This window comes from Pleurodeles waltl, chromosome 11 (genome assembly GCF_031143425.1).
Source record: "Pleurodeles waltl isolate 20211129_DDA chromosome 11, aPleWal1.hap1.20221129, whole genome shotgun sequence".
Classification (NCBI taxonomy): Eukaryota; Metazoa; Chordata; class Amphibia; order Caudata; family Salamandridae; genus Pleurodeles; species Pleurodeles waltl.
In genome coordinates, this window is record NC_090450.1 from 39,669,277 (window position 1) to 39,956,369 (window position 287,093).

The following is a 287,093-nucleotide window of genomic DNA, read 5'->3' on the forward strand; positions in this document are numbered from 1 at the left end:
GGATACCAGCGAAGGTTCCTAGATCACTACAGCATCAGACATCTCATAAGAGCAGCTGGTCAACTCGAAAAGCAAGTAAGAGGGACGTGAACAAACAAGGAGACAGGGAAAGGAACATGATTCCACCAAATAAGAAAAATTTAACAATGGTGTGGGAAGCTACTGTGAGTGAAACAACTGAGGCAGGAAGCCAATGCAACAGTGAACTATTGCCAGGAAAAGGGGTCCAAAAGCAGAAGTGATGTATGCCTCTCCACGCCAATTAACACAGGAAGTCCCATCTCCTTGAGGTTAGTGTTCTAGCTTCTAGCTTTCCTGCACCAAGTCCACCTGTCTTGCTCTTAAACTCCTGAAGTAACGAACACACCACACGTAAACAGTGCGTGTGCTGAAGGAATGCCTCCACCATTGACAACAAGGCAGAACATCAACCAGAATGAGGCAGCACGCACAGCGCAACGTCAATCAATCCCTATGTGTAGCCTGACACAAGCTTCTGAGATGCACTCATGGCCACTCATCGGCCTGATAGTGTTCTCTGAGGCTTAACACACTGCAACACGTCGAGCCTTTGCTTTGAGATGGAACAGGGCTAAATGGCCCTTCGAGGCCCACACCACTCCCACCAATGGCTTCATACGACAACACAGCTCTTATACAGTCCACCAAAGACGACTGCTATAGATCCATAGCTACTTTGCAGCGCAAAGTCAAAGTAAGTGCATCCAGCTGTTTATTCAAAAGATGCTGGCGGAGAGCCTTGTGGCAACGGTCCATGTAGATGGTGTAACAGTAATGGTGATGGTTTGATTTGACCGATTGTCTCAGTGATGAAGGTGACATAGTTGCATACAGCATCTGACACTGGGAATTGGGGGTTCAGGCAGAGGAATGGTGCAGTGTTTGGCAGACTTGAAGAGGACTTTGCTTTTGTTGGTTGGCGCTCCAATGGTGGCCTTGGAGTAGAAGACTTTAACTGTGATAATGAGGGATCAGCAATTAGAGGGAAGTTGTGAAGTCACCGAGAGTTTTGATCTTCTCTTTGAACTTTCCTCTTTTCCTACAGTACGTTTATTTCCTTTAAGTTCTTGAGCCCACCAGGATTCAGAGGGCTTGGTGGCTCAGGTTTTCAGTGGAAAATATCAATAAACATGAGTTCACATAGTGCTGTTGTAGATGTTGAGAAAAATATTGACATCTTTGGTGGAAGTGTTCTGGCAGGTTGTTTAGTTCTTCTTGGGGTTTTTTCCAGATTGATATCTGTGGTGGAGTCAAAGGTTATTTTTCTCTTTTCTGTTGTCCTTGGTGCTGAGGTGTAGTATATGTGATTGTGAAGGACATGGCAATGTATTCAGTCAAGTCTAGGGCTATAGGAGTCTGGCAATTGATATTAGGTGATGCACATAGGATGAGGCTCAGTGTGTTGCTTTTCGAGTGGCCTGGTTATTGAGTTGTGTTATTTCCAATGTGTTACGGGGTGGAGAAGGCTTCATTCAGGCAATTTCCTTTGAGTTGCTGGGAAAGGTGGAGGTCTCCAAGAAATGCTATAGGAGTATGGCAATGTATATTAGATGAGGCCTAAAGGATGAGGCGAGGCCCATAGGATGAGTCTTAGTGTGTTCTTTTTCGAGAGGTTGGGATATTGAGTTGTGATATTTCCAATGTGTTACTGTGTGCACAAGGCGTCATTCATGTATTTTTCTTTGAATAGCTGGGAAAGGTTGAAGTCTCCAAGGAATGCAATAGGAGTCTGGCAATGGATGTTAGGCAAGGCCCATATGATGAGGCAAGGCGCATAGGATGAGGCTCAGTGTGTTGCTTTTCGAGTGGTTGGGTTATTGAGTTGTGTTATTTCCAATGTGTTACGGTGAGCAGAAGGCTTCATTCATGCATTTATCTTTGAGTTGCTGGGAAAGGTTGAAGTCTCCAAGGAATGCTATAGGAGTCTGGCAATGGATATTAGGCAAGGCCCATAGGATGAGGTGAGGCGCATAGGATGAGGCTTAGTGTGTTGCTTTTCTAGTGGTTGGGGTGTTGAGTTATGTTATTTCCAATGTGTTAAGGTGCGCAGAAGGCTTCGTTCATGCTTTTTTCTTTGAGTTGTTGGGAAAGGTTGAAGTAGGATGGAGGACCTGGTGAAGATGCCTGAGATCTGTAATTACTAAAAATAAAATAAAAAGTACCAAAACTTGATTCTACTAATTGAAGAACTTTTACAAAGATTAAGTGATGCGCTTTCAGTTGTTGATTGCTGGGTCTCATGGCTCTTGGTCTAAACAGGGGTTCCCAACTTGTGGTCCGGGGACCCCTGGGGATCCACAAAGCCTCCTCATGGGGTCCGCGACTGCTTAGAAAATTAAAAAATATTAACAGATGAGGTCCCCAGCTTTAAGTATTGACTCAGTAAGGGGTCCCTGGACTCCAATAATGATTCCTGGGGGTCCCCTAGTTCAGGTAATGGTAGAGTGAGGGTCCACAGGTGTCAAAAGGTTGGGAACCACTGGTCTAATGAATCAGCTCCAAGAATCTGTGTTTGGCTTCGTGGCCACAGGGTCTAATCCTGGAGTCCCCACAAGGTTTTCATCCTTTTGAGGTCAATAAAATTAGTATCGGCCGAGGGCGGTCGGGGGGAGTTTCGTAGCAATAAAAATCCATTATCAATGAATAGCGCCAAGAAACTCTTCAGGTGTGCATGGGCACTCTGCTAATGCATCTGTTAGAACACTCAGGTTTTAAAGTGATACTAATGAGGTGCACTGTTGTCCAGACACAGTTAATAGGGGCTGAAATAAAATACTTTTAAAATATTGTGTGCAAAATTTACCTTTTCTTGCCACAGAATTATGCGAACTCCCTGCGTAATGTGGCCCTCTATTGTCGCATAATTCCAGTAGCCCTGCCCATAAATAAACTTAACTCGTAGGGGCAGCTATGAAGACCACATGACGGGACCCCCCCTCAATGACTGGACTCTGAATAAACTTTGCATCTCGCGCCTGTTACGTGATGCAACCTCAGCGCTGTGATGGGACAGCGAGGCTACACGCAGCGCCTCACAAACGTCCTAGACAAATAATCCTGCACTCCTTACACATCACCAGTCAGTCCAAGCACGTGCTTGTTGTGAGGGGAGACATTACCCCAGGTGAGGGAGAATGAGCCTACGGAGGGATCCCCAGACAGAAGGAAAAGGGCCAACGAGGGCAGGGTCGCACAGCCGTCATCCCAGGCCGAGGACTTTCCTCCCTTCTACCTGGCTTCAGTCTCAGGGTCACTCACCTCGCTCGCAACCGCATCGCAGGACTTCGAACTCAACGTCACCGACTGAAGCCCCGCGTTTTTGTTTTTTTTCCTTTTCGTATTTTTAAAGAACATTTTTTGTGAATAACACAGTTGTCCGTGTGGCGTTCTGCAGCCAGGCCCGGGGCTGCCGTTTGCACGAGCCTGCGCGCGTTTGCTGAGTGACTGAGGCTCCAACGCCCACCACGTGTGAAAGTTGTGATGCTAATTACTTTATTTTTTTACATTGGAAATAAACCCTGTCTTTTTTTAATCAGTGTAGAAGCACGCAAGTTTTTTTCACATGTTACCCGCACTGTAGTTGTTTCGTATTACCGGCTGGTTTGGATTTTATGCGGGTTCAGATATTTGAAGGTGTCAGCGGGGCCACATCTGGCTATTCGCGGGAACGCAGCCAAGAATTCCTCGCTGCTTGAATGTGAGGCGCACAGAATTATGTTTTTTTATTTAATTTGCAGGTCAAGGCTCGAGAGCTGGCAGTCCCCAGATACTTCTAATAGGAAGCCGGGCCCTTTACAGGTCTGGGTACACATTTCTGTCGTTGAACGGGCAGGGCTGGGCCTTCGACTGTTTCACAAGAGACCGCAGCGCTGCCAAGAGGGATGTGATCGCAAATGTGAACGGGGCGGGGCGCAGGGGTTCGAAAGGAGGCTGCAGTTTCTTTTGCTTCTCAGGCGGAGACAGAGCGGGTGGGGGCGGTTATGACTGAGTAGAGCGGGGCAAAAAAGGCTCTGGCCCTTCCACTTAAAAGTGGCGACTGATTGATGGATTAGCGCAAACACCAGTGGAACTGACACTTTCCACTTAAAACTGGCAACTGACTGCTGGATTACCGCAAACAGCGATTACCGCAAACACGAGAAGGACTGACCCTTTCCACTTAAAAGTGGCAATTGACTGCTGGATTACCGCAAACAGGGATTACCGCAAACACGAGAGGGACTGACCCTTTCCACTTAAACGTTGCCCTTTCCACTTAAAAGTGGCGACTGATTGATGGATTAGCGCAAACACCAGTGGAACTGACACTTTCCACTTAAAACTGGCAACTGACTGCTGGATTACCGTAAACACGAGAGGGGGGTGAAGCATTGGATTCAGAGACACTGCAGAGGGATTCCACAGGAGAGACCTCAGAGATGCTGCTGGGCACGTGAGACTGAGGTGTTGCGAACAGCCAAGAGACAGACCATTGCCACAAACCGGAATATTGCTGAAGATTAGCGACTGCAACGCTGCAGGGGGCCGTCTCTTCCCAGAAATAACAGAAGGGACAGCCCACAATATTATTTTATGTACTGCAAGAGTACACAAGAGACAGAGACCGCTTCAGGACTCGATTACAAGAGATCGCAGAACTGTACACATCAGAGGAACTGTCTTTTTTTCACAACCAGCAGTGACTGCTAGAGCACCTTGGGGCACGCTCATTCACATGACGCTAGAGAGCTTCAAACACCGAAAGGACGATCCTTTACACAATAACCAGAGACTGCTAAGGCACCAACTAACCCACTCTTAAGAGACTGCACAGCTTCTAAGACCATAGGGAATGTTTTTACACCATCAGCAGAGGCTGCTAGGGCCCTGTTTTACGCATTTATTCACAAGGCACTGAAGGGCTTCAAACACCAAAGGAACTGCCCTCACCACAAGAAACATAAAATGTTAGGACACTAATGCACTCACAAGAGACTGCAACGGTTCTGAGAGCCGTCACTGCTACCACGTGCCGAATGGGTCAACAGTCTCACAGCCAGCGCAGACCCCGTTCACGAGAAATCATTGAGCTGTATTAGCTTTCACTAGTGAGTGCACGACTATAAAAGTGTTCTCAAAATTTTGAGTTCGAAACACAAGTGGAATTGAACAATGCTCACCGGAGGGAAAGACTTCTGGGGTTATTGCCGAATATCTGCACAAGGGAAGGGCACAACTGCAAAAAGAGAGTCATTTGTGATTTCACCACAGAAAGAGGTAGCCGTCGTGAGGAGCCTCGCATATGTTGCTAGAGGCATAACAGGCTCACAACTCATTGTATAAACATTTAAATATTTTGAGGCGAGGCAGTTGCAAACGCCCCACAATTCCAGGACTCGGTGATGCCCACGGGACTGGGGAGCACGAGTCCTCCAAGAACTTTTGGAAATTCCACGAAACTCCCGACACATCTCGAACACTGAATCACCTCCGCAGGTGCGTACCTTTACAATAAAATACATTTTTTTGTGATGACATTATGATTTGCAGGAAACCTACAATTTTGTGTTTAGCGCTGAATACTACATCTTTCCAGTTTCTAAGCACCCAGGTGGCCAGATTACATGCAGTTTGCCTTGGTGGAACAACCCAGCAAATGCACCATTGCCTGGTGTTTGTTGATTTTGTATCAGTACGCAGATTTGATATTCTATTCTGTCTGCACATTTTACAACCGGGGGCATAAATTGGAAATACAAATTCCGAAACAATTTCTAAAAATGCAAATGTTTTGCATCGGATTAATTGTAAGTGTAATTAGATTTTTAAGGATGGGAAAATGCACCCAATGCACGAATAAACTTCGTTCACAAAGGAAGCACCATATGTACACAATTTATGCTGCATAATTAATAAAGGGGCGACGTGAATTTGCACTTGTGCTGGAAGATTTGTACGCATTTTTAAAAGCAATACCACTGTACTTATTTATTGTGAACTATATCAAAAAAACTATAAGTGCAGCTAGGTATGCGCTCGATTTTTGCCCTGGTGCAATCATACGTTTGTAGTAAGGTGTCAGTATGGTCAGTGCTTTAAATGGGCCGGTACTGTCCGGTACTGATTACCGGAACTTTTTTATTTTGAGCGGGAGAGTGTCTGCACTTCACAAGAAAAACGTGATCCTTTTATATGGAGAGTGCCGGCACTTCTAGAATCAAGCAGGTACTCTGATACAGAGTGCGTGCACTTCTATTTTTCCATTCCAAGCACTGAGTATGATGAAATACGAACTTCCTCTAGGACAGAAGGTGTGCACTCCTGCCAGCTGTGTTTTTTGGGATTGAAGAACCCACAAGGACCAATTGAGTCATTTGTCAACAATCACACAATTAGTTCGAACATTTGCAGTTTTTTGCACCGACATGCAGTCTGCCTCTACAAGTTACCGCCGCCCTGACCCGCGGCACACGGATCAATCATAAAAACGCTGGTGGAGTGTAGTTGGACGAGACCTGCCTACGTGTTACCCTGCACCATAGACGTCAATGCACCCAAATGCCAGGGGCAGCGGAAGTGACATCACACGCCGATTGACCTCCGCTGTCACTCATACACACATACTTACACATGCACACAAATTTACATGTACATACACTCTCTTACACATAAACACACACTTACATAAACACACACTCACCGCAAGCGCGCACACAACATACATTCAAAAACATTTTTTACTTACTTCAGCTGCCATGGAAGGGCACATGCCAGCTAAATATAGTCCATTCCTATTACACTGATAGTGAATAATAGGTTATTTTTCACTATTAATGGTATTAAACATTGACCGAAAAAAAGAGTGGAGCCCCAACTGGCGCGCTACAGAGGAGATACCTCTGTGCTCCTGGCACTGAATTTGCCACCCCTGAGGCCAGGGGTTTCAAAGGCAGTGCCAGGGGTAGTGAAGGGGAAGCCGACGTCCATGCCTTGCACCAGAGCTGATGCCCGCATCCAGAGGGCACAGAAATATTGGGGCTTGGAGGTGGGCCAGCCCCCCCCCCCAAAAAAAAAAAAACAGAAGTATCTGTGCCAAAACTGAGCCAAGGGTCTGGGTCCGATCTTAGAGCAGGGCTGGCTTTAGGGGTGGGCGACTGGTGTAGCTGCACTGGGCGCTGACCTGTAAGGGAGGCCCTTACCGGGGTCGGGGGATGCGCTGTGTTGAGCAATAACTTTCGTTTTTGAAACCCCTGCTGCAGTTCCTTGTGCGTCCAGCTTTCAGGCAGCAATAAAAATGTCAAGTGCCTGCTGCAAAGAACAGATCCGTATTTTATGTGCTAGCTGCGTGGATTAGTAAAACCAGCCTTTATCTGCACTTTAAAACAAATGAAATGTATGGGAAAGAGGGGCTATGGCGAGATGAGGGGCACTTTTGATATGTGGTAGTGAGGGAATCTGAGGAGGAGGTCTTTGGGCGAACCAAAAAGACGATTGCTGCAATGGGCACCACCAGCTCCAAAGCTGGCCCAGGGTTGCATAGACATATTGGGGACATCCTGAAAGCATAGATAGGAATGCATTCCACATATTGCTTAACATAGGCTTTGAGTTTTTTAGTTCACATTTGCTTGCATTCTTTTTGCTGTCTTTATTTGTTTTAGGCCATCCAGCACGTATTAGTCTCTTCTGTGGAGTATAGCCTCATTACCACCTTGCTGACTTGGTTGTTGGATTCTTCCATGAGTGCTCGCTTTGCGGGAGCTTTGTTTTCTGTTTTTGTAAGACACTCCTCGAGAGTGCTTTTGTTTTCAGCGGTCTCCCTTTTATGATAGTTCACTCACTGTATCGCTTTCCCTACTCATGACTTAATCTACTTATCGCTTATACTATGAGTTCATGAAACGCGCATCCCTGTGACACTGGAGCTCAGAAGGTGAATGAGCAATAAAAAGCCCTCTACCTCTAAAGGTTGTATTTATCTTGGCACTAGTGTTGTACTTCAAAGACAGAGGTTAAATGTCAGGCTACGTCTTCTGCAAATTGTTGATTCCTTTTTATTCCTGGTGTTTGCAAAGACCTTTCAAATTTACTAAAATAATATGTATAACACATACTCACTTGAAGGTGCTTTTCGCAAACTCTCTTCATTCATTGGTCTGTTATTTTGTCATTCACAGTTTGCTTCCACCCACCAAAGCAAAGAGCGCGTGCGGGCTTCACCCCACTTAAGCCACTGGTTAACTTCATTTTGAGTGACTACCTTTTGCTCTTTCACAAAGAGCACATCCACACACAATGTAGTTTGCTTAGGTGCCAGTGTTTTTATTTTTACACTGTCATTTCGTTACTGTTGCGTAATGTTATAGCTGATTGCCTTTGAATCAGTACACAGTACCTTTCAGCTTTACCAAGCCCTGTCACATGCCAATGCTGTTCTATTTTTTTTACATTGTCATTTTAGTGTTGCCTGGTGTGATAGAAGAACACCTTAAAGTGAGAACACATCACATTCCAGCTTTATCAGTTCCTGTCTTCTGCCAATGCTGTTGTAAATTCCTTTTGGAGTGACATTTCTTTACGCGTCTGCTATTATTTCATTCACAGAATGCCATATTGTGGTCCTGGACTTGTTTTTTACCATTTTTTTTTTAAAATAAAATTTGCCCAGGTTGTAAACAAAATGTTATTGTGTTTAATGTGGAGTACAATTGTAACACTTAAATTCAAATTCAAATATAGGTGCACAATAATTTGGGTTTTAGTATCCAGTGCTTCATAATATGAACCTATTTTCCCTTCTTCTTTCCATCTTTTTCTTTCTTTCTTTCTTTCTTTCTTTCTTTCTTTCTTTCTTTCTTTCTTTCTTTCTTTCTTTCTTTCTTTCTTTCTTTCTCTTCGCTTTTGCCTTATTTCCTTTTTCTTTCTTTTCTTCTTTTCCTTTGTTGCCTCTTTTCTTTCCTTTTCTCTTTCTTTTTCCATTCTTCCATGTTTTTCTTTTTCCTTTTTCTTTCCTTCTTTCCATTTTCCTTTTCATTTTGGCTTCATGTCTTCTTTGTTACTCTCATTACATCTTTCTTTCCTTCAGTCCTCTTTGTTTGCCTTTTCACTTCTTTTTTTAATTTTGCTTTCTTCCTTATGTCTGTCCTGCTATCTTTTCTTCTTTCTTTTCTGCATTGTTTCCTTCTTTATTTTGTGCCTTCTTCCTTTTTTCATTTTTTCCTTCTTTACTTCTTTCTGTCCTCTTTTCCTTCCATCATTTATCTTTCATTCTTTCTTTATTGACTTCCTTATTTCTTTTTTGCCTTCCCTCATGCTTTGTTTTTGCTTTCTTTCTTTCCTTCTTTTTTCCTTCCTTCTTTCTCTCTTGTTTCCTTCCTGTCCCCCTCCCACTTAGTTGCTTTCCCCATCCCTCCAGCCAACGCCTCATTATTACTTGCCCCATCCCTCTCTCCTATCCCTGCGTTTGTTCTTGCCTCATCCCTCCCATGTTGTTTAGTCCTGTATCCCTCTTACCCCCTCTTGCATTGTTGCTTGTCTGGTCCGGTGTTGCTTGCCCAATTTCGTCATCCCCTCTCTGCCATCCCTTCTCCTTCTGTTGCCTGCCCCATCACTCCAGCCAATGTATCATTATTACATGCCCCATCCCTCTCAGAACTTCCTGTGATTTTTCTTGCCCCATCCCTCCCATGTTGTTTAGTGCCCCATCCCTCCTACCCCATCTTGCATTGTTGCTTGCCTGGTCGGGTGTTGCTTGCCCAATATCTCCAACCCCTCTCCTGTGTAATTGCTTTCCCCATCCCTCTTGCTCCCTCCTACATTGTTGCTTCCCCGTCAAACCCACCTCCCTCCAGCATTGTTGCTTGCCCGTCCCCCTGCCTGATCCCGCTTTGTTGCTGACCGCATGATAGTGCTCTTTTTCAAACTTTCAGGCATGCTGCACAGTAGCCTCGCTGCTGTACAATTTGGCTAAAAGACTTTAGCAAAGTATTGGCTTCATCAATGCTTGTTCTCAAGTACCTGCACAACTCCCCACATTTTGGCCCAACCCAGCGTGATAACACAGCCCACAGACTTTGGAGGTGCAAGTGTGGTGACTAGATTTTCAAACCCAAAGTGACCACATAGAGCTGGACATCCATAGGCCAGCAGTTCTCAGTGAGCAAAGGGGAAATATACATGTTTAATAAAGGAGATACATGCCCAACAATATTCTTAATAAATATATATGTCTGTATACTTTTAATAAAGAAGTGATGTGATCGGTAGTAAGGTCACCCTTGTCGTCGTTGAGCGTAATAGTGTTGCGTACAATGAAGTTGAGTGCAGCGGCATAGAGTAGATTGTTTCAGAATCAAAATCATTTAAACTCATTCAGAAACTGTAAATGTAAATATGAGCACAAGAGTTAAGATAGGAAGGGATTGAACAGCTAGAAAACAAGCAATTATTTTCCGAATGTATATATTATTATCAAGTTTAACCACCCTTCCTTTGGCCATGCTGGTTACCACTTTGTCTCCGGCCCGGTCTTTAGCACCAAAATTAGTACCAACTTGTTTTTATATTGCAGCAACTGCTGATTGTTTCAAGTGCTACAAATAACCAATGTCACTAATGACCCTTTTGGTGGTATCAGTTCAACTTATTTGAGAAGGATGGAAGATGGTGTTGCTGAGATGCAGAAATGTGACCTGCGAATCACTGCTGCTGTGAGTGGTGTGTGGTAACTCACTGAGTCATCCTATTGATATATATGTATGCTGTCTGCACTTACCAGGGAACATCTGTTCTAGAAGAGGGTAGAAGACCGAAAAAAAGGATGAAATGGAAGCACAACACAAATAGTATAGGAACAAGAACAGAATGTTGTGATGAAAAGAAGAAAAGATAAGGCAACAAGAACAAGGGATAGACAGGGTAGGGGGCAGTTGACTAAATTGGAAGGGAATCGTGATAAAGTTGGTGGGTCGTGTGGAAACTGAAGGAATGGAAAAAAAGAGGCAGCAACCACAAAAGTAAGGAAGCTGAGAAGGATTAAGTATGGACAGGCTTTGAGAATGAGCAGACAGGGAAGGTAGATAGGGACGAAGTAGTCCACAATATTTTTTTCTGCCTTCCTGATCACTTCTAATGTGTGAAGCACTGAATTCAGCTAAAAGAGTTTGGGCCTGATTACGAGTGAGTCTCTTAAATCTCACTCACTCTGTTTACACATCAGAATTACAAGTTTGAAGATATTTAAAGCATCCGAAAATTATTGGATTCATTAAATTGCTCAGACTTTGTTAAATTTCGGAAGATTAAACCTGCAAAAATGTAATAGGGAAAAGCTACGGTTTTTACAGTATCATGTCGATTTTGGTTCTTTAAACATCAAATCTCACAGGTTATTCCTCACCGACTTATAGGAGGTGGTATTTAGCGCACCAAATCAAGAATGTACTCCATGGCTATTTATCAGGTGCAATAGATAAGACCTAAACTCATAATGAGGGCCACTGTCTCACTTTTGGAAGTGATGGCTACTTAGGTGGTATGGGAACTATGTTGTGGATTCAACCTGTTTTCTGTTTGTCCCATGGCTTCCTCAGTGCTTCCTATAAAGGCCTTCTGTGGATGTCACTTCCTGTAGTGTCATATGTTATTAAGTTCATGTCTTTTGTTTCAACCTCCATGGAACAAATTGGAAGCCAGCTCCTCCGGCAGAGAGGTAAAGGAAAGGTAGAAGTTTAGAGGTGGGTCGGTGGTAGAAGAGATAAAGAAGTAGAAAGGGAGAGAGAGAAGGGTAAATAAAGACAGGGCTATATGGAGAGAAAGAGAGCAGGAATGGAATAGAGATCTGGAGGCAGAAGATCTGCATAGGGGAAGGAAAGGGGAAAAGATAGCATTGGGTAGGGGAAGAGTGATAGGGAATGAAGAAAAAGAGAGAGAGGGAGAAGAACTGAAAGACAGCTGGATGGATGGAGTTAAATATGGAATAGTGGGTGAGGAGACATACAGGCCGATAGTTCAGAATGTTTAGGAGGAGAAAGGTGTTTTAGTTAGACTGAGAAACAGATGGCTAGAGAAAGATGATCGAAAACCCAGTGGCTGAGGGAAGACAAAAAACTATGAAACCCAGACTGTGTATCAGAGTGTGCACACTGGTAGTGCACATTGGTGAGTTGAATCTACTTTGACACTCAATCCACTGCACTACAATGATGGACTTTTGTCTGCAAGAGAATGAATTAGCAGAGAAGAGAGCTAGAAATACATCACAGAGATCTGACATGCCCAATAGTCAAAGACTATGGGGGTTATTCCAACTTTGGAGGAGGTGGTAATCCGTCCAAAAACTGATGGTAAAGTGACAGATTTACCACCAGCCGTATTACGAGTCCATTATATCCTATGGAACTTGTAATATGGCTGGTGGTATAACCGTCACTTTACCGTCACTTTTGGGACGGATTACCACCTCCTCCAAAGTTGGAATAACCCCCTATATCACATTAAAAGTATTAAGGGACTATTTGGCCTGATTTAGGGTTTGGTGGACGGGTTACGCTGTCACAAACATAACAGACATCCCTACTCCCATATAATCAGTGCATTATATCCAATGACACTCATGAATATCATTTAGGGTTCTCCAGGGGTTGCAGCTCCGATCCCTGGTTTGCCCTTTTCTACCCTTGCCACTCCGTTTGTGACCCCTGGCTTGGCCATTGTGACACCTGGCACCGTCTTTGAGACCTCTGACCTCATTGGTGCTCCACTCTCCTAGTTTACTGCCCATTTTATAAATTACACTAATAGTGAATAATACCTTATTTTTCATTATTAGTGTAATAAAAAATGGAACACGGGGGAACTGGGACTAGTATTTTTCTGGCAGCTATCTTAAGTGGACAAATACCTTTAAATGTATGTTGTGTGCAAGTTTGGGGGTGAGAGTTATTGTGAGAGAGACAGTGTATTTGCAGGAATGTGCCTGTCTATTTGTGAGCATGTGTTGTATGTGAGTAGTGAGTGAGAATGAGTCTCAGTAAGTGAGAGGGAGTGAGAGTAAGAGGGACTGCACATTAGAGAGAGTGGATAAAAGAGAATGATTAACAATGAGTGTGTGAGAGTGTAACAGTGAGAGTGGGCAACAATGAGTGACTGTAATTGTGTGTGAGATGAATGAGAGCAACAGTGAGTGCAAATGATTGCAAGTATGAGTAAGTGAGATTGAGAGTGAATGAGAAGAAGTGTGAATGAATGAGGAAGAATTAGTGTGGGAAATTGAGTGACCCAAGGTGAGAATATGCGAGAGAGGGAAAATGAAGGAGTAAGAGGATGAGTGAGTGTGAGTGAGTAGGAAAGTATGAATGGGAGACAATCATGGTGTATCGATGGCGTTTGTAGCAAAATTCAAGCACAGCACATGTCAATCAATATTCGGCATGTTGGGACCCATGGCAAAATGCTGCCCACGGTACAATTGAGGTAATTTGTGCCATACATGGGCATCAAGAGCACATTTTGAACAAAGTGGGGTCAACATCTGAGGAGCATCAGGTTTCATTGGCTGTGTACACCATGAAATAGTTGAATATTTGATGAGAGCTGTTTCAGAGCCTGTGCTTTAATTGCACTCTATGCCCCAATTATTTTCTAAATGTCATTAGGGAAGAACCCTTCCTAGAAGTGGTGTGGTTCAAGCACTTCACTCATTTACTAGAAATCGGGGCAAGTTTCACTTTCAAAATCGGCTCCCTAGTATAGATTGCATCTAAAATAGACATTTGTCTCTTGTGATGGTATATTTATCTTGCAGTTATAATGGAACTTTAGCAACATCAATTATTGTGGTGTCATCAGGGTTAAGATCACGTGACTTTACATTCTGCAAAGAGTCAAAATCATAGGTCATATGATGTCACTTCCTGTGATGTCAGTAAGGTCAAAGGGTGTGTGATGTCCCATCCACTATCCATGGCAATTTGGTGTATCAATGTCTGTGACGGCCCTTGTAATATGGTGGACGGGGAAACCATCATGTTCGTGACAGAGTAGCCCATCTGCTGAACTCTTAGGGCCTGATTTGGAATTTAGCGGACAAGTTACTCGTCACAACAGTGATGGATATCCTGTCTGCCGAGATCTAAATCCCATTATATTCAATGGGATTCAGATTTTGGTGTATGTGATATTCGTCATCGTTGTGACAGAGTAACCCTTCTGCTGAGTTGTAAATCAGCCCCTAAATCAGCAACACCTGGTAGAGCACTTAAGCAGGGAGAGCACATCCTCAGGGAGTGTATATCACAGTTGAGAGCACAGCAACTAAGAGAACACATCACACACTCAGGGCAGACACCTTTCATCCATGTGAAGTTTCCTGAAAAGTTTTACAGTTTTTTGAAACTCAGGACAACACAGAATATTTTATTCTGGTGCAAAATGTTTGCATTTTAAATTTTCCTCGTGGTTAGGCCCTAACTGCTTAACCAACCTATATGATATAAATAAAACATTCGTATAATACTCGAACAGTTGTACTAATAATTAAACCACATCAGAAGATGAGAAGCATCTCACCCATACCCAAAAAACTTTGAGAGAGTCAAGAGATTGGGCTTTTGTAGAAAGCGTGTATCCAGAGCTGCTCAACGTGTACAAACAGATGAGCACATATAAAGAGACCCATTTTCACAAAGTCCAGCAAACATACAGGCAACGCTGCATAAAGACAACCGACCAGCGCAACCACAGGTTTCCAGGTGCACAGGGCATGTCCATCAGCTCACTTGATGGTGATGTGCAGCAAACTCCGGAAAGGGAAGAGCAGCGGGGGAGCAGAAAGTGATGTGCACTGAGGAATACAAGTGCATGTACATCATCGGATGCTTTGGGTGATGGTCCTGATGAGACACAGGGCCAAGTGCTATATGGTGCAAGTGGTGCACACTGTCACGTAAAATAGAGGGAACATGTCAATGTGCACAATGCCATGTGTGGCACCTTCTACAAGACATGGGATTTTTGATCACCACCTGTTTGCATGTTAGAGCTTTCACGCCTATATATGTAATAGTACAATCAGAACTCCTTGTCCCACACTACAAAGTAGGAAAGGTCCCACATCCTCTGGGCCACTAGCACATGGATCAATGGTGGAATTATACAAACATACCTGTCCACTTTATAGAAATTTGCGGTGGTTTTGTGCTCCTTTAAAGTTTCCTCCGCTTCTTTGATGCCCCCACCTGTGAACAGGAATATCTTCTGGTACTTTTCTTACTGTTCTCTCCCTGATTTTTTCCCTAACACACAACGAGCCCCATGCTATATGTTTTTGCATGGGGACAGGTGAAAAATGGTAGAGGCTCACTAAATGAACCGTGTCCCAGTCCTTGCGCGGGCTTCCTTGAATGGACCTACAAGCCAGACTTCCTTTCCATGAAGACCAAACTAAAAACAGCAAAGGCAATTTATAGTATGGAGTGAAGAAGAAAACCCCACTCATGTTCCTTGCAGTGCTAAATCAAGTGGAAAACCAATATTTACCTTTCTCCCACTACACTAAATCAAGTGGAATACCAATATTTACCATTCTCCCACTACACTAAATCAAGTGGAATACCAATATTTACCTTTCTCCCACTACACTAAATCAAGTGGAACACCAATATTTACCATTCTCCCACTACACTAAATCAAGTGGAACACCAATATTTACCATTCTCCCACTACACTAAATCAAGTGGAACACCAATATTTACCATTCGCCCACTACACTAAATCAAGTGGAACACCAATATTTACCATTCGCCCACTACACTAAATCAAGTGGAAAACCAATATTTACCATTCTCCCACTACACTAAATCAAGTGGAAAACCAATATTTACCATTCTCCCACTACACTACATCAAGTGGAAAACCAATATTGACCTTTCCCCACTACACTAAATCAAGTGGAATACCAATATTTACCTTTCTCCCACTACACTAAATCAAGTGGAAAACCAATATTTACAATTCTCCCACTACACTAAATCAAGTGGAATACCAATATTTACCATTCTCCCACTACACTAAATCAAGTGGAAAACCAATATTTACCAATTTCCCACTACACTAAATCAAGTGGAAAAACAATATTTACCATTCTCCCACTACACTAAATCAAGTGGAAAACCAATCCTTTCTGCCCCTACACTAAATCAATTGGAAAACCAATATGTACCTTTCTCCCACTACACTGTATATTAGATCTCACATTTAGGAAGTTTTGCCATAATAAATGTCAATTCACAGCTTTTATTAAACCCAAACGTAAAAACCCATTCAGCCCTTCAAACCTGCCACCAAGCAGCCAAAGAGGAAACCTGGCATTGAAGATAAGAGCATCAGTTGCTGGGCGAGGTGTGTGCCCCATGCAATTCACACAAAAAAACAAAGCTGCATTATCGGTGCATTAAGGGTATTGTGCATTTTATTATATAAGAGAAGTATTGATTATGTACAGCTGTATCCTAGTATAAACCTTCTACTATAGCACTGTCAGTTGATTGGTGTACATTTTTATCATAAAAGTCTTGCATTTTTCTTCCTCGATCCTGCCATATGATTATATTTACAGCCATTTTCTATAAAGTGTTTTGTTCTATACTTATCAGTATTGGGTGAGTAGCTTTGGGATTCTTTGTTTTGCCTATTAGGATTTTAAATGGGTACATATTTACCAGAATATTATTTGGATTTTTTAATAATATGTATGTTTTGTATCGATTTTATTGAGCCCCAAATAAGTTCCTCCATTGAAAAATGCTAGCTTGTTTTTAATTGTTTTGAACTTTTTGAATCTTAACTACACGGCCGAGTGCATTTCAGTTCAAAATTATTTGCATTTTCTAGTTTTATGGCTCATATAGCTGGGTCCATGTGGAATTGCAGCTGAACTATCATGTTTGAACTGTTATGGAAATTGCGTTCGTTTGAATCAGAGCTACTTTTGCAAATTGTACAGTTTTCAGAGTTTTCTGCATCTCAGTTACACTCTTGAGTATTAATTTCACCTGCAAACTTCCAACAAATATTTCGTGGCACGTGCTTTTTGGAGCTGAAAATGTATTTTATTGCGAGTTAACTTTAAAACCCTTTTCTTTGCGACTTTGAAACAAGAGGGCCATTGGTATTTTTTTTTTCTTATCAACCCAGAGAGGTGCTAAGTCTTAATTGTAATGTGAAAACACAAAAACAGAGAACTTTGCAAACTAACGGCAGTAATCATAGTATTCATTCAAATTATTACTTGTGCGAGACCTAAACTTTGCAACTGTGTACACCCCAAAGCCTCAACCCCGCTTCCTGATCCCTGCTTGTTTTGTTTCCCTTTGGAGGGCCATGGAAGGGCCAGGACACAAACGGACAGGGTGTACCCTGGCCACAAGCCCAACTGAGCGCCACCCTCTGTGTTATCATTCTGCCATTTGGCTTGTAACTGGCATTTATTGATTGTGAGACATGGGTACTTCCATTCACCTAGAAGCATTGGCAAGCCTTCCATGTAAAGGACAAACACAGTTGGGTTGACTCACCGCTGATCTCTGAAGGACCCGGATGGCATATTGTTTGTTTTCACTTTAGTGCTGATTGGGGCACACATTAATGGCATTTTTCTTCTTTGATCCACCTTCTGAGTCAACAGCAATTTAGTTTCCACCTCCCTGCAGATAGGCTCAAAACCTTCTCAAGGAAGTAAGTATTGTTAAACTTTCAAACTAGAGGGCCATTGGCAATCTTATTTTTTCTAATCAACCCACTGAGGTGCTAAGTCCTAATTCTAAAACAGGAACTTTGCAAACTAAAAGCTGTAATCATAGTATTCATTCCAAGTATTAAGTTTGCGGGAGATAAACTTTGCAACTGTGTACACCCAAAGCCGCATACCAGCTTCCTGATCCCTGCTTGTTGTGTTTCCCTTTACAAGGCCATGGAAGGGCTAGGATCAGATGAAGGGCCTGATTTAGAGTTTAGCGTACAGGCTTCTCAAGCACGACTGAGTACCCTGCCTGCCAAACCCTCAGTCTGCTTGCCTTGTTTAGAGATGGGCAGACTGCACGTATTCCCCCGCTTAACCCAACGGAATACTTCCTCTGGCTGCCTGACATAGCAGGGGCCGTTGGAGGAAGGACCACTGTCCGCCCTAGTTAGGGTGCGCGGTGCAATGCCTATTTGTTGCTATCAATCACCATCATGAAAAACCTGATGGTGAAGCACAGGTTAAAAATAAGCAATGACACCCACACTCTGAGAGAAATCTTCCAGGTGGGGGGCATCATTCACTTTTTTCACAAACAAACTCCTAATTTGTGTTCGACGGCTGACGGTAGGTCTGTCTCACTTTTCCTCTTTTGACAGAAACTGCCATAGCATCTTTTCCTGCCAATGTACAGAGATGTCCTAATGGCTATTGGACATCTCTAAATTTGGTGGAGGAGATGTCTATCTGGGCTAACGAGTATAGTCCTCCATCACCCTAATGGACATTAATTGGTTCACCAAACTCTTAATCAGGCCAAAGATTGTTTGAGTTTTTTAAGGTCAGACTGTGGTTTGTGCAAAGGAAAGCCACCAAGTTCCTGTGTAAAATGTTACTGCCTATTTGAAACTTCAGGGTTCTTTAATTCGGAGGACGCTTTAAAAGTGTGCTAATGTTGCGTCTTTTAATGTGGACATTATGGCTGTTCATTTGTATGTTACTGATGCTATTGGCACACATCGGATTAACCCAAAGAGTATATTTTTCGTGTGTCATGGAAAATTGCTGTCGAATTTGCTCATTCTGTAAATAAGGTCATTGAATTAAATTACATCTTAGTAGCCTACAGCCTGTGGATGTTTCTATTGTTTTGTTTTTGTACTTGCTCATAACTGCGGCCAAAGCAGAAAAGTATCTCTATCCCGCTCTCAGGTCAACTTTAGATTTGCAGAGACCAAGGGCCTGATTTAGATCCTGGTGGAGGGGAATACTCCTTCACAAATGTGAATGATATCCCGTCCTTCGTATTACGATCCCATTATATCCCACAACATTCTATGAAGACCATAATACGGTGGATCGGATATCCATCACATTTGAGATGCAGCATTGCATCCACAGAGATCTAAATCAGGCCCATAGTCTGTTGGTGGCCATTGCAGGTACATAGTTTTTGTGGCTACAATGATAAACAACAATGGGTGATAAGGTCTGTTACGCAGTCAGCCACAAACAATGACACTTTGTGGGGCTTTTAGATATTGTCTCTCACATGGATTATGGTATTTACATTTAGGCAAGTGCATATAAGGATGGTAAGAGGGAATAACCAGTATTACGGACTGGGTCCAAAGCCATGATTGGCATGAATGTTGAAAGCCGACCACTACTCTCTTCCCCTGTCATTCTGCATGACCACTTGCTAAAGGTCTGTTCTGGAAGTTACAGACTACATTTCAAGGAATCTGATGTTTTTTTCTGCTCCCAACAGTCCAGTAAATTATGAACTAAGCACTTTTATCCAGAGAGGAGATCACTGCCCGGTAGTTGTTAGTTGGTGTTTCTCTCAAGCTCTACTCGCTCGCTAGCCCGTACCCATCCATGAGTGCTCTCCCCTGTTCCCCTGTGGAACAATATAAATATTCTAATTCAGATTCTTGTAATTTTTAGGATATTTTGAAATCTTTCTGAATAATTTGTTTTTGTCTATGTTATGTAGCTGGAAGAACACATGAAGTGCAAATGTGCAACATTGTTTTTAATTATTAGAGCTGTAATTGTTCCCCTAGGGCAAGATAAATATTTTTGAGAGTCATAACAAAACAAGATTGCTAGTGAGATCCATGTTGGGTGCCTCAACATAAAGATGTCCTGAGATCCAGGAGCAAACCATGTAGATTCAATAGGACAGGGTTATCAAGTATTAACATACACTCCTGTCCCTAAAGGTGTCATTGAATGTCAACAATAGAAGATTTGTAGAATAATTAAGCCATGTATCTTGAAGCTCCTAAGGTTGCTTAAGTGAGGATAAGGCAACAGGTCACAATGTGAGCAGAAATGTCACTTTATACAAACATACTTAAATGCAGCAAAACACAGTCAGTAGAAAAGTGACAATTAGACAGGTGCTGAGTGTAATGTGAACACCCAGTGCTCAAACAGTTGTGCAGGTGAAGGAAGACAGCTGGTCACAATAAAATGCATCAAAACAGAATTCTCTGGCCATACCGGATCACTGGCACGTCAGCTCTTCCTCAGGAATTGTTTTCTCCCGATGACTCGCAATAATTTTTTGTTGGTGGCCTGGATTCTCCTAATTGTCAAAGACGACAGGCTGCCCCCCTTGATTTGGACAGCGAGTGGATCAAGCCAGCTCCACTAGTGGTACCTTGATGTTAACGCAACCACCATGTGGCACGTTTCTACACCCTTCTACTGCATTTTTCAGTATAAACCTGAACAATTTCAAGAATTCTATGTATTTGACAATTTGAACACACCTTGCTTCTGTCCTGATGAAGACCCTTTAACATGGCATGGGTCAAATGCCAACGACAACCACCTGGATGAGAAGAATTTCCATCAAATGACAATTGTACAGCCCTGTGGTTTCTCTTGAGCAATAGTTTTATCCTTTGTGGACTGTGGACTCTGCACTTCCTTTAGGGCATAACACCTTGAAGTTCCTTCTGTTGTGTTTAAACATTATGGGGGTCATTCCGACCCTGGCGGTAAAATCCGCCAGAGCCGGAGACCGCGGATGCACCGCTAACAGGCTGGCGGTGCATCCCTGGGCATTCTGACCGCGCCGGTTTCCCGCTGCCCTGGGGAATCCTCCATGGCGGCGCAGCTTGCTGCGCCGCCATGTGGATTCCGACCCCCTTACCGCCATCCTGTTCCTGGCGGTTTTGGCCGCCAGGAACAGGATGGCGGTAAGGGGTGTCGTGGGGCCCCTGGGTGCCCCTGCAGTGCCCATGCCAATGGCATGGGCACTGCAGGGGCCCCCGTAACAGGGCCCCACCAAGATTTTCAGTGTCTGTCATGCAGACACTGAAAATCGCGACGGGTGCAACTGCACCCGTCGCACCCTTCCCACTCCGCCGGCTCCATTCGGAGGCGGCTTCCTCGTGGGAAGGGGTTTCCCGCTGGGCGGGCGGGCGGCCTTCTGGCGGTCGCCCGCCCTCCCAGCGGGAAACTCAGAATAACCGCAGCGGTCTTTTGACCGCGCAGCGGTATTCTGGCGGTTCCCGTTTGGCTGGCGGCGCCCGCCGCCAGCCAATGTCAGAATGACCCCCTATATGTTGATCACTTTTGTCTGCACAACTGTCTGGGATCCATGTGCTCAATTACACTGGGCTCCTGGATTTTTTAGACATTTCTACTGACTGAGTATTTTGCCCCATTTAAGTATGTTTGCATGAAGTGATACTGTCGCTTGTGGTCTTATCCTCACACAAGCAATGCTAGGCATTGCTTAATTATTGTACAAGTTTTCTAAAGTTCACAGTCAATGACAACCATAGGGACAATGTGGTATGTTAATTCATCATAAAGAAGCAAGGCCACAGACTCAGTGCAGGTCCAGTCTTGCTCACTTTTCTCTCTCACTGATCTGAGTTCGCACTGACCGACTAAGGAGGGTCTTTCCTGGTCACAATATGCTGGAGAGGGCCTGGTGATGTTCTGGTGACTGCAGTTGCCTTCCACAGAGGAAAATACCTTGTCCTCCATCAAAATAGGATCCTGCATTGCATTGAGCTGCACTGTATTGTAGCTTTTGTATAGCTTTATGGGGCACTTATTCTCATGGACAGAAAGCTACATCATGGAGGGTTTGTAATTGGAAAGGTGTTATTTTGTTCGGGGACTAGTTGGGAAGCGTTTTCATGTCATGAGTGATATGCAGGTATCCTTAGGGGATGCAGTGCCTGTTGGGTAAGGATATATGCAAGATAAACATGAAATTGTAATATGGACTTATAGGCAGCAATATAGCCCCAGCCTTGGGCTGAGGACCATGGGATGCTCAGTGCACGGCCCCAAAAAATAGAGCATAATTAAAGAAGGCTTACTACCCCGTGTAATAATGTGTGCGAGGTGGAGATTGAGTCAAACGAGTAAAAGGATTCTCAAATGCACAAACTGGAATTGGTAAATTAAGCAGTAGTTATCCACCTTTTTTTAAAGGGAATAAACTGTCTACTGCTGACAAAATACACCCCATGAATGAGGTAGGAAATGGAACATTAATAAAGGCTGGCAAGATGAGTAAAAACTACACAATCTTTAAAAGTGCAGATTCCATCTACTCCTGATAGGAGAAGGAAAGACAAATTTAGAGCAGGGGTTCTTGCCCCAAGCCCTTCTCAAGCCCCCGAAGACTCCCAAATGCATTGGAGGACCAATCAAGTGAGCCTTACTCAGCCTGACTCTCAAACACTACCAGCATATGAGAGGGTTAGGGCAGAGCCTTTTCTGGACTTGATCATCCGAGAACTGTGGCCCTGGGCCCCATGGGCACATTTTAGGGGAAATGAACTACCCCTACTTTGGAGGTGGCCGCATTGTCTTGGACTAGCCTTGCTGATTCCTGGGTATTTCCTTCCTGCTGAACCTTCCAGTTGCTTAGATATGACTTGCAATCTGTCCTTATCCACGTTAGGAGATGAAAATATGCTGAACTCTGTCTGCCAGGAAAAATTAAACTACCCTCTACCACAATAAGGATGCTGTATGAGTAGTACTGCTAACTGAGGTATAGCTAAAGAACAGGGACACAATAAAAAGGCCACACTGCAGGATGACTGGAATGGTAAAGGCCATGATTAGTTCTGAGTGGCAGGTTTCATTTTCACAATATTGATAACAACTCTCAAGGGGACCTAGCACACCGGCTATAAGTCTGAGACCTGAAGGCTGAGCGATATGTTTATCTTGGGACTTGCTAAGATGCCTGAAAGTGACACCGGGGAATAAAGAGATATGAGTTTGGGTCTATCATTCCATAGGGGGTACTTCCAGGGAGTATTGTTTAGGCCTTCCTCTCTGATGCCACCAAAGTGCCAGAGGATGCATCTTGGAATAATATCTCCCTGGCATTGCAGTAGGCTTTCTGCAATTATACTCACTGAGCAGGGATCTATGGAGATGCTTTCTTTGTCATTCACCTGTTTCTTTCCAAGCACTCTGTCCTCGGCATGCAGGTCACAACCTGCAGCTGATCCTCTTAGTGACTGCAAGAACTTATCCTGACCCTTTTCCTTCGTCTGCAGATGCAGGAAGGGATTATAGGAAAATCCTCTATCAGACACGCTAGCCAATAAAGTGTTTAGACCATTATTGATGTGAAGGTTTCACTGCACCCAAAAAAAAACAGTTACAGCTACCATAGCGAGATCACTAATTCCCTTTCCCTCTTCTGTTCCGTTTCGTTTGGCTAGTGGACTGCGGCATGGGGTATTTTGTCAGAGACTCCAGATGGTAACCAACCTCGCTATTCCACCTCCTTTGGCCCATCTACCACCTCAGGTGCGGGATCACGCATGATAGGGGCTTAGGTTTTTGCACCTTAAACCATCAACTTTACAGACCAACACACCTAACTATTAAAGGGAGGTGTGCGCTACTGGTCTGGACCGATACAAACATTGACACTATACAAGATGTCTTAATATTACTCCTATTATTGTGGGTAAAGCGTTTGTGTGTGTGTGGGGGGGGGGGGTCTAGTGCTGTCCAGGTTTCAGACTTTATTCTTCATTTCTGGAGGTCTTATTTAAGATCATAATGTTTTGTGAAAAGGCTTGGGATTGGCCTACCTAAATTCAGCTGCTGAATAAGATGGGTAACCTTTTACAATATCTCTTTATGCGCATAATCCAAAATATCTACACAAAGGCTCGGAGTCTCTCTTGCACAGGTAGTAAGAGAAATTACTCATCACTCTATGATGAAGTGAGTCATCTAGTGTAAGAGAGGAGAACTGTCCTTTTTTAATTAAACCCATTAGAAGTTTAATGTAACTTTGGTATGGTGAGCTATCTGTATAGAAAAAGAAGAAAAAAAAAAGAAAGAAACATAGAAAGTCTGGAATAATTTCCCTTACTAGTGATACAAGTCAGCCTCCAGATTCATAAACTATCTATTTGAGTTGGTGCTGGTGACTGTCCTTAAATTCTCTCTCCTTGCTAAAGAGCTCAGAGCATTAGCAAAACCAATCCCATCAAAGTCAGACTCAGGTCACCAACTCCTTAATTACCTAGATCAAATAGTGAAGGTGGTGAGCATTAAGTTCCCTGATTACCAGCCACTTACCCTAAATAGCACCAATCACCTGCTACACAGAAAAGGTGAGCCCAGACTCTATACACAAGTTTATTAATTTACTGATAGTGTTACAGTGATTTCTGTAACAGTGGTCAATCTTTGGATTTCACTATGCCACATGCCGAGCTGTTCTCCCCAAACAAATCTTCCATTCTTGATTCCTACATCTACCTCAACTGATCTTCATGTCCTCTCTTGCCTGCTTCCATTCACTACCCCATCTTAACCCATCTTACTCAGCTTTTTGATTCACCATGGACCATTCTGGAGCCAACTTACCTAACTGAGCTCTCTCTGTTGCTGGTTTATGCTTGTTCAGTTGTTATATGTTTTTATATTCTGGTTTGACAGCTCACCTGTTGCCAGACAATTATCTGAACATCATTAGAGAGGGGCTTTGGCTCCACCCACATGTTGGGAGCCAAGAGTACATGAAAAAGTGCTTGCCCTCCACACAGCTGTGATCATTTTGTCAATTTAACCAGCTGGCTAAGATTGAATTTTCAGGGGCACACTTATGACATTGGAATGCAAATACATTGTTTTAGATAACTAGATAATTAATGGAGTTTATTTCTGGCAGCAGCAGAGATGGGAGGAGGTCAGTCATTACTGGCATATTCTTTTGCAGAACTTTTTGCCAAGCCTGAGCTGGTATTCTATAACTACATGGGCATTGTCTCCTTGGCAGAATCCACAAATGATGCAGTAAGAATACTATGTACAAAATCAGGTGAAGAGTCTATACCGTGCATTACATAGATGAATATCATTAATACATTCTGAAAAAGAAAAATTGGCAAACGTCCTTGTCCAGGAGTGAAAGTGACGTTTAATGCACTTTGACAGAACTGCTTTCTCAGGAACATTAGTGATTCTTGGGGTGTCTCGAATATGGTCCATGATGAAATTTCACTACTTCACGCAGAGAATATATTTGTGGTGGTTTGATGGAATTTCATATATGGTACCTTTCTCACAGTGGATGAAAGCGCTGGAAACCAAGATTTACAGTGTCTACCAATGGGTAGACCTTGGTCCCTATTTAAATCTAGTTGGGTTAGAGGCAGACTCTGTTCCCTTTTCTCGTTGTGTGCCTTCGTTTGGGAACCTTTTGCTGAGCAAGCTTCTATGGTTAGGGGCATCCTTGTACAGGACTCAGAATACAAGATGTCACTAAGCGTGCTACTCGCCGAAAAGCGCTTCAACGCCTCATCAGGGGTAGTAAGCGCTATATAAATACTATTACAATACAATACAATAAAGAGACCTGTTTTTTGTATGTCTCTGAACTCCAACATAGTGTTGCTGCCGTCCTAGGTGCAGTACAGTGTTATGTTCCGCAATATTATTGGGGCTGCACCCATTACATTTCAGAAGCCACTCAAGAGAAACTACAGCCATTTTGGAGAAAAGGATGGCTGTAGCAGTCTCTCGCCCCTCCCACTCAGCTATTTTTGTGTGGGTGTGACTCCAGGACTAGAACATACCTGTCCGAGAATCTCTTATCCTGCAGGTTGCTTTACACACCCTGACCCAAATCCCCCTTCTCCCCACACACACTGCATTTTATAAAACATTCTTGGCCAGATCATACCCTACCTATGTTGGGCAGCCCAAGGCACTGTACGTCTGCCATGTACTGAATGCATTCTATGCACTAACAATGACCCCGTTACCATGCACCAATGCCATTTTATATGCATTATTTAAACAAAATAAAAGCCACGTCACACAAGACAACGACTACTATACAGGAAATAGAGTGCATTTCCAAAAAACAAAGTGATGCCACCCTCTCCGAAACACAAAAGCTGAATATTCGAATACTCTTTTGCATGCCAAAAGCACGAATTCAACTACCTCTGTACGTGTGTCAATGACATTCTCTCCACAACCCACACAGCCAACACTTCATAGCTGACTTACAGAGATTGAATATTCTGTCCTTATCCCTGTCTGGATATACCAATGCAATAATGGCAATGTAATATCCATGATATAGCCAATGAGAGCACAGCTACCTAGAGGTGTTCACCAATCGGTAGGTGACCAACGAAGATACAGCATCCTGGGAAAATGAACAGCAATATTTTGCCTCCTTAGGGTAAGAGATCTAGCCTGTTATGGGAGCAATCTGTCCACAAAATCAAACAATATGTGGGGCCATTCGGAGGCCACTGACTTTCGATTTAAGGTAGAACAAATCATTCCAGCATTACATAGTAAACAAATGATCCAGTTTTAATCACAAGATAATGAAGGCTAATGTGTCTGCAGGGCACCCAGCATTTCCCCTGGGCTTCGCAAAGAGGAAAAGGAAATGAGTTGTATCTCAGTTAATGCACCTTTGGTTTTGTCATCACTTGTGCTTGGATCCCGTCAGCCCTAAAATGACAGAAACCACTCCTGGTGTCACTGAGATGTGTGCTGATGGCTGTGGCCCTGTGGACACCCGAGAAATGAGCTGTAATTGGGTTAGAGTCTAAATGCTCGTGCTTGAGTTTTGATGAGTTAATCTATCATGAGGAAATGAATGAATGAATGGATGAATAACTCTTGTAAACCAAAACAGTAGGAACGTGTCCCATGTAATAATTCCAAGATTTGGGCTAACATGTGGAAATGTGTATCAGAAATTTCAGGACTATCTGCATTTGATACTGTAGTCATTAGGCCAGGACACCTTTGGCTTAACAGATCTGCATAAGATAACATACCATGGCATAACATAGCATAGCCTAACATAACATACCATGACAACGTGGCGTAGCATAACGTAACATAGCACAGCATACATAACATAGCACAGCATGACATAACAGAATAACATAACAGCAAAGTATAACATAACTACATACTAGCATGATATAACACATTACATAACAGCATAACATAACAGCAAAGTATATCATAACATAACTGCATAATACAACAGCATAACACAACACAGCATTACACAACAGCATAGCATACCATAGCATCGATTACATTAGATAACAGCATAGAATAACATAACAGCATAACATAACGCAACACAACTCAGCACAACAGCACAGCAAAACATCACACAAGGCAGCACAGCCGCATAGCATATCATCGTACAACACAGCAGAACAGCCTAGCATAACATTGCACAACACAGCAGAACAGCATAGCATAACATCGCACACCATAACAGCACACTATGACATTGCACAATATAGTATAACACAACACAGCACAACAGCATAGAATAACATTGCATAACACAACTCAGACCAACAGCATAGCATAACATCGCATAACACAGCAGAACAGCAGAGCATAACATCACACAACACAACAGCACAGTATGACATTGCAAAATACAGTACAACACAGCTCAGCCCAACAGCATAGCATAACATCACACAACACAGCAGAACAGCAGAGCATAACATCCCACAACACAACAGCACAGAATGACATTGCACAATACAGTACAACACAACACATCACAACAGCATAGAATAACATTGCATAACACAACTCAGCAGAACAGCATAGCATAACATCACACAACACAACAGCACAGTATGACATTGCACAATACAGTACAACACAACACAGCACAACAGCATAGAATAACATTGCAAAACACAACACAGCACAACAGCATAGCATAACAATGCTTAACACAATCCAGCATAACACAACACAGCACAAGAGCATAGCATGACAACACATAACACAACACAGCAGACACAACACAGTACAACAACACAACACAACATAACATTGCATAACACAGTACAACACAACAGCATAGAATAACATAGTAAAACACAACACAACACAACAGTATAGCATAACACAAACAACAATTTAAAATAGGATCGGTTAGGTTTAAACATGCAAGGATTGCTTGACTGCAAGAGCGCATACCACATTCGATAAGTGCTGCCCTCAAAAGTTCCCTCCTGCCCTGGGAGGAAGCTGGGCCCAGGCAGACCATGGGCCATGCCCTATTTACAAGCCCAGCATAAATGCCAACTGATAGACTGACTGGTCCTTAGCCATGGGTGTCTATCCAGGAGGGATGGTAAGTGGCCAAAGATCACAACCTTCCATTGTAAGAACCCAGAGTATCTGACTCAAGATAGGGCTGAGTGTAGCATCGTGAGCTCTGTAGCAACATCCAGGAGTGGGGTCTTTTAGACAATGTTGTCGTGTCTGCCGCTACGGAAAACTTCTCTCTGCTACCGTTGCTCATGTTTTTAGAGCAGTATATGATATGTTTAAATCCCAAAAGAACTCCAGCCCGAAGGTTTGTAAGGCAGACTCCAGATAGAGTTTGCCAATACTGAAGGGCAGTTAACTAACGTAGACCATAGTACTGTGTTAACTGAGTAGACAACTGTTTTTGTTAACCTGTAGCTCCTTATAGCCTGTAGCTCCTTGTTTAGCTAGTGCAGGGGCAGCCCCTCCACGAAAATGGAGGAGCATTGCGTCGCTAAAAACAATGCCCCAGTGGGAAATATGAAATGATAATAAACTATCTTTATTACCATTTTATTTTTCAGCGCCCCATCCTGAACCGAGTGTTGAGACGGGCGGGGCAATTGCTGCTGAGTGGCAGTAGGGAGCTGTGCACTTGTTCAAAGTGTGCATGTCCCTTTGGCCAGCGTCTAGCGATGGCCAGCCTGACATGCGCACTTTAAATTCTATAACCTAACTTTCTTAAGAAAGCTGGGTTAGAGAAAGCACAGGCCTCCAGCACTCTTGTGAGTGCTGAGAGAGGTCATTCCCACCAATCCTGATGCTTACCAGCATGAAAGCAGCGCCAGGATTGGCTAGTGCAGTTTCCTAAGGTAAGTGTTTTTTTTTAATTTTGTTATTATTGTGGCCCCCTTCACGCTCCCCCCATTGTAAATACGAGCCAGCTGTCGCTGAATTTGCGCCGGTGAGGCATTTTTGGGCAGATTAAAGGTGCTCTGGTACACTTTCAAGATTCTACTGTGCAGTGTCGTGGCTGCACAGTGCCGCACTGCCATAGGTCAAGCTTGGAAGGAGCTTGGCATCAATAGTCTTTGAGAAGGGGTAGAGGGTTGGACCTTGCAAAATGCTACACAGGTAATAGAATACCTGTGCCCTGGCATTACCTTTCGGTGAGATTTGCATTTTTTGAGACTGCAAGGAGCTTTTTTGTCCAATAAAACCCCAAAGTATACCTATTCCGCCACTATATCCAAGAGTTGCCCTTGTAGATACAGTCTAAGATGGCCCTTGATTTGGTTCCTAATTAACAGGATTTTTAAGTTCGACCATGCATTGGTTTGTCAGCCAGGGTAACCACCATCAACAAAACCCCTTGGATATAGCAGTAAAATGTGACTTTTCATGTAACAAAATATATACGTCTCACAATAAAAAAAAATGAGGCCTACTGACTTTGCCATGACTTTTTATAACGAACAGATTAAGCCTACAGCCTTGACCATTGGCTTGCCACAATAAGCCACCCAGTTCCCCTCCACCGAGCTTAAACTTTCCCTAAAGCAAGAAGTGCAGTCTAAGCATTCTTTGGCTGTGGAGGCAGAAAACATCTGGCCAATCCACAACTGTACTGCATGCAATCAACAGAGTCAAAGCCCCTCTCTCTGTAATTATGAAAGCTTTTTTTCTGTTGCACATATCAGGAGTGGCGACAGCTGTGCTGTCCAATCAGTTCTAAATTGTATGAGGCCCCATTTGCTAATAAGTCATTTTAGGCATATATTACAAATTCGAACAACGAAAGTCGCCCGATTTGTGGGCATAACTTATTTAAAAATGACAGTGCTGTTTATGCTGAATTGCCTGGATTTCTGCACCAGGGTAAGATACAGGTAACCTAGCGCCACTAAGAAAAGTTTGGAAGAAGTATGCTTCAGGTGAGAGATATAAATAGTTTCTCCCCTCCCTTTCTGAGCTTCCCCTCCCCTCCCTCGTCAGATCGTGCTCGGAGATAAGGAGAGAAAGACATGCAAAAAATGAAAACGGGAGTTATGGCACCAAATACCTAGGTGTGAGATGCAGATCACAGATAAGCATGGATTTCACTTGAAATAACTTGTTTAGTTTAACAGTCTCTTAAATTCTTGTCCGTTTCCTCGTGCAGCATTCCAGGAAATATGTTTTTTTTTCACGATTCTCCTTTTCACTCTGCAAAGTTCAGTGTTATTAGCAAAGGCATTTTCGAACTCGCCATTCTATATCTCTGGGGGATGTTTCCATTCACTTTACACTAGTATATTTTTACACTAACGTTTGCATCAATTGATAAGTGCAAACCATGGTTTAGATGGGTGCATACAATTGTGTTTTGGCTCATTCAGTCCATGCATGTGCTAGGATTTCCCTGATCAGTAGGTGCAAATGTCATTGTAAAACTGCAGTGCAAAAGAGCAATCTTGCTTAATCTGGTCACGTGATTGGCTCTTATCTACTGTATTATCGGCCCAACTGCAAGGACAAAAGTCCTTTTTGGTATGAGATACACTGGTTGTGTACAGTTACCAAAAATTGGTTGTCCTTGTCCTTTGTTTTATAAACATGCAAACTACATCTCTGACCCAGTGGCCCTTTGTTGTAGAATGTTCCTAGCCATATAGTTGCCTAAAAAACACATCTTTTCACCAACAGCAACTATTTGGACGAAGTTAACTTCTGTAGACTATACACATTATCCCCACAATTTTGCATAAACACCACATAGTCCAGAAAGATGCCACAAACTGCCACCTTCAGATGAGCAAAGGGCAACCAAATGCATTAGCAAAATGAAACAAACAGTAAAGTCCTTCAGTACAAACTTCCATACACAAGGCTTTACACAAATCTATTAAAGGATGTAACTAGACAGTATCCATAATAATCCATTACTGAAAACATTACTCTGAAATACAATGAATCATTAAATTAGTAGAAAACACAACCAAATTCAGTGTCGAAGGACAACTTTGTGAGGGTCGTGAAAATCCCAAGAACCATAAATAACGTTGAGATTGACAAAAGCACAGTGGGACTGCACATATCCTATAAATGTACTATATTAATGCAATTAACAAAACAAAACCAGTTTGGAAAATTACCAGAGGGCATCACTACCAAGAGTTAGATATAGTGACCATGCCTCAAAGCTAGGCTATCGGGTCTACTCAAGTAGCCCAGTCCAGGCCTCTGGAGGCCAGGCATTGTGCATGGAAAACCATCAAGAACCCACCTTAATCCAAATTATTCGTGATCAACTTTCAGTTAGCGTGGGTGTTTAGTTTGAGGCCAGAAAGCACTTGGGTAAATCTTCTGCTAAATCAGGCATCGATAGTATGGTACAAAAATAATACAATAGGTACAGATGAGCCCCCTTAATCTATGTGCGGTAGCTGGCCAAAGGCAAAACTTCCTCCCTGTAAAGGGTAGGCAAGCATGATGAAGCCATACATTTAACAAAGCACGTCAATAATTTGTAGAGTCTGGACCACTCATTTAAAAAATATTTATTTTTATTAAAGGTGACCCCTAAAACATAAGAAAATCTCAACCGGAATCCTTAGAAAACATTCAGTAGTACATCCAAATCTAGCTCTTGAGCGTAAACTCAAGCAGGGCAATCGGTGATGCTAGAAAGAGAGAGGAATGTCTCAATTGTTCTTGGATCCACTGCAGCTGAGAATCAGGAAAAAAAGGAGATGTCATATTAACAGCAGATACTTATTTTGTGACAAACATAGGGCCTGATTTGCACTCTGCCCCCCATTACGAGTGTAGCGGGTGGCGGAAGCGCCGACGCCAATGTGGCGGTGCAGCGGGTGCAGCAGCACCCATTGCGCCTTCCACTGCCCTTAATTCGGGTAGTGGAAAGGGCGACGGGACTGTCCATGGGGGCCTCTGCTCTGCCCATGCCAAGTGCATTTAGTCTTCATTTGGGCCCCCCGCACCTATTTTTTGCGGGGCTGCCACCATGCAAATGCTGGTAGAAAGGGGACTCATAATCCCCAGGGTAGCGCTGCAAGCATCGCTGCCCTTTTGGATTACAACCATGAGACAGCCAGGTTGTCTTCTGGCGGTGTCAGCAGTCCGACTGTGGCGGCTCTGCCATGGTCGTAATGTCGCGGTCGGACCGCCACTTTGGCGGCAGTCCGGTCGCGACCGTGGCCATGGTGGTCTGGTGACTGCTAGGGTCATAATGGGGGCTTCTTTCCCAAATGTGAGGGATATCCTGTCCATCTTATTACAAGTGCATAATATCCTACGGTTCTTGTGATAAAGAAGACAGGATATCTGTCACGCTGTGATGGAATAACCCATCCATCAAATCTAAATCAGGCCCTTAGTATCGTCAAAGAAACAAAAGATGACTCTCCCTTTCATCTAATCACTGGGTTTGCTGCATCTTGCTGCTCTTTTTTGTGTTCTATTCTTTCACCAACTAAAATGCTGCATGTTTATTAGCTGAAGAGTTATAAAGGTTTGCCTTATCATGGATCTGAAGAAAATGGACCACGCCACTCCTACGTTGAAGGAACAACTATGGAAACACCACAGGCCGGTATCATCCTCTTTACCTGTTGCATCGTCTACAAGACTATCAGAAATTATACCCCACTATATCTCAGCAAGAAACTATCCACCTGTGGTGGACAGCACCGCCTGGAGTCAGAACATTACCAGACTAGAGTAGAAAAGGAAGAATAAAGAAACAACATAAATCCAGCCTTCTCCCATTGATGGCCTTTTCTATCTATTTACTGAGGAATTCTAACATAATCCCCATTTACATCGAAACTGCTCCTATTCACCTTCAATTGAGGAAGAAATTGGAGACACACATCTTCAAAGAGCTTCAATCCCAGCACACTAGAACATACCTGCTAGAACTTACATTACTATGCCCAACGTCTTGTAGTTGTAAGAAACATCACCAGGTGAGATAAATTGGCTGCTTCTCCTATCTGCGATCAACTTCAAGACCTGTGCATCACATACAAAGCAGTGTTGAAAGATGACCTTACAGCATATTTGATAAATTAGCATCTCTGTACATAAGCACATGAAGGTACCTCAACATGCCAGATTGGAATTGAAGAAGAATGAAATGAACAAATCAGGGTGTATGTCCGAATATCACTAGAAACAAATATCATGCCAAAAATATTGTCTTAAATATTGTTTTATGAAAATATCATCCAATTGGCTCCCCCTGCAAATCCATTTTCTATCTTTAACTTCAATCAAACAATATTTATGTATTGATATTGAACATTATGATCTTTAGGACTCAATATTTCTGTCAGGTGATATTTTTGTTACATTATTCTGGTACCATACCACAAAAGCAAGCAAGAATATCGAGGAAATTCCACCTTCTATTGACCTTTCTCTTTTGCTTCTATGTTTAAAAAATAGAGTGGAAGAAACATTTCTCGAAAGGACATCTCGCCCTTTGTTAATAAATGCTCCCTTCCTTTTCACCCATGTCGCTGCTCCACCCACATGAGATCCCTTCATCCCACATGTTTCTGGATCCTGCATTGTCTTCTCACCTGGTTTTAAAATGCTCCACAAAACCAATGCCAAGTGCTGTTATATTGGATCCCTTTAATTCAGAGGTCTTCAACCTCTGGGTGTTAACAGATATACAGTAGGTTAGGAACACCCAGGGGCAATTGCCATGAGTAGCAATTAGTATGTTCCTACAGAACATACAAACATCATACTGAGTACAATTGATTTGACTGTAGTGATGGAAAACAGTGACCGTGAGCCACTTTGTCAGTAGCATCTTTTGTCAGCCATTTTCTGACTTGGAGTAGGCGTCAAAGGGGGGGGGGTTGCTCCAAATAACCCCCAGTGGCCCACAACCTCCATTTTGATAAAGTATCAGAGTGAACACTTTCTGGATGACTGGTCTCCACATAACATGTTGCAAATCATGTGCTTGGCAGCATTTGTTAAAGGGGTAATTGAACATAACTGATGTGTTTGAGCTTATAAATTTGCTAAGAACTGCCAGGTGGTTCCCTTTCTTGTGCCTAAAACGCATTTTGTCATGCCTTGTACTTTAGCCAGAAGTGCTTTGCAATCTGGGACTTGTAATTTTACATCGTACATTGTGGGGATTGGCTTAAAAGTTCCAGCACGTAAAATGTTTTTGGCTCAAATGCCAGAACTGCCTGGAGATTCTAGCTATGATATAGAGCCACAGGCAAATGGTTTGATAATGTGAAAAAATAAAAGGCAAGAATTCACATAATGTTTTGCCAACATAACTTGGATCCCCTCTAAGTCTTACACATTTTCCTGCATTTGCTCATATAATATGTCTTCAATTTCACAGTTGGGAATTATAAGGAAAAAAGTAACAAAGCATACTATTAACATGACTCTATATTGAAAAGTACTGCTCCAAACACGTTTTGTCGATTTAGTCATGGGATTGGGCCTAAAGGGCCATACAACTATTTAAGTTGCTTGCAGTGGTTAACTTTTTGTAGAACAGTGGTGAAAAAGCAATGTTTGACGTTTTTTAGAGCCACAAAATCGATTTTACACAATGTGGAGTGTAGCACTAAAACATTTGAAGACCATTGCTCCAGTTGAAATAAAAAAAACCTGGTAAATAATATGAATCTAGGGAAGACAAACGTGTGTTTGTTTTCCGTTCTTTATGGAATACTGATATTTGCTTTTCTATATCAAATACTTAGGGGCATATTTACAAGGAACTGACGCATTGGCTGCGATGCACAGTTTCTTTTTGCTGACCTGAGCCCCCTTAACGACACCATGGTATTGCTGTGTTTACAATGCAGCGCATCATGGCGCTTGTTAGCACAACTGTGCCGACATTTTTTGCGCAGTCGTGGCACTTTTCTGGACTAGCAATACTAGCACCAAAAATTGTGGCGCTGGTCCAGCAAAGCTCAGGAAGGCCCATAGGATATAGCACTTGCGTCAGTTTAACACCTGCAATGGGCAGACATAAAAAATTACGCTAGAATGGTGCAGTGAAATATTGTAGATTTCACTGCGTCACTGCGTCACTGTGCCAATTTGTTGGGCCTCCCTGTGAGGGAAGACCCTCTTGCATGCATGTTACTTGGCGCAGGTATGATGTGGCGCAAGGGTTTACAAATTGGCACAATTCTGCATTACACCACTTTGTAAATATGACTCAGGGTGTGGGCGTGTTTAGTGCCGCCGTAGCATAAAAAAGTGACTCTGCAGCAGCGCAAAGGGCTTGTAAATATACCCCTACGTGTGCTCATAATTACGGTTGGGTGCCTGTTATCTGGTGTCAGAGGTGGGGTCATATAGCAGGCAGAGACAGTGTGGCTATGTATTTGCCTGTCTTGGGTTAGATTAGAGGGCTGATGGACCTAGATTTTTCCCTGTACTAGGCAAAAAATGTCCTACAACACCCATCTCAACTGCCCATTCCTGGCCTGAAAACACAAAGACCCACGCAATCAGTCCCGGCATGGGCACACCCACAAAAGCACACAGCACACGCAAGCATTTTAACAAGTTATGCATTTTAAACATATACTTTGACCTCTTACTAGATCTTTAACAAAAACACATTTTACAAGCTACATTACCAGGCAATAATCAAACAGAAATGAATAAAGATACTGCTCTAGAAAGCTATGTACTCCTAATGTTGCTATCACGAATATTCCAGACTCATCAACTTGATGTATAGGGCATATATAAACACTTGTGACTTGGTATGTGAGATTTGTGATCATTTTAGGTTTTTAGCCGTGCTTTGAAACATCCTCCTGGCTGCTTCGGCGCTATATGAAAGTAACATATATAATAACTAATATAACACCGAGAAAAGTTCGCAGGACACTTAAATGTCATTTTCTCCTGCTGCCATTCACATCTATGTATTCCTTACTGCCTGCTGTAATTGAGCTGAGAACTCACAGTGAAAGACTTTCCAAAGCAGTGCAGAAATGTACCCTTGGTCAGCACGATTAAAAAACTTTACTGCTGCCTAGTCAATTAAATGTTTCTTTTTAAAAGTGCACTGCGTTGTGCATGTTGGTTAAGGGGGATGCGCGGTGTGGATAACAGCTTTATATGCATCTCAGTAGCAACTTTCAGACGTGCTAATGTGTTGCCAGCGAAACAGGTTGTGTGGCCATGAAAACCAACTTGTGATGAAACAGCTTTCCTTAATAAAAATGATTTTGACTCACCTTACATCCCACCATCCCAGCCAAAGTTCTTGGTGTGTGCAAGTTCATATGCCTGACTCTGTTTATTACATGTTGTCTCATGACTGTAGCAGTTGGGTGTGCTTCTCCTCATTATGAGCCACCATTCCTACTTAGGACAGTAATTGTGAGTTGTATAATTCATAGCCCTTTGCAGAATATGATAACACCCATATTAGGGGGCAGTAACAACTATTAACACACTATTACCAGTACTATATCGTATCCTCTGTGCTTCTAATCTCTGTATGTCTGTGCTGTTGTCTGGAATGCTGAGAGTGGAACGCTGAGATTGAGTGATGTACTGGAATGTTGGTTTGTGGTCTGCAGTGGAAGGCACAGAGTTGAATGGAGAATGTAACCCTGATGGGAACCATCGGTCATTGCTATAACTTAAGGGCCTAACATGATATAAAGAAGGCACAGAAATATCTCATGTGGAATGCAAGACTATGGGCATGATTTAGAGTTTGGCAGATGGGTTACTCCAGCACAAACGCCACTGATTTCTCGGCCACCGTTTTACAAGTGCCATTGCATATAATACAATATAGTACAACTGTAACACAGTTGATAGAATTTCCATCACATTTGTGATGAGGTAGCCTGTCTAACGAACACTGAATCAGGCCCTAAATACTTACAGAATATTAGACTTGGCATCATTGGCATGGTCTCCCCTAACCTTTTGCCTCTACGTCCAGAGTTGTGGCTGTGTGCTGGACTCTGTTTTTGCAGTTTTGCTTGCTCTGGACACTTTACCACTGCTGACCAGTGCTAAAGTGTAAATGTTCCCTCTATAAATTATATGTGTACATTGGCTTATGCATGATTGGCATATTTGATTTACTAGTAAGTTCCTAGTAAAGTGCATTAGAAGTGCCCAGGGCCTGTAAATCAAATGCTACTAGTGGGCCTACATCACTGGTTGTGCCATCTACATTAGTAGCCCTGCAAACATGGCTCAGACTTGCCACTGCAGTGTCTGTGTGTGCAGTTTTAAACTTCGACTTGGCAAGTGTACCCACTTGTCACCAAAACCTTCCCTTTTATACATGTAGGGCACCCCCAAGGTAGGCCCTAGGTAGTACATATGTGTTTTCCATGTTCTGACAGTGAAATACTGCCAAAATTGGTTTTCACTGTTGCAAGGCCTATCTCTCTCATAGGTTAACATGGGGGCTGCCTTTAAATGTGATTAAAGTTCAGATTCCCTTTAGGAGCAGACGGAAATATGTAGTTTAAGGTCTCTGAACTCACAATTTAAAAATACATCTTTTAGTGAAGTTGATTTTTGGATTGTATGTTTGAAAATGCAATTTTTAGAAAGTGGGCATTTTCTTGCTTAAACCATTCTGTGGCTCAGCCTGTTTGGGGATTCCCTGTCTGGGTCAGTTTGACAGTTGGGCTGGTTGCACCTCTCCTCTAGACAGTGACTCAAAGGGAGCTGGGGAGTAGTCTGCATGTCGTCATGTCCTGAGGGGCCATCTGGGCTTAAAGGAGGGGAGGAGTGGTCACTTCTACCTGAAGGGACTTTGCCTGCCCTCACACAATGCAGCCTCCAACCCCCTGGTGTATGTCTGGGGTCTGGCCTGGGCAAGAGAGGATCTTGGAAAAACCAGAGACTTCTCTTTGAACTAGGCCTAATTCAAAGGCAGAAAGGGGAGCAAAAAGGGCACCCAAAACCCCTAAAATAACATAAATCCATGCAAAGACTGCACGGCGGAAAAAACATTCGAGGCACCACCCACCTCACTGCTGCTAAACAACACGCCGCTCATTGCTCCACCTGCATCGTGGCTGGGAGATCGACACACACGGCTGGAAAAACGACGCACCAGACCCGCAGCGGCTGCTGTTCACGACGCAAGTCCCCATGCAACGCAGTTTCGTGACACCGTGCGACCGGATATCAACGCAACATCGCTTGGTGTGGAAAATCAGTGCAAAACCTGCCCAGACCCGAGGTGCCCGTCTGGGATTGACGCATCACTCTCTTGCCGGAGAGAAGAAAACAACGCACGCCAACCCGACCTGTGGAGGAATGATGCACGGTCTCGGTTGCAAGTGACACATCGACACACTGCTGGCCTTTTTCGACACACGCTTGCCTGTGCAGCCTTATTTTGCCCAGGTACTTATGTGCAATAACAGCGTTCTCACTGTTTTCTTAGGATTTAAGACTCTTTTTCTTTTAAAATTCATAACTTGACTTGTGTATGTCAGGTTTTTATTGTTTTGGTCTTGTTTTGTTTAGATAAATGTTGCCTATTTTTCTAAACCTGGGTTGTGTCATTTTGCAGTGGGTTCACTGGGTTACTGTGTGTGTTGGTACAAATACTTTACACCTTGCTTCTGAAGTTAAACCTGCTCGCTCGTGCCAAGTTACAAAGTGGGTGAGCAAGGGTTAACTGAGGGTGATTCTACCTTACCCTGACTAGAGTGAGGGTCCTTGCTTGGACAGGGGGTAACCTGACTGCCAATAAATGACCCCATTTCTAACACAGACACACAACAATCAAACAAACCTAATGATTTTATTTTTTGTTAATACTTCAGGGTACACATATGTAGTGCACAATGAGGACAGACAGCTACCATAGCATAGAGATCACATCTGTATTCCTTTGCTGAGGAACAATTTACTCCTACATATAAATGAATGTCATCATTTTAAACCTTTTCCGGTGATCAAGGCATTCGCCGAAACGCGTCAGGATTTCAATTGTGCAGGCCGCTCATTACTATGAAGAAGTGCCTGTGGTGACTCAGAATTTGGGCTTTGACATTTTCTTTTGTCGTGGATATACAGTATATATATATATATATATTTCTACATGGTCTACATTATGGAAACTATATGTAGTATTGTCAAGTTATGCCAAAAGTGGGCCCCCTATTCCGGTTTAAGTGCTTTGAAAGAAAAACTGTCTGTTGAAATCAAGTGAAGAAATTGATTTTTAGTCATTTCTTCTATGTCCATATGTTGTGAAGAATAAACAGCTTATATCTACTTTGATAAATGCTGTCATTGGGGAAGAGCAAGCATATTCTGAAAGAGAAGCTCCAGAATGATAAAGGAGTCTGACAGAGAAATAATGCAGATTACATTAAAAATCACTGACAGTGGGTTTCAAACTCACTCAAAGAACAAACTAGGCAACTGTGGTTCCAGTGTTGGACATTCCCACATGTGAAGTATTATCCTGTTTGAGTAAATACTGGTGCTCACACAATATTGGACATCTGTTGCCACGATGTCCCAAAACGGGATACCATAACAAATGGCAGCCACCACCAAACTCATCAAACATATGAATATTGAGGCCCTCTGACATGTACTAAAATAGAAGCTCTACAAAGAATCATCCAATTGACGAAGAAAAAATGCAGATTACATTTAGCATCTTAGACAACGGGTATCAAACACTGTTAATAAAGTGTACACAATTTCAATCATTATTTCTTCTGCCCTCGATCATTTAAGAGTAGATTTTAATTGTTCGGAATAAGGACTGTCTCTGATGCGGGCAATAACACAATTACATTGGGCATTTAAAACTTTAAAGGGGCAGCAAGTGTCCTGGCAGTTTATAAACACATCTAATGTATCTAGGTTTTATATTTTGCCCTCAAAACAGATAACGATTGTGAAAACAGAAGCATCATACCCTTTTTTGTGACAGAGCAGATAGGGATTAACTCATTTTCTGTGATAGAAGACCCACCTCTTGTGTGGGTTTTAGATGGAGTAATCTCCTTGCCAAGCACTGCCTTTCACTTTTATGACTTTCAAAAACAGACATCCTTAGGTTGGTATGAAACAAAATACATGATGCCTTCCTTTACCAATTCTGGAATTCCCTTTTGAGTTATACTGTTGGACAAAACTACTCACACATTCGTAGGCACATCTGCATGCACCAATCATCCAGGACACTCACTTCTCTGTGATTCCATCCCTCTGCACAGGCATGTAACCCTTTGGAGGCCTGACCTACTTGCTGTAGGTTAACTCCTGGATAGGCTTTCATAACTGTCCAGAAAAGAGTAAAATACTGTGGTATTGCATTTGACCCCACTCAAAAGAAGTTGTTTGAAAGTGCTACACTGACAAAATCACACATGATAAATACACACTTCGATCAATTAAATACACTTATTGAAATCTTAATACAGAAAGATGTGTATTTAACCCCTGTGGCAGATGCAGTCTTCCACATATTTTGGTGATTGCACACCATCCTCCATGCATCAAGCAGGCATAGTCCACATTTTCATAACAATTGGATTTGGCCCATTGATGGGCTTTAAGACTATTTTTTAATGTATTCTTTTCTTCTCAAGTTTGTTGTTCTCAAATCTCTTTGGTAGAATGTCATCTACAATTCTGATATCTGGTCCTGTAATTAACATATTTGTTCTCTGAAAGAAATAAAGCCAGCACGAATGCTAATGCGAATGAAGGTGACATCTACTCAACAATAGTGTTGTGAAACCATGGCATACTACTTTGAAGGAGAATTATTGAACAAGATATGTGAAAACTGCAATCTGTAATTTCCCAAATTTCAAGCCACTCAAGTGAGACCTGCTTTTGGGTGCAAGAACTGCTCTGAAACTACCTATCTGGTAGTGCCACTGGAACAACCGCCAAAAGCATCACTTAACCTGAGAGAAGTGATTCGACCAATGAGAATCCATCAACCATACTTGAAGGCTATGCAGTTGGTGATTGTAAGACATCCAGTAAATGATGATCCACCAATGCTGACAGCATATTCACTGTCACCTTCCATACTAAGCCTAGTGAATATCAAGCCCCAGTGTCTGAATTTTCATATTCCATTGGGGTTGTCTTGCAAAACATGCAAGCTTCAACCTCAGTGTCAACTGAATTACACTAACATATTCAATCTGTGCTGTCTTGCAGGCTGCTACAGCTTCCCCCTTCATCGTCACCAATGACACATTTTCACTTATGGAGTCAATTTAATTTTTTGAGTGAGTTATGGCAACTACCCATCATTGACACGCGTAGAGAACTTATGAAACACACCAAAATGTGAGAACATTTGGTCTATTTTAAGTAACATGATGAATAAATCATCCTTTCTTTGAAATGTAATGATTTAAAAATAGCCACTTTGTACCTTTTTGATTCGCATTTTTTAATGTTTGTAACAATCAGCAATAGTTAAAAATGAAATTTAATAGCCTGACATTTAATTTACCATTGCTTTATCAGCCAAATATACGTTCTCATCATTCCAGCAATGTTCTGATTATCATGTTTTTATCCTTTAAGGTACCCCTGTTCTGAAATAGATATGTACGTGGTTTAAACAGAAATTAAATAAATAAAATTCACATTTATTGATGACATTTTGAATTGCAATATGATAATCAAGTCTACTTGAATATATTCATGTAATTTTGCCTGAATTGAGTTCTAATAATTGTTTTAGAATTATGAACAATGTGTCATGGAATATGATAATTTCACTTTTTATTATTATCAAACAATGAGCCCTGTTTCACTTAATATGTGAAAAGGTGTCGGGCCTTTTCTGCTAATTGTTTATTATAAAATGTTTAACAACAACCAGACAAGTTATTAAACTAAGAACAGAGTGCACTGAAATAGTGAGGAACTTCTTCCCAAAGGCTCACAAAAGGGGCCATACAGATCCATATCATCTTCCTTGGCTAAAGGTTGTGGGGAGGCACGTAGAGCCTTTGCTTGGTGGGTTTATTGGTCTGCCTGCAAACACAGATTAGATTAAGAGGAACTGTAGTTTTTCTGAACATTGACTCTATTGATCAGATAAGGTCGGCAGGTGTGAAACATCTTTGAAACTCAAAAATAGACTCTGTCGTTGGTGCTAAGATCAGTGTAGTTAGCCAAGGACAAGAGTAGGATTGTAAATATTAATATAAATACAGCTTTATTATTTAACCAATATGTTACATTTTCTTTGCTATTCTCACTCCTGGTAAACATTGTGGCTGTTCATTTTGTGATAGGTATGATTCATAGTGTATGCACTAGGAAGGGATTTTGATTTGTTAAATAAATCATTAAAATAAATCCTTTATTTCCTAGCGTTCTGGAATGTGCATATCCATAATGAAAGAGGGTTTAGGGTCCACTAATTACCCCTGAGATATCTCCTATGATTGACTGTTACCTGAAGTGCAACTCACTCAAATACTGCTCAGTGGGTTGCAGAATGTTTGCAATCCACCTGTCTTTCTTCCTCTGACTGGCACATTGACATATTCCTCACTGTTAGGTGTTCTAGAAAGCCTATTTTTAGGCCGTGTTCTGGATTACTGATCCTGAAAATGTATCATTGTATCAAGACCCTGCTCCAAATTCAATATTTCGGTAGATGAGGTCTAAAAGGACCTCCATGAAAGGGCAGCAGTACTCTGGTGGACGTTAAGAGCCATCTTGACAAAAGAGGAGGCCTTTCATGAGAAGCAACATGGCCCTGTATCAATGGGTTACTAGTTTTGCGCCTCCCCCCTTAAGTCCACTGGCAAGTGGTATCATCTCCAGCTGCTCGGCAGGAGTAGGCAAGCGAGGATGGTGGGCAAGGTCTGGCAAGAACAAGGAGACATTTGAGATGAGTTATAAACTGAGGTGATATGCCCTAGTGTATAGTAAAAAGCTTAAAGGCAATGCTGTGCATGCAGTGTTATAAAGACGGTGCTGAGGGGACGGTGCTACGTAAAAGTGTGAATATGCAGGAAATGTCCTTTACAGTAAGCATGACTCTGAAATGACCATGGAGCTCAAGACAGTATGACTTTCAATGATGACTGGGGCCTATGGAGCAGCATTTGTGAGCTTGCAGTATGATTTCTCCATTAATTTGTCTGTGGCACAAGTTGTTCCATACCTTTGAAGAGTCCTTGTGTGCATTCTGTAGAGGTTATGTTGTGCAGTGTGGAGTGACCAGTGGAACTGATGCAGCTCATGCTAACGCTGTGGTCCAGGTAAAGGCCAAAGAACTTGTGACACCGCACCGCCACTGGTAAATGGGAAATTGCTTCTGAGGTGCGAGTCAGTTTGCACTGGAAAAAGGCAGTGTGGTGCTTGGGGACACAGCAGTGAAACTTGAGCCTCACAATGTCTTGGATTTCAGACCTGGGTGCCAGAGCGTAGTCAATGGCTCCACTCCTTTGATATTATGAAGGAGGGTGGTAAGCTGATGTTGATTCAACTGGTCAGGAAACTTTGAAGAAAGGCTTCTCAATGTATCCTGGTTAGTTTAGAAAGGAAGTAGGGCTATCTAAAGGAACACTGGAGCTAGAAATCAGACAATGTTTTTGAGGGTATACTGTGTCCTGAAAGTGTTCTTAATCCATGCAAGTTGAAACATAACCTGCCTAGCATCAATCCAATTGTGATATTGGAATGTCATATTCACTTAAATATTCAGCAAGGTTCTATGGCATTCGTGGAGTTCATGTTATTTTATGTGCTTCTGTTAAGAAATTTGCCTTTTTTGACACTGACTATGAGGTTCATTATGTTGGCAAACAATTTTGTTGGTGATTTTTGCGAATTGTCATGTGTCATATATATCTTTTGGTAATGCATGTGTCAGGTTAGAAAGATTCAGCTGCCTTTTATTGTTTGGAATGGTGATTTACGTTGATGGTGTGCTGTACCAAATCCTTACTTCGCAAGACAGAGTGGGAAGTTTAAATTATTCACCTGTAGGTGGATTTGGGGGCACAGTGTTAGCATTTACTTTCAACTCCTTATGTTTTGGTATGATGGAGTCTACTTAGCCGTGTGGAAAAGATGGTAGAGGACCCATTTGCATGTAGTACATTTGTGTGTGCGTGTGCAAACTGAGAAAAGAACAGTACCCTTCTGCAAGAGATAGTATCTGAGGAGTATCACACGGTGTGTACAGTTGGTGAAGAGTAGTACCATGTCATGAGAAATTGAATGGAGATACCCCATGGTTTGCTAAGTTGGAAGAGCGGTACTCTCTTGTGAGAGGTTTCATAGGAAAGCACTCTGCAAAGCGAAAATGTGTGTAAGTGTAGTACCCTCTCTTGCAGGCGTGGCCCGTACTTTAGGGCAGAGAGGCCACGCCCCCCACCTTTTGCTCCTCATGAAGAGTGTCTGTCAGGCTGAACAAAGGTCAGCCTGACAGACACTCTTCATGTTCAGATCAGGCAGCCAGGAGCAGCCATGCGCGATTTGCGCAGACTCCTGGCTGTCTGAGCTGAACTTTGCTGGACTGAAGAGGTCACAGCTCCTGTGGGCGTGACCTCCTCGGCTCAGCAGAGGTGCCCCGAGGCCTTCCCCGGATGACAAGGAAAGCGTCACCCATTGACTTAGACCTGGGCACTTCAGGTTTAAGCCCTGAAGCGCCCAGGGCGAGTATCAATCAGTGACACCTCGTCACAGAGTGGCAGATCAGAAGGGAGTGACGAGGCTGGGACTGCTGCTTTCTGACCTAAGGTCAGTCAATGAGGGAAGGCAGCAGTCCCAGCCCTCTTGGGACCGAGACTGAAGTTAAGTGTGTGATCTTCTTAAAAGAATGTTTGGTGCGTGCGTGCATGTTTAAATGTTGATGAGTGTTAATGGATGTGCGTGCATGCATGCGTGTGTATGAAAGAATGAGTACAAGTGTGCTGCCCACCCCACTACCTCCTAAAACTGCCGGCCGCTACTGCTCTCTTGAGAAGGAGCCTGTGGGAGTACTCCCTGGTGTGCAAAGTGGAAGAAGGACGGTAGCGTCTTGTGAGTGCCTGAAAGAGGACGTACCCCTGAGGGTGAAAACTCATGGAACTGTAGCAGACTGTGATGTTGTGGGTGATAGCCACAAGGTTTGCCTAAAGGTGCTCTGGGAAAAGTCATCATTCTGAACAAATGGGAAGACTTGACAGGTGTGTGGTACAGGAGGCAGAGTACATTTTTGTTTGATGTAGCTCCCACTGTTAGACATGAGCTGTGGGGACCCTCATGTCTTGACCGTGGAAGAGTTTCTGTAACTTCTTTTTGCTGTCTTTTTTGTGTCTGTTTGGGTTCTAGAGAGTTTAACAGATTACTGGGTGAGTGTGTAAACTTGACATTTTGGAGATTGGGTAATTGTGAATTATTGTTCCTGGACTATGTGTAAAGGAATGGCTGCCCTTTGTTTCCTGTTTTTTTTCTGTGAAGGTTTGCAAAGTTCCAAATATTTGGCTACACGAGGTATCCAACATTCCCCTGTTAGTTTTTGCTAATAAGATAATGTTCACTTCAATGAAACCACATCAAGCAGGATAATGTATTCCGAATATTTTTATATGAGATTATTTTTTGTCGATCTTCCCTATGCATAAAGAAATTATACAGTTGAAAAACACCAACTGCTCCATTACAGGTGTTGCAGTTATCTTGTATGGGTAATTTTCTAACCAAAATGACATACACTGCAAGTATTAATAATTTAAGGAGGCAGAATTATCTGGCAGGCGCATTTCGGACCACAATTTATTCTCAGAGAGATGTGGAATTACTTTATCAGTTTGGATTAATGCAGATGATGTCTATTGTAATTCACTATGTGTCTCTGTTTTCTACGCACAGATGTCGCTAGCTTCCATCTGGTGAAATGTGGGGTGGAGAGATTTAACAATGGAAATGCAGTAGCTATTCATGTTTTGTATTTCACATTTTGAACTGAAACGCCATTCCTGGCGGATTGGGGGACAAAGCTTTTAAAATAGCCATCAGTCTTTTCTGCAAATTATAGTCTACTCACAACTAAATCACAGTTCGAAAATACACCCTTTATATCTTTAGTTTTTAATATCTCTTCGAAACATCTTCTCAGGAGTTAAATAATTTAGGCAGTGATGTTTTCTGATGCACAAAGTAAAGATATCTGTCTCATTGAATTATTTTAAAGTTGTCCTCAAACCAGACAAATCCCTCACTGAGCCTTTAAATGACAGTTCTTCCCTCCCAAACATCTTAAAGTTGTTTATGCAGTCAGATCTCCTAAAGCATTTTAGTACGTTTGTGATATAATATTTATAGGCATCCTTGAGGAATGATGACTTGTGACACTCTCTTCCCTTTACTTCAACATCCAGATTAATGTACCTATTAACATCTTTTAATTTATCAAAGGTACAATATTATTCTGGACACCTGCTTTAATCTTTAGAACTTTCTAACAATCCAAACTCTCACATTTTTCCCTTCAGTAATTTATGGGCTGCGAGCGAATTTTCAAAAATGTGTATCAGCTTCTAAAATTAAAACTTGTACAAGATTGACTATCCAAACTCCCTTCTGATCTTCCTGTTGTCATACCGAACTCCGAACTCCAAGTTCTCTTCACATGTTTTTCCTATCAGTCACACAATTTGGCAAACATAAGTCTACTTCATTCACACCTCTCCTGCGCACCTGACTTACAATCATATGTCCTTTTATGTCACTTCTACACTTTTATACAATGCTGCTATTCTTATTTCCTTGTGCAGCACAACACCCTCTTTCACACCATGGAACTCTCATTTCTTACCAGTGTTGTCATGCTTCAAAATAACCCAGGTACTTCAGTCTTCACAGTTTGAGTTTGTAGGAGATAGCACTAATTCCAGGGTACAGATTTTACCAGTCTGAAGTACCCATAATCAAGGCCTTAGCCTGAACAATCTTTTCCAAAGTCCACCTTTACAGAATCAAAACACCCATGGAACATTAGGGTCCCATATGGGCCACATAATTCAGGGAAGGCAAAATCTTACGGAGTAGGCCTTCACTAAATTGGGCTCTAACCATACTCAAAAGTAATTTTCGTGGAAGGTGCACTCAAACGTATACCTTCAAAACAGAAGGTTAATTCAACAAGTCATTGAAAAGAATTCCCAGATTACTACGAGTCCTATCTAGTCACTATTTCAATACATCTCCATCACTGTTTCATTGGCTTACTAAGGATCATTACTCTGGTCTTTCTTCGTGTGATCTCGAGGCCACTCACAGAGCTGCAGCTCTCTGGGCCATTATGTGGTCAGAGACTGTTGTCTTCTTAGCTTAGAGGAGTGGGAGGATGAGCTCACCACCCAATTTGACAAGTTGTGTGTCAGAATACTATATAGAGAAATTTCACCTGACACAGGTATCATGACCTAAGTGGAATTTACAGAAAAATCATCTCATTGGATGTAGATTTTCTATTTTTAAGTCCAACAAAGAGATTATCTTTGTGTTGTTTATTTAGGACATAATGTTTATGATACATGATATTATGACAATGATATTCTGGTACAATGCCATTTCAGAGAAAATACCTTTAGTATATTTAAACAAGCATTTGCAATGCAATAGGTCTCACATTTGCTTGAGTTAAAGCTATTGGCATTGTAAAATCATAACTGGACTTTTCTTGCCACATAAATTGGTCAACTCTGCCTCATAATTTCATCTTTTCCTGCCTTATAATTCCAGTGGCCCTGCATATAACTAAAGCACTTCCATGTGCCTTCTTCCTCTATCTGCAGCAAAAAATGAAAATGTTGCCATTTAGCATCCCAATTTAACTCTGCCATGCTAATTCCAATAGAATAACCACTTTCAACACCCCACCATCAGAGTTGCTGGCTGGCTAACACAATTCCCCCAAAAAAGACACAAGACGACCACAGAGGAGTAATGAGAGAAATAAACTAGAATGGTCACCTAAACATATCAAGAGTGTTCAAACAGCCATAGTGTAATAAGGATAGTAAGTTGGCCTGAATTATGGCCATAATTGTAATAAAGAGACTTTATTAAAACATATGCAAGTATCAAATAAACCTTTATCAGAAATAAACGTTTGGCATAAGACTGTAATGCTCAAAAAAGCCCCTAGATGGCACCATAACAAAAATATAATTTGTACAAAACATAGTCATGTAACCATATTGGTAGCCCCAAGAGAGGACAACCCCATGAAAAACTACAGGAGAAACTAATGCAGTGTAACCATATACTTAGCCCCTCAAGGGCTTCTGCAATGATATTACAAACAAGGCCTTTAAAACAAAACTTCTCTCAGCTGTAAAACAAAAGTTATAGCCATGAGAAAGCTTAAAAGGCAGTGAATGGTGGGAGAGGTTATTATTTTGGGGTCCCCACTAACCTATTGTGCGGACCCAGAAATGATGTACACAGAGTGTTGTCCTGGGACCACCACAGGCCGAGTTATGAGCAAACTAGTTTTGTAAAAGTAATGCCCTGCAAAGCATTATGGGACAAGTTTCCATGCCACAAATATTTTAATATGTTGATATGACTGTAATGCTTCTCGAGGACACCACAATTAAGACAGCATTCGTAAGAAATATGGTCATGTAACTGTATAGTTAGGCTCTAGAGGGCATAACCGCACACAAAAATGGCAAGCAGTAATGCTGTGCAACCATATATTTAACCCCTAGAGAACATAGTACATTACACACTTTACACATATTCAGAGCTAACAGGCCTATAGAAATGATATTACAAAGACGTTCCTTAAAAGACAACCTACTCTCAGCTGTAAAAAAAAAGGTTTCCAGCCTTGAAAAAGGTTAAACAGACCCTGAATATTGGGAGGGGTTATTATTTTGGGGTCCACACTGACCTAGTGTGGGGCCCGAAGATTATGTAGACAGAAAGACCATGTTGTTGTGATCATTTTGGTGGTGGTCCCATTGTCCTAGGACCACCACAGTCTGAGTTATGGGCAAAAATATTTTGAAAAAGAATGTTTGCAAAACATTATGGGACGGGTTTCCTGAATATTGTAGTATTGGCTCTCCTGCTGTGACGGAAGAGCCGCATTTGCTTTGAGGATTTCTGTTTTAGTAAAGCAATCACTAATTTCAAGTGTTTTAAGGGGAGAGCCACAAGAAATAAATGATTAGGTAACGTTGAACAATCTGACAGCGCTCTAATAATGCCGATTAAGGTCAAGCTGTTGTGCCTGTTCGCGAAGTTAGCGCCATGGCTGCCATGCAGCACAAAGGGGACAGACACAAGGAATAGTTCTCCCATGCTGAAGTATATTGGCAATTATGCAATAATCCATTCAAGAGAGGCAGTCTGCAAGACGTGACAAAAACAGCCTCAAATCGGGAAAAACATAAAGCAGTTATCAATGACATCAAGTGGATTTTTGAAAGGCAATCCCAGGAATGAGTTAAAGAAATATGTGTGGCTAAAAGCCCACATTACTTACAACAGGTCAAAGAGCTTGCGGGCTCGACCTAAAATACACAACAACAGATGAGGGGTGCCAAAACCATCAGACTCCAAAATCTTCCAACATAAATCAGTACCCCCAAAAACCTCCAACTTTCTATACCACTAAATATCCCTTAGCAGGTCCAGGACATCTTGTTAATTCTCTTCATGTTCTCCGTTTTGATCGCATCTGGCTATAATTCTCAAAGCAAGCTTGAGAGACATTACTCTATGATAAGAACTTTCAAATCTAATTATCAGTGTGGTCTTATTTTACTAAACATCTGCTCCGAAGTTTAAAAATAAAATGACGTGGTCAAGTAATAATTCTTAGAACAAAATATAGAGGGTTTAGTGATTGTGCTGCAATCTTCCATAGTAGAGTTCTTGTGAGCATCTTGCTCACAATTCTCCGTCACTTTTTTATGCATCTATTCCATGAGATTCTAAATACATTTATGGAATTTGTGCACATTCCTGGTGGAAATAAGAAGAGCAGCCAAAACAGCATATGTCATAGAAAAGTTAAAGTGAATAATAATATTTAGGTCATTGTATGACTTGTGATGAGGTTATGCACATCCAAAGACCTGCAGTCCCTCTAATCCCTTGGCCGTTTAGAGGCTCATAACAGGAGAACCAATGAGATGGATACAGCACCCTCTATAAAATGCTGAAATGACTTCAGCCAGTGGGAATGCTGGAAATGTTTGCAGTCCAGGTTCAGTGACAGGGACATGCATCGGTCATAAACAATTCCTATATTTTTTTAATGCCTGAATTGTGTCAGATTAGGAGGAGCAGGGGCTAATTGCTTCATGAAACACATATGTTTGGGCATTAACTGCTGATAGTTGCTGTTATTATGCGTCATCTATGGTCGGTGACTGTGAGCCGACAAATAATAATGGTGCATGTCCTCTGCAGAGGGCAATAGCATGTCATTTGTCAAGTGCTTTGAGACAATACAAGCTGGGGTTTATGGTATGTAAACCTTATCTTGATGATCATCATCATAATTTTCACAGTCATAGGTACAGTATGTAATGAGGCCCTAAGTCTGATCGTTTGGACTCTCCCGTTTGAAGACCTTTTTACAATTCCATATTTTGGAGGAAAGACTTCCGATGATGGCATACCCCGAGAGGTCCTGATTTCATTGGTATGACAATAGGTGCAACAATAACACACTTTTTCCTCTGTACAAATCTCACAAGGTACATAAAACCTGGTGGAATTTGTGAAGGTAAAATACCGCAAAAAACTCTGTTTTGCAGCTCAGAAAAAGAGGAAATACGTGCCAAGTTATTCCCACCGTAATTTTAAGAATGTTTGTGGCCCTGTCTTTTTTGGGATTTCCTGTTCGCAACTTCTTTAACATTTATGACCCATTTCCCGTTATTTTGAGTAGTCAGGATGTCAGACAATACTGAGTCATGTATTACATTTTCAGAAAATGGGTCACACAAAAACAGCTAAAATCTTTCTTGGCAGGGGCCCAAAACCCTTAAAATGACTTTGTGTCGAGAGAGAAAGAAAGATAGAGTCTTGGGTAGAGGTAAGCAGAGAAAGTATCAGAGACTGACATAGAAGAATGGGTATGAGGTGAGATAGAAAAAAGAACTTCTTTCCAAAGAGGACGCTAAGAAGAAATAGGGCCCTTGACAGTTGTCCACTTTTCGCATGCCTTAAAACGTCTTGGTTATTCCTCATTCGGAGGCTTGGAAATCTGAAGTGCAGGTAAAAAAAAAATCCTGGTAATTGTGGCATTTACCAGGTGCGGTAGTACCTCTCAATGACAGAAAACTCATAATAACCAGGGTTTTCTACCAATGTTTTATCTGACATGAATACTTCCAGCCTACTCTGACCCACCGATCAAGAATGGTACCGAGACTCGGACCCCCTCTCCCACCTTTACAATCATATAAACGCTGCTCAAGCCACTGATATGTGAAATAAACCTACTACCGTGCAGACGCAAAAGCAGGCAGAGAAACACCGCCCATTATTCTAGCTTAGTAAACTAAAAATCTGCTGACAGGTGTATACATCAAGTCGAACAGCACACAACAGCCTCGCCTGCACATGTACTAAAATAGATATGTCATGTGCGACACATGACTCGGTGACAATATGCAGCAGAAGACGAACAAAAATGTCAAGCTTTGCTGAAAAAAAAACAATGCAGCACAAAGCCCAGGAGAAACCAACCATGGGACTGTGAAACTGCAAACCAATGAAGGCATAGACTGCAGGAAGTTACGGGATAGCTTCAAAAACACATGAAATGGCAACACAGCTCATAAACGTTAACACATATCCGTATCTTTTAGGCTTGGAAGACTAGACATAGTAATATAATGTTGCACAAGGAAATAAACTTCCCAGTGCATTTTCAATATGAAAGTACCTTTCTGTGGAAAGGAACAGTGCAGCCCTCAAGGTTGATAACAAACTTCATTAGGTGCTCCATGCGTAAATGCTGCATATCACTTTAAAACTGCCCTTTTAGCTTTGCAATGCCGAGGAAAACTAGCTGACGGCCGCCATGACCATGGGTATAAAGGAGACACACAAAAGGAAAAAGAAGTTCGTTCGCAGCCAAACTTATTGGCAAAAGTGCAATTAGCCATGTAACAGGGGCGATGCTCTAGGCGGTAACCAAACCGCCCCAAGGAGGAACAAACGTGAAGCATTTGGCATGTATAACAAAGGATTTTTGAAGGGCAAGCCTATGAACGAGTGAATGTGATGGGCATGAAGTGGGTGTGGTTAAAAGTCCAAATAAATAACTACATGTTGGGAAAAGCATTGATTGCGCACTGCCATGCTCAACCTGAAAAGGTAGCCCTCTAAAGCAAACACTGTCAGAGTTGGGGGTTCATCGTTATAGAAACAAGAGCCTGGCAGGCTAGATCTAAATAGAAAAGTGCTCACCCCCAAATTCTGGGGTCCAAAAAAAGGACTTGATCCCTCTCAGTGCAGGCCCATGTTGCTGGTAAGGATCAACATAGAATTATTCAACCAAATTCAAAATAAGCATTAACAAAGGCAATAGGTCTGGTATGAGCAGGCCTGCATTATTTTGTTTACTTTTTTTGGAAACGTAATAGACATTAAAATTATAAAAGTTTTAAAAAACTACAGTTGTTAATGATAAAAGTAAAAAAACTGCAGTTTAATAGTGGGGTGCATGGTTAAAGAAGAAGCAAGACTAAGGCCCTCATTACAACCCTGGCGGTAAATCCCGCTTTCCGCCGTGAAGAAGACCGCCAACATACCGCTGCGGCCGCGGAATTCCGCTACAGGTATTACAACCCACAGCTCGAATCTGCCACAATACAGACACCCACACAAGTCCGCCACACCAAAGGTCAGTGATAAACTGGTGATACCAAAACCGACACCGTCACGCCAACAGGAATACGCCCACACTATAACGACCCACGCATCAACGCGGCGGTCTTTCAACCGTGGTATTCCATTGGAGGTACACTGCTGTGCTCAAAATGCACATACATTTACAAAACACAACCACATTGGACAATTCGAAATACACACACCTGATACACATACTCACACCACACCTACACACCCAATCCAATATAAAGCACAGACCCACATCACCCACAAACCCTTACTACCAACATTTTGAAAGAAGGCCAGAGAGAGAGACTACCTAAAACAACACTAGCATCCACAGACACACAACACCATCACTTATACAACATCCATGCACCTCAAACAACACACACCAACACATTGCCTCACACATCTCAACAGACACCACCTCACACATCACCCACACCGCATCATGGCACCTCAAAGACACCCCAGGTTCTCTGAGGTGGAGCTCAGGGTAATGGTGGAGGAAATCGTCCGGGTAGAGCCACAGCTATTCGGATCACAGGTGCAGCAGACATCCATTGCAAGGAAGATGGAGCTATGGCGCAGAATTGTCAACAGGGTTAACGCAGTGGGACAGCATCCAAGAACACAGGATGACATCAGGAAGATGTGGAACGACCTACGGGGGAAGGTACGTTCCGTGGTATCCAGACACCAGATTGCTGTACAGGAGGACTGGACTCTGGTAAGACATATCTTTACTACTTTATCCCCCACACCCCACCTGCATGCCATCGCATACTGCCACCCTTACCCTCACCCCCATCACCCCAACAACCCACAGATACCCCACTAACACAACCCACACATCCCAAAATCAAGCCCTGCATGTAACACTAATGCATGGACTCCCATCACCAAAGCATGTCCAGTACAGAGACTCACTCATGCCCCAAAATCACCAATCACACAAGGACCAAGCCAATAATGCAAGCACAGGAGTAGAGGGTCACTCACACACTGCACAAGATGGCAAGCACATATACAATAACTATGCATTTACACCCCAACAGGACCCATACCCAACTTCACCGGACAGGAGGTGCCAGACATATCCAGTCCCCCACAGAAGAGACCCACAGTGATGACAGCAGCTTTACACGCCTGGATCGAGATGACCAGCCCGGCCCATAAGGGACCTCGGGAAAGTCGGTTCCCCTGACACAGTCACAAACCACCACAGAACCTCCCCCCTCAGGAAACACCAGCACAGCACCCACCCAGCGGGCCCATCCCTCTGTCCCCAGGACACGTCAATCAGCAGTGTGTACACCACTAGAGGAAACCCAGGCAACCCCACTAACACAGGACGATCAGAGACCTGGGGGCAGTGGCAGTGGGCGCACGGTTCAGGGGCCAGAGGCACAGGATAAGAGGGAAGCTGGGAGGACTGCTGTGCGACGGGGGGAACAGGCCCAGGGAACCCACTCTCCACGAGGCACTCTCCAACATCATGGGAGCATACCACTATTTCCAGGACACCATGGGCACGGTACTGGCCAAGTTTCAGTAGGCCCAGCGGCTGCAGGAGGAACACTACCTGGGGATCAGGAAGGACTTGAAGTCCATTAACACCACCCTGGTCACCATTGCAGGGGTGCTGGCAGACCTTCTCAACACCAGGAGGTACACAGTGGCACACCAACGGGCCCATGACACTAGCCTGGACGATGAACAGCCCTCCACCTCCGCCGGCGCTAGTGGACAGGAGGCACCGCCACAGGAACAACAGGACACCAGCACCCCACCCCCTGCAGATGGAGAACCACCCCGCAAATGGTCCCTGAGATCCAGGAACAAGACAGAGAACATTGCCAAGACCCCCACCAGGAAATAAGACCCCCCTGAATGTCACCCTTCTGTCCCACTATGTCACCCTGTCCATCCTTAAACTGCCATTGCTCCACTTCCTATGCCCCTTTGGACAATGCACCTGTGAAACAAATAGACTGGACTCTGCCGTGGACATACCTCCACCATCACCCAAGCCCATTTTACAACCCCACTTATTTGCACAGGAATAAACACACTTCAATCACAAACCAATCTTGAGTCAGTCTGTGCTTTCACAAATGTGTAATTGCAATATCTATGGAATATAGCAATGTCAATGTACTTGTTCCCATACCAATGTAACACAGCTGTAGGCCAGGAGTAAACATAGCAGAGGGCACAAAGTGGGACCCAGATCTGTGAAATGGAAAGTCAAAGTGTCATGTCAGTGTCCATACACTAAGTGAAAATGACAGACTTATGCTAGCTCCAACAATAGTATGAGATGTGGGAAGCAGTGACATCTTACCTGTGTCTCTTTGGAAGTATTGCATGATGATGTTGTTTCGGTTGTCGATATCCTCTTCTTCTGCCTCCTCTTCTTCACTGTCCACAGGCTCCACAGCTGCCACAAGACCACCATCTGGCCCATCCTCCTGCAGAAAAGGCACATGGTGTCGCAAAGCCAGGTTGTGCAGCATACAGCAGGCCACAATTATCTGGCACACCATCGTCGGTGAGTAGTATAGGGAACCACCTGTCAGATGGAGGCACCGGAAGCTGGCCTTCAGGAGGCCGAAGGTGCGCTCGATTATCCTCCTAGTTTGCCCATGTGCCTCATTGTAGCGTTCCTCTGCCCTTGTCGTGGGATTCCTCACTGGGGTCAGTAGCCAGGACAGGTTGGGGTAATCAGAGTCACCTGCAAATGTCGAGGGACAACTGTTAGACACACACTAACCCTTAGGGACAGCCACATACCCAGACACCTATGTCAACTGTATTGGGACCTTGGCCTCACTTATTAGCCACATATGGTGCCTCGGGAGTTGCCCCATCACATAAAGGATGCTGCTATTTCTCAAAATGTAAGCATCATGCACAGAGCCAGGATACTTGGCATTGACATGGGAGATGTACTGGTCTGCCAAACACACCATCTGCACATTCATCGAATGGTAGCTCTTCCGGTCTCTGTACACCTGTTCTTTCCTGCGGGGGGGGGACAAACGCCACATGTGTACCATCAATGGCGCCAATGATGTTGGGGATATGTCCCAGGACATAGAAGTCACCTTTCACTGTGGGCAAATCCTACACCTGAGGGAAAACGATGTAGCTGTGCATGTGTTTCAGCAGGGCGGACAACACTCTGGACAACACGTTAGAGAACATTGGCTGGGACATCCTTGATGTCATGGCCACTGTTGTTTGAAAATACCCACTGGCCAGGAAATGGAGTACAGACAGGACCTGCACCAGAGGGGGTATCCCTGTGGGATGGCGGATAGCTGACATCAGGTCTGGCTCCAACTGGGCACAGAGTTCCAGGATTGTTGCACGATCAAGTCTGTATGTGATTATGATGTGTCTCTCTTCTATTGTCGACAGGTCCACCAGGGTTCTGTACACTGAAGGATGCCGCCATCTCATCACCTGCCCCACCAGACATGCCCTATGGAGGAGAACAGCGAGCAGAGAGTCATCCAACACTGCGGTATCACAATGTGTTATTGCAGAAACGTTATTAATCCGCAATGTGCCGGTATCTGTCTGTATTCCCAGCCTAGATAGGTGTGATGCAGTTTTTATCGATCCCATGTGGCCCCCTGAAATGGGGGCTGCCTGACCTGTAAGGTGGGACAATGGGATATGAGGTAACTGTGCTGGCGTTGTACACCGTTGCTTTGGGCGGTCGAAGACCGCTGCGCAATTCTGCATTGGTTAACATTGGGCCCTATGGGTCCCAGGAGCCAATGATGATGTACGCCGGCGGTGACGGTACGCACCGCCGCGGACGTGACCGCCATTTTCTGTCTGTTCACTCACTCCATACCTGGACCTACACTGCAAGTGCTGCTGTGACCTGTGTCTGGAAGCGATGATGGCTACAGTGTCTGGGGAAAGGGTCCCTGCCTTCACTTCGGAGGAGTTGGAGAAACTAGTGAATGGGGTCCTCCCCCAGTACACGCAACTGTACGGTCCTCCAGACAAACAGGTGAGTACATTGTAAGCATGCTTCAGGGGCAATGCCTGCTTTGAGTGGTGTGGATGGAAGATACATGGGAGGGGGGAGCTGAGGCCTGCATGTGCGGATGGTGAGTGTATGTGCGTCAGGGCATGGGTGGGAACTGGTGGGCACTGAGTATGAAGGTCCGGACGGGTGAGTAATTTCCTTTCCCCCTGTACCATTCCTCTAGGTCAGCGCCCACCAGAAGAAGGGTATTTGGCGTGCCATCGCCAAGGAAGTCCAGACCCTCGGGGTCTACCACAGACAGAGCACCCACTGCCGTAAAAGATGGGAGGACCTGCGCCACTGGAGCAAGAAGACGGCGGAGGCCCAGCTGGGGATGGCCTCCCAACGTGGAAGGGGTGCCCGTCGCACCATGACTCCCCTGATGTCCCGGATCCTGGCGGTGGCGTATCCGGAAGGCATCACAGCAGCCACAAGGGGGTGAGTACACTCTCATTCAGCTGACTTTGCGCGCATAACGAGGTGTCTGTGTGGGGGAGGTGGGCAGTGTGTTCCCCTAGGCCAGGGCGAACTTGGTAGGCAAGGTCCCATGTGAGGCAGGCTATGTGGCACCCCCAAACCCACTAGTGGTAAGAGCCATCTACACCTAGGCTCCTGTGACTTCCAGATGTGCAGCAATTGGGCTTAGGCTTTGTACCCCATGGTCAGGTGAAATTTCTAGGAACTGTTAGTGCATGGCGTAGTGCAGAGGGCTGCTCCCTGTGTATTGTGTCTGCCAACGGTAGTGGTGTTGCATGCACTGAACATGTTTTTCTTCTGTCTTCCCCCGCCCCCTTTTGTGGCCTCCCTGCTCTTGTGTGCAATACCATCATCAGGCGGAGGAGCATTGGCACCGGAGCAGGAGGAAGCTGCAACCCACTTGGCCCTGGACGGTGAAGCAACGGAGTCCGAAGCCACCAGTGGGACGGAGGGCGAGGGGAGCTCCACAGCAGGGACAGGAGCAGACACCAGTGACAGCAACTCCTCCTCTGATGGGAGCTCCCTTGCGGTGGCGGGCACCTCTGTTCCCACCGCATCAACAGGTACAGCCGCCACCCCCCCTACCAGCACCACCCTCCCAGCAGCCCCTCAGAGTGTGTCCCGTGCCCGCTCACCCAGGAGGGTGGGCATCTCCTTCTCCCCAGGCACCTCAGGCCCTGCCCCAGTCAGCCCTGCTGCCCTCAGTGAGGAGGCTATTGTCCTCCTGAGATCCCTCACTGTTGGGCAATCTACCATTTTGAATGCCATCCAGGGTGTTGAGAGGCATTTGCAACAAACAAATACATATCTGGAGGGCATTCATTCTGGGCAGGCGCCCCAACAGAGAGCATTTCAGGCTCTGGCCTCATCACTGATGGCAGCCATTGTCCCTGTGTCCAGCCTCCCCCCTCCAGCTTTCTCCACCCAGACCCAATCCCCTGTACCTCAGCCTATCCCAAGCACATCATCAGACCAGCATGCACACACATCAACACACAAGAGTGGCTCAGGCAAACATAAGCACCACACATCCCACAGGCACTCACGCAAGCACCATCCCCATGCAGACACACCAACATCCACTGTCTCCACCATGTCCCCCTCCTCCACGTCCTCCCCCTCCCTCCCTGTCTTGTCTCCACTCACACCTGCATTCACCACATCCTCAGCCACTACCACCATCACCAGCACGCCCATCACCACACACCACTCACATGCAATCACCACCCCCACTACCATTCACACATCCCCTGTGTCCTCTCCCAGTGTGTCTATGAGCCCTCCTCCCAAACTACACCAACGCAGGCACACACCCACCCAACAGCCATCCACCTCACAACAGCCTCCGGCCCATGCACCTTCACCCAAATTCAGCAGACGTACACCTCCCACAACCACTACCTCTTCCTCCACTTTCAAACCCCCTCCATATTCCCATTCCAGTGTGACTAAAAAACTTTTCCTATCAAACCCTTGACCTCTTCCCTTCACCTTCCTCCTCCCGTCCTTCCCATAGGGCCAGGTTTTCCAGGTCCCAGCCCAGCACCTCAGCCACCAAATGCCCAGGCACAGTGGTGCCAGCAACTGCGGGGTCATCGAGTGCGCCACCCATCAGGGCTGCCAGTGTGCCACGTAGTGAGGGCAAGGACATTCCGCCACCTGCCAAGGTGAAAAAGGTGCCCACATCCCGGAGGGAGAAGCCGAAACTACCAGCCACCAAGTGCTCAGCAAAAATAAAAGGGGATAGTGGCAAGACAACTGCGGCACCATCAAAGGTGGGGAAGGGACAAAAGCAGAAGAGCAGGTCAGGAGAGGGCATGGTGGCACCGACTGAGGGACCAGAATCACACCTTCTGTCCACGACCACACCAACCTGTACGGTGGCAAACACCGCTAGCTGCCCCGCAACCACAACCGCCACCTGCACCACCACCGGCACGTCTACAGCCTCAGCGACTCTCCCCAGCCTCTTCCCCAGTGGGCAGCCGTCCGAGGCTGCAGGAGATGTCCTGCTGTGTCCCTCAGCAGGTGCTAACCCATGCACTGCCGCCAGCACCGTCGCCACAGACACCGCCGCAAGCACCGCCACCGGCCCCGCGACGTACTTGGACAGTGGCACCACCGCTGACACGTCTACCATCCCCAATGGTCAGTCGTCCAAGGCTGGAGGAGAGTTCCTGGACCCTGGGCAGCTTCCATGAGGCATGACTTCCATCACTTCCATCACTGGTTGCACCTGCAGGTGGAAGGCGAAGCCGCAGCAGTGTGGGGTATGTCTCTGCCTCCATGGCGTATCATGCTACCTGTACCTCGCCAATCTCGTGGCACACACACCCAGGTGAGGGAATTGTACCGGCCACACTGCACATGGAGCACTCTGAGCACCATGCCCCCTCCAGAACCAGTGGAGAGATACATCCACTACCTCAGTCCTTGGCAGGATGAAGCACTCTGAGCACCAGGTCTCCTCCAGAACCAGTGGAGAGATACATCCACCACCTCAGTCCTTGGCAGGATGAAGCACTCTGGGCACCAGGCCCCCTCCAGAACCAGAGGAGAATGACAACCACTACCTCAGTCCTTGGCAGGATGAAGCACTCTGGGCACCTGGCCCCCTCCAGAACCAGTGGAGAGATACATCTACTACCTCAGCCCTTGGAAGGATGAAGCACTCTGGGCACCAGGCCCCCTCCAGAACCATTGGAGACTGTTATCCACTTGAGAGACTGTGGCTTTGCACTCCCCAGGATAAAGCAGTGGGCAAACCACCCACTGGAGAGACTTGAGAGACTGTGGCTTTGCACTCCCCAGGATAAAGCAATGGGCAAACCACCCACTGGAGAGACTTGAGAGACTGTGGCTTTGCCACAGGATAAAGCAGTGGGCAAACCACCCACTGGAGAGACTTGTGAGACTGTGGCTTTGCACTCCCCAGGATACAGCAATGGGCATGAGCCCCCTCCTGCAGCAGTGGCGTCGTGCGTTCATCTGGCTGAGGTACCCCCTTCCCCCTCCCCCTGAGGTGCCTGTATATTTTCGGTCCGATGACCCAGCAGTGTTCTCTCCGTTTCCAGTCAGGTATCTAGTGTGGGCTTCGCCCATGCATTTTGGGACCAGTGGTCCACGGACAATGATTGGTACACTATCCGGACTTGTGTAGTTGGTGTACATATTTGTATATTCTGAATTTTGAATTTTGACTATCTGATTTTTCATGATTACAATAATTACAATCATTTCCTTTTTTCTTTGCATTCTTCCATGGGAAGGGGGGGTGTATATGTAATGTTGCTGCATGTATTTGTGTGTATGTTGTTGTGGGTGAGGGTGGGGGTGGGGGTGTTGCGTGTTGCATGTGTGTGTCACTCTCTTTCCCCCCGTGTTGTAGGTGCAATACTCACCATGGTCATCGCCGCCACTGTTCGTACTCCTGGTAGATGAGAAGATAGACCAACATTGGTAACACCTGTAGTTCGGGCTCCATGTCGTCCTGGTTCCTCGTTGGGTGTTGAGAGGTGAGTGTTTTCCCTTCTGTGTACTGTTTCTACTGTGCTTTTGATTGAGTTGGTTCCGCCCCGGAAAAGGTGGTGGATAGGCGTCTTGAAATACAGTGGGCGGTATTTTGTCTTCCGCCTGGCTGTTGGCGGTGACCACTGCGGTGTTTGTTTCTACCACCGTGGCGGTCGGAGTTTTAAAGTGGCTGTCTATGTTGGCGGTTTCCGCCATGGTCGTGAGTCCACTTATTTTCCCGCCGGCCTGTTGGCGGTATTACTGCCGATTTAACACCGACCGCTAAGGTAGTAATGAGGGCCCAAGTAACTAAAATAAATATAAATAAAAACAGGACATTGCCTACAAGACCTGATACTAAAGTGGAGTACTTTTTAGGTCAATGTCCACATGTGCAAGAGAAAAATGTCAACACTCAGTGCAGAGAGCCAATGGCTGACGTGGGATGACCCATTGCCCGTCGCATGCTATGGTGAGTGGAAGCAAAATGAGAATGGCCCATGAATAGATCAATGGATGAAGAGAACGGTCTGTAAGATCCTCTACATGTACATGCATAAGTTTTTATTTTTATTATGATGTTTGATTGGGAAATATTAGGCTGGCAAGACAGATGAAGCTGCCTCTAGCCCAAGTCTAAAAAGTAAGATGGTAAGGAAAAGGGAAGAAAAGGAGTTTTGAATGAAAAAGGCCTGTATATGGTTAAATTAGGTTTGTATAATTACAAGACGCTGTGACTAGTTAACGCATGTTTATGACTTCCAGCTGCTAAGGGATAAGCAACCCATAACATATAAAAATCCCCTTATAAATACTCAGAGTATGCACTAAATCTAATTTCTTAGCCAATAAAAGGGCTAAATAAACAATAAAAGAAAGAGGAAGAGAGGATTGGGACTAAGAACTGCAGATGTAGGAGGATGAAGGAGAAGAAATGAGAAGGAGAGGGAAGGACCCTAAAGTAGAGTACGGAAGAGGGACAGAGGAAGGAGGGGGGAGAAAAGGGTGCAAGGAGGTGGAAAAGGGAACAAGACAAAAGGAAAAAGTTTACTTTGTAACAGGATCCCAGTGCCACAATTGTAAGGTGTCATACCTTAACTACAGAAAAAAGGCATGTTTCAATTTTATGTAGTCTTTATATTCTTAAAACCCCTTTTTTGGTCATTGAGACTAAATTTAAACCATTACAATGCAAAGTTTAAGCAACAGTGAGAAAAATACTAACACGTGAGGGGTTGTGTTCCAAAAGTGCATTGAGGCAGAGAACTCTCTTTTGGATTTTCACAATTGTATCCCACAATTGTATCCCTACTTTCAATCTACTTTCAGCTCTTTTATTGGTTGCCTTTGTTGTCCGTTCCCAATGTTCTGCTTTTGATTCATTGCTTTCCTCACTATGGTGTTTTTGTCCCACCTCTTGGAGCATAACCCTCTCACCAATGTTATTTTACATTGTATATGTATCCTTACACCAATGACATGCTTGCACTACTTTTCCTTCCTATGTTACCACTGTTGTTGCCTATACCACTGTTATTGCCTATACATCACTCAAGTGTACAATCCTCATTGCTTTCGTGGTTATGATTGTTTCAGTGACTTCCCCGCCCTTGTTTTCCAAAATGGACTTTGCGCTGTTTGAATCCTCTCCCTTGCCTGGTCCCAGGCATGCTTCCATCCTTTCAGTTGTCCACTGTTATCACATTGCCAGGATATGGCTTAGTTCAGTGGTTCCCAACTTGCAGTCCGGGGACCCCTGGGGGTCCGCGAAGCCTCCTCAGGGGGTCGTGATTGCTTAGAAAATGTAATAATATTAACAGATTATGGGGGTCATTCTGACCCTGGCGGTCATTGACCGCCAGGGCCAACGACCACGGAAGCACCGCCAACAGGCTGGCGGTGCTTCCTGGCCAATTCTGACCGCGGCGGTAAAGCCGCGGTCAGAAAAGGGAAACCGGTGGTTTCCTGACGGTTTTCCCCTGGCCAAAGGAATCCTCCATGGCGGCGCTGCAAGCAGCGCCGCCATGGGGATTCCGACCCCCTTCCCGCCAGCCTGTTCCTGGCGGTTTACACCGCCAGGAAGAGGCTGGCGGGAACGGGTGTCGTGGGGCCCCTGGGGGCCCCTGCACTGCCCATGCCACTGGCATGGGCAGTGCAGGGGCCCCCTAACAGGGCCCCAGCAAGATTTTCAGTGTCTGCTTGGCAGACACTGAAAATCGCGACGGGTGCCACTGCACCCGTCGCACCTCAGCAAATCCGCCGGCTCCATTCGGAGCCGGCTTCATCTTTGCTGGGGCTTTCCCGCTGGGCCGGCGGGCGATCTTTTGCAGATCGCCCGCCGGCCCAGCGGTAAAGTCGGAATGCCCCCCGCGGTCATTTGACCGCGGGGCGGTGTTTGGGCGGTTTCCGCTCGGCGGGCGGCGCCCGCCGTCCGCCGGGGTCGGAATGACCCCCTATGTCCCCAACTTTCAATAATGATTCAGTGGGGGGGTTCCCCTGATTCCAATAATGATTCAGTGGGGGTCCCCAGGTTCCAGTACTGATAAAGTGGGGATCCACAGAAGTCAAAACTTTGGGACCCACTGGCTTAGTTGACCACATTCCTGTCCTGGGCTTCTCTTTTTGCATGCACAGCACTTGGATTCACACTTCCAGCTAGTGGAGAGGAATGTTATGCTTACAACATTTTCTACATATTCCTACACTGTTTCTTTATGTTTTTTGCCAGATATTATTTAACCAGTGTCCATGCGCTCTGTTTATTGTTAAGTGTTCTCTTCTTTTACCTAACTCCCTGACTTTTTATCACCAAATTTTTTGGGCATAATAATGAAGCAATATTAAAACAAAGGATGTATTGTATTTGGACGTTATTAAAACAAACTTTTGTCCAACTATATTTATACATTTTATGTCTTTGTTTGACACTTTCTTGTACAATCTTGGGAGGAGATGTGGCCTCAGCATGGAGAGGCAAACTAAGGAAATGGGGATCCTGAGTGAAACTCTGGCTTCGGGTCAACAGCCTCTGATTCTAGGGAAATCAATAGTATCCTGTGCTAAACATCTAAAAATGTGTACAAGTCTGCATATATTTATATATACATATATGTATAGTGATAGCCAGCAGGTACTTATTGTCAGTTGGGACCAGCTTTTCCCATAGACAAAGAGTTTTTTTGTTTTGCTAATAACTTTGACAAATCTTCATGAAATTTGCAAACCTAGTGCACCCGTTAGTTCAGTTGTTTTCTGCAAAGCTTCAAAGTTATTCATCAGGAAAGGGCTGAGAAAAAGTGGGGTCCCAAAACACTTTTCTTCATATAATGTCTAGGGGGTCTTGCCAGTTTTTAGACCCGACTACAGTTCGAACCACTGAGCGGAATTACACCAAAAGTGCAGAAAGGTAGATCTTGGTCTGAACAGAGCCATTTATTTAATTTGGTGTGCATCTGTTCAGTAGTTTCAGAGTTATTAAGGAAAAAAATATAGATATCTAGGGAAGTGGATCCATGGGCACCAGCGGAGGAATCCACGGGTACCACGGAAACTCACAGATCTGGGCAAAAAGTAGGGCCCTGATTGACTTGCTGCAACCTGAAAGGAAAGTTGCACCCGCCAAGAAAAAAAATAATATATATATACATATATATATATATATATATATATATATATATATATATATATACAGTATATACATAAGAGGTCCGAGTAGATCTACAAATAGTGGAGAGAGATCTCATGCAAGAACTTAAAAGGGTGCAGCAGGATCTGGGAGGCCTGGGGATAGGGTTTTTACCCTTGAGGACAATGAGATAGGTCGCATCAAGAAGCTAGAGCACCTCAAATAAGAGGTGCACCTCCTCCAGGAGTGCCAAAACAGATCTCCAAGCACAAGTGCCGGACCTAAAAAACAGCTCCTGACAGAACAATAGAGGACTTCCTACAGGCTCAGAAGGGTCCCAGATAGCTAGTTATGTGTTTGATTTGTTTCGACAAATCCTAGCCCCGAAGGACATGGCAACACTCTAGCTGACAGAGTTCAATCAGCCTGGAAGGGACGGTACTGAGCCTCCAGACATACTGGCCTGAATACATGATTTTCACTTGAAGGAGGAGATTTTCAAAAATGCTAGGGAGGCTCGTCCCCTCTCTTTCCAGGTGATACTTTTCCAAGACTTCTCTTTCATCATCTCTGGACCTGGTGCAGGGCCATTGCAGGGACCACTTGCAAAACCATTGTACAGGTAAGTTTAAAGGTGAATCCTGGGGGTTCTCTTGGAGTGCTAAGGTCGCAAGGTGTGGGGGACCCTAAGGGCACAGCAGGTTCTTCTGTACAGGGCACAAGGCAGCCGGGTGTAGTGTGAATCGGTGAGCCAGGAGCTGTGCGCAGAGATGTCCTCAGAAGCAGGAGGTAGGTCGGTTTAAGGGTCGATTGCAGGACAACAAGGGCACTCTGGTGGGAGGTCCAGGTTGTTTCTGAGGTCCCTTGACTGGGGCTTCCTCCTGATATTTTTTATTTTCCGGGTGGACTCTTTTTCTTGGGTCCAAAGTCAGATTATCAGTACCCAGGCTATTGGTAAAATTCAGCCACTAAAGGGTGCAGTGCCACCAAAGCTGGCACACTGGCAGGGGTTGTTCTCACTGTCATTGGTGTGAAGTTTGGTCTGGCTGCAATGTCCGGTTCTGGAGTTAGTGTCCAGTCAGTGAAATGGACGTCCCTGGCCTGTTGGTTCCTGGTGGATTTAGAATGGTTCCTCCACTATGGAGGGAGTTCTCTGATGATTTGCCTCTGAAAACACTAAAAAAAATACCCCTGGGGTTCTTTGGAGTGTTTCCAGGTGTGCAGCAGCTTCCCAGCGGGCACTATTGGGCCCTGGGTGCAGCATGCAGGGTTTGGCACCTTTTCTTTGTGCAGCAGGTCCTCAGTTCTCGTGCCTTTGGATCTTCTTGTTGCTGGTCTTCTTCTGTCCATCAAATCTGATTACTTGGTCTAGGGATTCCCACTAAATACTGTATTTATTGGGTGTTTTAGGGGGAGCATGGTAGTGACCAATGGGTCACCTACGTTAGGGTGGCTACACCCACTAAGTGACAACTTCCTGGGGTCACTTCCCTACACCTGATTGGCTATTTTCTTTCCACCCAAGATGGAGGAAAATGAAAAGGAGGGCCACCTCTGCATGCAACACCTAGGGGGTGGTGCATGCCAGGTGAGGGCCACTCCTCCTGTCCTTTGTTTGAATTTCCCACCGTTGCTGCTGCCAAAAGTGGGGGTTTGCAATGGGGTGACCATCTGCTGCTAGCAGCAGGCCTGGAGGTCGAGTTCAAAGGCGGTAAGCCCTTTAAAGCTCTCCACCAGTGCAGTGCACGTTCCTGAGGGAGGGGGTGCTAGCACCTCTACCCAGGAAGAGCTTTGTTCTACATCCCAGAGGGCGGAGGCCCTCACCACAGGAGTGCAGATGTGTGTCTGGAGGTGGCAGGCTGGATGTGACCAGCCAGAAACCATGCCAGGGTTGTTAGCTTTTGCAGGGGACACCTCTAATGTGACCCCTGGGTAAATTTTATAGTAAATCCACCACTGGTACCCATTTGGATTTATCATTCTGAGTTGTTTGATACCAAACAACCCAGGGTTCAGAGTGGCAATCATCTAGCTGTAAAACTCGTATTGACCAGTGTCCAGCACATGTATTAAAATGGCTGTTCTGTTCACTCAATATGTCCCAGGCTTGGCAAGAACACAGTGGGATCGTATTGCTCATGCAGCTATTCCCTCAAATACAGTTTAGTGCTCCCTCCCTTGGGGCTGGAAGGCCTGCCAGAGAGGTGACTTGCCTGTATTGCATGGAGTGTGTAGAGGACAGGGTACACAGGCAGTGTGCCATGTCGAGTTTTTATTTTAGGTTTACACCAGGACACTCAGCCTGCAATGGCAGTGCTGGCTGCACCTGAATGTATGGTCCTAGAGGGTGGCACAATCAGTGCTGCTGCCCTCAGGGGCCTACCCTTAATACCTGGTGCTCTGGGTACCTAAATACCATTTGTTAGGAACTTATGGGAGCAGCTTAACGTGTCTTCAACTGTGCCAATGCATCAAATCAGTTTAGGGAATGAGCTCTGGCTCAGTGAACCTGGTTAGCAGGGGCCCTGGGCACTAACAACTTCTAGGCTACATAATATACTAGATAAAAGGTGGGGGCTAACCATGTCAAAAAGGGGCCTTTTCTTACAGAGACGCCAGCTCCCCAGAATGACTAGAAGGCAGGTGGCCGCAGGTAGGCTGAACTTTGCTCCTACTCCCAGTACAGCACTGCAGGGGAAGGGGAAGTGGCTGACAGAGTACACATAACCTTTAGATGGGTGTTACCTATACCCCAGCTCAGGTGAGCACTGCCAGTTGCTCTCACTTCTTTTGAATTACAAATGGACTTGGTTTAGGTTGTTTGGTTTTGTTAATGTTTTTGTTCTATGTAAAACACACACTCAACAAGGCTCAGTCATAATGGCAAAAGGGCACACACATTGTCCCTTTCCCCATCATTAGCACATTCATGCACTAGAGTTGTGGGCCTTACCCAACCTCTAGCTAGAGTGCCCCACATTCCTTAACCAATATGATGGACGTCAAAGTGATTAGCCTCAGTGTGAGTAGCTTAAACCACTCCACCAAAAGGGCAGCCATGCTCTCCCTCCTGGAGCAGGAGGGACAGATGTATGTCTTCTACAGGAGACATATTGCTGCCTGCTGCAGAACACAGGGTGAGGTTTCAATGCTTCCCAAAGCAATACTTCTCGTCAGGAGTCACAAAGAGTGAGGGTGTGGCCATCCTGTTTTCTCAGAAATACTGTGGGGGGGTGGGGGTCCTGGGCAAAATAGATGACATCAAGTGCAGACTGTTGGGGTACAGAGCTCACTAGGGAGCCCAACGTCTCATTATAGCCATGGTGTGTGTGCCTAAAACTTTCCAGGGGTGCTTCCTTCAGAATCCTCTTCCTGAGGTCCTGCAGTTCCCTGACCCAGTGGTCCTGATTGGAAGTTATCTTATCTGGCCATGGCCAACACCCTTGATAGATCTGGTCAGTGCTATGGCCAAAGTGGGGCTATGTCCTTCAGGAGCCTTATCTGGGTTCCAGAATGCAGCCTGCGGGATCCATGGTATGTGCACTCCCTTAGAGGAGGGTCTATACCTTTTATTCCACTTCCACAGAACTTATGCAAGAATTGATCACTTCCTGGAAATGCAAGCAAAATCAACACTGTTTCAAAGTGCTGAAATTGAGGTGATGTCCCAGTTTGATCATTCCCCTCAGTCCACGGTACTTGGGCCCATATTTATACTTTGGCGCTAGACCCGTCTAGGGCCAAAGTTATGGGGTTTGAGTCATTGTTTGTACGTGAAAACCTACCTTGCTCTAATGACATGCAAGGTAGGCGTTCCCGTGCAAAAAATGACTCTAAGGCATGTGCGCCTTATTTATCCTCCGGCGTCAAAATGACGCACAGGAGGAGGTGGGCCTTAAAACAAGGCGCCCAGCCGTATTTGCGCCGTTTTATAATGCCTGGGTCAGGGCAGGCGTTAAGGGACCTGTGGGCTAATTTCTATGGTGGGATCAAGGTTACATGGGCTTTGGAGAGCTGATGCAACAAAGGACCTCTGGGGGATGGATACTTAGAAACAGCCTAACACAGCTTAGGGATGGAGTAGAAGTGATCAATACTTCCCTAACTAATGATCTTCTGACCAATGACAAGGAGGCCACAGAAATAGATACGCTGTGGGAGACACCGATGGTGTTCATCAGAAGGGAGCTTATAGCTCTGTCAGTTGGGGAGAACAACACTAGACGGGAAAAAAGGCTGACATTGGAGGAGAAAGTGTGAGAGTTGGCGGCCATCCACATTGCACCTGAGTCCCCAGGGTGAGGCGCAAACTGGACTTGGCCCGGGTCCAACTCAAACACCTAGACCTTGACCGAGCCATGTACGCTCTGATGCATCTTAAACACAAATTTTACAGAGGCAGCAATAGATGTGGCAAATCGTTTGCCAATAGGCTAAGGTCTAGAATTAATAGGGACAGATTCCATACCAGCGATGGTGCTGGGTGCTACAACTCAGACCATTCTGTCAATGTGGGGCTCAGACAGGGAAACTGAGCACACTCAATGGCTTCATTGTCTATGGCACCTACTAAATATGCAAAAGCAGACATTGCCTATTGAGCATAAAGTGGATACGCATCAGAAGGCATGGGCGTGCCTTATAGCTCTTCTGTCTAATGAATTCCCTGAGCTAACATACACAAATACCTAGATCTTCTGCACATAGACCCCACACCACCAGGGATAGAGTCATGCACCACATGAGGATAAAAACTGATTCAGAGAAGCTAAAAAAGGTTAGTAATACTGTGGTTAAGGGCAGAGGTTCCACAGAGTGCTAATCTGATTCCACATCGGCTACTGAGTGTCTTGGTGTAGGAGGGGGAGGGTGGGAGAAGTTGGGAGCGGTAACGTTTAGCCGCGCAAATATCTTGCTGCCGGCTACAAGGTTTGTAAGAGACAAAGCTGTGTATTTAAGTTGTGCTTGTTTCTTTCATGTAACCTTGATCCTACATTTGAGCCTACATTTCTTATAAACTACTGAACGGATTAACACCAAACCACAAAAAGCCGGCTTTCTGGCTCAAGATCTAGCTTTGTTCCAAGTCTGGTGTAATTCTGTTCCACCATTTAGCATGCTTTACATTTCCAATGGGAAATTCATTTTTGAGACTTTTTCCTCAAACCCCGGTATTTCACAGAGCACCCCAAAGCATTCAAGAAAGAAACTAGTAAGACTTTTTTTTTGTAAACATTTGTCAAACTGCGCCAAAGTTTTTAGCAAACCAAAAAAAATCAATTTCCTATGGAAACATGGCTATAATTATCCAGTTGCAATATGTACACATTTATTTATATATAAGTGCAAACGTTACAGTGCTTGGCTTATGTGTATTAAAGTACAGAGCATCTTCACACCCTTGCTTGGTATTCGGTGTGCTTACATACTTTTCCGTAGATTTCTCTATTGTTACTGCATTTCTTACCTACGGTCCTGTGGCTATTGAACGTATGTACTTTTCTTAGCCAGTGCGCATCTTAACACCTCCAATCGGTCCCTTTCTTTCACATACTTTTGTTTGTATTTTTTGGTAGTTGTTGCTGTAAATTCTTGACATGGATTCTCTTACTGTTGTTTATTATGGAGTATCTCATCTGCCAAACTCTAAAAAAGGCCTTAAATGCATTATTGAAAGCTCCCATCTACCTGCTTCGCAACAATAAAAATCAACTTTTCATGCTCTCACATCACATTTTTTCAAAGTGTAGGGAACACAATGTTTTAAGAGTGAAACTAGACAAAATACAGCCAGACAACAATGAAATTGAGGAAGAAAAGTTTTATTGGAAATGTGTTTTTTATACTGCTTCATGCAAAACTTCTGCATTTCAGGCATCCAAATACAAGCGTTACTCTTACCAAACTTAATGATACACAATTTTCCAACCTCAGCAGAATCAGTGGCGCTGGAACAATTTCCATTAATGTTATATCATAGAAGTCATATATATTGTGAAAAATCCAAGCGGAAATCCAAAATCAAGTGCAGCAAATATGCCACACTCTTTGAGCAGGAAAATGGTAAGGGTGTGTGGTATGGAGCCTTTTTAAGTATTTTTGTGATAGTGGACTGTTGTTTACAGACAGCACATTTTCTATTGAAATAGCCACTGAATTTGCATAGATATGCAGTTTTACTGGTAAAACTATACAGCGCGCAAATGTAATATGTGGTAATCTTGTGTTTCAATGAAAATGTATCAATTGAGCATCACCAAGTAGTGTCTGGATTTGTTGAGCCTATTGAAATCTTTGCTTCTATTACACTTCAAAACTACAAAACATGTGCTTCATTAATTCTTCCCTAATAGATGATATATTCTGAAATATGTTTATAGTTAATTTACAAGTTTTTAAATTTTGTTGTGTGTTAGGAAAAAATACTGACATCCTACAGTCTTTCCATTCAGTTCCTGTACCCCAGTAAGAAGGTCACCTAACTCACTTTCACAAAATCCCCTCACTTTGCAGTCAGAGAAATAAAAGTAAACAGAGGTTTTAAAATAAGCACCAATATGTCAGAAGGTGTAGACTGATATTTGATTCTTTTTATTTTTGTTGTCCTCATAACACCTATGACCTACACCAGACGTACATAAGTCAGAGACCCACTAATTTGGTGTTGGGCTCATACTCCGACAGCTCCTATGGGAAATGACTGTAGGTTTCAGCCCATCCCAGCCGTGACTGATTTGACAGGGTGCAATCATAGGACCTGCAGATATTTTCAAAGTTTCGAGCCCCAAATATGTTGTCATCATTTCCGGTATTCCTCTGCTTCTCCATCCCCCTGGAAAACACCACTGACCTTTTCGAGGTGTGCCAACTAGGGGCTAGCGGTTGAGATCACAACTAAAATATTTCCCTTCTTGCAAGTACAATTAAGTAAAAAACAGTTTAGGTTCCTTTGAGCATAAGTGGGAGCCGCCCTCCCCAGTTGAGGACCCCCCCCAAAAAAATCCGAACCTGGCTTACCTCTAGAGTAATACCTATCGAGCCAGAAATAGTCTTACCCACTTAAAACCAAACTTTCGTCAGGTTTGGGCAGGTAACCAGCATATGCACGTCATCAACTTCCTCATGGCCACATATCTTACACTTTGATTCCTCACTCCCCCTTATTTTCTCAAATTTGTTTGGAGACCAGTATATTCTGCGGAGAGTGAAGAAGTGTCTTCTCCTTAATGCAGCAGATTTAAACACTGAATAAAGTGTAGACAGAGATACTTGCCATAATGTTTCCAACTTCGCACCAGGCAAGTCTCCGTCCCATACTTGATGTGGAGGTTTCATCTTTTCCTCTGCAGCTGCCAACAGGTGTTGATACCAATACACCACTTCCTTCTTGATTATACGAGGATAATAAAGTTCTATTTCCATTTGTCCAGGCTTGGTGCCAGACCAACCCTGGCTCCTAAGCCGAGCATTCACTTGGAACATTTTAAATCTGGAGAGAGATCCATTTGTTCTACTGTTCCAGTGGTCCAGTGACAGCCTCGACCCATCATTCACTAGCTGTCCCCAGTTCTCTATGCCACTTTGTCTCAAAGGTTTCACTAAGCTGTCAAGCAGGCATTCCAGTGTCCCCGGAGAATTCCATTTACAGGACAGTTTGCTATAATAGCTAATACCTAGGAATGATCTAACCTCCTACCAGGTTTTGGTTGCTGCCTGAAGGCATTTCAGCCTAACCGTTTTGAAACATTTCAGGGCCCAATCTTGTATGAAAGGCCTTCTTCTGCTAGCTCTGACTACACTGCATTAAACATCACCCCCGCCGCCGAATCATCTGGGCAAAGAAAAAGCATTCTGTTGTTTTTTAGTTGAAAAGCCCAGCAGTAGAGTTGTAAATCTGGGAGCTCCAATCCGCCAACCCCAAGTCTCCTCTCAGTTTTTCCCAGGAAAGTAAAATCCCCCTGCTAGCCCAGATAAAAGATGTTTTTTTCCCTTGTATTTTGAGGAGAGCCTTCTTTTCAAATTCTAATGGGATGTTGTCAAACAAGAAGGTAACTTTGGGCAGGACTGACATCTTCACTAAATTGACCCGGCCATGTATAGTGAGGGGGAGGTTCTGTCATTTTTTAAAAGCCCATCTATTTAATTCTCTACACTTTCAAGGTTTGCTACTGCTATTTTCACAACCTCCGGGGTAATCTTTAACTCTAAATACCACAATTCCGTTACCCTCATTGCCTCATTAGAATTCTGGTTCTACAACATTATCTCAGTTTTTTCCCTGTTGACCTCATAGCCAGAGAGTCTACCAAAGTTTTCCACCTCACTCATAAAATGTAGAAGAGCTGAAAGAATATCTGAGGTGTAAATCATTAAATCATCAGCATACAAGGTGATCTTCCCAGAGTAGGTGCTGACTACAAGCGTTTTTATTCCCTCACACAACCTTAGACTTTGCACGAGTGGCTCTATATATATAGATTAAAAAGAACAGGCGAAAGGGGGCAACCTTGCCTAGTCCCTCTTTCAATTTTCATAGGAGGCGAGATTATGGGTAACAAAATCTGTGCAGTTGGGGCCCTACAGATTATAACTAGAGTGTCTATTATAGCTTTACCCAACCAGAAATGGCCCAAAATGATCATGAGATAATCCCCATTAAGGCAGTCAAAAGCCTTAGCTGAATCCAAGGTGACTATGGACAGAGGGGAGCCTGAAGACACGGCCAGATCAATTGAGCCAATCAGAGTGTGTTTTAGTTCCCTCACATTCCTCCCAGACAGGAAACCCTTTTGATCATTGTGCATCAAGCACCCCACTACTCCATTCGGTCGAGCTGCCAAGATGCTAGCCAAGATCTTATAATCACAGTTAAGCAGCGAGATTGGCTGGAAAGGTTGACACAGTGTTGGGTTCTTGCTGGGTTTCAGTATTAGTAATATTACTGCTTCATTCCAGTACTCGGGGATTGGCTGACCTTCTATCAAGAAGGAGTTAAACAGTTTGACCCAGATAGGAATACTCCCATCCACAACAGCTCAATAGAGCTCACTGGGTATCCCGTGCCTTTTTTCATCTTTCTAATTTCTACCCAGATTTCACTGCTTGGAATTCTTGACTTAGGGATTGTTGTTGATCCTTGGTGAGTTTGGGTAGATACTGTTCCAGGAGCCAGTTCTCTATAAGGTCCCTTCCTGTACCTAATGTTTCTGAATAAAGTCCCTGTAAAAATTTATTAAAGGCCTCCTTTATTTTATTACTCTCTTCAGTAATCCTCAGCGTGTCATCCTCCCTTATTTTCCAGATATAATTCTGATTTCTTTCTAACCTTGCTTTCCATGCTAGCAACTATCCACAAATTCCACCTGCATAATGTCCTTGACTCTTCTAATCTCCCATTACTGTTGAAGTTTCTCCTCTACTTTGACCATGAACGTCAGTTGCTGGTCTTCAAGGACTTTTAATTTCCTCTTTCTTTCTTACTCGCTCAGTAAATTTGTCTTTAGTATTTCTTCTAATTTCACAATATTCTGCAATCTCCAATTGCCCAAGCTGCGCTTTCTCCTCCCTCACCCAGTTCACAGATAACATTTTAAGAAACCCCCTCAATCACACCTTATAAGTGTATGAGACTATGGGGGTTAGTACAACTTTGGAGGATGTGTTAATCCGTCCCAAAAGTGACGGTAAAGTGACGGATATAGCACCAGCCGTATTACGAGTCCATTATATCCTATGGAACTCGTAATACGGCTGATGGTATATCCGTCACTTTACCGTCACTTTTGGGATGGATTAACACCTCCTCCAAAGTTGTAATAACCCCCTATATGTTTGGGTGTTGATGACGCATTCCAGGGGAGAAACCCCTCTGTTCCATGCAGCATTTCAGCAACTAGCCCGGGCTGTAGCAGAGTGCTGCACTGGATCTGATTTGAGGACCTGTCCAGGTTATTATCCTGCAAGATGTTAAAGTCCTCGCCTAGAATGATAGGGGCCCCAAAATCCACTAGACTAGCAAACAATTGAGCCAAGGGATTAATATTGTCAATGTTTTGGCCATGGTAACTCACTAAAGTGTATACATTTTGCTGTATCTTGACTTCTGCGATTATCTATCTTTCTCCCTCGTCCACTCTATATTGACTTAGTGCCACTCCAGTTTTTACCATAAATATTATAGCTATACCTTTAGTACAATGGTCTGTGGCAATCACTCTTTCAACCCTTCTTTGCTTTGAGAAAAGATCCCTATACTCTTGTCTCAAAAGATATTTTTCCTGGAGCATAACGATTTGAGCCTCTTTCGCTTTCAGGTATTGAAGAACTAAGCGCTAATTCTTAGTCACCCTTAGGCCATTTACATCCCAGCTAAGAATAGGGAAAACCTGCACCCTAGTCTGACCTGCCTTTACTCTATCTGCAGCCATTTTAATAAGTGAACCAATATGTGAACTGAGGTTAAGTATGTATGTCTGGCTCTTTACATGTACTTCCTTTAACTACTGAGGACTTTAATATTTTTTTATTTTTACTCTATGCTCCCAACCATGTGCACCCCCTCCCATTGGAACCCTGCCTTTTCTCCTAATAGACATATCCTATGCCCACTTTAGGCTCGTTCCCCTTTAGTGGTGTTGGCTGATATTATAATACTTTTCCTCTTGCCTCCCCCCTCACTTCCCATGCTCCTCCTCTATCTAGGTTCACACTTTTTTCTTGGCTTCTAAAATTAAGTTATCCACCTCTTCTGGGTCAGAGAAATTGTGCTTTTTATTTTGCCACGTAACCTTCAGGATGGCGGGGGAATCTCAATTGTGCAGTGGTACCCAGCTTCCTCAATTCCTCCATTCTGCTCCCTAGTCCCCACTCCTGTCTGCTGTCTCCCTAGATATACCTGATATGATCCTGAAGGTAACCCCATTGCTTGGACAGACTTCTCTGTCAAGGCTAGGCTCAGAATCCTCTCCTTTACAGTATAGGTCGGAAAGTTCACCAAGATTTTCTGCATTTTTTTCCTCACTGGATTAAATTTAAAGGGATCTCGGTGAACCTGCTGGATCTCTGTATTAAGGTCCACAGTATTAGTGCCCTGTGGAAAGGCATTTTCAAGAGACTAATCACAAAGGAGTTGATGCCCCCCCCTCCGAGTCCTGTGCATTTCCCAGGATTCTAATGTCATTCCTCCTGGCATTATTTTCTAGTCTCTCAAGTCTCTTTGCCAGAGCTTTTTCTTTTTTTCTTGAAACAGGTCACCTCTTGGGAGTTTTCCTGCACCGACAGATAGAGGTCTTGCATTTTACTCTCCAACTCCTGGGTTCACTGGGCTACGCTTTCAATCTTCCCTTTTAGGCTGGAGCAGATCCCCTGTATCTTTCTTTGGTTAGCCTCAGATACAGAGAAGCGCTCTTTGATTTCTTGTGTAAACCAAACAAGCATTTCTTAGCTGCTTCCCATCCTTTCAGCTACTGCCCCCTGTACTGGGATCTCGTAACTGATAACCTGATCATCAACCTTCTCACTAACATCTCCCCCGACAGCCCCTACAAATGCTTGGTCCTCCACTTCCAAGTAAGACAATTTTTACAGTGGGACTGACGGGTGAACGAACAAAGTCTTTTGGTACCGACCGGGGCCCAAGTCCTTTCGAGAAGTTACTTTGTCCTCTCCTCTCTCATGTACCTCTAGCTCGGAGTTTACTTCTCCACTCCCTTCTCCTTCCTTAAGGCTATCTTACTGTAAAGAAAGATCTCAGGGATGGAGTGAATTTGGCAGTAATAGCTCTGGAGGTCTGTCTCTCTGCCTTTGGGGACCAAATGGCAGCTTCTCCTGATGACAGCTTTCTGTTCGAATGAGCCTTAGATGTCCCAGTGCCACCTCATAATTTGCCCTTTCGTACTGGTGCTTTAGTAGGTGAATGGGGGATTAATTTTCTTATCTACAGGGTTACTCTCACACAAAACTCCAGGTAATTTCTTTGATCTCAATGTATAATGGTTGTCTGTGTCCAACAACAATCGCTCTACCTTCTTTTTTACATCAGGGTAGGACACTCTTTGGGGTCTCTGACCTTTTTGTACAAGAAAAGAGCAGGACTAATTACCTGTTATTGATGCACTTTTGCCATGGCTTAAACCACCATCCATGATCATTAATTCATAGCACTGTGCAAAATCTAGAAGCTCCCCCATGCTAGCCACCTCACTTTAATGGCTTCCTAAACAGTAGGAGCCTGCACACACCTCCCAGCCCTTCATCCCCAGACATGTGCTGCATCTGTTGCTGATGCACATGCCGCGAAGAGCTTCTGCTGCCACCCTCCACAGCATACTCGGCCTCACCATCCAAACCACCAAACCACCAGACTCATACTGGGGAGGACCATAGACAGCGAGGTCGCACCAAGCCCTGTGGTCCTAGAATAAGCAGGGGGTTGGGAGGGGTCAAACGCATGCAGCCAATACCATGTCAAGGGACGAGCCTGGGGCGGCTACTAAGCCATCTGCTATGCTCCCCGCCCGCTCTCCATCCTGATATTTGACTCTTGTCTTAGAACGCACAGAAAATGTGACACCTTAAACATTACATTTACAGGCGTCTATATTGCTCGGCACTCTTCTGAGCTCCTGAATTGTTATTTTTGGGGGTGTTGAAGCATCCCCCCTAAGCGCCCCTAATTTCAGTGCCTACGGGTATAATAGGAGGCTGAGTCGGCCTTAGGAGATCGAACTTTGGTAAGTACATGTGAGCCCCCTGTAGCTTCTATGGGAGACACATCTGTCTGCTAATGCTGGTTGGTAATTTGACTAAACAGTAGCACATAGGCCAGTCTTCGGCTGCTTCTGCTGCACAACTGACCTTATTTATTCTCAAACAGGAAACAGAAATGTACTTAAAATGAGGAACACAGTACTTCTCAGAGAAAGAGGTGATTCCAGGTAATCACTTCTAAGTGTAATAGATCTGATCCTGCTCTCGGAGAGCTGTGCCTTTTCGACAATTAACACTAAAGTAATGCTCGTCAAATGTGTGCAAATATCCAAGTAAATTGTTTGTCTAACTTTATTGTGGCATAACCTGTACATGAACCATCTCTGGTATGGTTACATCAGTTTATTGGCGTGTAGATAAGTCTTCCTGGAAGTGTATACCTCATTCTAGGACAGTTTACTCTTTATAGGAACCCTTTACCCTTATAAGGATATCATGCATCTTGATAAAACAAGGATTCTGGCTGCAATGCATTTAAAGATGATCACGCTGCTGAAAGCAGCTGTGGGGCTCTTTGCACATCAGAGGAAGAGGTGAGATTCATATTATACGACCTTTAAGATAGATAATTTTAAAAGAGCACATATATATAGGGAGTAAAGAATCATTATTTTTTTGAAATTATTGTCATAAAACTTTATGTTGCTGTGTGGAAATTAAAATGTAGGAGCTGCCAGACATTGGCTATTATTGAAATAATAACTTGTTTATGTAGTGTTTTATACCTCAGTATTTACATAACATGCTAAGAAGAAGACTGCTTAATCCCGCGCAAGCAAACAGGAATGAATACAGGGTACTCCATACTCATGGACTCTGAGTGGGGGTACAGGGGACTCTGCTGTTTGAGTGCTAAGAAGATACCTCAATTAGGGACTCCTTTGCGAGTTGGTTATTCCAAACTGGGAAAACATGTAAATAGCATGCCAGCCCTCCACATGACTGCCATTTCTGTTCCCACTTGGCTACTTTGTGGGCTGATCAAAAACGAGACTGACACTCCAAGCAGAGCCAATGGTTGAAGGGGGCTGACACACTGCCTACTTCATGTATGCTGTTCTGTGGGCTGAACCAAAGTTTAAATGACACTCGGACAGACCAATGGCTGAAGGAAGCTTACTCAAAGCCCCTTTCAGTATGTACAATTACAAAGAATAATATGTATAATTTTTTGTAAATACAAAAGATTGGCAAGGCAGCTAAAACAGACCTAAAAAGCCAAAGAGATCGGGAAACTAGCTCAAATCAAGAAAGGCAAGTTCTTTTACTTAAATTACAGCCTTGTACAGGCACTACCAATACCAGGAAACAGAGCGAGCAATAAAATCCTACATAGCAATAATTGAGATTGAGTTCAGGGTAAGGGGTGGCATAAACTTCCTTTGACTTTTTAGAAACTGTAAACCAAGCTATTCTCTTTATATTTTCATTTGTCTTTGTTTTGTTTTTTTAGTTGGTAAAACTCTGCTAATGAAGGACTGCCGACCTAAAACGTATAGAGAGACAAGATGTAAGCTGATGATTTCATAAGGACCAATTGAAATCATTGGAAGTTATTTGAAACACATTTATACAAATGCTTAAATAACCAGAAATTGAAAACACCTTATATTTCCTCACATATGCACCTATAATAGACAACTTTTATAATCTGAAAACATGAAAGTCCTTTTAAAGCGCATGCTCAAAGTTCAGTGTCTTGGAGATAAAATAGGAGACATTTTATTGCCTTTTCTACTTCTACAATTATTATTATTTTAATAATAATGTTAATAATGACATTTACTTTTGTGTATCTACTACAGTTCTGCCATTCCAAATCACTGATAATATTATAGCCCAAGTTATGATACCCAATTTACTAACTTCGGTACGATGGGAAGACTAACACTTGCTGGGATTTGCACCAATGACCTCCAACACACCACAATTATCAGAGGCAACAGTTTAGTTCACTGAGCCAGCCAGCCAGCTTCCTGCTCCACTGTTTGGAGGGAAATGGCTACCTACAAAGACTGAGATGTTTTATTGTTTGGTCTTCTTATTGTAAACTTCAATACACTTAGCAAGGTCCTTGTTACTCTGGAGACAAGAACCTCACTTTCCTCTTACAAAACAAAACTTTTTCCCCCTAAATCCCTGATTTATATCTTTCCTTTCTTTTTTCAAATAAATTACTTCTTGTTTACCGTAAGAAATACCAGGGCTCACTCCTAAAATTTACAGTTAAACCAAATATGCGATGTTCTAAGTCGGCGTCTTGGAGAGCGGAAGGGGAAATCTTAGGTCTGTGACAAATGAGATCTGGAATCAGAGTAATGAAATTTACTTCTAGCAAATTGAGACATCACCCCATCATCTTTCTTCCTCATAGCAATCCATATTCTTTGAGGAAGTCGAAAACAATATCTAGGGCCATATTCATGCCTTGGCAGACAGAGCTGGGTCTGTCGTGCTGGCAGAGGAACATTACCTCGCTATCCCATCTCTATGCCATTGTTGTTAATTGAAAGGAACTGCTTTCACAGTCTTTAAAACAAAGTTTGGTGGCCAGCCGCCATCAGTTTTAATGGCCATTCACAAAAAAATTGTTTTTCAGAAACAAACTTCCAAAGTAGGAGTTTGTTTCTGAAAAACAAAAAATCTAATTGTTGAGGGTGATTTGTTTTTTTCTGTTCCTCTTTGCCAGAAAAGGGACATTGCTGTGTCCACCCTAAATGGGTGGGTGAAGTAATGGTTTCCATTGACAGAGGGAAGTGGGGGTTCTATTGATGGAAGCTTTACAGTGCGGCCTTCACTAAATGAGCCTGGAAGGCTGAGAGTTTGGTGAACGGGATACACTGTTGTGTATGCAATGGAGAACCCTGCCTGCCAAACTCTAAATTAGGCCCTTAGTGTCCTTTTCTCACCACTGATGAAGACAAAAACAAGAAAGTCACTTGCGACGGCTGTGCCACCTACAACAAGACCTAATAACTCACTGATCATTGTCGTAATACACTGATGCTACAGTAAAGATAAATCAAGTAAGATAAATGGTCTTCCTACACCCAGGTTGATGGCTGTCCATCTCAAGCCAACTGACTCTGTCCTAAAGAGAGGGTTAAATTATGCAAAGTGTTATGTACTACAAAATGTGACAAGGCCTAACAGGGGGTCACACAAAACTGATACTGAACAAATGTTTTTTTTTTACTCACCTTGTATACTGCTTGCTTATTAGGCATTGCAAAAGTATACAAAAAAGTGATGGATGGAACACTTGAATTAATCTTAGCCACTGGTGATTACTCAGAGCCGCATCCCAGTCCACTGTTGTTTTGTACACAGTTTAGATCCAGCTATATACAAATTAGTCTTGACTTGCTCCAATTGGAGCTTTCCAGCCAGAACTGCCAAGCCAAGGCCTTCCTGAACCAGAACAGGACCAGTTTCTTCCTAGTTATGGGCTCACCAGGAGGGAACGGTATGGGTAAAGTGACGCAGTTGCACATGACCTACTTCCTGTATACTAATTACAGATAGCCATTTTGTGGTGCTGATGGATGCGAGGTGGCCCTTGACTCAACCAATCTACTTATGTGATAATATAATGTTTGATTACTTCTAGATAGTTTGAGAAAGGTTACTTGAAGAGGTATGTGCTCAGTTTATTCTTCTAAGAGGCCATATTGGGTTGATTTAGATCTTAGCCTGGTAATTTCCAGTTCTGTGTGCCCTAATCGACTTATCTCTGAGGTTAAATCTGGTGTATTTGATCAAGTCTGCTTTGCTAGACCTCAGGTTCTGTCTGGGTGTGTAGTTTGAAAATAATTGTTTGCAATACCCTGGTTGGGGGTCCACAGGGCAGACAGAACCTACTGGGCTCCAAATGTGCTGGTGATAATGTTTGTCACCGGTCTCTTGTATTGTGGCTCTGCAACAGGATCAGAAACAACTTTGGCACTTCACTCACAGAATAGGCAGAGTGAACAGTCACAGGCTTCTCTGACTGGAAGTGTGGAGTGGAAGAGCTCAGAAATCTAAAGGCAACTAATAGACACAATAACATAATGTGCAGCCCAGTGCTTGTGTTTTATGTGAAAAGAAAGTACTTTAATTACACAGTAGAACTAAAGTACCACACAACTTAATTGAAATAACAAACAGTGTTGAAAACTTAGTTGCCATAAAAAGTGAGGCACTAGACCCACTTCTTCCCTGGATCCTCCCAGTATCCTCCTTCCTCCTGTTATCGTATAGATCAATTATGGAAAGTCCCCAACACATTATGGGTTTAGGCACAATTTGGCCCTGGTGCATATGAAATCTGCAAATCAGTTCAAAGTCTTGATACACCTTCAACAAAAAGCCTTAGTGTGTGTAGCAGGCTTGTCTGCAAATTGTGTCTCTTGTCCCCTGTGTAGACTGAGCACCACATGTTACCTGTTGGTTGTAGTAGCAGTTTGGGTTGTGCAGCTGATGTTGCCCGGGCTTTCCCCTTCTTGGCAGCATCTATTCTGTTGAAGGGGCTGCACCAGCAGCATTTTTTGAAAGGAACATGTAGAGGTGATCTGTGAGGCAGATCTGCATGGCTGCATTCTTCCTGGTGGCAACAGCCCTGTAGGGTTGCTGCAGATGGGTGTTCTGGTACGGCAGTTGCTGCTTCCTGGCTGAATCCTTCGTGGGAGTGTCTTTTTGGCAGGTGTGTTCTCAAGGGTGATCAGGACTTCCTGCTTTACTGGATCATGGCATGCACTGACAGCGTCAGCAGGTTCAGTCCCAGTCTCATAAGCCAGCGGCAAACTGCCATGCAACCCAACATACTTGTTCTGGTGCAGTCTCATGCAGGTTACATGGAAACTGCACCCAGCGACCGGGTGGACCCTTCCAGGACTTTTGTCACTTCTGGCTTTGCTCTCTGGGCAAGTCTGCTTTCCCTAGCTGCTACTTGCACTGGGAATATACTGGGCTTCTCCACCTGGACAGGGCTCTGCTCCCGCAGAAGGGCCATACATTCTCTTTCTCTCTCTCCTGGCAAACTGGCTTACAGGCACTTCAGACATACCCTCAGCTCCACTAGGAGAAAGTACAGACTTCAAGTGATGTCCTCTCAGCTCTGGAAGATTGGATTTAAGGCAATCATCTGCTGTAAATGCACAACAGTTCTTCTCATGTTCTGCTTAGCACTCCTCTCTTTGGTCAAGAAGAACTTGGGCCTGCAACAAAAGTGGGGTAAATTGGCTCCTAATTCCATTCACATTTTCCAGACAGTGGATGTGGATCTCCTAAGATGACAAACAAGTTTGGGTTGGTTCTTTTTCAAATGTCATTCCGAGACGATCTTTTTTCAAAGTTATGTCTCCTACATCAGGTAGAAATGGGGCTGGCTCTAAGCAAAACCATCCAATTCATGGGCACAATGGAGTTAGAGGTCAAGTGTGAACACTTGTGCCCATATTTATACTTCTTTTGCGCTGCATTTGCGTCATTTTTTTACGCAAAAGAGGCACAAACTTACAAAATACAATTATATTTTGTAGGTTTGCGCCGCGTTTCTGTAAAAAAATGACGCAAATGCTGCGCAAGAAAAGTATAAATATGGGCCTTGGTATTGCGGGAACAGACAGAGTAACAACTGGCAATGATGCTCTTAGAAGTAGCAGGTCGAAGGAAAGTGAATTGAATAATTGGAAGCGGACAAGAAGCATAAGAAGTGCAACATACAAGGAAATAGGGTGTTGCTCCAATGGGTTTCCACTCAGGGTGCCAGCCCATGAGCACTGATGACTGGCACGGATATTCTCTCCTCAATACTAAACTATTTAATGTTTTCATTGGGATGAGGTACAAAAACTATTTGATTGTTGCACTCTTTATGTAGCTGAGGGGATTATATCTACTGATTAAGGGATGGCCCCGATTTATTTCTTGGTGGTAAGCACATTGCGTCGCAACAGAGTGTGCTTACCATCAATATAATGTTCTGCTCATCCAATTTAGTTGCAGGTGGATCATAGATTTAATAAAGACTACTCCATCTCAGCTGTGCTTAAAACCCGCCGTGGACCGTGTGGAGTAAGGACCGTCAGAGACAGAACTGTAAATCTGCCCACCTGATTTAGAATGGCAGAATTGGAGGCCACTTTTCACTGCCCGTTACTGCCAGGAAAACCCTGGTGGGTAGGGGCAGTAAGACTGCTAGATGCTCTCCTTGCCATGGGAGTCCTCTTTTTTATTTTAAAAAATAAATTCCATTTTTTTGTCTATTTTAAAAAAGAAAAAGAAAACTGTTTGGTGCATGGCTCCCTAGTGTTGACAGAGCCTTGATTCAAACTGTGAAATGCATTGGCAGAAACTGCTGTGACGTTCCTGGAAATGCTTTACAAATGACCGCCAGCTTGGTGGTCATTTATAAATCTGGCAAGCGGTTCCTCCACCAGGGTGACAAAGTAAATAATTCCATCGCCCCGGCGGAACAACATGCCATCTGCTAGGGAACACAGGCCATCTGCTAGGGAACAAATCAGGCCCATAATTTTCAAATGCCACCAATATATTAATTAAAACAACTAATCTAATCTAACTTTTCTGGAAGGTGAGACAATATGCCTGACTTTAATCTTCCAATGAGTACTAAAGTACTTTCAATGAGTACAGGTGCTCAAAACAATTTGCTTCACATTGATGTCTAAAGTGTTGTGTGGAACCCCATGCCTAGGGAATAAAAAGCAGGGCACCAATAAGAGGGGCACATAAAGAGGCTGATTCATATTTGTCAGAGAGCAACTGTTCTTGTAAATTCCCTGTCCTTAGCCTGAACTGTGGCACCTTACCTTCTCCAGCTGGGGTAGTCAATAGACAACTTCTTCCTTCAGTGTGAACATTTTAATTACAGACATCCCTCTTCTGCCCTCAAAGTCTTTTCTTATTCATGGGTGCACACAGATGCATATCTCCCACCACCTATGTCAGAGCAGTCAGAAGGAATGTGTTGTAAGAGTGGAGAGGTTTTACCACCCTTAAGAAAAGGAAAAGGACACTCCCACACTTTTGTGAATTACACTGAATTCTCTGCATCTGATGTAGGTCTTCATTATGGACATGCCATTAAGAGTATCAGAAATTGTTGAAATACTGCAAAGAGTTTGCTAGTGGCACAGCACAAACATCGATTAATGCCTACTATTAAGATGTGTTTATAGAATGCAATTTGTTAGCATAATTTTAGATGCTAAAAGTGGTTTTGGTAGATAGAGGATATGGTGGCAGCAGAAGAAGACTGAAACTGTGCTTTAGTCTAGAACCCTTATTGATTAGCTGCGTTTCCTGTTTAGCTGCAAGTCTAATGGACCAACAAGACAGTTTCTGTGGCTAAAATGTATCTGTAGTAGACTCACTAAGGAAGTGGACATTGATCGTTTATTAGTTTACAGGTCTGTAGGTTTGTCTTGCTTCCCTCAATATACAGCGCAACGCCCCTCGTTCCTTCCTCTTCAGTCTGTAGTGTCTTGCAGGGAGTCCATTTAGCTTATCGATAAACATTGCTGAGGGTTTATTACTCCCACTGGTGACTTTTCTACCTGAGCATTTGCTACTGTGTTCATATCTGCATTGGTGCTATTGGATGTATCGGTGTTTGTATCTGGTGTATACATGTATACTTACTGTATTTTCTTGATACAGTATGGTCATTTGATTTTCTTGTATCGTTCTTTGAAATTATAAGTAAAGATTACAAAAAATGTATCTAGAGAGCCAGATGCTTGGGTTTGCCATTGTTTACTTGATTGATCAAGTAAACATTTGCAAACATTAATGTTCTGCATATACCAGTGAGCTAAGGTCTTGATTTTTATGTTTTTTGCATATAAAAGTTGCAAATACATTTACGGCCTCTATGAACATAGGATAAAAGTCCTATCTCAGCATTTGAGATCAAATATTATTAAATATTTAGCCAGTGAGGATTAAGATGTTCGAGAGTATGCTTTATGACTTGAGATGCTTTGTCTTCAAGTTCTGTGAAGCTTATGAGGCAACAGGACATTGCCTGTCTTTTGTCCTTATGGCATTAAGCTAAAGTCCACAAAGCCTATGTTGTAGAATTTGGAAATCCTATCAAGGAGGGTTAATCTGGTTTGAATAGTGACACTAATGGTATCAGTTCATTAAAAAAATCATACTTTATTAAGCAAATTTTTATCAAAAAGGTTAAATAATCTAGTAAAAAAGTCAAGGCTCCTAGTTAAATAAATTTCTACCTAGATCAGTGAGACTCTGACTTTTCTGTTGCATAATATGTGTGATATAGCAAGCATATGCGTGTTCTCAAAAATGTCTATTGCCCAAGAACTGTGTGTCTGACTGGCATGAGCAGCTCTCAGTTTTCATGAAACTTATCTTTTCAATTTGTACTAGTCTTTTTATGGGTGCACGAGGGCATCAACAGTTTGCATTCAACAAAGATTCTCTACAGTTGTAGAGCAGGGGCTTGAGATCTGAATGCTACATGGGTGTAAAATATGGGAGTTGGTTGGAAGAACCCTAAACAGGGTTTTCATCGGGCTTCATCTGGGCCGTGGACTCGGGAGACTTCCCTGGAACCACATCTTGGAGTTTCGGGTCCTTCCAGTCGGATCTGCACAAAGCTGTGTTTGGACAGCTTTTGAGTAGCACGTGAGGTAAAGTGTGACCACCGTGGTATGGCCACAGGCACCAAAGCACATGGGACAATGATGAAGGTGGTCGTAGGAAGGAAAAGCACTTTGAAGAACCCACTGAAAGGTAGTGCTCACACTGACCCTTCCTATTCAGCAGAACCCCTTCTTTGCAAGTAGAGGTGGGGTGTTGTGTTGAAGAGGCAATCTCAACTTGCAGCTGTGTAGGGATTACTTACCTGAGGAGGTCAGCATGGTGGATAAACAAAGTTTCTATATGCAGGATTTGAAATAAAGGAATACCAGCTAAAAGTGAAGAAAGACTAGCAGTGAAGATAGAGAACAGACAACTGAAAAGGAAAAATAGGAGGTGGGACCAGGTACAGGAAGAGAGAGCGAGAGAGGGAAGCAGGAAGACAACACAATTAACAAATAGTGTTGTTACAGCGACAGAAGGAGGACTGCGCAAAGCCATGAAAGCAACCGAGGAGCCTTTCCAGAAGATGGACAGATTGAGGGACAATAAGGGAGACGCGCTGCACTGCAACACTGACCCAAAGGAAGCAGAAACCCTTATGACGCACTTGGAGAGGAAAACCAGTAGGAAGGAGTAAAGCATGACCGTGGAGGCAGAGAAGTGCTCGATGGAGGCAGTCACAGATGGAGATTGAAGGCAACCATGCCCACCCTACTCCATGTCCTAAGGAGGGGTCATGGGCAGGCAAGTGATCTGAATGGGGAGAAACTTCTTACTTCACAAGGGAAGGCAGAGAAGTAGCGGATAGTGACATTGCAGTAGTGGGAAGAGACGGTGATGAGGAATCGGATACTTAAATGTGAGTTAAGGAAACAAAGTGTAATATAGGAAGTAAGACTGAAAGGAAGTTGTAGCGCCCAATTTAGAGTTTGGCAGATGGGTACTCATGATAAACTTGATGGATATTCCATCTGCCTTATTACAATTGTCTTAGGATGTAATACTCTTGTAGTAAGTTTGTGACTGAGTAATGCATCCAACAAAGACTAAATTAGACCCCTAATTTAGAGTCAGAACCGATATGAGGATAGTGACAAAAAGCGATTATAATAAGAATAATGTATAAGAAGCCTGAAGAAGTCTGAAGCCTGAAGAAGACTGAAGACTGATGAAGACTGAGGCATTGTATAAAGGAAAAGCCTAAAAAATAGAAAGATAAAGCTAATTACTAGTTACCGTGTTCTGTCCACTGTCGACGTCACTCCTGGGTAAGGTAGGAGAACTTCTACGGAGTAAAAGAGAACAAAGACGAATTATAAATAGCAGAGACTTGAGGGATCAGTGGATTCATTGTCAAAATCATGTAAAAGAAATCTTTAAAAAGAGCATTTGGTGCTTCTTGCACAAGCTGACTGCAGCTAAACTCCGCAAGGACCAGGTGAAACCTACTGATTTTTTTCAAGGGGGGAATGATGGGAGAGATGAGTCTGATGCATGTGGAATTTGGTGTATCAAACAATGATTTCACAAGTAGTTTCCAATTTTCTCCTCATCACCTTGGAATACGAGGTATTTACCACATCCTGGTATCAGTATTTATCAAGTGCAGTACATGGGCGTCAATTCACCAAAGTACCGGGGGTAGGGGAAGTGACATCACATGCCACTTGACTTTTACTGTGACTCAAACACACATGCTTACACATACACACGCATTCACACATTCTCACTCACATGAATACACTCTTACCTGTGACCCCTGGCGACCCCTAAATGACATCCATGATGCTGGAAATGCAACCCCCTTATTCCGAGCCATTACTTCGTAATAGAGGCCTTAGACACCGGGGGCCAGATGTAGCAAAGGGTTTTACCCATTCTGTGTCTATGGGGAAATGTGTTCGTGCACATGGCCCCTGATTCCTTTTTGCTTCTTTCACTGCCTTGACTCCAGAGAAGAGGAGTAGTAAGCCAACAATGCTAGGGGTACAGAAGTATTTTACTGTGGTAGCATCTGGTACACAAGCACATTCCAAAGTGGCGTCCAAAGGTTGCACATGAACAGGTTTGAGATACACTGTCTTTTTAGGGTTGAGGGCGCAAAGCGCTCTGTTCCTGGTGTAATCTCTCTATGGGCTTTTTAAAAAGTCCATGTCACGCCCATCAGTTTTGTTGGTTCGTCGACTTGCCTTTTAAAATTCGCTTGATTTCATTAGTGAAAGGCATGCACACTCATGCCTTTTCCGGTGTTTAACCCTCCTCGAGTGCACCGGCCAACTACCGAAAACATATGAGGTTCGATGTTTTCCGTATGGATTCTGGACTACTTTTTCTTTTTTATTTCGTAGGCAGAGCGATCTGGCTGGGCAGTAATCGAGCGCTGTGCATGACATCGACTCTGTTACATGGATAAGTGCACTTTTGTCGGTTACTTGAATAATTGCACTTTTTCAGATACATTTCACTGTGAGCGAACTTCTGTTGCCTTTTGTGTGTCTGTTTTGCATTCATGGCAGCCGTCGGCTCACTTATGTGAAACTGTTTTACTTTTCAGTTTATATGGCAAGAAAAATCAGGTTAGGAGTTTAAAACGCTCTAACTTGAGCAAACACAAGACTCTTTGCACTGCAAATGCTTGTTCTACTATGTTTACAACCAGGAACAATCAGATAATTTGAGGATATTAAGTAAATGATGAAATGTCCAATTGCTGAATTAAAGAGGTTGATATCTTCTTTCTGCCATTTTTATCAATGCCAGTGAAGTTCAGTCAGTTTCTGATTTGATCTCATTAGATACACCAGGTGTGTACACAGTCTGGAAAGTGGGATGGGATAATTTTAATGCTTGATCGGGGTTGGACTGGCCTATAAGGCAATCAGGCAGTGCCCGATGGGCTGGTTTGACAAATCAGTGGATCAGGTCAGTTTTTTAGTAGCTTGTAGGCCTGTCTTGTGACCTGGGGGAGGATTTTAGTGTTAGTTTCCCTGCTATTACAATAAACATTGCCTGCAGCAAACACAAATGCATGGAGTCCCCCATACCTTATAAAATACCCATACAGCACGTCTTTACAAGCTTAAAAGTAGCCGGATTTTCAAATATAGTCGACTTTTTTAGATGTCTGGTTCGCTAATGGGGGCCACCTTAATGTTTTGTCCCAGCCCGACTCAGTGCGTGCTTAAGAATAGTTCAAGACTGTTGACAGGAAATCGAGTGGAACAAACAAAGTAATATAAAAGTCAGATTGTGATTCATTTGGCAATGATGAAATTGACTATAGAAAGAGAAACATTTGCCTTCAGTTACTGTGGCAACCTTGTGTAAAAATAATCTGTAAATAGAAGTTTGTTGTCTTTAAGCATGACCGTCAGTACTCACATGAAAAGTTAGTTGATGGCTGTTATTTTGCTCTTTCATTTGCACTCCTAAGAAGGAGAAAGAGAAAAACGAAAATGGTTCACAAAGGGAGAAAGCAGAAAGGTGCAGTATTGAGCAGAAGGGGCAGGGGTGGCTGTTAAAGGATTAAAGAGGCCAGAGATCGCTTCAAGATTGCGCTGCCTCGATATTCTGTGCTCGGACATTTAATTGCAGTAGCCGCATGTTTCAGAGGAGAGCTTTGGCACCGGCACATTTTTATTAACACATTAAGCAATGCCACGCATGCAATACTGCTGTTTCCATCATGGTCAGTATGGTGTCACATTCTAGTGCTCCATGACGGCTGTTGTAATGTATGCCAACTTCATCCGATTGGTTGCTTGTTCTTTCTGCAGGTATCTGAGTCATTTCCACCCCTTCATTAGGCTTCAAAATTAAGAAGACTTTTCTCTCTCTTTACAGGTCTTACTTAATAGAACCAATCTCTCTCCTGGTTCCTCCAACATCTTTGGTACTGGATTCCCCTTCCATCACCATTGCTTCCTCTTTCAGTTTTTGTGTCCACTGCCAGGAAGTCAGTCAATATAAGAGAACAAGAGACTTCCCTGGAAGCCACTGTGTCTACTGCGGGGAGTGGAGAGGTGAGTTAATGTGAACAGTAGACATCTTCCATGATTGCCATGATCAGTGGGCTCAATCAGCCATTCAGCATTGGTTTCTATTAATCTTTAAAGTTTAATCAGACTTTGATGAATTAAAGGGCACATTTATTAATATTTCATGCGGCACAGTGCAGCAAGCCACCTTGGCACATTCCTGTTCTTTGCTTGTGCTGGCACACAGTGTGCTGCCATGCGCCAATGAAGGCACCATTGCGCTGTGGTGCAAGGGTGCTTGTGTTGCAGACAGGATTGTTCTAGTGCAGGAATCCTCAGAAGTGTTTTATTTTTTCTGTGAGTACTGCAGAATGCACCTCACGTAGAATGAAGACAAAACTAGAAGAAATAATGATATTTCTCCTCGTTATGCCTTCTCTAGGGCGGTGTAGAATTTTGAGTCATTACTAGGTCTATCAAAAATGGTAAATCTGGGAATGCACTAAAATCAATAGGGGATGCACTGGAACACCCAGGGTCCACCCATGGAATGGCTCCCTGGGGCAGAGTAATGCAACATGGCGATTTGCACTGCATTGCGTGACTCTAGAGTTACTAAGCCACCTAGGGCCACACAAGGTGGCCTTGCGTGGCTTGATAAATCTGACTTAGTAGTTGTGTCCCCCTTGTGAGTCGTGAGAGTGACGTAACTCATTGATAAATATGCCTCTAAATTCTTACGGTGCAAGTTTTTGGGAACAAACTGTTATTTTGATTCTGAGATATTAGAGCACCAACTGAATACCCCTATCTTGCTATAAAGTTTGCAAGAGTGACCCCAATAGTTTCCTTAGCATTTGGTATCAGTCTTTTGCCTACCCTGGGTGTGGTTTAGTTGCTGACAGTACCATCAAAAAGGACCTGAGGGCCCAGAGCAAATCTTGTGACAATGAGATGTTTAAATGCCATTCTTACATTTATAGTGTCCTGTGTACTGTGTGATGTGACTAAAGACAGGATTACCCATCATTAACCAATGCTACCTGCAAATGGAATAACGCCACCGCTAAACAATGAGATGGATTGTTATTTAGGAAAATAAATCATTTAAATCTTTAAGCATTGTGTCATTCTCCACAGTTACAGAGTTGCCTACGTTTAAGGTTCTTGCTGACAAGCTAAAACAATGATCAACCTAATGGTCAGCAAAATAAAGTCAAAGCAGGGAGCATCACTAGCGTTTGACATTAAATTCATTCACTGTAATTGCAAGGGTCAAATACATTAATGAGTGGTGTGAGAACGATGCTGGCTAAGGGGATGTTGTTGATAAGACAATGTGTTCTGAAGCCTAGTCTTGTGATTCACAAAAGCCTGCTGTACTTTAACACAATTGGAAAACACTTTCTCTCCATTAGCGAATAGGAGTGTCAACATATATCATAATGTGTCATATTTCAGTTGTTTGGGAGTAAGAGAGTGAGACGCACATAGTGCTGCCATGATCAAGACTGGGAGGTCAAACTCTGAAAAGTATTAGAAGTATTAGAATAGCTGCTTTCAGCTTGACTGGAATAGAGTTGAGTGATGGAATAAAGACTTCAATAAAAAACAGTGGGATCCAGAACGAAGAATAGACTAGAAATGGACTTGAGCAACAAAGGTCTGAGATTAGGAATCCTAACATAGTACAGCAGGTAGTTGCAAAAAACAGTTTAGATTCATAATTCTTCAAACTCTTACATTGTTTCCTGCTTAGGAACTAGATAGTAAAACACCACTGCAGCCCTGTAATTGGGTTTCACATTTTAGAATTGGGGAAAGAGGAACTATGTTATCAAAAATTGATATCATAGTACAAATAAGAGACATATTCAATTTTTGACTGAGCTTGGTAAACGTCTGATGACTCATAGCAGTTTAGGAGCAATGCTACTTTTCTGATTCATCAAGTAACATTCAAGCAAACAAATTGAAATTGCCCTAATTTCACAGCTTAGTGGTCAGTCCTCAGAAACGTCATATCTCTTATCCAACTCTCCACAGAAAACAAAAGAACATTAAGAACTCTGTGGTGAAACAAATCATGTGTTCTTCAATTACTATTCCATGTGTTTGGGTAGCGTCCAAAACCCCAATAGTTTTATTTCTTGTGACTCTTTCTGGCACTTCGAGTTGTAAAGAATAAGTAAATATTTGCACTGTGGGCAAGTTGTGGATGTCGTAGCTTATAAAAAAATGATTTAGTGTTCCTGTGGCACTTCTAATAAGAAAGACGGGACATCCCTTACATTTGTTGCACAGTGACCCAATTGCCAAACACTAAACTAGGCCCCAAGTGTTTTTTGAAGACTTCCTCATGTCCTGCATGTATTTCTGGAGCAATAATATATAATTTACTACTAGAATCAAAGAACTTCTAAAAGAGATGGCTATTGATCCCAGACTGTAAATCTTGATCAGCCATTTATTCAGCAGTGTAGGCAAACACAAGTCTCCAATGTAAGGGCATACAGCCCACTCCTCTCATGACTATGAGTGGATATCTATGTGGACAAAATATCCTGCCCAAAAGTGTACACTGCCCTTGTCAGCCTGGGAACAAAAACATAATTTATGACTGAAAATGTGCCTTTTTGTAGTCCAGTTTTTAGCTGGTGATTTTTAAAATAGTTGCCATTGTTGTCAATGGCCCCAATCCAAAGTCTTGCGGAAATGCTACAACAAATGAACAACAACTAATGAACAGTGTATGTCTTGGCTGTAACAGACCCTTTTCTGTTTCTGGCTTCCCACTCCATTTTAGTTTCATTTCACAGTTCACGTTACATTAGGGTTGTGTGTTTCAATGTCCTTTAATGGTCATTAAAGATATTATTGTATTAACATTCCCTTACAAACCGATTCAGTATACTTCCTAATACTCAATTCACTCTGTTTGAAAGTACATCACAGGAGTGTGACCGTGTCTGGCTGCAGGCAATAACATGCTCATACAACATATTGCTTCAGTTTTTGTTCAGATAACAGTCTGTTCTACAGGTGATTCTTTCCCACGTAGCCTCACTATTGACAGCCTTAGGGTGGTCTTCCCCCCAAATTTTAGCTGACTGCCTCCATTGTTCTGACTTGTTTTTGCTGACTTTAGGGCTCTATACACTTTACCACTGCTAACCAGTGCTAAAGTGTTTGTGCTCGCCCCCCTAAACATAGTAAATTTGTTTATTTTCCAACAGGCATATTTAATTTACTTATAAGTCCCTTGTAAAGTGGTGTTACATGTACCCAGGGCCTGTAAATTTAATATAAAAGGCAGGACTTGTAGTGTTAGTTTTTCTTGTTCTGGTAGTGAAAAACTTACAAAGTTGTTTTTTTAGGGTCGAGCACAAAGCACTCCGATCCTGCTGTAGTCTCTCTTTGGACTTCTAACCACGCCCATGTTACATGTTACATCAGCCACTTTCATTGGTTCCTGGGCTTGCCTTTTAAAATCCGCTTGCTTTCATTAGTGAAAGGCATGCATCCGTCATGCCTTTTCCGGTGTTTAGCTCTCCTCAAGCGCACCGACCAACCACTGAAAACATAAGAGGCTCCGTGTTTTCGGTATGGTTTCTAGATTACTTTTTTCTTTATTTCGCAGCGCAATCCCTCTGGGTTTTTTTTCCAATTAATGTGGCAAGAAAAGTCCTGTTAGGAGTTTACAAAGCTAACAGCTCTAACTCGACGATATGCGAGACTCGTTGCATTGTAAATGCTTGTTTTTAGTACTAGGCCTATTTCTCCCATAGAAAAATGTTGGGATTACCTTATTACACGTTAAAAGTGTAATTCACAATCTGGAAGAGATAAGTATTTTAAGTTTGGTGTCTCTGGAATCACAATTTAAAATCACAACTTAAGATGAAGTCGGATTTTAAATTGTAATTGTGAAAATACCACTGTTAGAAAGTTGGTGTTTTCTTACTTTATCCATTTGGTGCCTCCTGCCTGCCCCTGATCACTTGTTTGGGGTGGGTGGCAGCTGGGCTTTGTGTATTCCTCCTTAACAGCCACACACAATGGGAGCTTAGGTGGAACTTGATGGGCCATCCTGGGCAGATGGGAGGGAGGAGCGGGACACAGCCTCTCTTACACATGAATAGGCTGCGTCCAGTTCACATAAAAAGGGCTGCAAAACCTCCTGTAGTGAGTCTGGAGCCAGGGCAGGACGTCAGTGCACTCCAAAGGCCTGTCTTTAAAAACACCCTTACTTTAAAGGACAAACTTGGTATAAGTGCAGGACGTCTGACACCACCAACGCAGTACACTTCTGGATCTGTGAATACTCTGCCAAGAAGGACTAATGTGCTGCTACAAGGACTACCACCCTGCTGGACTGCTACTCTGCTCGATTTTTGCTTTGCTGTGCTGACCTGCTTCCTGCGACCCTCTTGCCTGGGAGTGAGAATGACTGACTGATCTCCTGATCTGAAGTCTCAGGGACATAAAAGACTTCCAACTCACCTACATCTGCACCTGGCCTCTGGCATCTGTGAGTCTGCCTTGTCAAGTTGTGCCACCCCAGCTGTGGAGCCTTGGAAGTGGGCCTAAGGTTATTGCAGCAGCCGAAACCACACATCGCAGCTGCTGCGTGGCTCGGAACTGGTGCATTGCGCCCATTGCATGGTTCGAAACCGGTGCATCGCCCCCATTGTGTGGATCGGAGTTGATGCATCCGCTACACTGAGCAGATCGGCCTCAGTTCATTGCCTTCTGAACTTCTCAGACCCGATGCATCGCCACTGTTGCATAGAGAAAATCTGTGCATTTTCGCTTACTACGTGGGAGATCGACTGCGTTGCATCACTTCAGCCTGCTCCTCACATCTTCAACGTTGACACAACTGGAATTAAAGTACTTTTGGTCAGTGTATCTGACTGGGTCCCTGTATGCGGGCCTCGCCGTCAGGCAGAACTTTTGATTTTGTCCTGGTTCAGCACGACCAAATATCCCCAGTTGGTGCTTCTTGGCGCTATTTTTCAGTTTATTCTATAAAATAGCATATCTCAAGTTCTACTTAGTGGATGTTTGTAATTTTGGTCTTGTTTTATTCACTTACTTGTGCTATATTTTCCAATCTGGTGTGGCATGTTTTGCGTGGTGTTTTCACAGTTTTACTGTTTGAAATGTTGCATGAATCCTTAACATACTGCCTTTAAGTTAAGCTTAACTGCTCTGTGCCAAGGTACCAGAGGGTGAGCAAAGTTTAATTTAGGGTTTGCCTGACACCCTGACTAGGATTGGTGTTGCTGGTTGACTAAGGTTAACACTCCAGTCAACCAAGAACCCACTTTCTAACACTCATCATGTTGCCACCTAACGCACAACAAATATTCCTGTACCTCTAAATTGTGCAGCATTACTCTTACTCCAATCCATGTTGGATGGGTTTCTATTTAAATGTCAGTGCTTTTGTGGTCCACTGGGCAGCTATTGAGGCTTTCAGGGGTACACAGAAGGGGACGTTTGATTAACAGCTGCATTCAGCAAAAATGGAGAATCATAAGCCATTGATGCCATTTTCCTCTTCCACTTTGAATTTGTAATTGGTTCTCTGAGCCTTGCAGAAGCCCTGAATGCTTGGAGAGAGTTCCTCCACTTCGGTGTCACCTAGCGTCCTATTGCTGATGCACTGCTAGTTCACAAGCCATACCTCAGCTTTCTGACAGAGAAAGGCAGAGATAATAGTCTGTGCTGCATTGGAAAAGAAGCACAGCTTGTCTCAGCATGTGCTAAATACCTCAAAAGCCCTTTAGTCATGCGATAAACACTTGCAGAAGACAGCCATCGCTACATTTCCCCATGTCATGCTACACTGTCCTCTGCCACGAAGTATGACAAGCAGAATGTCCAACTTTAGCACCAAAGAAACTTTAGTGCCCAACTGCAAACAAAAAGTATCTCATGACCGACGCGTATACCTGCTACCTTCCACTATCCCATACTTATACTTAAGTAATCATAGTATTGGATTAATACTGTCCAGAGCAACTGTACATCTATTCTGCACTGTGTGGTAAAGTTAGAGATGCTATGAGAGACCAATAGGCGAAGCACAGGAATACAGTTACCCCATCATCTTGTTACACCCCGATTTTTTTAACAGTTACACCTCCATCTTTTTATTCACCCTGGTGGAAAAATATTCTGTGGAGCACCGTAGGGGCTGGATCATCCGCATCAAAATATGCTGCTCCAAAACTGCACTACAGACGAAGACCCATTGCTGCCCACTGCCTTCCTCCTGCAGAATAGTCACAACAATGTTGATTCCCAAAGGTTTGCTATAAAGAATCACAATTTTATTAAATACAAGGAGGCTAGCTTTATGCAAAAACCTTTTATTCACTTTTCTGCGCAGGTACACGGCAACGTTTCCAGAATCAGATGTTTAGAACTACAGCAATGACTTATATCAACAAAATAGGGGGTAGCAGATCCCAAAAATTGGCAGACTTAGGAAGGAAATGTAGGAAGTTTGTTTAGAACACAATGTGTTTGAAAGTAGATTATTTGCCAGGAATGCACAATATTGTGGCAGATGTGGATTCCAGGAATATAACAGATTACAGAGATTGGCAATTACAGGAGACGTATGTCAGGAGGATTCAGAAATGTTTGGGCCCATTACAGGTAGATCTGTTGGCTACACAGATGACATTCGAATTGATTCATTACAAATGTTGGAGATGAGGTCCAGGGGCAATTGCAGTGGACGGGTTCATGCAGGATAGACCATGGATGAGGGGACTTTTCAGTGATTCGGAGTGTGTTGTTGTAATGCAGGATACAGAGATGGAAGATAGTGCTAGTATCTCCATTTTGGAAAGCTCAGCCCTGGTTCCCAACAGTGTTGGAGATGGCTATGGAGATATCATATTTGAGCAGGTCCTGCAAGGGAATCTTAAGGAGAACAGAAGATTAGCAGCATCCTCTAGTAGAGGCAGGTTTGCTCAGGCATCTAGTTTGGAACATTTCTAGGATTCAGGTAGATTCACAGACCTTTCGGCTACAGTTGAAGGGTTGCTTAATGAATCCTGGGCTCCAGGAATCAAGAGAAGGTATAGAAGTGCATAGAGAGTTTGGTTACGTTGGTGCTTGGAAAGGAATTTGAATCCCATGGAGGCTTTTGAAACAGAGGTGGTGAACGTTACAGCAGAGTTGTTTGTTGAAGGATTATTATACACAACGGTCAGTTGTTATAGATCGGCTGTGGCATCCATAGGTAGGAGTCCATTAATTTGTAATTAAAAGAATAAGGGTAAAAAGACCTCAGAAACAAAGGTATCAAAGACGCTGGGATGTGGATTTAGTTTTGAGATTGTTTCAACCAACGACCTAGTAACAAATACTTAGGTATAAGAGTATTAGCATGGAACTTACCAACTTTATTGTGTTTGATTTATTTTAAAAGAGTGTAAGATGTACAGGCATTAGAGATTTATAATATATTCTTTCAAGCAACAGGTGTGTTATTTAAAATATGGAAGGGAACAAAAACTATGATAGCTTCTGTCTTGTATCCTAGTCTGGGTAGACACCAAAGTTATGTCTGGTAAGATGTGTAAAGGAATACGAATCAAAGATGCTAGAAAAGTCCTGTGCAAGAGAGGATCAGTCACTGATTTATTGTGTTAAGCCATTCCAAGGAATCTCAAGTGCACCAATTGCTAGGTGGGTTAAGTCTGTAATGAACGAGGCAGGTATTAATTTGGAGGCACACTTGATCAGAGGTGCTAGGACAAGTGAGGCATTTAAATCAGGAGGGGGATTTGAAGACATGGTAAAAGCAGCTACTTGGTCAAATGTAGATACTTGCAAAAAATGTTATTTTAGAGCTATAGTGCGTGGCTCACGCTATGCTTTTAGAAACTTTGAAAATGCAGAATGCCAGCCTCTTGTCCTGTCATAAATTGTTGATTCTTAAAGGTTTACTGTATGAAGAATCGCAATTTTATAAAGGCTGAGGAGGGTAGCATTATCCCACCATACCCTTCGCGATTTGGGAGAAGATGCTTTTTGGATTTTTTTGCAGGTACAAAACATTGTTAAAAAACGTTTAATATAAATAAAGTTTATTAATACAGAATTTAATAATAATATAAGTTTTAGAGAAATACATTGTTTGCAATGATGTATGTTTTTTGTGTTTATAGTTTCAGACCAGTGAGATTTACAGAATGGGTTTAGGAAGAAGGAAGAAGATTTAAAATGAAGCAAAATAAAAGAGGACGGAAATGGTGGACAGGGAGATTTAAGGGGACTTGCGCGTTCTTTTAATTGTGATGTAGTTCTAATGAGCTGATTCTGGAAACTCTGAAGTGCAGCTGCTCAGAAAAGTTAATAAAAGGTTTATGCACAATGCTAGCCTCCTGTCTTGCCATAAAATCCAGGAGGTTGAAAATGCACCCAGGAATATAATTATGTCCAAAGGTCTTATATAGAGTCAAGCAACACCCTTTCCGGGTTATTTTCCAGAGCATCAAGAGGACACTCTAAAACTTTCTCCTGATGAGGGTTGAGAACTTCAGATGATTCTCTCTGCCTGGATTCGTCCTGTCACCATGGTTCTCAACAGAATCTATGGATCCAAAGATTCTGCTGGGCACTATGGCAACAGGACCCAAAATTGTGCTGGGCACCAGGACCACAGGGCCACAGGAGGAAACCAGGCAGAAAGAATTATTACAAGGAGAAATACAGCATGTATTTGGAGTAAAAGGTCAACTGATTATTTCTGACCTTTGACAAGGTCCACTGTGGCAGGAAGAAGACCCTGGCCACTTCAGGAAATTAACAGACGATGCGAGTGATAACTCCCACAACACAGTAATGACTGCTGTAGGGGCATGAATTCAGGGTTGCTTATCTTGCGACAATATTCACTCTTAGACAGAAGATTTCCCTTAAGGGATACTTATAACTTGTAATGCACTATATGGGCATCTCCTATTGCCAACTTCCACCAATGTGATTGGCTGCTGGAGAGTTACATTCTGTTGTTTCCGGCTTCATTGCTCTGAGTGGCTTTTATCCTCGATTACAGCTGGTTGGTGTTAGTTCATCTGCACATAAACCCTGATACATGGCGGTGGGTGTGATCACCATTATGGACGCTCTGTTTATGTGCGCATAATAGATACTGTTACGGTTTTACTACTGAGCTCAAATCAATAGCCTCAGAATATCGAAGTTTACCAATACATAATGGATCCTTTACCATACATACCTAGGGCTGCTTTGACTCACACGTAATGCTGAGAACAAAGGTTAGGAGTGGGCGTAACTGCCGTGATTTGGTGTAGCATAACCGCAAAATTAAAGCAAAATTACTAAAACTTCATCAGACATTTAAAAAAAAGCCTTGAAAATGTAATTTCAAGTTGATTTCTCACTGCTCGAGTTCAAAACACTGCCACTCGCTTGGATTTGTAATTCTGAGTTTAAAAAAAATTACCCATAATCTACCAGAAATATTTGTCCATCACCCACATTAAATGAACTTTCTGTCACTTTCAACCACTGCCATTTGTATTCAAATGTGGGGTTCGTGCTCAAAAAGGACCTGAAAGGCCTGGATGGGTCAATATTTCCCCCATAAATGCCGCTCATGTTAAACAATCACAGGAAAGGTATATCTTGCATTAAAATTTCTCCCTGAAATTACGTGTTATGACGTAATTTTGGTCATTTCACGCAAATTTTGCCACACAGAACTATCAAGATTTTACCATTTGCTACGGCACAATTAAGATCTCGCTCAGGCCTAGCGAAGATATCTCAGCTGAAATGTGCTAAAAGGATTAGTTATAACTCCCAACACCACACAAGAAGCCTCAGGGGAGTTGAGTAGTTTGGATCTCATGTGCACTTGAAAGAGGGAAGATTTTCAGCTCAAATAATTAACTTCAGTAAATCAAAATGTCAGTTTGTTTGATAACAAAAAGAGTTAAGAATGTTTGCAACAGCTATATTTCACGTCATAGATTTTGGAGCCAAGGTATCACATTTAGAATCAAGTTCCAGCATGTAAAACCATGCTGTTGTTGACACATTCCAAAGCCATCACATTTAAAGTCTGGGTGATCACTACCATAAATAATGGCAACAGAATACTGAACTTTACGAACAAAAAAATGTGCAAACCTTTTAAGAATGCTTTGCACAATCATTTACAGGAGGTGCTTAATTTGAGGCGGTGTTTCCGGTGCGGGGCAGCGACACTTAATTTTGGGAGCCGGCACTTATTTTTCTGCCTCAAGCATTTACACGGTGGAAAGACGGAGGGAGAAAAACGAAAAAGCGTCACTGCGGGAGAAAGCAGAAAGCTGCAAGAGTGAGCTGAAGGGGCAGGGAGTGGATGTAAACGGATTCAAAAGGCCCGAGATGGCTTTGGGATTAGCTGCCTCAGTATTCCGTCCTCGAACTTTTAAATGCAGCAGCCGCGTGTTTCAGAGAGAGCTTTGGGCACCGGCACGTTTTTATTTACAAATTAAGCACTGCACGAACTAACTCCATGCACAGTCTCAACACCCCTGTAAGCCACATACAAATACAGGGTAGCAGGCGCGGAGCATCCGGCCCGGAAGAGGAAGTGGGACTTGAAAGATGTAGGAGGGTTTAGAGGCGCAAGCCCCAAATGGTCATACATTTGCTGTATTGGAATAACTCTTGTGTCTGCAGCAAATTACTTGCTTTCTTCAAGTTCACAACATATTTCAGGGGTACTTCTGGGAAGGGGAGACTGCCACAGGGGTACATTTACAAAGGGGAATATGCAGTGCCACTTAGCACTCAAAAAAATCAGCGATTCTAAAAAATAACACAGATATAAGCATCCATAAATAATGAGAACCTAAACCTCCAACAGAGCATCTGTTTATCTACTTTATTCAATGGGAAGTTTTAAAAGTGGGTTTAACTTAAACACTTGAAGGGAGTTGCACCGGTAACAGTGGCATGATGCAAAATGATGGGGCTCCCCAGCAAAATGCGATGAAGAACCCCTGAGTCTCCCATGTCTCATAGGTATCCATTGCCCTTGGGATGATTGCCCATCTGCAAGGATTGGGAGGTCCCCTAACGGGTTAGGAACTCCCCCTCCCTCCCTGCACGGCAGGGGCCCGCATTACGCCCCTGACTGGTAATTGATTCCAGAGCCTAGCTCTGCCAAATCCAACCACTATTTCATCAAATAAGGATTGGCGCCACTTCGAGATAGTCAACTTGGAGTCTAAGGCTGAACGTAAACTTTGTTTATTTTATGAAATAGGAAACTATTGTCCAGCTAACTAGGTGCTTTGCCAGATATACAGATCAGGCATGGCACTCTCTTTTTGACAGATTCCGCTAATGGCTACTTATGCTGTCCCTTCTACAGGGAAAAGTGACCACATTTATCAAGGCTATGTACTATTCAGATGTCATGATTTAAGATGGCCTCCAGTCTATCCATCAGGCACTGAGAAATATTCAGCTAGACCTCTGCACAGTAGTAAACTTTGTGAAGACCACTAACTGAACCTCAGCTGGCAGGTGGGCAGTTCCTAGGAGGGAATAGAATTTTGGACAGATGTTGATGTGATGTTTGTTCAATTCAATAAGACAAGTTGTTGGTTTAACATCAGTAGTCTTGTCCTATAAATCGTTTCTTGATTCACTTTCTATATTACTTTTAAAAGGCCCTTGAATGGTTTTTACACCTTCAATTGTTCCTACCACGCACTGTGCCCTGAGAAGACTGTTTTTGCCTCATTTCTCCATTTGACTTTTATCACCACTGACTATTATGCCCTGTGCACCACTGATCTATAGCTGATGTATTCAATGGCGTGGCCATCTTTGCCATTAGATATTTATTTTCAGAAACCTTTGTAGAAGATGTCCAACACACCCCAGGCTGACGGCAATCCCAAATTCAGCTTCATAAGACAAGAAATATTCTCTCTTTGCCTTTATAAACTACTCCTTCCAGGATGTCCATGGTTGTCATTAAATCTAGTTATCACTTTACATCAAAATAGTTGCTCTACTGAATATCGACCTAGGTAGATACATGTGGAGTAAGGTATAGAAAATCTATATAAACTTACCTGTTGATATTCAGTTTCAATATTTCGTCCTCGATATTCTGTGGCAATGAAATTCTGGTTTCAATATTCTGGGTGTACATCCATCTAGATGTGTGTACCGTAATGGGGAAAAATGCCATTCTCCAGTTGTTCACCTCTCAGCAATAATGCAGTTAATTTTGTTTGGCCTCCACATATTTCCCAAAAAATGTGAATTTAGACTTGCTAATGACTGGTTTGTTCTGACAGCAGCATGTCAGTGCTGACTTGTGAGGGAAGTCCCTCCGCAGCTCTGCTGCATGAGGCAAATATGGATAAAACAATCTCTATCTCCAGTGAGGCAGGTTTTGTGGCTTGCCTGGCTGGCATGGATGGTGTGAATCTACTGGAGGTTGATTTGAGGTTTATCTTTTGTACATGTCATTCAGCACTCCTCCGGAACATGCCCCTCTTCTATTCTGTGAGGAAGAAAGCAAGCAGTTTTTATAATGCCAGTTCATCCTTTGGGCCTCTAATACACTCTGGGACTTTGGAATGAAAGTTTCATTGATGAAGTGAAATAAGAGAGGTCCCTAACGCCATCAACATTTGTTACCTCCAGGGATGTAATTTCAACCACAGCACTCCATGGTGTGTTTTAAAGTAGGACCTCAATTTCTGGTTTGTTACTTTTGGAGGTGTTCCTCAAAACCATGTTTAGATTATTGATAAGAACTTCTAATGGATTTCAAACTCCTCTCAAAGTCTCTCTAGTCCGATCAGAAAAATGTTAAAAATAATTCTAGATAGAGAATTTAGGCCTTCATTACAACCTTCACACGAATCCTAATTCAAGGTATACTCAACAATGCATAAAATAAATTCAGGTTGACAGAACTCATGCTATATAGATATGTTTAATGCACAGAAATAAACGACAAAACACAAAACCATAGAAAGGCATGACTCTGCTAAAGGTTAACTGCTGCTCTATACATGTTTTCAACTAAGAACTGTCATACCAAAATTCGACCATGGGCCAAATTCAATCTGTAATGATCAAAAAGGTAGATTGTGAGGCCCACATTGCTGTAGCATAAATGTCTGTAGTAGAGACACCACCCCATTCTATCCCTGAAGCAGCCGTCCCTCAATTTGACCGAGTACGGACAGAATCTAGAGGACCAAAATCAGCCTTAGAATAGCAGACAGAAATTACCTCCTTTAACCAGCGAGATAGGGTGGAAAGCAAAGATTTTTTCATTTTATTTGATTGAACAAAATTAACATATATCTATAAGGGATTTAGAACCAAGGGGAGAAGGAAGGATGGAAAGCATAATCTCATGGATCTTATGAAATACCAAATTTACCTTAGGAACAAACCGAAGGCCGCGCTTCAAAAACAAAAAGATCCTCAAACAACCAAAGGTAAGGAGGATTATAAAATCATTGCTGAAAGTTCACCTAATCTTCTGTCAGTTACAATGGTCACCAAAAATACTTTTGTCATATTGGTGTCAAATAAGTTAGTAAAATGTACTCTATATTTCTACATAGGTTTGGGGTTTTTCTTGTGTTGTGTTTGCACTTTATTACTGTTTGTGTGCTGCATACATGCTTTACACATTGCCTCTAAGTTAAGCCTGACTGCTTTAGTGCCAAGCTACCCAGAGTTAAGCACAGGTTAATTTAGTGACTTTTTGTGGTTCACCCTCAAAAGTATTGTGGCTGTTGCTTGAACAGGGCTTACACCCCAGTCAACCAACAACCCAGTTCCGCACACTCTACTCCTGAATGCCATGCTCTTATGCATTTTAATTGAGGACTACAGTTAAACTTGTAAATCAGTTTAGTCTGTTTGTCCTGCTTATAAAGCTTTCATGTTTGTTTTCAGTGGTCTTGGATGTCGTATTTATATAGACATATACTATATTACTAATTTAGGCTGTGTTATGTGTTCCAGTTTTCTGTTCTATCTATCTATCTATCTATCTATCTATCTATCTATCTATCTATCTATCTATCTATCTATCTATCTATCTATCTATCTATCTATCTATCTATCTATCTATCTTTGCAACCTTCTCTATGTATGGAAACCTCTCCTGCTAGCTATCTATGCAACAATGTCTGTCAATCAGATTGTCTATCTATCCATCTGTTCAACACTGTCTATCTATGCAACACTATCTCCTTAACAGCTCGCCCCATCTGATTTCATCTGAATAATCCAACACCAAATATGACAAATAAAGCACATTTTAATAAATGAAACAAGACCATGCAGATATGCAAGTTAAAAAGATTTCAGTGAAAACAATGCCAAAAAGCCCAAAGCTCCAACTGTGGATATCTGGTCACACCAGACCGGTCAGGAGGACCGCGATGGATTGTGGGCAGGCTACAGGGACCCAGTCAGGTCCTCTGAATAAGAGAACCTTAAATTCTTGTTGAGGAGCGTTGCAAGGTCCTGGGTAGAGGGTGCGAAGGGAGGGTGAAGTGATGTGAGGTCTGAGTCGGAGTTGCATCACGCAGTGTCAGTTCTGGGGAGCTGTGCGACGTGATGCAAGGCCCTGTGTCATTGTCAAGGAGTCTGTCGACAAGGGAAGCTTGGGATGTGAAGTCCTGCTTCAAGGATGGATCTCACACTGGCTTGTTCCAAAGAAGCTATAGGGCTTGCAATGCAGAGTTCCCCATATTCGTGGAGGCTGCTTTTGACAAGGGGCTTGGAATGCGAGGGCCTGCATCTGGAATGCATCATGCAGCGGCCCTTCCGAGTCTTTGTGTTGGAAAAAAGCTTGCAGCAGAGGCGATGCATCTGTACTGTGCAGGTTTGTGCTGTGCAGCATAGTAGATGCATTGGTTCTGTTGGATCCACAGATGGGCTGGCAGAGCAACTTCAGGCCCACTTCCAAAGGGACAAGACTGGTGTTGCACCACTTGGCAGGGTAGAACTCACAGTTTCTGAGTCCAGGTGCTGGTTACAAAACATTCGCCCTTCTGGTGGTCCTGGGTATGGGTTGCAGGGCAAGTCCTTCTCACCCAGGCAAGAGGGCAGCATGTAAGTACAGCAGGCCTGAAGCCCTGAAGTCCTTCAGGGCAGCAGTCCAGCAGAGTGACAGCCTTTTCAGCAGCACAGCAGTCCTTCTTCCTGGCAGAGTCTTCCATGGGTCCAGAAGTGTACTGAAGAGTTGGAGTCTCAGGTTCAATATTTATACCTGGTACCTTCTTTGAAGTGGGAGATGCTTCTAAAGGTTTATCTTTGAAGTGCACAGATTTTCTGCCTCCCTTGCTCTGGCTCCAGACTAACTACAGGGGTATGTAATCCCTTGTGTGAAGGCAGGACACAGCATATTCAGGTGTAGGTGAGGCTGTGCCCATCTCTGCCCTCCCACCCTGCCAGTGATGACCTATCCTTAGCCCTCCATTCTGTGTGGCTGTCTAGGAGGAATACACAATGCCTAACCGCCACCTACACCCAGTCAAGTGACCCAGTGACAGACTGCAGGCATTAAATGACTAATGCAGGAAAAAGGCCAATTTTCTAAAAGTGGCATTTTCAAAATAGTAATCTAAATCCGACTTTACCATAAAAAAGGATTGTTCATTTATAATCCCAAAGACACCAAACATGAACTGTTGACCTATTCCCATTTGAATAATAAACTTATTAAGTGTGATAAGGTAACTCCAGTGTTATCCTATGGGAGTGGTATGTCTTGCAAAAAAAAAACTTTTCAATATTAGGACATGTAAAACTTAAACGTACATGTCCTCATTTTTTAATATATTGCCCCCTGCCGGGTGGGTTGGGTTGTTTCAGACAATCCCTGGGGTGACACTTATCTATTAAAAAGGAAGGTTTGGGTCTGGCAAAAGGTTTATTAGTTTAAAGCTGCACACATACGATGCAACGGCAGGCCTGAGACATTTTTGCCTGGCTACTTAAGTGGATGTCACAGCAAGTTCTGCTGGTCAACTATTTATAGTTTCTGGGTACCTGTAGTAACACTTTTCCAGGTAATTATAAGTAAATTAAATATGCCATTTGGGGACAAGATAATGTTGCAACATTTTAAGGAGTGAGCACATGCACTTTAGCACTGGTTAGCAGTCCTCAGGCCAACAAAAATGAGATCATAAAAATGTGGAGGAGTAACCTAAGAAGTTTGTGAGAAGACAACCCTAAGGCTGACAGGTCTATGCCGCTGGCACTGAAGGGAACTATCCTGTGTGCACTTGTGCTCCTCGTGAAAGCCAAAATGCAGTCACTCAACGTGCAGTTAGCCACTGGCTGAAGTAGTCTGACAAATTGCCCCATTCTGTATCTTGTAGTACAAAGAAGCAAATGTAGATAACACAACAACAGAATAATAGATGAAAAGAGGTGGCTGAAGGTCCTTTTAAGTAAGTATGTTATACATATACGTTTAGCAAAATTGAAAGGTCTTCGGTGACATCAGACCTAAAAATGGGCCTTGAAACAGGTCCATACACACCCTAATTTTTGTCCTTCACTCACCATCAAAAAACAAAAAATGACGCCACTGAGAAAAAACACTGCAAGGTAGAAAATTAGGTAAGTTACGTGGGTCACTTTAGCCAGTACTGCCTGAATATGAACTTGAAGGGGGAGTAGAGAAGGAACAGAGAGCTCAGGATGTTTTTTAAGTCATCCTCCATACCTGTTAATCTTCTCTGGTGTTCTCCAATTGTGAAAGTCCAGTTTACGACTCAAGGTGGACCTGCTAAATGGAATTTACTGCAAATCCATGGCTTCCCATAGAGCACGGGTTGTTAAAGCATTAGTATACTTCTCTCATTAAAAATTATTTCTGCTTGGCAAGGATGCTTTGCAGCACCAAGTGTACTTACAGAACAGTTAAATGTTTTAAAAACTGTTGCATAAAAATGATCACACTGCATAGATGTGATGCGACCTCAACAGATGTCAGATAGGGGTTTGACAAGTCTGATCATTATTCATTTCTATGTAAAAAATTTCCCACAAGTACTTTATTGGGTTTTAGCCACGATGATCTCATGAATTACAAAATTAAGCCTATCCCACATACTTGGCATGACGCCCAGAAAATGAGCCCAGCTGGACTGAGGAATTCCTCCACATAGAGCTTAATCAAGCAATCTTCTCTCGCTTGTTTTCAATGCCCATTGTTCCTAGTCTTCCTCTTGAACCATTTGCTATCCCCAGAGATGGAAGTGACTGTGGGCATGCAGTGTGGCTGAACCCATCAGTAAGCAGTCTAGTAGTGGCTTCAATGGTTTCTCAGACTGCCCCTTTAAATCACATAAGTTCCAGATACGTTTCTCCATCACCAACAATATCCACAAGTTTTGACTGTTTCTGGATTTTTATCCTTCCACTTCAAAGCTATTAGGTATTTGGCAGTTGTTGTTATGAGTCTCCAGTAGATAGACCCATCGCTGCAATTAGGGTGATCCATTAAGCAAGGGTCGAGAAAAAGGGTGGTGCCGAAACATTTTTTCCCAATTTAATTTCCATAGGAAAAATTAGACAAAGGTACAGAAAAAACAAATGAACAGAATTGCACCAAATATCGAAGCGAGCTAAATATGTAACCAGAAAAAAAATGTTTTTGTGATTTGGTTAGTCTGTTCAGCCTTTTAGCAAAATTAAGGTTAAAAATGTATAGATATCTGTTGCTGTGCACTCACACCGGACTCTCGTGGGAAAAATACAACAAAAAATTAATTCTAATTGGTCGGGCCAGCTGGACCGAGCAATGTGATTCGTGGCTGCAACATGAAGAAAAATGATGCCGCTACCAATATAGGATTTAGGGGCTTGGTCCCTGACTCCTGGAAATAATTTTTAAAACATATAGAAGGGAACAGGGTAAGGAGATTGTGAACACCTTTCCTTGGGAGAAATCCCAAGAGACCCCCCCACAGAGGCCTAAATGAAAATACATTTTGTTTCTCAGGGTCCGTGGGACTCCTGCATAAACCTGGTACAGACCCACTCGAGTTTCCCCATGGAAATCCCGTGGGACCCTTTCGGAGTTGCAGGATTAAATAAAACATAGAAAAAAGAAAAAGTGAGATGGGGGCCTGTGGCTGGTTGGCCTCTTGTGGAGTTGTGGGTCACCAGTTGGGGACCATGCAGGCCTGGGGTTTGGCTAAAAACATATCAAAATAAGGTCTTACTTAACCGATTAAAACAACATAGAAATACACTGAAAATATCAAAGTTAAAATGGAGGGATACATGAGGAAGGTAGTAAGATTTTACCATACAGTAAAAAAAAATCGAAATTCACTGAAAAAGCATTGCCATTTAAAAAACAAAAACCACTGTCATTTGTGATATAACTTGCACCTCTGTAATGCACTGCTTATCATTTTACATATCTCATGACTGAGGACATTTGAAATCTATGGCGGCGCAAGTTATACTCATGTCAGTTACATATAACTTGCAAATTTCAGTGTTTTTTGGTTTTTAATAAGTAGTGCTTTTTCAGTGAATTTCGAAGTTTTTTTAATGTGAGTTCAAACTTACTACTTTCTTTACGTATAACTCCTCTTTAACCTTTGATTTTTCTGTGAATATTTATATACATATATATGTTCAGTAAAAAACAAAATATTAAAGTGATGTGATACTTGTTGAAATACAAGAAAAAAATAAAGTTTAAAAAAACAAAAAAGCAGTGAAATTCACCAGGTATATTTTACTGAGCTAACTATAATTTGTGCCGCCTCCATGTACTGCTTGCGCTTAATAATGTAATTTGAGATGTCATATGTTAGGGATTTCATTTGCCAGCCAGGTGCTATGTTGCTTTGGATCTGCTTAGCAAACATTTCAGTTTTTCCATAGCAAATCCCCTCAAATACTAATGCAACAGGTGCTTTGAGATAATTCTCAGATCACATGGGGATCATTTTTGGTCTCTGCCCTTCAGAACTGGTACTATTTTTTCTTCCAATGCCACACAATAAAAATGTACACTGGGAGGTCCATTCCAAATTGGACAGCTCCCTGATGTACATTGACAGATGGTCCAGTGGGAGATAGGCAATTTGCAAGTCGCAAAATCGGATGCAGAATGGTGTCTCAGACACCTTCTGCGACTCGCTATGGGGTCGCAAAGACCCACCTCATCAATATTCATGAGGTTGGTCGCATTTTGCGACCCCATAGCGAGTCCCTGCACTCACAGGGATGGTGGCCTGCTGTAGTCAGCAGACCTCCATGTCTGTGACTGCTTTTTAAATAAAGCATTTTATTTTTCATTTTGCAGCCGGTTTTCCTTAAAGGAAAATGAGTTGCAAAATGAAAAAAATACCGAAACCATTTGGTTTCGTTTTTTTCAGAGTAGGCAGTGGTCCATGTCTGCTCTGAAAAAATATTTTTGTCAACATTCACAAAGGGGAACCCTTCCCTTTTGCGAATGAGTTACCACCAGTGTGACACTGGTGGTAACTGCGAGTTGGTTTGCGACCACATTCGCGGTCACAAAGAAACTCTGAATTGCGATGCGAGTAGCAAATAGGAAGGGAACACCCCTTCCTATTTGCGAGTCGCATTCCCAAATTGCGAGTCAGTCCCGACTCGCAATTTGGGAATGAGCATCGCGGGAGGCCGTTTGCATGGTACAAACTGCGTTTTTCGCAGTTTGCGACATACAAACGGCTTGCTACATCTGGCCCTGAGTCACTAACTTATGTCTTGATTCCCAAATTTGGAAAGACAGACAAAAATATCACAGATTATTGATTTCACAAATACCTCTAGAAATTTTGTGTTGACCATAGTCACTATTGTTACACAAAGCAATGATAACGCCCTTCAGCTAAAGCCATGACTTGGATTACTGTTTTAACAGCGAATGAGATGGAAAAGTTTGGCCAGTGCTGCTTGTGCTTTAAATGTTCTTTATATACATATCTATTTTGATACACCATACTTTTAAGTTATGTCTCTAACTCTGTAATTGCTACTGGTGTACCTAGATAGTATTTAAAGTGTTTCATTGCATTTTTCGGTTTGTGCCACGTATTGTCTATCCTACTTGATCAAGTTTGAATTGACTAACTTGGTAGAGGCATGAGATAATGTGCTAAAAAATATTCATAATTACAAACCTCTTTTGTTCTCCATGAATCTAGATGGTGTTAGACAACATAAAATGCTCGAATTTCTAGAAACTTTGTTCTGAAGATTAATTTTCTTGACTTGGCCTAAAATCCTTTTGGAGTGCTTTGGGACTTGTTTTGGCATTTATGGATTTGACTAGCCAATTTTCTAAATTAATTTATTAATTGTGACGCTGTCAACCCAAACATCATTGGGCTTTTGATGCTTTTTAACAAGTGGCTGTGTCTTAGTTATTGATGCACAGCTAGCCCTATTTTGAGATGTTTTTGCTATTCTGAGATCTAAATATCTTTATTTAGGCTTTCATTTAGAAGGTAGATGATACTGCTAAAAGTAATCCACCAACATATTGATTCAAAAATATCGATTGACACAAATATTGTGTCCAAAATATGATGTCAAAAAAATTGCGGGACAGAATGCAAGCAAATGTCTCTTAGGACAATAAATCAGCGGAGCCTTTTCATCCAGCCGTCTCTCGCCCACATTTTGGGCCTGATTACAACTTTGGAGGAGGTGTTAATCCATCCCAAAAGTGACGGTAAAGTGACGGATATACCACCAGCCGTATTACGAGTTCCATAGGATATAATGGACTCGTAATACGGCTGGTGGTATATCCGTCACTTTACCGTCACTTTTGGGACGGATTAACACCTCCTCCAAAGTTGTAATCAGGCCCTTTATGTCTCTCCATGCCTGAAAGTGATAGCCTAGTGACTGTCGCAAAAACATGTAGTCATGTCCTGAAAAAACAACAGGCATTTAGGAGTTTAAAGGGCTGCGGCAGTTCTGGCAATAACAATTCAATCCTTTCACAAATGCCACCAATATTGCCAAACACTTTTGGGATGGGTGCTTCCTTCGTACAAGTGGCATGCACTAGATTAAGAGACATTTGCTTGCTTTAATAAGAACAGGAAAGATGAAAGATTACAGCTAAATTACGCCAGTTATAATGTGAACAGCAATGTGCCCAGAACCATTTGGGTATTTAACTCTACTAAAGAAAAGTTATAACTGGGACTAAGCAACATCTAAAAGTACATGGGATCATGGCGGTGCTGCTAGTTTTGTGATTTATGGAGACTTTTTAGTCCTTTTTCACTTACGAGTATCATGAAATAACAATGAAGGAAAACTATTTAAAGCACCTGTGAGTAAATGTCTATTTCTTTACCGGCATTTGAGAAAGGGAATCTGCTGAAACGCGTCATGCTGGGTGTAATGAATGTGGCTGAGAATCCGGAGAGAGCTCCTTTCTGGCTCTGAGCCTGTTTGGTTGCTATATATATGTGTAGGAACACAAAAACAAGACTTTTACAAGATGCAAATAATTATGTTCTGCTCCAAAATGACACAACAAATAAATTGGTCAGTGAGAATCATGAAGCTTTTCCAATGCTGACAATAAATGGATAAGTAATAAAGAAACTGAATTTTTATTAAATTGAAAACCATAGATTCCTGCATTGTATGCATAACCTAAGCTACATGAAAAAATACTGAATCCCCCTTATTGGCCTATTGTCTCAGGAATTAAATCCTTGATGCAACTATCGAAGAAATATGTAGATGCTTTATTTAAAAAAAAAAAAATCTTATGAATGAGATAGTATGATGATGTTGAATAAACTAGAGGGATTAAGATTTGAAAGCGGTAGAGATTGTTTGGTTACTTGTGACGTAGAGGCTCTATATATTGGTATTTCACAGGAAAGAGTCTTGCAAGTTTTGAGGGAAACATTAAATCAGTCAGAAATGAAGGGAAAGTACTTACAGATTTTGTTTTGGAAATTGTGAGACTGGCTATTCAGAGAACTTTATGATTTTCAAGAACCAAATTTAAAAACAGAACAATGCAGTAAGTATGAGAGCAACGTTTGCTCCACGTGTAGCAAATATATATGTGTCTGATTATGAAAATCACTACATTTAACTCAATAATAATGCATAAACTTAATATATATGGATGAACAAATTAGATTTATTGATAATGTTTTCCTTCTCTGGCCTGATTTAGTAAAACACCAATGGAATTCAAGGAGTAGCTTCATAGTAGAGATGCCAATATGACAATTATAATGGAGTATAGTGGTGACTGCATTGAATTCTCAGTGTGAACATATGCCATAACATGAGCAGTCTTAAGATGAGAACTTGCACATAGGAAAGTGATCAGAACACCTAATTACATTTTGAAAGGGATCACAAACATAGCTTAAAAATAAATGTTCGTAATTGCCAGTTCTTGTGTATTTGAAGGAACTTTTCAAGTAAAACGATATGAGAAATAAGCAGAATTAGTGAAATTAAATTTGTGGGTTGAAGGATATTGTATTAAGCAATAACATATGAAAATGTGACATACTGTTATAGAAACCAACTTTTGCAAATACAAGATAGAAATCTGATCACAGAAAATAGAATTTTAGCTGCATTAAACTACAATTATGATAACAATGATGCAAGAAATTTCATCAGTAGGAGCTGGGGGATAATTCATGCAGGGAGTACGACAAGATTGTTGAAACCTTTATAGAAAGAGCTGCTCACTGAGAAATAATGCTGAGCACTATATAAATATCTGTAAGTCAAACTCTGGTAGTTAGATAAATAATATTAAATAATTTTGTATGAACATTTTTTTTTTAAATGGAAACAATTTAAAGGGCAGCCTTATTAACATGTCTATGGTTCTGGATGGAACTTAATATGTTATATAAAGAATGCAGTGAAAACGTGTTGAATTTGTTCTGAAAAATGTAAATATTTCAAAGGAATCTACCTTTGCAAGACCATGGTAACTTCTGATTGTTGACAGTACAAAGCAAAAAGGTAGAGCTAAATTCACATATGTAATAGTGTACCACAATTGATAAAGAGCTGGTCTCCTATATTTTGGATACACAGGCAGTCATCATCGTAATACCGAGATATGTGAAAGTAAGTACTGGTCTGAGATTCATATCACTGTTTTGGATGATAATAAATATTCAATATGTTTGTGTATTTTTTGTTTTTGGAGATTTAGAATATTGTGAGATTAAATGATGATCCATACAAATTGAGAGTTTTGACTTTTTTGAGAATAAAATGTTGAATTGTGGTGTTACACCACGAAAAGTGGAGGTAAGTCCTAGTAATAGCAAAATTGTAAGGTTATATATATATCTTCAACATACCTAGACATGCAGTTAAAAATAGTAAATCTATACTCACCTAAAAATACTTACCTTCACAATAGTTTGGTCCTCAATATTTTCACCTTGACATTTTGGCCCCACAATATTTTGCAGTTCACATTCTGGTGGAATATCAGACACTGTTGAGGTGTGTCATTGAGCTTCGTGTGTATTGTTCATCATCAATAAAGTGGGTTTCCTTAATGCCAGAGTAGAGGAAGATGCAACATGCTAAATGACAATGCAACAAGATACCAGTGCCATTGTAAAACCATAAAGCCTAGGAGGGAAGCAAAGAACCTTAATTAGACACCATAGCATCTGCCCTGTAATTCATCAATGGATGTTCGCATGCTGTTGAAATAAATTGATTAAGGTAAGGAGGATTTATGTGCTTCTATAGTGATATATTGTGGTGATCTACTTAGTTTCACACTTTTATACCTATTTTTGAATAAGTAGAAACTGTAGCCACAGTAACATTTTTCATCATCAGTGATTTTCACAAATTCTTTTGGTCTAAGTGTGATAGCTCTCTTTGTGAATGTACAAGAAACATATGTGCAGGTTGGGGTGTATGTGTTCCTGCTAAGGATGTGCACTGAAGTGTATCTGGCAGGTTACTGTGCCACACATTTGGGGGTTGGAGGCCATTGGGCAGGTGTCATTTTTTCATGCTCAGGTGTGAGTGGTGGTCCATGTGGCTAATGAGAAGGGCAAACCCCCAAATGGGAAAAATCAATAATCTTTAAGTTATCATTGTGTGCTTGCCCAAAGCAAAACATAACTCCTCCGTCAGCAAAATGCCTAACATTTATTTAAGGACCCAACAGATCATGCATTGTGCATGCCCCTTGGTTACCTCCTTTCTATCTGCAAGGATCTCTATCTATTGGCTGAAACCAGGGTGCATTATTAAAAGGAGTGGGCTTGTGTTGAAGTGAGAATTGGCTCAAATCTTCTGAGGACTCAAGACTCACGTTTATGTCATATGTTGTCCAAATTGGACATCTAAGGGAAGAGTGGTTGTCCTAGCTTGATGCACAAGCCTTCTTCTGTGTGGCAGCTTCCTCTTCAGCCCTTGTTGTCAAACAAATACATCCCATGGTATTGTTGCTTACAGTATGTTCATGCCCACAACTGTGCAGAGAAATGTTGAGGGAAAGTAGCCACTACCATGCATTGATTTTGATAGCGACAGTGTGATGCCTTTTTCAGGTATATTTTATTTGTGTGCTGGCTGGATTAAGTGTGTCATACTTAACAAGTGGCAAAGACACATACTTTATCAAGTCCCTCTGGATGTAGTCAGAATTTTGGTTTTAGTACTCGTACCAATATGGGCACTAGCAATAGGCCATCTGCCATATTTTTGACAGCCTTTATACTCATTTAGTGCTACTGTGTTTTGAATCTTAGTCTAATACAGAGAAATAATAAGGCTTTTAACTTCATGGATATATAAATGTGCAAGTATATCTACTTCCCTTTGGTAGTGTGTTGATTTCTTGCCTTTCTAAGGGTTAGAAAGGGACGCACGATGTGGTGGAGCTCAGTCACATCAATATTTAGTCATGGTTGATTGTAAATGCATTAATTGTTCCTAAGGCGTCAAAAGTGCAAATGGGGGAATGCAAAGTTGTTTTCAATATTCTTTGTGTGAAAGTTATTGTTTTATTATGCAGCATTGATGACGCTGCTAATTGGCAGACTTATCATTTTTGTTGTAGACTTTTGCTTAGTGTTTTAGTGTTTAATACTATCAGTGCCTGGTTGACTGACCATGACCATGTACATTGAACCGGGGCAGCCATATGTTCCTGTAGACCTGGTTGAGGATTTGCCAAAAATTTTTGTTACTTAGTATTTGACACATAGGGGGTCATTCTGACCCTGGCGGTCGGTGACCGCCAGGGTCACCGACCACGGGAGCACCGCCAACAGGCTGGCGGTGCTCCGTCGAGCATTCTGACCGCGGCGGTTCAGCCGCGGTCAGAAACGGAAAGTCGGCGGTCTTCCGCCGACTTTCCGCTGCTCGGGAGAATCCTCCATGGCGGCGGAGCGTGCTCCGCCGCCATGGGGATTCGGACACCCCCTACCGCCATCCTGTTCCTGGCGGGTCTCCCGCCAGGAACAGGATGGCGGTAGGGGGTGCCGCGGGGCCCCTGGGGGCCCCTGCACTGTCCATGCCACAGGCATGGGCAGTGCAGGGGCCCCCTAACAGGGCCCCACCATGATTTTCACTGTCTGCTAAGCAGACAGTGAAAATCGCGACGGGTGCCACTGCACCCGTCGCACCCCTGCAACTCCGCCGGCTCCATTCGGAGCAGGCATCCTCGTTGCAGGGGCATTTCCGCTGGGCCGGCGGGCGCTCTTTTGGAGAGCGCCCGCTGGCCCAGCGGAAATGTAAGAATGGCGGTCATTTGTCGGCGGGACTTTGGCGGGCGGCCTCCGCCGCCCGCCAAAGTCAGAATCAGGGCCATAATGATTTGTATCCGGAGTCCCTAACCTTTTCTGTAAGAAGAGCTACATATGATCCAGAGCTACTATTAGTGGTCGGATAGTGACCACATCACACTAGATTACATTAGTGGCCATCATAAGCAGAATTACCAGCTATGATCACGTCAGTGCATCAGGCACGGTTGCCAGCAGTATTACAAAAAAGGCTTTGTTAATGTGCACTGCCTCTACATTGATAATCCAGTACAACCATAGTTGCAATGTCCCTGGCATAAAGGTAATAATATTAGTAATAAGCCTTCCCAACACCGCTTGATTTATCACTGAAATATCAGCTTTAGATATAATTTAGAAATTCAGTCTTTTATTTCCAAGCTTCAGCTTATGAGTTCTGAAAATGCACTCATTTTTATTCCATACACACGCCTTTTAATTTTGGCATACATATATTAATTCATCCAATCAAAAGCTTCTTATTTAGAAGGCATGACTGCACACAGCGGATCTACTTATAGGTAGCTTGAAAGCTACCAGTAGCTTCTAGGCTACTCATTAGAGAAGCTTGGCTTATATCAATCATAGTGTTTCCCGGAGCAAGTACATGTAGTGGCATAACAAAACTTGAGGCGGACCCCTCTGCAAAGTACATGGAGGGGCCCCCTCCCCCACCCATACAGGAGCTGTCAGGCCAGTGGGTCGCAGCCCGTGCACAGTGTACTGGGCGGAGGCGGCCCCCTGGTGCTCGGGGGCCCCTCTGCACCATGGGGGCTGCGGGGTCTATTGTTATGCCAGTGAGTACATTGGTTTAAATAGGAAATTTATTAGATGTTTCTTTGTGTGCACTGAACTAGTTCCCACAAGTATACTGGTTTGCATACACTATACCAGGTAGTAACCAGTAACATTGGTATGTTGGTTAATGCAAAGGTAAACAACTGGAAATTCAAAAAAGCACCTTTATGTACCTGACAAAGCATATGGTTTAGTTGTGCAGTTTTTACACACAACATATCTGTTTATGGTCTTAATATACAGTGTATATCAACACAACAGTGCTTTGTCTGTTTATTGCATTGGTGTATGCATAGTAAAAGTTGGTGTATGTATTAACCAATTGTTTTCTTGCACATTGTATTACTTTGTAGGCATACTCTGTTGGTTTGTCCACATAATGAATTGGTTTGTATGCATAACGTTGTACTAAACATGCAAACATTATTGCTGTACATGCATAACACACTGGTCCAGACGTGTAAAATATTAGTTAAGATGCATAATATATTGGTTTGCCCTCAAAATGTGCTTGTTGTAGGCAAACTATGCCAATTCACTGCTTTTCAAGAGTAACTCACTGATGCATATATTTAATGCACTAGTTCACGCACGTTCTATATTGTCTTACTCCTGTAATGTACTAGTTTGTGCTTATAACAATTTGGTTGAAATCTTCAATTTATCAGTTTGGAAGCATTACAAGTATTACATGTTAGTTTTCATGCATTTTGTTCTGGTTCCTATGTATACCCTGGTTTGCATGAATACCCCACTGATTTGCATGTAAAATACACTGGTGTAAAGTTTACATTCATGATATATTTCTTTATTCTTACAATGTATTGGTTTGTATGTGCAATATATTGGTTTAAACTACAACCCATTGGTTTTCTAGCATTACATGCTGATTTGCATGCTTGATGCATTGTTCTCGTGCATAATCTGCTGCTTTGCATGTTTCCCATATATGCATAAAGTATGGGTACAAATGCAAAATTCCATGGCTCCCATGAATAACACTTTGGTTTGCAAGTTTACTATACATGCTTGTTTAAATAAAAAATAAACTGTTTACTAAACATCAATTACCAATTTGTGTCCGCCACATACAAGAACATATTTCTGATATGTCTGCTGCATACTATCTGTTTATTCAGCAATCACATGGTTTAATGAGCATCTAACATCTTGGTTTGAATGGGATTTCATTGAAATCTGTGCTTTATGCATTTGTTTGAATGGATTTTTTGTTAAGGCATGGGTGTTATGCATTGGTTTGCTCACAATACACTATGGTGTGATTTATCAGATCTGGATTGGTGGAGACAATAATAGAATGACAGGACAACCAGGTTTCTGCAAGCTGTAGGCGCGGAGAAGACACTTCCTGTGAACTACTTGTTGGTAGACCCCAGAGTGAAATGCTCTGGGTCTTTCACTCTTGTTGTCTGTTCACAACTGTACAGTTGTGTTTTCAAAAAAGAATGTTTTGGTTTGAACATTTGATGCGTGATTTAGCAAACTATAAATAAAACTTGAAACATTGTTTTAAGGACTGTGCTGTAGGTTACCACTGGTTGCAACAGTGGTTAATCCAGATATATTGGAACAGCTTTAGATAGTTTACACATTCAAAATGTTTAGATATAAAGTACATAGCATGGCTTACAACGGCTCCTTATCGGGTTTGCAGGGCGTTAGCATATTCTTGAAATCATGAGTTTTTGATACTGGGGAGTGGGGGGGGCAGGGCCTGCTGCATTATTGAGTAGATAAACTTGAATTCTGCAAGTCCAGTGAACTGTCTGAAAAAGGCTGGTGCAACACACATAATATTAAACAAATTGTTCATAGTTTTAGTTTAGAAAAAGGGAACTGCTATCAGTTTACCTGGAGCTGTATTATAGAATGTGCACGTGGTGCAACAGGTATGTTTGCCTATTTCTTGCACCACTGGGATCATTTGGTGTTATAGAAGATGCTTCAGAAGCTTGTGCTGCCCCTTCTGTAATACTGATCATGCTGGTGTTAAATGCTTTCAAACATGATTTCACAGTGGTGTTCCTTTATTTACACTGGATACGGCCCTATGGCAAATGAGAACATTATTTGCCTTTGAGTCTGCGCCTTATTATAGAAGTGGAGACAGAGGCACAGAGGACGTCAGATGGGGCACATTGCACCCCTTAAGAAAGAGGCACAGGGACTAAGTGTTCCTCAGGCATGTTCTTGCAGGTGTGGGCAGTTACTGATTGCACCCACCTCCAGGGAAATCTAAGCATCCTTTTGAAATGCAGGCTTCATTTCCTCCTGGATGAGAAGCACAGCAGTGAATTCGTACCTCTAGTCCACCTTTCATTAATGTACTGTTCCCAGTGCAGGTGTAAGTTCCCTATTTCCTAGGAACAGTGCATTTGCTGTGATAGTAGGACAATGCACAATATCTGTACAACTACCCCTTTTTTCCTCTGATTGCATTTGCGTTAGCAATGGCACCCAGTGGCCATTTGAAAAGATAGATGAAGAAAACTTCCCCAACAATTTTTCAGTATGCATATCAATTGGCAATTAAAACGGTGCCTTCTTTTGCCCACCAAAATATAGCTTTTTCAACATTTTAATACTCAGAAGTTAGAATTTTAAGAAAAATTAGGCCATTGGTTTAGGTAGATGGAAGCTCCACTCGGGCAACAACTACAATCCCTGTCAAGGTGAATTACAAAAGTCACTAAATTAACTTCTGGTTAATCCTCTGCTAGCTTGGCATGAATCAGTCAGGCTTAATTTAGAGGTAGTGTGTAAAGTGTATATGCAGCACGCAAACAGTGATAAAGTGAAAACACAACACAAGAAACATCACAAATCAAATTAGAAAAATGATGTCGATTTTGATAGGTAAAATGATTTCAGAGCAACAAAATTCCAATCAGTAGAACAAGAGATATACAATTTTACAATTTCAGGTAAAAATAGCACTCAAAATATACGAGGCACCACTCACAGCCATCTAGTCATACTAGACCAGGGGGAAGTCGGACCGAGTATGATGGAGCATGAGTCGGATATAGGATCCAGATTAGTCCAGCTGAAAGTCTGGTGTGAAGAGTTTCTTTCATGATGGAGGAGGCCACAAGGAGCAGGGAGAGAGTTTCTGTTAGTCGCTGTTAGAGCTTTGCATTTGCAGACACTGCGAGCTGTTGATGCTGTAGCTGAATTGCAGACCTTGCATTGCAGGTCAACACTGGTGGTCGCTGTAGCGTGAAGAGCAGGTTTCACCGCGGGCAGCAGAGTCTCAGTGCAAGGGACCTGTTCAAGTTCATGAAGTGCCCAAACATCAAGATTTCTCCTTTCTTCTCTGGAGGAGCTCAGCTGATACCATCCAAGGGTCCAGGACCTGGGAAGGCACCACTTGAGTATCGTGACCTAACTCTAGAAGGGTAAGCAGTGCTCAAGTAGGTTCAGTTTCAGGTCCAGGAAGGTCCAGTTGCAGCAGGTCAGCTCTGGGCATGCCTCTGAGGTTGTCCCTGTAGCTCCGACAGGAAATCAGCCAGCTGACCCATAGAATCACTCAGGTTAGCCTGGGATGAAGGTAGCAGGTCCAGTCTTCCTTTTCAGAGAGCAAGGCAGTCGTCAAGCAGCAGGGCAGTCCTCTGATAGCAGCAACACTGTCCTTTCTCTATAACGTTCACTGCTCAAGAACGGTACACACGAGTGGCAAATGAGGTTCAATATTTATACCTGGTGCCACCTATTGTGAGTGGGAGGTACACCCTGTCCTATACCCACAGCTGGTTCTGGAAGGATCCTCCTTTCCCCTCTCAAGGCGTCAAGACGTCTTGGGTGATTGAAGGCTGGTGCCAGGGACCTGTGTTGTGCTGGAGGCACGCACTCTGAAGAACAAGTAGGTTAGGGTACAGCTGTGCTCCGGCCATTCTGTTAGGATAGCCCATCTTGCTCACACTTAGTCTCCTTGTGTCACTGTCTAAGAGGAATACACAAACCCCAGCAGCACAGCCATTTAGTATCATATGACCCATGACACTGATAAATGGCACAAATGTTGTAGACAAGAAAATGCCAACTTTCTAAAAGTGCCATTTTCAGAGTTGTGACCTAATATCCGACTTTCACATAAAAGAAGATTTTAAATTGCAATTCATTTGAGCGTAAACACAATAGCTCTATCTGCTCCTAATCCAAAGTTATCACTTATAAAGTGTAATAGGGTAATACAGCATTAGTCAATGGAAGAGGTAGGCCTTACGGTAGTAAAAAAGATGTTGGGAGTTTTTGACTACCAGAACATGTTACATTTAGACCCACATGTCCTGCTTTTTAATACCATGCACCCTGCCATATGTGCTTTTAGAGCGTACCTTAGTGGTGACTTATAAGTATTAAAAAGGAAGCCTTAGGCATGCAAAAGGTTTATTTTGCCATGTCCCTACAGGTCCAGTTGCAGCAGGTCAGCTGTAGGAAAGCTTCTGGGGCATGTCTTTGTAGCTCAGACAGGAGGTCAGCCAACTGACCCTGGAAGTCACTCAGGTTAGCTAAGCGATGAAAGGAGCAGGTCCAGTCTTCCTGCCCAGAGAGCAAGAAAGCCTTCAAGCAGCAGGGCAGTCCTATGGTAGAAGCAGAGCAGTCCTTCTTCTGTAATGTCCACAGGTCTGCCTGGACTGCAGGCTGCAGTGGCAGCCGAGACATGTTCTAAAGTCTACTTTAGTAGGTGACAAAAATAAGTGCTGCAGACCAACTGGTAGCTGTTAATTTACAGGCTCTGGGTACAGGTAGTATCACTTTACTAGGGACTTACGGGTGAATTAAATGTGCCAATCAGGTGCAGGCCAATTTGACCATGTTTTAGACAGCGAGCACAAGCTCTTTACCACTGGTTAGCAGTCGTAAATCGCACAGAGAAGCAATACCAACAAAAACAAATCCAGCAAAATAGGAGGTTGACTTTTGGTGAATGTGGCTCTGCACAATTTTTAATGTTAGTACAATGCCGCACTGCAAAAGTTGGTGCATTGCTGTCAAGTCCATACATTTGAGCTACATACTCCTGAACATTAACAGACACCTCTGTGACTCAATCCAACCTGGGAAATGGTTGAAGATTAACACCAATCAAGGGCTGATGTAAATAGCTTCCCAGAATAGAGGTGTAAACAAAATGGTTTCTGCATAGGGAAATATATTGCCTTTGAAGAAAACAAGTAGCATACACTTGTACAGCAGCAGTGTCTTTTCCCAATGTTGTATTGTTGTTTGCATACAGTTCTATATTGTCAAAATGGTAACACAAGGAAATAGTCAAATAACTTTACCAGGAGTGTGTTACAAATGTATAAGTGGCACAGATTTTCATGTGTACTCATGAAAATCTCCGTGAATTCCAATAAATCTAAAAATCTTCCAGCAGAAGTGTAAATTGCTGCATGTAATTCCAAATTTGTTTAGATTCAGGCCCAGAGAGACGTATTTACCAAGTTGCAGTGACCAGGTTTAGTTTAAAAATATGTGATAACTTGATCACCACACAGTTTTACAATTTGGGGAATTTTTTCTATCACCAGTGTGACTGCTAGTAGTCCTTACTATTACCTCTAGTACTTTGCTGGTGGTAATTGAGTGGTGACCATTTTCATAAAACACATGGTAACAGAATTACTAAGCATTTGTTATTATGGTTTCTCACACATCTCTAATTCTGGAGCTAGCACTGTGTTGGTAACAGAGGAACCAACACATTGTACGTCCTACAAAATTAGCACAGCACTCATCCGTGTGCCTAACACAAAATCATGAAGTAACACAAAACATGTCTGAGTCATGACTACGAGAAAGAGGACATTAGTAAGGATGAGGTCATGGATGTCACAAGTAGTTTACACTGGAGATCTAGCATTAACCACAGTGACCGGGAAGGTATTGGAGGAGGAATGTGATGCTGATTTGTTGGGGAAGTAATAGAAAGAAAGGACTGGGGGTGGAGAAGTGGAAGCAGGACAGAAGGGTTGGATGTCACATGGTTGTGGGCAGGTAGGGTACGGCACCCAGGTGTTTGTGTGCGGAGGGAGGGTCGCTTGAAAGTTGTTTGAGTTTTTAAAGTGCTTATCTAACATCTACGAGTTTTGATTGTCCCAGAGTGGGGTGGGATCAACTCGGCAAGCCTCACTGATCTCCTCACACTCGTCCTCTATGTGTAGGGGAGGAGAGGAGTACCAGATGAGGCTGAGTGTATCATATTGTGATAAGGTCAGACTGCATCAGCCTGAGATTCCCCATAATGCAAAATCTCATCTCTCAGAATTGAAGCAGTCACCAGCAGTGCCACTGCATGTTTTTACTCCTTTTTAGGGTTGAGCGTGCAAGCGCACTATCCTGTTGTAAACTTTCTGTCGGCTTTTAACCACGCCCACCGCATTCCCATCAGTTTCGTTGGTTCGTGGGCTTGCCTTTTAAAAATTGCTTGATTTTATTTGTGAAAGGCATCCATACATAATGCCTATTCCAGTGTTTAGCCCTCCTCAAGCGCCCGGGGAAACTACTGAAACATACGAGGCTCCACTTTTTTCAGCATGCTTTCTGGACTACTTTTTATTTCCAATGCAGCGCGATCTCGCTGCACATTTACCAAAACGTTTGACTGCCAGCAAGCTTATGTTTCATTTTGTGTGCTCATTTATTCTCATGGCATGGCCCTTTAAATAGGGTCGCTTATGTAAAAATGTATTACTTTTCATTTTCATTTCATGTGGCAATAAAAGTCCGGTTAGGACTTTTCAACGCTAATAGCTCTAAGTCGAGCAAATGCAAGACCCACTGCATTGCAAATGCTGGTTTGAAAAGTAGACAAAGCTGGCTATTTGACCCACCTCTCGAGGACTGTTGCTGTGTGGCTGGATCGATAGGGCCTTTATGACTGCAATGTCTTTCTCTCGCTACATCAATGTACCCTGCTGCCACTGTAGCCCAACATCCGGTTCCACACTTACTGTGCTACCCTGCTTCTCTTTCTTAAGCATTGTGTCCTCTCTGGTGCCTCTTCCATGTCTCTATTCCCTATCCCTTTCTTATCCTAGAGTTACACTACTTCCTTTCTAGTAGCACAGAAAGTGCAGAGTCTGTTTATGACGCTCCTGACATCCACTCTCACAGCCATTACCATCAATGGCTCAATTGTTCTGCAGATTCCATTGTGATATGAGCAGTGAATGTCTGTTGTTTACAGATTTACTGTTTCCTTTACTGGAGGAGCCAATTTCTTTATTGCTCTCGAAGGAGTCACGCCAGCCTCAGCACAGACCACCATTAGTCACCATAAAGGTAACTAACAATTAACTATGTTAAGTGGGCAACAAGGAGATCCATTTGTGAGTGCTGTTTTTGGGAGCAAAAAGTGGTGCACTGGGGAGGATTTGTTTTGTGTGTGTGTGTGTGTGCACATGCACCTAAGCAGACTGAAAGTAGCCAGGGCATGTGCATGTTTCACAATCAATCAATCAGGAATTTGTAAAGCGCACTACTCACCCGTGAGTGTCTCACAACAAATAGTTCCCCCCTAAAGTAATTTAACTAGACCTAAAGTATCTCTGTTCTGCACAGCTGTTACTGATGAATGCTTGAGGGGTTCCCTTGGCCATTTGGGGTATGTATCATGTGATGGTTATGTGTGTTTGCAAGGATGTCGGTGAGGTGTAAGAGGGTAATAGGTCTGAGCAGAGGGAACATCAGACTTCCTAGTGGAGTACGTATGAACACATTTAGGGCCTGATTACGATCTTGGTGGATTGAGTACTCCATGACAAGCATGACGAATATTCCATCTGCTGTTGGCGATCTACTTAGGACATAATGGAATCTTAATATGGTGGACATGACATCCATCACTATGGTCAAACTCAAAATCAGGCCCTTCATTACGTGTATCAGCATAACGAAGAAGCAACATTTTTTTTACTAAATTTAAAGGCTTATGTTATTACCAGTACCTTTGCAAGTATGCAGTCATAAAATATAGCTGGCATAGTTAGGTAAGGGAAATGCGTGACACCCCTCTTTTAAGAGTGGTATGCAGAGATAAAGGTGCTGGCACAGCAAACCCTTTTATGCATACAAACCTTTCTTTGTATTTATTTATATTTTCTTTCAGTTTATAAGAAGCACGTACACCTGTAAAATTGCATGTTTTCCCAAAAAATAATAACAAAAATGAATAATGAAATAAAGTACACATTTGTCATTGTGATTTAATGAAAATAAATCATAGAATTCAGAAACAGCTTCGTGGACTTACTCTGATTTTGAGTAAAAGACAGCTCACAATAAGAATACAAAAATCAAGCATCTGGTTCTCACCGGTGTCTTTGCTGTGCACCAGATACCTGAAAACAAGAGCATCTCCAAAGTGACAAAGGGTGTTCCCTGTAGATAGCATGATATGCTATGTTGCAGTCTTCAGCCAATGCTGCGTTTCTTACACCACAGTCCGTAAAACAGGGGTACTCAAAATCGGGCCCCAGGGACGCTTGGGCCCTGGTGCTCCATTTATGCACCCCCTGGTGACTAGACTCAGCTGTTCACCTGGCTGCCCGTTGACCATAAGGAGGTTGTGTTACAAGGAGGCAGGCAGCAAGGCCTCCAGGGGGCTGCCATGATGCACCTCAGAGTGTGAACCAGAGCTGCAAAGAGGTGCCTGGGTGGGGGGTCACCTTTATTTACAAGTTACATGTGATTTAGAAGCGTGCAGTGCCTAAAGTCTCCTGACCAACGCAGTGCCCTGCCTAATACCATGGAGGAACACCCTTAACTTTGGAATGCTAATTGAAAATAAAGAAGCCTTAGGGTTGGACTCCTGACCTGGTTGGAGGGGGAGGGAAACTGACATAAAAACGAATTGGTAGTTCAAATAAGTTAATCACCAGTCCTGTTAATGTTTATTAACAGAAAATACAACTTTGTGACTTCAGGAATCTAGTCTCCATGGCTAAGGAAGGAGATGGAAGTTGGAGAATATTGCACAGTTCTGTAGTGATCATCATCTAAGAGCATTAATAGAGTTAGTTACTAAATAGGAACAAATAATAATGTTTTTATATTGAACTTGATATTGTTTGTAAGCGCTGGAGGTAACAGACGTTACTTTTCGCCATTTTTGGTACTCTGGTTACTGACTTCAGAAGAATGAAAAGCTGAGTTTTTCTTCAAGGGATTCATACTAGTAAGCGCTTGATCACTGCATTAGTGAGCAGTGAGCGTTCAAGTTGCTAAGCTATCTTTCCAGTTAAATGGTCTGTGGCGTGGTTTCATTTAATCAGGAATACTGATGGCCCATCGGTCATTGCCTTGCAACTCTTTCCCATGTATCCATGATTACATGAATACATTGTTAGTTAGTGAATTCCTTCATAAGAGCTTGTTTCAAATGTCTTGCATAGCTGCAGGTAAGGGTGCAAAGGTCAAACAAATTGGCCTAAAAGGTGAAGCAACTATGGAGTGCAGGGCTGCTTGGTACAAGGTCTGTAAATTGCTGAGTATGTCACATGTTAGTGAGTAGTTTATGAGACTGGGTCCTATCTCCTTGAGGGTGATACAATTTTCATTAGGTTCTAGTTGTCTTATCACCCACATACTACAAGGGATTAGCCTGATTAACTAGCTCTAATAGATCAAAAATAAGAGTGGGGTAATATGTTCAAAACGTGATTACTGTAGAGTATACAACTTGGCCACATGAAACTGGGATTAACCCATGTCTTGTGGTTGCATAGCTTGATTACTAAGACCAAACACTGGGCCCCATCTAGAGGTCCGAATGGGGTGAAAGTATCCGCCCTCATCTGATATTTCTTAGTTTCTTATTTCTTATTTTTGTTAAGCACTCACTAATTTAATTTTGGATGCTTGGGGGAGGCTTTAGGGGATTGGAAGGCTTTTTCCCTAGGCCGTGGGACTGTAGATGCGTTCCTGGTAGCATCCGTGGCAGATACTATTATTTTATGTCCAAATCATTTTAAATTCTATTTGGATAACCAGGGGATTCCCTTTGTACTCAGCAAGGGTAAAGATTGTGAGCTCTCAAGGCTGCTCTATGGAGGTGATAGAGGGATTGAAAGTAAGTTATTTATGGTACAGTTGTTTGACAGAATATCAATGCCAAAAATATTGTATGGACAGAAAATTGTGTCAAAAATACTGAGGAGCAAAATATCGAGAAGGTAAGTGCAAATAGGTAAGTATAGATTTACAATTTTTAACTGTGTAATCTAGTCCCAGAGGTGAGTGTGAAGAGGTGTGTTATGTACTGGAAGGTGATCTGCTCAAGAAAAGTCAGTGTAACTTAAAGGAGGATGTGAGTCCAAGGAAGGATGAGCAGTGAAAGCATCCACAGTCAAATTGGGAATATGTTCATTTTATGCACTTTGGGTGATTTGTGTCTCCACTCTGATGATGGTTGGCGCCAATCTCTATTTCTGATTCTGTCCACTGGTTTCCTGGGTTATTGCATGGAGTGTAACTTTCTCCAGAAGTTTAATCAAGCCTTTTAAGCTGCAGTCCATGCCGGGGTCATACTACCATCGGAGATAGACTAGTTCATCGAGGGATGCATAGTTGGGGACTAGCTTTGCAGATACAAAAATATGGGGATATCTCTGAATTTGTATGACTATGGACAAACCACGTTAAAACCTGACATTCCAATTCAGATTAACCATGGGTCTTCCCATGAGTGGCACTGGTAGTATATATGTCACAGATCACATAAAACCATACATCTAATGCTTTAAGAAGTGAAAGAGCCTTGACTTGGCAAAAGGTGGACTAGGAGATCAAAACAACTTTGGAAAAAGTTTTATTTTCAGCCTAGGAAGCCTTTCAAGCAAACAAACTTGGAGAGTGGATCAAATCTAATTCACTAGGGGAGTATTATTTTATCCACAAGGATTCTATTTACAAAGATTTTGCAGCCATACTTGATACATCATTTTAAATGCAGCTCAAGAATACAGCTTTTAAAGGCATATATGAAGGGTAAACTCATGAACGATTCCAATATTTCAAGATCTGGAATCAAGAATGCATTCACGTTCTGCAGCAGCACATCATTTTTGTGATTACAAAACAATGTTTACCACTCTCTTAGTGCTGCTGTCAGGCCTGGGCCAGCTGAGCATCCTTCTGCCGTCCACTCCTGAAAGTTGCCCTTTGTGTCCCGTCTGATGGAGGTTTTCTCAATGTCTGTGTAAGCCCTGCCCTGCCTGGCTACAAATGTACCCCAGTCTATGGAATGCAATTGCAAAGGCAGTCATGCAGAGGGCCTCAGTGTCAATGAATTAAGCAGTGTGCAATAATAGAGGATATATATCAATTTCCCACTGTCCTGGATCTTTGTTTCCCACGACCCTCACGTTTTACAACACAGGCTGCAGCAAATGAGGGTCATCTGGGCTGCAGTTCCAACTCCCCTTTTTACATGATGTCACAATAGAAAAAGTGACAGGGCTCCTGGCACGTCTGCTAAACCAAAGCAAACAGTAATGAGAACGGGGTGAAGGTCAACTATATTTGCACACAAATACACCGAAACATGCTGGGTTTTGTTTGCATGTCCTGTGCCTCCACCTGCCCTTGCGCAAAGTTCTATTACTGCGATTCGCGGAGTCGCCTAATGGACAGAACTAGAAAACAAGATGGTGGGGGGAGAGTGGGGCCTGTGATTCTTATGAATGCTCCTCACTTCACAATGGAGGGCATTGCACTCCCCTATCCATGGGACTTTAATTATAAGCAACGCCCCCGTCCACGGTTTGAAGGGACAGTAACATACTTGCAACTCGACCGATTTAGGAGCGAGATTGCTGCATTTCATCAAAACTAAAGCCTACAGATTTCTCAAGCATCACCCTCCTGCTTTTGTGGGTGTTGTGAATTGAACCTGCTAAAGGATGAAACCCATCTCCATGCAAGAAGAGAACTGCCAGCAAGACTCTGTAAACCATGTAAAAGTCTGAAATGCATGGTTCACAGTTGCTGATGGGGATAGTAAATTGATCTCAATGCCTCCCAAATAGTGTATCCATTCCAATCCAATTTATCAAAGCCTCGGTTTCCAGTCCTGGGCTTCCTTGCTACAATCTAATGCATTTTGGGTGCTGTAGTTTTAGTTTTCTTCTATGTACTCAATTAGGAGAATACAACTGATATCAATTGTTTAGGAGGTAAAAATACAGGAATGGGAACAGTGTCCATGATGACATGGAGTAGGTGGCCACTCTAACTACAGAGATATGGTTAATGACGAAGAGATGTGCCATCGAGCTTGGAATCGTTCGCTGGGCAAAAGGTCCCTAATTTATGTCTTGGAATTTAGTTAAGGTGACGTCACCTGGGCCAGAGGCCACACATTCCTGCCTCTGATTATGCATGCAAGATAATCTCCAGTGAGGCCTTCATTATGGGAATTAATATGAAACTTGAAAACCCCTAACATTTTTTGGCTCTAGAATGTTGGCAAATATGTGTTGTCAGACTGCGGGGTACCTTTATTTCTTCATAGGCAGTTCCTGGACACCTCTCAGTCAGACTGAGGCATATTTTTGTGGCATGGTATTATCACATCATAGCTGTTAGACAGAGTACGTCCAAGGCTGGACAGGCCATACTAGGCTTCGGGCATTTCACAAGAAGGCTGTAAGGTTGGGGGGCCACTTTCGTTACTGGGGACCGGTTTTATAGCAATGCAGCAGCTTTAAAAGCACTGCACAGTTCCTTGAATAGTCAGCAGTTTTCATCCAACAATAAAAGTGCTAAGATAACTAGTGAATAATGTACCTGCTAGGGAGAGATCGGAGTTTTCTTCAGCAGCAGTTTTCACTCATCTAAGGTAGTGCAGAGGGTTAATATCCCAGCTGCAAAGAATGTGTACTATGCAGATCACAGAACAGTACTGTATGTGCAATGCTCAGTGGGATACTGCTTGTGTCACACAAATCCTTTTGTTACTATGCAGTTCATAAGTTACAATCATAATCTGGCACAGTGAGCTATGAACTGCCATCAAAGCGCTGTATGCAAACTGCATGCTACAAGTTAGAAAGTTATGTTTTTTCCAGTCTTTGATTATCCTAATTTTGCCAAAGGGGTTTGTATGGGTAGAAATATATTCTTATTAGTGATGTCAACCCTAACCAACGTGTTATGTTCTGAATCCTGACTTTATGCTTTCCCAGGCCAATTACTCTTAATGTGAAACCTACACATTGTAGTCTCCTTTGTCTTATGTAACATTTTCTATACACTGATTGTATGACTCATTGTCTCCCTATGTGTGTGTGATGTAAGGCGCTCCAACACCCTACCCTGATAAGAGAGGTGCTATAAAACAAATGTGATGCATGTGGGAGAGGGGCTATGGAGAGATGAGAGGCTGTTTGAGGGTGATGATTGGGGAATCATTGAGGAGTCCAAATAAAGATTGCCATATCCTGGTGCACTGTAAGGTCATCATTTACTATACTTTAAACACTAAAACAGTTGAACATAATGAACATTTTCTTGGGGGTGGGGGGGTTGCTAATGCCCCAAGCACCATTGTAGTTATCAGGCTAGCTCACATATGCGGGCTAGTCTAACAAAATGTGCCCGGGCTGCTCGGGGTTCCCAGTCCTCCCCGGAGTACGTGCACTTTTGGCTGGCTTTCGTTTCAAGCACTGGCCTGGGAGTGTGTCCCTCACAGCGAAGCCTGGCCTTGGCCTCTGGTCGCTCCCACCAGCGTCCGAGGCAGACAGGACTTATCTGGAAGATGGACTGTCCCGGATACCACGAGAGCAACCAATTACACGTGCCCCGACGTCTCTGCCGTGGGTCAGGAATCAGAAGCAGGACAGGAAGCCGAGCCGCACTTAAGTTTATTTTGTGGGGGGAATGCTTTGGCAGGCTGCGCTCACGGTCGTTTATCTCTCTTTTTTCTCTCTCTCTCGCAGTCCGTCCCTCCGTCCAGCTCTGATGTGGTGCCCCCGCAGCAGGCCGGCAGGACCGTCCTCTCCTCTCTCGGACGCCCCACGGCACGCAGCATCAATGGAAGACCAGCGGCGACAGCAGGACACGCGATGGCAACATGACGGAGCATGCGTCCTGGCGACCGTGTTATGGAGTTAAACCGTAAGTTATTGCTCGCCATTCCCACTCCAGATGCGCGTGCGGGTCCCAGGCACGTGGTCACCTCCCGCGGCCGTCCTGTGAGCCGCAGAGCTTTTGTTATGCATGAGATAGCGTACTGTTTGTGCCACCTAAAGGGAACATGCATGCGTAATAGTCTAGGAACCTCGTAGTACAGAATAAAAAGAAAACAGGATGGTAAAAAAACGAGGCTCGAGGGTGGTAATGCACTTCAAGTAGTTGCTAACAAAGAGAACTGAGTTCCAGTTCAATAGACCAACTGTGTGATCTTGGACAGGTCATCAGATCGCTTTGGTCATGTCTCCCAGATGCTTCTAGATTAAAGTTGTGTGCAGTCCAGCCTATGAAGATGTCTCTGCATGGTTAGCTTCGAGGGCGCAGTACCTGTTTGGACCCTATCTGCCCTGTTTCGTCCAGAGCGCTTTCTCCTCTGGTACATGGAGAACCCACAGACCATCAAACGGTCATGGGAGGGACTCACATTAAGCACACTCACTCACTGCCTCACTACACAGAGTTGAATCACTGCTTACACACAGTAATCCAAAACACTAAGGGTGTTGTATAGAGTTTGGCGGATGTGGGGCACACTGTACAGTGCTTAATTTGTAAATAAAACGTGCCGGTGCTCAGAGTCCGGCTCTTAAACACGCGGCTGCTGCAATTAAATGTGCGTGCACAGAATACTGAGGCAGCGTAATCCTGATGCCATCACGTGCCTCTTCAATCCGTATAAAGCCATTCCCTGCCCTTTCAGCTCACTCTAGCAGCTTTCTGCTTTCTACCTCTGTGCGCTTTTTTCTTTTTCCCTTCATCCGTCTTTCCCAAATGTGTCTTTTGTTCGCAGCAAAAGCTTGAGGCAGAAGAATAAGCCCGGGCCCTCAAAATAAGTGCCGGTGTCAGCACCGGAAACAACAGGTACAAATTAAGCAGTGGGCACACACCACAAATGGGGGGATGGCCCCTTTGCACTGTTTAGAGCACGTGCTTCTGTATACAGCCAAAATGGGCCTGTTGGGACAATTGCCAATTTTTGGCAGATGTCGCAAATGCACCAGGCTCTGAATAACCCCGTGAATGATTATAACTCTGACTCAGGGACAAATAAAAGTCACACTGCGGGGCAAGAAATGTGAATATAGTGATGAAAAAAAATCCACCGTAGATACCCAATCCGGATTTAGCCCCTCCTTCAGAAATGGAAGGATTTTCCTATAATATCCAACTCAGAATAAAGCCATATGGCTTTGACTTGAGTGGTATTTGGACACCACCAGCCCATATAGTGAAAATAGAAAGTCCAAGGTAGGTCTAGAAAGGGTCTGTCTAAGGATACTGATTTTTTCAGCGGTCTGTACATCTTCCTTGTGTATGTGTCGTCACAAAGGTGGCTCCAGGTCTTGCCTTAACTGTCTTAAATATAAGTTTCTACGGTCCATCTCAATCCAGTGCTTGAGGTTTGGGGTGTATGGTGTGGTTGCCAATAGTAGATAGACTCTGGTCCCCTATTTTCAGGGAACAGCAGGTTTTGCAAGGTATCCGTTTGTGGTTCGCTATCCAGCGGCTCAGTATGAAAAATTTGATGTGGGTTGCCCTATATTCTCCACATAAGTTTTGGTGGGATGTGGATACTCAGTTTTTCATGAGAACAGTGACGAAAATGCACCAGAGAGGGTTGCAACCTCTTGTTGGTGCTGGAGGAGGGGGATGCAGCCAAGGATACTGAAAAGGGTTCACCAAATGTGTTTCTGTTCTTGGTTGTGGACCGGTTGCGGAGGGAGAGGGTGGATGCTTGTTGCTGAAGCACGTTTTTTCTTTCTCTCTTTGGTCCATTTTCACCCAGCTGCTTATAGTGGTCGCGGGTTACATTTGAATGGAATAGTGAGTGTGGAAGTGGTGCGGCCAAGTAGATTTTGGGTGATGAGGATCTCAGTACCAGAATCCGTGGGCATGTGCTCTTCCCATGAGAGGACCAAGACAGAATGGGTCAGAAGGTGGAGTCTTCGACTTATGATTTAGCCTGATGGCAATCCTGTGTTAAATGTTGGCCAAAGGGAGCAGAAAGTTCCTGGGTTCATGGTGGGGAATAGTGACTTTTGGAAGGATCGAAGACAGAGAGAGGGGAGATCCTGGCTGCAATGTGAGCACATGGTAGACAGTTGGTACTAGAGGGGGACAAGATGAGGAAGAGCTGAAAAGGTGGAGCTGATGATAGGACAAGATGGATGTATGGTTCATGGCATTCTGAGATAGGTGCAGAGTGAGGGTATCCACAAGCGTCACTGGAACATCTGAGGGTGGACAGAGGCAGGTGGAGGATGGCATGTTGTACTGCAGGTGCCAGATGCCTCATCTCACAGCAGGTTGATTGCTGGCCCGACAGGAAGAAGGATAGTGGTTTTGTGTTGGAGAACAGAAACTGACTAGTAATAGGGGCGGTGCTGGAAGACAGAAGTGAGGTCAGTTGTTTTAAGAAGTAGGTCGGGTCCAAAATGGCCTTGGAGTTTGCTCTGCATCTCAGATAGGATGTAGGATCCTTTAGCAGAGAATGATAAAAGATGATGGGTGACATCTGGCAGTACAGTGCCCGGCAAGTCTGGCAATGGCGAATTTTAGGGTGGTCCACAGAGAACGGACAGAGGTGTTGAGTTAAGCTTGTTTCTCTTCACCTGAAAGCAAATAAGAGTGATGCACTCACATGACATCACGTACCATTGGTTGGACAAGCAAAACCTCAACATAGCTCCAGCACCCAAACTACTTAGGCTTGAGTAAGAGTAGCAAGCATGACAAGTTAAACTCATGCCAAGTGAAAGTCATGGTAGACTGTGATAATGGCAGTGACGTAAGGGTGCAGAGGGAGTTAGATGGATCCGCTCGGGAGGATTTCGGAAGACTCCACCTTCCTGCCACCTCCACCACTTTGAATAGGAAGAAAGGGGATGAGAATGGCCGGTTTTCTTTCTGACTAGTTTCAGAGTATTTTCTACTGTTTGCATTATTGACACAAGCATTCACCTCTGATTTGGTTGCTTGTAATCTCAAATGATGTTTGGTTGATTAGTCATGAATTTTGTCTACTTTTCAAGTTAGTCAATTGCCAGTCAGTCATTTTTTAATTCAGGCTATTCCAATTACAGAAGCTGAAACACCAGGGACTTGGCTCTGGGGGGGTATTGGTGCTTGTGGTGTGACACCTCCTAATATATAAAGACTGTCATTGGTCCTTGGGTCCAGAGGCCTCTCATCGGGCCCACAGTGACTGTGTGGTTTAGCAGCCCAGCCACACACCTCCATGCTGCTATTCAGTACTTGCATACACCCGCCCGCAATCTTTCCCCTCACACAGAGCATGGGCAGGAATAAACATAAGACTAGGTGGCTCTTAGGTGGTGAGGAGTAGGCTTTCATATTTAACACTATTTTCATCCATCCAGCTCTAAAAAAAATTACAATTAATTTGTCTTGATGTTTTCTCAGGGCTCACAGAAAAGGACAAAAGTATTTGATGTGATTGGAATTAGAAGTGTAGGGTATTAAGAGTAGTCAACTGGCAGCACTTGTTTTTTCAGAGGTAGATGGCGTGTCAGACAAAAGTGTGCATCCCTCCTATGTATGTTTTATACTGGATTAGTCAGTAGTAAAATCTGAACACACACACACAAACACACACACATATATGCTTTGCCCAAATGTAAGCCTTTTCTTCATAGAAGTTCAGCCAAATGTTGAAATCACCATTTTCCATTTTTGGAGGTCAAAACAGTGGACCAGATGCTTGATAATTGCACACATACACCTGTTTCCTACTTCCCAATGAGATCTTTAGATCATTCACCTTCTCTTCATGTTCTGTCTTTTTTTTCCTCACAAAAAAGAACCCTTGGGCCTAAACAGCTAGCCCCGCTGTCGGTGTCCGTATAAGGTCCTCATGGGTCTAGTTGGGTTCGTGCTGTATTTTGACTTTAATCCTGGCCCAGGAACGCATAATTAAAGGAAATCTCGTATCCAGGAGTAGTTTTAACTCTCATTTTAACTTACACTTTCACATTGATGCTCTGCTTCCCCACCTGCTTTGGTTCATCATTGTGGTACCTAGAATACCAACATTACTAAAATATCCCTGAGCTCCCCCCACATATGGTGGGTGAGGGATATCCTCCTTTTAAAATGGGTTTTCACCTTAGCTAGGTCTACATTTGTAATGGTAACTTATTTAGACCCAAGGGTTCTTTTTTGTGAGTATTTGAGAAGAAGGGAGTCAACCCTTGCTGGTCTATAAACGTCTTCAAACCTCATTTGTGTGATAGCTGTCTTTTTATGGCATGGTTTCCAACACACACCACATGCTGAATTCTTCTGCCCTACATCCTGAACCAGAAGTTTCAGATGTCCCTACCCACATAGAAATATGCTTTCTGTAGTGCTCTGCAGCTTTCCTGAGGTGGGTTCACAGTATTTTAAATACCTCATATAAAATAGTTAGAACTTTGAGGCGATCCACCCACTTACAAACACATAGACGCCTGTGCATTAGCCTACAAAGTTATCTCACTGCCACTGGAATGACATTGATGGTTGGGAAATCTCAGTTTCACCTCCTCCCCAATTTAAATGACTAAGACACACCCCTGTGAAACACATTATTAGTATTATTGCAACACAGTTTTAAAGGTTAATTCCAAAAAATAGTCTAATAATTGCTGATTTTGAACTTATCATTTCTTACAAAAATGTTAAATTTACAATTGTCTGTTTCTTCAAGGAGTCTTTTATACATTGTGCAACAGCGCAGCATAGCACTCATGTTTCAGAGATGTGATTTGCCTATTCATGCACTGTAGTTCTTAACTAAACTAACTTGGGAGAAAAAGTTATTCGGGTCACAGAATGTACACTGCAAACAGAAGTCTCACTTACGTGTGTTTCAATGGATTATAATGCTGCCTCATATATAATGTTCGTAATATTTATTTTGATGTTGAACAGCGCATGGTGAATTATCTATTGGCTCACTCACAGCATCTTAAATTGTGCGTTTATTGTTTTAGATCAATAGTTTCCAACCCGTGGTCCAGGGATACGGCGTTGGGTCCATGTAGCCTCTTCAGGGGGTCCGTGACTGCTGAGAAAATTAACTAATATTAACAGATTAGGTCCCCGGCTTTCAGTAATGACTCAGTGGGGGGTATCCAGATTCTAATAATGATTTAGTGGGGTCCCCGAGTTCCATTATTGATAAAGTGGGGGTCCACAGAAGTAAAAGAGGTTGGGAACCACTGTTTTAGATCATATTTCAATCCTATTTCCTGGATTTCCCCTGACGACATATGAAAAGTGCACCCAGTTTATTTCTTCTAACTCTGTTTCTACCTTTCATATTAGCTATCATTCTAGGAGAGCAGCAGACGCATTATGTACATTGATAAAAGATCGGAAGTCCAAAACATGTAGTACGTCGCTCAGTAGCGGCTCGTGGGGCCGTACGTGGGGGGTGGTGGGGGTTAGGGAATAAACATTTTTTTTTTTTTTTTTTTTTTTTTAAAACACTTACCTTCCTTCACCACCGCGACCGCTCCTCTCCTCCGTCGCCAGATGCTGCAGGGACAGGCTCCCAGTCTGCCATGCAGCCAATCCTGACACTGCTCAAAGCTTCGTCAGGATTGGCTGGGAGTGCCCCGTCAGGGTACTCCCAGGCAGACTGGGAGCCTGTGCAGGCTGTATCTAGCCCAGCAACCGTTTTGCTGGGCTGGAGAGAGCCCTGTGCACATGTGTGTTTGGCCAGTCCAAGACGTCCGGCCACACACACATGCTCTCTGAGGGGGAGTGATGAGCACTCCCCCTCACTCCTCATCACTGCCGTGGCCCCGCCCTCTCATAAACAAAGTTTATGATCGTTTTCTGGTAAAGGTTTTGCAGCTGCCGCTGATGGCGAGGAGCAACATTCCTCCGCCCAAACGTAGGAGCCGCCCCTGATGCCTCAGCACCAGCACATTACGTCAAGCCACAACTTTAATGTTCAACTTAGAGGGGCAGGAGTAGCAATTTCCACATATTAATTCCACATCCCAAATTACAGCATCAGTAACAATGACATTTTGCTTTCATACAGTGAATGTATGAAAGCGCAATTGCGCTGCGAAATAAAGAGAAAAAGTAGTCCAGAAACCATACAGAAAACAGGGAGCCTTGTATGTTTCCAGTAGTTTATAGGTGCTCTCGAGGAGGGCTAAACACCGGGAAAGGCATGACATATGCATGCCTTTCACAAATGAAAACAAGCAGATTTGAAAAGGCAAGCCCACGAACCAATGAAAGTGACTGATGTAACATGGGTGTGCTTAAAATCCCCCTAAAGAGAGATTAGAAGAGGGACAGAGCGCCTTGCGCTCGCCCCTGAAAAACCATCAACGTGCGATGGCTCACAGTGGAGGGATCTTCCCTAAGGTTGACAGCTCATCATCCTATAGCTTATTAATGTATTTAAGGTTTAGAGCGGTAGTAATAAAACCTTTGCTAAGGCAGTGTTAAAATAAATGACAAACTAATTTAGTAATACTATGCACAAAATGTGCAGAATTACACCGCATAATTCACCGTTCCTTGACGCATATTTCAATCAACCCTGAAGCATAATTTGGTCGTCTCCTGCAGCACAATTCCAGTGGCCCTGATTATAAGTGGTTTCCCACAATAGTAGCCTGTGTCACTGTGTACCGCTGTAAAAGGCAGAAGTAAATGTCACTTACTCCGTTCTGGGTGGAAAGGGTTAGGAAACCCTCGTGGGCATATATCAGAGTCCATCTACAAAGACAACATTATTTCTGAGTGGATGAAAAAAAAGTTTCACGTAGAGATGTACATTTGTGCATGTAATCTTCTACTTAATTTATCATGCTAACATTTTGTGTAATGACGCCCCCTCCCCCGGCTACTTTTTGTATTTCATAAAACGTAAGTAAGTGATCCAACACTTAGAAGTATTCCTACAGAATTCGATTTCTGGCTTTTCTTTTATGACTTTGTGAGTCGGCCGTGCGAGGCGCACAATAGGTTTTAGCACGGGACGTCAGTCACTTCCTGTCTCATTTTGCTTGGCTAGGTTTTGTGCTACTGCTGGGAATGGGGCGTACCATGTCCCCCCTCATCTCTAGACTGACTTATCTACATGTGCGGGCCTCTTCCTTTTCCCCTCAGTTAGTGGCCGCGGGAATAGGCTGATTGCATTAATATGTCCGAACATTTCCAGTAACCGGCTGCTAAAAACCGTCTGGGGGCGCCCCAACTTTAATTTGCTTACAGCGACAATGCCAGGGCAGGAAAACCTTGCCAAGAGGAACATTCTGCAGGACGCCGTCCTGCACTTCAGAGGATTTCTGATTCTCAAGGTCAAAACATAGGCCTTGGATCGTATAAGTATGGGTGTTGTAAAGTTTTTCTCTTGCAGCCTTCATGAATACCTGTGGAAACCGTGCAACCTCAAATTCTGTGAAGCTTTACACGTTTGAGGATGTGCCAGAAAATCACGTATTTTGCAACAGTTTATGTGGCAGAAGGTAAACTTGCTGAAAAAAAAATTTGCACATATTTTTCATCCTGGCTGGATTTGATTAGAGTGAAAATTGTGTTTGAAGGCGATGAAACTATTTTTCAATGTGCAGAAAAACATCACATGGGGAAAGTCAAACTGTGAAAACTGCTAGCTTCACAATATTGCCAGTGTAAAACACATTTTGCACCCCCGACTTATGAGGCCCAGGCTCCCAAACTTTTGCTGTAGATGCAACTACTTGGAAAATGCCTGTGCCCCCACCATGTTCAGGTGACTGTGCCCTAGTATTTATTCATAAGTTAACCAAGTTAATTTGACATTACTTGACATTAGTATTTTCAGTACACACACACACACACACACACACATATATATATATATATGTATATATATTATTGAGTCTGGTGTCTCCGAAAATGCTGTAGCAATTAAAGTGTCTGTATTCATTTTATTTCAGCTTTAATCATAGCAGTTGTACCATTTAGGGTGTGCAGTATCTGGAGTTGTCAGAATTTCCAAATTGTCCACACCATGGTTTATTTTGTTTGTTTTGATGCTGCTTGAGGATTGGCTAATGTATAGTTTGGATACACAAGGGTGCCAGTTGCTACACAGGGTGGCAATGACCTGAGGCCTGAATCAGCAGCAGGTGATGAGTGTTCTGTGAGGTGCCTTCACACAAAAAATGCTGCCACACCCTTGTGCGATCTTTGTTTAAACTGGCAGTGGACTTGAAAGGTGCTACATGAAGTACTGTGCCACCGAGATTGTTGAGGTCACATGACAAGAACCATTTTCATAAAGGCAAAGAAATCAACTTTTAATGAGTAGAAAACACAGAAATACTTCAAATGCATAATTCCAGCGAGTCCTTTAATAAAGAGCTCCAGTGTAGTTTTGCAAAAACTCAGCGCTAATGCCAACCAGAAAGATCTCTCTGCAAGAACATTGACACATAGGGGGTGATTCTCACCCTGGCGGGCGGCGGAGGCCGCCCACCAGAGTTCCCCCCTCCAGAATACCGCACCGCGGTCATTAGACCGCTGCGGGTATTCTGGGTTTTACACTGGGCTGGAGGGCGACCGCCTAAAGGCCGCCCGCCAGCCCAGTGTAAAACAACCTTCCCACGAGGACGCCGGCTCCGAATGGAGCCTGCGGAGTGGGAAGGTGCGACGGGTGCAGTGGCACCCATCGCGAATTTCACTGTCTGCAATGCAGACAGTGAAATTCATTGTGGGGCCTTCTTACGGGGCCCCCAGGGGCCCCACGACACCCCATACCGCCATCCTGTTCCTGGCGGGCGAACTGCCAGGAACAGGATGGCGGTATGGGGTGTCTGAATCCCCATGGCGGCGCAGCGAGCTGCGCCACCATGGAGGATTCAGAAGGGCAGCGGAAAACCGGCGGGAGACCGCCGGTTTTCCACTTCTGACCGCGGCCGAACCGCCGCGGTCAGAATGCCCTGCGGGGCACCGCCAGCCTGTTGGCGGTGCCCCCGTCATTTTAGCCCTGGCGGTCGACGACCGCCAGGGTTAGAATGACCCCCATAGTTTTTCTGCATGAACATAGGGGCCAGATGTGCAAAGTGGTTCGTGCTGACAAGCTGGATAATTCACAAAATCGGCCATTTGCGAATGCAAAAAGGCTTTTTTAAATGTAAAAAGCTGTATTTGCGATTCGGTAACCTATTACTGAATACAAAAATTGGGTTTGCGATTCGGTTTTAGGAAGGGGCGTGTTTAAGGCATCCCTTCCTAATACCAAATTGCAGTGGTATTTGTGAATGTTTTGCGCCTGAAATGCGATTGCGAAACATTGGCATTTTATGGCCTACTTCAAGTACGTGGTAATACATTTGCAAATGGTAAGGGATACTCAGGGGACCCCTTCCCCTTCCTGGATGTTTGTAAAACATTTTTTAAAAGAAGGCAGTGGTCTTATGGACCGGGCCATTTGTGGCCTGAAAAATGCTTTGTACATCTGGCCGTGTATGTGGTAGTGTCTAGCATGTCTTTTTTTTTTTTTAGAAATGTTAGACATGGGGTCTGTGGTTGGCCGTGGCTTGCACCCTGTCCAAGTTGGGACCCTCACTCTATCAGTGTAAGGGAAGTCACATAGCTAAGATAACCCCTACTCATCCCTTTGGTAGCTTGGCTCAAGCAGTTAGGCTTATCTCAGAGGCAACGTGTAAAGTATTTGTACACACACACAGTAGCACAGTGAAAACACCACAAAAGTACTCCACACAGATTTAGAAAAATAGCCAATATTTATGTGTGTAAAGACCAAAACGACCAGAAATCAACATACACAAGATAACAATTTTTCAAAGATTAAATGTAGCATAGCGCTTAGAAACGCGATAGCTCCAACTGGGGCTATCACAACAGCTTGACTGAGTCACTTCCAACAGTCTGGCACTACCTGCAAGGGAGCACGGGCTGGCAACAGAGTCGTGTAGACCCCAGTTATAGTACCTCGGAAAACAATGAGGAAGCAAAGACGTTGCACCGAGTCGGGGAGCTGTTGCGGCGTTTGTTCTTTACTGCCACCGGGAGGGTGAGGCGTCCGTTCCTTACAGCAGGGCAGGCTAGTTTCATAGCACCTGCATGAGCTTACGATCTGCCTGGCACAATAATTGCCCCCACAGTCACCAGAGCAACAATCGCAGGTGGATGCCCTGTTGCATGCCTTGTGCACACAAGGCATCCGCAATTCTGTTGAACATAGCAGCGCCACTCAAACTTCACAAATGCCAGTGATGCTAACAGAACCTTGCAACTTCCCTCCAGATCTGCTTCACCCCACAGACTGCAGTCATTGTGGCTAGCAGTTACCCATGATATGTCAAGCAGACCATGTGTTTTAGTGATGCAGTGGTAAATGTAGCTTTCTTCTTAAACCATGAAAAAGTGTGATCTTCTATTGGACACCTGCTCTTTGCAATAATATGCTTGTTACCCATGTGCACATTTCTAGTTCACTTACATTAATAGTCATAGAATTTGCATAGTTAGACAGTGCTTACAATTCCTACATGTATGGGGGAAAAGGCAAGGCACTAAGTTGAAGCATTGTACCCGCTGAAGAATTAGTCCTTAAAGTGCAAGACTTTTACAAGAGTCGCAGTACTGTTGGTTCTCAATGCTTGCTAAACATAGTGTGGTGAATGAAAGTGAAGACGCTCAATAGTAGAAGTAACTGAATTTATTAACAGCCTGCTAGGTACATGGCTTCTCTCCTGCCAGCAACAGACCATCTGGCAGTAATGGAATTCCCATATTGTAACACTCCCAATGACATAACAGTGGAACATACCATCAAGGGGTCCCTCCAGTCCAGACTTGCCAAGTGGTGTCAAATACAGTTCCTGTGCCCTTGGGTCTGGGTTCTGGTGAAACAAGGAAAAACAAGTGCATCGACTTCCAGAAAGACTTTGGAATTGGCGGCGCTCTCTGACTCCCCGCTGCCTACACCACAGCTGTGGTCCCCACTGAGTGCAATCACCACGACCTACAATCCCAGTGCCACTGCAGCACCTCTGAAGTCCAGCCACAACATGAGTCCAGAGTGCTGTGTCCCCGATGTCCGTGGCACCTGAGTCCACCATAGCACCTGTGGCCCCGTGTTGTGATCGCAACACCGCAAAGTCGACACCTCATGTCTTGGCCTGCTTGATTCATTGACCCTGCCTTATTGTAAGGAACTGCCGCTTTGCCTCCAACACGCCTCACCTCCTCTGCAACCATAAGGAACCGACCAGTGGGCTAGGCTTACACTGTATCCATTTTCAAGTGGGGGCTTGCACAGTAGAAATCAGAGTGGATGAAGGCTCTGAGGGAATACATGCAAAGGAATCAAAGGGAAGTTTTGTCCTGTTACCTATAGTGATCAAGGGTGACAAGGGCATCTTGGAGCAGACTGAGCCAGAGAAGACACACACATTTAAGATGACACACTTGTAAAACCTTCCTGAATTCCCATAAATCAAGCTGAGTGCATTTCTAGAGGCACAGTGTTACATGAGCAGGAATCTTGTACTGAAAAAGATCTTCCTCCCACTGGAACCTTCCTAGAGAATGAGATAATCAGATGCTGGCTGAGTCTAAAATGAGGACCAGGGTTCTGATAAAGAGCTTTATACATCCAGCCTAGTCTTTAGCTTCCATTTTTACCGGAAACCAATGCCACTGGCATTTTGCAGGCTCGATGTGATATTATTTTTGACCTTGAGTGGTCAGGGGCTTAAAACAGGTAGCAGCATTTATTTGAGGCATTAGTTATTTGTCCCACTTGCAATAGCAATAATGCTATAATTGAAGGTGCACTCCTTTTCTCCCTCTTCCAGGGTTCCACCAGTATGTCGCGGTCCTGGTGGGAAGGCACCAGTATAGTTTATGTTGGAGCATCAGTATGAGATATGTTTGGGAATGAAGTAAAGAAGGCTACGTTATTACATTGGTAGGAACACTTTATACTGTTTAGGCTCCTTCTGTACAATGACGATCAAGAGCATTTTGGAGAAAAGGGTAACGTAAAACTCAGTAGGGTTGAAGTTTTGTTTTTTGAAGTAAGAAAAAAGCCCAATCACTTTTAATGTGTGTTTTAAAATCTCCAAAAGCATTGTTTTAGTTAACCAGTGTCAATGATGATAATTTAGTAGACGCAGAGAGTGATGTGCAAGTGTGTCAGGGAGGTGGTAGAGTGTGTAGTAAAGGCATAATATACCTTATGGCAAAGAAATTCTAGAAAATGAACAAATTTGAAGACTTGTTGTGGTATGTAATAGAAAGTGGTAGAAAAGAAAGTTCAACGGTTTGGAGGAAATAAACCAGAGAGAAGTGAGCAGGACACGCAAAGAAAATAATAGCACTACTGATGTGACAATTTCAGTCTCTTAAGTAACTAGGTAGGGTTTCCTGCACGATGTGCTGTAAGCATGGTCATTACACCAGAGTATGGAAAGTGAGGTATGGAAAGAGTGATAAGAGAATGGTTAGAAGGGTTATGCCATCTAGCACAGCTGTCAAACAGGAACCATGAGCTATGTTGCAAGCAATGTGTCCAAACTGCATTGCCTTTCAGTGTGGATCAAAATCTGAAAAAGCACAGAAGGCCAAACCTAGAGAGGTGCCATTAGGGATAACCTGGATTTATCAAATAAACACCTGTAAAAACTCTTGGCTAAACTCTGTCAAAGAACTCACACTTTACAAAAAGTTTCACCAATTATGATACAGGGAGTTCCTTACTCAGACCATCAAAGCCATGCTGAAAAAGAGCTATTGGAAGGAGGTAGTTGATAAGAAGATAAGATATGGCCGTCAGATGCTCATTGGTCATAACATTCTTGGAAGCAAATGTGAATACGGGCCATGAGTGATATCTAGCATGTCACTTACACAATGTACAGGAAAGTATTCCTAAAATTCACACTGAGAATTCTCTCATTAACCCCACACAACCATAGGTCACTCAAAATTTGTAATGTAGAAGAGGCATCCATGTGGCAAGTTTGCAAACAACAATCTGAAACACTGGATAATTTCCTACATTATTTGTCAGCTTATTAGAAAGTAAGAGTGCTCTGGCCACGCCACCGTTTCAGGGACAAGGGAGTCAGGTACCTAATACACCCTTGTGAAATAAGCATTTGGTTGATCACCTCAAATCATATAGTGCAGCGGTGCTTAACCTTCTCACCCTCATTGAATCACTACTTGAAACTGTGACCCTGGTTCTATAATTTGGTACCTGGCTTCTTTCCCCCTCATACATTCAGATGGGGCCTTTTTTTTGCTCCATTTTCGATGAGCCCACACTAATACCTCAACCATTGTTTCCACCTCTTTGTCAACTTGGAGTCCCATCAAAATCGTACCTTTGACTAGCCGGTTAGCCATCTCCACATGTTCATTCCCTTGTGGGTTGTAAAGTGAGGTGCCTTTGTGTTTGATGCCACATTTGGTTAAAAATTCCTATATTTCAAGTGAAGTAAGCTGACTGCCACTGTATGTAATGAGTATTTGAGGAAATCTTTCCTCCTGAAACACTCTCTCTAACACCTCAATGGTATTTCTCGTTATCACCTCTCTCATGAATTTCACTTCTAGCCATTTGGAATGGACATCTATCATGACAAGAATGTATCGTAACTCAGATCTTAGTTCGTTCAAAGGTTCAATAAAATCCATGCACACACTGTTTACATGGATTATCGATGTGTTCTCGTTCAGCTTGTATCACTCTTTTAAGGCTTTTTTCACTGTCTTTACACTCTTGGCATCTAAACACCCAATTCATGAAATGATCATACCCAGCCACCAAATATTCTTGAAACCTTTTCTTGGTGAGATTTTGTACCAAATGCCCCTCATGTGCCAAAAATACTATTTGATTCCTCAATCCTTGCAGCAGTACAAACTTATCACTCCTCATGATAACTTCTTTGACCACTCAAAGATAACTCTTCCAGAATCTTTAATATGACCTTATTCCACAAGCAACCATACTGTCTCTCCTACTCCCTTTGACAATCAATTTTCTAACATCTTTTAACACGTCATCCATTTAAATTTCTCTTCTCCAGTCCTCTTTGGTAAACACTCCATTGCTAAAGTTCTCAAAACCAGTCCCTGTCACCAGTAGGTGGCTCCCCCATCCCCAACATACACCAGACGCCCCCCAACCGCCCTCCATCCAAAGCACCTCCACCCCCCATAAACACACTAACCCCTCAACCCCAACATTCAAATACACCCCGCCCCAATCCAAAAACACACCCCCAACACCTCTGATCCTAACACCCCCTCATACCCTCCGATTCTCTCACTCACCCCGCCAAACATGCAGACACCTAGAGACATGCACCATGCATACACCTAATTACTTACACTGGCATTCATAAACACATACTTCCAGACATGCTCACATACATTCTTTCTCACAATCACACTGGCATGCAGACACGCACTCACTTCACCATTCTTAAACACATTCACTCACACGCATACAACGATGCAAACAACACACACAGATGCATTCACACACTCACTCACACATTCATGCACACACTCAGACAAACACACACAAGAACCCCCACCCTCCCACCGCCATCCCGTGTCGGAAGCCCGACTTACCGTGCGCAAGGAGGTCTTCCGGCAGGGAACAGAAAGGGGTACTGCACCCGCCAGCAGGGCCCCACCAGCAGAGTACTGACAGGCCGTATTACTTGTCATAATACGGCTGGTGGCGTTTTGCTGGCGTGGCGGTGCTGATGGTAGCAGCGCCACCTTACCACCATCCGCTATCATGAACACTTCCGGCTTTCCGCCCTTCTTGTGGCGGAAGTCTGGCAGTGCTCATAATATGTAAGACGGATGGTAGCAGCGGTGGCGGTATTTGGCGGCCGTCACCGCGGCAGTAGGTGGTTTTTACCACGAAAGACAAAATGACCACCTCTGTCTTCTAAGCAAATTTGTTGACACATTTTGCATAATATTCCACAAGGCCCATGAAGGAACGTAATTGATGTTTGTCTTTGGGAATATGGGCCAACTGCATCGCTTTAAGAAGATTATCTTTTGGCCGGATGCCTTCTCCTGAAATGGTGCATCGAAGATATTCAATTTCCTTAACAAGAAACTTGCAATTATCCTTCCTCAAAGTGAGACCAGTCTCAGATAACCTCCTTAAACAATTTTTAAGAACATAATTATGTTATTCTGCTGTCCTCCCATATACCACAATATCATCCTGGAGATAAATAACATTCTTAACACTTTGAAAACCTCTGACATCATATGCTGAAAAACACTGGCCACGGAGGAAAAGCCAAATGGCATTCTGGTGAAATGAAATGGCTCTTCCATCATTATAAAAGCTGTAAGATTTTTTTATTTTTTATGTAAACAAATCTGATTGCATACATTTTTTAGATCTAATTTAAGGGAAAATGTCCCTATATTCAACAATAAAAACATTTCATTTACATATGGCAATGGGAAATTGTCTGTTACTATCTCATGATTTACACTTCTGAGGTCCACACAGAAGCATAACCAACCATCTGCTTTTTCTGTGATGACCACTGGAGACACTCGTAACTTACAATGGCTCAATTACACCTTCTTGAAGCATGCCATCCAACATTTTTTTTCACCTCGCCCCTAATCACAACAGGCAATCTTCTCACTTATGTTTCACTGGCATAGCTCCTTCCTGAGCTTGATCTCATGGATATAACATAGCATAATGCCCACGATGGCCGTACTTCAGACACTGTTTATCAGTAGCAAAACAGGATTAAAAATCTCCTAAGTAGAAATTGCTTTCACATCTAAAACAGGTTTTTTGAACTTGTGTTTGGGCAAACATTTTCTTCTTAAATTTGTTGACATTTTTCCCATACTTATTTAACACATCAACACATTCTTGTTCCCCATCTTCTTTATATATTGTAGATACTTCCCTTCCTTTAGCAGTGTCTCTTTTATCCATTTCGCGCATGTAGAAATCTGACCCTTCCACTATTTTAGAAACCTGTATAACATCCATCAACGAGAGATTTTTCACTGCCAACAATCTTTCCTAAATTATTTTACTACTACATTGTACTATAAGTTGATCTCTTAGTAGTTCTTGAGTCATTTGACTAAACTGGCACTTCATAGATAATCTTGAAACAAAGTCATCTATGGATTCTTCCGGTTTCTGAGGGTGCGTATAGAATTTATATCTGTACATTGCTCTGTTAGTCTCTTTTGCACACCTATGCGCCAGACATAAACTTTGCTTCCCTATACACACCTTCAATGGGTGATTCTTAACATCTAAAATTACTGGTAGGTATTTAAATATGTGCTGATCCTCAAGTCTTTTCAACACTTAACACTAAAGCTTTTTTCTTCCTGCTCTAAAATCATGGCCCTCTAGGGCTAATAGATAGTTTAAAAAGAAATCTATTCACTCGTCCCATGGTATAGGAGATGACCCTTCATAAGCCAAGAAGATGGTGGGTATTAAAATGGAATTTATTCCCATGAGGATAAATGTTGGGAAAATAAAAATTTTTCAAAGTGAATGGATACCAAACAGCTGTTAGTGAGGTGCTTTCCTTTGAAAGGTTCCCGAAGCATCGAAGAATGGTGTTTCAAAGGTGCAGTCCTTTAACCTGGAACAGAGATTTGAACAATTGGTCCTTTTTTAGTGTCTATGTCACACATTATCAAACCATAGTCCTACCACAGTTTCAACGCCCGTGTGGAGCCCATAAGAGGAAGTACATAGAGAGAGTTGGTGACCTCTCAAAAGATGAAAAGCAGGTGAGAACAACTATAAGCTGACTAACCAAATTAAATCTGATAGTGAGGCTGACACGGGGCGTGATGTTCCTCACAATGATGTGCTGAGATCGTGGTTATCTCAAGCGCTGATGTAAAAGTTCAGCTGTTCGAGTTACGCGCATAGACATGTTCACAAGTGCTTGGTGAGGCCTTCTCTCACGCTGAAGTTTAACTGAAACCTCATGTGCCTTAATACGCTTGTGCCATCAGAAAGGTCAAACTCCAAATGAAAATATCACTGAAGCTTCACTATAACTCTACACCACAATCAAATGGCTAGTTATTAGTTTTAATTTCAGTTTCCTGGTTCTGCGCACATGTTAACATAAATGCTTGTGCTGCAGCGTACGATACCAGTTGATATGCAACATCTGTTTACCTCTGTTCACTAAGGCTGCATTGTTCCTTAGCCACTCGACCAGCAGGCTGTATGGTGGCAGATAGCCATCAAATTGTGGTGAATGAATGCGAAGATGCTCAATAGTATAAGTATCTGAATGTATTTACAGCCTGCCAGGTACGTGGCTTCCCTCCTGCCAGCAAGAGACCAACAGACCTAAAGGAATCCACGTATCCCAACACTCTTAATGACTTAACAGTGGAACATACAATCAAGGGATACGTTAAAGTCATAGCACATAGATACATTAGTCATGCTTCCCATCTCTGCCACTACAGTGAGCTACAGCTCACCAATGCTTCTTAGTTTCTTTGCCACTGGATCTATGTATGTATGTATGTAGGTGGTATTTGTTTAACTGAACCAAGCAAAAAGGCAGCGGAAACTGTACAGGTTCGAAGGTAAAGTTACTGGCAACACAAGCGATTGGAGCAGTGTTGGGGCAGTCCCGATTGATTCATGGATGTTTTTGCTGGTCCACAATTCATATAGTGAAGACATTTTGCCTTGTTTTGATTTCCTTTTTTTTTTTTGCAATTCTTTATCTCTAGATGAGGATGTTCTGGCTGTGGGTGTGCTGAGAGCCAGAGCCAGACCTAGAGCCAGACAGGGGGGATTCAAATTGGGATGACCTTGTAGATGAATCAGCTAATAATGAAGATGGTGTAGGCCAGCGAGGGGAGCCTGTCAAATTCCATCGGAGTGGGGTCGTTTGGTTATACTTCTTCATACCCTTAAAGAGGCATGCTGCATCTTTTAGGATGCCTTTAATGGGAGCGAGTGTGGAGTCCGGGAGGCCATGAAGAGGGGTATTGCCGCCATCAGATGTAGGAATACAAAGGCTTGAACAGCTGCTGTGATGTTGATTTGTATGAGGATCTGTTTCGCTTTGTTTAGAAGACATAGCTGTTACCAGGCCTTCCTGATTTACTTGCAAATATGTTCTTTGAGGTTGAGATCGGTGTCCGGGATGTACCAGGATGGCGTCGTTTTGTGTGTAAGTAGGAGTTTGAATCCATCTGAGTTAATTTCATTGTCAGGTTTGGTCTAGTTGTTGCTTTTTGTTCTTGGAGAGTAGCAGCTATTGTCTTTTAGTGGGGTTGGGCTTCAGTGATGTGCTGGATCTTCGGGTCTAGATGAGGTGTAGGAAGAGCTTGAGGTATTGGATGTCTGGAACGGATGAGCCATTCAAGTATATATGCGTATTGCCAGCTTATTGGTGAAATCTAACGCGGTTGCTGTGAATATAGTACGGGAGCTCTGTGCAGAGGTTGAAAATGAGAAGAGACAATGCGGAGCCCTTGTGGACTCCTCAGACTAATATTAGTTGAAGTATCTGATATCAGAAACCACACAGACCAGCAGTCATGACCAAATCTCCAATGGAGAACCCTCTTTCTATAAATCTCATGATATCTTGCCATACTTCATAAAGGACAATAAAGCCTTAAAAGCAGAGCCACTTCAGTTATTAGGACTCAGAGGACTTCTGTGCACAATCTCACAGAACACCTAAATCCACCAATCCATCCCCATCGAACACACAACTGAATATCACAGTACGTGTCCCTGTATAGATCTGCATCAGAATTTACTCTTATTTGTAAAATGCAATATGTCTTTAATTAATTTACAAATGGCTGATAGCACGAAAATGCAAATCAGTCCCAATACGCACTATGTTCTATACTGCCCGTAGGACATATCCAGTTGGAACAGTTCCACACAGGTTTCTGGTTTCTAAGGCTGATCGTTTAATAGCCTGTCTCCCAGATTAAGACATCTGAGGGTTTGCTAAGATAGACTTGGAACAGAAGTGGAGATGGATCCAAAGGGAAGAGCCAAGATTGAGAGCAAGCTACCTGCGCAAGGCACAGAAACCACTGATGTCTGGGCCAGTCTGGGCCCACCACCAGCAACTTTCCCCATCTCTCCTGAAACTTTAAAAGTATTCTCAGGATTAACAGAAAAGGGGAAAATTGAACAGAAGCTTTTGGGGCCAATGGACTAACAGAGGAAATATCTCCTGAGCTTTGTTTCGATGAAACCAGAGAACAAAACGTCAGAAGGATGGCACTGTCTTCTGATGCAATAAAATCTATTCAAGGAGGACCAAACCAAGAAATTAATTTCTGAAAAGAGAGAGGGGATCATAGTCTCATGGATCCCAGTGGAGGAAAGCTTCTGTTCAGGAGGTCAGCAAGCCCATTACCTGCCCCTGGAAGATAAACTGCCATCAGATGGAGAATCTGCTCCTCCACCCACAAACATATTTTCAGAGAAAGGGCTGCACGCAGGGATTACGTAGCCTGCCTGGCGGTTCAATTAAGAATGAGTAGCCTGGTTATCCGTTCTCACACACCTCTAGACCCTGATGACGAGAGACAAAACAAAGAAGTACTTGATACATTGCTGCCAATTCTCTCCAATTGGAGGATCTTGGGACCAGATACCATGAACATTGAGTCCCCCAAGAATCACTGTCCAACGCCTGAAGCATTTCTTTTAAAATACTATTTTGTTCTAATTGAGACAGTGTTAACGGGACAGAGGACACACCAAGACAGCATGTAGAGGTTACAATTAGCTCAAAATGTATTACATGAGTGCAAAGATGAGAGTAGAAATCCATTTAAATTCACTTACAACATTTGCTCTAAATGCTTCCAGGCATGTTGTGAAGGACCTATCCTTATGGTTTGTCTTGCAATAATTTTTTAATTATTGTTTGCATTTTTGGCACACAAAAGGCACAGCTGCTAATGACTACAAAAGAAGTCTTTCTCCTAAATGTTCACAGTGATGATGACTGAAACCCTGCTTTATCTTGGCATGCCATCTTGTGAGTGAAAGGTAGACTCCGTGCTCATTTTGCATTTGGTGAGATGTTTATTTGTGGTTTGTAAGTTTGTGATTGTACACATCAAGTGAAAGTGGGATGCCCTTGTGTGGTCAGTAGTGAATACGGGAGGGCACTTTAACCCGCATATGTTTGAACAAACATATCCAGGCAGTTTTCATACAATTTTAAACGCCTTGGACGCGCGAAACATTTGGAAGAGGCTCCAGCTGATCGAGGGGCGGGACCAAGCCCCCCTTTAAACTTGCACGGTGCGCCCGCTTCGTGGGACGCGCAAAACATTTGGAAGAGGCTCCAGCTGATCGAGGGGCGGGACCAAGCCCCCCCTTTAAATTTGCACGGCGTGCAAAGCTTCGCGGGACACGTCTGGGCTAAGCCCGTGCCAAGGGCGGGCCCGTCCTTCGCCCGTCAGCGCCCTTAAGAGGCTGGGCTGGGCTATATCTCTTAATTTTATATTTTTGCCTCGTCCCCCAGTGGCGCTGAGTGAGCCCCTTACTACTTAGAATGGGAAATCGCAAGGGGCGTTCCAGCCCAGACCAAGGTCCAGCCAAAACCAAAATTCCTAAATCTAGTAGAGTAACGCAAACTCACTCAAATTGCCTCTCCAGAGAAATTGAGGAAGTGGAGACTATCCTCAAGGAGAAAGAGGGCAACGCTCGAAAGAGGCTGAAACCTGGTACTTTATTGCCATTTTTAACAACGGGAATCAACTCCTCTGCCGATGCTCAGCACCTGAAAGTCTCAGTTCAAGCTCCTGTCTCTCCTAGTTTGCCCTGTATGGTTAACCCTCTACCTTTGCTCGATTCTGCTTCTAACCTGGAAGCCATTGCCTCCGACTCTACCCTCCATGGGATTCCCTGCTCAAATCGGTTCTCCATTTTGGATCACTTAGACCTGGCCGGGGTCAAGCAGTCTTTGTCTTCTGTGCTCTCTAACTCCAACTGTGATCCCCCCAGAGAAGATGTTTTAGCACTGGTCTCTAGTCTAAAACGTGAAGTAGGGGAGTTGAAGTGTCTATTGCTTGAAGTTCTTAAGCTTCTTAAAAAATCTGATCCAATCTCTCAGTGTGCACCGAATCCTGTGCCATTGCAATGTACTCGTCCCACGGTCTCTGTTGCATTGCCAGCAGCTTCCCCATTGTCTCGGGAGGTTACCCAGGACCCCAGTTATAGGCCATATCATGGCAACTATTCTGCTCCATTCTTAGCGAAATCTACATCCTCTTCTTCCACCTCCGACCAGTCTGTGGCCCATCCTATTCATATGTCTAATCAAAATTGCATCTACGTGTGCAATGTTCCCCCTCTTACATCTCATTTGAGGGAAGACACATCTTCTCTAATTAATAAGGTGTCTCATTGGATCCGCCATGTCAGGGGCTGTGGTTCTATCATCCACGCTGACATTGTTTTTGCCTCACGATTGCGTGGTTGCCCTGGTGGGTGGGATATTATCAAACTCAACCTTGGTAGCCCTTCTTTAGTTATGGGGCTCCTGCAGATGGAAGCTCGTAATCTGTCAAGATTGGATTCTGACATATTTTTCAGAGAGAGTACGCCCGCTTTGGGAAATAAGAACTTGTTCTCTCGTCCAACTATGGTCAAGTTGATTCCATCTAATGTACCTGTTCCTGCTGCCCCTTCCGGCTTGTCATCTTTCCCTGTTGCTGGGTTCGATACGGCCCCTACTTCCAAATATGTTAACACCTGAGACCTTGTGCCTTCAGGGGGTACATCTGATGTGGACTGACTATGTTCTCCCAACCCTTGCAAATTTAGTGCTCCACATGATTCCCAGGCCTTGCTACTCCAAAGATCCTTACCAAGTCTGTGGGCTAATTCTCTACGGGCTCCATCTTGCACTGCCACTGTGACCTCCAATCTAGTATTGGATGCTGATTTTTGTACAACTACTTGCAGCACCATGCATGCCACATGGAAATTCTTGTCTTGGAATGTGGCAGGCATTAAGAGTAAATTATCTGATCCTGAGTGGGGGCTTATGTTGAATCCTTCTGTATTTGTATGTTCCAGGAAACTTGGGCCACGGATTGTGTGTACAGGCAAGGTTATTGTTCCTTCTCTAAAAATGCGATGCAGTCTCCTAGGGGCAGGGCAATGGGGGGGTTATGCACCTGGGTTAAGCTGACTGAGGTGGGTAGAGTAAAGGAAATTGCTGTTGATTCCTGTGACATTCTAGCAATAGTAATACAGACAAATTTAGGTACTCCTGTCCTATGTATTAACATCTATACCAGACCAGGCCCCTCCAATTACCAGTCTGCCACTATAGATCTCCTGCATAATCTCTTATCTGACTTTCACTCTAAATATCGCATTATCATTGCAGGCGATCTAAACGTGCAAATTGAACTTGAATCAGCTTTTGCTGAGTCTACTCAGGTTGAAGATGAAGTGTGGAACGTCCCCCTTCTTCTACCCATACAGTGTCATCTATTTCTTCCTGCAGGGCGATGCAGATAATAGATCTTGCAGTAACTTATGGCCTTTGTTTTGGAAACGGACGATTTCCAACTGATATTCCTGCTAGACCTACTTTCTTCAGGGGCCTTTATAGCAGTATCTTGGATTATGTAATCTTCGACCTACGGGTTTGGCATTTTACAATTAATGTAGAGGTGGGTCCACGGCTCGCTAGTGACCATGCCCCTCTACAAATTGCATTCAACGCAACTCTTTTCACAGGGCCCTCGTCGCTTTATGCTTCTAATGCTCACGATCTGCTGAAATTGTCCAGCAATAGGCGCGCTGTGAAATGGGCTTCATTCCAGAAGTCCAATTTGCTAAATGATAAACTCTGCGCCTTAGTTTCCAGCCACCAGCTTTTTGGTGACTCTATTGTATTATCTCCTTTGGAAGTTATGTCTTCCCATGTGGCTTTTTTTGCGGCTCTTAAGGAGCTTTTTATTAAATCTGCCACGATCCAAAGGAACCCTACCACCGTACCTAACTGTAAATAGTTTGATAAGGGGTGCCGGGAGGCCAAGAGCCTCCTGACTAAAGCACTAAAGTCAAAGAATTGGGACGTCATCGTATATGCGAGAAGAACGTATGTCTCTACCTGCAAATCATCCAAACTCAAGTATGAGGAAAGTCGATGGGGCAATTTGGCGGAGGCGGCCAGGGCTCGCGATGCCAAACTCTTCTGGCTCCTGGTTTCACGCAGAGACCCAGATCTTTAACTTACTCCAGAATGCCATATTGATGCTGACACTTGGCTCACTCACTTTGAGGAACTGTACAGCTCTTGGTCGGAATTTGCCGACACTATCCTTGCAGACTCTCCAACTTGTTACCCTGTGGTGCCTCCCTTTACTCTTAAAGTAACAGAGCTGGCAATTTGTGCCCAAAGAACAGGGAAGGCTCCTGGACCAGATGGTATCCCATCGGACCTGTACAGATCAGACCCCAGTATTTCCAACAGCCCGTGGTGTGAGGCAGGGCTGTGTTCTTGCGCCCACCCTGTTTCTCCTGTTTATCAATGCATGTATCCCATATCTTCTAGATTGTCCTGCCGATGCCCCTAGTATGGGTGGGCAGAAGTTCCCATGTCTTTTGTTTGCTGACAACACCTTGCTACTTTCCCGAACAGCTATGGGTCTGTCTAGTCTGCTTTCAAAGTTTATGGAGTTCTGCAATGATCATGGTTTGGAAATCAACTCAGCAAAAACAAAATACATGGTCTTTGGGGACAAGAAGCAGAAAATGAAGAGGCCTGTATATCTAGAAGGCGTCTCCCTGGAAAGAGTGGGCACTTTTGATTACTTACGCATAAAATTAGAAGATTCACACCTCTGGCATGCCCACCGCCAGAAATCATTACTGTGTTTGAAGCAAAGGGCGGGCGGCATCGTGAGATTTGCTACTAGATCACCCAGTTTTGCAATGACTTCTGCTCTCGAAATTTACAAATCTCAAGCTGGGGGGGGGGGGGGGGGTCTGTATGGTGCAGAGCTTTGGGGCCACTGCAACTTGGCGAATCTGGCAGGGGTGGAAAACCAGTTCCTGAAGATGCTGCTAAAAGTTCCTTCCAGCACTCCATCCCTGCCCATCCGAATGGACCTAAATCTCTTTTCAATTACGCAGATTGCTGCCTTAAGGCCCCTCTTGTTTTGGATTCAGCCATGGTCATCAGATGCCCTCATTCCATTTAGATGTGGGCTCCTCAAACTGGTGGGCCGCAACCCCAACACTAAAACTAATTGGTGTGCTTATGTCGAACGGTCCTTAACCCACCTTGGCTTAGGGACCTATTGGCAGGATCCTTCTTCCATCCCTAAAAATGCTGTGCAGCTGTTGAAGGACGCTTTCTGGCACAATGTCCAGACTGCTCAATTTGCTAAGGTTGTCCCGTTGTCCATGTCTGATAGTTACTTGTCAGTCAAATGTCACTATGAATTTGAGCCCTTCATGGATGCAGCACTTTCCCCATTCGCACGTGCCCTTTTTATCAGATTTAGAATAGGGTCCCTCCCTTTGTGTTCCCTAACCTACAAATGGCCCAATTCCACCAACAGGTCTAAGCTCTGTCCGATGGGTTGTAAAAACGAAGAGTCTGTTTCACATGTTCTTCCCCACTGTCGTGCATACAATAAACAAAGAGCCCTTTGGATTAGTCCCTTATGTAAACGATTAGGTGTTAGGACCTGTATACATGCTGAGAGAGTTCTTAAATCTGATCCATCCATTTACATAGTCTATCCAGTGGCAAAATTCTTTGAATCAATCTGGCGTCTTAGATTAGCAATTTTAAAGAACAAGATTGGGTAGCTGATTTTTAGATCTATTTATGCATATTTATTGAACTTTGACGCATGATATTAGTTGACATATTGTGGCATTATAGGTACTGTTTTTCCATATTATTGATTATTAATGGATTTTGGGAATTGGTCACCTGTTGAGAGGAACTATTTATTACTGGAGAAAAATATTCTATGTTTATTTTGCCATGATTTTAACTTTTTCCAATCTTTTATCCATTTTATTGCGCTTCTATTTCTAGTGTTTTTCCACAATTTGTTGTGTATTGTACTTTTATGGTATGTTTTTACTTACCGAAATAAAGTAAATGAATGAAAAAAAAAAAGAAACGCCTTGCAAGCCAACTAGGAAACTAACAATTAGCAACACAGGACTTGTCGTGACAATATTTGCTAAAATTAGACTCCGGCTGAAATAAGATCTTAAAAATTATCTTTATCAAGCTGACTGGAATGTGCATTCTTCATAAACTTGCAATTTGAGCAGACTGTTTCTTAAGGAGGTTAATCAGTGCTGATTAGCTTATGGTTGGTCTGTGGCTGCAGTGGAACTGGAATGAAGCCTATGAGGCCCAATTAGCAGTAGCCAAGATGATCTAAAATACTCCACTCATCATACTTTTGTTTTTCTCATTGGTTACACTTGTGGTCACCAGTGCCGTAACATTAACCCCAGCAGCCCTTGTGTTGCGGGGGACCCGAGCTCCAGAACACCCTCTCAGCACAACCAGCGCTAGTCTAAGAGCCCCCAACAGGGTCCTTGGTGGAGAAGGGCTACACCAGCCAGCCCGGGTTGGGAACCTGGTGCCACCTCTCATGTGCCCAACCTGTTGGCACTGAAAGCACCCAGTGGTGAACTTCCCGGAGGTTTATTGACCAGGAACTTAACCTTCTTATGTTCAGGTGGGGATTCAGAATCCATTCCCGTGGAACTATTTTGGGGGCATGCAGAGAACTCTGTTTTTATTTTTATCTCCCCCTCCTTCTTCTAGTGGGTGCTCTGCCCACCCTTGTGGCGATCCCTCCAGGTACCTTCTGTGGTGTTTATGCAGGTGTGTAAAACAAAGAATGACATTTGTTCTCTTGCCATCAAATTGTACAGCCCCTGATATCTTTTACTTAACTGCCATTCACCCAACCAGCCAGTGCCTTCCTAAAGAAACCTACAGAGTCCCTCCAGGACTGATGGGGCAGCCTCAGGCTGTCCATAAACGTCTGCCTTTACTTTTCTAGGGTGAGGCCATACTTCTTGACAAGGTTGGCCTTCATGGGGGATACATCATCCTACCAGTAGGGTATTTCGCCTCTCAATAGGTGTGTGCCTCCAGAGTCAGGTCCTGCAGTCCTCCTCAGGGAATCTATTCATCTCCAGATCAACCTCATAGGCTCAAAAACACTTGTTGATTTAATCTCCCACAACAATATTAGGTACTAGATACATTGGGATTTGGACCCTTTTGTCTTGAGATGGCACTGTGCCTATGCTGTCACTAGTACTTTCCTGTTTAGCTCTGAGGGCCAGCTCTCTCAGACTTCGTTCATGAGCCACTTGGCTCTCTTCCATGGCTAGTCTCCCCTTGCTAAGCTCAAACTCAGCCTTCTCCTTCTCTGCTGCCATAGTCAGTTTATTTTCCTTGATCGTAAGCTTGGCCTTCTGCTGCCTAACATCCCTATCAGCCTTCCTGTCCACCAGCTCCTCTGGGGACAGACCTTGGGAAAATGCACTGTTCTCCACTCTGGCAGGGAACTCTAGCTCAGGAGACAAGTCATCCCCCTGCGCTGAATGTTGCATCTCAGGACTGGTATCCAGGGCATCTCCTTATCTTTCCACAACATCATTCTCTATTGATGCTGTAGCCATTGACTGGTAGACTGCCGCCCACGCCCTCAGCACCTTCTGGAGCAAATGTAGCAGTGCAGACAATGCAGTGCTCTGTGCAAATAAAGTAGGCAAATGTGTGTAGAGAGTACTGATGGTATGCCTTAGTTGCATGCCTAATCCAGGCAGAGTAAGAGACATCATCTGAGTGGAGCGGACTGGTGTAGAGTGGAGTGTTGCAGACTGCAGTGGCATAGAGTTCAGTAGCACAGAGTAGAGTGGCATAGCCTTCAGTGGTGGAGAGTGCAGTGTTGCAGAGTAGAGTGTTGTAGAGTGGCGTAGAGTGCAGCGGCATAGGGTAGAGTAGCATAGGCAGCAGTGGCATAGACTTCCGTGGTGCAGAGTAGAGCACAGTGGCATATGGTGGATTGTTTCAGAGTAGGGTGAAGTGGCATTGAGTGGAGTGGTGCAGGGTAGAATGAATCAAAGATAATGCAGTGTAGAGTGCAGTGGTGTAGAGTGGTGTGAGTAATAGTGTAATGTGGTGTAGATTGCAGTGGCATAGAGTGTAGTGGTGCTGAGCAGATTAGAGAGGGGTACTGTGGATCGGCATACAGTGCAGAAGCGCAGAGAGAAGTGGTACAGGGTAGAGAGTAGCAGTGGTGTACAGTGCAGTTTTGAAGATTGGCTTAGAGTGGATCTGTGCTGGGTAGAGTGAAGTGGTCTAGACTAGAGTGGTTTAGAGTGCAGTTGCATAGAGTACAGTGGTGCAGAGTAGAGTAGATTAGAGAGGCTTAGAGTGAAGTTGCGTGATGATGAGTGCAGTGGCATAGTGTAAAGTGGAGTGGTGCAGAGTAGAGTGCAGCGGCATGGGGTGGTACAGAGTAGGGTGGAGTAGCGTAGAGTGGTGTATTCATGGTGTGGTATGCAATTACAGGCACACATTTCCAAATGAAATTACCATTACATTTACATAGAAATATAGTTTTACTCATCGAGCTATAAGGCACACAAATGATAATGTGCAGAAATGGCATTACCTACTGTATTGATTTGTTTTGATCATAGAAAAGTATTTGTTTCCAACACACTTCAGAATTAACAAAAATATACTTCATTTGTGCTTTGCTAATTTTGATATATTCTGAAATAGTTGCACAGTTCATTTAAATATTGTTGTGTGCTAGATACAAACCCTGTCCTCTACCCTCGGTATCGGCAGAATTCCTCTCACGCTGAAGTCAGCCAAAGGAAAGTAAACATCATGCTTCCTGGGAAGACAGAACGTGACATTTGACCTCTGTCTTTGAATGCACAGCAAATGTGACAAAATAAGGACAAGATTTACAGGCTTGTTTACAGACAGGAGCACTTTGTGAACAATACAAATAGAGCAGTATGAAAAGGGATGAACTCACCCTAGACAGCCTAAAACAAAAGAAGTCAGCAAATAGAAAGCCAGAAAATGTGAGTTTTCAACAAAGCCAACGGTAAGCAATGGGGGAATGCATTCCCACACAAGCTTTATGAATGTCCCCAAGATGTCTTTAGCAAACCAGGCAGTTCTGCTGTCTGATAGGCTTTAACCTAAAAAGTAGGATGTATAAGCGATGAGCTCGAATTAACAATCGCATTGTTTGTTAAGAACTTAATCACACTGTTGTGTATGCAAATGCCTAGATGTGTGACATATTTGCGGTTTGTTTTGTTCACCTTTGTAAAGATGTTGTGCAAAAAAAGATTCTTATCTGTAAACCAGGGTCCTTTGGTACATATTATCACTACTATTTTCGAGAAAAAAACACACATTTTATTGTTCTTACATATTTATAAAATGGTTGCTTTGTATAGGTAATGAACTTGACTTCTAATAAATAATTCATTCTATTTCTATTTCCACAGAAATTACTCTTCTCAGAGATGGGGGTATTAATAATCAGTCATAATTTGTGCAATTGATTTTCATTTTAGCTACCTTTGAAAGAATGATGTAAATGTGTTTTTGCCCACCCATTGCCCACATAACCATTGCATGTCTCTTTATACATTAATGAAATGACTGGGTGGCATTCTTGTCCTCTGCACAATTATGCAGTCGTGGTCATTGGTCCCCATCCCACTGTTCCCACCCAAAGAGGCAAATAGGTCAGTTGTCCTGATCTATTTTATGTCTACCAGCATTCTAAACATTCTGACTGCCAGGCTAAGCATTCCATAATGGGCGATAAGAGATGCTGTATTTCAGCTGAGCATATCTTGAGGCGCACAACATGTGTATATCACAACAAATGGCAGTGTTACTGGCGTTTTGCTCTTCAGGTGGAGGCCCAGGGTGGGATGATATATCTCTTAATAATAACATCTTTAAAGGTGTACCGAAACACTTAATATATCAAATCCTGAAGCACATGTTTGCCAACGGAAGACATGCACTCTTCATCCTGACACTACCACGTTTATAGTAGATGGGTGAAATAAATTGGAGCACAAAATCATAAAATGTTTCAATGACAGCTGTTGTAATTACATTGCAATGTATAAATGTCACAAACGACAAGCATTTAAAATATTCATTCCTGTACCTATATTTTTGATATTTTAGTTTTTTTGCAAAAGTGTGTCAGCAGCACAGTATTCACTGGAGTTATATACAAATAGTTGCTTAATTTTTGTGATATATCACATTGCAGAATAGCACATGCAAAGGCTATCCTTTTACATACCATAATGAAATAAAAATGTATTGCAAAATAAAACTGATGGGGTAAAGAATAAATATTTTGATAACCTGTCTTTGCAGGTTCACTCTTCGCTCCATGTAAACCATGTCTGGGACTTCGAACATAGCACAAATCTGTGATTCCACTTGCATACATTAATTGATTAGGTAGAGTGCTATCCTGCCAGCTCTTTGCAAATGGCATGCACCAACCTCCCATTTTATGGACTCCTGTTGACATATTGAATGTCACATGGGCTTCAGATGATGGAGACCTCCTTGGTGTGGTGCATAGACTCCTCTCGTCCATTAAATCTTATACTTTAGATCATCTTCTGCACCCCCTAATCTTTAATTAGGTTACCTGTATTGTATAGAAGCCGGTGCCAGTAGGACCAGCAGGTAGCCCTGGAGCTGTGGATCTCTAGCACTACATGAGCCCGTGCACATAGCCTATACACAAAGTACAGATGATAAAGAGGACATTGCAAGGTATTGTAGCTCTGAAAAAGATACCCGCTTATTAAAATCTTTGCAATAGCAGAGAGCACTGAAGCAAATGTGGATGAGCTGAAGAGCTATGCATGTGTATTTTGGGGGGGCCAAGTGGAACAGCATGTGCGCCAGACGTGGCACGCACTGTGCGGAGGAAGTGCATACAAAAACCGTCTTGCCTCGCGTGTTGGCTGAAACCAGTGATAAGCACTAAAGCCGACGGTGCACCCAATGCCACAGTAAGGCAAGAACAACATGATTTAAGTGTACAGGAGGAAAGAAGCCTAGAGCAGGGTACACATATAGGCTAAACATAGTGGTGCGCAGAATTACCTATGGATATCTCTGTACCATTACCAAACGTTTGCTTTGCAGAAGGAGAAAAGTAAATGAAAACAATAAGCTACTAAGACTGACAGCTTTTCAGTACGTCACAGGAAACGTAAAGGAAATACTACAAGCATCAGCCAAAGCAAAAGATTTGAAATCCTTGGGATGGGTCCTTTATCAATTGTATGGAGGCGGGTGAGAAGAAGATTGATGCTGAAAGAAAGAATGCACTATTATTGCACAGAAGACCTTTTATTATCTAGCAGTAGTTTAAAATCTAGCATCATAAACAGGAGGACAGAAATGAATCTGAGAAGGTAAACAATTGTGCAAACATTTCCTGAAGGATCCAAGTGTTGGTTGATGAAAGACACATATTTTCATGACACATCAACAAGTACATGAAACAATGGTTGGCTGTGCTGCAGCTTTCCAAACTCTGAGAGCATCTGGCACATCTAGGGAAGCAACCTGTAACAGATCCTCCATAATGGCGGAGGAGCGTCACCCCCCCCACTAAAACCCAGAAGATGAAAAATAAGATGATCATAAAACAATTTTATTATTTTATTTTGCACTGACAGCTGACACAGGTCTAGAGCAGGGCCAGGCTGGGCCATCCTCTTGGACAGCAGCAGATAGGTGGAGTGGTGGGCACCTGAAAGTGCGCATATCAGTTTCACTGACTGTCTTAGACCACCCAAACAGACATGCACACTTATATTTCTCCAACCCAGCTTTGTTGCACAGCTGGGTAGAGACAGTAATACTTGTGAGGGGATAGAAAGCCTGATGCATTTCAAACAGTTGAATAATAGGGAAATACGTGTGAACCGAGAGCTGTGCAAATGACGTAGAGCAGAGATGGAAATTGTAAAGCAGAGTTGATTTGTGGACACCATCACACGGGTTATTGTTAGAGGTTGATGTCTAGTTACCACACGGGCATTGACACTGACCTGTCCTGCCTTGTACAAAGCTGGCAATGCATGCAGAAAATGGGACACCACACAAAACTATGTAAACTTTAAGCAAAGAATGATCTTAGTACAACCGTAAAGGAAAGAAAAGAAGTTAGAGAAGGACGTTTTGCAAGTGTAATTTTCATTGTATGTGATGAAACTAGGGGCTAGAGGGTAGAGATGAGAAACGCAGAGTGCAAAATGCACAATATCAGTTTTGATTTTTGCAAATTTAAGGTTATGGCAGATTTAGGATCGGGCTATGCCTCAATCTCAGAAAAATATCTGAATGGCACACTTGTCAGATATATCCATTCTATTTTTCACTGTAGTTATGAATGAAAAAAAACGATTCACCTAATGGGTGCCATGGGTCTGTAGAAATATATACGGTACACATAAAGGCTCTGAGCTAGGAAAACAAGGTATTGTTTAAAATCATCAAAGGACCAGTTTGCTGGTGTTGGCAGAGGGGAATCTAAGGACCATTTGGATGCATTTTACATACATAGCGTTGTTTTTGAAAAAGGGCTGAGCTGTATAAAGGACGTGGACACGTGTTACTGGAAAATGGTCAACTAAGTGCATTTAGATAGCACTGGGGAGCACTGGTCCCTTCAGAGATCTGAGGGTAAATGGACACACGAATGTGAACTGGGACTAAACCATGAGGGCTTTAGAACTGATGGCAATGGGAGACATTGATGCTAATGAGCACCGGGCCAATCAAGATGCAGGCATTGAGAGTGACTGTGGCATTGCAGACGTAGCCAGTTTTGATAGTGAAGAACAACGCTTTTGACAATAATGATTACATTTTTTGTTTCACTAATGCTTTTACTAAAGCACAAAATGATGGTTGTCCTATTTGGTTGTTTTACATCAAGTAAAGGGTTGTCGAGGCTACAAATATAGGGTGGACAGAATATCATATCAAAAATATCGAGGACCTAAATATCGAGAAGGTAAGGGCAAAGAGGCAAGTATATATTTACTGTTCTTAACTCCACATGTACATACCTTGAAGATATATATATTGTCTCACTACATATCTGTGGAGTTAAGTATAGTCACATTTTGCTCATCCCTAGCAACTTCACAATATTTGTGTCCTCATTATTCTTGACACAATGGGGGTTATTCTAACTTTGGAGGAGGTGTTAATCCGTCCCAAAAGTGACGGAAAAGTGACGGATTTACCACCAGCCGTATTACGAGTCCATTATATCCTATGGAACTCATAATACGGCTGGTGGTATATCCGTCACTTTACCGGCACTTTTGGGACGGATTAACACTCCTCCAAAGTTAGAATAACCCCCAATATTTTGTTCACACAATATTTTTAGCTCAATATTTTGTCCAAACACAAAGCAGACAGACTTTAACATTATCTAAAATTTACCATCAATGTGATTTACAACATGGTGATCACCACGGTGTGACACCGGAGTGCTAGCATTCATATTCAATTTAATGTTCAATATATATATGCATGACCATTTCAACATTCAACATGAAAATGTTTCAAGTAGACTTGAAAAATCTAAATATGCCCTAAATATCTGCATATCTAATTTTCTTTAAAAATCTGCTTTTATTCATCCTTTCCCCTAAACGTCTAAAATTAGAACAATTTAGTTCATATGCTGATTATAATGCAGGATGCACCTGTTTCCTTTTTTTCAAGATATTAATGCCATCTTCAAAGGTGACGTTCTTTGTTTATACTATGCTCTTTGTTTACCCTACTTACTTTATATCAATCCCTTATTTCCAAAAGAAATTGTTTCTCCTTATTTGACCTGCTCTGTGTTTCATTCAGGGTTACCTTTTGTGTTCAACACTGTCTATTATTTTCAAGATTGCTTCTCCTGGTTATCCAACCCCCTGTATCATCTGAGGCCAACTCCCAGTACATAGCCAATAGCGTTGAGTAGTGGGGACGGGAATCATTTTTAAAAAATTGACATATATTTCAAACAAAATTTTTAATAAATTCACTGAATAAACTGTAGTCAAAGTGAAGATATGGTTAAGATTGATTATAACACCGTAACCTATGGTAAAAACAAAACTTCTCAGAATCACTTAAAAAACCTTTAATAAAATACAGCAAATGCAGCAGTTTTGACCTAATCCATGGTGTGTCTGATGCAATTACAAATCTTGTAAATCTAACAAATCTAACAAATGTGATTACCTTTGAGTCTATAAAACGGACCACTATGAATTTAGTATTATTTATTGGTTTGAGTATGTGTTGTTATTTAATGTTGTTGTGCTTTTAGGTGTTGTTACTTATAGATATAAGATATTTAAAGATCAAAACCGTTGCATTAGGTGTGTGAGTAATGATTTGCATGGCTGTTGTGCAAGTTATTCATTGTGGAGCTTACCATAACTTGTAGTCAAAGCTGTAGCGAGGACCTACACCCAGGCTGTGGGTTCGCGGACCATGTGCAGAATAATGGTCCAGATATTTCTAATTTTTAACCCTTTCAAGCCCACTCAAAACATTTGTAAATTTCCTTGAGATTGATCTACGTTTCTAAGTTACGATAAACTTCTGAATTTTGCAAGTTGTAATTTCTGGATGCTTTCTGTTGTGCACTAGTAAGGCATCCCATATTGCTCATGGTATCTTTCACTCATCATTTGAGGCTCATGGTAATCTGTTGGCGACTACCAGCTTACTTTGCCTCATCATGTTTACAAGCATCACAACATACTTTTCATACAACACTGGGGACATAGTGGCTAGTACCAATACTAAAGCAGAGCTCTGATACTGTAGGGCACCATACATATGTTTGTCATCCAAACAAATAATTAGAATTCAGTCTGTTTCAAACATAGTGTAGATAACTAGACAGAGACTGTTCAAACACAGTGTAGAGAACTAGACAGAGACCACATTCCTTTCCATGTTTAATATCCACATTAACTTCCAGAATAACATGCACAGGGCTATCAACATGCTTAATACGTATACATGATATGAAAAACAAAAATAGAATCTGTACACCAAATAGATCACTCCATTCTGGAAACACTCTTTCACTTGGTGGCCAGAAGGTTTGCTCATAGGAAGTAATACTAAAAACTATTTAGCATCCCTTGAACAGCTCAAGACCCTACTCTTCAAGGGACAACTTGTCACTTATCGGTAGGTTACTGGACCTCTCTGAAAGGTATAACCGCCAAGAAAACGCTAGTCTACCACGACTGTTCACTTTACCTACTCCTCCCAATGTGCTATCAGTACTTCATTGCCCATTGTCCCCCTTCCTTTATCCACTTTACCCCACCTCGTGCGATTTTAGGCCCTTATTGCAACTCGTTGGTAGTTTGGAACGGTAATGCCGCAACCATTTAAATAACGATGAATAGCACATTGTGCAGTATTTATCAGATATGCTATCACCTGTCAGTTCTTAGTCTCACCTCTTAAATTGAGGGATAGTGTTGTAATACTTCATGTTTTCTCAGTACAATAATGAGAATCTCAGTATGTTTTCAGTTGTTAAAAGCACAAATACAACCAGGCTTTACTTGGTGACAATCATTTGGGCAAAACCTTGCAGGTACAGTAATGTCGCACCAGTTGCACTACAAATGTAAACTACATTTCTTATTGAGCTTTATGCGAGGCCTCCAAGAGAAAGGTCTTCAGTGTCTTTCCATCTCAACTCCATCAACTCCTTTTGCCCTATGTTTATCCCCACATATTTCAGAAGGATCTGATTCTATATTTCACATCCCCATATAACCATTGATCAATTTGTTTTTTCCGTCTTCAGGTTAACTCCCAGCTACTGTGCACCAGTCCATTTGCTTCTGGCACTTAAATGTCCTAAGATCAAATTAATAAATAACCCCTGTGTTCACTTCAACATTCTTGTTTGTGTTCATTTGACCTTTTTTTTTTTTTTTTCTTCTAGGATTCCTCTTCATAGCAGTATTTCTCCTGATCCCAAAACTGTCAATGTTGAGTTCTCTGAAGCTGCCCTGTGATAGGAAGATGATTGTCAAATATGTCCGCGATTCCAGCGACATGGCGGAGAAGGAGGTAAGGGTTCTTGGGGCTGTCAGGCTCAGTAATAGGAAGAAAGAGAATGAGTCAGATGAAATAAAGGAAATAAAGGAAAGTAATTAGATGGAGTGATAGGAGATGTAGTTATCAAGTGATATCACTGTGATATCACTGCACTGGGCTAGTATGTTTACTGGTTACGCTATGTGAGGTTAAGGCTGGCCACAGTCATTACAAATTATACATCTGCCATGATTTAATTGTTATCTAGGCTGAAAAGTACATGGACAACCCTCTGATGGGGAGCACATGGTGGCCTTATGGTGTCATTCAATCTGATCTCACCATCAGGCCAAAAGTTGGATGAAGTCATTTAATATGATGTCATCTTTTGATAAAATGTGGGTTTTATATCAAAATCCTACCACTATTTATTTTTTTAATAATGGCAAGTATGGGCCACTTCTTGACAACCGTTCTATTCATCCATGTTAACATAATGTATGGAAAAAAATTGTAATAAGATTTTGCCAACATATACACTGAATCAGTGAAAACTTTCTGAAAAATATTCCACAAATCGTGTTGCATTTACACATTGTAGTACAGTACAAACAGTAAACAATTCATGTTTCTGAACGTATGTCAAGCTCACTTTTCATCACAATTGATTTCCTGTGTTCTTGCTTGTTGTATAGGCATGGGGCGAGTCCCCAAATCACCTTCTTGCTGAACAATACTGATTTACCTTAATAACACTGCTTTCCCATTTTCAAACTGGTAATGTTAACATCAACCACAGTGTTTATTTCACATTGTGTTTTGACTTTGCTTTTGTTGGTTGGCAGTTACACATTTTTAGGTTGAGCATGGCAGCGTGGAAGCGCTGCTTTTCCGACGTGTTGATATGTATCTGGGCTTTTAACCACACCCATCAGCACCACTCGTTCGTGGGCTTGCCCTTCAAAAATCCTTTGATGACATTGGTAAATTGTTTACATTTGTCCCTCCTTGGGTAGGTTTTGTTACCGCCTTGGCTATTGCCCCTGTTACATGGCTGTATGCCCTTTCACCAATAAGCTTGACTGCAAGTGTACTTCTTTTTCCTTTTGTGTGTCTCTTCACGCTGGTGCTAATGGCGGCCGTAGCACTGTAAATCGGTTTGCATATGTGAAACTGTTTTACTTTTCATTTTCAATTTAGGTGGCAAGAAAAGTCCGGTTAGGAGTTTACAGCGCTAATAGTTCTAACTCCAGCAAATGCGAGACCCATTGCATTGCAAATGCTTGTTTAACTGTGTATCCTCCCAAGGAGTACCGTGGTTGTCTCTTTCCTACAGCCAAAAAATAGGATGTTGTCAGGCAAACAGCAACAGGGCTTAAGCGCTGCAACGAGATGGAAGTGTTTTTACCCATGGTGGTTCCTCCAAGATAGACCAGCTTAAACTCTATCACTTGGGACATACATCTTGGTTTGGCTGATAACAAAAAATGTAAACTCATCTCCAGATATTTTGGCTAAAAGTCTATGCTCACCTTTCTGTTTGTGGACAGCCAACCGTAACTTGACAGTACCACACTAAAAGCATGGTCAGTTTAAGACAAACATTTCAGAAGTTGTGGTTGGAGGCTACTCAGAAAGAACATTCCAAACATCCATACCAAGACTCAATCTCACTTTTCCAGTCTTCACCCTAAGGTGTATGTGGGCTGTAGTCACAGCAGATTTCCAGGGCTCAACGAATAATCCAAAGAAAGATTAGAAGATAAAATATCAAGGAAATGAATGATTATTAAAGTGTGCACTCAGTAAAAAACAATGAAAAAACTAAATTAAACTTGATTAGAAAAATAGTTAAAGATAAAGCAGTCACTCGCTAATAGCTGTAGTTTCTCTGTTAAAATGCATGCAGTATCATTGTTTCATGCTTGCCTCTGTCTCTGATGGATTATGTATGCAGAATTCCCACACTTCACTCCGGGTGGCTGCAGAATTACCAATCATCGCATTCCCTTCGGTGGATAGCTCTCAGGTCTCTTCTGCTACAGTTAAGGCTGAAGTCTTGCTATGTGCTTCCTTCACTTCTCTTCTTCAGTGAGTTTCCTTCTTCCACTTGATTTTGTGGGTACATTATGCGTCTTCTAATATTTCTTACTTTCTCATTATTTGCATGTAATCCGATTTTGCACGTTTGCAGCTGTCTAATCGTATCTAGCACCCCTTCTAACCGCTAGGCATAGTATATGGCACTCTCATATAAACACGAGTGGGGCTCTCACTTTCCTATCATGATGGGGATCAGCAACCTGAATCTGTGTCCCTCAATACACAGTCCCCACACTTATTGTAACTAAATACTAGGTTTGTACCTTCATAAATCTCATTGGTGACCCATTTTGTTGACCTGTCATAATTTGCAGTTACTAGTGTCTCTTTCCACCTATAGCATTAGAAATTGGATAACTCATTTCTCATTATTTCCTATTTAACCTGGATTCAGCCTGTTAAAACATCATACGGTTGGGTGTGCATTAATCAGGTTTCTATTTTATTTTTTATTTTGGGCCCAGTTCCCAAAAGCAATTTGGCTGTAACCATACATCAAAAGAAGTTCATTTTCACCTTGCAAGAAATCACAAAAGGTTTCCTGGCATGCATACATGGTTTTAATATGGTGGATCTCTCTGGCAGTAGTGTGGAGAATTCTGAATCTGTAAATACCCTGCAGGGGGTGGGAAGTGGGCATTACAAGATGTGGTTTACCTTTTACAATTAATTCTGGGCACTCACAAACTGAAATCTGATCCTATACCACCATAGAAATGGTCTTAAGGACTTTCAGGTTAGGAATTGATTATCCTCAGAATTGTTTGGGGTATTGTCCTCTGGAAAAAAATGATTATCCCTTTTGACCGCCCTTCCGACTGCTGAAATATGCTTCATGTATAATTCCATACAGGATGAATAGTTTCCCTTAAAAGCGTAATGTGACACGTGCAATAGCACCTGGAAATTTGCATCCCGACTGGCTTTTCAGACGTACTAGTGCACCTGTTTCAGCTGTAGGTTTCTGCCCATACTGTCACACTTTACCACGTGAATTGGCTCAAATTGTTTACATGATTTGTAGATTAATAAATATTTCCTTTTCAGTTAGGCCTATTGTTTTATATGGATCCACAAAAGTATTTATTGGCGTAGCACGCTCATATTATCTTAAATAAATTACATTTGGTTAGCTAGGTGCAGTTTAACACTATCCACTTTTCCCTTTCAAAACGGCATCTCTTGGCTATTTTTCCCACTCTCTCTCTCTCTTTCCCTCTCTCTTTCTTTAACTTGCACCCATTTAACAGTTGTGTCCATTCAGAGGAATTTCTAGTGAAGAGTGCCTGCATTGCACAAGACTTCATATGTTGATTTATGGCTCAAAAGGGGGGTTCTTCTGCCTCAGGTTCACTTCACATACAGACCTAAAATCTATCATGTGGGTCTTGTTCTTCTCCTCATTAGCCTGATTTAGTGGGGGTGTCTGCCTTACCCATTTGTTGGAGCGGTGAGCTTCTCTATAATTTCTTGTTTTGCCCTCATACTTCCCCTACTTAGGTAGAAGGGGATCAGACTTTTTTACTCTGGTGATTGCTTATCTAAGATGCACAACATAAACTGTTAGAACAAATTTGAGTCTCTTCTCCAATCCTGCATCAGACCTTATGGTCCCCACACCTAAAAAGACACATTCAGCTCTCATTCACACTTGCAACCACCTGTCCTAGCTGTGGCTGTCAGCAGGGGCCAAAGGAACGTATTGGGACAGTGGCATACCTATGCCTCTCTAGTTTACCTATCATCATTGGCAATGCACGGTAACATGAATCGGCTCACCCGGTTAGGGCCTGAAGAAGGAATCAGGGACCGGCTACCATGCTAACCATGAGAGGAGTCTGGGTAACTAGCAGTCTGGGCAGAAACTAACCAAGGACTTTGGACTGGCCAGAAACTAACCATGGGCATTGTTCCTGAGAGAATGCGCCTTAGAAATATTATACTGACAAGGCAGCTTGTCCAGTCTCCAGTCCCTGTCTTCTTCAGACTCACGCCAGGTCCACCCATTTTCTCTCTCTTCAGAGAAAGGAACTAGCTTTTACCAGTCTCAGCAATGTACTGTTCCATCCCAGGCACTGGCCTCTAAGTGGGCCACATGGTGAGTTTATTCACACTGAATCACTACAAGCATATACACACACTGTCATATGCACCCAACAATGCCAAGTTATATGCATATATTTCTTTTTCAAGTTTTCTTTGGTTTGGTTTCTCTCCACCCTACCTCTCTCTCTCTTTCTCTCTCTCTCTCTCTCTCTCACTCACTCTCTAACTTTTTGTTTCTTTTTGTTTACCTTTACTCTCTGTCGCCGTCTTCTCCCCATGGCTATCCCTTCCTCTTTCTTTTTCATAGTCTCTTTTCCTTTTCCTTGATTTCTGCCTTTCACATTATTCCTTCCATTATTCACTATGACCAATGAGGGTGGTGGTTCTTCACAGTAATCCTCTTGCCCCCACAGATAAAGGCTGGTCCCATGAAGCCATGACTTTGCCAGAAGAAAGGCCAGTCCTCGGTACTACAGTAATGAAATCTAGAACTTTAATGGTGTATAGTTTAGAGGTTACCAGTGATCAAACAAACAGACATTGGATAACAATGACTCATAGAATAACATTTTCTGCCTTTAATAATAACAGTTTCCCATGGTTTCCTTTGGCACGTAGTCCTGGGCTTTAGACAACTTTTTTGGGATGATAATTTAAGAACTGTTAAAGAGTTGCCAGATTAGTTCTGTCTTCTTCATTTTTAATGTTCACTGTTGTATTTTGTATTTCAAAAGATAAATATTTAGAAATTTGAGAATCTCAGGCTGGACATTTATATATATTGATTCTGTTTTAATCTATCTGTTAAAAGCCTTCAAACCTCCTCCAAGGGAGTCTGTAATTAAAGGTTCTCAGAAACAGAACATCTGCCAAAAATTGCTGATTAATGCCTCATTCAATCAACAGTTGGTTCTACTGCCTCATTTAGATGTGAGAGAACTGCTGTGTTTTGCAAAAGTAGCCACGTTTGGCTCTGCTGTCAGAAGCTTGACCAGGGTGGATCAGCTACCTGTGTTAGGCAGCCAGCATAGCACCAGGTGCCCAAGCCTATTTACAGCAGTCTTTAATGTTCAATTTCTGCTGTTTTCTTTCCTAACTGGGTCCAGTACACTTAGAGGATTTAAGAGTTAGTGTCAGGGTATTTTAATGAACTGCTGGAGGCTTTGAAAGCCACAATTTGCAATGCACACTACCGGAATCATCATTGCACCCCTTAATGTTTCTTCAATGCTGCATTTAACATGTCATCGGGGATATCTTTTAATAGCCCATACTCACTTGCCCGCATGTCTTACTCTTCCTTTTTCTTTATTTTCTCTAGTTACCAAAAATGTGCCCACAAGTCCCATTACTGAACGACTCTGTTATGATTCCCGTGGTTGACGTTCACTATGTAGAGTGGAACAAGAGGAACGTAAGTAATTTCTACGGTTCAACATCTGAAATCTCCACATTGTGCAACATTTAAGCATTAATGAAGGACACAGCTTATCCATCAATTAATTTGCAGAAGTGTCTGATTTTAAGAAATGTCATTGTCCAGATGTTTATCAGCAATGTAGTAGTCCAAATCAGTGGTCTCCTAGATCTTCTCTAGAATACTATTACTGGCTATCTGGCTATTGTCCCCAAAACGGAGAATGCAGCATTGACTTGAGGGGTCTTATTTTCCTGAAATACTTTCTGTGATCTGATCTTCAACATCAGTGTAACCCTTTATGTTGTTTTCACCACTGACAGTCAATAAATCATGCAGTCTCTTCTGGTATGTGCTATCAGGTGTTCAAAGTAGTGTTTGTTGGCTTTGTGTTCATTTTGGAAGATGCTCATTACGAAAGGAGCATCTTTGTGAATCACTAGCACAATGTGAATGCTATCTCTGATCTTCTCACACTAACATTAATTGAAAAAGCAAAGTCGTCCTTTCATCAAGTGAAGAGATCAAATCAGGCTGCATATTAACATACTATCAAAGAAACAAACAACATTCCTCCTATCCATCCACTCAAGATTCCAGAGTGAACACCGTAAAATTAGTCCCAAATTCACCAGCATCCTCGCCTTGGTGAAAGTCAGGATGTAAGAATACAAACTCCACTCCTCTACTGCTGTGAAAAAGTTTGCATTAGACATTTTGATGGCATCCAAACACATGCCTCCATGGCACATAGGCCCTCATCATGACAATGGCGGTGACTGTTAATGTGCCGGTAATACCGCCAACAGGCTGGTGGTAATTACCGCCCAATTATGACCATGGCGGTGATAACTCCCATAGGCAGCCAATGTACCACACCATCCGCTAGGGCGTTAACAACATTCACCATGGCAGTAGCTATGAACAGCATGGCGGAAGACAAAGTACCGCCCACCATATGATGACACAGTAAAACTGCCAAGACGTCCGGGGCGGTACCAATGCCATCAAAAGCCTGGCGTAAACACTGCACAGAAGACCAATGACTCACCATCGGAGACACAGAGAAGGACAAAGCCACCATGGAACCGGAACTGCAAGTCTTCCCCATGCTCTTCTACGCCATGCTCCACCTGCAACACCAATGCCGATGAAAAGGACGACGGTGAGTACCGTCAACCTAGCACACAAGGGAGGGAGGGAGCAAAAGAAGAGTGACACACACACGCACAACACACAACATTCACACACACACACACCACACACAACCACCTGCAGACAAAAAATAATGTTACACAACACACGGCATAATAATGCAACGGCAACAAGAATGCAGTAATGAGAATGTATTGAATGGGAACAGCCACCAGATGAACCAATTGGATAAAAAACAGATATGTACACATGTACTCAAAGGGCCAATGCCAAGTCCAAAGTACTAAGGGCCCACATTGCCACAGGGCACAGTCCAAGGCCCAACTTCTTCCCTGATATCATCCAGATAGAACTCTGCAAGGGCATCACTTTGCAAGTGGGCAGGCACCTCAGGGGGATGGGGGCACCTCAGCCGAATACGGAAACATGCCCATTTGGTCCTGGAGGGGGCTCCATGCTGCTGGGGAGAGCAAGGTCACAGTCTCTCAGGTGGGTGACTTGCCCATTGGTTCTGGAGGGGGCCCCTTGTACAGCAGTCCCTGGAGAGTGGCCGACATGCCCTCTGCTGGCGGTGAGGGCTGCATTGTCTCTTCTGGAGGTGAGGGCTGCACTGTGTCAGCAGGTGAAGGTGCCTCCTGAGCAACCTCCGCAGGAGGAGTGGACTGCACTGCCAAAGCTGGAGGTGAGGGCTCCGTGACCACTGGTGGTAGTGGTGGTGTCACCCTACCAGCCTCTGCTGGAGGTGAAGGCTGCACTGTCTCAGAAGGTGAAGGGGGCTCTTGGGCAGCCTCTGCTGGAGGTGAGGGCTGCACTGTCTCAGCATGTGAAGGTGCCTGCTGGGCAGCCTCTGCAGGAGGAGTGGGCTGCACTGCCTCAGCTGGAGATGAGGGCTCTGTGACCACTGGTGGTGGTGTCATCCTGCCAGCCTCTGCTGAGTCGAGGGCTTCTTCACCTTCCTAGCAGGAATCAAGGGCTTCTTTCCCTTCATGGCAGGAGGTGCGGGCTCCTTCCCCTTCCTGGCAGGAGCTGAGGGCTTCTTCCCCTTCATGGCAGGAATTGTGGGATCCTTATCCTTCCTGGCTGCTGGAGTGGTATCCTTCACTGTCTTGCCTCCTCGGCCTTGGCCTGTAGGTGCCTCAATTGTCCGCGTGGACTGTTTGGATGAGGTGCTGGGCTGGGTTGTTGGGACCCTGCACTTACGGGTAGGACAGGGGATAGGGGGAGGGAAGAGGTCAAGTTGGGCAAAAAAAAGCTTCTTAGGGATGGTGGGGTGGGAAGAGGGAGCAGGGATTGGAGTGGAGGTTGAGGGAGTGGTTGTTGGAGGTGTATGTCTGCTGGACTTGGGTGCAGGTGCATGGGCAGTGTGTGTGTGTGTGAGGTGGATTGCTGTTGGGTGTCTGAGTGCTTGCGTTTGTGTCCTTTGGGGGTGACAGACAGGGTGGGAGAGGAGACAGGACGCATGGATGGATGCTGTGGAGGTGTCAACTAGTGAGGTGTGTGCTGCTTGTTGTGCTGATACTACTAGTGGTTGTTGATGCACTGCATGCAGGTGTGAGTGTGGACATGACTGTAAGGGAGGTGGAGGAGGAGGAGGGGGAGACAGTGGAGGCAGTGGATGTGGTTGTGTCTGCAACTGTCCGGTGTTTGCACGAGTGCTTGTGGGATGAAGTGTGTTGCCTTTGTTTGACTGTGCCACTCATGTGTGTTATCTTGGGTGAATGCTTTTCTGTATGTGTTCATGGGATGGTTTGGGGTTGAGGAGACTTGGACTGAGAAGTGGTAGTTGGAGGGGGGACGGTAGGAACAGGGACAATGGCTGCCATCAGAGAGGAGGCCAGAGCCTGAAACGATCTCTGTTGGGCCACCAATCCACCGTGGATGCCCTCCAGGAATGCATTGCATTGCTGGATCTGGGATGCCAGCCGCCTGGATGGCATTCACAATGGTTGACTGCCCTACAGAGATGGATCTCAGAAGGTCAATAGCCTCCTCACTCAGGGCAGCAGGGCTCACTGGGGCAGGGCAGGACCTGAGGTGCCTGGGGCGAAGGAGATGCCCACCCTCCTGGGTAAGCGGGGACAGGCAACTCGCAAGGGGCTACTGAGAGGACGGTGCTGGTACGGGGGATGGCGGCTGTACCTGCAGCTGGGGTGGTCATAGAGGTGTCTGCCACCACCAGGTAGCTTCCATCGTAGGAGGTATCTGAGTCTGCATTGTCACCTCCTGTCTCTGCTGTGGTGCCCCCCTCGCCCTCTGTCCCACTGGTTCTCTCGGCGTCAGTGGACTCTGCCTCCTGGGTCCTGTTGGATGCAGCTCCCTCTGTGGCCATTGCTCCTGCTCCTCTGCCAGATGATGCTAATGCACAGATGGACATGATGACAGAAGAAAAAAGGGGGGAGAGAGAGAAAGGAAACACTGGGTCAATTACTGCACCAACACCACAGTTGGCATACACAGCACCATCACAAACAGGAATCAGGATTGAGCACTAGGCATTGCACTGCCCTTGAGTTGGCTAGATGCCCTGGCAAGATGAGGGCCAAACACCGCCAACTGCACACCTCCTGGGACACGCAAAGCCCTCACTGACATGGAATGCTAACAAGCTAGATTTCCTGCATTTGCCACACACCCATTACCCTTGAGCTGGATCACGCTGCAATGTCTGACCTGGCATTAAGGGGCACCCACTAACTTACACCCACCACCCGGATCCCATGTCACCTACCAATTATTGTTGTAACGTTCACTGTACTCACCCCTTTGTGGCTGCTGTGATGCCCTCAAGCGCTCATTCAGCTCTGGGTGGGCCACCGCCAGTATGCAGGCCAGCAGGGAGGTTAGGTTCTGACGGGCACCCCTTCCTCGTTGGGAGGCCATCCCCAGCTGGGCCTCCGCAGTCTTCCATGCCCAACGTCTCAGGTCCTCCCACCGTTTCCAACAGTGGGTGCACCGCCTGCCATAGACCCCCCAGGGTCCGCACGTCCTTGTCGATGGCACGGCATAATCCCTTCTTTTGATGAGCGCTGACCTGCAGAGGTAATACAGACAGGAGGACACCACTACACATACAATCCAGCCTGTCACACATATAGCCCAAAAATCCAGTTTCCATCACCATTGGCACACATATCGCCCGGCGCGTTTTGTCTGCCCTGGTGAAACACATGTGCAGCTACATAGCTTTCCCCCAGGTGGAAGATTTGGGCACTGTGAAGGCCTGATTCTATGCAATGGGACATATCCCCAATATTATTGGGGTGATTGACGGGACACATATAGCGTTTGTCCCCCCTCTGCCAGAACAAACAGGTGTTCAGGATTCATGAGAGTTTCCAATCAATCAATGTGCAAATAGTGTGCCTGGCGGACAAGTACATCTCCCACATCACTGCCAAGTATCCTGGATCGGTGCATAACGCCTTTGTCCTGAGGAATAGCAGCATCCCAAATGTGATGGCCCAACTACAGAGGCACAGGGTGCGGCTAATAGGTGAGCCAGGGTCTCCACCCACTCTATGTTAGTGTACGCCTTCAGGTGTCATCCCCATAGCATTGTGTAAGGCCAAATGTTGTCCCTCAATACTTGCAGGTGACTCTGGCTACCCAAACCTATCATGGCTCCTGACCCCTGTGAGGAATGCCAGGACAGGGGCTGAGAATAGTTACAATGAGGCACATGGGCGAACCAGAAGAATTATCGAGAGGACGTTCGGCCTCCTGAAGGCCAGGTTCAGGTGCCTCCATCTGACAGGTGGATCCCTGTACTACTCACCTGTGAAGGTCTGACAAATAGTAGTGGCATGCTGCATGTTACACAACCTGGCCCTCAGACACATGTACCTTTTCTGCAGGAGGAGGAGGCTGGAGATGCCTCTGTGGCAGCAGTGGACCCTGAGGACAGTGAGGATGAGGAGGCAGAGGATGAGGACAACAGAACATCAGTTATACATCAATACTTCCAATGACGCACAGATGAGACAGAGCAACTGACCATTCCTCTGACTATTGATGTTTTCTGTGTAGCTGTAGCATGATGGCATTAACTTCCTTCGCATCTCAACTTACTGTCACCTATGGCTTGTCATTTTACAGATGTTGGGAATATGACAACAGTGTCCTGATGTGATTACTACAGACAGTTACAGGTCATTATTCGTATGCTCTCACAGTGTTCAGATAATTTGCACTAGATGTGACTGTTTCCATAAATGCACATTTTCAACACATACAATACTAGTAGTCAAGTTGTGTTCAAGGGTGTTTATTGTAGTGCTATAAAATTGTGGGAAAAGTGCAATGGAATGGGGTGATGGTAGGGGAAAGTCCAGGGTATTGTTTCAATCTGTTTGTAGCACAGGTCCAGTGTCCAAGGAGCCATAGGAAGGGGAGCAAAGGCAGTTCAAAGTGGACAAGGTGACAGGGAGGGATACAAGGGGGGCAATCAGGAGAGGCTCATTTCCTGGTGGTGGTCTTGGTCTTGGCAAGTGTCTCTGGCTTCTGTCTGGGTCGCAGGGAACGTTTGCGGGGTGGTTCACCTTCTGCAGGGGAGGGGTGCTGGTGTCCCGTGGGTCCTTTGGCAGGGCGTCCTGCCCACTAGCTGCAGCGGAAGTGGAGGGCTGGTCAATGGACTGGCTAGTGGTAGGGGCCCGCTGCTGTGCTGTTGCTTCCCTCATGATGTTGGACATGTCTTCCAGCACCCCAGCTATGGAGATCAAGGTGGTGTTGATGGCTTGCAAGTCCTCCCTGATCCCCTGATACCGTTCCTCCTGCAGCTGCCTGTCTCCTGCATGTTGTCAAAGATCTGGCCCATTGCGTCCTGGGAATGTTGGTAGGCTCCCAGGATCTCAGTGAGTGCCTCCTGGAGAGTCGGTTCCCTGGGCCTGTCCTCCCCCTGGTGCACATCGGTCCTCCCAGTGTCCCTGTTGCCCTGTGCCTCTGTCCCCTGAATGGTGTGCCCACTGCCACTGACCCCAGGTCCCTGATTGTCTCGGGGGCGAGGTGTGGAGTGGGGTCCCTGTACAGGTGGGCACACTGCTGATTGACGTGTCCTGGGGACAGAGGTGTGGGGATGCTGGGTAGGTGCTGTGGTGTTGGATACTGAGGGGGAAGGTGCTGTGGTGGACTGGGAGTGTGTGGGGTGACCGACTGTCCAGTGGTCCCTGATGGGCCAGGTTGTTGATCCAGATCCAGAAGTCTAGAGTTACTGTCATCACTGGGGGCATCTTCTGTTGGGGGACTGGATAGGTGTGGCACCTCCTTTCCACTGACATTGGCTGGGGCACCTGTGGGGATGTGAGTGATGTATTATGCTGCATGTCTGTGACATATTGTATATCCCTAGCTTCCTCTCTATTGTTGCTGTTGCCCTGCCACCTTTGTTTGTGTATGGTGATGTATTGTGGGATTGGTAGTTCCCCTATGCTGTGCATGCTTTAGTGATGGGTGTACGTGCAGGGCTAGGAGGGCTGTCCATGCATTGGTATGGCATGCAGGATTTGGCACACTCAGATGTGTAGGTGCAGTGTGTGGGATGGAGTGGATTGATGGGGGTGAGGGTGTGTGGGTGAGATGGCATGCAGGTATGGGTGGGTGATAAGTATTCAAATTTGACTCACCAGTGTCCAGTCCTCCGGCAACTCCAGTGAGTCCCTCAGGATGCAGGTTTGCCAAGACTTGCTCCTCCCATGCTGTGAGCTGTGGGGCAGGAGGTGGGGATCCACGCCAGTCCTCTGTATGGCGAGCTGGTGCCTTGCTGCCATGGAACGCACTTTCCCCCGTAGGTCGTTCCAGCTCTTCCTGATGTTGTCCCTTGTTCTTGGGTGCTGTCCTACAGTGTGTGCTTTTGGTATTGGACAATGTTGTGTGGTTTAGTATTTGGGTATCCATTCTGAGCGCTGCAGTATGTACCGCCAATGGTTTAGCACTATTGAATGTCCGCTGTGGTGATTCGTGTGTCATGATGTCGTGGGCGTTATTTTGTTGGCGTAACAGTATGGGTGTTGGTACTGACAGTTTAACACTGACCTTTGGGCTGGCAGATTTGTGTATGTGGCAGTTGTAGTGCTTTCCTCTTAGCTAGTTTTTAAGCACTAACATAACACAACAGAAATGCACTTCTGAGGTCAAAGAAGACTTTTATTGTTGTTAATTCTTCCCCAACCACAATATTTATGAATGACGAATTAGTAGCTTTCAAGCCCGCGTTAATCAAACAAAATATATCTGTTTGCAATATACACAGCAGGTTATATTTATAAGATATTGAATGCAAAGCAAAACAAATACTTCACCGTGTGGGAACTATTTACAGCTTCCTCTTTCTAAGGTCTGCAAGCTGATGACCCCTGTCAGCCGCGAGAAAGAGATTCATCTACCCACACGGGATTGCTGGCAGCTGGCGCCAAGCTCCAGCACGAGGTCCGGCAGATTGGAATCTAACCCTCTGCAGCCTGTTACATTCGTTACAAAGGTGTGCCCCCTCCTCTCAGACCTGGGAAACTGAGCAAGCCTTTTGGAGACTGGCCAGGTCTCCAAGACTACTCCTGTTCCCAAGCTCAAGCGAAGAAAAACAACACCCATATACTCTCTCTTATCATGTCTAGTCTACTGTGAGAAAAACATCTTGGTTCTCTGGTGCAAAAACACAGCTTGGAAAAATACAGCTTGGATTCTCAACTGCAATGTCTAACTCCACGTTAAAGGCAATGGGCAGCTAACCTAAATATCAAATGCAATGTCTAGTGTCATGTCAAAGCCAATAAGCATCTAAGCTGAATACAAAATGCAATGTCTTATATCATGTCAAAGCCCATAGGCAGCTGAGCTGAATACAAAATGCAATGTATAATATCATGTCAAAGCCAATAGGCAGCTGAGCTGAATATAAAATGCAATGTATAATATCATGTCAAAGCCAATAGGCAGCGGAGCTGAATACAAAATGTAATGTATAATATCATGTCAAAGCCAATAGGCAGTTAAGCTGAATACAAAATGCAATATATAATATCATGTCAAAGCCCATAGGCAGAATATCTAATAGCATGTCAAAGTCAATAGGCAGCTAAATTGAATACATCATGTCAAAGCCAATAGGAATGCAATGTCAAAGCCAATAGGCGGCTAGACTGGATACAGCATGTCAAAGCCAATAGGCAGAATACAGAATGTAATGGCTAATGCAATGTCAAAGCCCATAGGCGGCTCAACTGAATACAGAAAGTAATGGCTAATGCCATGTCAAAGCCAATAGGCAGAATACAGAATGTAATGACTAATGCAATGTCAAAGCCCATAGGCGGCTAAACTGAACAAAACATACCATGTGCTACTGGTGAACATTGAGCAACTAATATGCGCAGTGGTGAAACACAAAGTCATTGGTCAAAACAAAATTTAACAAATGGCAGTACAGCAGTATTCTATCGGATTAGTGTGTGTGTGTCATAATATGGAAAATGGATATCCGCCACTGCGGGCGCCACTGTGGCGGTAAGCAGGATTTACTGCCAATGTCACGATGAAGGCCATTGTATCCTTCCAATGTATTCAATACCAAACAAAAAACATTTAATTAAAAAAGTCAATCTCAACCATGACAAAGTAACCACCCGCAAGCTTAGGATGCCTTAATTAGATTGAGAATGGAGTCAACCAACAATAAAAAAAAAACAGATGGCGGCTACTTCCTTACAGACTACCAGTCATGCTTCAGAGTATGTGAACGAACTGAAGTAGCTTCCAACCAAGATATTGTTAATGTGCCTTGAAATAGACAGTGTCCCCTGCCTTGTGGTCCTTTTTGAACTCCTGCCAGTTGTTGACAGCATCAACCACCAGAAATCCTGTTGTCTTGCGTGGTATTAGACTCTTCCATATTTAAGTGAGTGTCCTCATTCCTCTCCTATCTGTAGCAGTGCATTGAGGTGGACACCCTAGGTAATTTGTGATACATACACTGCTTTTGACCTACATTTAGTCTTCCCAACCAAAAATACAACTGAGAAATTAGCATACAAAGGACCTCTTGTTCTTTTGGGACAAAAAAGCCATGGCTCCAAAATACATGGTGTAACCAATGGATGGACAGGTGTTATTGCTCCTGAATACAAGGAAATAGGATATGGACACCTATTTAAATATTTCCTTCATATTAAGGTGTAGGTGAGTAAAAAAAAAAAAAATACAAATATGTTCTCCTTCAGATAATTGCACTGCAGTATAGTGAACTAGAATACTTATTATGTGAGTAACCTGTAATTGAGTGAACTGCCAGACCTTTTACTCCATGGTAAAATGGCTCTTCAGTTTGTACAAGAATATTTATACTATAACAAAATTACACAGGAGTGAGTTTTGTGAGATTATTTGCTCTTTGACTAAATTGCATTTGAGTAAGTTATTCAAGAATAATTACTCCCTGAAGAACTGCATTTGAACAAACTGTAAACTGGAGATCTTGGTCAGACTGCAAACAAAAAATATTTCCAGAAAACCAACTGTTGGAGAAAGGAGCAACCTTTACCTCTGTAGGGAACAATTTTATGTGCATAAAAATGGCCATTGTGAAAGCTGAAGCTGCAAGCAAAGAATCCCCAAGGTTCTCTAACCTTTTCCAGTCTGGTGGATTCACCCACCTCCCCTAAATGTGTAGAGCAAAGTAGGCTCTATCATATCGTACCCAGGAGAATTATGTATCCCTGACAACTATTGAAGTAATATTGAAATCCCACAAACGAAAATTGAGAAGGGAACTACTCCATCTTGCAGAAGCTGCCTCGCAACATCTGTAGTGACTTACTGTGTGTACTTGTGGGTGCAGCAACAATTCTGCAAATTCAAACTGCGGTCTCATGCCAAAACGCTTACAAAACAGTTAAAAATGTAACAGATGACTCCTGGATGCGTTACTTAACATCCTAGGTACAAGATGCATAAAGAATTCAGAAAAAAAGAAATGCTAATTGAACATCCCTATAAACCTTTTCTCGTCTATAAAAGAATAAGTTGATGGATGTGAATTTGCTCATTAATAAATTTGAACAAGAAAGCATATGCCAATTCGTCCTAGGGTGGAGGATTAAAATTGAACAAAAGGCAAACAGAAAAATGTTCACTCGTGGCACACAATATGAAAACATTTCATTCTTACATGTACAAATTTGGTGTGAAGGTAAAAACCGATAACAAATGTGCCAAGAAAACCATACACCACAATAATATATAGTATGAAAGGTTTTACAATTTTCTTTACAATGCAAATCATTCACTTTTACAGTTAGTCAGAAAAAAGGGATTGATTCTAAATCCAAGGATTATGAAAGACAAAAAAGCATTGCTTGTGAAAAATGCAGTGACAAAGGGGTAGGTAAAGAGATGATATTATAACTAGGGTTTCAAGTAAATTGGATGATGTATGACAAGAAACATTATTAAGAACAGAGCAACAAGATAAACATCCCATCATAAGGAATTGGCTAATACTTAAACAGACCCAGATTTCAATCTTTGAAAGGGTCCATGCATGCTTGCATACCAGAAGAGAAACAATATCCAAAAATACTATCTGGAAACTAAATGCAATAAAGATTTTAAGAGATTTGGGAGTGTTGAAACTGAAACTTGAAAGTGCTCTAACTGTGGCAATTCTATAGTCAAAGAGGACTTAGTAAATTATCCATATAATGCTACAAAATTCAAGATCAAACATTTTGCAACATTGAACACAGCAAACATTTTCTATTGTTTGAGAAATCTCTGTGGAAAAGCAATAATAGAAAAAAACAGAAAGTACAAGGAAAACACAACATGATGGACAAAGAGTACAATCTGCCTTAAAAACGTGAGGTCACAATTTGTAAGACAATTTGAGGAAACAAGATATAATACTAATTACTCACATTTGATATAATAGAATAATGAGAATTTCACTGGGTGACAAAATGAAACAACTCCTGAAAAGAAATGTATTTTAGTTTTTTTTAAATGGAGATACAATTGGGAGACTCAATGAAAAAACTGAATAAGTCACTTCATGTGATGAAATGCAAATCTGCCAGTTGAGACAGATTGTTGTTTTATTTATATATATTTTGGATTTTGCAAGTTCCTATACCGAAAGAGATCATAGTTCTAGACTGCAAAGATGTTGCTTTCCTACTCTTCGATAGTATCAAAGTTGCTTAATATTAGGGACTGACACACTTTTCTGGTCTTCGTACATGCCACCAGCATCAAAGTCTGAATTCGGAAAACATATCTGTGAATGTTTAACAGCTTTAAATGATGACTGTCTTTGGCTAAAAGAACTATGTTTGGGGCATTACTGAATCATATTATAACAAAGTTCTTAGATTTTGTTGATGCTCCTCTGGAAATATAGCAGGCTTTTGTCTGAAAACTATAGGAGGACTTTTTCTGAAACATTGCTTTAGATGCTGTTTCTACTTTTGTTTTGATTTTATGTCTCTACAAAGGGGTGATAACAACATAGAATATTTCTATTTTCTAATTTCATTTATTTGTTTTATTTTAGCATTAAAATACAATTTAGTGCATGACAGGGAAAAATTCTGGGTTGAATTTTTTTTTTAATGTAATTTATTTGTTTATTTTATAGGTATTTTATAAAGAGACCAGGGGGGATCAGAGTGCTGTCAAATACACTTCAAACAAAAAAATAAGTGTATTAAAACAATACTAGGTAAAATGCTGAAACGAAACAATTAAACAAAACAAACGATTACAGAAAAGCCATCTGCCGACAATAGAAGGTGACCATTTGAGAGAGCAATATCTAGCGTTATATAGCATAGTACTCATGGAAAAATCTCTCTCTCTCTCTATCTCTCTCTCTCTCTCTCTATATATATATATATATATATATATATATATATATATATATATACACACACATATATATAACTTACTTACGTAATGGCGACGGCCAGTAGGGAGTTATAGTTAGGACCTAGTTTCCATAGAAGAAGTGTTTTTTGACTTTGGCACCATTTGACGAATCTTTACGGAATTTTCCCCCAAAAAGTGTGCTCAAGAACCTTGTTGTGCATGGAAAGTTTTGGGGTTATTAGTCAAGCATGGGCCAAGATAAAGGGGGTGTTTGAAAAAGTCAGTTTTCTATGTTAATTCCCATAGAGATTTTAGACATGACTACAGCCTGAAACTACACCAAATTTGACAGAAAGGTAGCTCTTGGTCCATAAAGTTCCCTTTTTCTTATTTGGTGTAATTACGTTCAGTAGTTTTTGAGATATTAAAGGAAACCCAAAGTTGAATATCTAGTGGTGCAAAGGCTTCACAAATCCTCCCGATCTCATGCAGATATCTGATTGGCTGCCAGCACTTCAACCAGGAAGTGCTGGCTGCCATTTAGATACTCAGCTTCAGCCAACTCTTTAAAAAAATGAAAAAAACTATACTAACTCCATAGCCTTGGTCCAGGGGAATCCAGAGGCCCCCTCAGGGGCTAAAAAAGCATATTTTCCAGAAATTTGCAACGAAAGTCGCGAACATTTGTGTATTTCGCTGTGGATTCATGCTTGCTTTTGATTTTGCGCCCCTGTGGGCCAGATCCCAGGGGCATTCACAAAATATATGAAGGGGTGCAGGGGCTCCCTCCTAGGGCTTATCAAAGCCCTGGAAACCACCTCCTCAGGGCAATCAATTTTAATGTATGCAGTGGCATGCACGGCAGCCCTGTGCCCTGGCGCCAGCCACCTCCCTGGGGCAATCACTTGTTATGCATGCAGGGGGCCCATGTGGCCACCCTGAACCCTGAGGACCGCCACCCCCCGGGGCAATCAATTGCTATGTATGCGTGGGGCCCGCATGACCCCACGCATCCTGTGGACTGCCACCTCCCTGGAGCATATGCAATATAAGGAGAGGGGCCATGCACCCCCCTCTTGGAGCCATTTATGGCCCTAGGGACTGCCGCCCCTCCTTGGGCTGGCTCCTGCTACCTCTCACGGTGCCCACCCATGGGAGGTGGCTGTTTGCTTTTGCTTAGCAGGAACTGATAGCTCCCACCAAGAAAAAACAAACATAACTCTGCTTTCATCAAGCAAGAGCTAGCTGTCAGACAGCTCCCACTTGCTGAAAGTGGAGTTTTCATCTCTTTCCCTGCATACTAACATGCGTGCAGGGAAACAGATGAAAACATTGCTCTCACATGCAGGAAGCTGCTATTTAAAGTAGCTCCCTGTGTTTGGGAGCAGTGCCGAGTCCCGCAGGAGACGGAAGCCAGTGGGGCTGCAGGGAGCCTGAGGCCCCCCGCGGTCTTCATAACTATTTACAGGGTGCCCTGGGTGGGGCCAGTGCACCCATAGATACGTGGCTGGGCCCTGGTGGATGGGTTCCCTGGAGCCGGAACAACCCACGGAGTGGGCCCCATGCCCCTCTCCCTTTATAAATGAAGTTTTGAGCTCCAGGACCAGGGGGATCCATGCAGCCCCCTTAAATAAAAAATATATAAAACTATCCCCGAGAAAGTGGTTGTCCCTGGGGCCTTGGGAGGTCCATTCAGGCACCCCAACTGTTTGACAATGTAGCCCCGGGGAGGTGGGGGTCCGTGCACCCCCTATAAATAATTTACAAAATTGCCCCAGGGGGTGGTGGTCCCTGAGGGGGGCCCATGTGGCCCCTCCTAAAAATAATTTTAAAACAGCCCCGGTGAGATAGTGGTCCCTTAGAGGGTCCTTGCAGCTCCCCTATAAATAATTGAAAAAGAGCCCTGGGGAGATAGTGGCCCCTGGGGGTTCACATGGCCACTGAAATAAAAAATGTTAAAATATCCCCTTGGAGGTGGTGGTTCCAATGCACTGATATTTACCCCAGATATTACAGCACTCATTACATATTTTATAAATCATTAATAATATCACTGTAACATTTGTGGTAAATGTATTCATAAAAAAACTATGCATGCTGGGGACACGAGTTATAGTTACCTTAGGGCCCTAGTTATAGTTACTTGTGCAGGTGAATATCTATGGTTTTGTATGCTTAAAATGTGAGCCTAACTATAACGTCCCAGTAACATTTGTTTTTTTAAGTGTATATATATATATATATATATATATATATATATATATATATATAATATAATATATGTAGGCAGCACCATTCATAAAATTAAAATCTGATTTTTACAACATTTTAGAGCAATCAAGAATCATGATAGATCCTACCCATTGGCCAAACATTTTGGGATGTACATGGAGAAGACAACAGTATGTTGAGTTTCTATGGAATTAAATATATCAAATTGGGCCCTAGATCAGCTGACAGATTATCTGAACTAAGACAAATGGAATCCAAGTTGATTTTATTACTTGGCTCAGAAAATCCGTGGGGACACAATCTTGATGCAGAATTATATGTTCATTTATGATGTGGAGAAAGAACAGTATCCTCACAACAGTTATGAACATTGTTATATGCCTCCTTTCTTCTCTTTTCCTATTGTTTATGTTGATCGGAGAAACTGTAGGGACTATGAATAGTGATTTGGAATTGATATAACTGGTAAAGTGACAATTCTACAGATTTATTTGCTATGCATATGTTGGTGCTGAAATGTATTTATTTTTGATTTTTGATTTCTCTTTTCCAATATTTTCTCTAATATGTGGTTATTAACACTAAGATTCACTAATGTTGGAGCACTTTTGCACAAGGCACTTTATGCAGTACGGCCAAATTTCTAAATCTAAAATTGGTGGTAGGAGTTTTTTTCACTGTCAACTAGCATGTGATGATATATCTCATGTTTTACAGCTGGATATTTATGGTTGTAATTATTTATAAGAATGTGTGAGTCAGTATATTGCTATTTGTGCCAATTTGTGAATGACATATCAGGCACTAGTCACTTTGATTTAAGGGTAGAACTATATCAGCTAACATAATGATTCAGATAATGGCAATCGACTTTTCTACTTCTATTTAGCCTTGAACAATAAAAAAAAATTGAACAACTTTTAATAATCTTCAGTATTCGCAGGGCTTCGATTGATATGAGTGATTACATGATGTTTACTGAGCTACAATGTCATAGGTATTTCCAATTATTATTGTGGTTTATATTATATATGTTGACAGAGAATCCTCTACCATTGGGTGTAATAGATGAGGGCCGAATAACGTGTCCGTTCAAAGATGGCCGCTGTTTGTACTGTGTACCAGTGGATAATGGTAATAGCTGAAGGCTCAAGGGAGGTATTTGTAGAGTGTGTGTTGGGGGGCGAACATGTCCAGTACAAGGCGTTAGCCGAAACGCGTAGACATTTTTGCTTGGAGACAGCGTTTCATTCACAACGGATTCACAATAAAACAGATTAATTTCTTTCCTCTCCGCTATTTTGATCGATGGTTTATTTTGATACGGTGCAGCTGTTTTGTGAGCGGGTTTCACCATTGAGGATTTTTATATATATATAAATATATATATATATATATATATATATATATAATATATATATTTTTTTTCAAGTCTTTGATGACCTGATCATAGCAAATAAGAGGAGTACTTTTTTGGGAACTAGGAGATTCATCATCAATGAAGGGAAGAGCTGAGTATACGGAGTCATTGAAGGTGGAAAGAATTAGCTTATCAGGAATTTGTTAACCAGAAGGGATTTGACGATATTCTTGAAAGCCGTTGAGGAGGGGTTGGAGCATATTTCCGACAGACGTGAGTTCCATATTCTGGGTGTGCTATCAAACAAGAAGTGGTAGTCGTGTTTTTGTTCCTTTAACCCATGAGGCCCCCTGGAGTAACGAGTCATTGCTGCGAAAGTTGCTGCATGTTCCCATATAGGGTGATTTCTTTAACAATATTTTGGGGTTCCACAGTGCAGAGCTTTATGGATAACGCAGACTACCTTGAAGAATCACCTTGTTTTGATCTGGACCCACTGGGGGAAATCTGTGCATGGGTGAGATGAGGAGGAATTTGGTTTAGCAGGTTCAGATTTAGATGCTGGTAAGACCGCCAAGCTTGGATATCTTTTAGATTCTTATTTAGGTGAAGTACATCATCCAAAGAGGAGATTGTAATGCAAAGCTGATTGTCACTGGCATATAGTTGGTATGCAGGATTAGAGTGGTGTAACATTTAGGTCAGTGGCTCCATGTATTGGTTGAAGAGAAAAGGGGATTGTATGGAACTCTGAGGGCACCCTTGCATAGCAGGAGTCGGGTTAGACAGGAACCAAATCAGTTTAGTTTGTAGGGACCAGTTTTTAAAGTAAGAGGACTACCAATTCAGGACTGTGACTTCTATTCCCATTTGCTTCTTTTGAGTGTTTAGAAGGATGTCATGGTTGGCTCTGTTGAATGCCATGGTTAGGTTAAGGAGGATAAGTGGGGACTTAAAAGAATTTTGTCTTTCAAACTGAAGTCATCGACAAACTGAGGTGAGTCCGAACACATTTTTCTAAACTTGAGCCAGGGATGGAAGGTTAGTCCCTGGATAGAAATTGCTTAGGTCTTCTGGATCAGCTACATCTTTCTTCAAGAGTCGGGTGACTTGACCAATCTTTAGACTGTCTTGGACTACCCCTTCAGTCAGTGAGAAATTGATCACCTTTGTTCAGAGTGAAAAGATGAACAAGCTGAACCCCTTGATTAGGTAATAGTGGATTGGATCTGCAATGTGTGTGGAAAGTTGGCTATTGAATTGATGAGTTTGACTTTGTTCATGAACCTGAATCCGTTCTATGAGGCGCAGGCATTGTTAGAGAAGTTAGAGAATTCCCCATGTCTTTCTTTTGAAGAGACAATGGTTGGTTTGTGGTAGGGCACATTTGTTGTCTGATGATATTAAAGAGTTTACCTAGCTAGTTTCATATGTTGCATAACTAGGCTCTAAAGAAGGTGACTTTTGCCTTTAAGATAGGGCTCTGATACTGTTTCTTTCCATTTTTGTTTTTTTTGCCACTTGAGTTTCATTGTATTAGCTATGCTTATATGGTCGTGCGAAGTCAGATTGAACATGCTTTGTGGATCATTTACGGGTTGTGAGTTCAACATGATTTTTGTGGCTACAACATTATTGTTGATTTGTTTTGTGTCTCAGATCCATTGTTTAGGCCTGTATACTTTGTCTTTGGTTAATACACTCTGGGATTTGAGTTGGAAGAGAATGATATGGTGGTAAGATGAGTCCACTGGTAGAATGGAATCCATGAAGAGGAACCCTTCTTTTGCTATCAAGAGGCTAAGCATAGAGTCTTTCAAGTCAGCTTAACCTGCACAGATTTACTTTAGGTGGTACTTATTGAGGAAAACTTGAGTTGAGCCACTTAAGAATCAGCTTATTCCAGTGAAGATTGAAGCCTCATAGGTAGATGTTGTTATTTGACAGGAAAGACTTTTCAGTGATAACATCCATCCCTTGTTCGATCCATATTTGGTTGGTATCCGGTGGGTGGTAAATAATCTGGCTTTGACCCTAAAGTTGAGAGTTCAACTCCCAAACATTCGAAGGTGGAGCGATCCTCAGTGTTGAAGAAATTGAAAGTACAGAATGCCTATGAAAAACACTAATACCCCCACCGGAGAAACCCTCTCTGTCTAACCACTTAATGGAGAATTTAGAGTGTACTAGAATGTCGATCAAAAGGAGGAGAGGTCATTCAGCCTGGTTCCTTTGCGAACTAGGATGTCGCTATTGTGCAAGTTGATCGACTTGTTATCCCTGTTCAATGTTCAGCTGCAGATCTGCAGTTATGCGACATACATTTGAAGCTGGAATTAGTAGCTAGCATAGTTTATTTTAAATTTATGGGAAAAGTGATGAGGTTGTTAATGTTTAGCTCCTTCCTTCCTTCCTTTCTTCCTTTTTCTGAAAGGCAGGGGGCTAGCAACAAATGCCAGACCAATTGGCTTTTTTAGGTCTGTGTTAGCCAATATATTTTGTCTTTACTAAAATTATGTATATAAAATACTTACTTATAGGGGTTTATAGCCAGACTTCATCCATTTGTCTTAGGTAATGCCCTTCACATTTGTCAATGGGCAATGTGCCAGCCTACCCAGTCATTGGTAAACTTCACTATGAGTTACAGCATGCTGCCCTTTCAAAGGGAGCAGATCCTCATACAAAGAAGTTCCCGTCAATGCCAGACCTATGGTAATGTAATATTTTGTGACACCAAAAATGTTTTATTTTACATGAATGAGGATTCAGCATCCAAAAACAATAGAACAATAGCCTTTTGCAAAAACCATGACCAAACCAAACAAAAATTTATGAAAGGCTAGTAGCCAAAGCCAGACCTATTGGTTTTGCCAGTGGTGATTCTATTTTGGTTACACTGTATCCAAAGGGAGGACAGCCTATCCCTCGGATGTTGTTGGAGAAAGGGTCCCACCAGGATGGTGACCTAGGACAGAGCAAGATGACTGATGATTGGACAGCTATGTATTGCAAAGAACAGCTCACAGCACCGTTTGATAGTACAACGCCAGATCACAGGGCAGAGAGAAGACGAGCAGAACTCAGAGGCAGCGCCTGTTAAGACAAGAGAGTGGCCCTCACCTTGTTGGTGCTGCTAGCCTAGGTCAGCACAAGCCTCTATCCATAGGCCCAATCAGCACCCTGCAGGTCAAAGGGTTTCAGGAGGCAACAAGGATCACCAGATAACCCCTCCTTCAGTGCAGAAGATGGGGGAAGTCCACAGGGAGTTGACACTGACAATCTCTGGAAGGAAGCAGCCGGTAGTAAGGTGGTCTGACCTCAAAGCACAGATGTGGCAGCTATTACATGACACAGAACAGAGTGGTGTGTGATCCATCTAGTCGTGGGATGCCAAAGTATGCAGAGATTGTCATGGATTTGCATTCATCCATTGGAGGAATCCAGAGGATGCTGAAGTGGAGTTGTTGCACAATTGTTTGTCCTCTCTCGGCTGTGCTCTGGGGATGGAGGTAGGGTGGCCAGTCAGCCCGGGGCCCAGAATTATTTATCCATCAGACCAGTTTCTAAGAGTGGATGGGGGGCCTAAGAAAGATTTTTAGAGATTGTGAACCGTGGCCTGAAGAGCTCATCAGAGAGCTCCTGGATCATCTATCATCTTGAACCTCCTTGTGGCTACTGTTAGACTTTTCAATGTCTGATTAAGATGTATGCCCAGTTGCTCTGCCCCTGAACCTGCACCTATTGATAAGCTACCATTTCTGGATCATTGAAATGTCCTCTATGCAGAGGGTCCTCATTTGCTGCAACAGAGGCACCACTGTGCAAAAGAGCATGACTTGAAAATGTTCTAGACTTCAAGTATTCCCCACCTATTATCAATAACATGCACTTTTACAGTGAAGTTGTGTCCATTATCAGAAACCTTGATCTTTTATTTATGTTTTATTTATCCCTAGGTGGCCACATGCTTGTCTCTTTACAGAATTGCTTGCCATCACAGACATTCAGATGAGTGGTAATTTTTCCGGACAGTAAAGAGCACTCCTTGGAAATAGGTTGAAGCTGTTGATTAAGTCACCAACAAGGACCCCTGACAAGGTCTCCTCCTCATGGAATTCCCTTCAGGCCACATTCTGTATTCCATACCTTGTTAGGAGCAGTACAATGATAATACAAGAACATAGACTTGTTTGTCATTTGACATGTCACAAGATCTAACAGTAATCTGAGGCAGTTCAAGGGATCGAGATCATTCGGATTGTTATTGTCCTCAAACCACAGCTTTTGTTCTGCTTTTGGAGATGGTCACAGCAGACTCACTTGTATAGCCTTTCCTTATTTAAGGGTACCCTACATTAGTCTAAATGGGTGTCGGATTTAGAAATCCAGGACAACCATTAAATATGTATATTTATAAATATATATATATATATATATATATATATATATATATATATATATATATTTATATATATATATATATATATGTGTGTGTATTATGTAGAATACATTTCCTTTAGATGAATAGCATGTCAGTTGATATTGAATGGATATTCAGAAAATCTGGAATGGATCTCAACCTCCTGGACCTAGATTGGTCACTCTGGCTTATTTTATGTACCTGCCTAAATCAGTAGTCATTTGTTCAATTTGCTGTACAGTGCTTTGTTTTTCTTCTCAAGGCAAATCGAAAATGTTTTTCAATGTGTGGTAAAGTGATAAAACAGATGGGGCACAGTTTACATTTCTGATCAGTCTGCGTGTTTCTGTCTCTTGCAGATGACAATGCAAGGAACAGAGATTGTCTGCCATCTCACGATGATCTTAGATGCAGTAACTGTGGCGAAGGGACTGGCCATGCCAAACTGCTCCATGGACCTATTGCAAAAGCTCTCAAGGTTCCTTCGTGAACTTAACAGTGTTGTAAAACATTTCATTATACAGGTGAGAAGGTCTCCACCTTACCTGGGGCATGTAGGTTTCCAGCATTTAATATTTGTTTAACATATTTATTTGACTAAGGATAGGTTATTATACTATCCTATGAATGTAACACATCGAATGATACTTCTTTTTGAAAGGAAAGGACAGATAACATGAATGTTTGATGAAAGTAAATGGAAAATATATCTGAGGCATGGCCCATGTACTGCTCTGTCAGTGATTTGGTAGAAATGAAAGGGGTTGATATGACTTCTAGATCAATTATTCAGTGTGATGTCTACAGCCACCTACTGCTCTCAAACAACCCATATGTTGTGTCTGAACAATAAGGTAAGCGTTTTGTAAGAGAACAGTAAGAGTTATCATGGAGATAATAATGTTTTTATGGAGGCAAGCAACAGAAACTGTAACTCAAGACTCCCTTTGAAAAAATGATAGCTGTTCTCAAAACAAGTGGTATTCCTTTAGGGAATTGATGTTGCTGGATATACTTGAAGGGAAAGTGAGATTTTTCCTTTTGCCATTAGCAAATTTTTGAAGACGGTAAGATAAGTCAGTTGTTAATGCAGCTACTGCTGAGATCTACAATGTAGAAAGGTCACAGGCTCACATCCGTGTTACTCTATTCAGAATTTTGTCCTTCTTTGATTGAGAAGAAATGCTCCAATGAGCATGGAAAATGGGCCCCTTTTATCACCACTATGTAGTAAAAGACACCCATGAGTTGGGTACACTTGACCCCTGGATCCCACTTTAATTGAATACGTTCCCCCTCATAGACCATAGTGTCAGAGGCTCAGCATCCTGTGCTACAGGACTATGGCCCATTTGTGAATTTCTTTCAAAAGCATCAAACTAGTGTCTACATTTTGAGGCCCTTAGGTGATAAAAACATCCATTGATAGGTAAGGGTTCCCCCTAAAATCAAAACAACTGCATAGCAGTTCACTATTGATGAATTTAGCTTACAATAAAAACAGTTTACATCTGTATCTCCTCAGGCCGGGTTGCTTTATTAGTCTTCCATGAGTTCATTTTGCCCAGTGGTTCTGGGAGAGAGTCTAAATATGAAATGAAGCCTAAACAATGTTCTCACAGGCCCTAACTCTGGTTCCTGAGACAAATAGAAATGGAAAGGATTTCTCAGGTCTGCTTTTAACAAGGTCAATGGGTCTTTTAATCCAGCATAAAGGGTAGAAAAATATGAGGTTTAAAACTCAATCAACACAATTCAAAATGACAGTATGACCCATTTGTCCATAGGAAGAAAACTCCAGTCAGGAATGAAGTTAAGGATATTATTACAGACTCATGTTCAGATTTATGTAAATTATTCTCAAAACAAAAGCATGAAGATACAGAACCACCATTGATTGTCAAAGGCAGATATCATTATAATGCACATAATCTAACATGAAATCAAAATGCTCTCAGTTTCACATTTGCTTTTAGGATGGACATAATCTTTAAATTATCTTCCGACTTCTACAATAGTGCCCTTAACGTCATGCTTTTAAATTTGGCCTTCCTTGGCGAAGCGTCTACCAGATAGGTTATGGAGAAAACCTTAAGATCCAGAAGACGTAAATGCTTTTGTGGTGCCTTTTTTGTCAAACATTTGAACTTTGGCTTGTCATATGAGTTACTATTTTAAGGACTTTATTCAGAAGCTCTACCACTGTTGAGAAAATGTCATGTTCTTTCCTCGAGGCAATGGCTTTCCATCATGCATGTGAAAGAACATGGTAGGCATTGCGTGAGGTCCTAAGAATGTTGGAGAGTGCTTTGATTTAAAAATACAGATAGTGAAATATATTCACCACATAATTTCTACGAAAGGGATCACACCAAAATAGGATTTAGTTCAGGGATTAAGGAAGCGACCAGAATCAGAGAACCAAGTTCAGTTGAAGACATATCTACAACTTGCAGAGTCCTACTCTAGGTTTGTGGAGAGTTATGCAAAGAACAAATAGTGATTGGTAGGAAAGATACACAATGGATCTTGAATTGGAAGGGGAGTGCAGGGACAGCTTTAGGGTGGTGAGACCGGTGTGCAACACTAGGTGCTGACCTGGAGGAGGGTACTTTCCTCAGGAGGGGGCCCTGTGTTTAGCAGTAGCGTACAATTTATTTAAAAAACAAAACACCTGCTGTAGAGTTCCTTGTGCGTCCAGCTTTTAGGCAGCAATACAAATGTCAAGATAAATAATTTTATGATTAGTGTTCCAGCTATAGAGAGAGAGAGACAGAGAGAGTTTTGTCTAGTGGAAGTTTTGACTTGCCATAAAGTAGTGCAGAAGGTTAATATGCCTGCTGAGAACAGATCTACACACACACATCACTGTTGTGTGATATACATGTAAGCCCACTGAACACACACACACACACACACAAACGTTTTCAAATGTCCAAGATGCACACAGTCATACAAAGATATCTTTCCCTCTTTTGGGTGCAGCAACACTTTTTTTTGTTTTCTTTTTACTGAGGAATACATTGCCTCTCTCTCTTTAGCTCTTACAATGCATTGTTGCTCTTTGCTGTTTGGGTGACATGTATAGGATTAAAAGCAATTGACCCAAGAAAAAAATGTCATTGGTCTGTATGAAAAGATGCCTTTAAAAGCCTTGCCTTGGTGTTCTTGTCTCAGTGTGTTCAGGATTCAATAAATCATACAGCAGCACCTAAGGCAAAATTGTATGGTCAAAGAATTGTTTTCAGCAAACAAATGCTTTCTTCTCACTGTGGTTCTCTTTTCTCCTTTGGTGTAGGAAGCAGACACATGGTCCCCTTCCCTTTCTGTGGGCTGTAGAGGCACGAACACAACCAAGATTTTGGACATCTTCAAGCGATATAACCAACTCATGAAAGGGAAAATAGTTCTGTTCTTGAAAGCTGTTGGCTGCAAAACGAAATCAAGGTGACAGCAGAAAGTGACTGTTGTACAACGGCCAACAGCATCTCTTACATGCAGAGAACTCAAGTAAATTATCCTTCATCAGTTTTTAGAAAGCGACATGGTGTTTTCCACTGGCAACAGTGTAGCCTGCACTTGCCTTGTCCCCTTGATCCTTCGTCATCATGAGCAAGGTTCTGAGAAAGATGAATGGATGCAAGGACCTGTAACAGTCAGGTCATCTTCTCTGTGTAAAAGCTGTTGTGGTGGCCAAGGAGGAACATTGGTGACACAGTTTACTTATTATGGACTGGATGACAGATAAGGGGACTGAGAACCTCATGGGATGGTCATGGTGGACAGGAGGTCTCAATTCTCCATGGGATGGTCATGATACCTGTGATTTATCAGGCACTTCTCATTTCAACCAAAGCACTTCTAGGATGTTTTATACCAGTTCTGGGCTGCCCTACTCCACCAAACTCTCTACTCTAGACTCTCTTTTCATGTTCCCCGAGAAAAAAGGATATTTCAAGCTGCATTGCACTCTGTACCAAAGCTAAATGTCATGCATGGGCTTTTCTGTTTCTTCACCTAGATGTGGAGGCATGTTTGGTCTTCCTTATATTTTAGCCAAAGCTAAAGGCATTGCTGTGCTTCATTTCCAACATGTGTCGATGCTCATGTACATCCCTCCCAACACTACAACATGTACATGACATTTCAGGTCTGAAGGAGGAACATGTCCAAACTCTACACTGAAAGACATTGGCTAGGATGGAAGCCTAAGATGAACGAAGAAGAAGTATCCAAATTAATTACCTTTTCTAGGTTTAAAATCAAGATTTTCCCTCCTAAGGAGGGCCCATACAAAGATATATGCACTGTATCACTGAGCTAATGTACATCCATCCTTTGCAAAGGCATAGAGCAGTTGGTCACTTTAAATCCCTTTTAGTCTTGGTTGATCTTTCCTGGGATCTCCTTCTCCCTCCACAAGCCCACAAGTTTTTTGGTCTCACTTTACAAAGCATAGCATGTAATTTTATGCAGATTGGTAGCATATTGTTTATCGCCCCCTATAGGCTCATCAAAGCTGTGCGGGAATACAACAGAAATGGAAGAGACAAAGAGGAATAGGAGAGAGAGGGAGACGAAAGAAATAGGAGATAGGAGAAAGAACACGCAATATATTATGTACTTTGTATTTAATGCTCTTAATACTTTTTAAAGCATTGCATAAGAGGAAGGATGGATAGAGAAGGGGACAGAAGAGATGAAAAACAGCACAAGGGAGAAGAAGGAAGGGAACGTGATTTTAATTTATATTGGTTGCTTCTACAGCAAATATGCTCACTACAAACTGCTTATGTTGCACCACTGTCACCTTATGCTGTCCCTTTCTGTGGCATTCATCACACATTCTTGACATGTGAATAAAAGGTATAATTAATTTATGACTATTTGGGACTCATTTTTCAAACCAGAAAGAATAAAATACCTTGCTGTGATGCAGAGCTGTGATTTTGAGGATTTACAAGGCTCTCTGAGCAACGCTGGTGCACAAAAAATGTAGTCATACCATTTGTGCTGTGATTGCCGGTGCTTGGTACCACACTTATTTCTAAGGTTTTTTTATGACTGTGCACCACATAGTGGTGTTGCCCGTGTATTTTTAATAAAGTATATATGTAAAGTGTGTTACAGCTTAACATAGTTTTAAAAAATAATGGAACCAGTAAGTTAATTCCATTAATACACCATAAGGTGACCCAGAATAGACCAAAATGTCCCACTTGTATGAGTGGGATGTTAGAATGTAACACTGACACAGGCATTCAGGCAGTGCTTGTCTGGACAGTTTGTGGTGTCAGCCACTCACTCACTCTGTACATGAAGATTACCTTGGAGGAATTTTTGCCAAAATGCATCTGCCTGATATATTAAATGGATATGCGTAACCCGCTGAGTCCTCCTGGATGTTCTTTTTTCAGCCACATTGTTGGTGTTTGAAAAATGTGCAGTCACACAAGAATGAGGCACAGATCTGAAAAGTGTTCAGCAGTTCGTACAGTGGCAATTGGTGTGGGAGACAGAGTTCATAACTGGTCATCTGGTAGTCTTTTACTAGGAAATGTGCATATATGGGAGCTGCCATAGTAACACCTTAGTAAATCTGAAATGCCAATTAAGCTCACCGCAGATGGTGAGGCATCATGGTTCAAGTGGGGTCTGGCCAGCACGAAACCAAATACTCTGCTCGTGCCACTGCAGACAAGGATATTGAAGAAGGTCTGGCCAGAAATAACCGCCCAGTTGAAGGCAAATGAACAACAGAACCATGCCAATGAATACACTACCTTTTATTGACTGGTAGGTGTGGTATTCCAATGACGTAACATGCATACTATAAAATGGGTTCTGTCCTTTTTATATGTATTCTATCACCTTAACGGTTGAGTGCATCTTCCAAGCGTTCTCCGAGTTCTGGGTTCCATTAGGCAGTTGTCTAAACGTGGATCTGGGAGAACGGTGGCAGACGGGCTCGTTACTCTGGATGTTAATACTTCAATAAACCTTCTTGTATTCTACCAACCTTTTGTGACTCTTCAATTGGATGGAATTGACTTCCACATAATGGCAACGACTTAGAGAAACAAGGAATTTCTTCAAGGTGCTGGAGACCATTATGTCAAAGCGGTACCTCATTCCTCAACATAAGATCAGCGTCAGAAAGTTTTTGGATCATTACGTGCTAATGTATTCTTTGTCAGTGCTGTGTATTTCAAGCTCCCAGAAAAAAAGTACTGTTTGTTTTGTTGTTGGGTACTGGAATTAACATGTTATGGGCCGGATGTAGCAAGCAGTTTTGTCCATTCTGTGCCTATGGGAAAATGTGTTCGTACATATGGCCTTATGTGCGTTATCTGCCTGATCTTATTTACAGCATTGCTTTTACAGGACTCTAATCCTTTATGATCTTTCCTCTTTGTGGAAGCGTTTACACTTAGCGTTATGAGCAGCATATTTTGAACCGAGCTATCCTGCTCGTAAGCGCTTGGCACTGCACTCTCCGGCTCATGAGTACTTGGAACGCACTAGCTAAAACACGCAAGCTTACGTCTTCTCTACTTGGCTGACGATGCACGTTTCATGTACTCTCCTCCACGTAACCTCATCACCTCCCACAACGACGATAACCTAGCAACAAGCCGAAGCTGGTTACGAGTCGTGACGGTGATGAGGGCACGTCGCACCTTGGTATGTTCCTCCATTTCCACAAAAACTTAAAGTATCGGTGACAGGCAAATCATATCATTTTTTGTATAACATACAAGTAACAGCTTGCCTATCAACCTTCAATTTCGTATGCTACCGGTGACAGGCACACCTTCACTTCATGACAAACGGAACTAGAGTCACGCGTGTTTGGCTGAGCATTACGTAAGCTCTTGAACACATTTTTACACTATCTTGCTTCAGCGTTTGACTGCTGTATTTATTTTTTATCCTTCAGTGTCCAGCAAAGCCAGCAATATGTCAGCAAAGCAAAGTACCATATATTTTTTTCTTTTCTTTCCTTGGGACATTTTGGGGACACTTTTGGTATAACTGTTTGTGAATATTATTCAGACATTATGTCAAGTGAGGGAAATATACAACACCCTCCTCATTTTTTAGTAGAAACTCGCAAGCCGAAATTGGAATGGAAACACTGGATGCGTGTTTTTATGAACTATTTAGTAGCCATTGATGGTGTTAATTGTAATCCGGCCAGGAAATATGCAATTCTATACAACTCCATTGGCACAGAAGGTGAGAAAGTTTTTGATAACTTACCTGAAGTTTCGTCTCCTACAGAAGAATCAGGTGATGCAGCCAGCTGAAATGTTTTTATTAAAGCCAAAAACAGATTAGCCTTACATTTCTCTGGTGAACCCAATATTGTATTATAAAGATACAATTTCTACTCACATAAAAAAGCAGCTTCTGAAGGTATTGATCAATATGTGGCTGCTTAGCTAGTAGTTGCAAATTAGAGAACATTATAGATCAATATCTAAGAGATCACACTGTACTGAATTGCTATTCAAAGAAAGTTCAGGAGCATCTCTTATGTTCTACGAACAGTACTCTCAATGAAACTGTAAAGATAACTAAAGGCATAGAACACTCTTTAAAATCGGTAAAAGTATTGTCTGGTGCATCTAATTGCTCTGAGAATGTTAACATGAATATCGTTGAAAAAAGTACAAGATATGCAAAAATCAAACATTTTACAATCTACTGCATGTTATAGATGTGGTTCTCAAAGTCTTATGGCCAATGATCCTAAGTGGCCTGCATTAGGGAACAAAATGTACCAAATGCAAGAAGGGTGCAATGGTCAAAATAAATGGTGTTCCTGATGTGGAACAACATGACATGCAGTTGGAAGAGGTAATCAATACAGTTAAATGTTAACTGTAAGCATGAGTCAGTAGGAGTTACAAGATCAGGGCAAAATGGAAAATGATGATGTTATCTCAGTAGCCAGAAGAAATGGTCCATTTTGTACTGCTAAATTTGGTAATATTGAGATAGCAATCATGGTGGATTCTGGTTCACCTGTTACCATGTAGTCTGAATGGTCCTTTGAACTATACTGGTGTAAAACTTTACTAAAGGATCCAGATTTAAAACTATTGCTTATAGGGAGTCCGTAATTGAAACTATTGGATATTTTGAGGAAATATTGCAATTTTCAGGCAGGGAAATGTTCATTAAAATATATGTCGCTGTTAATGGCAGAGATATTAAGGTTGGATTGATCAAGCAAGATTGGGTATTGTTTTAAGACCAGACTAAAGCTCCAGTTTTGTCAACTGAATCCAATGTTGAGTGTATTGATCACATTATTTCTAAGTACCCCAATGTGTTTTCTGATGATGTTGGCACTATGGTAGGGTTTGAACATGAAAGAATTAAAACAAATAATGCAGTACCCATTAAAAATATAGTAAGGGATGTTCCTTTGCCGGTAAGGGATGATTTGAGAAAATACCTAGACCAGTTATGGAAAGACAAGATTATTGAACCTGTCAATTCAGCTGAGTAGATCAGTGCTGTGGTTATAGCTAAAAAAGAAAATGGGCAGATCCGCTTGTGTGTAGACTTACATTTGCTCAATAAGATTATCGTCATAAATTTCCAACCCTTACAAAAAAAATGAGTTATTGTCCACTTTAGAAGGTGCCAAAGTTTTCAGTAACATTGATATCAAAGCTGCTTATCATTAGGTAAACCTTCAAGCAGAGTCAGAAGCCCTTACTTCCTTCATCACTCCTTTTGGGGCTTACAAGTATTTACTCTTGCCATTTGTCTTAGCATCAGTGGCAAGCGTGTTCCAGAAGCTAATGTATTCTCTGTATAAGGATATACCTGGTGTGTTTGCCTTCTAAGACGATATTCTTATTTTTGCAAAAACAGTTGATGAACATAATCACGTGTTAGATAGAGTATTGCATATGTTAAACAAACATATGACATTGGCAAAGGATAAATGCAAGTTTCTGACAAACAGAGTGGAGTATCTAGGTCACTGCATAACCGCAGAAGGAGTTAAGCCCAAAGAAAATCTTGTGAAGGCATTGAGAGAGGTATCCCTTCCTAATTGCAAGGAAGAGTTAAAGTCCTTTTTAGTATTAAGGTGGTCATTATAAACATGGCGGTAAATACCGCCTGCCGCTGTGGCGACGGTGAACAGAAGACTGCCATTGACGGTGAACAGAAACCCACCATATAAAGATGCCAAAAACAGAAACCGCCAACATTTCTGCAATCACCAGCTACCGCCAGGGCCTTGTCGGCGGAAAGGCTGCACATCCCACCCCACACACAAATCTGCCGCCCACCAAATAATGATGCACAAATCACCACAGCGGTTAGTGGAAGCCGAACGACCATTGGTGTTACAGACCGCCACGCCCAGCAATGGGACCCAACAGCAAGAAATGCACACATTGACAATTTTGAAACCCACACACCTGACACACATCCACAACACCATAAAACACGCCCAACACACTCCACAATCCTTTGCATCGCCAATAGGATAAGCCAGACTGACAACACTAGATGCAGACACTGAACGCCACATCGCACAACTCACACACCCAACCACACAACAGCACCCTCACCAATATCCACACAACACAGTATCCACAACACACACCATGGCACCCCCTAAGCACCCACGCTTCACAGAAAGGGAGCTAAGAACAGAGGTGGATGAGCTACTCAAGGTCGAGCCACAAATCTTTGGGGCACAGGTCCAGCACACACCCATCGCCAGGAAGATGGAGTTATGGCAGACTATAGTGAACAAGGTCAACAGTGGTAAACCATCCACGCACAAGGGACGACATCCACAAGAGATGGAACGACCTGCGCGGGAAGGTGAGGTCCATGGCATTGAGGCACCACATTGTGGTCCAGAAGACTGGGGGAGCACCCCCACCTACACCCCCTGAATACACCGGCTGGGAGGAAAAGGTACTGGCCATCCTGCACCCTAAGGGCCTCACTGGACTCACTGGAGGAATGGACTCGGGTAATTCATCTACAATTACCCCATATCCACCACACTTCTAATGCATGCACCACCTCACGTCGCCAACTGCCACCAGGATCACACCCCACCCTGGCTTCAATCACTACATCCAGTCACCTTGCATGCCCACAAACCCACCAACAGGCCCACATCCCTCCCCCTGTGCACAGCCACCCACCCCTGCAAGGTATCACAATGGCACTACACCACCCACAATGCACCGCTAACCACATCCCATGCGAAATGCAATGGCAACCCCACAAAAGGTCCCTGCATGGCCCAACAGGGGATAAACTGCACAAAATAGGCCTGACCTGTGCACCCTCATCCGAATAACTAGATGTAACATACATGTCCATTCCCCCCCACGGGCACCACCACCCATGCCACCCCGACGGAAAGGACAAGGAGTGGCAGCGCCCCACATGGAGGCAGAGGCACCACTCAGGACATTGGAGAGGGAACAGTGGACACTGAGGAATACCCTGGTCCGTCACACAGTCCTGGACTGTCACCCTCCAGCAGCCCCACCCAGGACCCCACTGACACCCCTACCACCCAGCTAACAACATCTGCACATGCCAATCGACCCCACACCAGTGTATCCAGACCACAGAGTGGTGGAACACAAGTACAGAGGCCACGGTCTCCACCTACCAAAAGGCAGGAAGAAGATGGCCACAGTACAAGTGGTACTGCCAGACCTGTGCAGGGGACACAGGCACAGGGGGCTACGGGCAGTGGGAGGGAATCAGTGGCCCAGGGGGAGGCCAAAGGAGAGATGCTGCAGCCCAGGAGGTGATCTCAGAGGTCCCGGGAGCATACCACCATACCCAAGACAGGATGGGCCAGATCCTGGCCACCCTGGAGCAGAGTCAAAGGCTGCAGCCCATCATCAAGAGACCATGTAGCAGTGGAAACAACTCAATACCACCATGGCCACTATTGCAGGGGTGCTGCAGCACCACTACCCAACCCAGCCTGAGTCCCCCACAAACCAGGAAGCCCCTACCACTGCCAAGGACACATGCCAGCCATCAACATCAGCAGCAGCAACTGCACTGGTGTCACTGTCTAAGGACACACAGGAGACCAGCACCCCTACCCGTACAGCCCAGCACCAGACACTCAAATGGTCCCCCAGACATGGCACTGGAACACCTGCCAAGACCAAGGCACCCTCAAAGAGGTGACTTTGACATGAACTGTCTCCCAAGTGAGCCACTGTGCTACCATCCTCACCAGCCAATTGCAACCCAACAACTTGCAAGGTACAGATGGACATATACCCACTGCCACCAATCGCTGAGACCATGTAGACAGCATGGACATCCACCATCAGCCCACTCCCTATCACTGTAAAGAGCACCAATGCATCCCTGACAACTATTAAAACACACGTACACCGATTTCTATGTCCCTTTTCATTATGTTGAATCAATTGTAAGTGTTAATGGATTTGCCAGTTAAATTAAAAATCAGACCTTTATTGCAGGAATGGCACCCCATGCACAACATTGTGTGGAGTAAACAGAAATGTACACCATGTTGGTTATCATGTCACATGGCACCTGAAATTCATGTAACAGTGTCAATGACTACAGACCCCACATCCCCATAGAGAATAAGTCAGACTGACATTATGCAGTGCAGACAACATCATCAGTGAACAGTACCTCAAAGTCACTGGAAGTATAGTTGGATCAGTTGGTTCCTGGAGTGAACATCTTCCCCCTCTCAGAGGAAGCTTGTCTGGATATACAGCACCCTTCTCCTCCAGTAGGGGGATAGATTTCCTCACAGCCACATTGTGCAGCATGCAGCAGGCCACCACTATTCTACACACCTTCTCAGGGCCATAGCACAGGGATCCCCCAGACAGATGGAGGCAAAGGAATCTAGTCTTCTGGAGACCTATCGTGCGCTCTATCACCCTATTCGTACGTCCATGGGCCTCATTGAAATTCCTCTCAGCATCTGTCCTAGGATTCCTCACTGGTGTCAGGAGCCAATGCATGTTCGGGTAGCCAGAACCACCCGCAAAAGTGGGCGAAACAGGACTGTAACAAACCACCCTCAGTTGCAGACAGCCTGGCTGTCACCTATGTACAGAAAGAGTGTAACACACACTCACCTATGATCCATTGTCTGTCTCCTTGTAGATGTTCCATCATGTGTGGCACACTGCTTTTCCTCAAGACAAATGAATCATGGACTGATCCAGTGAACATGGCATTCACATGTGAAATGTACTGGTCTGCAGTACACACCAATTGTATGTTCATGTAGTGGAAGTTCTTCCTGTTTCTGTATACCTGTTCATTTACCCTTGGAGGGATGAGAGCTATGTGGGTGCCATCGATGGCACCTATCACATGGGGAATGTTGGCAAAGGCATAAAAATCTGACTTGATGGCAAGGAGTTCAGCACTTTGGGGAAACTTCACATATGTCTGCAGGTGTTGTACAAATGCATCCAGGAATTTGGACAGGATGAGGCAAAACATTGGCTGTGAGAACCCTGCACCCACGCCCACTGTCACCTGAAATGAGCCCGTAGCCAAGAAATGGAGTACAGAGAGAACTTGCACTTCAGTCGGAATGGCATGCTGATTCCGATTTGCTGGTTTCAGTACAGGATCCAGTAATGCACAAAGTTCATGGATAGTAGCACGAGTGAGTCTGTAATTGATAATGATGTGATGTTCCACCATGGTCTCCAAATCAACAAGAGGTCTGTACACTGATGGGCCCTTCCCTCGCCACATGGGTCTGTACCTCGGAGGAGTGGAGAACACATGTGAGGGACAGACATTCATTTGCACAACCTGTTGTGTATAAACACTGCTGTTCAACATGTAGGTTAAACATAAGCATTGTAGGATGTACAACTGGAGTGACATGTTTTAACTGATGCGTCTGGACTGTTGTGGTGAGTAAATAGTAATTTGGGCATGCAAATGAGGGCTGGGGTTTATAGAGCCTGCATGGGGCCCATGACCAGGAAATACCTGCGTAGTACTTGCAAAATGGCAGCCCCCTGTCATCTAGATATGTAGCAGTGGAAGTGACCTCATACCACTAGCGGTTGTTGTAATGGCGTAAGGCTGTGTTCACCGCTGTGCACCCATTCATTGGCTAACATGGATGTCAATGGGGAATATGGACCTATGACGGTGCACACCGCTGCGGAGCATACGCCATTTCGTCACCCCATGTTCACTGGACTCCTGAATTCCGTGCATGCAAGTAGTCCACTGAGTGTGCTGCTATGTCCTGACTCTGGTTACTCATATGGCACGAGTCACAGGGGAAAGGGTCCCGGCCTTCACCGTGGAGGAGCTGGAGAAGCTGGTGGATGGGGTCCTACCCCTGTATGCCAAGTTGTAGGAAAGTACCATCTTGCCTGGCATGTTACCCCCATATTTCACTGTATATATGTTGTTTTAGTTGTATGTGTCACTGCTCATAAGTGTGCCCTGTATGTGTTACCTGTGTTATGACTAACTGTCTCACTGAGGCTCTGCTAATCAGAACCCCAGTGGTTATGCTTTCTCATTACTTTCCAAATTGTCACTAACAGGCTAGTGACCAATTTTACCAATTTACATTGGCATACTAGAACACCCTTATAATTCCCTAGTATATGGTACTGAGGTACCCAGGGTATTGGGGTCCCAGGAGATCCCTATGGGCTGCAGCATTTCTTTTGCCACCCATATCTTACACAGGCCTGCCACTGCAGCCTGAGTGAAATAACGTCCACGTTATTTCACAGCCATTTACCACTGCACTTAAGTAACTTATAAGTCACCTATATGTCTAACCTTTACCTGGTAAAGGTTGGGGGCTAAGTCACTCAGTGTGTGGGCACCCTGGCACTAGCCAAGGTGCCCCCACATTGTTCAGGGCCAATTCCCCAGACTTTGTGAGTGCCGGGGCACAATCCCATGACCCCACAGGTCTCTAGCACAGACCCGGGTACTGCCAAACTGCCTTTTCAGGGGTTTCACTGCAGCTGCTGCTGCTGCCAACCCCTCAGACAGGTTTCTGCCCTCCTGGGGTCCAGCCAGGCTTGGCCCAGGAAGGCAGAACAAAGGACTTCCTCAGGGTGTTACATCCTCTCCCTTTGGAAAAAGGTGTTTAGGCAGGGGAGGAGTAGCCTCCCCCAGCCTCTGGAAATGCTTTCATGGGCACAGATGGTGCCCATTTCTGCATAAGCCAGTCTACACAGATTCAGGGACCCCTCAGCCCTGCTCTGGCGCGAAACTGGACAAAGGAAAGGGGAGTGACCACTCCCCTGACCTGCAACTTCCCTGGGAGGTGCCCAGAGCTCCTCCAGTGTGCTCCAGACCTCTGCCATCTTGGAAACAGAGGTGCTGCTGGCACACTGGACTGCTCTGAGTGGCCAGTGCCAGCAGGTGACGTCAGAGACTCCTTCTGATAGGCTCCTTCAGGTGTTGCTAGCCTATCCTCTCTCCTAAGTAGCCAAACCCTCTTTTCTGGCTATTTAGGGTCTCTGCTTTGGGGAATTCCTTAGATAACGAATGCAAGAGCTCATCAGAGTTCCTCTGCATCTCTCTCTTCACCTTCTGCCAAGGAATCGACTGCTGACCGCGCTGGAAGCCTGCAAAACTGCAACAAAGTAGCAAAGACGACTACTGCGACATTGTAACGCTGATCCTGCCGCCTTCTCTACTGTTTTCCTGGTGGTGCATGCTGTGGGGGTAGTCTGCCTCCTCTCTGCACTAGAAGCTCCGAAGAAATCTCCTGTGGGTCGACGGAATCTTCCCCCTGCAACCGCAGGCACCAAAAAGCTGCATCACCGGTCCACTCGGTCTCCTCTCAGCACAACGAGCGAGGTCCCTTGAACTCAGCAACTCTGTCCAAGTGACTCCCACAGTCCAGTGACTCTTCAGTCCAAGTTTGGTGGAAGTAAGTCCTTGCCTCCCCACGCCAGACTGCATTGCTGGGAACCGCGTGTTTTGCAGCTACTCCGGCCTCTGTGCACTTCCGGCAGAAATCCTTTGTGCACAGCCAAGCCTGGGTCCACGGCACTCTATCCTGCATTGCACGACCTCCTGAGTTGTCCTCCGGCGGCGTGGGACTCCTTTGTGCAACTTCGGGTGAGCACTGTTTCACTCCACTTCGTAGTGCCTGTTCCGGCACTTCTCCGGGTGCTGCTTGCTTCTGAGAGGGCTCCTTGTCTTGCTGGATGCCCCCTCTGTTCCCTCACGCAATTGGCGACATCCTTGTCCCTCCTGGGCCACAGCAGCATCCAAAAACCCTAAACTGCGAGCTTGCAGCTAGCAAGGCTTGTTTGCGATATAAAACACTTCTGCACGACTCTTCACGACGTGGGACATTCATCCTCCAAAGGGAAAGTTTCTAGCCCTTGTCGTTCCTGCAGAATCCTCAGCTTCTACGGTCCAGTAGCAGCTTCTTTGCACCCACAGCTGGCATTTACTGGGCATCTGCCCACTCTCGACTTGATCGTGACTTTTGGACTTGGTCCCCTTGTTCCACAGGTACTCTCGTCTGGAAGTCCATCGTTGTTGCATTGCTGGTGTTGGTCTTTCCTGCAGAATTCCCCTATCACGACTTCTGTGCTCTTTGGGGAACTTTAGTGCACTTTGCACTCACTTTTCAGGGTCTTGGGGTGGGCTATTTTGCTAACCCTCACTGTTTTCTTACAGTCCCAGTGACCCTCTACGAGGTCACATAGGTTTGGGGTCCATTCGTGGTTCGCATTCCACTTTCAGAGTATATGGTTTGTGTTGCTCCTATCCCTATGTGCTCCTATTGCATTCTACTGTGACTATACATTGTTTGCACTGTTTTCTATTGCTATTACTATTACTGCATATTTTGGTATCGTGTACATATATCTTGTGTACATTTGCTATCCTCATACTGAGGGTACTCAATGAGATACTTTGGCATATTGTCATAAAAATAAAGTACCTTTATTTTTAGTATATCTGTGTATTGTGTTTTCTTATGATATTGTGCATATGACTCGTCTCCTAGTTCAGCCTAAGCTGCTCTGCTAAGCTACCATTTTCTATCAGCCTAAGCTGCTAGACACCCCTATACACTAATAAGGGATACCTGGGCCTGGTGCAAGGTGTAAGTACCCCTTGGTACTCACTACAAGCCAGTCCAGCCTCCTACACAAGTTATATGGGCGACCAGAGGTGCAAGTGAGTAGGCGGATGAGGTGCATGGATGTTTGTGATGGTGGTGGATGCCTGTATGCATGTGTGCACAATTTGTAACTGCACAGGCGTTGAATGTTTGACAATCAGTGTGAGTGAGGTGGTGGAATGATTTTGTTAAGTGTCCGTCCCATAGGGGAGGAATAGCCAGCGGTATCAAATGGGCAGTGTCTGACCTCTATGTTACTTTTCTGCGTGTGCCCTAGAGGTCAGCGCCCATCAGTAGAGGGGACTCTGTCAGGCCATCGCCAGGGAGGTGCAGACCCTGGGGGTCTACAACCGGTGGAGCACCCACTGCAGGAAGCGGTGGGAGGACCTGTGGCGCTGGGCCAGAAAGACCTGCGAGGCCCAGCTAGGGAAGTCCTCCCAACGAGGAAGGGGTGCCTGTCGGGCCCTGACCCCCTAATGCACCACATTCTGACAGTGGCAAATCCAGACTTGGATAGGCGCTTGAAGGCTGCACAGCAGACAAAAGGGGGTGAGTACCGAGACCAGTTTCTGCCTCCTTAATGGATGCAGAGGGTGCTGTAGTATGTATGCTGTCTAGTGGTAGGGACTCTGATTGGTGTCTAATAGCAATATAGCCCCCATGGGCAATTAGATGATAAAGGGCAGGTCTGCAGTTCCTCAGGTCCTTCTGTAATGTGGGATATGGTTGTATGCTTGGGTTGTGGCCACTAGTCAGGGGCATAGTCATGACTATAGCTGTAGGTGATGCATGTTGGTGTATTAGCTGGGTGAGAGTATGAGTGAACCAAATATGTACATCCATTCAGATGTTAACATATTTCTCTCCTGTTTTGTCTCCCCACCCCTGTAGTCTTGTGTTGTCTGTGTATATCAGCATCATCTGGCGAGGGAGCAGTGGCACCGGCGAGTGGGGATGCAGCGGCCCACGGCTCCAAGGAGGCAGAGTCTACCGACGCCAAGGGGACCAGTGGGTTGGAGGGCGAGGGGAGTACCATGGGGGAGGCTACTACCACTGGAGGTAGTGACTCTGATACCTCCTCTGATGGGAGCACCCTGGTGGTGGCGGACCCTAGTGGGCCCAACCAATCTTTGACATCTTCCGCCACCCCCCATATCATCAACACCCTCCCAGTTGCGCCCCACCCAGTTGCCCGTGCCCGCTCACCCCGAAGGGTGGGCATCTCCTTCGCCCCAGGCACCTCTTCCCCTGCCCCAGTTAGCCCTGCTGCCCTCACAGTGGAGGCTATTGACCTCCTGAGGACCTTCTCTGTAGGGCAGACAACCATTGTGAATGCCATCCAGGGGCTAGCATCCCAGATGCAGCAGTGCAATGCATACCTGGAAGGCATTCACGGTGCCATGTCTTTTTTCTTCTGAGGGAGACTCAGTGCCAACACGGAGATACCCACTGTCATCATCCAGCACATAAGCGGGGAAAGTGGGAGTCCTGAAGACTACCACATGCCACAACAACAGGGAGGAGGTAGTCCTTCTGCCCAGAAAGACCATATGATGTCTGGTAGAAGGCTACCCCAACATCACAGTCTGAGTCCACCACTCTCATCATTCCTCCTCCCACATCCAGCACCTGTCAAATAACAGCTGAGAGTCTCCTCCCACATCCACCACCTGTTGAAAAGCAGCTGACAGTTCAGCCAGTCCTAAGTGTGTCTGTGTTTTCCTTGCCTATCCTAATCCATTGTCTCCCCAGAGTCAGTCCAGGTGCACTTGAGGCAGATGTTGGTTGGGAAGTATGCAGTCCTGCAGGTCCCAAGAAGGGCTTCATAATAGAGGTGGGGGTGGGACCCAGAAAAAGATGCACACCGCCAAACACAAGTGTCTCCTCACCTCCTTGGCTAGCTCTGTGCTTTCTCCTTGACACCCAATCATTTCCTACCTGTGATCTGTCAAGTCCACCGTGATGCAAAATTTCTTCCTCCTCAGGCATTGTCTGGTCCTGTATCATCTGTCTGGTCCTGTATCATCTATGACAATGCCTATGCCACACAAGGTGGTCACTTTCACTGGCAATTCGGAGACAAAACAGGATAGCTATGAACTTTTGCACCAAAGCCATGATTACCACGAAACCACTATGTCAAGCTCGAGGGAGTGCCATTTGTTTTAGGATATTTAATTTAGGACTTTAAATTGTAAAGTTTTTTTGTCTTCTGTTCGGAAACTTTTTGAACCTCATCCCCACCTGTCTCCTCTGCACCCAAGGTTCACGAGCTTTCAAGAATTCAGGCGCTAGTTTTGTTTTTTATTGCTGTATATCTTTGTATATGCACTTACACACCATGACCCCTCTGCTCCTATCTCCTTTAATCCATTACTACATCGTAAATATAAATGTTGCTTTTAAAAAAAAACTTGTTTAGGTGTTTCTTGCATGTACTCATAGTTATAATTCCTACTGATATTGGTAAGAGTGTTGTCTTCATTCCGTTTTGCTTATACCCATATACTTAGTACAAATTACCATACACCCTACGCTTAGTCCTATGTATTCATACCAGTGCACGAGATGGACTGCCTACAGGTGAATGTAATGACATTTTTAGTGTGACAAAGAGTGCTGGCACGTAACATTGCATGTGAAAATGTTAATGAAATGTGCACATAGATGAAGTGTTGTGTGTGAGAGACAGTCAGGACTGCCAATGTTTAGTGTCAATATTTAGTGGCAAATGTATAATGTGGTGGGAGCTATCATCCAGAACAAAGTCTATGTAGTGTTGGCAACATGTGAAGGTTTGCAAAGTTTAACCATACGTCAATTCAGAATTGAACAGACCCATGACATATTGAGATATGTTTTCCAATAGTAAATCAGAATTACATTTAAGGGTTTAGAGTTTGACAGACAGGATATTCCATCATAAAAGTGGCCGCTTTTCCCTCTGTCTATTACAAGTGCAATAGAGCTTATGGAGTTGACATCTGTCATGTTTCGACTAAGTATTCTGTACTCCAAATTCTACCGTGGCCTTTAGGTCCTAATTTAGAGTTTAGCAGACAGCCCACTGTCCACCAGGGTTGCCAAGGACATTGCATCTGCTATCTGGACATGCTACTGCCTCCCATTATTAGAAATCACCACCTAGCCTATAGTGATCCCTGAAAGTTTGGTCAGTAGCCTCTTTGTTTCAGGCAGCTGCTCTCCAGACAGAAGTTTGTTTTTGAAAAACAAAATGCTAATGACCCTGATACATTGGGAGTCATTAATAATTGTTTTCTGTTCGGGACCTCCAAGTTTTCCTTGGTGGTCTCAAACAGAAAAAAGGAACAGCAGACAATCCACTCTAAATAGCCACGTTTGTGGTGGAATTCCCTGTCCCCAAACTCTAAATCCGACCCTTAATTTTTCTCCTTTGATGACAGTTCTTACTATGAGGGGTTTCTAGAAAACGTCGTAACAAAAGAATTCAAAAGCAAAGTCTGTACCATCAATATCATTATTCAGAAAATGTATAGTTTCTGAATTTGGAAAATGGAACATATTCAGAATAATACAAAAATGAACATGCAACCACATTACCCCTCAGTGGACATATTCATTTTAAACCTTTCTGTATCTATGAGTTCCATCCTATACATCTGTGATTAAGTTTTATTTTTGCTTGAACGAAATCCAGGAACTTAAGACATTATCCCAGAAAACAATATTGTGGGAATTTAGAAATGAAAAAAAAATTATATGTATTCTTAAGGGTACATGCATACAAGACGCCACTCAGTAGTAAAACATTTTTCTAGTGCCACCACTTTGTCTTTGGATAATATAAAGAAAAAAGGCAAGAGCATTTCTCTCCAGACCAATACATATATAAACATATACCTCTGCGACTAAATTGTTTTTTTTCATTAAATTCAGATGTGTATACAGTCTTAGGAGCTAGTTTCCTTGGGTCCTTGGGTAATGAGTAGTTACTTGGCAGTATTCTAGGATTACAAGTACCACTGCATTCCAGTTGGAAAACGATGTTATTCTTTTTGGAAAATGGACTTTCTCTAGGTAGCAAGCACAATCTCATTACGAGTGTGGCGGTTGTCGGACCGCCACACTTGGGTTCATGGTCAGACTGCCGCACTCTGGGCGGTCTGACAGCCAGATTATGACCCTGGCGTTCCCGACAGCCTGACAGCAGTCTTGGAGGTAGTCAACCATGGCGGCGCTGAACTCCGTGCCGCCTGGATGATTACAACCTTATTCTCTACCAGCCTTTTCATGGCAGTTTCCCCTGAATGAAAAGACTGGCGGAGAACAAGTGCACGGAGTCCCCCTGCCCAGCAACAACAGAATGCGCACTGACTGCCTTGCAGAGAGCGCACATTCCAACTGTGATGATCGCCCCCCTTTAATGAAGAATGCACTTGGCTCCTTAAATGGAGCTGAGTGCCATCTCGTAGCGCTGTTCCCGCCGATCTTACCAACAGGAACACTGTATTGCAATGATTCCGCCGGTCAGACAGGCAGGAACATTGTAAAAGGGAGGGGGCGGTGGCGTCCTCCCCACGAGTTTGGCGATCCCGCATTGAGACTGCCAAACTCGTAACGAGGCCATTAGTGTGGAGATGGTCTGAGAAAGCTTTCTGTAGTATGTCACAACAAATTACATCTATGGCACATTAGTACCATAACCTAAATGAATAGACATTTTCTTTACAGATAGATAAACAGAATTATTTAAAAAGAATGCACACAGAAAAATAGAAAATGTGAGAAACATCTTCAACCTTGATAGGGTTTCTGACACAATTATAGCCTATTGCCTGGCATTAAATCTTTCATAACATTTAACCCATGGATGAAGTTTTGCTATGCGACTACACCTCCTTCAACTCAGAGAACTTTGGGACTTGTGGGGTCTCTATATTATCTAATGCAAGGACTTTCATGCACAAGAGATTTTGTTTTGTGCTAGGGATACAATCTAGTCCTATTACTGGTACAGCTTCAGTTGGCATTGTGGAAATTAAAGTAATTTCATGCATCAGTTGCTGTCATTTCAGCATCTAGAAATAAAACTTTAATATCCATAGAAAAAAAAATATTCTGCCAACCAAACAACCAACTTTTGACCCATTGATGTCATTGGTGTAGTGTGTGTTCCACGTTCATGTGTTCAAGTCAATGGTGACTAGGAATCCGGTCACCAGTGTCTGATCAGGAAACACTTCAATGATGTCTTTAAACCAGTTAAGAGCCAACTGCTTTTTTATGCTTCCAATATGGACAGGTGTATTAATACACTAGCACCCTTTATGAAATCTCCGTTAATATTTGAATTTTAGAGCAGAGATGTCGATATCTACCAGTTAAGGTTAAAAAAAATTCTGGCAAGGGCAAACAGTGACAACTTTCAATTTTCTAGGACGCCACCTTTTTTAGATTTATCACAAAAATGGTAGGAAAACATATGATTAGAAATGCTGCTCCTGATGCACATATGTAAGAGTGCCTGACGCATTACCAAAGGGTCACCGTGCACACATGGATCCACTTCCTTCCCTATAACATTACACCAGCAATGCATAATATTACCCAGGAATAAATCTCACTAAGATGGGAAGGAATGGGCGGATAAGGGTGTGGTTTGCCTTGTATATATCTGAACGACAACAAAGATGTGGATTTGTGAGTACTCACAGACTCCTCTCTGACTCAGTGCTTAACTTGTGCCTGTTGTTTCCAGTGCTGAGCACCAGCACTTATTTTTTAGGGACAGCGTTTATTCTTCTGTCCCAAGCATTTGCTGCGAGCAAAAGACACATATGGGAAAGATTAAGGAAGAGAAAAATGAAAAAGCGTCACAAAGGGGAGAAGCAGAAAGCTGCAAGAGTGAGCTGAAGGGGCAGGGAGTGGCTGTAAATTAATTAAAGAGGCCGGAGATGGCTTCAGGATTACACTGCCTCAGTATTCTGTGTTCCCACATTTAATTGCAGCAGCCGCATGTTTAAGAGGAGAGCTTTGGGCACCGGCACGTTTTTATTTACAAATTAAGCACTACTCTGACCCATCCTCACCCTGAAATAGCTGTAGATTTCACCACTTACAGGCTTCACAAAATCCCTTTCCAGAATGAGATGTGGACAGGATCACCCTCAGACTTCATGGGTGCATTACGTAAGAGATTTCTCCACAGGGAATAATGTTTTCTTCATGGAGAAAAATAAAGAATTTGAAAACAATTGCAATGGCACACAGATGCTGTCTATGCGCACAATTCTGCATTATGTGATTAGCAAACTGTACAAAAAGTAACTTTCCCAGTGGTATGCCTGAAATGTTATTTCTGCCTTTATTCCTTAAAGTCGTAAATCAAACATTTTGAGTGGGACTATATGTACAACTGTACATATATGTTTTATTTTGTGTATTTGGCCCACTGACCCCTTTTAGAAAAAGCATGTCTACGTATGTGCATATTTTATCTTGTATTCATTGAAGTGACCAAAGTTTATGTACCTGAATAATAACCACAAGTGTTGTGTTGAATACTATAGAAGTGGTGTTCACAAGAGTAGTTTTTCAGATCTACTGTTATCAGAAAATGGACTTCAGAAGAGAAATAGATATTGAAGGATATTGTATTGAACACAGAAAATCAGCCTTGCATGAGCCATAGATTTAAGCGAATATTCATCCAGAGTGTAAATATAGATGGCTAATTTTGGGTGAAGGGATTAAGAAGATGACATTTCAGGCAAGGTATATGTCTTTCATTTAAAGCTACAATCCACAACGAGAAGTTACCTTTTGAAACGTTATCTGGTCAAACAATTCAATACTTTAGTTTGTTGTGGATGGTTAGGTAGCTTAGAGAGTGAGTGCAATGAGGCACAAAAGACACTAGAGAGTAGTTTAAAATAAAGTAGGTGTATTATGAGAACGACGGAGAACCCAGAATTCGCTAGTGATTAAAAAAGGGCAGGTTTCAAGTTTGGGTGAGGAAATGTCTGCAGAGATGTCTGCTAATGTTATCCATAGTATAGACATTAAGGCTTGAATAGTGCCTGGTCTGTAGGTGATCCAGCTATTTGGTCTTCTTCTGGTGACTACGTAGTCCACATGGTTCTGTATATATCCTGGTGAAGTCCTTTTATCATGCCTCCTGTAGTTTGCCTTTCTGCTAGTGCTCCCTCTTCTTGCTTACATCATCCCTATACAGATCAGTTGCCACCTTTGATTAAATCCACACACTAATACTTCTGCCCTTGCCTTAAGCCATTACCACGAAGGGACCAGTGGCATCCGTGGACTCGGAACCTCTCTCCTGACAGTCACAGGATCTATTGCAGGTTGGGTTAGCCTGGAGACCACAGGTTCTATCTTCTTCATTCTCTCCTTTGCCTTGCTGCTCCTCTACTCAGTATCTTCACTAGTATGTTTCCTCTTCACCTCTGCTGCCCCACCTCATCTTCTCTACTTCCCTTCTTCGCTTACAGAGTCTGCTCCTGCTTCCATTCTTCTGCCTCTCTGCATTCCTGAACTAATCCAGCTTCTCCCATACCACCAGAATGTGGCCCTTCGTTTGGACCAGATGTCCACGCTAATGCGAGAGCATATCCATGTTCTGGTTTGTTAATGGTGAACTTGAGGTTATTCCAACCTTCTGCATTTGGAGTATTGTCTCATACTCACCCGTTGCAGAAAAAAACAAGCACTCCTGTTAGGCGCTTCTTTCAGTCATTCCTGAGACAGGCTCACTGCCACAACATATACGATTAAAGACTGAATCATATGAAGGGTGGAAAAGATACAATTGGATTTGAGACTAATAAAGTTGTGAGGATACTCAAGTTAATTTGCACTAAAGATGTCAGAGTGTGGACAGTAGGAAAAGAAAGAAAGGAAAGTGATGTGAAAATGGTGTCCTTAAAGATACTGATGAAAACAAAGAAGAATTTGAACAGAGGCCCAGTAAAACAGAAAAGATAAAGCCTTAATTTCTTAAAGACTTTATTTGACCTTATCTTACTAAGAACCAATATCTTTATTGCTGCGCTGTGTTAGTTGTTTGCTAGGATTTAGGATGTCATTGAGGATAACCTGTGCATGTGGATTGGCAGTATGTGTTGTGAATATGAGTGCTCTGACTGACAATACAGTTTGTGATGTATGAGTGACAGCTTTACCCTGCTACTATTTTGCTCTGACCAGCTATTAGGTAATCATGTATATATCATCCATTTTCAGGCATTTTAATTCCTCATGCCTCACTCGTCACTCCTCTTCACTGATGCCTCATCCCTTACTCCTCATCTCTCATTCATCATCCCTCATACATTATTTGCCATCCATCATCCCCCATTTCTTGTCCATCATGTTTCATCACTCATACCACATCCATCATTCCTCATCCATAATTCTTAATTGTATATCTCTCATTTCTCAACCATCTTTATTCATCCCTTTTCCATCATTCTTGCTTTTAGGGCATTCATCATTTCTCATTTGTCACTCCTTATCCATCATCCTTCATCCATCATCCTTCAGCCGTCATTCATCATTACTCATTTCTCATCATTGATCAATCATCCTTCATTCCTCCTCCATTCTCTTTCATCCCAAACCCATCATCATCATAATACAACATCCATCATCCTAACCTATGATTTCCCATCTTGTGTCTATCATCAATCATTTAAGGACATCCTCACTCTTTATTCTTCACATCTAATTCACTTCATTCCTACCATTCCTCATCCCTCATCTTTCATACATCTTCTGTCATCCAACATACCTCATACTACATGCCGCAGGCTCACCCTTCAGTCTTTATACATCATTCTTCACTGATCATCCCTCCTCCTCTCTTTAGGAAAAAATGGCAAACTGGACAATGATTATGCAGGATGACGACTTGAGCGATGAGATATCTTGAAATGGACAATGATGTGTCCTTTTAAGTCTTCCAATTCTTCATTCATCATCCCTCTGTCATGATCCCTCATTACTCCTACGTCTTCTATATTCCTCCCTCCACGAGTGATAAATATAAGTGCTAAGGTATTGTGGATATCATAGACAAGCTTTCTGCTATGGAAATGGTTTATATATAATGAAGTGAAATATTAAATTTAAGGTACTTAGTTGGTGTCAACTATTTTTTTTAAAAAGAACGCAGAAAGCAGACACCATTTGCTTCAAATAATGCCCAATAAACAAACGAGAGAGAAATTGTATAACATATTGATCCCTTGCCTAAGTTCTCAAAAACAGCTCCTAGATACTCACCGCATTCAATCAGGGCTGACAGTGGGGCTTGTTTGAGAACATCATATTTGTCATAGGAAGCTGCAAAGGGTATATGATAAATTGACAATGTATAGAGTTGACTTATAATGTTAGGCAGTTAGCTGAATGGTATGGTGAAATTGTGTACTCTGTTTATGAACTCGTTCTGTCTGCATTTAAAATTAGAAAATATTCTTTAGAGTAGTCTAAGGTGGAGAAAGAACACTATAGACAAGTTTTGCTTTGCAATGTGCTTATAAAGCACGTAAAACCCATGCTGTCCTCCTCACTTGTTAATGCTACAGCTCAATTACAGCCATAAGGATTTGTCAGTAGGCAAGGGACAATTAAAAAGCATGCACTATATTTATTACTTTCAATAGAACTTGTCTCCACTCCCTCCATAGGAATAATCTAGGCTTTCATGGCTAATACATGGTGTAATGTAATGTTAGACTCACATGGAAATCTGAAAGTATTACAATGTGGGTAATTTTTTGGTGTCTATCAATTAGAAAATGCAATATGAACTACTTTCCTTCATCAAAAAGTCACCTACATTACGGAATAGTAAGAAATGTAGAAGCCCATTCAGAAATTCATTCAGATGTAAAAGAGTAATCTTGCATGTAGAATGTAATTTCACTATTCCAAGAAGCAAATGTTCACTCATAGGTACACTGGAACCTATCATCTCTGAACTTCTTACAATTTTAATGAGTGGGTCTTACCAAGTCTATCTCTCAAAAACACACTACTCTTTGTGAACTGGTTATATCTATGTTGTGACTGTAAATAAACATGTTAAATAGGATTATGAAGGTTCCCATCACCACAAAAACAACATTTACCTACACTTAACAGGTTTTGAATGCAAACTTTGATAATTATAATCACACTGTTAGAGCAGTTCATTACATGTTCAGCTCCAGTAACTAAGGATCTTATTACAACCTTGAAGGAGCGGTTTCCTCCATCACAAATGTGACGGATATCCCGTCCACCGTATTACGATCTCCATTGAATATAATGGGATCCTAATACGGCGGACAGGATATCCGTCACATTTGTGATTGAGGAAACCTCTCCGTTAAGGCCGTAATAAGGCCCTAAGTAATACAAACACATTACTTATTGATGAACTAGGCACTATTTTACATATTGCTATTAAACCAGGAAGAACCACACATCTTAAGGAAAGTAAGTACTGGAATAGTAAGTGTTTTTCACTACACTTTAGCATCAGTTACTATAGACTTGGGGTTTTTTACACCCTCCATTTTTACTTTTAACTCTGGCATTGGATCACTCTTGGCTATTAACTTGGGATTTCAGTCATTTGCTCTGGCAATACCTGCTTTATTTTTTTTTGCAATTTTGATGTACCTAATGTAGACTTATCACACCTATCACACTTAGCACCCACTGGCACTACATATTAATAACAAATTATCAACTCCGTTCCTTGTACACAAGATGGTGATTACGGTAATTATAAAGTGACAATTTAGCACACAGGACTAGTATCACAAGTAGTACTCTTCTATCTGCTCTGTTGCTTATTTGTGTTATGACCATGCTAATATATATTACAGGCCTTGACATATGTTAACAAATTTCCATGCTTGGTTTGGTGTTTGCGTGTTGCAGATGTTCACTTAGTACTAGAACTTAAAACTAGGTCTTGCTTCATTCCCACAAACAGGAGGACATGTCTTAATTTGCATGTCGGGTTTTACACTATTCCTTCTGCTTTGTGCTGCTCCAGCTGAAGGGGAATTGTTTATCCTTCCTTTCAGCAGTGATGGTGATAACGTAAACTCTTTCTGCAGAATGTCCTTGCTAGAGATTCCTAAGTCATGAAGTACCATATACCAGTGCTTTCAAAGTAAAGCACTGTTCTTGGCTGGATGTTACTAAAAGGGATTGCAAGTGAGTGGGCCCACACAGCTGTTTGCTGGGACATTTAATTGAAGAAGTAAGCAGGAAGTATTATGTTATGCTGTTATGTTATTCTATAGTATTATACAAACCCGCAATAAATACCATAATAGAGCGATGCTGCACAGCAGACTATAAGTAAAGTGCTTGGAATTTCCTGTCTACCATGGCTCCAGCCTAAATACAGGCACAATGGGTAGTGTAAAGTCCTTTGTGTGAAGGCAGGGCACAGCCTATTTATATGCAAGGTAGGCTGTGCCCAGCTCCCCCCCACATCCTGCCACTGATGGCCCATCAAGCCACGCCTAATCCCTCTATTGTGTGGCTGCCTGGTAGGAATAAACAAAGTCCAACTGCCAACTGCACACAGTCAGGTCTGGATGTCTGCACGTCCAAAAGAATGTAGCACAGGTAATACCACACACAAAAATGCCATAAAATTAATGTGTGCACGTTATGCTCCAATATGTACTGCAAAGTTATATTTGGACACATATACAGAACCAGTATGTGCACAAACAGCATTTCCACTTGGGTGTATCTCAACTATGATTGTTCACTTGGCCCATTCCCCTTTATGTGAAGGGTATGATAGTACTGTGACATCCAGGGCTTTAAGTGGGCAGGGTCCTTCTGGGTCTCAGACCCGGAAGTAATCAAAAACTGAGTTTGAAATAAATCCATTGATTTTGCAGGCAACAACACTAATCGATTTCGGAACATTGACTGCAAAAATGTTCCTATGAGGAAAAGATGCATATGGGGAAAAGGGAGGAAGAGGGAAAATAATGTCACAAAGAGAGAACACAGAAAGCTTCAGGAGTAAGCTGAATTGTCAATAACTGGCTATAAAAGGGTTACAGAGACCCGAGATCAGTTCATCATTACACAGCTCCATTATTCCCTGCTCGCATATTAAGTTGGTGCAGCTGTGAGTGTTGGAAGACAGCTTTGGACACCAGTAGTTTTTATTTACAAATTAAGCAGTTCAAAAAACGCAAGCACAATTTTATCCCTGCCTAAAGTGAATTTGAATTATAAACTGAGGTTTTCTTACAGTCTGGAAACATAAATCCCAGTGACTGTGTTTCCTGCTGCTTTGATTATAGTAAAAATAAACCATCCGCCTACTGTTCTGTGTGCGTTTCTGTGAAGATGGCTTGGTACTTTATGTACTGTAGGAGAGCCTGTACTGGAATGTGATGAGGTGTGATGAGGGAGATGGGTTCTGAAATGGAATGTGTGAGGGGTTGAGGTGAAGGGAAGGAAAAAGGAGACGGAAGGAGCTGTGCTGGAGATGCTGTATATTACTTATGAAATAAAGAAGTGAAATGAAACTAATTGAGAGATTCATCTTTACATTGGCGACGAGGAGCCGTGCAGGAGACGGATTGAATTGAACATCTCCACTCTTGGAAGCAACTACAGCTCGAAAAATCATATATTCGACAGAGAGGAAAAGATACAAAAAGAGAAAAGAAAAACCTACAAAGTTTTTTTGGTGAGCACAATTATAATTATTGTCCAAGCTCTATCGCGTGTTAACATTCCTCAAGAAAACAACAATAATCTTGAGTTTATCTTGGCGCAAAACAGACTGCCTGTAGTAACGAACTGTGTTTAATTTTAAAAGAAAACGAGTAGACGCGCGAGGTGTATGCGCGTTATACTCTGCCCTTGGAAGAGACTCTGCCTCGAGCAGAACGCGCGAGGTGTATGCGCGTGATTCACTTAGTTCTTTGAACAGACGCTGCTGCGAGCTGAACGCGCGAGGTGTATGCGCGAGCAGAATCTATTTATAAACACTGCATTACGGCAGATCATGCCGTGGGGGGAACATAAACCAGCTTACTGCCGTTAGCTGGGAATTAACGCGGCATCTAAAATATAAATAATAATAATAAAAGGAAAACAAGAACCTGCATTGGCAATTCACGACGTACTCTGCTCCTGTCCAGCAAAAGCGAAGAAGGACTGGGTAAAGGTTAAGTAGTGAAAGGAAAGAAAGACTTTAAAAAGGAGCAGGAAAAAGCAATGTGAATGGAAAAAGAGTGAAGAAGTACAAGTATTAAAATACATACTATATAACACATTTTAAAGTGGAAAATTGAGGAGAAGGACACAGCTAAAAAAAAAAAAAAAAAAAAATAAGCTATGGGTGATCAAAGTATGTCCTCGCCACCACCCTTTTTAGCAACTCCTGGGGAACCACCTATTCCGTGGAAACAGTGGAAAAAGATGTTCTCTACCTATTTACTGGCAATTGGAGGAGATCGCTACAGTCCTATCAGAAGACAGGCAATTCTTCTTCATCATTTGGGTATAGAAGGAAGAAGAATATATGAGGACCTACCTGAGGTTTCATTAGGTATGGGGGATGGACAACCCTCCAATCTATTTGAGATGTCTTTGCAAATGCTAGATTTACAATTTACACCTAAGACTAATTTGGTTCTAGAGCGTCATAAATTTTTCTCGAGGATACAGAATGCTGATGAAGATATAGCATCGTATGTAGCAACCTTACGTGGACTTGCCCTATCTTGCCGTTTCGAACAGTTATCGGATTCCCTAATAAGAGATCAGATAGTAAGGTGTGCTTATAATAAAAAAATAAGGGAGAAGTTATTAATGAAAGATCCGAATCTGGAGGAAGCGATTCAAGTTGCTAAAAGAATGGAGCACACAGCTGTATGGCTACTGGAAATGGATGATTCAAATAAGGAAGGAAAACAAAATGTTATCAGTGAGATAAAGAATAGGAGCAAATTCACAATTAGTGAAGAGAAGAAAAAATCAACAAGGAATTGGGAAGACCCAAGTCGGGGAAAGTTTGATTCAAGGGAAGTAAAATGCTATCGGTGCGGAGCGCCCGGACACATTGCATCGAGCAAAATGTGTGCTGCAAGAAATGCAATATGTCGCAATTGCGGGAAAAGAGGGCATTTTGCCAAAGTCTGTAAATTCAAAAACAATGAAGGTAGTGGTCACACGATTCAAGATGTTCAGGATGTGTGTGGAAACTTGGAAGAAATAATTCTAACTGTGGAAGGAAACCCCCTTGATCTAGCTTCTAATGAGGAAACCATGGGAGTAGAAGATTCAACACTCAGGATTGATCTTGAAAGTACAAGTGTCTTGAAGAAACCTCATGCTCAGGTGTTATTGAACAACCTGCCAGTTAATCTGTTGGTAGATTCTGGGAGTCTATTTACCCTTGTTTCAAAAAACACTTATGAGAAATTGTGTGTTAACACTGGAAATGAGAATTTGTTGGAACCAGATATAAAGGCTGTGGGATATGCAGGGAAGAGAATAGAAATGATAGGCATGATTTGGATGACAATTGTTTTCAAAGGGAGAGCAGTTAAAGGAAGGATATATATTACGGACTTTGGAACTAATTTATTGGGCTGGCGTCATCAGAAAGATTTGGGAATAATTCTGAACCCTAATGCTAAAGAACCTGTAATGATTTTGGAAAAAGAAAGAATTGGTGAAGTAAAAGACTCTCCTCATCCCTTGATCCAAAAGCATCCACAGGTCTTTTCTCCAAGATTAGGTATCTTGAAAGACTTTTCTCACAAGATTGTGCTAAAAAGAGATGCTAAACCTGTAGTCCACAAGGTTCGAGGGATACCTAATTTGATGAAGGAACCTTTGAGAAATGAGTTGGATAGGTTGTTGCAAGACGGTATCATTGAGCCAATAGAGTCTTCAGAATGGCTGGCTCCGATCGTTGTAGCGCCCAAGGAGGGAGGGAGGATTCGTCTATGCATCGATCTTAGAGATTTAAATAAGAGTATCTGGGTGGATAGGCAACCTTTGCCTAATATTTCACAGATGTTATCCATAAAAGGCAAAGGGTGTATTTTTAGTGTTTTGGATATGTCCTCAGCATATCATCAGATTAATCTACATGAAGAGTCTAGGCATTTGACGTCCTTTGTGACGCCTTTGGGGGCATTTCGCTACAAGAGGATGCCTTTTGGATTAGCTTCTGCCTCAGCTGTTTTTCAGAGGCTAATGGAAGTGATTTTTGGAGACATGAACAAAGTGTTATGCTTTCAAGATGACATTTTAATTGTAGGTGATAATGAAAGAGAGCATAACCTCTTATTTGAAGAAGTAATGTCCAGACTGGAGAAGAGAGGTCTGACCATTAAAGAGGAAAAATGTCAGATTGGAAAATCTGAAGTGACTTATTTGGGACATACTGTTGATAGGAATGGTATTAGGCCTAAGAAGAGCATAGTGACTGCAATCGAGAAAGCGCCTGAGCCAACTAACAAAGATGAATTAAGATCTTTCTTGGGTCTTGCGGAATACTGCGCCAAGTTCATAAGAAATTTTACAGAGATTGTAGAACCTTTAAGGGGATTGATGAAAAAGGGAGTAACATATGAGTGGAATGAGGATTGCAAATGTGCCTTTGAATATGTGAAGAGGAGTATATTGAGTGCTCCCACTTTAGGTGTTTTTGATATAACAGCAAAAACGTATGTAACTTCGGATGCGAGCAATGTGGGAGTGGGAGCAGCTTTAACTCAAGTAAAGGATGGTAATGAGTACGTTGTAGGTTTTGCTTCAAGACGATTGCAGGGTGCGGAATTATCATATTCAGTAATTGAAAGAGAGGCCTTAGCTTGTTGCTGGGGAATCAATCATTTTAGGTTTTACTTATGGGGAGTGCCTTTTAAACTAAAAACTGACCATAAGCCTTTGATCTATATTTTCAAGGGCGGGCGTGGTTTGGAAGGGAATGTAACACCTCGAATTTCGAGGTGGCTATTATCTGTGATGGAGTATAATTTTGAGGTGGAGTTTGTAAGAGGTGATAGGAATGTGGTGGCAGATTATTTGTCAAGAATGCCTGTGATTGTGGATGAAATTGTAGGAGAAGGAGTTGAGAATTTTGTGGGAACTATTTTAGGTGAACTGGCCTTAAGCGAGAGCGAGTGGGATGAGGCTAAAGTGAACGATTCTGTCATGTGTAAGGTGGAAAGTAAAATAATTAATGGATGGGCGCATGAGGACGAACGTGGTAGCGATGTGTCATGTTACTTTAGGATTAAGGATCAACTGAGTGTACTGGAGGGAAGGTTGTATAGGAAAAATCAAATTGTTCCCCCTGAGGGTGTAAGGAAGCACATTATTGATATAACTCACCAGGGCCATTTAGGACGAGGTGTAATGAAAAGGAAAATAAGACAATTGTTCTGGTGGCCTGGAGTAGATAAACAGGTGGAAGAGACAGTGAAGAATTGTGTGCCTTGTGGGAATAGTGATAAGACAAAAGTCCTAAGGCAAACTCCTTTAGCCCCTGTAAGATTTCCAGAAAGACCTTGGGAAAAGCTAGCTGTGGATTTCATTGGTCCTGTATCCAGGTTGGGTACTAGGAACAGGTTCATTATTGTGCTAGTAGACTACCACTCAAAATGGTTTGTGGTCAAAATTGTTGACCAAGTGAATACTGCTAGGGTCATAGAATTCTTTGAAGAAGTTTTCTTAGAGGAAGGGATACCAAAAACTATTGTATCTGACAATGGTGTACAATTGGTGTCACATGAAATGGTGGAATATTTGAAGAAGATGAGTATAAATCATGAAAGAGTTGCCCTCTTTCGACCACAGGCCAACGGCTTGGTTGAGAGGGTGAATCGCGTGATAATGGACAATATTCAGTTGTCTTTAGCCAATCATCTCTCTTGGAGAAAAGAATTATGTAAGATGATGTGGACGTATCGCACAACTCCACATTCAGTTACTGGGGTGGCACCATTTGTAGCTCTTAAGGGGAGAGTGCCTGGAGTGAAAGAATGCCCAGTGTGGTTAAAGACTGAAAGGAATGTAAGAGTAGACAGGGAGGCAATGAAAGAAAGAGTAGAGGAGATGCAGAGGAAAAATACCCAACAGTACAACAAAAGAATGGGTGTGAAGTATTTTCACATAAATAAAGGGGATTGGGTAGTGAGAAGGAGAGGTGGAACAATTGTGAAGGGAGACAGCAAGTACTCTGCTCCTCAATTGGTGAGGGAAGTCAAAAGAAATGTAATAATTTTAGAGGATGGTTCATCCTGGAGTATGGGAAGTGTGTGCAAAATTCAGCGTTAAAATATTGAATTTATGAATTAATTTGTTGAACTCGTATGTGATCTAGGACTAATAGTTTTGTCTGATCTTTCATGTTTTATCGTACCTACTCTTGTTCTTTGTTTTGTTATTTTGTTATATAATATATAAGGGGGAGAAGTGTGAAGATGGCTTGGTACTTTATGTACTGTAGGAGAGCCTGTACTGGAATGTGATGAGGTGTGATGAGGGAGATGGGTTCTGAAATGGAATGTGTGAGGGGTTGAGGTGAAGGGAAGGAAAAAGGAGACGGAAGGAGCTGTGCTGGAGATGCTGTATATTACTTATGAAATAAAGAAGTGAAATGAAACTAATTGAGAGATTCATCTTTACAGTTTCCTTTATACAGTAAAGTAGAAAGCTGCAGGAGTAAAATGATTTGCTAATTAGTGGCTATTTATGGATTAAAGAGGCACGAAATTGATGTAGTAACACATACCTTCAGTATTTTGTTCTTGCATATTTAGTTGCAGCGGTAGTGAGTTTCAGAAGAGTTTTCTGGGCACCGGAATGTTTTTAATTACAAATTAAGCCTTGCAAAAAATGCATGTGTAATATTATCCCTGCACAATGTAATACTTATTTTTAAACATGGGCACCTATTTATTTGCATTAATTATTTCCTGCGAGCAGACCAAATGGTGCATATGGGCAAAACAAAGGAAGATATTAAAAAATGTCACAAAGAGAGAACACAGAAAGTTGCACAAATAAGATGAATTGGCAATAACTGAGAAAGGCGTAATGCTGAAACGTGTTGGAGTTGTTTTGTTTTGCAGTCAATAAATCCACGTTTTGTGTACGGAGGCATCCTGGTGCTCTTGAGTTTCAGAGAGTGTGTATATATATATATATATATATATATATATATATATATATATATATGATCATTTTTACATTTATGTAAAAAAGCACTGCAATCGGCTTTGTGGTTTTTACAGTACACCTGTCACTCCATCCAGTTGGTTCTGCCCTTATAAATGTTGGTGCTTGTACATTTTAGAAAGTGAGAATGCTAGCCTACCGCCTTCATTTATATTACTATAAGACCTCCCTGCCTCTAAATAGCAAAGGACTTTGGTCACATGGTTTTTCACATATTTATCTTTTTGTTTTTTAAATGACTTATGTACATTTCAGCATGGTATGTAGTTTTTAAACAAAATAGCTTTTATTACTAGCTTACACATCAACGCACTCAGATAATATTAATTATATCCGGTCATATTAGGATGCTTAGGAGAGGTGTTTCTTTATTTCCACATTAAATGCTTTGCTTTTTTCTTAAACTTGCTGAAGTGGTACAGTACTGTTCTTTTATATTGCTGCCTGCCACTCCTATTTTTCAAAGGTGCATTTATTTGGAATAACATTTTTCTACACATTTGGCATGTATTTAAAAGCTAATAATTTCTTATGTAGGTGTAAACGCATTGTATTAGGAAAATACTCTTACAGTTTACCAAACAATAGAGAGAGGCTTTAAATTTGTAAAAAATGTGTTCATTTATGAAGGTAGCGTCTGTTTTTTCGGTTTGCTGAACTGCCCCAGTATCAACATTCCTCATTGCTGTTTGCCTCTTTTTAAATCTTTACAACTGCATTTTTGCAATGATATTACCGAGATACTTGCTTAACCTTAATTCTGTGAAGCATGTATAAATTGAAAGATAACATTTTGTTTTAATCGGTAGCTACTTCACTACAATCTTTTTATTACTATATTTTTGGTGACTGGTAAAAAATGATGCTTTAATTTATGACAACTACATTAGTTTTATAGAGAACCCTTTCATACATCACTAAATAACATAGTTGAAAAAGAATAACACAATATTTAGAACAACAAATCTTTATACACTATACCTATATACAGAATGTTTGAAAGTTCAGACTAACATTACAGGTAAAAAAGAAAAGCCTTTTAACTGCCCCTAATGCACTTTAAAAAAAATAGAAGTGACCCAAAAACATTGCTGTTACATTTGAATTAGCTGTAATACATCTAGTGGGAAAGTTTGAACTACAACACTTATGTTTCACTGTTATTGTGTCTTATCTTTGGATTTTGTGCTAAAGTCTTACTGTCTCAAGGCGAATCGTAAATTACTTACATTCCTTAACCTACCATTAAAGTAATCGGCATCCTCTCTCTACATCAGGTTTCATCCTGACCCATTCTTATTGCTTTCACAATCAGTCCTGTGTACTTCATTCACAAACTGCCAACAACAGACTAAAGGCTATAATTCACACAACAGTGTTACAAAATCTAGACTTTTACAAATGTCAGCCACAATTAAACTTTGGTTTAATTAACATTTAGTTCTTCTTAAGTCATATAGCAGTGACCCACAGTCCTTCCACATTTCCCAGGTCCATTTGTGATGTACTGCTCCAGTCCAGGGCTTTTCTTTGAATTCTGGGACTTGTAGTCTTATTGATTTCATTATAAAAGAAGACTACTACTCTCAGAATTCAAAGAAAAAAACTTGGACTGGAGCAACACATTACGCATGAAGATGGGAAACTTGGCAGATCCAGACTAACCAACAGCACTCGAATAAACTGTTTACAGTTTTAGCCAATTAAAAGACACTGTTTCGAAATGAAACACAGCTTATTTGCTACCTTTTCTATTGTTCCCCTTATTCTTTTTACTTGTATTTAAACACAAAGCTAACTAAAAGACAACAAACACTGCTTTTTCTGACCATTTCAAACCAGAATCTGTCGCGTCTTGCATTGCAACGCACACAATTCAATGCAATTCAATACAATTCAATACAAACACACAATTCCACACTACACAAATAAACAATAATTCCGATACAACAAACATAGTTCCACTACACACCACATACTTGCACTATACTACAAAACACATAGGTAAAAACATTATATTTACAATACCAATAGATCTTACTCTCACAAATGCAAGACTGTAGTGTGGGTAAAAGGATCAACCAAGCGAAATGCAGCGTTGTTAAAGAAGAGAAACTGGTTTACTGAATAATGAAGATATCAAAGACCGACTGTGGGGAGAGAGCTCTTGATGACAGGAAGAAGAGACATCAACTGTCGCCAAGAGAACTCTCAGTAGCAGGTTCAGAGTATAAAAAAACAACATTCTAAATTCTAAATAAAGCAGCACAAAACAAATTAGTTAAGATTATAATCCAGAAGCTTGAGTGGTAGTCTAACAATCCTTTTGCTAGAAACTAAATTCTGTGAAGAGAAAGGAGTATTATCATTCGATACAACATCACAATTTGTAAGATCTTTACCAGCACAATACATTTTGAATTATCATAAAATATGTTTCATTGACACATTGTGTGTTAGATCTGCTTGACCTTGTCTCAGAAGACTCATCAGACCGACTGGTAGAGAAATCTACAGTCCGAAAAGCATTCGAAGATGTAGAAATATTATTTACAAAAATGCATCATATGCGCCAAACGTAGAATCAGATTTATTCAGAGTGTGAGCATGTATTTTAGTTGTAAGTTAATGATGGGAACTAACCTGTTCCTACTCCACCAAACTTTACTTTGCAAAAGAATGGTATTCTTAGAAATGTTCTCTATAATGGCAGGAGTGGAAACTTTAATTCTCCTTTTGCAATCTTACCAGGTTTCTTTATAAGTACAGACCCAACTACAACAAACTCTCTCTCTTTAGTGTAGTGCTATCCTCTAGAAATTTCAGTACCACCTGTGTGGAAGTGATTTCTTCAAAATATAAATAAATCCATTAAACAAAAATAGTCTATTAAGACTATTAAGAACTTGTTAGAAGCAGGTAAACTTTGAAATGCACCTGAAAAATCCAGGGTCACTTTTTGCCATGGCTTTTGTGGTAATGGAACAGGTTGAAGAGGTTTCTCACAAGTTTTCCTGTGCTTGTTAGATACTAAGCACTGAGGACAATGATTAGTATAATTAGTAGCTTCAAAATTCATGGAAGGCCAACCGAAATGTTGTCTAAGTTTATTGAAAGTGGCAGTGATGCCCAAATGTCCTTCATGAGCAAAAATTATCAAGCGTCCGCTTAAGGAAATCGGAGGTACAAAATGTCTATTCCTGAGACATATATTATTTTCACACGAAAGCCCAGAAGAAATTTGGGAAAAAGATTTCAAGTGTTGTGGTAGATTTCTAAGAGGTGGCTAACCTGTTCTGATGGATACAACTACCTGTGGATTCCTCACTTCAAGAATTTTACCCCCAGCGCCAGCTTCAACTGAAATTTTTCTTCTAGCTCTGCGCATCGACGATGACGTCACAATTGCCCAACTCCACGTGACGCCGTATGACGTCATCCAGACAATAAGAAGCCTTCGTCGACGTGCAGACATCAGTTCCTTTTTTCCGTGCCTTCAAGTAACGTTTTTTCTTCGAGGCTACCAGGAAGCTACAGTTTCACTCCGGTGTAACTATGTCTCAACCGAGGAAGTCGGGTTTTAAACCCTGTAACCAGTGTGGGGTCGAATGTCGGTCACGGACCCCCATGAAAATTGCTTAAATTGAACCCTTAGAAATTGAGACAATATTTACAGCAGCTACAACACATTCCGAATCACTTTCCAGTTCATCACAGACATTAGGTATTGGTATTCGAGATATACAGTCTGCTCTGAAATTCCTCCTGCCTTGAAGGTACTTCATGGAAAAGTTGTATTCTTCGGGTTTTGAGAGCAGACGTACAAGCTGAGAAAAGGCCTTACCTAATCCAGCACCACTTAATAGATCTACCAAGGGTTTGTGATCAGTATGAGGATCAAAACAGGTACCCCAGAGGTAGGTTTTGATTTCTTGAATGCCCCAGACACAAGCTAAGGCTTCTCTCTCAATAGTGCTATATTTAGATTCGGCATTTGGCAAAGTTCTAAAAGCAAAAGCTATGCCAATTTCTTTACCTCTAACAACCTGACCAAAAACTTCTCCAATGCCAATTAAATGGGCACGTACAGTTAGGAAGCATGTCTCACCAGATATATACGGACTGAGAGCAGGTGCATTAATAACAACGTTGTTTTAACTTTTTTCAAACTCACTGTTCCAGTCAAATTTGCCCCTTTCTTGAGAAGAGATCTTATTGTTTGGGTTAACAAAGCGTACCCAGGAACAAAACGGGCATAGTATTCGCAAAGTCCCAAAATGACCTGAGACCATCTTTATATTTGAGTGCAGGAGCTTATTAGAGGCCCAAACACCGTCTTGAACTCCTCTTTCTTTGCACAGAAAAACAAACTTGGATCAAAACTGCTTCCAATAAAACTTGCAGGATTTCAACATGACGAATGTCCTTGAACATCTCGATCCATCACGACATCGAACTCGGACACCTCCACCTCTTGATAGGCCAAACCATTCCTTACTCTGCTTTTTGTTCTGGTCCTAAGAGAATCAGACAGAACATTAGAGTGACTCCTTCAATATCACCTTGACATTATCAGGGGGAAAAAAACATAGACATTACCTATACATAGGTATTATATGCTGACGTAATCATGCATTATAACCATACATTATCAGATCAGCAACTGGGCGGGATAATCCTCACCACCGTGTTCTTAATAGAATTGAAAATTCTTGGCGCGAATGCTAGAACATTTTTTATTCTATGTCAGGACCGGAGGGTCAGATTATGCTAGTTCAAAGCTGATTGAAAAACTCTTGTCGCAATTTAACTGACCGGTTTGTAATAAAACTGCTTGAAAGTAGAATCGGAAGACAAATCAGCTGATTTCATGATATCCTGAACTGTCACTCCCAATTCAAGAGACCTGGAAGCCATTGCTCCTCTGACTGAATGAGCACCAAACTGAGTAACTTCAATCCCTGCCTCGACCATCACTCCTCTTAACCATCTGGCAATGGTCACAGCAGGAACTTGTTTGAAAGGTTTTTGCAATAAAATCTGTAATTGACCATCCCTATCTGATCGGAAAACTCTAGTACATTCTTCATACTGTTTCAAACAATTCACTACGCACAGTTTTGAATTGAAAGGAAATGCAACTGAGTCTATACTTGCAGACATCATTTTGGTCCTTATAGTAATAGTGAAAGAAACACCTTCTGGTGTAAACACTCTACCTGCGAGGTCCAGAGCTTTCACACCCAACGATCATCGACCATGCTGCAAGGCAAAACAACATGGCCAGTCTCGCCGATAATTGCCTCCTTGATAACAATTTGTTATCAGGCCATCTCTCAAACAACTTAAGCACAAGGCTAACGTCCCACAGAAACATATATTTAGGCTTTGGAGGATTAGAAACTCTAATGCCCTTAAGAAGCTTTGAAATGACCGGATGCATTCCCACTGGATTATTGCCGACTTTGGCGTGACACGACAAAATGGCGGATTGAAAATTGTTTATTGTCATATAGGACATGCCTTCAGCCGCCTTTCGCAAGAAAAAATGTACTATTTCCACTATTCCTGCCTCCACCGGATCCACGTGCCTTCCCATGCACCAACTCCACCAAGCTCTCCATGATGAGAAGTATCTCTTTCTGGTAGACGGTGCCCACGTTCTACTGATAAAACTTGTAGCTGTGTCTAAACCTGGCAAGCACAACTGTTGCCTGAAAGCCTCCATGCCATCAGATGCAATTGTCTGTCACCACAAGAGGGTTCAGTTCCCCTTGGGTACCCAGCAGCATGTCCTGAGACCATGGAAGGAGCAGGAGAGAATTGCAGGCTAACTCCAGCAGAAGAGGAAACTGTGGTTGCACCTTCCAGACCAGGGTGACCAAAATCACCTCCGCCAACTGCTTCCTGATGTGAGTTGTTACCCTCGGAAACATCACGAAGGGAGGAAAAGCATAATTGAGGCCTTCTGACCAGTCCTGGGAGAAGCCAACTGTGGCCCTCACGAGAGGGTCCGACCTCCAACTGAAGAAATCCTCCAGCTGCCTATTCAGACGGGAGGCAAAAAGATCTATCTTGCAATGAGCCCATATCTCCTGGGTCAGGAGGAACAGTTGGGGAAGCTGTTTCCAGTCGCTGTGATCTTTGAGGTACCTGGAATTCCAATCGGCTATTACACTGGATTGCCCAGGGATATACTCCGCAACCACAATCAGCCTGTGAGACAGGCAATAGTGCCAGAAGTCTTTGGCTATCTCCGCTAGCAGAGAGGATCTCGTACCCCCCAACTTGTAGATATAACGGACTGCCGAGATGTGGTCCATCCGTAAGAGAAAGGAACACAAGATTTTTTGGGGGGACAAGGTCTTGATTGCAAAGGATCCTGCTAGTAGCTCCAGACAATTGATATGAAGCTGGAGTTCTTTTTGGGACCAACAGCCTCCCATGGAGATATCCCCGCATCGGGCTTCCCAGCCCCACTGACTGGCATCTGATTCTATGGTCGCCTGCGGTCGGGAACTGAAAATGGCATTGCCCTTCCAAGCGTCCACTTGTGTCAACCACCACCTGAGTTCTGTCCTGACTTCCTCTGTCAGGGGAACTAGTTACGAATACGCCAACCTCTTTGCAAGTGTTGAATCTTAAGCCTCTGTAAGGCTCGTTAGTGTAAGGGTCCCAGGAATATCACCTGAATCGAGGAGGCTAATAGGCCCACCAGATGAGCTATCTTTCTCAGGGACAGAGACGCTTGCGTCAGGGCCGCCCTCAACTCCTTCTTGATGTCTCGAAGTTTGGACCAGGGAAGGATCAGCTGAGAAATCCCTGAATTGATCACAAAACCCAGGAACTCCACTGACCGGGTGGGCACAAGGACCGACTTGGATTCGTTTATAACAAACCTGAGATCCTGCAAGAGAGAAATTGTCATGAAACATTGTTGCTTCACCAACTCTTGGGATTGAGCCATGATCAAAATATTGTTTAGGTATATTATCAGCCGAATCCTTTTCTCCCGCAAGTGAGCTACCACCGGCCTGAGCAGTTTGGTGAAGCACCAGGGTGCTGAAGAAAGCCCGAAAGGCAGGACCAGATATTCTAACCATTTGTCCTTCCATCTGAATTGGAGGAACCACCAGTGAGTAGGGATAGTCAGATAAGCGTCCTTCAGGTCCAGATGCATCAGCCAGTCCCCCGTTTGGAGTAAATCTGTAAGAAGCTTAAGGCCTTCCATCTTGAAGTACCGATAAACAATGAAATAATTGAATTCTTTGAGGTTTAGCACCAAGCTGTGCCCTGCTCCCCGCTTTTGCACAAGAAAAACATTGCTGCAGAAACAGGTCGGGTGGGGATGGCAAAAAGCCACTACCCGTTTCTTTACCAAAGTTTCTATCAATAGATCTATAAAGTTGGTCTCTGGTAGGGAAAAACAGAGAGGAGGAGGAGGAGGCGGAGACAGTTGACATGGAGTTTGGTAAAACTCCAAATGAAATCCCTGCACAGTCTGCAACACAGAAGTTACTCTGAGCTAATTGTGAAGATAGAACTGCACTCGAACCCCCCCAACTGAATTAGTGAAGAATCCAGAAGTCTTACCTGCTGAGTAACCAGTAGGGGCGCTAGCCCGTGAGCCTCCCCGCTGTCCTCTGCGTCGTTGGAAATGAGAGCGGGAGGGAAAGAAGGTACCGCCTCTGTTGTAATCTTGGCCTCGCGTAAAGGTTCCTCTCTAGAGGGCCTTGATAGTATGCGCGGCCTGATGAGCGGCCCCTGCCTCGCCCGACCCGTCCAAAAAGGCCCGAATTAAACACCTTCTTTAAGTTAGCTTGCACCTTGTCTAAGGTAGTAAATGTTGTTACGTATTTGGTAATGTCTTTTACGAATTTGTCGCTGAAAAGACAACCCTCTGCCAGGGGACCCGCATCCGAAGTGGCAAGCTCTGTCAAATTGGAGTTGATTCTCATGAGGAGGGACTTGGGCCTTTCAGACGAGATGGCGCAGTTGGCATTGACTAACAGACATATCCCCTTCTGAGTCCACTCAGTCAGGATGTGGGGATCAATAGAGGCACCAGTTTCTTTGGCTCTCAACGCCATCTCAAGGATTTTCGCCAGAGGACCCGTCAGATCCAGAAGTTTTCCTGGCAGGAGCACCAGGCCTGTTCATTTCCTTTCTTTGGATCTTTGGTGATTTTTTTCAGAAATGTTAACATGCTGGCATCGATCTCTGGCGTTTCTGCCACTGTATCCTGGATTTCAGGCCTAGGACATTCAGCTTGCAACCTATTGCGGACCTCTTTGTCAAAGCCCTTGCGCATCTTATCATGCAAGTCTTCCACTACCGCCTGCGCAGGGGCCCAATCCGCAGAACGGGGGTGCACTATATCCTCTGGATTGAACTGAAATGGGTTGGAAGGGAGAACAGGATTCACCTGCGTCTTAGGGGGAAAGTTACTTCTTTGATCTTTTGCGCTTGCGCAAGGAGGTGCTGGAATGAGAGGATTCAGAATCACTGGGGTCAGAGTCTGATGAAGCATGAACCCTTCAAGGGATGATTCTGGAAGTGGACGGGGCAGGACAATATTGGTGGTCACTAGCAGAGGGTTGGTGCAGTGCAGCCGTGACTTCATCATGAGGCCAAGAGGAGGGGGCGTCTTTTGATGTACCAGGGAGGGAAGAACTCCCTTCTGCGGAATTACTCTCTGATAAGGGACTAAGACTTTGGGTTTTAGCAAATGTCTCCAATTGCTGCGTGAAAGGCTTTAGAGCCACCACCAACGCTTGACTGATCTGCCGAGGGATAGAAGCTTCTAGGGCCCTGCTGTCGAGGGCTGAACCAAAGCGTTGATTGCCTCAGACAGACCGTCACCCAGGAACTGACAGTCTTCATCATATTGCCCATGCTCCCCCTCCTCGAAGGGCACCCAATCGGTCATAGTAGCGAACTGTCAAAGAGCAGTAGTCACTCAGACTTCGGGGGGAGCCACCCCTAGTGCAAAGAGAAAATAGATTGGCTCCTCAGCAAAAGCTGCCTACCAATTATTACAGCCCCCAAGAAGGAGGACGTCCGAAGAGCCACAAGCTGTGAAGGAAAAATCAATATATATATATATATATATATGAGTATGCACTCCGCTCAATTGCAGGGCCAACTCTATTGTTGCAGCCTGAGTATGACGTCTACGGTGCTGACAGGAAGCCAGGAATGCGATAAACGTGTGCAATTCCCAGTGTCCTGTCAGTGTCAGAGGAGGAGAAACAAATGTAGGACAGCGCATAGCCCAATCCTACCAAAATAGCCCGATTGGGCTATGTGCTCGTCTCTGGCTTTCTGCCTGGGCCCGACAAGGGAAAGGCTCCGGGCCGTCACAGATCCACTGCGGTTAGGCGAAAGAAAACTTCAGAAGAAATGTAGCAGAAACACCCAGAGTGCTGCTGAGGCTACTGACCTGTCACAACGTCTTCGGAAGGGCAGCTGCTACCACAACTCGCCACGGATAGCAGCCGGTCGGAAGACTAGATACCAAGAAATGCAGACACAGCGCAATCAAGGCCAATAGCACAGATTGAGTGTCACGCGGACAGGGAAGATTCTGAGCGCAACGTGAGTAACAAAGCACAAAGGTAACACCATGTGACAGGCAAACGTGATAAAAAGTGAGAGGCACTTATGCTCAAGCAGCAAAGAAAGAGGAGTTTAAGATGGTGTTCGGGTCTCTAATAGGGCCTGGAGAGATGTGATTGGTGCACATATTATGATATGCACAATGGGAAATGTAGTTGATGTTTTTCTGTTTTGTGTTTGCCTGCTGTTTTATGAGTAGTAAAGAAAGAGAAGCATAATCCTCGCCTCTGTGTTCTTAATAGAATTGTAATATCTTGACGCGAATGCTAGCAAATTTTGTATTCCCAGCAGCAGGTTCAGAATATGGCAAAACAACTGTCGTACGTGAGTTAACGTACGAGACCGCAGGGACAGAACTGGTCTGTCTTCTATGTTTAGGCGCCTCATGAAGCCACGACCAATCCGTAGCGAGGACGGTCGTGACGTCAGGGGGCGGCGCGGCGGAAAGGCAGAGGCGCGAACAAAGCGCGGTGTTGCGGCCGGCCGGCTCCTCGTGGGCCTTATTTCTTGTGGCAAGAATAAAAGATATTAACATGAAATCCGGCTCCCTTGCATCCTTCATACCTGCCACTACAAATGGCGACGAGGGTCACAGCTTCTAACAAGGCCCACGAGTGTAGCCCACCTTACCTGGTGTTTCGGGAGGCCAGTGGAAAGCGCTGATATCTCTTCACGTGAGACTACATGCAACCCCTAAGGCGCTGATGCTGCGATCTCCACACGATTGATTTTGACGACTCCTACCGTTCTGCGCAGCCCAGTAGCCTCCCATAGTGGATGCTGCACCTGTATCACGCGGTCCTTCCAAGTGTGGCGCCCGCTTTCCGGCCATGTCGCAGACAGGTCATATCTGCGTACCTCCTCTCTTCCTGGACTCTCCTGGTAAGCCATGCATGAAGTGGAAAGGATGGCTGCGCGCATTTGAGAACTATATTATCTCAATTGATGGTCAGGGGTATAGCCCCGAACGGAAAAAGTCTTTGTTATTCGGACTGTTGGGGAAGGCTGGACAAGAGGTTTTCGATAGCCTGCCGGTTTATGTGAATCCCCATGGAGCCACAGCTCCGCTGAATGAGTACCAGGAGGCTGTACGGCGGCTTGAGTTGCAGTATGCGGAGGAGTGCAACATCATGGTGGGGCGCCATAAATTCGCACTGCGGAAACAAGAGGAAGGAGAGACTATCGAAGAGTATATTGCATGTCTACGTGTTCTAGCTCAAGATTGTGAATTTGCAGCGATGACTGATACGTACATTAGAGATCAGGTGGTGTTCTACTGCCATTCAAAGAAAGTGCAGGAACGTTTGCTTTCATGCAGGAATCCTTCACTGAAGGACGTAATAGCCATTGCAAAGGCAGTGGAACGCTCCATGGTATCTTCCAAGGAACTGGCGAACACTAGTCAGGCTTCAAATGTGTTCTATGTACAGGACAGCCGTAAACATGTGCCCAAGGCTTCAGACAGGGCGGCGAGTGATAGAGGGGGAGGCAGGAGGCAGCTCGTCTGTTTTAGATGTGGGTCAAATGATCACTTAGCGGATAGCAGGGCCTGCCCTGCCGTGCACAAAAGCTGTTCTAAATGCAGGAAGTTGGGCCACTTTGCGGCAGTATGTAAAGCAAAAAAATATAATACGGGCATGAAAGTGAGCTCGGTAAGCGAGAGTGACACTGATGCGGATGCGGACATTGTGTTGTCCATTGATGGTGAGGACGGTAGAGTGAAGGGTCCCAATGGCTCCGTCATGATTGGTGTGATAAAATTGCCATTTACGGCTGATTCTGGTTCCCCCCTTACCCTGATCTCTGATAGGACATTTGATTCGAAATGGCAAGATGTACGACTGCATGAGACGGATGTGAGTCCAAAGGCCTTCGGGGAACACGACATAGTGATGAAAGGTTACTTCTGGGACTCCCTCACCTTTCGAGGGTGCACTGTGAGAACAAAGATATATGTGGCTGAAAATGGGAGGAGCCTTGTGAGATGGAAGGACCTGGCGAAGCTAGGTGTGATGCTAGTCCCTGGGGCAGAAGATCCCATAGTTCTGAGAGATGACTGGGTCAATTATGTGCAGCCTGATGATTTACATGATGGATTAGCTGAGGTCCTCGAAATGTTTGACTCCGTTTTTGAAAACAAGGTAGGGTGTGTAAGAGGATTTGTGCATGCTATACGGTTAAAAAAGGGTGCCCTACCAATTAAGCACAAAGTCAGAACGATTCCTCTTTCTGTAAGGGGGGAGCTTAAGGCTGTTCTTGATAAGCTGAAAAGGGAAGGAGTAATAGAGGAAGCAGGTGCATCAGAATGGGTGTCCGCAATCGTGGTGTCCAAGAAGAAGAGGACAGGGGACATTCGGTTGTGTGTAGACCTGCGATCACTGAACAGAAATATCCTGGTGAACTGCCATCCTCTGCCCAACATTCAGGAGATATTGTCGGCCACAGCAGGATCGAAGTTTTTCACCCTGATAGACCTGAAGTCTGCATACCACCAGGTATGTCTCACGGAGGAATCCAAGGAACTTACCACCTTTATTACCCCGTTTGGAGCATACAGGTACATCCGTCTTCCATTCGGCCTTGCATCTGCCTCGGGCGTCTTTCAAAAGCTAATGGACCTCCTCTTCTGCGATATGAAGGGGGTTGAAGCATTTCAGGACGACATTCTGATACACACGGAAGACGAGAAGGGGCACTTGGAACTGCTGCGCAGAGTGTAGGAGGTGCTACAAAAAAGGGGGATGACAGTCTCCAAAGACAAGTGCAAATTCATGGAAGGCAAGATAGAATACTTAGGGCATGTGCTTACCCCAAATGGCATTGCGCCGAAAGATGATTTAGTGAGGGCCATACGAGATGCCCCTTGCCCAGGAGACAAAGACGCCTTGCGATCGTTCCTGGGACTCAGCGAATACTATTCCAAGTTCATGCAAGGATACGCAACCACTGTGGAGCCTCTAAGGAAACTGCTACGGAAGAACGAAAAATATACGTGGACACAGGAACAAAGCACTGCCTTCGAATCCGTCAAACAGGCAATCGCCGCGGCCCCAGTATTACGACCGTACAACAAGGACCTCCGGAATGTAATCACGGTTGACGCTAGTGCCAAGGGAATCGGTGCAGTGTTTTGCCAATTCCAAGGGAAGAAGGAGAACACTGTTGCATTTATATCGCGGTCATTGAGCGAAGCAGAGAAGCACTACAGCACCATCGAGCGGGAGACGCTCGCGTGCGTCTGGGCCGTGGAGAAACTGAGAAATTATTTGTGGGGCAGGGAGTTCGAATTAGTCACCGACCACAAATCCTTGATATACATGATGAACGGTGAAGGACGTGGCAATGGCAAAGCCAGCTCGAGGCTCATACGTCTACTGTCTAAGTTGCAAGAATATCACTTCACCGTCAGACACATCAAAGGGGGTCTCAACTGCAGGGCGGATTGCCTATCTCGCATACCGATCCCGGATGAGGAGAATGATTCCCTGGACGACACGGAGTGCGTTGTGGCAATGGTTGACGCAACAGCCATGTGCGAGGGATCCATATCAGAGGAAGAATGGTTGACGGCTCAGGAGAAGGACGTGACTATGCGGAGGGTGATGGACCACATGAAGGCTCATTGGCCCCCTATCCGGAACTTGCACGGGGCACTCAGAAGTTTCCAACAGATTAGTTCCGAACTCACCATCGAAGGCAGCTTTGTGAAGAGACACGAGCTGTTTGTACCTCCGGAAAGTTTAAGAGACAAGCTAATCAGGATTGCCCATAAGGGCCACCCGGGCAATACCGCTACAAAGGATCTCCTCAAGCAGTACTACTGGTGGCCAGGGATGTGCAGCGACGTCAGCAGATTCATTGATCGGTGTGGACCGTGCTTAAGGGCCGATAAGCACTGGAAGACGACAAAAGGAGAGTTGCAGCTGGTGGACATTCCTGCTGGCCCGTGGAACAAGATTGCCATTGATTTTGCAGGCCCATTTACAATGCTACCTGACGAGTGTAGACATCTCATCGTCCTTACGGATTACTTCTCCAAATGGATTCACTACAAGTTCGTCAGGGAAGTTACCACTGAACGAGTGATCAAGGCATTGACGAAAATTTTCGCGATTGAGGGACAGCCGAAGATCATGGTGTCGGACAACGGCACCCAGCTAGTGTCCAGGCAGATGACGGATTTTCTGTCCAGGTTGGGGATTAAGCAGGAGAAGACCCCGCTGTACAGCCCGAAGAGCAATGGGCAGGTTGAGCGTATGAATAGATTCCTCAAAGAGGGCGTGCAACAGGCGATCGCTTCCAACATGAATGTGAAAGCGTTTCTGGCGGACAAGGTGCACACTTTCCACAACACGCCCAGTGAGGTTACTGGACACACTGTGTTTTATTTGATGAGAGGGAGAAGATGCATGAGTGAGCTTACCCCCAAATTCAATAAGTGGTATGACATGAACCGGGAAATTGAGGCAGAATCTGATGAGAGGTTGAGAGTCAAAGCAAGAATAGTGGCCAAACAGGAAAACAATAAGCGGTACGCTGACATGGCGAATAGAGCCAAAACTAAAAATATAGCGCAAGGGGATTGGGTATTGGTGAAGAAACCCAACAGGGTGATGAAGGGGGAGTCTGTGTTTCAAACCCCGGTGCGTGTGCAAGGAGTGACAAGAGGGGCAGTCTGTCTGGAAGGAGCGGGGTGGCGGAGCAAGGACGACATAGTTAGGCTCAAGGCTGGTCAAGAGAAAATCATCATGAAAGATGTCCGTGTGGATGGGGCCGAATGCACGGATGATGTTGACGAGTGGCAAACTCACGAAGCCAGGGATGTAGTCATTGATGAGGAGGAATGTGCGAATACGCCTTCCAGGCGAGGAATAAGTGGACAGGGGAGTGCAGAGCGATGCGAGAAGGCATGGCGTGGCTTGACGGATGCCTCAGGACAGAATGGTTGCAGGCCCGAATCTGTGGAGAGCGACAGTCACAATGTAATGGTGTCAAGCCGAGAGTGTGCGTGCGCCGTCAAGGCGAATTCACTTCAGTATGTTACTCCGAGCAGGCCAATTAGGCGTATCCGAGCCCCCAAGAGGTTCGAAGATTTTGTTATGAGGTGAAGTTCCTTAAGTTTGCTTGTTCTGTTGAAAAGGGAGATGTCGTACGTGAGTTAACGTACGAGGCCGCAGGGACAGAACTGGTCTGTCTTCTATGTTTAGGCGCCTCATGAAGCCACGACCAATCCGTAGCGAGGACGGTCGTGACGTCAGGGGGCGGCGCGGCGGAAAGGCAGAGGCGCGAACAAAGCGCGGTGTTGCGGCCGGCCGGCTCCTCGTGGGCCTTATTTCTTGTGGCAAGAATAAAAGATATTAACATGAAATCCGGCTCCCTTGCATCCTTCATACCTGCCACTACAACAACATTCTAAATTCTAAATAAAGCAGTACAATAGAATAACATATTACAGAGACCTATTTCATTGCAAATGCTTGTTGTCATTGGATTCACCTTCCATTTTTCACTCAGAAAAAGTACAGTCGTGTTTATGTCTACATTAAATATTAGCGGAATTAATATAATACAGAAACTTCAAAGAAAACAGAAGAGTTTCTTCTACTACCGTTCCCTGTATGATACATCACATAAGGGACAGGCACAAGGAATATTCACTTTTAGTGAATTAGTCAGGGTGACACCTATTTAACGGCTCGAAAGGCTCGATTAGGTACACGGAAGGCGCGCGGGAAAAAAAAAAAAAACATTTAAAAATAAATCTGTAATTATTTTACTCCGGAAAACCCAGCGATGAAATGGGTCCGCTATTTTGACAGCCGCCATGTTAATGACAGGCAACGTGTTTAGCGGACCGCAGGTTCTTTTTCGTCTTCTATTCATCCTATGTACTTCCTCCAAACCTCCGCTCAGGGGGTACACGGCGGGAAAATCTCTGCTCCCCCACTTCTCAGTATTAGGAGACACTCGGGTTTTGCAAAAAATGCTCAACAATACACACTTGTCCACACTACAAGGATCATAGGCGAACGCCATCTTAGAGTCAGGCACCTCAGACAGGGGTGCCCGAAGGCTGTGACCCGGAAACAGAATGGTCTGCACGTTGTACGAGTGAAAGACGCACGGTACTGGGACTGGAAGCCGCATTGGCTGCGGTGCCCCCAACTGCCAGGAGCCATGGCGGGGATCTTGTTTGAAGATATCTTTGATGTAAAGGATATAGACCCGGAAGGGAGAAAGTTCGACCGAGGTGGGACAGTTTAACCTGCAAGTTGTCATTCCACTAACTAATATGTTCCTACGAGAGCCTGCTTTATCGTTCCCCAAATCGTGATCAGGCCCCTGAGAGTCAGCACGAACCAAGCCCTTCTTCCTCCATTAAGATTATATCTGTTCGCCTCATCCTCCCCAGATGTAGGCTGCTTTGTAACATTGACACCGATTTTTTTTTGTTGTCTATTCCTGGAGCTGCTTCCCTATATTACCTCTCCTGTTACAGTTCCAAGCGAACTGTTCTTATTATTTTATTGTAGGTTTTATATAGTCTGATGCTGATGTGTGTCTCAGACGTTTGTGTTCGTGGTCAGCTGGTTTGTGGTTTTGCAGTGGAATGATCCATATGTAGGAGTTATGTGGACAGTGGATCACGTGCTTAATTGTGGTATGTTTTTGTGGACGGATGAGTATCGTGATCTTTTCTTTGTATATGTGTTTTTAGATGTGGGCATCCCTGTAGTAGAGTCTGTCTAGACAGTGTCTAACCCTTTCCTAAAAGTGTGCTTCTCTTTCACCTTTTGCCATTGTAATGCATGTACATGTTATTTCTGTTGTGTCAACCCAGCCAAGGGACACCCAAGTTAGCGAGTAATAGGAGAGGAAGCTGAGGTGTGGGCGTTTAATTCATTGTGATGTAGTATTCTTCAAAGAGGTGAATCTTTAACTTTTTCCAAAATTGGAGCAGCATTCGGACAGTCCTGATGGATAACGGGATGTTGGTCCATATCCAGGCTGCACAGGTGGAAAAAGCCTGTTGTCTTGTGTGTGTTTTTTTTTTTTTTTTTTTGTACACTTCTCAGTCTGGTGGTATCCTGGCTGCAGGTGTGCCTTGAACCACCAGAGATAGTGATCTTGTCCGCAAGGTAACTAGTTGTGATGGTTGCAAATCCTTTAGAATAAAATAGATCTTTGTTCATGTTTCCGTCACATTATCAGTATGTAGGTGTCTTTGCAGTGGTCTTGCTTGACCACTGCACGTATGGGTTATGACCAGTTCGGCACCAAATCCCTCTCCTTAATTTATACTTGTACATCCATTCAATTAAAAAGCTTTGGTTACTGGGCTATTATGGTAACAATTAAAAACCTCAACGAAAAAAAAAACAATAATTCGCCAGTCATGCTTCCCATGACTTTCCATCTGGCATCACACGTCACATCACCATTGACGTCATCACTAATATTACAAAGGATGCTCAGTGCCACTAATCCCCAGAATTCACTAGGCTGGCCTTTTGTGGCATGTGTTGTTGTTTGGGCTGGTCCTTCATAGGGATGAAGACTTGTTGAGCCCATTTCGGTGGCTTGCCACTGGGTTCTTAATTTAATTTTGCTACATTGGCCTATAGCATTTTATATCACTAAAATGCAGGACTGAATTGGCATGGCTCTCAGCAATGCCCAGTAATGTCTAGATGCCTTTCGACATACTCTGCAACCTTTCATGCAGGCCATTTGCACATGCCCAGTGTTCTTCAGTTATCACCCCTACCAGTACACAAACACAGGCTGTCTTTCCATTTTGCATGGCAGGCTCTATTTTCAGCAGCATCGGTGCCATGCCCATGCCACGAGAACCCAAGCGAACAGCCTTTTGGGATGCATAGCAGGATCTGGTAAACTTCCAGCTTCCACAAATATTGGAGCATTGTTCAGTCATAACCAGTCAGTTCACAGATTCTGTGAAAAAAGAATATGCTCCCACACCCAATCAGATTCAGTTTTTGTTTTTGTAAAATGTATGTCCATGTCCGCTGGTCTCAAAGATGTGTTCAGTTGTGCAAAGGATTTGTACATTTATTGATCAAAACATACAAATAATTATCTGTATGAATCCTGCCAAACACTTTTTTAAAATACATATCTGAAACTACACACATTATATTTTCAATGAAGGATTGGTGTAATTCTGCTCAATTTTATCTATTGCAGATAGCAAAATTCTTAAGGCATAGCAGTTGGTACTTTAGAATCCCTTACATGGCTTTCTATCGTTTTGACTACCTACCTACAGTGTGAAGTGAAGAACAGAAGCCAAGTAAATCAAGTCTCTTCTGAATTACGTGCACATTTGTAAAATGGCACAAAAGTGTTAGCAGACCCGTGAAGGTGGTTTGCAGAGTCTCAACTCAACAAAACAATCTCCATTGTCTCTCTCTCTCTCTCTCTCTCTGTCTCTCTCTCTCTCTCTGTGTATATATATATATATATATATATATATATATATATAATTTTATATTGTTAAGCCAATGCCAAGGAGAAACTGAGAACTTGACTAGGAAATATAACCCGAGTAGCTTGACATCAAATAAGAGTGAATTTCAGTAGATCAAGTTGTTTTGATGAGGAGTGGTTAATGTCAAATTCAGTAGGTTCATGTGTTGTGTGTTCAATAATGCTTAAGTCTTTCAATATAACTGAGAGATTAACCTTTGTGAAAACACCAGTGTAACAAAGTGTCTCATTTCTCCCTCAGTTTCCCGTCTGCATTGTGAGAGCGAGTCATTTAAGATGGACCTTATTTTGGATGTGAACATACAAATATATCCAGTGGACCTTGGTGAGGTCATTAACTTATATATCCCCTTTTATTTGTTAATTACAATGCATGTTTTAAGTTGTTTTTCTATGTCTATGCTCCTTTTTGTATTCTGGTGAGTTGCCATATTATTATTAAAATATAATTGTGCCTGGATGTAAATGCAGAACGGTTAGCTTTGAACGGTAATTTACACAACCACTGTCATTTCAATTTGAGGTTAACATGCCTAACCAGGATGTTCTTAAAGAATTCGTAAGATGATTATTGTTGTGTGAGAATGTGGAGCTGGGTGCTCGGATATACAGTTTTAGGCACTGTATGGTCCCACTTCAATTCTGGGTTTTACATACTCAACTAGATATTCTCTCAGGATATGTTTGCGGTTCCTTGCGAGTCAGCCATGGTTTAGGGCCATATGTACGAACACTTTTTCCCATTGACACAGAATGGGTAAAAACCTTTGCTACATCTGGCCCTTAGTAATGTGTTTTCAGCCACGTCCCAATGGGATATAAACTCCTGTCTCTCCCTCAGAAACATTTGTTTTTTTGTAGCCTAGTTGTCTGTTTTGACTTTACTCATTTTGGGTACTATTAATATCAAGGTTTGTATAGAGATGATGTAAGTAAATAGTTTTTGCAGCAAAGTTTAAGTAGTTGGTGTTAGTCGAAGCCTAAGAATTGATGAGCACCTGCATAACTAGAGAGTACACACATATGAAAGTACTAGAAGCCACTTTGCTTTACCAGCAGACTAGATTCCAGCAAACTATGTCCTGGATTGCAAACTACATGCTGGATTGGGTTTGGGCAGCCGCTGTAGAGGACTGTGGAGTTTGAGTGAAAGTGTCATATTACAACTAAAGTTCAGTTCCCCACATTGCTTTTACGCTTGGTATTTCAAATTGCAATATAAATAGCGCAGTGACTAGATTTCATCCCGTCTTTCAGCCTATGTAAAATTAGTGAGGTGCAATATCTTATTTGTAAAGGGAAACACTTTTCAGAATCTGGTATGGTTAAGTGCAGCAGAGACATTGATGTATAACGAAAACGAAATAGGGTGGATGGTTTGGTTCCACCGCCAGCAGATGTGATATTTATTGAAAATAAATTCTTGTTTTCAACTTCTTTCAGAAGAGATGGAGCAGTTTGTTAATGCTGCACGAGACAGCTTTTAAAAGTGCATTCCTTCAGTTTTATGTTCTTCCTGTGAAGATGCAATTTCTCTTGTTGAGCTTAATGTTTTAAGGTGGTTAGATATTCTAAGAGTTTTCTCTTTTCTATAACTACACCGAACCATTCATATTTTTATAGCACTGCCATCTGTTTTGGCAGGTAATGAAGATTTTCTAATACTGAAAGAAAAGTGATAATAATGGTATCTCCTGGCGTCTTGTGTGAGTTTGAAGCAGTTGATGGTGTTTGATTCAGCTGCTCTAGTTGGCTGTATTGGCTGTCCCTCCCCCCCCGCCCCCCGCCTCTACGGGACTGTGTTGGGTGGGAATGGGGTTACAGAGCATTCATACGTTTATGAAGGAAAGACCTATTTTGCCTCGAGGAAGTCTGTCATTGCCAGAGGCTGCTGCTGCAGTTGGTCTGCGCTCTTCTTGCAACCAAACAAGCCACGGAATAAAGTGGACCTATAACTTACTAATTGGACCTTTACCAAAAGTAACTTGTACTAGCTGTATAAAAGCTGGGCTCGTTTTGGCTAAGCAGATGGGTATGAACTGTGCATATAATCTATGTTCATGATTTAGTGGAACCATCAGTCTGTAACTTGATTCCATTTCTGTGAGTTGGCCGTCGCAGTTAAGACCGCAACTCTAGCTTCACACATGGACATTTTAGAGAACCTTTAGTTATAATTGTAATGTATATTAACTTTAATCGCCAATTTACTGCAATGGAGATTTGAACAACGAATGCCATGGGATCTGTGGGCACTCGGGGATTCCTGCACTTGAACTGTGACATCTGGGGCCTTTTGGTTCTGGTCTCTAGGCACTTGCCCTACTATTGGCCCAAACATGAGTGCCAGGCACGTCCTTTCAGAGACTTATTCTTTGAGTAGTGAAGCAGAGGGTACTAGCCTTCTCATGAAGGTGATGTGGGGTAGAGACTCGCAAATCAAAGCATGTTACAACAATGAATAAATCCTTGACCAGGCAGTCCTTTTACATAAAGATGGAACACGCTTTTGTTCATAACTAAATACTACACAAGAAATACAGAGGGTAAATTAATATAAACAATTATGAATGGGAAATTATTGTAGTAGTACTAGTTTCAGGCTTCGCTTAGACCTTCAGAAGCAAAAGCACTTTGCTGCAAGATCAGTGCAAAATACAGCAAGTTGTCCCAGGGGTTCTTCTTGGGACACATTGTAATTTAACTTCAGCGGGCTGGATGAATTGTATCCATACTAGCAAGGTAATGCTGTTCGAGAACATACTCGAGCAGCTCTGCTGCCTTTTTAGTGTCACTGTTGTCCCCCACGAGATCTTAATTGCTGTTGTGCCCTTGTAAACACTCTTAAAATTAAAAAGTTGATTGCAGGTATATCTCCAGTGGTTTGGAGCTGGGGCTCTGCATGTGCCGATCACACTTGTGTGCAAGCAGGCTCATGGACCACAGATGGTGGCATTGCTGACTGTGACTTCTCCAAGCCAACTCCAGCGTCCTCTGGCCCCTCCGGAGGTTCCTGCACCCTGTCTCTGGAAATGGGATGTACATGAGCAAAGGGTGGGTGATATCACCTTCTGTTAACTCCTACAGTGGTGTGAGAAATCCTCAACTCGATTCCACAACCTTAAACTGAACACAGAAAAGACGGAGGTCCTCATCCTCGGCCCTACACCCACCGCCTGGGACGACTCCTGGTGGCCTCCCGCCCTGGGCAGCACTCCTCAACCCACCAACCACGCACGCAACCTCAGCTTCATCCTGGACTCATCCCTCTCCATGACCAGACAGGTCAACTCGGTGACCTCGGCATGCTTCAACACCCTCCGCATGCTCCGCAAGATCTTCCGCTGGATCCCCACCGACACCAGGAAGACCGTCACCCACGCCCTCGTCACCAGTCGCTTGGACTATGGGAACACTCTGTACTCCGGCATCACCATCAAGCTGCAGAGGAAACTGCAACGAATCCAGAACGCTGCCGCACGACTCATCCTGAACATACCCCGCCACCACCACATCTCCGGATACCTGAAGAAACTTCACTGGCTCCCAGTCAACAAGAGGATCACCTTCAGACTCCTCACCCACGCACACAAAGCCCTGCACAACCTCGGACCAAAACTCATCAACCACCGCGTCTCATTCTACACTCCTCCGCGCACCCTACGCTCGACCGGACAAGCCCTGGCAGCCGTACCCCGCATCCGCAAAGCCACCGCCGGAGGAAGATCCTTCTCTTTTCTGGCAGCGAAGACCTGGAACTCCCTTCCCAGCCACCTTCGCGCCATACAGGACCACCTCCCATTCAGAAGGCAGCTCAAGACCTGGCTCTACGAGCACTGCCCCCAAAGCACCTTGAGACCCTTACGGGTGAGTAGCGCGCTTTATAAATGTATCTGATTGATTGATTGACAACCCAAACAAACAACAAGCCCACGGTGTCACAATGGTGCTCTTGTAGAAGGTCGATATGAAAACTGCCGGAAGCACTTGTGATTTTCGTAGCACCAAGTTGTTATAGTCTCCTCTGCTCATATACTGCTTGCAGTTACTTTCTCCTTCTTCAGCTGACTGCCTCAGGCAGCTCTCTGTGTACTAGCCAGGGGTGTTCGAAGGGGGGGGAGAATCAAGAGCCCATGTACGAGCACAGACTTTAGGAGGGAATAACCTCTCTCTTGGGACTCACTTCAGAGTGACCACGGACTCGCGAGTCTCATCACATGGCCTTCCAAGGACTAAAGCGTACCATTGTCCAGTTACTGCTGCAAAGCTGTTCAAAGCCATCTTCTAGGCAGCCTTTACTTCAAGCAGACACAACTCCAGCCACCCTCTTCGGAAGTGAGTGGTCTCCTGTGTTTGAGCGCGTTTCGGGCAGTTCCATTCAACAGGATGCAGCACCTCCAAGTTCCAGTTTCCAAACCTGAGAAGGGTAAATAGAAGAAAGAGACTTGCACCCCTCGAGATCAGAACTCTTTCTTGGCCTTCGCTGGTGTGTGCCCCATGGCATTGAGACTTTGGAGCCTGGACCAGTTTTGGTTCAGGTTGTGTTTCAGGGGAGTATGGCACTTTCACATAGGATTCACAATCACATTTCTTTGATCTGCCAGTTTGATACAAAATGGTGGGGCTGGTGTTCCTTGCCAATGGCGCAGAAGGAGAAGGCTCTTCCATGCAGGTTACAGCCTTTACCATGAAGTTTTTACCACAAAATGCAATTACAAGTCATTTTTTTACAGTGCATTTACTTTACCACGCAACTCTTTACAGCTCATATATGTTTGCATTAGTGAGTATGTGGTAAGTAGTTTATATATTTTTAAGGGTAATTACAAAACGAGGGTTAGGAGTGTCTCCCCTCAGAAAAATACAAATTTCAAATACTAGCAAGCCTGTAACCAATATTAATGTATTAAAAAAATATATATATTGTGTTAACAATAACAAATTAATGTATAATTTTTCAACAGTAGGTGGCAGTGTTAGACCTTGACTCGATTTTTCTGTAACATTAAGCGTGGTAAAAGTAGGGGTGGTAGTGGATTGCATGGTAAATTTATTTCACTTGTGAGTAAATATAAACGTGTGGTAGGTAGTGTTATGCACTGTAAAATCTGCATTGCGAAAACGTGCGTGGTGAAGGAACACATGGTAATATCATACAACCTTCCCTTCATGGCTACAACACAAAACTGTCTGCAGCACCCCACTGCCTAAGAATGAAGCACCACCACATCCGAGCCCAGCACAGACAGAAGGAAAGACAATCTGAACACTTCGTGATGGTATATGAGCCTCTGTCCCTGGGTGAAAACAACCTTTCAATAAAGGCCGAGGCTGCTCCTTGAACTTGGCCAAAATTTGGGGTGTATGGAGCAGTTATTATGGTCTAGGTTATGTAATTGTCGATCAGCACTTCCTTGGTGGCTGTACCCCCTCTTTTCTAATTCATAGTTTTCTTCCTGAGTATTGAGCATGTGGTACCTGGATTTAGATGCCTATTGGGAATTTCAGCCATATTCTACCAATCACAACAGCTGCAGGATGCATACTACTAAAGTTTAGGAATATCCAGCTGTATCAATGACTTGCTTATGTTGTCCTATGTTTGATAATTAAACTAATAAGCATTGTTCTTGAGCGCGGTTTGAGAAGTTATTAACCTCCAGGTGAGGTTCATCGGGTCTAAAATGCTTCCTTTCCAGATTCTTGTCGTTATTCTTAAAGCCAAAGTTAGTTGAACCCTTATTGTTTAGCACGCTGTAGTCTGTTTTCGTTATGATTTAGCATGCTTTCAACACGACGTTTTGCGGTTTTGGAGGCAGGTTGTTACCATTAATCATTGTGTGCTGTTGCATAGTCGCTGAGCTTCTGCTTTTTTTGAAATAATGTGCGCCATAAAACGTGAACCTAAGGGCGTATGTTAAGAATTTGGGTATTGTGAGTTCGTAACCGCGATTCGTTGTGAATCACAATTAAGAAATCGCAATTCCTATTACATATAAATGCACAATTTATTAATAGTGATTCCTAATGGGGTCACAGTTGATCTACATCATGAATATCAATGACTTGGGTAGCAATTTGCAACCGATTGGGAATTGCTGCCACCTCAGGGATGGTGGGCTGCTGGGGTTAGCAGACCACCATGTCTGTGGTTTCTTTTTAATAAATCAACCGTTTTTTTTTTTTAAACTGCAGGCTGTATTCCTTTTAGGAAAACAGGATGCCTTTAAAAAAATAAAATGAAGCGCTTACGTTATTCTTCGTCATCCTTTTTTTTCTTTTTCTTTCAGTAGTCAATGGTCCCTTGGACCTCTAACTGCTCTTAAAAATATTTGTTTCAGCATTCACAAAGGTCAAGGGCCCCCATAGGGTCCCCTTTCCTTTGGCGAATGATTACCACCACCCTTGAGGTGTTGGTAAAAAATGAATGTTTTGTGACTGTAATTTGGTTGCAGAAAATTGAAACATAGTACTGCAATTCGGTATTTATAAAGGATGCCGTAAACAAGCCTCTACCAAGGTCTTAATCATTTAACACAAATTGCAGTTGGGTATCCTGTTACTGAATAGGATTTGTGCTCTGTGCGTATGGAAAAGCATTTTAGTGATCAGTAAATTAGTAGATTTCCGATCCTGAAAATGCTTTTGTACATATGCTCCAAAGTCTGTTATTAAAACATAACTTTTTTGGCTGGTGTGTACCCTCAAAAGGACCATAAGCGCTAGACGTACTTTCAGGGTTTTCATTGATTTTTCTGTTTAAGATGGGTGGAATTTGGCCATTGTAAGAAACTGTAGAGCTGCCAAGATTTCCGTTTGCCTATGTATGACATTTTCATGTTTTCAGGGTGACCTATGTGAGACACTTCAGTTCCCTATGTGGGGCACCTTGTGTAACACATGTTGCGAGTGATTAAAACAATGAAATTAGGTACATTTCATACATTGTCATAGCTAGTGCAATGCCATGGCCTAGAAATGACATTAAAAGATCGCCAACAAACATGAAGAACTCATAGAAGGACACACTACTCGCCTATATCCCCTTTGTAATATGTTCCTCCCTTGTGCATTCTTCTTTCTGCTAACATTTAGCTGCTGGCTGGGGGTGGAGCAGAGATAGCTACCCTGGTGAACGTTGGGGAGCTGTGGGATGTCAGTCGCGCGTTCCTTTAGTACAAACTACTTTACAAGTGCCTTTGAATGAACATGCACAAATGTTTACATTGGCCACTGAAAAGAAAGGGTGCTGGTGATAAGCTATAATACATATTGAAACTTCAGAAAGATGTTTATGTTTAGCGATGCCTTTAGTGCAGCAAGCTGAAGTTTAATGGCTAGTCCATTCTTTGTGAACTTCTAAGTATAAAAATGCAAATTGCGTTTGGCTAAAAATATAGGACAGGGCAAAGGTCTAAGCCCCATGAGGCACAGCTAATTGGCAGCCATTTCATTTGCTTACTACATCACATCATCATACACATCATAAACAAGGAGTCACGCCTCACAATGTCTCCAATGTTCAGATTTCAAATGTACATAGTTTCCATTTTCTTAGACGTTTTAACAATTTGTCCTGTAAACAAAAGTATATCTCTTGTTAAATTAGTTTTCTGTAATTAGTGTGATCCTACTACTGGTATGACTTGTAGAGCTCACTTTCATTGTGAAAAGTTGAATTTTGCCTGGTAGCTGTAAGTTGCCATAACATGAGCTGCTGTCCTGCAAAGCTACCAAAAGTAGCCCCGTCATCTGTGACATGTTCAGCTAGTCACAACCTTTGTTATGTAATACGTTGCATTGTGGAACTTGTAGTTTTTATGCAGTGTTGTTGAAAAATCCAGAACTTATTGAAGATGTCACACATGACCGCTTAGGCTATGCTAAACAAATGCCATTTTCCTTTAGATGAAGGAAAAGTAGCAGATGCCATTTTTGAGGAAGTTAGGGAGTGCACTGCATTATGTTCATTTTAACATGAATATGCCCTTAAAAATAAGCATAAACCCTATTGGCAGCAGCCTTTCTGGCTACAAATACAAGTAATCGTGAATGAATTCCTTCCTCTTGGTGGTTGTTGGTCCACACGCTGCTTGGTTCAGTCATACTTCTCAATGAAACCATCTCTGTAGGGACACAATAATCTGCAAGGTGTGCATACCATTTCAGGAATACCCGAGTGGCTTATTTGCACTTCACTCAGAGCTGGAGCACCCTTAGAAAGAAACCTGCGCAAACTACCCCTTCCACGATGCTAGGGGTTCTATAGAGATCAGCATGCCATACAGTGTCAACAGACAAGACCACATTGACATGAATAGCCACAGTAACTTTCAGTCTGGTAACGGAGCATGTTTTATGTAGTATTCCCAATAAAATAAAGAAGCCGAGAACAAATTAGAGAAAGTGTTCTGATGTCTGTATATCAAGACACAAAACACCAAAAGTTCTTCTCCTGTGTGAGGAACCTGTACCTGGCCCCTTCTCTTTCCTGTCACCTTCAGGTTTGAAAGCTCCTCTTTCTCTGCTTCACAGCCCCCTGGCCTTAACCAGGGTAACTATTCCTGCTCCCCCTCCAGCCAGCAGCTAAATGCTAGCAGAGTCAGCACAGAACAAGTTTAACCATGAAGGGCCTGCAACAGAATGTAGACTCCAAGTATCTTGAAAAATCACCCAGAGCTTGGAATGAGCAACTTACTTTGTGTGACAAATGGATTAAATGTGGAAATGCATGAACATTAACAAATTGGTATTAACTTAACCTCTGGTGCACAGCATTTGGGAAGGCAGGAACTGGGTTTAAAATGTAGAAAGGGGAGTTTGACCACCCACATCAAGGAATAATCACAACCCTTTTCAGGATGACCCAACAAAGACATTAAACTAAACTGAGCGCAACCCATTGGTAGATATGGCACAGTGCAGACCGACTTTACACAGTGCCCCAAAGTTAAGTGTGTATGAAGTACTAAAACAGTAATACAGTCAAAATGCAAAGCAGTAAAATCCTAAACTAAATCGGATAAATAGAGTAAAATGTATTAAACAGTGTGTCAAAAATCCTATAAGGACAACTGCAGATATGAAGTTTTTAAGTTTTAATTTGGAACAGTGCCAAGAAGCACAAAGTGCTAACATTGGGATATTCACCAACACCCTATATACAAATTCCAACTACTGCAGAATGCGTCAAGAGAATATCCAAATTTCAATCAGTCTTACATTCTAACTAGACCTTTAAGTCTTGATTTGTGACAGGAGTGTACTTCCAAGCCCTACAGGACCTCAGGAGATGCAATTAGAGACTCGCAGAGTGTGAGGCAGAGGCCAAGACCTGGGTCCACTCACCACTGGTCAGTTGGGTAGTTGCAAGAAAGGCCTCTTGTAGCTTGTATCCCTGTAGCTTGAACAGGAGGTCACCCTTATGACCCTTGGCATCCACGTCTATGTCCTGGGGACAAGAGAGAGCAGGTCCAGTCCTTCAGGGCTCTTCCCAACTTTCTCAGGTCCAGGAGTGTTCTGAAGTGGGTGCCTCGAGACGCCACATTTATGGCTTGGATGATCTAATGGGTGGGAGCCAACCCTAACCACTTCAGGCAATTTCAAGATGACAAAAGTCTTTGGCCCCATTACAGACTCTAAGGGCTGGGGCTGTGTGGGAGGAGTGTACTCTGCTAATCAAAGTATCCTGCCACATTTAACTCTAAAAATCAGTTTTGGGTTGATACTGTATCCACAATAAACCCAGATACAATGTCTGGTAGAACAAAAGTAGGGTTTTTTTTTCCTTTCAAGAGCACTCCGGTGTTATATGAAAGACCTAGGAGACCTGTCAGCAGGATTTGACACTAAATCGGAATTTGACATTGTAATGCAAAAAGTATGCTCATATCACCCACTGTGGATATTCGGTAAGAGTCATGGAAGTCATCTCTGTCCATTCAGGTCAGCCTAGTATTTGCGTTTGTGAGGCATTTCACACCGCTTTGACGCACGTTCAAATGCTAATTCCTGGTTGGCAAAAAATGGAAGGCAAATGCAAATATAGACTCTAGGAACTTCAGACAAGATAAAAGTATCTTTCTGAAAGTTACTTTTCTTAATAGTTATTAATAATCCTACTTCACCATTGAATTGGATGTTTAATAACTATTTTTACTTATTTTTCTATCTATTCCCATTCTGAAATACAGTACTGGATACACTATTAGTATTTTAATCTCTACCCTGGTTTTCAGCATAAGACAGCTTGGCCTGCTACAGTAGAAAAACGCGTTTGGGTGCTATATACTTTAAAGGCAATTTCTACATGCCCTGCTTTTAAATACAAATACACTGCCTTGTGGACTACAGGGAGTGACTTACTAATATTTAAAAGGGAGGTTTTTGCCAGTCAAGAGGGTTTATTTCAACCGGTCAAATTGCAGGTTTTACTCTGCTATAGTCAAGTTTCAAAGAGTAAGACCAAAGCCATGTTTTACACTGTCACTGTAGTGGAAACCGTAATCGATGTTGCAGTCCACTGGTGGCATTTAACTTGCAGGCACTGGGTATATTTGGTACCTTATACTAGGGGCCTATATGCTAGTTAAATACTCCAATTAGGAGTATACCAATTTCATCATGTTGGAAGACTGGTTAGTGGGGGGTAAAGTGCACAAAGTTCTAAAGCACAAAAAAAATATAGGGTACAGTAGAAGGCAAATAATACAGAGTGACCATGCAGGAAAGGCTGATTTCCTTCAGCTATGTTCGGTCTGCGTTACAGTGTTTTGTTTATAGTGCTTCTTATGTTTTTTGCTTATCGGGAAAGTAATGACTTTCTCTTTTTTTTTTTTTTAGGTGACAAGTTTCGGCTAGTTATTGCCAGTACTCTTTATGAAGATGGCACTCTTGATGATGGGGAATACAACCCGATTGATGACCGACCATCCAGGTAATGCTCTAATATTATTCTTTGTTCAGTACCACATAACATCCAAGCCCTACCACAGGATATCACAAAACACCACACCATATAACAGTATGCTGCTAGATGCAATGTACCACACTGTACTGCTCAAAACATCATCTCTCGTACCAATATCACAACACCAGGGACACCTCAATCTATACCCTCCTCAATAGCCTCGCAAATCCACATATCTCTTTTCTGCAAGATATAATACCTACCTAGTAGCAATCTGAAGTTAGGCAACACCCAGAGCAGTCATGCGGAGTTCCACTTAAACTGGAAATATTCCTTTGCATCTATGCACAAGGCTCCCAACTGATACCACCACATGGCTTAATTCAATTTTCCCACATTAATGTGACTGTGTCTGCTAGTAGCCCTGGCATGCTCATTGGCAAAATCTACTCAAATCTTTCATTTCACGCAGAGAAAGACGCTTAACGATGGACTTACTGTAAGCACAATTGACTTCTGTAGCAAGCTTTTGTACCTAGTGCCACTCTACTTGTCCCCATGTCCATAGTTGGATAACGGTATCAGCTTTGCCCCACTATCCTAACTTTCCTGGGAATCCAGCCACTTTTGAAACCAACCTGATGAGCACAAAACATAGTAATATAGGTGATTGTAGGCACAGCACTAACCTACATTTCACACAAGTTCACAAGATGAACTCCAAACCCCAATCTGACATTCTAAACCCTTGAATATAAGATGTAATGTTATTTTCATTTCTTTAGCACACATTCTTCTGTTAATATAGCCTTGCACTTTTAGAAATCTGGGTCCGGGTATCCCATTTCATTGATGTGTTATTCCATTTGACATGAAGTATTGTCCCATTCTTGGTTACATGCCTGTGTTGCATTTATTGATGAGGTCGGAGTTCAAAAAGGGTATATTTCCACTTTAAAGTGAAGACAAGTCTCCCTGAATGTTGGCTGCTTTGATGGCATACAAAGAAGGTTAAAAATATTCCTCTTGTTTCCAAGAATCCATTGCAGTTTCTATAGATACACAGAAATATGTGCATGGAGGCACAGATGCGGGACATGGTTGGCTTCCATAATCGCAATGACTTGGCTGTTGTGAAACTACTGGAGTCAGGGGCAGTCCCCTGTAAATTGTGTCCTCGTGCTTAAGGGGCCAATCCTCAAGGTTTGGACACTTTACAGCAGGACATTTTGCTGCTGTACAAAATCAGAATATTCACCTTTTTTAAAGACACATTTGAAGCTGCCCCACGGTGGCTGTTTTTTTTAGGAAGACCTGGTCAATTCAACTGAAAAGAGCTATTGTGGCCCAGCCCAATCCTTTTTTGATATAACCTTTGACCTCAACATCAGAGTCCCTTGATTTTTATTAAATTTAGTATCACATTCTTATTTACATATATTTTGTATTGTTTTGTAGCTTATAAGCAGCATACTATGCACTATAATCACATTGTAATAGAATTAAATCAGTGGCTCTTTTTAGGCTAACCATTACCGACATTTGTACAACATACCTAACAGAAGATAAAAACAAGCATTTACAATGCAGCGGGTCTCGCGTTTTGCTCATGTTAGAGCTGATCGCGTTGTAAACTCCTAACCCGACTTTCCACCTATCGGGCAAAAGTGCATTTATGTACATAACCCAAAAAAGTGAAATTAACTATGTAAAGCGCTCGACTTCTGCCAAGCGAGATCGCGCTCGTAAATTAGAGAAAAAGAAGTCCACGAGCCCGATGGAAAACGGCGAGCCTTGCATGTTTTCTGTACTTGGTTGCTGCGCTCGAGGAGGGCTAGCCACTGGAAAAGGCATGACCTATGCGTGCCTCCGACTAATGAAAGCAAGCCGATTTTATTAGGCAAGCCCACAAACCAATAAAAAACACTGACGTGAAGTTGACAGGGCTCCGAGCCCTTTTCTAAATACTAAAGCGTCTCGCTGCGATACGCATGGGCGAGCGCATGCAAAGCAGGCTCGACCCTAATGAGAAAAAAGTCAAAGGAAACCATAAGCCATTGTACACTTTAACTTATTACAATTATGTGTGTCGTTCATTGGACCCACTAGGATTTTCCCTCCTGGACCTCCCACATCCCGAACCCTGGCACTTCCTTTGTCGTTTTTTGGAGTTTCACTTCTTGTTTTGCCACTTACAGTATTACGTACCAGTCAGTGATTTCTGTTATTGGCCAAGACCTAATTTGACCATGCATAGCTCCCGCAGTGTATAAGGATATGTCCTCATCTTCGTTATCAGTATTTACTTTGCAAGCAATCAACATCATATTGCATAATCCTCTGAGCCAGCACCTTTTTTTTCTCTCATATTATCACTTTAGTTCAGATTGCGCAGTCACACTAGCCGTAGTTCACAGTAGCCTACCATCTAAATGATCAGTTAACAACCTGATCATCTCCACCCATAACACAAGTTGTCCATCCATTTGTCATCTTATTTAGTTAGCATCATTAGGGATTCCTCTGCTTTAGCCCATTCCCCCATGTCTTTAGTCCACCCATCAGTGGCTGAAGGTTAGGCCCTCAGCCAGTGAACTGCTATTCTGCACTTAGCAATCACGAAACCCAACAATTGGAATTCACTTTTTAAATCCTCATCACTTTAAATACATTTATTTTAACATTTTGTGTATTATTTTTTCTATTAACCATAGTGTTGCTTTCATCATTTGTCAATCACTTGGTACTACCATCTCTCTGGGGGAAACCTTTTTGTTTGAGCCATGCTTTACTTCCAGAAATCATTTTGTCTAATTGGAGCCAGAATATTCTTCATTTGTGGAAACTCATATCACAGCTCACATGAACTCTGTGACATCTCTGTACCCTAGATTAACTATTCAATACATGATAATTAGCAACAACACATGGTAAAAAGGAAAATACAGTAGAATATAGAGTTGTTGTAAATGAATTTTGATTTTAATTATTAATTACAGCCTTTGAGTTGTTAATTGATTTTACTTTTAGAAATTCCTTTAATATGTTTTCTACTGTCTGCCTTTTTAAAGTCCCTTTTATCTAGGAAAACAATGTGGTATTCCTTTACTTATCTCCCTTTGCTACTTTATATTCGTTATTCTAAGGTTTAGGTAGTGAAAATATTTTTCTTTAAAGAGTCCTTGTTCAAGCCAGATCTCTTGATATGTAGGAAAACTCAGATTTGCTAGCATGGTTGGTAATTTTGTCACATTAATTATGGCTTCTCATCTGCTGTGTAAAACTGTTTTTGTTTGTTCCCAGGGCTGATCAGTTTGAATATGTGATGTATGGAAAAGTGTACAGGATAGAAGGTGACGAAACATCAACTGAAGCTGCCACCCGCCTGTAAGCTGACTATTCCAAGAAAGTACAAGACTCTGACCCTTTTAAAGACTTGTATACCTGATTTGCAGTCTGTCATTCTTGTTTTCTTGCATTGCTTCTCCTTCCAGCTGTGTCATCCCAGTCACTCAGCCTATTCTTTGCAGCATTGCTTTGCTAATTTTCGTATTTCCTGACCCACGTATCCCACATCCCCTTAAATTTCTGTTGTCCTCCATGGCCCTGATTTTTCTTTATCTAACCTTGTCTCGTCACACTGTACTTCTCCTGTCTCTAAGCTTCTCCTTTTTATTGGGCTAATTGTAATCACATTCAAAGCAGCACAAAAATAGGAAATCCACTAAATGAATATTGTTGGCTAGCTTTATTAGAGCTCCTATTTAGAGAAATTGAGAGATTGAAGGTTTGTAAGGAGAGAAAGTTGAGAGGGTAGAACAGACAGTGATTGGTGATGTACATTTATTGTTACTGCAAAGGTGCAAGAGACTAAGGCCCTCATTTCGAATCTGGTGGCCCTTGGACCACCAGACTCGCGGTGACGGTCTTACTGTTGCCGGACCGGCGGTAAAGACCGTCATATTACAACTTCAGCGGTTTGGCCGAAGTCAAACTGCCAAAATGCCGCCCGCACCGCCAAGGCAGTGGTACTGCCGGGCCGGAGGTCAGCACCTCCGGCCCGGTGTTGGCGACTCAGTAGACAGCCAGCATTTACGTGATAATCGCACTGCCACACAAATGCTGGCGGTCATGCACCCGGCGACAACAATCTCCATACCTGTCGCCGGCAGACACCCCTCACACACGATCACACACCTACTTTGACACACCCTCCACTCACCCACGCATTCACTTACAAACACCCCCACACACTTGCACCCAAACACTCACTCAGATACACCCATTCACTTGCACACACGCACTCGAACACTCATGCGCATGCACACACTCAGACATACACCCTCTTACTTCTCTCGCCCTCACTCTCAAAAACATGCACGCTCTCTCTCTCTCTCTCTCTCACACACATACACACCCCACTTGGCATACACAGACACCCCTCCCCCTGCATTCACGCAAACATACAGGCACTCACACCCCCCCTCGGCATACACGCACTTACACCCACAGACACCACCTTCCCCCCTGCCGCATTGATACACACATGCAGACACTGCTCACATTCACACAGCACCAGCCACCCTCCCACCCACCCCATTTCGGGAGATCAACTTACGTGTTTCGGCGATTTCCACCGCCGGCACCGCATCACTGTGCGGTATTACGGATTGTAATACGGTGGGTGGAGTCCTGTTGGCGTGGCGGTGCCCGCGGTGGAAACTGCCTCTATTACGACATCGGCCAGGCCAGCGGTGTCGGATTTCCTCCCGAAATCGGTTGGAAATCAGCACAGTGTCGTAATGTGGCAGCCTTCAGACCGCCAGCACTGACGGTCTTTTGTCGCCCGAGGCTTTGGCGGTCTTACAAAAAGACCCCCAAAGTCGAAATGAGCACCTAAGCCTCTGTACAAGAGCATCTTTGCAGTGTGTTATAAATAATTTGTTCAGTGGCAGGTATCTAATTTAACGTGCACATGCACTACAGGTCAACAGGCACTCATAGAATGGTGTAGAGAATTTGCTTGTAGTGCACATTAGTGTTGTGGTAGCATCATTTTTTACCAATTGCGATATTCAGGCACAAGAGAAGAAGCTGATCTGTGACAAGAAAGAAGTGAATTTTGATAGTCTCCCCTTTTGGCTAGAATGTAATGTGAGGCCTGTGTCAACCTCTTATTGAATGTACTAAAAGAAGATCTGTATTAACAAGGAATGATAACAAAATACTGAATGTGACCCTACTTGAGGAATGACAAATTAAGCAAATATGTGCTTCTCTTTTTGATTCCCTCCTTCAACTTGAAATTCGGACAATTTGGGGGTCATTAAGAGTTTGGCGTCGGAGGCCGCTTGCCAAATTCTTCCTGCCCTCAGACACCCAGTGCGGCCTGAACCCTGCCACCCTAATAGGACTTCACCGCAGAGCCGGTGGACGGAAACCGCGTTTCCGCCCTCCGGCCCTGCTGTGAACAGGGCCTTAACATTGACGCCGGCTCCTAATGGAGCTGGCGCCAATGTGGCGGTGCAGCAGCATCCGTAGCGCATTCCACTGCCCGTAATTCGGGCAGTGGAATGCGTGATGAGGTTGTGCATGGGGGCCCCTGCATCGCCCACGCCAAGTGCATGGGCAGTGCAGCGGCCCCACAAGTTCCCCATTCCGCCAGCCTTTCCATGGCGGTGTGATCTGCCATGGAAAGGCTGGCGGATGGGGAATCCTAATTCCCAGGGCGGCGCTGCAAGCAGCGTTGCCCTTGAGGATGAGAAACCACCCGGACCGCCAGGCTGCCTGCTTGCGGCAGCATGGCTGTGTCAGTGGTCTGACCGTTGCAGCTCCACCACGGTCATAATGTGGGTTCCCTCAAGGCATGCGATGGAGAGGATTGCAGCTTTTCTCCAAGCCTGTCACAGATAAGACGATTACAAATTGTAAGTGTGGAAGCTGGGTTCCTGCAGAGTTATGTTCTTTGGTAAGACGCGTTGTGGTAGAGAGCAGGGCACCCTGCCTCTTGTTTTTGAGAGAGCACTGCTTCTATTCTCTTTCCCTAGTGTTGGGGGGAGGTGTATTTTTAAACGCAAGGGACAGAAATAGAATTCAGAAAAAACCTAATTAGATATTCTCTCCCCACACCAGTAGGGTGAAACTTGGAGAGGGTGGATCCTCAGAAAGAACACAAGGAAGAGAGGCTCGAGGAAAAGACCCTTGAAATAATTCACTGTACATCCATGAGTAAAGTGATGCTCCGGGAGGAAGGAATGCCATATAGTTCTCCAGGGAGAATAAGACTTCGGGAAGAACACGCCGAGATATTGCAAAGCAGATAGACTTTAGAAGGAGAGCCCTAACAGATACCCTCTATTCTTGCATGTGACAGGAAACCTGGACCAAGAAATGGGGGAAAGAAAGTCCACTTGCTTTAAGATGTTCAGTAGGATTGCAGTCTGGAGAAGATTTGATGATCCTTGGGGTGCAGGGTAAGATTGGGATAGGGCTACCTCCTGCCTTTAGATCAAATTCTATACCTGTATAAGGAGCTTCAGAAAAGGTTGTACTGTTGCAGCACAGTCTGACAGCAGTCTGTACTTAGACAATAATACCCATTATTAATAAAAGGAGGACAATTTTCACTTCTTTTGCACGTTGTTTCCAATTTTATTTATTCATTTTAGCACTTAAACCCAAAGCAGTTTATAATTGTAAGGGCCACCCAGACAAATACAGGGAGTGCAGAATTATTAGGCAAATGAGTATTTTGACCACATCATCCTCTTTATGCATGTTGTCTTACTCCAAGCTGTATAGGCTCGAAAGGCTACTACCAATTAAGCATATTAGGTGATGTGCATCTCTGTAATGAGAAGGGGTGTGGTCTAATGACATCAACACCCTATATCAGGTGTGCATAATTATTAGGCAACTTCCTTTCCTTTGGCAAAATGGGTCAAAAGAAGGACTTGACAGACTCCGAAAAGTCAAAAATAGTGAGATATCTTGCAGAGGGATGCAGCACTCTTAAAATTGCAAAGCTTCTGAAGCGTGATCATCGAACAATCAAGCGTTTCATTCAAAATAGTCAACAGGGTCGCAAGAAGCGTGTGGAAAAACCAAGGCGCAAAATAACTGCCCATGAACTGAGAAAAGTCAAGCGTGCAGCTGCCACGATGCCACTTGCCACCAGTTTGGCCATATTTCAGAGCTGCAACATCACTGGAGTGCCCAAAAGCACAAGGTGTGCAATACTCAGAGACATGGCCAAGGTAAGAAAGGCTGAAAGACGACCACCACTGAACAAGACACACAAGCTGAAACGTCAAGACTGGGCCAAGAAATATCTCAAGACTGATTTTTCTAAGGTTTTATGGACTGATGAAATGAGAGTGAGTCTTGATGGGCCAGATGGATGGGCCCGTGGCTGGATTGGTAAAGGGCAGAGAGCTCCAGTCCGACTCAGACGCCAGCAAGGTGGAGGTGGAGTACTGGTTTGGGCTGGTATCATCAAAGATGAGTTTGTGGGGCCTTTTCGGGTTGAGGATGGAGTCAAGCTCAACTCCCAGTCCTACTGCCAGTTCCTGGAAGACACCTTCTTCAAGCAGTGGTACAGGAAGAAGTCTGCATCCTTCAAGAAAAACATGATTTTCATGCAGGACAATGCTCCATCACACGTGTCCAAGTACTCCACAGCGTGGCTGGCAAGAAAGGGTATAAAAGAAGGAAATCTAATGACATGGCCTCCTTGTTCACCTGATCTGAACCCCATTGAGAACCTGTGGTCCATCATCAAATGTGAGATTTACAAGGAGGGAAAACAGTACACCTCTCTGAACAGTGTCTGGGAGGCTGTGGTTGCTGCTGCACGCAATGTTGATGGTGAACAGATCAAAACACTGACAGAATCCATGGATGGCAGGCTTTTGAGTGTCCTTGCAAAGAAAGGTGGCTATATTGGTCACTGATTTGTTTGTTTTGTTTTTGAATGTCAGAAATGTATATTTGTGAATGTTGAGATGTTATATTGGTTTCACTGGTAATAATAAATAATTGAAATGGGTATATATTTTTTTTTTGTTAAGTTGCCTAATAATTATGCACAGTAATAGTCACCTGCACACACAGATATCCCCCTAACATAGCTAAAACTAAAAACAAACTAAAAACTACTTCCAAAAATATTCAGCTTTGATATTAATGAGTTTTTTGGGTTCATTGAGAACATGGTTGTTGTTCAATAATAAAATTAATCCTCAAAAATACAACTTGCCTAATAATTCTGCACTCCCTGTAGAACCTAATTCCCACAGCCAAGGGTTACACCAATGACAGGTAGACAATATATGCTTCATTATTCTTTTTTTTTTTTTTTTTTTTCTCAAAGATCAGCTTGTTAGGAACAATTTTAACTTAGTTCAAGGGGTTGATTCTGCAGGAGGGGAGCCAGAGATACGAAGGAGAACGCCTTTAGGAGGCATGTGGAGAACGAAGAACAGGCAAACGGCACATAGAACCCAATGCAAAGTTCGAGAAGGAACATCAGGAGAAACCAAGGAGCATAGATGAGGAAAGTCCGATTTATAGCAATAACATTTAAACACAACACACAAAAACATGGATAACTTTCCTGCTGCATTTAAGTTATATGAAAAAACCCTAAAGAAGCTTACAATGATGCTTTGCACTTGTCTGCTGCAGTTAACCTTCCAACCACTGGCATTTTCTAGTTGGGTGAGGATCTCCCACATCAACCAAAAAACGAATTACAGCAGCTCTTATAGAGTTTCAATCAATTGCTTCGTAGTTTTGGGTTGCATAGATTTTGTTATAATCTCCTGTGTATGGTATAGACATTAATATTATTTTTCTGTGTTATAGCCAGACAACCCACTGTTAAGGAAAGGGCAACGCATTTAACTGTTCTCTGCCAAGGAATCCAGGCAACTGTACAGTATATTCAATTTTTCACCCAACCTATGTTTTTGCCTCGTATGGCATATTATTAATTCAATGCCTGATGGCTTTCCTTCATTTTGTAGCCCTCCCCCCCTTTCATCACCCTCAGAGCACTTCCACCCACACCACACTTTCCTTAATATACCAGTTAAACATATTGTTGGTATAATATTATATCTCCTGCTGTCTGAAACCTCAGCCTGTAAGATTGTTGTACACTGTCAGTGTCCATTGATGCACTTACTCCAGTATTGGAACTTTCATAGATTCACATGCTTGAATCCTTCCCCGTCGTCGAGATGGGAGCCCTCTCGACAACAGGGAAGGATTCAAGCATGTGAATATATGAAAGATTCCAATACTGGAGAACTACAGTTACAGGTAAGTAACTAGTTTTCTTACTCCAGTGTTGGAATCTTTCGTGGATTTACATGCTTGAATCCTTCCCCGTTGTCGAGAGGGCTCCCATCTCGATGACGGGGAAGGATTCAAGCATGTGAATCTATGAAAGATTCCAATACTGGAGAAATACAGTTACAGGTAAGTAACTCATTTTCTTACTCATCATTTCATCCATCTTTGCACTCATTATTCATGCATGCAATTATCGAGCCTGCAATGGCATTCGCTTACTCATCCACCAGTGCACTCACTCATCCTTTTAAATGTTGCCTCATTCTCACATTCACCTACTTACCCAGCCACTTAACAGCACACACACAATCTCACCAATCAGTGGACAAGAACTTCAGCGTATAAAATAGCCAGACCCATTGGTTGTGCCAGTGCTTGTTTTTACTAGCTGCCACCCATGCTCTTATTTACTGAGATGGTGTGTGACATCAGCATTGTGATATTTGGTAAGGGTGGGCTTCTACCCGCGTGGCAGGCCAGTGGGTCTGCCTGCCCCTGTAGGATCAAAACCGGATACTATTATAATCTCAAGGAGCATCACTCCCTTACAACCTATGGTTTGGAGCCATGAACTCATGAACACTTTCACGTCGGCATAGTCATTGATCACATACAGTGTACGCATTTTAAGCTTGCTCTCCGTATCTGGTGACTCAAAATAATCATTCCTCTACCCCTAAATGTGTATTCATGAATGGTAGATGTTCGAGGAAGCCATTTGCTCGTGATCACATCTCACCGGGTTATGTAATATCTCTCACCAATAGGGAATCTGGGAGAATCCTAGTGGTTACAATAAACACACATAATTGTAATAAGTTAAAGTTTACGATGACTTATATTTTCCTTTCTCTTTTTCTCATTTTTATATTTTCTCTCTTAGGCATGTAGTACAAATGAAGTTTTATAATTCATAGAACAAATATTAGACCGAAAATGGTTCCATGTGATAAGTTTTGATAGTGAATCATTTATACATGTAAGACTTTTTCTGTGAATATACCAAGGAATACACTTATATTGCTTACAGGGCAAGTTACCTAGTTTTGCCTCATTTAAATTATGCAGATAGGATGCACCTCATTCTGCAGCATTTTCTATATCCAAGGCTAAAGAGACTTCAGAATTTTGCAGCTTACCAAATTGTGGGCATGAGTCACAGAGCCAACTTCCCCCTGGCCCTCTGCTGCTTACACTTCCAATGGTTAAATGAATGAATTTATTTTTTTATTATTTTTTACCAGAAGCAATTTTATTGTAAGGTTCCGCCATTTCAGAAATCCAAAACGAACTCCTCTACTCTGTCAGGATTTACCAGCTCTCCTCAGAAGCCTACCTGCATTATGAAAAACCCACACTCGGGCCCTGACATTTGCTGCTCAGCTTGAAAATTAGAGAATATGATTTATTTTTTAATCAGGTGGAAAAAGCTAAAATACCACTAAAGATCACCACAAAAACATTGCTTCTCCATAACCAATGGTTGCTCAATCTGATACATGCTTCTGCCTTTTAGGGCCTCTCTGTGCCATGTAGAATCAGAGCAGGAGAGCGCAAGATCCTTGAGCATCATGGGCCTTGCGTGTGGAAGTCTAGTGTGCCAGGACTGCATTCGCGAGCCCAACACATGCGCGTATTACCCTGCATCGAAATATATAGACCTGATACTAGGATTAGGTCCTGAATTGTAATACAGAATATAAATATTGGCATCAACCCCCATAACATTCCAGTGCACGAGAGTGGCTGCCCGCGAGACGGACAGCCTCTGAGATCAGCCAACCACATGGCACTGCAGCATCAGTAATGCTTAATATTGTATGTTATAAATGGTGGTGCTCTCCCTCCAGTTTCACCAATCCACTGCTTTATCTGTGCCGTCAAGCATCATTTATTAAAAATAAAACTTGCTGCTTTGTCCTAGTGAGTTCACTAACGCCCCCTTTTTTCTCACTGTCTCTCTTATCACATTATATTTCTGTAGTCAAATACAGTTTTAGTCCCATCACTTTTTTATCCTATTTCAAGCAAGGTATCTCCTGGTAACATCTGAGCAAGCTTTTTAAGAATTATTTTGTATTTTACCTTGTCGAGTTGTGCCACTGATCCTAATTCTTATGTAGTGTTTGCTAATGTTACCCTATTTAACCAAGTCTGGTTTGCATTGTTTGAAGAATTTGAGTTTTCACTGGTAGATTCCCACATATATTTAATTAACTGAGAAGTGTGCACCCAAACCTGGATGTTGGTTGGGTTTCGGCACATCGTGCAGCTACATATAATGCAACATTGGTGGGAGAACATTGGCATCATATGAGAAACACTTGCACGTTTGCCGCTGTTTAGGAAAATCTCGGCCCTTTTTTTTTTTTTTTTTTTTTTTTTTTTTTTTACAGTATTCTGCTGTCTTGTCTAGATACTGGGTTGGTAACTACGATGGTCAGCATGGGAACCCTCAAAACAAATCCTGATTTATGTATCTTTCCTTTGGAAAATAAATAAACGCAGAAAACTCATTGCTTTCAGTTTGTATGTCTTACTTGTATTTCATACTTGGCTCAGATACATCATAGCATTGTGGGTATCTTCTTTAGGCAAGAGTTGGGCTTCATGGAGTTATCGTTATAATTTGTTGAATCCATTTTCTCATCACAAAGAAGGTAACACTTGGAAGGTGTAGGTTGCATATAATGCATCAAAGTGAAAGGTGGTCTTTGGAAGGAAGAGGCTTTGTGGATTCAATACCTACAGATAAAATAAATTACAAAGGTGAACATCTCGACTTCTAGATAGCTTAATCTGCTTAGGGGACAAAAAATATTGTGACCACGAGGGTACAGTGCAAAACAGTCAGCCTAAAATGCAACAAAAATGTATTGTATGAAAGTTCATCTGTTGCTCTAGAGAAGAAAAGAATTCAGCAAAGCTTCCCAAGCAGTTCAATCGTAAACTCAATAGTTAACTTTGAATGGGGTCTGTGGCTGTAAATGTTTAACTTCAAGTTTTGGGATCCACCCACTCACGGCAAGGCATTGTTGGAACACTTGAATCGATGAAATGTACACAGTGAGACAAAGTAGTCCTCCAATAAACCATTAAAATATATCTTTAATATTGAACCAAAACAGCCTTGCAAAGAAAAACCAGGTAGACCTGCATGACTAATTGGAATGCGGAATTTAAAATGGCCTATATAAGGCAACCTTATTCTGTCTTTAATACTTCCTGCTTATTTTGAGGATTTGTGAGCTTTCTTGCACTGCTGGGATGGAAAAGCTAATTTGATGAATATATATTGAAGAATGGGTCCCTTTCACCGTCTTATCTTGTATTTTTCCTTTTTCAGATCAGCATATGTTTCCTATGGTGGGCTGCTGATGAGGCTGCAGGGAGATGCCAACAATCTTCATGGTTTTGAGGTGGATTCCCGTGTTTATCTACTGATGAAGAAGCTTGCTTTCTAATTCCAGACGACTAGGGCGTTCAAGGATGGAGGTTTTGAATTTAGACATTTCTAAGAGACTCTTAAGGGACAGACCCTCTCTAAGAGACTCTTAAGACAACAGGATTGCTTTGACTTTAGCTCCCACATGCGGAAACCCATGCATTTTCCATGAACATGCCAAAGGAGACTTTCCACAAAATGTTGGCGACATTTCCTCACTATGTGGAACTATCTAACTGAGATTTTACAATTAAAACACAGCCTTCTGTTCTGTGTTTGCTTTGTTTTTCAGACAATACATAGTTCTTTTTCGATTCCCCACTTCCCTTTCTTTTCCCTGCAGAAGCCCAGATGTTTTTTTTTTATATGCTGATATGGTTTAGTTGAAAAAGTTTTCCGAATGGGAAGAAATTCGATTTTTGTATTTCAAATTGTACAAAATGGTTTTAGAAGTGGGTGTAATATTTCACTTTGTGAATAAATACGACTTTTACAGAAGTGTGAAGTTTAATCACAGTAGATTTGAATGGTGCTAAATGTTAAACTGTCCATAATTAGTGAGCTATACTTCCTTATGTTAACTGATTTGAAAACATAGCTTTTTTATATTACAAATATATTCACCTATATGTGCGCCATCTTAGCATGAAAAAGGTGGGCTGACCATTAAAAGCAACATGTAATTATTGAAATAAGGTGAATTTTATGTGCCCTTGAATCGAGGAAGCAATGTGTTTTATCAAAAAGGTGATTGGAGGATTGCTTGCAATACACCAAACCTCTGGCAATCGCTCAGGGTAACATTCCAGCCCAACTTTTTTTTTTTTTTTTGCACATCATGGCACCTCAGTTTGGACCGATATCTATGCAGTGAGTCTTGACCTTGATCCAGTAGGAACAGTCCTGCCCAAACTGCCAGTCTAGGTTCTCCCTGAATCGGAGCACAAGCAACCCATGACAGGTTTTGGCCTGAATGGGGCTCATCAGTCAGTTGCAGCTTGATTCTAATGGGACAGTGCACGGAACCAGAGCGGTACATCAAACACAAACGTTGATGGGAGAAATGCTTGCAAAAAATTCCAACCACTGGCAATTGCTGTGGCTACCTTTCCAACCCATCTTTGGACTGGCCTAACAGTTTGGGCTGCACTGTTCTTATTACAGCTGGGTCACAACTGATATGCATGTGATTGGGTCCAAACTGAGGTGACATGGTGGGCAAAAGAACAATGGGTTGAATGCTACCCAGCGTGATAAACATTTACCCTGGGAGTAGACTAATCTCACCAGTGAGTTATTTAATCAATAAGCAGTCCTGTCAGATAGCAGGCCTCGAAAAAAGCATTAAAATGTTACTAGACCTGCAGTTCGAGTAACCAGAAAAATCTACTCGACCTAACTGTAATGTACTTGACCAGTAAATGGGTCGCAAATATTTTATTTCACAGTCACCTTTTTCTTCATTTTCACATATGAGTGCACCGTCAAATATGTGAGTTCAGCATTTCTGCTGTACAAAGAAAGCTCTTTTGGTTAATTAAATACACTAACCATTTGCCCCATGTGTAATAAGACCTGTACCACATATAGGGTACACATGATCCATGACCTTTCTCTTAGTTTACTAATAACATTGCCATCAAGGCAGGAGTGTTTCTCACTTTGGTTAACCAATCACTTATAATAAATATATTACTAAAGCATGATGTGGTAGCGCACTGTCATTTACAGACCGTAAATTCCAAGAAATGTCCAAAAACCTTCCCACTAACTTGCATATTTGCTCCTGAAACTATATTGTGTATTAACATTAAACTGTGAAAATTTATATTTGCAGATCAGCAAGTGTTCTGATTTGTTTTCATCCTATCAAAATATTTCTTTACATCACGCAGAAGCACAAAAAATGGGTTTTCTCAACTACTAATATATTTTGAAATGTTTGTACAGTTGACTTAGTTATTTAAGTGTGTGTTAGGGAAGCCCTGACAGCCTACAGCCTTTCATTTCACACTTTTTACAGGTGGTCAGACAGTTCACCTCACAAAATCCTGGAACTCTGCAGCCGGAAGGAAAAAAGACAAACTGACTTTTGACCTCTGTCTCTGAACACAGAGCAGATGTGAGAGTACAAGATGTCTTTATTGCTCCTTCATTTTTGGACTGAACAGAACACCTATTCATTGTCAACTAGTAGGTCCTAAAAATAGCTCAAGCTGATAAAAAATGACTCGCTATAGCAAGTGGGCAACAGATTTTTCGACTCCTGGATAGCACATGTTCTTCATGATGTTTTCATCCTAGACAGGTTGATGCTGCAAGTAAAAACCTAACTGAGAAGTGTTAAACTATGGCTTCAGGGAGCAGCATTTGAGAGCCAATTGTACCTTCAGAAAGAATCCTGTTTTCCTGTGATGTGATTAAAACTAAAAAAGAAATTTATGCACTCCTTATGTACACCTGTCTATCAGGATGCTCCACCTGTTTATATTAGGGATAAAGTACCCCCGCCACCCGCCATACTTTATAAGGATATTGCAAGCTACTGAGCATTTCCAGAGACCTATAGAGGAAAGAAACCTAAGGCCGAGTTCCCTTATGAGGTTATGGAACAGTTAGATATTTGTTGATATTTGTTGAAAAGAAGATGAGAGACAGTTTAATATACGTCCGTTTTTTTGAAAAAAGAAAAAGGCTGCAGTTAATTGAAGTGTGTAGAAACATGAGGAAAGATTCTAGCTTTTCCCTATCTCAGGATTGCAAAAAATATACATATTCTCTGCTTGTCATTGTAAGCTATTAAAATAGAGCAGAAGAAAGAAAAGCAATGTTCTGTCTGTTGCTTTACACAGCTGCTTCAGTTAAGTCCTGTGACCTGACCATGCACCTGGGCTGTTGGCAGCTGTAGCAGGCATTTTGATGTCAGAACTCAGCTGTAATAGCTTATAATAGTTGAGTTCTGACATATTTTTTTTATTTTTGTAATTTTTGTTTTTTTCTTGGTGCATCACAAATCGCCGATTTATTTATTTTTTTAAAAATCATAGATGACGTTTTTGCAGGTATTACAGAATCCCATGTATCATATTAAAATATTATTCAGTGGTTACATTTTTAGGTCGCACCTGAGAGGCAGATGCACTGTTGCTTGAGAGACATATTGTGAGCTTCAAGGGAGGTCAGAGCTCGCCCTTTGCTTACAACTGATTGTCTTCATTGCCATTCTTAATTGCTACCTCCTATTTGGTCAGCAGGTGCTGGCTTCCTTCTCCTCAGGAGCATGGCCCAAGTACTGCTTCCTTTCTATGTGTGTGTGCTTTTAATGCTGGCAGGTTCTGGCTTAGGCTACTCCTTTTTTTTTTTTTTTTTTTTTTTTTTTTTTTTTTTCTACTTGTATCACTTTTATCACTGAGAGTGCATGTGTTTGCAGGCTGTCTCACCTCCTCCCATGTCCCACGTTGTTACTTACCCTGACACCGCACCCATTTGTTGCTTGCCCCTTGATTCCACCATAAGAAATACATAACATGGGTGTTAAAACACTTTGACAAAGCCAACAGCGCTCATAGGCAAGACCTTTTGGAAATGCCACTGCTTTTTATTTTTTTTCACTTCACATTTTTGTTGCTGCCATATTTATGGTGTCATATAGGTTTTTTTCCTGTTTTTGTAATTGTGGAATATATTTTCAATAAAAAAAAAAAAATAACAGTTGCACAAACTTGCCGTAGTCAGATTTATTAGCTTAGGTATTGCTTCTCTTTTCAGGCAAGTCTGTACCTAGCAGCTTATTAGAGCTAAAGGTTCCCATAAAAGAGCAGGCCCCAACCTGGACGAATTTCTGGTGAAAAGACTAAGGCACTCTTTCGGAGTGTCGAGAGAGCGAAAAATAATTACCACACTTTTTTAAAGTACTGTTTATTTTTTTTAGCTTAAATTTGATCCTCCATATTTCCTCCAAATATTGGAATAGTGAATCCTCTTACCACACAGTATTTAGACAGTACTTGAAATTCAGTACTTACTAGTTATAACCTAAATAAAAAAATATAGGTTGAAACATCCCTTTCAACCCCCCCCTCCCCCTTCTATGCAGTCCATCTCCCCCCAGAGTGCTTGTGTAGGATTATCATGTTTCTTATTCAAGATAATTCATTGTTATTTCCTCCAGGTACCGTAACATGCAGTCTTGCGCCATTTATTCCGTGCGATTGTGTCATTATTCAGAAAGTTTTAAGCTTGTAATCTTAGTTATCACCCTGCTGTCTAGCTACATATAATCCAACACTGGCTGCTAGACTGCCTGGAAGTTGTCTCTGTTAGTTAGGTGATTTGGGAGGCGCGATCACCATGATTTCCCTAAGCTTGGTGTACTATGTATGCACTGGTGGTACTGATGTTGTTTTTTTCTTCCAAAAGCTAGTCATCACCTTCTGGCACATTACAAATGTAAGTTTATTCTCTACCTGTTAATGTCTCCCAGGTGTCTGGTATCATTCTCGATATCGTTATTGATAGATTCTTTGGTATGGGGAGTTACACAATCTTCCCCTTTATGGCTGTCAGCACTTATTTCCCACATATTGTCCATTTAGGACATGCCCACAAAGTATGTATTGGGTTCTCCTGATCCCCATCCCATCGTACATTTTACATATCTGATCATTGTGGGTCATATACCATTGTGATTTTCTGTGTACCACAGATTTATTTTCTGCTGTTGAGTTTTTCAAAACTTACTCCATTGACTTGCCCAGCATGGCATTCCATTTTTCATGTAACTTGCTAATGTTGGATATTTGAGATCAATATCTGTCTAGTTGCTGCTGTTTCAATCTCCGTTCTGGATCACTGGGAGAGCCACTCCAAGGCTCCTTGGCCCTTCAGCCATCTTCCAAGCTAAATCAGGTGGAACACAGAGTCTGTAACTGAAGTTGAAGTTCCAGTGGGCCTAGCATCAAGAAAATCTGACAGATGTCATGCAGATCTTGGAGGAGATGGCTCAAAATGTGCTGTGGTTGCTGTTTCACTGTAATTGATCCATCAACAGGCCCTAACCCTTCCTCATCCAGAGCTGATGGTAGTGGCCGATGTTTCCCTGCTGGCCTGGGAAGATTATCTGGTGGAGGAGGAAATCGGAGGATTCTGGTCTCTCTCAGATGCTTGGCTCCATATCCATCTGGTGGAGTTGCAGGCCATTTTTTTCTGCTCTAAAGCACTTCCAACCTTCCACCAGAGAGATGCTGGTGTAGGTTATCACTGACAACTCCACCGCCCATGAGATATTGCAACAAGCTGGGCAAAGTGGGGTCCTTGGCTCTATGCGAAGAGGCTCTAGCTTCAGAGGTTTGTGAACAACCGGATATTTCCCTGATCGGGAACCACCTGACAGTGTCCCTGAATGGTGGAAGGGAGGAGCTTAGTGGAAAGTGTCTGGCAGATCACAAGTGGTGTCTACATCTTAAAGTATCATAGGGTACCTTCCAACAGTTGGGAGAACCTTGGCATGATCCGTTTGCCAGAGTGAAGAACATGCAATGTTTAAATGTACATACCTGCTGGAATGGGACTCCTGTACACCTTCCAGGCCTCACATCTGCTTCAAATTCTGAAAAAGATCCAGAATGACAGTTCATCCTAGTTGCTCCAGATTGGGCCAGGAGAGTGTGGTGCCTAGAACTTTTGGGCATGAGCATCTGTACTCAGATCAGACTACCACTTCAGGAGGCTCTTCTGTCGCAGCCACATGGCAGTGCAGTCTATACCTGCATGCATGGAGAGTAAGCAGCAGTAACTGACTGCATTTGGTTTGCATCCTGAAGTGGTGGTGGTCCTCCTTGCCGCTAGGCACCCTTTCACAAATTCCATTTATGATGTGAGCATGGATAAATTTGTGTGCTGGTGTGATGCTTGTGAGGCTGACCTCCTTACAAGTGAAGCTGTTATACATCCTTTTGTTTATTTTATCTTTGACTTTCCAAGGCAGTGCGTGGGCAATGTTAAAGGTTATTTGTTGGCCCTTTCAGCCTCTCTGCATTTACCGGGCCAAAAGTCCTCGTTAACATTACCTGTTGTAATGATATTTATTAAGGTTTTGACACACACATTCCTTCCCAAGCTTATGTGATGCCATAGTAGGGCCTTAACTTAATCTCAAGATTTGTCACGTGCATAACCTTCTAGCCAATGCGTAGTTGCTCACTGTCTCTTGACTGAAGACTGTTTTTCTCCTCATGATTAAGTCATCTGGTTGCATGAGTGAACACATTTTTGCTGAGGGCTTGGTGGCGTTCTTCCCAAAAAATTGTGACTCCCTTTCACCTTGGATCCCAATAGTGCTGTAAGCGTTTATATTGATTGTACCAAGGACAATTGAATGGATGATCACGTTTTTGAAGGGTTCTCCAGAGTTCAGAAAGGGAAGAGTGTACAGAAGAGTAACTGGTCGAGGCGGATAGTCCGCTGCATTAAGATCAGCTATGCACTAGCAAGAAGCAGCCTTCGGAACGCATTAGACACCTTAGGCTAAGGATGCTACCACTTTGTTGGCATGCTGAGTGCCTGCGCTTAACATCTGCCAAGCTACTACATGAGAGCCAGTGCAAACATTCACTAAGCACTATTTTTTCCCCAGTGGTGGTGATCTCGCTATGGTAAAGCATAGGGAAAGGGACATTTTATTAAATGTGAAAAAAATAGTTCAAATATTTTTGTCAAATATTAATATAAATTATTTTTATATATTCTTTCAGATGTACTTCAAATAAAATGCTACAGCACCATAACCTTAATTTTGAATTATTTAATTTTTTTAATGTACTAAATTAAAATACATTTTTAATCATTTATATCTAAAAAAAAAAAAAAAACACCTAAAGTAAAAATATTTATGTATTAAAAATTACAAAATGTCATGTATAGACTTAATTGAAGTTAATTTTTTTTTTTTTAGGTTACATTTATTATTCAAATGCTAGTAAAATATTTTAGCATTAAATAATATTTATTTTTAAAATATCACTTTTTTTTAGCACTCTGTGTAATTTGTCAAAATAAATTGTTTTAATTTCATTTTATTGCCTAAGGGGGTTATTTTAAGACCCTTGCTCCATTATTTTCTGTGGAATGATTTTGCAGTATCAGTGGTTTGCCATGTGTAATGCTGTACTTTTTTCTGCTCTTTTTTGGTTGTAGTAACTGGCACTTGTAAATGTGGCTCTGCTGCCTGTTTCAGGTGGTGAAGACTTTGTAAGTTGTAGGAAATTGTGTAGCTGGTTGAGGGGTGTGAAACCCTACTCTATCAGCAAAACAATTCTTGTCAGGATGAAGTCTCAAGCAAACCCCAAATTAACCTGTGCTTAACCCTCTGGTAGCTCGGCACTATCAATTAGGCGAAGCAATCTCTAAAGTATTTGTGCACCACTTCAAAGGGAAAACAAGAAAAATCACATCCCAATTTAGAAAAATAGAGTAAAATGTACTAAATTATTGGACACCAATGCAACAACAATCCAATCAGTAGAACTGAATATTTGCAATTTTAAGATTTAATTGAAAATAGTGGCTGAAGTGCCACGTGTGTTTATGTGCTCCCACTGGACCGGGACCAAGTCACAAATTCAGGCCAACCACAGTGAAGCATGGTTTGGATAAAGGTACTAAGTTATGCCCACTGAACAAAGTATCCTAAATCCTGGTTGTAGAAATGCCAGGAGGAGGATGTGTCGCTTCCACTGGCCTTTGGATTGCAATGTGAGGTCTGCTTCGGGGATGCATCATGCAGCAGCAGGTCCGGGGGATGCTGCAATGTGAGTTCCTGCGTCGAGCCTGCATTGTCCAGCAGCGGCTCACAGAATCTGTGGGGCTGTGATGTGAGGTCCTGCATCAAGAATGTGTTGGTTCCAAAGAGCTGCGGGATCCTGCATTGGGCATGCGTGGCTGCGAGGTGATGTCTCCATCTGTTGGGCTTACAGGACTGCAGCTGGGCTAGCAGATACCTTCACGTCCACTTCTAGGTGTCTAGGACTGGGGAGGCACCACTTGGGGGGAGGAAAACTCGCAGCCAACAGAGTCCAGGTGCTGGGTTCAAGATGGTTGGATCATTTTCTGTCCCTGAGGCTCTGATCTAAGAACCAACCAATTATCTCTTTGAGTCACTCTGGTGGTCCAGGGATCAAGATAAAGGTCAAGGACTTTTTACCCTGGCAGCGGGGCTGCTGACTCCTTGCAGCTGAGCAGCGCAGCAGTCCTTCTGAGTCTTCCATGGGTCCAGAGGTGTACTGAAGAGTTGGGTCTGAGCTGGTGACAGCTTTGATGTAGGAGAATGCTCTCGAGGTTTCCACTCCCCAGAGGTGTTTGGAATTTCCTGTCTTCTTGTCCTGGTCCCAGGTTGTATGAGGCCATGAAAGATGAGTTTCAAACTTTTGGGAGTGGACTTAGGCAGAGCCTTAATGATGTGCAAGTGTGATAGTTGACAGCACCTCCCAGTCATCAAGTCATAGATGGCCTATTTCTCCAAAACCTATTCCCCTTTGGTCTCACTGTCTGGGAGCAATACACAAAGACTAACAGCCAGCTACACTTAGAAATGTGACTGAGGGCACAGACTTCAGGCATCAAATGGTTGGAGCGAGAAAAGGGCGACTTTCTAAAAGCGGCATTTTCAGAATCGCGACTTACAATTCAACTTTATCATTAAAGATGTTTTAAATTAAAAAACATAGACATGAAATTTCACATTCCTATTTGCTCCCAATTGAAAGTTATAACTTATTGAATGTAATAAGGGACCCAAATGTTATCATATTGGAGAGGTAGGCTTTGTAGTAGCAACAAATGAATTCAAGAGTTTTTGGCTACCGGGACATCTAAAAGTTAAAAGTACATGTCCATAACACTTATGTGTAACGCTGAGAAGCCATGGGGAGGAGGCAAGTGGAGCGTGGTGAGTGGTTCCGAGCACTGCCTTGTGGGTCACGGAATGAAAGAGGAGGTAAGTGGCAAGTGGCTCTGTGGCTGTGAGAAGGGAGGCTTGCACTTCCATTTTTGCCTAAGCTGGGCAGCAGCTGCAGCCACGGATGTGAGGTCAGCTTAGGTTGGTCGAGTGCAGGATTGCGCATGGTGAGCACCGAGCTCTGCAACTTCACTGATGGTGAGGGCCTCTGTATAAGTGTACAGGAACAACAGGAGGCCCGTTATAGCGTACTGACGGCATTTGGAGAAGGCCTGTGGAAGTGGCCTATTCTTGGCTCTCTGACTTTCTTTGACCTTTGTGTGTTGCCTTTTTGCTGTGTGGAGCTTGCATGGTTCTTCTTAAGATCTCTTCCCTTCACCACAGTTCCCCCCTCACATCTCGGAGGTGAGGTGAGTGGGAATAGGTGGGTGCGCTGTGGTGGGGTGTCAGGTCAGCATATTGCAGGCAAGGCTGCAACTAGTTCACTGGTAGGTCAGGGTTCTTGGGCAGCATTGAGGTGTAGCTGTGGGTGCTATGATGGTTGGCTGGCGGCCAAGGTGTGGCTTTCAGGTGTTAGCCAGAAGAGGCATGCACGGATGGTGCTTAGGGTGCTGAGGGCACCTACAGCTCTTGGCTATGTTTGTATTAGCTTATGTTGCCTGAGGCCTGTTGCTAGTAGTTGGAAGTCAGTGGCTTGGTTAGATGAACTACGTTGATTCTTGCTGAATCTTACTGAAAGCCTGTTGATCTGTATAACGGCAAAGGCTTGTTTGTAGTCATCAGCCTGGTTGCACTTAACATAAATTAAATAGTGGAATATCTGCTGAGCTGCTGCTGTGTACTAAGGTCGGTTCAAGCATATATGTCTGTCAGATTAGCCCTCAGCAACTTTATAGCTTTTCAGCCTTTCAACTTTTTAAGCTTCTTTTAGCAACATAGATTATTCCTAGCCTGGGTCAGCTTTATTACAGTTGTTAAGGTTTCCTCAATAGGAGCATCAAAAGGCATAGGATCTGGAATTGTGGGATTCATTCCCTATTTTATGTGTATGGAGATAAAATGACATTGAGGAAACTTCGATCTGGTCTTTTGACCAGTACTACTAATTCATCTAATTCGACTAATAATTTATTAAGATTGAAAAAAAGCATTTGTCGAAGGAAGCCTCAGCAGACCTATTCGAAGTGTTATCCTTCTATCTCGAGCTTACTATCAACAAGTGACAAAGATAACGGGGAGGAAAGAAAGATGATGGCCACGTGATGGGTCAAGCTGTTGGTCCTTCTTGTGACCCACTTCCCTCTCAAAGTACCCATATGTGTGAGGGGGCTCAATCGGGTCAAATTTCTCCTTCAACACATAAGTGCTCTCCTCATGTGGTCGTTTAGGTGCAGTAGAAGGGTAAGTTAACCTAAGGGTGTCTATTCTAAGTGGTGTTCAAGAGTCACGCCCTGTGGATCTGATTCGCGATTCTATTTCAAACAGTTCTTCTGTTCTTCTTCCTGTAAATAGCTTGTCTAGATACCAGGAGCTGGGCCTAATGTTGGCCCAGGGTGGTCCCTCGAATTGTCCCCGTGACTTAGGGGGTTATTACAACTTTGGAGGAGGTGTTAATCCATCCCAAATGTGACGGATATACCACCAGCCGTATTACGAGTTCCATAGGCTATAATGGACTCGTAATACAGCTGGTGGTATATCCGTCACTTTACCGTAACTTTTGGGACGGATTAACACCTCCTCCAAAGTTGTAATAACCCCCTTAGTGCCTTCCAAATTGTCTGGCTGGGAAAATCCTATTGGCTGTGGTGGTGAGGAGTCTAACATGCTAGAGGTTTATACCCTGATACTGGGGCCATCAAGGACAAGATTCATCACAGGGAGTCATTTGAAATTGTTTACTGCTGCAGGGGAAGGAGGGAGGGGGTGAGTTGGATCATGTCTTTCAATGTTTGCCAGCAGCCCTTCTCCGCCTGCATTGTACTGTAGTAATCCCTCACTAAGGCATTCTTCGGCTTTGCTGGGCTCAATGAATTTATTTAACTCAATGAATTTAATAATTTGTGTTACTGTAGTGTCACCAGGTTTACTAGAAATTGTGCATCATCCTAACATGGAAGGGCATGGAGGGGGAAAGGTCTCTTTGGAAATAATGTTTTAAATTGCGAAAGTGTTATCTTCCATTTTATCTTTGCTGGAAACATCAGTTTCTAATTCTGAACATGTGCTGAATATGCGGTCTTCTATCCTTTTGGGGGTACAACAACTTACAACTTTGGGTCTGTGTCCCTAGCAGAGCTGAAGTGTAAACGAGTCGAAACCACAGGCTACCCAATTCTATAATGTGGTTAATGTGGTGCTTAAAGAAACTGGCAATCAGGCAGGTACGCCCTGTAGGGCTTGTGCTCCCAAAACAATGAATGTAAAACCATGCATTAAATTGGAGAAGGATAAATTGTACTCGCTAAAATATATATTCCAGGGGTCTGAGCAGGAGAAACCAAAGGCTTAGTTGTCGGAGAAACCCCTACCTGCTTTACCGAACTTTACTAAGAGAACAACTTCTGCTGGTGGTGCCCGCTCTCCTCTAGCTTGTTCTGGTTTTGCCTCTTCTTCCTGCGCCTTTTATTGGGGCTTCTTGGGGAGCCAAGACTGACCTCAGGGGTTCTAGAGTAAAATCTCTTAAGGGAAAAAGGAAAAAGAAACATACATTACGAAACGTAAGCCTAGAAAGTTAAAGTTTGCAAGTATTCCCGCCGAGCCTGTTCTGGTGGATGCCCCTGTGGTCTCCCTTATCAATTCTGAAAGGTTGAATAACAATCCTCTTAATTTGAGTTCTGTGCCTGATGGTTCAGAAATTCCTACCTTCTTTTGTACCACCCAATGACCCGGAGGAGGCAGGGTGAAATGAGGAGAGACAGGATTTAGTGCATCCCTCTTTAGTTTCCCCTTGGGTAAGACGTCTACTTGGCATAAATCAACAGCCTTTAAACCCCTTAACGGAGAGGCACAGCCTTCCTTTTCCCTTACTATCGAAACCCCTAGTACCACCTGAGATAATTTCTAGTTACCCGATACAGGGTACAAGTGGAGATGGTCCAATTTCCAGTATGTTGGACTTTGTATCTCTGTTTGTTGGGGAATTTGTTATTTTGCATAGGCCATTCATTTTGCATTTGCTATGGGAAATTGAGGCCCTGAAACTAGTTACAAGCAAAGACATTGATACCGTTTATATAAATCCATCTGCTACGTTCTCGAGTTCAAGGGTAACATTCTGTTCTAAGATTGTGGTAACATGATTTTAGAGAATGTTTATTATTTCAGGAAAAGAGGTATTGACACCCTCAGTCTAGACCCTCCTAAACAGTCAAAATGTGTTATTTTAACTTCGACGTTTCAGTGCTTTGTACCGGATCCACATTTGAGGCGGTCTTCTAATTTGAAGGATATTACCATCTCTGTAGGACAAAATACGGGGAGGAGACTTATAAGCATTGCAGAAATGGATGCTCTGATTGGGTGGGCTCTGAGGGGGGGGACGATTCATCTACTTGAAGTTGGGGAGCTGGCGTACTGAATGGGGCTAGAATTATTGCAAAGCTCCCTGTGGTTCGGCGGTAACCCATGGGGTAGATTAGTTTACAGGAATATAGTTGGCTTAGGTCAATCTAATTTAAAACTGAATTTTGTAGTGCAAGTTTTGCCATTCATTATATGTTTTAAGGAAACCTGGGTCTGCCCTGAATTTTCTGTTGAAAATTATTTTGTTTATTTTTGTGGGGCTGTACCCTCCAGAAAAGGTGACACCAGTCGAGGAATTGCAATCTTACTCCAAAATAATATCAACTGGGACCCAATGATATTAGTACATTCCTCTCATCTATGCCTCTGTTTAAAGCTTGCAACGTTTAATGACTATGGAGGCTTGGTAGTGTTACTGCTAGTAAATGTCTGTCACACCTGGTAAGGCAAAGGATTCTTTAGTTAATTATATGGGGTTTTTTCTTTGTACGCAATATTAGTGAGTTGGAGGAATGTCCCAGAATAATTATTGTAGAGGACTTAAATGCCAAGGTGTCTAATTCAGTTTACATGACTTTTTGTAATTCTGAACTGGTTGAAGCCTGGTGTATTCCTTATGTGGTCCTTCCAGTAACAAATTAGAGCTTATAAAAGGGTAATTTGTATTTTAGAAAGTTTGAGATTACAAGGTTGAGAATTACACACTGTGTTTGGAAATTGCTGGTAATATGAGCTTTGGTGTGTTACGAGTGAATGTGTGTTCTCTATATTCGTATTTCGACCAATTTTTTTTGCCTAAATGGAGAGATCTGTGTATATTTTATTCCAGCCAATCATTTCTATAGCATGTTACCTGCACATTCGTGCCTTGTTATCCTCATGTAAAAATAAAGTGTAATGATCTAGTATTATATTAGCGCTTTAGCTCGTGATTTGTTCCAATCCGTTTTTTTGCGTATTTGCATTATTTTGACTTTTGCACTTCCTATTGGGGTACTGTATTCTATAATTGCACACTGGTAAAATGCAATGTCAACCAGTTTATGGAGTTTTAATTCCTGTATGGCTTTTTTTTTATTCGATTTTGTGTGTAAATTGTCGTGGTAATGTTATGTGAATGGATTTTATGTGGATCTCAGTTGAGTTCTAAAACATAAATAAAATAATTGAACTGAATTGCAGAAAAGTGCATTGTGGAATAGGGGTATGACAGAAGGCACACAAGAGGTGTGGTCTATTACTCACACTGTCTTCTAACATCAACTAAAGTATATGCAGTTTTTTTTGTTTAAATCTCCGACTTGTAACATTCTACAGGAAATGAGACATACACAATATTTACTATGTACTGCACTATGGTCAACATTTAAAGTATCAATGGCACAGCACTTTTACCTTGTTAAACCCAAAACGATCCTCATGAGACTGGTGTTGTTCTGATGTCCTATAGCACCTTTAAATGCTTCATAACCTGAGACGCCTATCGGAAACAAAGGTCGACACAACATCTGCGCAAACCACTGCAGAAGCCTCTTACGGACTGAAAGAATCCTTGTATGGACTGTACAGGGGCTCAACAGGAGTCCCACCATCCAGACAAGTAATATCCAACTCTCCCTAGCTATCATTAACTCTGAAAACAGCACATCATTCCAATGATGCAAAGAAAGTAAATGAAGTGATATTTACAAGAAATTCCAAGAAGCACTGCAAATAGAACCTGCCTGGGAAATGCTCTCAGCGTCTGACTTGAAGATCATTTTGATTGGAGAGATAGGAGCACAAGCTGAGTCCAAGTAGCGAAAACACATGTGAAAATCAGACCCCGCGCAGAGGTTTCCCTCATCCACATGGAGGAAAGGCAAGCATCTAGCCCTGCACTGGGTGGAGCTTTCATAGAATGCAGGATTGTCAAATCCAGTAGGGATCCTCGAATCCCAGAACCCTTTAATCCTTCAGTAGATCATTCGACCCTGCAGTAGATCTTCAAATCCCTCTGCAGCCCGCCACTCATGGGGCATGCGGTGAGGGATTTTTGTGGTAGCCACATGAGGACAGGATTAACTGTGCTGGTGATGGGGGGGTAACCACTAGGCAGCGCATGTGACAGCCACAATACGGGGAGGCAAGGCAAGGCTAGTGTCATGCAGTGCGGAATTATATTGTGAGTGCCAATGGACTGAGCAAGAGGTGGAAGGGGCGGCAGGTGGATGGGTGTGGGCGCTTCTACCTGTGACAAACCATGACACAAGCCTTGGACATGTTATTAAATGAATTTAGGAATAAAGTCAACTTTCTTCTTCAGCCTGTGAATTGACCTCTTCTTTACAAACTACTTCTTAGATAAACTAACATGACTGCCCAAACAATATTGGAAGGAAGGAGCTCAACAAAGCAGCGGAGCAGATACTCCTCTCTATGCCTATGCACAAAGGTGAAAATAGACCTATAGATTTGCTATTGGTAAATTTAATTCAGTTGAGCAACTTTACTACTTTTGGCTATTCACAAACTCTAAGTGTAAAGTTAATCAAAAGTGTAGCCTTACGTGTCTCCACCCCTGAAACAGGGGATGGAGAAACATTTATGATTGTAAAGTTACTAATGGCAAAAAATACTTTAGTAAGTCCAGCAGCATACACTGCCAACCTCTGATAATGCAACGTCACCCCATTGGTAATCCTGGAGACAGGGGCTTAAAATTGAACCTTGTTGAAAATAATGATAAATTAAAGTGATCTGTTTTTGCTTAATAAGAAAATAAAACACATTAATAATTTAAATATAAGATCCAATTATTTTAAATATATCTCATTAGAAGTTCACAGCTCATTTCTGATCCTGGTGAACTTTTAATAAATGCTGCTCAATGTAATAATATTGCTTGATGTACTTAGGTGAAATGCTTACACATGTTAAAGAAATACAATTGTTTATATCTTTGAGAAGATGTTATATGTATGCATTTTGTATATTGCATGCTTTACATACCAAATGTGCATTACTCAGCTCGTGCACAGGATCTTAGAACCAGACCCTTGGCTCGGCTCTTCCTTTTTCATTTGTTGGCTGCCCCGCCTCTGTTGCTTCATACCTGTCAACTCACATATTTTGCGAGTCTCACCACTTTTTAGATCTTGTATACTTGAGAGCGCATTCACTGTTTGTTGAAAGATGAATTGTCATCTTACAGTGGGCTTGGAGGCTGTCCATTGCTTACTATTGGTTAGCTTCATTGTCAATCTCATTTGCTTGTTTCCTATTCAATAACTTGTGTGTGCTTTCCTTCCTTCTCTTCTGTATGTCCCTGCCCTGGATCATGGACACATTACTTGCGTCCTTTAATGACTCATTTTTAGGGTGCTACATTTTATTTTTTTATTTTTATTTAAGCCTTCCATGAGTATTAATGTGTTTTGCAGCTATCTCCTTATTGTGCTTCTCTTCCCACCCCTGGTCTATGAGTTTTGCATTCTCTCTCTTGCCCGTGCTTCTTCCCTGCTGTTGCTCTCTTGCTTCTTTACGTTTCCACCCTCAATCTATATTGCTCTCTCTCTCTGTTCGTTTGCTTCCCTCCTCGAACTCTCCGAGTTCCTTCCCATCCACCTGCGCCACATGTTGCTTTTACCACACCCTCTGTGTTGCTCACCACCTTCCGGTGGCTTCCCCCCGAACCCACTGAGATTCCACCCCGCATCCTCCATATTGCTTCCACCCCTTCACCCTGCACTCCACCTTTATGCCTCTCACCTGTGTTTTCTCCCTTGCTCTTCACTCCCAGAGAAGCTAAGAATATTTGGATTTTATTTTCCAGGGTCAAATTACCCGTCTGACTTTTGGATGAACTTTGTGGGGGAACAAATGCTGCAGCTCCACTTCTTAAGGGGTGCTGTGGCATCAAGAGCTTCAGGAGATCCAGTTATGACCCGGGGGAGTCACAGTTGTCGAAGTCAGACCCTCAGCTTTCTTTCAACTGCACAACTCCACCCTGTGACACGCAACACCAGCTGTGCCCCTACCGTTCCAGAGATGCTGCAGAGTGAGTGCCACAGAGGAGCAGAGCCACCACTATTTCTTTCTGCTGCACAACTTTTAGGTGTGACTCAAATGACTACACAGTTTTACAATATCAAAATATTTAGTTCTCACCTTCGAAAAAGATTTTAGTTTTGTCAGTAGGCAAAAACCTGTTGTGGACCACTGTGTTTCAAATGGGATGAAAAAGGTGTGACCGAAGTATTTTCAGGTGTGAGAGCTGTTTTCCCTGCTTATTAAACGCATCACAAATTGGCCTTACGCTAGCCTAGGTTGAGTATACATTGTCCTCCATCTTGCAGAAACGTCACAACTATCACGTTAACTGTTCTTTTTGTCCTGAATCAGGAATTGCGAGGGTCACACTAATAAACAGAGAATGTTGCCAGATACTTTTTCTCCCTCTTTACCAAACCAAGGACGTTTCAATTCTCCCAGGCTGTTGCTATACAGTGTATCAACTGATAAACTGAGAACGTCTGTAGACCCAGTGTAGTACTTGCTACCCTGAGAGAAACTTTTAATGTATTCTGTAGTAAAATGTTTCTTCTTGCTCGTTCCCTATTGGTACATATCTTGAGCATCATGCACCCATGTAGAATATGGGAATTTCTTTGTTAGAAGTCCTATAAAGACATGTGCAGATTTCTATTTGTAGGAGACCCTTTTCCCCAACCCGTTAGACAGCTAATCTATGCCGGATTTCACTTAGAACTGTACTGAGTTTTCTCTATTTATGATTTGTATACTTTGCCACTGAATTTACCTATAGCATGTTCTATGTAACTACTGATTCATTATTTATCTAAAGTTTTGAAAGAGAACCCTTCTCTGACATTCTTTCAAGAATGTTGATTACCTGCTACCAAGCTTAATCAATTGACTGAAAGTGATATCTCCAGTAGGGGACCACCAAAGTCTGTATCGGGACTACTCTGCTCCAGGTCTTAGCCCTTGGTTTCCCCATGAGTTGGATTTCAGGACAGTTTTGTGCAACAAAAGGGCATGGCTTAAAACATGTGAGCTAGCGTTCTAGGCTTCACACAACATGCTGTCCAATCAGCATTTATGTGCCTCTTTGTGAGTTTTCTGCTAGTTCATCCACACATATCAAACAACAACAAATGTATCAAATGTATGCCTAAAGCAAGGCTAGGCCTATTGGCTTTGTCAGTGCTTATTTGCATTTGATATCAATAAGTAACAACAATTAAATAATTAGACTTCCTAGTTACAGTTGGTACGTATATATAACCATCAATATGTGTGCACTGGAGAGGCCAATGATTGGATAAGGATAATCTGAAAACTGTTTTGACCCACTCTTTCAGCCTTAGCTCCCAATCGTATGCAATGTGAATGCTATCCCACTTGTATGCACTGACAAAATGCCTCCACAGACTTTAGGAGTTTCACCCACTGTTCAGACCTATGTGAAATATGGGAGATGCAGGAGCATTACTTCACGTTCTGGGTGGGGTTGGTGCCGTTGGGTGGCATCAGTCTACGTCACGTCCCTGTCTGAAATGCCAGACTTCACCCGCCGTTTGAGGCAAAAGCTTAACTGGTTTACTGCTTCAGATAGTGGTGGCCAGAGACATGCCTTGGAGCAGTGGAGGTTATCAAATGCTTAAGACAGAAAATTTGACATGAAATGGACTGGGTAGCAATTATCTTTTTTTTTTATTATATATTTTGAGGTTCTATATAGCGCGAACTGAAACCTAATGTATTGCAGCGCTTTACATGCGCACCACTTGCATTACACAAGAGAGTGTTCATTCATTCTTTGAGGATGTGGCTTACGGGCCAGAGCTGCCGATTTTGGAGCTGGGAGAACCAGATTAGAGTCTCATTTTCAGCTCAAAACCATGTGATCTTGGGCAAATCACTTAATCCCTCAGTGCCTACCAAAAACTGTTGTGTCCTTGTGTAACATAACTAGTGCTCATGTAAAGCGCTCCAATACCCCGGGTCGAGCTCGTGCTAAATAAAAACTGCAAAAAAACACAAAAACAAAAAAGATTAAGTGATTCGCCGAGAATCACTGGCTGTTGAGCCGATGCCGAAACTCAAACCCGGTTTCCCATTTTCAAAGTAAGCAGCCCCGGCCTTTACGCCACATCCTTAGGCTGCACTATTGAAAAAAAAAAATGCTTTTCAGAATAAGTATTTTAGGGGATGTTTTCTGGAAAGTAAAATCGTTAAATGCCCACTAAATAACTTTTACTTTCGTTGTTAGAAGGATGCTTTCAAGAATGTGCAGACAGGGCCAGCTTTAGCGTTGGTGGTGCCCGGTGCAGCACTCTTTTTTTGGCAGCCCTCCATCCCATGCCCTTCTCCTCAGATTCCCTCACTGCCACCTGTCTAAAGTGCCCCTTGTCTCTCCCGAGCCCCT

At 43.0% G+C, this 287,093-nt stretch overlaps 2 protein-coding genes across 2 annotated transcripts; both read left to right on the forward strand.

Moving 5' to 3' along the window:
* Nucleotides 1-3,960: 3,960 nt before the first annotated feature.
* THPO (thrombopoietin) lies at nucleotides 3,961-197,321 on the forward strand. Its single transcript, XM_069213001.1, has 7 exons — nucleotides 3,961-5,496; nucleotides 90,073-90,251; nucleotides 130,852-131,029; nucleotides 166,256-166,383; nucleotides 171,821-171,913; nucleotides 192,297-192,461; nucleotides 195,236-197,321. Exons 3-7 carry the CDS (start codon nucleotides 130,996-130,998, stop codon nucleotides 195,386-195,388), a joined length of 573 nt encoding a protein of 190 aa, XP_069069102.1. The 5' UTR covers nucleotides 3,961-5,496; nucleotides 90,073-90,251; nucleotides 130,852-130,995; the 3' UTR covers nucleotides 195,389-197,321.
* Nucleotides 197,322-242,045: 44,724 nt separating this feature from the next.
* On the forward strand, nucleotides 242,046-268,680 carry POLR2H (RNA polymerase II, I and III subunit H). The gene is made up of 5 exons (XM_069213002.1): nucleotides 242,046-242,210; nucleotides 244,713-244,796; nucleotides 255,314-255,407; nucleotides 258,684-258,767; nucleotides 268,084-268,680. Exons 1-5 carry the CDS (start codon nucleotides 242,138-242,140, stop codon nucleotides 268,199-268,201), a joined length of 453 nt encoding a protein of 150 aa, XP_069069103.1. The 5' UTR covers nucleotides 242,046-242,137; the 3' UTR covers nucleotides 268,202-268,680.
* Nucleotides 268,681-287,093: the final 18,413 nt, after the last annotated feature.

Bases quoted from the DNA above. Each gene is read 5' to 3' on its own strand.
- THPO (XM_069213001.1), top strand. From the start codon at position 130,996: ATGCGTCCTGGCGACCGTGTTATGGAGTTAAACC. The intron at 171,914-192,296 runs GTAAGTAATTTC...TGTCTCTTGCAG, and splicing joins TAGAGTGGAACAAGAGGAAC to ATGACAATGCAAGGAACAGA. The intron at 192,462-195,235 runs GTGAGAAGGTCT...CCTTTGGTGTAG, and splicing joins TAAAACATTTCATTATACAG to GAAGCAGACACATGGTCCCC.
- POLR2H (XM_069213002.1), top strand. From the start codon at position 242,138: ATGGCGGGGATCTTGTTTGAAGATATCTTTGATGTAAAGGATATAGAC. The intron at 244,797-255,313 runs GTGAGGTCATTA...TTTTTTTTTTAG, and splicing joins AATATATCCAGTGGACCTTG to GTGACAAGTTTCGGCTAGTT. The intron at 255,408-258,683 runs GTAATGCTCTAA...GTTTGTTCCCAG, and splicing joins ATTGATGACCGACCATCCAG to GGCTGATCAGTTTGAATATG.